This window comes from Pipistrellus kuhlii, unplaced genomic scaffold, assembly GCF_014108245.1.
Source record: "Pipistrellus kuhlii isolate mPipKuh1 unplaced genomic scaffold, mPipKuh1.p scaffold_m20_p_2, whole genome shotgun sequence".
In the NCBI taxonomy this organism is placed as follows: Eukaryota; Metazoa; Chordata; class Mammalia; order Chiroptera; family Vespertilionidae; genus Pipistrellus; species Pipistrellus kuhlii.
In genome coordinates this window covers 164,376,738-164,662,097 of record NW_023425515.1, presented here as the reverse complement: position 1 = coordinate 164,662,097, position 285,360 = coordinate 164,376,738, and the positions used below count along the sequence as shown (strand labels likewise).

At 47.5% G+C, this 285,360-nt stretch overlaps 7 protein-coding genes and 1 pseudogene across 28 annotated transcripts in view; 5 read left to right on the top strand and 3 right to left on the bottom strand.

Annotated features, from left to right (window-relative positions):
- LRP8 (LDL receptor related protein 8) overlaps positions 1-24,850 on the top strand; it is an 83,003-nt gene extending 58,153 nt beyond the window's left edge. For 9 of the 12 annotated variants that reach the window (XM_045584620.1, XM_045584621.1, XM_036445217.2 and 6 more), the window contains 11 exons: positions 1,855-2,029; positions 4,278-4,505; positions 5,331-5,449; positions 5,686-5,825; positions 7,444-7,585; positions 9,030-9,182; positions 10,369-10,593; positions 12,350-12,418; positions 16,247-16,419; positions 17,846-18,022; positions 20,256-24,850. In XM_045584620.1, coding sequence (XP_045440576.1) covers positions 1,855-2,029; positions 4,278-4,505; positions 5,331-5,449; positions 5,686-5,825; positions 7,444-7,585; positions 9,030-9,182; positions 10,369-10,593; positions 12,350-12,418; positions 16,247-16,419; positions 17,846-18,022; positions 20,256-20,294 — 1,640 coding nt within the window. In that variant the 3' untranslated portion in view covers positions 20,295-24,850. The remainder of the gene's footprint in view (positions 1-1,854; positions 2,030-4,277; positions 4,506-5,330; positions 5,450-5,685; positions 5,826-7,443; positions 7,586-9,029; positions 9,183-10,368; positions 10,594-12,349; positions 12,419-16,246; positions 16,420-17,845; positions 18,023-20,255) is intronic. The other 3 variants (XM_045584622.1, XM_036445225.2, XM_045584624.1) reach the window with 1 other exon arrangement.
- A 1,556-nt stretch (positions 24,851-26,406) lies between these two features.
- Positions 26,407-33,881, top strand: MAGOH (mago homolog, exon junction complex subunit). The gene is made up of 5 exons (XM_036446873.1): positions 26,407-26,582; positions 29,039-29,097; positions 30,748-30,858; positions 32,631-32,713; positions 33,630-33,881. The coding sequence occupies exons 1-5, from the start codon at positions 26,495-26,497 to the stop codon at positions 33,727-33,729; spliced, it is 441 nt and encodes a 146-aa protein (XP_036302766.1). The 5' UTR covers positions 26,407-26,494; the 3' UTR covers positions 33,730-33,881.
- A 2,331-nt stretch (positions 33,882-36,212) lies between these two features.
- CZIB (CXXC motif containing zinc binding protein) lies at positions 36,213-43,457 on the top strand. 3 transcript variants are annotated; one of them, XM_045584617.1, is made up of 8 exons: positions 36,213-36,441; positions 36,657-36,740; positions 37,687-37,743; positions 38,125-38,206; positions 38,399-38,430; positions 39,871-39,948; positions 40,898-41,057; positions 41,955-43,457. In XM_045584617.1, the coding sequence occupies exons 1-7, from the start codon at positions 36,436-36,438 to the stop codon at positions 41,042-41,044; spliced, it is 486 nt and encodes a 161-aa protein (XP_045440573.1). In that variant the 5' UTR covers positions 36,213-36,435; the 3' UTR covers positions 41,045-41,057; positions 41,955-43,457. The 3 variants fall into 3 exon arrangements, with proteins under 3 accessions (XP_045440573.1, XP_036300952.1, XP_045440574.1); XM_036445059.2 differs by having other exon boundaries at positions 36,308-36,441; positions 40,992-41,057; XM_045584618.1 differs by lacking the exons at positions 36,213-36,441; positions 36,657-36,740 and adding an exon at positions 36,776-37,547.
- On the bottom strand, positions 43,416-60,877 carry CPT2 (carnitine palmitoyltransferase 2). Of its 2 annotated transcripts, XM_036445057.2 has the most exons (6): positions 60,590-60,730; positions 52,540-52,620; positions 50,739-50,845; positions 48,549-48,585; positions 44,970-46,274; positions 43,416-44,049 (listed from the first exon to the last, which is right to left on the bottom strand). In XM_036445057.2, exons 2-6 carry the CDS (start codon positions 52,553-52,555, stop codon positions 43,718-43,720), a joined length of 1,797 nt encoding a protein of 598 aa, XP_036300950.1. In that variant the 5' UTR covers positions 52,556-52,620; positions 60,590-60,730; the 3' UTR covers positions 43,416-43,717. The 2 variants fall into 2 exon arrangements, with proteins under 2 accessions (XP_036300950.1, XP_036300949.1); XM_036445056.2 differs by lacking the exon at positions 48,549-48,585 and having other exon boundaries at positions 60,590-60,877.
- LOC118724976 lies at positions 49,018-49,120 on the top strand (annotated as a pseudogene).
- A 46,440-nt stretch (positions 60,878-107,317) lies between the features above and the next one.
- Positions 107,318-149,650, top strand: SLC1A7 (solute carrier family 1 member 7). Of its 2 annotated transcripts, XM_045584615.1 has the most exons (11): positions 107,318-107,703; positions 113,105-113,184; positions 129,132-129,347; positions 137,928-137,970; positions 138,792-139,014; positions 144,516-144,615; positions 145,328-145,561; positions 146,638-146,832; positions 147,740-147,874; positions 148,589-148,694; positions 149,299-149,650. In XM_045584615.1, the coding sequence occupies exons 1-11, from the start codon at positions 107,569-107,571 to the stop codon at positions 149,527-149,529; spliced, it is 1,698 nt and encodes a 565-aa protein (XP_045440571.1). In that variant the 5' UTR covers positions 107,318-107,568; the 3' UTR covers positions 149,530-149,650. The 2 variants fall into 2 exon arrangements, with proteins under 2 accessions (XP_045440571.1, XP_045440572.1); XM_045584616.1 differs by lacking the exon at positions 129,132-129,347.
- A 2,348-nt stretch (positions 149,651-151,998) lies between these two features.
- Positions 151,999-176,207, bottom strand: PODN (podocan). Of its 6 annotated transcripts, none has more exons than XM_045584614.1 (11): positions 176,184-176,207; positions 168,826-169,142; positions 166,002-166,095; positions 164,338-164,402; positions 162,821-162,930; positions 160,758-160,914; positions 160,408-160,523; positions 159,208-159,865; positions 156,225-156,373; positions 155,121-155,323; positions 151,999-152,807 (listed from the first exon to the last, which is right to left on the bottom strand). In XM_045584614.1, the coding sequence occupies exons 2-10, from the start codon at positions 169,135-169,137 to the stop codon at positions 155,128-155,130; spliced, it is 1,857 nt and encodes a 618-aa protein (XP_045440570.1). In that variant the 5' UTR covers positions 169,138-169,142; positions 176,184-176,207; the 3' UTR covers positions 151,999-152,807; positions 155,121-155,127. The 6 variants fall into 6 exon arrangements, with proteins under 6 accessions (XP_045440570.1, XP_036302416.2, XP_036302414.2 ...); XM_036446523.2 differs by lacking the exon at positions 176,184-176,207 and adding an exon at positions 175,546-175,680 and having other exon boundaries at positions 155,097-155,323; XM_036446521.2 differs by lacking the exon at positions 176,184-176,207 and adding an exon at positions 175,546-175,680 and having other exon boundaries at positions 155,101-155,323.
- A 9,418-nt stretch (positions 176,208-185,625) lies between these two features.
- SCP2 (sterol carrier protein 2) lies at positions 185,626-279,785 on the bottom strand. 2 transcript variants are annotated; one of them, XM_036447656.2, is made up of 16 exons: positions 279,601-279,776; positions 270,826-270,883; positions 265,630-265,701; positions 261,944-262,075; positions 260,442-260,506; positions 256,870-256,996; positions 251,649-251,712; positions 249,564-249,650; positions 247,007-247,157; positions 243,259-243,406; positions 238,816-238,923; positions 225,677-225,830; positions 206,741-206,834; positions 196,229-196,358; positions 189,930-190,009; positions 185,626-186,602 (listed from the first exon to the last, which is right to left on the bottom strand). In XM_036447656.2, the coding sequence occupies exons 1-16, from the start codon at positions 279,667-279,669 to the stop codon at positions 186,507-186,509; spliced, it is 1,635 nt and encodes a 544-aa protein (XP_036303549.1). In that variant the 5' UTR covers positions 279,670-279,776; the 3' UTR covers positions 185,626-186,506. The 2 variants fall into 2 exon arrangements, with proteins under 2 accessions (XP_036303549.1, XP_036303551.1); XM_036447658.2 differs by lacking the exon at positions 196,229-196,358 and having other exon boundaries at positions 279,601-279,785.
- Between the last annotated feature and the right edge of the window lie 5,575 nt (positions 279,786-285,360).

The window sequence follows — 285,360 nt, the reverse complement described above, 5'->3', positions numbered from 1 at the left end:
TTGGTGAGGAGGGGGTGTGCGCACTGTGAGTGTACACACTGTGAGTGTACACACACCGCACGCCGCTCTGCACACGCCCACACACCCAGACGCTGCATAAAGCCTCCCAGTACAGCCCACAGAAACAGCACAGGCAAGCTGGGCCATGCAGACCGCACACACAGCATCGGCAGCCCACACAAGGAGCATGGCACATGCAGACCTCACCGGTCAGTTCAGCCAACTGCATGCATTCATTCATTTTATTCAGTCCTTTGTACGGGACACCTAACGTGGTAGGCAGCAGGCTCAGCAGTAAGCAAAACAGACACACATCCTTGTCTGCCCTCCTGGGACTGACATCCTAGTGTAGGGGTGTCGAACTCAATCAGAGAAGGGACCAAAATCTAAAATCCAGCCTAAATCGCGGGCCGAATGGTTTACTGAACAGTCATAAACTGTCATTGTGATGGAAACGCAGCGGAGTGCAGTGATGACAGCGCGGTGCGGGCCACATTGCAAGGCCTGGCGGGACGGATTTGGCCCGCGGGCCTTGTGTTTGACACATGTGTCCTAGTGGGTGAGATCGACAAGAAGCCAGACAAATAAATACTATACAGTGCGCTGCCGAAAGCAATAAGCGTTAGGAGGACTCTTAACGCAGGGAAGGAGAAGGGGGGAGGCCCAGGAGGGGCAGTGGCTAGCCTTTTTGGTTAGAGTGGTCGGGGCCCTCCCCTTCCTGAGAAGGCGGCCTGTGCGGTGAAGGAGTGAGCCGCCGTGCACCTATCTGCAGGAACAGCCACCGGCGGAGGCACAGACGTGCTAAGGCCCTGAGGCAGGAGCATGCCTGGTTTCAAGGAACAGTGAGGAAGCCAGTGCAGCTGGAGAAGGAGAACAGGAGGAAGTCAGAGAGGCGACTGGGGCAGATCACACAGGTCTCCTCCTCCCAGCGAGGGGTGACCCTGGGTTCCCTTCGAAGTCAGGGGAACTTCCGAGGGTTTTGAGTAGATGCGGGACATGGTGTGCCCTCCTGAGGCAGTAGCCAGGAAAGTCTAGGTCACTGATGGCCTTCCTGAAATCTAATCTCCAGTCCGTAAATGGGTTTTGTGTATGCATATGCATCGTCTGTGTCATATATTGCACAATCCCAGCCCTGCTGTTGGCTCAGAATAAAGTGCAGATTCTTCGCCCAGCTGAGAGGACGCTTCATGGTCTGGCCCCTGCCAACCTCTGCAGCCTTCTCTCTATGTCCCTAAATACACGCCAATAAAGACTCACAATGGCCTCCCTGAATCTCCTCTCTCTAATCTCCTTCTCCTCCAGTCTCACCCCTGCTCCCGTGTCTGTCCTCCATACTGGGTCCTCAGTCGTCTTTGTAAAGCACTCAGTGCTCGTGTTGCCCCTCTTGAACTATCGCAGTGGGGCCCTGAACCAAGGAGGTGGTAGTCGCTGGGGAGAGGTGCGTTCTAGGCAGAGGGACAACGTAAGCAAAGGCCCCGAGGCAGCAAAGCTCCGAGGCGGCTGAGGAACGGCCGGCGGTCCGGAGGCTGGAATGGAGGCGTGCTGGAGAGGCGAGTGATGAGGCTGGACAGGGAGCGTGGGGTCACACAGCCTTCAGTGCCAGCCTGAGGAGGAAATGGGGGGGATTGTGGGAATTTGCATCTAATAAAAAGAGGGAAAATCCTTCTGTTATGTGTGGGACGTTTGCATCTTACGCTTTTGTAACAATAGCTTCATCTGCTCCTCGACCCTGTGAGGTAGGACTTGCCGCCTGCTCTGCGGGAAAAGGAGGCATCGCCCAGCAAACCAGCGAGGGGGCCTCGGCCTCCCCTCCTCACCTCTTGCCCTTTCCCTCTCCGCCTCTCTGCGCGGCAGCTGGCAGGAGCCCGTCCCTGATCTTCACCAACCGGCACGAGGTGCGGAGGATAGGCCTGGTGAAGCGGGACTACTCGCGCCTCATCCCGATGCTCAAGAACGTCGTGGCGCTCGACGTGGAAGTGGCCACCAATCGCATCTACTGGTGCGACCTCTCTTACCGCAAGATCTACAGGTGAGCAGCCAGGCCTGGCGGGGAGCTGCCGGAGCAGAGAGGAAGGAGGCCTCTGGGCCCTTTCTGCCCCTGGAATTCTCCAGGACGAGGTTAGGGCTTAGGAAGGGACACGGAATCACAGTGGCTATGGAACTGCAGGACCCCTTCCACACAGCCCTCCCCCACACACATACACCACCACCACCACCCTCCCCCGCCTCAACACACACACACCCTGGCCTGGCCTTAGGCTGTGCCTCCATTGGGAGAGCAGCTGTGAGCTCCAAACACCGGGGCTTTGGCTGCCCCCCAGTGGCCTAGTAGGGAATGTGCAGTCAGGGCAGAAAGGAAGGAATCCCTGCCTTTGGTGAGGACTTTCTTTTTTTAAATATATTTTTTTTTATTAATTTTGAGGAAGAGAGAGGGATAGAGAGTTAGAAACATCGATGAGAGAGAAACATCGATCAGCTGCCTCCTGCACACCCTCTATTGGGGATGTGCCCGCAACCAAGGTGCATTCCCTTGACCGGAATCGAACCTGGGACCTTTCGGTTCACAGGCCAAAGCTCTATCCACTGAGCCAAACCGGTTTCATCCTGGTGAGGATTTCAAAGCAGCTCACGGGTCTGTTGTTGGATCCTGAGGACTCAGAAATGACGCAGATGCCTGGAGAACCCACTCACAGTGCAGTGACATCCATTGTGCCGACCATGAGTCATGAGGGGAGTTACAGAGGAGGCCTCTGACCCAACCAGGGGGTCAGGGAAACCTTCCCGATGCAGCACCCCAGTCCGGCCCTTCCCTGTGTCTGTGACACCCCTCAGTGACCTTCCGCTCCCAGGAAAGCTCCTCCCACACTCGGTTCCCTCCTCCCGCTCTTTCTCAGATACCAGGAGCCGGCTGGCCCCGTCCCTTGGGGCGGTCTCAGCCTTGCTTTGTCTGAGATCCATCCACTCAGCAGACCTGCCAGGACCGGGCACTGGGGAGACTGTTGAAAGAATGAGGGGATGGATGGGTGGATGGACAGACGGGTGGAAAGGTCGAAACAAGAATACCAAATGTTACTCACTGATAACTCAATGACTACCGCCCGCCCCCACACACAGTCACACACACAGAAACAGCTCGCCTGTCCCAGCAGCTGTTCCTGAAAGAGGGGGGATTTGATGACAGGCGAAGTGGGGCTGAGGCGGAAGAGTCGGACGAGCTTCCAGGTTCATTTGGGGAGTTTTGGGTTCTGGCTCGGGAGGTTCTGAGGTGGGAGCTGTGGGGGAGACCGAGTGGGGTTTGGGGCAGCCCAGTTGGCTGAGGGGAGGGCAGTGGGGAGAAGGTTCTGGATGCATTGAGTTTAAGGTGTCTGGACATCCAAGGGCGGCCAGTTGGCTTTACCGTCTGGAGCTTCAGAGAGAGGCCGGGATGGGGGAGTCAGAGTGATGGACGGCAGCGGGCACTGTGGAACTAGCCTCCCAGAGAGAGGTTATGGGGAGAGAAAACCTTGGGAGAAACGGCATTTGGGAGACGGAAAGTCCTGTTAATGTTGCCTCCTGGGCGTCGACTGTGTTTTCAGCCCCTTCCCTGCATTCTCACTGGCACAACCTCCCTCTTGATCTCACACCTAGACCGTAAACAGCCCCCCTCCCCCGGTCTCCCTGCCTCCATTCTGCCCTTTCCAGTCCACCTCATAGTCCTCAGGTGCCACGGTGACCTCACATGCCCATCGGACCTAAAATCCAGCCCCTCAGCGTGGCATGCAGAGCCCACGGTGCGGGCCCTTCCCACACGACTTCGTCTTCTATCCCAGCTCCCCCTCCACTATGCGGCGCTCACTCAGCATTCCAGACACACACCCCTGGGCGTCTGCACGCGCTGTTCGCTGTGCTCCTAATGCGCGGGACTTCAGGGCTCACCTACGAAGCCTTCTGCGTGCCCCCAGGACGCCGCAGCCTCCCTTTCTCTGCTGCTACAGCCCCGAGTGGCTTATGCCATCACGTCGTGCTGCGATGATCTGGCTGTAGCTTTCTGTCCCCAACAAAATGGACTCCTCCAGGCGGGAGGCTGTGGCTGATTCGGGCCTATGTGCTTACCCTGGTGGCCCAGGGGATGCATTGAGTAGAAATTAGCTAAGCTCCTCTAAAACCCACTGCCCTCGCCCAGAGGGGGAAGAGGGGAGAAGAGAGAAGGGGGGGCGGGAGGAGGAAAGAGGGCTCACAGGCAGCCCCGGGGGACGCGTGGGTGGAGCACCCGCCCACGGCCACTCCGGTTCTCCCAGCGCGTACATGGACAAGGCCAGCGACCCTGCGGAGCAGGAGGTCCTCATCGACGCGCAGCTGCACTCCCCCGAGGGCCTGGCGGTGGACTGGGTGCACAAGCACATCTACTGGACCGACTCGGGCAACAAGTCCATCTCGGTGGCCACGGTCGACGGCAGCCGCCGACGCACTCTGTTCAGCCGCGACCTCAGCGAGCCCCGGGCCATCGCCCTGGACCCCCTGCGAGGGTGAGTGTCCTCGCCCGGAGCTTCCCGTCCTCCCACCACAGGCTCCCAGTCGCTCAGTCCCCGGGGGTCTGTCCTAAGAGGGCTTCGGAAGGCCTTAGGCGCAGCCCGTGGGAGGAGAGTCCCAGCAGGCCCCTCCGCCTCCCAGCAGGACTCTGCCGCCCATGCATCTGTCACAGAGTCAGGGACACGGGTCTCAGCACAGAGCGGCCCTGGAAATCACCTGTAAACGCTCCGGGGCGGAGATCCTGTCCTCGTGCTGCAGGGGGCCCTCTGGTGGCTGCTCACACACTTCCTGTCTCACCCGGGGACAGTTCTGCCCATTAGGAAGGATTTGCTTGTTTCGTTTTGTTTGTTTTCTCATATTCCCCAATCTGCCTCTCTTCGACTTCCTCCGTAGTCCCGAAGTAGGTACGTGAGGTGAAACCACGCAGCCTGGCACATAGTAAGTGCTCAATGCGTGTCCAGGAAAGAAAGAGGCGGGCCCTGGTCCGTCTAGCTGTGTGGCATCCACTCCCTCCTCCGCAGACCGGACAGTAGGAGAGGGTGGGCGAGGGCCCTCCCCACACGGGCAGCCAAAGGCTGTGGCTGGAGCTGCCGGGGGAGAGATGGCTTCCGGGCCACCCACAGCGGCCGGGGACACGGGGAGCACAGGCTCCCCAGCACTCGGATGAGGTGGAGGCTAAAGCACCTGCTAAGGCCAAGATCGGCTATTCCCGTGGATTTCAGGCCTTCCCAGCCCTACCACGTGTCATCGTCAGCATTCAGTGGGTCACTGGCCCCCCATGTCTCTGACAAGAAGCCCTGTTGGGTTTTTCTCTGTTTTAGGTTCATGTATTGGTCTGACTGGGGGTACCAGGCCAAGATCGAGAAGTCTGGGCTCAACGGTGCGGACCGGCGAACACTGGTGTCGGACGACATTGAGTGGCCCAACGGGATCACCCTGGGTGAGCCCTGCCCTCCGATGGGGGCTGTGCCAGCACCCGGCCCTGCCCAAGCCCCCGGGTCTTGTTCCTGCACCCCTCACGGTGCCAGGCCTGTGCGCCCTGGTGGTTGCCCCGGGACGGGCTCAGGTGGAGGCCTGGCCTGGAGATGTGGGCAGGAGGGGGCGCAGAAGAGCAGAGATCCAGGCTGTGGTCCCAGGCTGGTGACCCGGTCCCCTGTCCCCTCCTGCCTCCCCAAGACCTGCTGAGCCAGCGCTTGTACTGGGTAGACTCCAAGCTGCACCAGCTGTCCAGCATTGACTTCAGCGGAGGCAACAGGAAGATGCTGGTCTTCTCCCCCGACTTCCTGAGCCACCCCTTTGGGATCGCCGTGTTTGAGGTGAGCCCGTGCGGGAGGCCTGGCCCCTAGGAAGCCGGAGCCTAGAAAAGGCGCACTCAGGCGGGACGGCTGCCTGAGGCTGTCCGAACGGAGCAGCCGGCGTGTCTGTGCCTTTGTGCGCGGCCTCCGCGCAAAGCCTTTGTGGCCGTGTCCCCTGGCAGCGTCCCTGCACTCCCTTCCCAGAGCAAGACCCCAAGCTCAGAGGTAAGTTGCGAGACCACATGTTTTCTCTGGGAACTCGTAGCACCCAGCACTGGGCCCACATGTACACAAGGCACCCAGTTATGAGAGGGAGGGGCGAGGGAGGGATGGGTCTATATTTCCTTACAATCGTTTATTGTTGGAAATGGCCTGAAAGATACTGTTTTACTGACCCTTTCTGGACCTTGGGGTCATAGAAGTGAAGCAGACATCATCCCAGGCCACGAAGCTCCCAGGAGTGAGAGTTCAGACCCTCCTTTGTTCTGACCCTGTTAACCTTTCTCCCCGGGGAACAAAGAAGCAAGAACCAATCACGGTCTCACACTTCTGCTTCTGCCCCCAAACTAACTCTGCCACCAGGGGAGGGGAGCAGGGGGCAGTGGTCTGTGGTGGGCACTGGCAGTGTTTGCTTGGAGTGACATCACCCAGCTGTGCTCTGAATTTATGGGCAAGCCCAGCCCCTGCTTCAAAACAGGTGTGTTCGGACACATGTATGTGCTTGTGCGTATTTGTGACCCATACGTGTAAAATATGTGTGTGTGCATGTGTGTACATGAATACATTTAAAAGCATGTTTTCCTTGCCCGGGCCAGTGTGGCTCAGTTGGTTGGAGCACCGGACGATTGTGGATTGTGGATTGTGGGTTCAGTTCCCAGTCAGGGCACATACCTTGTTGTAGGTTCAGTCCCAGTAAGGAAGCAATCGATCGATCAATGTATCTCTCTCACATCCATGTTTTCTCTCCCTCTCTCTCTCTCTCTCTCTCTCTCTCTCTCTCTCTCTCTCTCACATCCCCCTCCTCATAATTTATCCCTCCCTCTCTCGCTAAAAAAGAAAAGAAAAGAAAGCATGTATTCCTTTATATGCTGGTGCTTATGTGCATAAATATGTATATCAATACTTACATAAGTGCTTATTTAGGTACAAGTGTGCCTTTGTGTGTGTGTCGAGCATGTGGGTATGTGTCCAGTCTGTGCATGAGGCTACATGTTTGTTCCTGTCAATGTGGACATCTCTACAGATGCACATCCAGGCTGTATGGATTAACCATGTGTGTTGTGCCCAGAGGCTGTAGACCGCCCCGCAGGGAATAGTCCTCAGTAGCTCGCACATCCTTTCCAATCATGGTCCTGGGCCCCAGTAATGGTAAAGCTCACAGAGACCCAGGCAGCAGGCCTAGCTGGGCGCTAACGAGCAGCCTCCCGGCCAAAGCACCAAATCACCAAAGGACACTCTGAGACGGGGGGAGCCAGAGCACATCCACAGGTCAGCGTCCACATCCCCTGTGCGCCTGTGGACAGGGGAGCTCAGGCAGACAGCAGGGCAGTTCTCATGTCCAGGCTTTGGGGCCGGACCCTCAGACTGGGGTCCTGGGTTTAGGCTCTGGGCCCCCCCAGCCTTTGCTCTGCACCCACAGGACAAGGTGTACTGGACAGACCTGGAGAACGAGGCCATTTTCAGTGCGAACCGGCTCAGCGGCCTGGAAATCTCCGTCCTGGCCGAGAACCTCAACAACCCGCACGACATCGTCATCTTCCATGAGCTGAAGCAGCCGAGAGGTGAGCCTTCCCAGTCCCGGTCCCCGCCACGGCCTCTCCCTCCACGAGGCGCAGGCACGAGTATCTCAGCACCCCAGGAGTAAGGCAGCACCTCCTCCGGGTGTGAGCTGTCACGTGTCTTATTTCATTTTGCCTCAAGCAAGCTCCTGGTGAAATAAGCCTGGGTATAAAGAAATCCTAGCTAATAAAGAGGTAATATACAAATTGATCATCACTCCAACACAAGATGGCCATCCCCACGTGGACGCAAGATGGCCACCACAAGATGGTGGGCAGGGGAGGGCAGTTGTGGGTGATCAGGCCAGCAGGGGAGGGCAGTTGGGAGGGACCAGATCTACAAGGCAGGGCAGTTGGGGATGACCAGGCTTGCAGTGGAGGGCAGTTAGGGGCAACCAGGCTGGTAAGGGAGGGCAGTTAGGGGTTATCGGGCCAGCAAGGGATGGTAGTTGGGGGTGACCAGGACTGCAGGGGAGGACAGTTAGGGGCGACCAGGCTGGCAGGGGAGGGCAATTAGGGGTGACCAGGCCAGCAGGGGAGGGCAGTTAGGGGCAATCAGGCCAGCAGGGGAGCAGTTAGTTGTCAATCAGGCTGGCAGGCAGAAGTGGTTAGGGGCAATCAGGCAGGCAGGCAGGCAAGCAGTTAGGAGCAGAAGTTTTGGGTTGTGAGAGGGATGTCCAACTGCCTGGTGGGATTGGGCCTAAATGGGCAGTCTGACATCCCTTGAGGGATCCCCGATTGGGGAGGGTGCAGGCTGGGCTGAGGGACATACCCCCACCATGCATGAATTTTGTGCACCAAGTCTCTAGTAAATATATAAGTGCCCTCTTTTTGCCAGTCCTATAAAGTGTGGGTATTACTGTTCTCATTTAACAATTGGGGAAGCGGTGGCCCAGAGAAGTAAAATATTGTTAGCTCAGATTCCAGAGCCCCTTCTGCCACAAGGAGCACATTGCTTCTCGTTTATTATGTGGACCCATTTGACAGTAGCATAAACTAGTGAATCCTGGGGCCGGATTATAATTCAGGTCGTTGGTTGGGAATAGAAGCCAGGAATCCTACCACCTGCTGTCGCCTCCTCTATCTCTAAGGTGTACTAAGTGTCACTGTAACTGAGGGGCTGGCTTTCAGGGTGCAGGTGAGAAGTCATAGGGGATAAGTCATAGGGGATAAGGTAGGTGCCTGATTCTAGATCTAGAAATTGAAAAAAGTAAGAGGAATGGCTGGGGACATAGGGAGAAAAACAGGCCTCAGTTTAAATCTGCCTCCCAAGTCCCTAGAGGTACAGCCTTGACAAATGTATTCCCCGTGTAAGCGTAACGGTCTTCTATCTGTCAACCTGGGCCTAAAGCCCGCCTCGGAGAGCTGTGGTCAGGATACGCGAGGCTGTGGGGTGAGCCCAGCTCCGGTGTGGAAGGGGCCCGCCTCTCTCCCTCCCCCCCACCAGCTGGAGACGCCTGCGAGCTGAGTGCCCAGCCGGACGGCGGCTGTGAGTACCTGTGCCTCCCTGCTCCTCAGCTCTCCAGCCACTCTCCCAAGTACACGTGCGCCTGTCCTGACGCCATGTGGCTGGGCCCCGACAGGAAGAGGTGTTACCGAGGTACGCGGGCTCCCCCCGGCTCCCGGGCACTGTGTGCTCCGGGCTTCCTCCGCCGCTCGCTGCGGGAGGCTTTCGCGGGCTCTGCTTCACCTTCCTTCAGTGCTGGTGCCCCCGGGTCCTTCCAAGGCTCTCCTCCTCCCACTCCCCCAAGACTTCCAGGATGCCCTTTCAGACTTTAAATTAAGAGCCCTTGATTGGCCATGGCTGGGTAGCTCAGTGGCTTAGAGCACATGTGTCAAACACAAGGCCCGCGGGCCAAATCCGTCCCGCCAGGCCTTGCAATGTGGCCCGCACCGCGCTGTCATCACTGCACTCCGCTGCGTTTCCATCACAATGACAGTTTATGACTGTTCAGTAAACCATTCGGCCCGCGATTTAGGCTGGATTTTAGATTTTGGCCCCTTCTCTGATTGAGTTCGACACCCCTAGCTTAGAGCATCATCCTTATATGCCAAGGTTGCGGGTTCCATCTCTGGGTTAGGGCATATTCAAGAAACAACTAATGAATGCATAAATATGTGGGACAACAACTCCATGTTTCTCTCTCAGGCTCTCTCCCTTCCTCTCTCTCTCTCAAGTCAATAAATTTAAAACAAAATAACTTTTATCCCCATGGCATTACCACTGTTTATATGCAGGTGACTATGAGCTTCCCTGTTTCCTGCCCAGAACGTAACACGTTACATAGAAGCCCTTTGTGACATGATCGAGGCTAATAGTTCATACTTCAGCCATTTAAATTTCTACTCATTCCCAGGTCTTAATGCAGGCACAAAGCCTTTTGTCTGAGCAAAAATCCACTGTATCATTTGTGATTTCCAGATGCAATTGTTTAAAGCGGAGTGAGAATTTAACCCTAATGGTGTGACAGGATGCGTGTAAAATCCTCCTAGACTGATAGGGTTTTCCCTCCTCCCAGACTTTCACGGCGGTCTTGCCCACGCCTAATTCTCAGCATTGTTTTACTGACTCATCTTCTCACATCAGCATGCAGTATGAACTCAGGCGTGGTGCCTGGGCTACGGCCAAAGAAAAGAGCACAGTCCCCTAGGAGGATTAGGGAAGGCTACCCAGAAACGGTGCTTGAACTGGATACGTTCATAAGTAGAGTCCACGAGTCAATAATGCAGGCACTAAATCAATAAAATTCTCTGTCCAAGTGACCTCCGTGGTATTCCCCCTCCAGCATCTCAATCTACCTCAACTACGCCGTTAGCCTCTCCCACAGCGAGGACGGAAGCGGACTCTGCAAGGGCTCCAGGCACCGCCACCCACAGCCCCACCCACCGGAACCACAGCACAGAGACACCACGCCCGGCGGCTGCAGTCCCAAGCTCAGTCAGCGTCCCCGGGGCGTCCAGCATCGGCCCGTCTATCCCAAGCCCTGCGACCAGCAACCACTCCCAGCACTGTAAGGAAATGAGTTCTGCCTCCTCTCATTCTGTGGGCACCCGCGGCAGGGCATATGTGGGAAGGGGAGGTTGTACCGGAGCTGAATAGTGGGTATCTCTGAGGTGGAGTGCTCACCTATGATGTAGGAGTCTTCGGTGCCCCTAACTTCAGAGGGTCTTAAAGGAAGCTACTTCCCGTCTCTGAGCCTCAGTCTCCCCACCTACAAAGCAGAATAATAACAACCCTTCTCCTACCTGCTTCACCAGATTGCCATGAGAGGCAAAGGAGATGGTGTCATCGAAGTGCTCACACACACAGCCTCTGCTGCAGTGGGGGTGGGGGATGGGGTTTCTGTGTCACGTGTACTGACATGTAGAGAAAGGAGTGCCCCTTAGATATGGAAACTTCAGAAGTTCTGGTCTCAGTTCTCGACACCCTCGGTCGGTCCCTCAGATAATAATATCCATAACTACTCTGCTTGTGCCTCTTCCCAAACCCCGGGCTGAAAGTCATTAGGTTCCCCCACTCATTAAATCATCGGGAGCAGTAATTATCACTGCCAGAAAAGTCCCGTCTCATTAACCAGCGAACCCTTTTTAATTGAGTTACCTGCCGAGGGGAGTAAATCAAGAGGAAATGCTTCCCCGTGCACGTGAGGCCCAGAAACCCGGCCGCTCGGCAGCACCTTGCTGGCTGGGTCTGTCCTCCCGGCAGAAGCTGGGGTTTCAGAGCGGAGCACCTACCTGCAGGTGTGGGAAGCGGTGGGACATGTGTGATTCCAGTTCCCCTCAGCCAGGGCGCCGCCGCTGGGATGTGTCACGCTCCAGGCTTACGATCGCTGCGCGGGGCTTGCTGGGCCGCAGGGAGAGGACAGCCACGTTGCCATGGTAGCTGTGTCGGCTTGGAGAAAAGACACACTGGGCCACTGTCAGGGGCAGTCACCTCTCTTGGAGCAAAAGCAGACGACAGCTCTTCCCGCCCAGACCCTCCCGCGGCAGGAGGTCCCGGGGAGGAGGGCCTTCCACACTACCAAGTGCCGTACACACGTGGCAATGAAGGGGGCTGTGAGAGTGGGAAGATGATGCAACATACTTTTTAAAAATGACAGTTCGCTTTCCAAGCACTTCTCGGTTTATTTATTTTTTATTTTTTATTTTTTTATATTTTATTGATTTTTTTTTTAACAGAGAGGAAGGGAGAGGGAGAGTTAGAAACGTCGATGAGAGAGAAACATCGACCAGCTGCCTCTTGCACACCCCCCACCGGGGATGTGCCCGCAGCCAATGTACATGCCCTTGACTGGAATCGAACCTGGGACCTTTCAGTCTGCAGACCGACGCTCTATCCATTGAGCCAGACCGGCTTCGGCAGCACTTCTCAGTTTAGAATGTGCTTCTCTACAGGGACCCCCTATCGTGTTTAGGCTTTACAACAACCCTACCCCACTGCCTGCCCTCTCTGAACGAGACAGGGCTGTGCCGGGCGCTCTGCTAAGCATTTTACAGGAATCACCTCATTTAGTCTGGACAGTATCCCTAGGAGGTAGGTTAACATTATCCCCACTTTAAAGACAAAGAAATATACTTATTATATCTAATAACTTGTCCTTGGTCACACAGACAGTGAGTAGCAGAGCTAGACTTGAACCCAAGAAGTTTGCTCCAGGGATACTGTGTTCCATTTCAATTATGTCTTAAAAACGAATGATAATGCAGATGGACGGGAGGACCCCTGGAATCGAGAGACATCATCCTATGGGTGTTTGTGTTTTGCAGACGGGAATGAAGGCGGCAAGCCGGGCTCCACGGTCACTGCTGCTGTCATTGGGATCATCGTGCCCGTGGGTGAGTGTGGCCCCAGGTCACTGGGAGGAGAGCGAGACCTTGCCCGGGGCCTGGGGGAAAGCCCTGGAAGGACGGGGCACTTGGCATGCTGACCTGCCCCGTTGACCTCTTTCTGCCCTGGCAGCCTTCCTGCCTGCCTCCCAGGCCTGACTTAACTTGGTTCCTTAGTTTGGCACAGCGAGGCGCTTTAGGAGCTGGCCCTGGGCAACCGCGCAGATGCATCCCCAGTGCCCTCTCCTTCCCACTCGGCATCCCCAGTGCCCTCTCCTTCCCACTCTGCATCCCCAGTGCCCTCTCCTTCCCACTCTGCATCCCCAGTGCCCTCTCCTTCCCACTCTGCATCCCCAGTGCCCTCTCCTTCCCACTCTGCATCCCCAGTGCCCTCTCCTTCCCACTCTGCATCCCCAGTGCCCTCTCCTTCCCACTCTGCATCCAGCCACGGGGGCTGCACGGTATGCTCCGTGGGACAGGGTGGCATCTCGCATGCCTGCCCCTCTCCCCGGCTCCCGGCAGTGTCTGGCACATGGTAGGAAGTAAAATATATATTGAATGAATGAGGAGAGCTAGCTGCTTGCCATTGCTTTGATCGTGCCACCTCGCTTTCTTTCTGTTTGGTTTTCAACAAACGTTTGGCAAGCAGCTACTATGTCCCAGGCTCTGGGACGAGGGGAGGGGAGGTGGTTAAACGTAGATGACACGTGGCTCCTGCCCTCGTTTATCCTCTTGTTGGAGAGACACACTTAGCACAGATGATTTGATGGTGACACGCTAAGTCCTATAATTAAGCCATATGTGCTTCAGGAGAAGTGCCAAGGAAGCATTTAATGCAGAACTGGGAGAGAAGGGAGCAGGCAGGGAAGGTTTCCGTGTGGAAATTGTATCTGAGCTGAGCCAGCCACGTGAAGAAGGAGCAAGAGCAACCCAAGCAGTGAAGACACCATGAGCTGAACCAGGAATGGGAAATGGCATGGCGTGTATGGGGGGGAGAGGAGTAGAGGGGGGGAGGTGTGGAGGGGTGAGATTTGAACTAGGAGTTCAGCATGGCCAGAATATATAACATTTTGTTAAATCTCACAAAGATTCCCAGGAGTTGACTCATTCCCTCCCACGCCGGTGATCACAGAGTATTCTGTACATCCTGTCTCTCATACCGGTGTCACCTCTTAGTGGGATCTTTGGATTGGGACTGTCAGTTCATAGGTTTATCTCTTACTTGCCCATGAGTAGTACCTCAACTTAACCTTAGGAACCCCCAATGTGGTGGTGAATTAGTGAGTGAATGCTTTAAAAAGTTCTTTACTGAGCAAGGGTCTGTGCCAAGTGCCAAGGATCCGAGGAAGAAAGGGACTTTAAGAGCTTTCATTCCTTAGTCAGATTTAGTCATAAAAGAGTGGCTACACTCGAGGTATTAGTACATGTTATGTGCTGTAACGGGCATGGTGCCCGTGGAGGAGCGTGGATGGCACTTCTGGAGAAGATGGCATTCGAATTGGCCTTGAACAGGTTCCGCAGTAAAGATGGTGGCGAGGCTGTTCCAGCCTTATGTTGTGTGGAGGGGATGGGAAATACTCTGAGCATCGTTTAGTGAACGAGAAACTCACCCCTTTCCTGTCTTCTCGACCATAACCCACTCTGATGTAATCAGTATTTTAAACTCCCACTGATGGGAGGGATGAAAGATGGATATTCTTTCCCTGATGTTTTTCCATCCCATGAGCCTATTGGCCGTTTACATTTCATCCTCCATGAATGGCCTATTCACAGTCTTCTTTTGTATTTTCCTGTTGGTTCTGTGTCTTCTTCTTATTTATAGAAGTGTCTTTACATGATGAATGTTAAACATGTTCCAAATATTTTCTCGCATAATGCCACTTGAAATTTGTTTATGGTGTCTTTTACCATACATAAATTTAAAAGTTTTTAAGTATCAGATGTTAATCTTTTGTGTATGGTTTCTGGGTCTTCCTTAGGGAGGTTTGCCTCACTCTAAATTATTAAAATAGCTCCCTGCATATTTTCCTGCTACTTTAAGCACAATTTAGTATTGACATATTAACACATTTGGAAGTTACTTTAGAGTCTGGTATGAGGTAAAGATCTAACTTTCCCCCTGCATGCCTGTCTAGTTTTCCCGTTACTGAGCAGTTGGTCTTTTCCTTCTGGCTTGAATTGTCACCTTTATTATGAACTATGTGCCCGTGTAGACTATGATCTGCTTGTAGGCTTCTCTCCCCCACCAGTGGCTTGTCTACTAGAAGCACAACCTTGTGCTCTGTCTCAATATCTAGCAGGGCACTGTTATTCTCGCCACATTTTCCTAGCCGGTTATTTATTTATTTATTTATTTATTTATTTAAATTTCTCTTGTTGAAAGTATCACATATGTTTCCTAGCTATTTTTATTTATTTATTTTAATATTTTTTTTATTAAATTATTATCTCTGTACATATTTTAACATTGCCCCCCCCCATACATACCCTCCCTCCCCAGAGTTTTGTGTCCATTGGTTGTACTTATATGCATGTATACAAGTCCTTCGGTTGATCTCTTTATCTCCCCCAGATCTCCCTACCCTCCCCGCTGTAATTTGACAGTCTGCTTGTTGCTTTACTGTCTTTATATCTGTCTTTTGGATCATAAGTTTATAATGTTCTTTAATATCCATAAATGAGTGAGGTCATGTGGTATTTCTCTTTCATTGACTGGCTTATTTCACTCAGCATGATGTTCTCTAATTCTATCCAGGTTGCTGCAAATGATGAGAATTTCTTCTTTTTTATGGCGGCATAATATTAATTGTGTAGATGTACCAACGTTTTTTGATCCAATCCTCTGCTGACGGGCACCTAGGCTGTTTCCAAATTCTAGCTGTTGTAGATTGTGCTGCTATGAACATAGGGGTGCATATATCCTTTCTGATTGGTGTTTCTAGTTTCTTGGGATATATTCCTAGGAGTGGGATTACTGGGTCAAATGGGAGTTCCATTTTCAGTTTTTTGAGGAAACTCCATACTGTCCTCCACAGTGGTTGCACCAGTCTGCATTCCCACCAGCAGTGCACGAGGGTTCCTTTTTCTCTGCAACCTCGCCAACACTTGTCGTTTGTTGATTTGTTGATGTTGGCTATTCTGACAGGTGTGAGATGGTACTGCATTGTTGTTTTGATTTGCATCTCCTATTTTTATTTAATTACTCTTCGCGATGAACTTTAGAATCATCTTGTTAATCTGTACAAGTTATGCTGGAACCCCGTTTGTGCCCAGGTCTGTTTGAGAACTTCCTCCTGTGTGCTTAGCACGCTGACTTATTCCAACTCGGAGCCTGGGTCTTCCCGCGCTGTCCCCTAGAGGTGCGCCTCTTCTTGCAGAGCCCCTCTCTTGTGGGAGGGAGAATGGTTTTCTTGGAGAAATCCAGGGAAGCCGCATGATTAGGGCAAAGGTGTGGTGAAGAAGTTCACTCATTCACGCAGCACACATCACAAGGCTCTGGCCATAGAGAGAGGAAAAGACACAGGCCCTGCCCGCAAAGAGCTCATTCTCGCTGGGGTACACACATGTAAAGCACGATACTGCGGTCCGGGAACACGTGGGAGGGAGCAACTGAGTCCACCTTGAGAAGCTGAGCAAATCTTCACACTGGAGCCGGATTTGAAGGATGAGTAGTTCATGAAAGAGGAGGTGGGAAAGGGCTTCCAAGCAGCAGGAAAGGAACACGGAGAGACAGCCTAAGGAACGAGGCAGTAAGGTCAGAGAGGGGGCAAGGGAAGCACTGGCGTCTGCGCAGCGGCTGGAGCCTGCTGGAGGTCAGTGCGCTGTCTCTTTCCTCAGCGGTGATAGCCCTCCTGTGCACGAGCGGCTACCTGATCTGGAGAAACTGGAAGCGGAAGAACACCAAAAGCATGAATTTTGACAACCCAGTGTACAGGAAGACAACAGAGGAGGAGGATGAAGATGAGCTCCACATCGGGAGGACTGCTCAGATTGGCCATGTCTATCCTGCAGTAAGTATTCCTTGCTGGAAGAAGTCCTTCCTTCCTCCCTCCCTCCCTCCCTCCCTCCCTCCCTTCCTTCCTTCCTCCCTTCCTTCCTTCCTCCCTTCCTTCTCTCCCTCCCTCCCCTCCTCCCTTTTTTTCCTCCTTCCTCCCTCCCTTCCTTCCTCCCTTCCTTCCTCCCTTCCTTCTCTCCCTCCCTCCCCTCCTCCCTTTTTTTCTCCTTCCTCCCTCCCTTCCTTCCTCCCTTCCTTCCTCCCTTCCCTCTCTCCCTCCCTTCCTTCCTCCCTTCCTTTCCTCCTTTCTCCCTCCCTTCCTTCCTCCCTTCCTTCCTCCCTTCCCTCTCTCCCTCCCTCCCTTCCTCCCTCCCTTCCTTTACTCCCTCTCTCCCTTCACTCCTTCCTTCTCTCCCTTCACTCCTTCCTTCTCTCTTTCCTTCCCTCCCTCCCTCCCTCCCTCCCTCCCTCCCTCCCTCCCTCCCTCCCTCTCTCCTTTCCCTCTTTTCCTTCAAACATTTATCAAGAACCTACATGTGCCAGGCACTGTTCTAGGCCCTGGGGACACAAATATCGGGGCAGGTAGCTGGGGCAGCAGGTAGTGGGCTTCTCCTGCAAGTAAAGACACCAACTGTCTGTCTTTCTGCTGAATGATAACGCACTTGCTCCCAAGGAGCTGGCGGAAGGTAGAGACCTCCCTTCCTGCCGTACAGCTGTGTGCCAAGTGCCATGGCAGACGCTCAGGAGTCCCCTCTTCTAGGAACTCTCCCTGGTTTTCTCTGTTCTCCCACAGCCTCTCCACCGTGGCATGTCACACTCTGGTCAACTTGTCTTTTTACTCTTTGGTCTTTCCCCTAGACCACATGTGTCAAACACAAGGCCCGCGGGCCAAATCCGTCCCACCAGGCCTTGCAATGTGGCCCGCACCACGCTGTCATCACTGCACTCTGCTGCGTTTCCATCACAATGACAGTTTATGACTGTTCAGTAAACCATTCGGCCCGCGATTTAGGCTGGATTTTAGATTTTGGCCCCTTCTCTGATTGAGTTCGACACCCCTACCCTAGACCGTGAGCTCCTTGAGGGTAGGCCGATCTGATTAACCCGTTTCCCCGATGCCCGTACAGCATAGGTGGCTCCCAGTGCACGTTTGTTGAACAAATCACCAAGGGAGCTGTTAATCTTGATTGGAGGTTTTGTCGGGAGCACCTCACAGAGGAGGTGGCAGATACACTGTGTCCTTGAAAGAGTAACCATTTTCCAGGTAGAGAAGGAGGAAAATGGCGCCTCAGAAAGAAGCACGTGCAAAAGCTGAGAGGCACACAGGGCATGGCCTGTTGGGGGAGCAAGGACTGCCAGGTGGCGCCGCAGGTGTCATGGATGTACAGCAGTGAGGGGGCTGAGTGCAAGCTCATAGGTCATCCAGTCCATCCCCCTGTCAGGCAATCAGCGGCTTTGATCGCCCACTGTGGGCAGAGCCCTGTCTTGGGGAGACCAGAGAACTGGAGGACCCAGCCCCTGCCCTCAAGGAGCTTTTTGTCTTGCCGGGAGAACCAAGGTCACAGCTGCACCAACTCCCGAAGAACCCTCTTTCCGAGCTGCCTGTCGTCAAGTGCAAGGTAGGGCAGTGCCATCCGAGGGGCTGGCGAGTGAGGGTGCGAGCCCAGGCAGGTACAGCCGAGCCTAGCAGGCGTTCTGGCCACGGAAGGCTGCGACCTGTGAGTGGGTATTGGCGCAAAGAGAAACGACGGGGTAGGTGCAGACTGAGGAGATGGCATGCGGAAGGAATGACAGGATGAGCGGGGCAGACAGGATTGCTGCTGAAGCAGATTGTTCGCGAAGGGGAGACATGGGGAATGAGGCTGAGCCAGTGAGGAGGGCTGGCAGGTGGCCCTGAGGAGCCTTAGCTGGGGCCAATCTGAGCAGAGAGTCGTTTAAGCAATGGTTAAAGGTCAGAGAGGGCTCAGTGGAAGAAAGGATGAGCTTGGAGCAAGGAGATGATTCCCAGTTTCACTATTCCACAACCCCGTGATCTGAGTCACGTCTCTGCTCACTTTTATTTATAAAATGGCACCAGTAATCCTCCTTCTACCTGCCTCCTAGGGTTATAAAGTTCAAGTGAGACAGCACATGCGCCAGTGCTTTGTGAGTTATTAAGCATTGTTTCCAGAGCAGAAATAACCGTTCAGGAGGATCTGTTCCTGAGGAATCTAGACCCGAGGAATGACCTCCTGCCAGTTTCAGAGAAATGGAGTAGGAGTGTGAGGAAATCAACATTTAGTGATAACCTACTATGTCTCAGGCACCACTCAGTGTTTTACATACATTTTCTTGTTTGGTCTTTATAGTAACCTTATAAGGTTAATATTATTATCCCCATTTTGCAGATGAGGAAACTGAGACTCAAAAAATAAATTACACCTAGGATCGCAACTAGGAAGTGGTAGGACCAGGATTTGAACTCCAGCCTGTACATACACAAACACCCATGCTCTTTCCCCTCTAACATGGGGTAAATAGCCTTGGTGTTCTGGAAGCCAGTATTCTCAACCACCTGTTCTCTCCCCTGTCCCTTTCTCAGGAGTTCCCTTAGCACTTCTTGGGGCCTGTCCCCAGCCTGGAGATCTGCCTGGAGAGAGTGGGAGGGTAACTGGCTTAGAAAAAGGTGCTCTCAAATATCGATGCTAGTGGAGCAAGGTCAAGGCATTCATGCAAAACTACAAACAACCAAAAGATGATTTGAAAGGCGGTAGAGTTAACCTTTTATTGCATGTAGAATGTCCAGAGATGGAACATGCTAGTCTGGTTGTGTCTCATGCTGGTTAGGTTGATCTGGAAGACTCTGGACCCTGTGTGTGTGTTAAGTAATATATTAAGCACTCTACATGCATTATCTCATTTGATTTCCCAACAGCCCTAGAAGGCAGGCCCTATTATTATTCCCATTTGACAGATGGTGAAACCAAGGCTCAGAGAGGTGAAGTGGTTAGCCCAAATTCACATAGCGCAGAGAAGACACTGAAACACGGGTGTATCCGAAGGAGGGTGTCCAGGACAAGGATGAGTGGGAAACAGGATTACACCAGGACCAGCGGGGGAAAGCTAGATGTGTGGCTGGAGAGGACAACATTCCAAAGGAAGGGAACTCCAACACTCAGCAGATTTCAAGTGTTGTCTCTGTAGAACTGTCTGCGTCTAGCAGAGAATCAGGGGACGTCAGAAGATAAACAGATTTCATGTCAGTATAGGAGAGCATTTAAGTCCACTGTCCACAATGGAACAGGCTGGCTCGGGGATGAGTAGGTTCACCATCCAGTGGTCAGGCGTTTGCCACAGACGGAAGTCTAGCAGCCAATGATTAGAAAGTAGGGGTGAAGGAAAGCGGTATTGAGTTTCATTGACCTGCATTGCCTTCCAATGCTGGGTAATCAGTTGTGAGGGGTGCAGCAGATTGCCTTCCTGACTGTGAGCCAAGCAGCTAACGACCTGAGGTCAAACATTCGCCAAAACAAACCCAAGACATATGCGAACCTAAAACCCTGTAAGAAAGGCTTGAGGAGGTTTAGACAAAGAGGCAGAACAGACTAATGGGGAAAGTTAACGCTCTGGATTCACACAGATTTGGGCTCAAATTTTAGTTCTCCCACTTGCTACGTGATCCAGGACAGATGTTTAAGCTCATTAAGTCTCAACTGTCTCATCTGTAAAATAAATGAGAAAGCTGTCTCCTAGGGTAGTTTGGAGGTTATCTGAGTTAATGCCTGAAAAGCACTAGAATGTCTGGTTCCTTAGGCATATATTCAATAAAAAAATCCCTGTGGTTCTAATGATGATTTCTTTGTGTCTCCCCAGCGAGTGGCATTAAGCCTTGAAGATGATGGACTGCCCTAAGGATGGGACCACTCCCTTCATGCCTCACGGAATTCAGTTCCATGCACTCCACTCTCTGGATGGTGTATGCCTGGATGGAAGGATTTCTGTATGGGTCTGTGTGAGCGTGTGCGTGTCTGTGTGTGCGTGTGTCATTTTAATTTATGTTGCAGAAAGGTAACCACAAAGTTATGATGAACTGCAAACATCCAAAGGATGTGAGAGTTTTTATATGTATAATGTTTTATACACTTTTTAACTGGTTGCACTACCCATGAGGAATTCATGGAATGGCTACTGCTGAGTGACTAACAAGATGTACATAACCAAACGGGGCCGATGGTACAGTAGCTTACTCATCATTTAAAAACTATATTTACAGAGAGAGTATTTGATTTTTGGGGGGGCTTTTTTAGGTTTTGGAGTTTTGGGGTTTTGTTTTTTTTTTTGTAAATAAAATGATTATGCTTTGTGGCTATCCATCAACATTAAACACCTCAACTCCCTCCCCAATTTAGATTATTTATTAACAAACTTCATAAATAAGATTAGTTAGTTCTATAAATAATTCAGAGACATGAGAGTATTTATTTTTGGTATGATTGGCCCACCACACAGACTCTGTGTGCATCTGTGTTTGCCTGCATGTGTGTGCGAGAGAAAACTAGAGAAGAGGCGCGCCTATGGCTGTTGTTCGAGTACATAAAGATAGATATATCTTAAGCCAGTCCACAAGAGCGTATCTGGAGTTTTCAGGAAATTAGCCTTTGGAAATCTGGCTCAGAAAACGGATGCCATGGTGTGTGCGAACATGTAGCAGCAGACGCAGACCCTCCCCACCTCTGGCTATTCCTGAGACCAGACTCAGGAAAAGCCCTTCAGCTCACTGCTGGGACTCCCACCTGGGCTTCCTCTGGCGTGGCTAAGGCCAGCACACAGACTGTACACAGTGCCAGAAGTCCTCGTGAGCTCAGGTGAGAGCACGTCTGAACCTTGGCTACTCCTTGTTTTCAAGTTCAGCATTTCAAGTAACTTCATTTTTCTTTAGGACACTTGGGTTGAATTCATTGAGGTTGAATACCTTACGTATAGAGAGCTAAGTGGAGATGTCTCCGGAACAGGCCAAGTTTACTCTAGGGCCTGGCTTAGTTAGGCACAGAACCCCTGGATAAAGATGGTGGAATAGGTTTTGTTACATCTCCATCTCTCCCTTCCTCTTACGCTCCCATTTCCTTCAGGTGGGGAAGAGTAATACGTAGGTTTGTTGCCATCACGTGTTTGCATCGATGAAACTAATTTGGGGCTTAAGGCGGTAAAAGTGGCCAAGCCTAAAGTCCTATTTGAGGGGGAAATGGCATACGCAATATTATAGTACACCGGATGTATGTTCACGCAGAAATTTGGTTTACTACTTTGTAAATAAAGGGAAAAACTCTAGGTATATCTACAGATTTTTTTCACCATGGACACTTTCTTTGCCTCTCCTGGGCCGTGGGGAGAAGGGGAGAAGTGTCTCTCTTTGTGGGTTCTCCCGCCGAAAACAATCCAACAGTCCCAGAAGGAATTCAGTCCCCGCTGGCTCTATCGTCCAAGGTCTTAACTCTGCTGTTCTACCACTGTATTCCCACCGGACAACCAGGGACCGGACAAACAGAGTGTATGGCTTCAGTAAGAGCAGAGGACAAGTTCCTAACCTCCACATACCTGGAACTTGACCCCTGTAAGCAAATTCCTCTCCCCTACTTCCCAGTTGCCCCCAACTCAGTGATGCGTGGTTGTCTCGCCCCTTGCTACCCTTTGAGTTTCCAGACAGACATTCTGGAGTTCTGTCAGCCTATTCCTAGGACCTTTCTTTCTATTTTTTAAATAGAAAACAACCATATTCTGGAGCTTGGGCACTATGCTTTGCATAAACAAGCAATTTCCTCATGATATGTATGTGCTGATAGTTCTGAAACATCCATTCAGAGGGAAAAATGCATTGACTTAGAATGACCATTACCAAATAGAATTTTAAAAACATCCGGCCAACTCCTATGGAGCTTAATCACTTATTACTATTCTTTCAAGAATAAAAAGTAAAATAGTTTTTGACCGAAGAAAAACTATGAAAATGAAAAATCATTGAAATTTACACAAAACAAATAACTTTTTCTGTAACCTGCCTCTGAAGATTTTTAATTATAATAGAGTCTAATGCATAATATCTAGACTTTCAGTCAGAATCTGGCCTTCACAGAAAAAAATAATGAATGGGATCAGGATGATTCAGCCTGATATCTCAAAATGATGATGAAACACAACTTTCTCAGAGACACCCATGTTTTCTGAATATGCTACAACTGCAGTTTGAAAGAGGCAGCTATGGGAGCAACGTACAAAAAACAAAACTGTGGAACACTCACGTGTTGGAATGGTAGTCAAGTAGATGAAATCCGAGGACTCAAATCCATCTTCTCGTCCTGAAGGCTTTAAGCCTCATTCTGAGGATGAGTTGCATTTCTGTTGCTTTTTGCCCCTATGCCATCATATATCAACAGTCAAGAACAGGTCAGAGGCATTGGACATAGAGCTGGAGGAAGCTTAGAAGCACCAGGAGGGCAGAACATGTATCAGTTTTTCTCTATTTAAAAGAAACTGGCCCAGGTCCTTTTCTTCCCTTTCTCCAGTTGACTACTTTGCACTGCCTGAACACTGCACCAAACCTGCTACCTATCGTCCCAATGGGACTATGAAGGCACTGGCAGAAATGGCCTTCCAGAAACAGGGAAAAGTAAATTTCATTTATTTACTTTTGACAGCATGATTATTTAAAAAATAGATTGAGTTAACGTGTAACCTCAGGATGAGATTGGATTTAAATTTATGGCAATAAGCACTATGGATCCCTCCAAGTCTCTCTTTGAGATTGCAATATGTGCATTCACTGAAACCATTTGTCAGGCACTGCAGAAGCACAGGTCAATCAAACATTTTCTCTCCTTACGGAGCTCACAGTAGTAGTAGAGGAAGACATGTGGAAACAAACAAACAAAAAAGAAAAGATTCTTTTCAGAACAATGTTATGACACAACGTGGTCACTTCTACCGAAGGAGATAAGGAATGGGGTCAAGAAAGCCACCACAGGAGAAGTGACCTGAAGCTAAGTCTTACAAACTAAGTAGGGATGTCAGGCTGCTTCAGGCAGAAGAAACACAGCTAAGACACCGAGGCATGAAACAGCATGGGGACTTCAATGAACTGCATGCAATTCATTATAACGAGCAAAAAGCTCAAGGGGGACGTAGCAAGAAACGAGCTGGATGGAAAGACAGGTTCAATATAAGCACTTTATAGAACACTTCTATTTAACTTCCGGTTCAGTGAAGCAAACATTCCTTGGTCACTTACTGTGTATGAGGCACCAAGTGCATGGGGAATTCAGCAGGATGCGTTGCCAGCACTTGCAGACATGGCGGTCTTGAGCCTCAGGCTTTCCGGTGGCCAAAGAGAAACAGTGACTGTTTTTCATATATTCGAGTTGAAGCTTTTTGATATGGTCTATGAAAACTAATACGAGGGCGGAGGGATTCTCACAGAAGCATTCCATGTTGTCAAGAGCCTCTGAGATTTCTTCAACAGAGAGAAAGAAAACTGGAAGTTTTGAAGACGTGGAGTCTGCAGGGGGAACCCCAAGCGCTGTCCAGTGTGGCGCAGGTGGGAATGGAGCCTCCCCACCTCACTCCCTAACGTCAGCCATACACTCATCATTTCACAGAATAGAAATGGGTAGCAGTCAAACGGTTCGGAGTATATAACCTCCTTTCCCATCAATGCATGAAGATAAAGTATTGGAGTCTTTTTACATGGTATTTTTTAGGGTATTGGGGATTTTCAGGAAATGGAGAACTTAGAGGTGGAGGAATTACAGCTTCAAATTTCACTTAATAAAAGAAATCAGGAATCCCTATTCATTCAGGCTATGCACCATGTGCATAGCCAGGAATCAGCAGAAACCCTCTGTATTTGCAAACACTTTGTGCTATAAAAAAATAATTTTAAAAGAGCCACCTGTATATGTATATATATTTAAAGACATGAAGGTTTTGATACTTTTTTTTACAAAAATTACAAGAAAAAAAATACCTGTACAAACCATGTGTTTTAAAATAGCATTTTGTTCTATACAAGCTGTTGTTAATTTGGGGGTGAAGTACTGGTTCGCAAACTCGACATTGTACCCAAATGAATTTTCCCTGTTTGTCTACACACACACACACACACACACACACACACACACACACCACACACACGTCCCCAAATTACCATATTTGATGTTTGATGTAACAGGCATGTTAGAATGTTGGATCACACTAACCATTCCTGCTCTTTTTGTCTTATCATTCCAAATGCCATTGTCTTCTGTACTCAGTCCCCTTTGCAGTCTGGCGTCTCTTCTAGAGGCAAAGGGTGGTGTGTTGCGTCTCACTAGCTGTACTGGCATCATCTTGGTGAACTAAAAAAACAAATGTGGGCATTTGTAAAATCAGTGCACTGTTTCTAGAGAAAGATAAAATTCCTTTTTTAAAATCTGAAAGTATTGTTTCATTGTGATGCTTTAATGAGGGGAGAGTGATGGTCATTAACTGAGTCCCTAACATGTACCAATATTCCACATAAATTACCTTAATCTTCGTCAACAGTCCTGAGATAAATACTGTCGATATTATAATCCCCATTTTATTGATGAGGAAACAGGTGAAGGAACTGCCCTGGTGCTCATGTACATGTGGCCTTCTCCCTAGATTTTCCTTCTCTGCTTCTATCTGGCAACTCATCTGTCCTTGAGTACTTCAGGAAGCATTCTCTATTCTCATACCCAGACCTAACTCATTACAGGTTTGGCCCACTTGTATCCCACTACTTCTGCCTTGCTCCTCACTCCGATGCCACTGAGGTTGCTTTTACCAAGGTCACCCAGGACCTCCCTGATTATATGTCTTTTTTAAAAATGTATTTTATTGACTTTTTACAGAGAGGAAGGGGAAGGGATAGAGAGCTAGAAACATCGATGAGAGAGAAACATCGACTAGCTGCCTCCTGCACAACCCCTACCGGGGATGTGCCCACAACCAATGTACATGCCCTTGACCGGAATCGAACCTGGGTCCTTCCAGTCCACAAACCGACGCTCTATCCACTGAGCCAAACTGGTTTTGGCTGATTATATAAATCTTGTAAATACTTTTAGTCCTATCTTCCTTGACCTTGGAAGGGATATTTAACATTGTTGGTACTCCTTTCTCGGGATACTCATATTTTGGTTTACATGGCACCATACACCTACTTCCCCTTTCCTCCCCCTCTGGCTACATCTTAATCTCCTTGTCCACCGTTTAAATTATGATATTCCATCTCAAACCCATCCACATAAAAAAAATTATTGATTTTTGAGAGAGAGGGAGAGGGAGAGATAGAAACACCAACAAGAGAGAATCCTTGATCAGTTACCTCCTGCATGCCCTACACTGGGGATGGAGCCCACAACCCGGGCATGTGCCCTGACGGAGAATTGAACCGTGATCTCCTGGTTCATAGGTTGATGCTTAACCACTGAGCCACACTGGCAGGGCTAATCTTTGCATTTTCCAATCCAATCCGCAACACTGCCACCAGAGTGATCTTTCAAAAATGCAATAGGTCATGTCATGTTTAACGCTCTTCATCTGCTTCCCTTGCATGAAAATCCAATTACCCTTAGGTTTGAGCCTGCGCTTCTTAATACGACTTGTGAAGAACCTGATGACGTAGCGTCTGTTCCTTACCCGACTTTGGTCACTACCTTCACAGCCTCGTTCTGTATTCTAACCACACAGTCCTGGGCCCTCTCTGGAACATTCCTTCAGAAGACTGGGGTAGAGCCACAGCACGTGCTCCCATAATTCCACGGTATTCTGCACTCCCCCAGCTTGTAACCTTGACCCCTACATGGTAATTGCTTCGGCTGAAGGGGCGTGGCCTCGGGCTCCCCTGACCCCGCCTCCCTGTGAAAGGGGCGTCGTTTCCACCGAGAGGGGCGGGCAGCCTTGTCCCCCCCCACCTCCCGGCGCAGGCGCGAGAGGAACTGAGTGCGACGGCGTCGCCTTACGTCACTTCCGCGCGCCGCTGAACGTCACTGCCGGGCGCGCACTGCGCTGCTGCTCGCCGTTAAAAGCCCGGTCTCGGTGGCGTTTCGCGAGCCATGGAGAGTGACTTTTACCTGCGTTACTACGTGGGTCACAAGGGCAAGTTCGGGCACGAGTTCCTGGAGTTTGAGTTCCGGCCGGACGGTGAGAGCAGAGCGGTCTCGGGCGCGGGGACTGGGCCTGGGGCGGCCGGGACCGTGCGGGGAACTGGAGGAAGGCACGGATCTGTAAGAAGCACGCCTGTGTCCGCCCCCCTGGTTCTCTTTGTCCAGGTGCAGGGTCTTCTGTGGTGACATTTTTTTTTTTTTACCAGAATGCTTCGGCAAGCATTGAGCGATCGCCCGCTTTGTACCAGGTTCTCTGTCACTTGCTACCTGGGATACAGACGTGGACGGTGGACGAGCTTCCTCTCTCGTGGAACTTTTATTCTAGGGCCGGGAGAGAAATCATCCAAGAGATTCCAGTTAGTGATGAGTGGCCAGGAAATAAAACAAAATGACGGGCTGGTTTTAAATAGGATGACCGTTGGAGAGCTCTCCGAAAAGGGGATATTTGAACTGAACCTTGATTGACAAGAAGGAGCCAGCCTTGTGACGCTCAGAGAGAGCATTCTAGGCAGAGGGGGTGACATGTGTCAGGTCAGAGGGCGGGGGTGAGCTAGGCATATTGCAGTGGCTAATGTGGCTGAAGAGGAATGAGCTCTGGGGAGGAGGGGAGGAGATAATTTGGGATAAGCAGGCTGTGGTCACAACACGTGGGTCTTTATAGGCCATGGTCAGGAGTTTGGATTTTATTCTGAGTACAACAGGAAGCAATGGAAAAGTTTTAAGCAGAGAGGAGGTGTGATCTGTTCTTGAAAAAAATATTCTAGTAATCGGGTACAGAATGAGCAAAAGTGGAAACAGGGCTACTTATTTGGAGACAGCCAACAATTGTCCAGGCAGAAGAAGGAATGTTGGTAGGGACTAGGGTGAAAGTAAAAGTGGAGAGAAGGATTTAGGATACTGTTAAAGGCAGAACCAATATCACTGTCAGTTATAGGATTTAGGGAAGGGGGCACAGTGGTGAAGGAAAAGGGATCGAAGATGACAGAAATCTCCTAAATGGGGGCACAGAGATGAATCTGACAAGCCACGTTTGTGAAGGAAGTAGGCTTGTAAACAGTGCCAAGACAGTGTGTTAGGTGCTGTGGACGAAAGAAACAGAAGGCACCTCATCTAGTCTGAGGGTTCAGAGGAGGCTTCCTGCAAAACATGAGGGAAGGGGGGGGGGTTTCAGTGACTGTAGGGGTTGCTTAGGCAGACAGGAGTTAAGAATACATTTTGGGCAGCATTAATGGCTGAAAACCACAAAGTGCATGGGATGTTTCAGACAGAAACCAAGTACAGACAGCCCTCCGGTTACATCAGACTCGACGTGGTTACGTCACCAGCTCCCATTTATTTATTAAAAAAAAAAAAGGTCCATCATTTTGACCTATGTACATATGTACTTTATGTTTTTTATTTATTCACAAGTAAAGGTCAGAAATTATCTTTCTTTTTTTTTTTTTTTTTTTTTACTGTTTCCCTTCATTACTGTGTGTATGTGCTCCATGTGAGTGACGTAGGTGCTCATGTGGGTGGGTTCTGACTTATGGTGAAAATCGAACGGATCTCAGACGTCACCCGAGGACTTGCTGTAGTCTGACGTGAGAGACAGCTGTTGCGGGAGTGAGCCTGGAAAGGCAGGCAGAGGCTCAGTTGAGCAGTATGCCATGTTGAATTTGGATTTTATCAAGAAGCTATGGCCCGTGCCAGAGTATTAGAGTAAACTGGTCAGATCTTTCTGTTATTCATCACTTTGTCCACTGTGTGGAGAATGAACTGAAAGGGAAGAGTACAGTGAGGCATCATTTAATTTGGCTCTTTTATCTTCTTCGTACCCAGAATAGGCTGATGAGTGCATAGATACACAAAGAGCCTCGTATACCAAATGTGTTAAATGATAAAACGACAACTTTTTTTTCAATCTTCACCCAAGGACATGTTCATTGATTTTAGAGAGAGAAACATTGATGTGAGAGAGAACACCTATTGGTTGCCTTGTACCCACCCCGTCTAGGGAATCAAACACGAAACCCTTTGATGCCCGGGATAGCATTCCAACTGAGCCACACCGGCCCGGACTAACACCACAGCTTTTCTGTCACAGGAATATGTCAGATTTTTACAGTCGCAGGATAATGTGTGTAAATTATATTTTTCAAAGGCTTACATAACTCATTTGAGCCTCAGCAGACCTTGTGTGCAGGTAAGTTACCAACTACTATCCCTGTTTTCAGCTTAGGACATTATCCTGCAGAAATATGAGTCTTCCTGTGTTCGTCTGTCATACCTGAGCCACCTTTTGCAAGATCTATAATTGAGCATCAGCTGTAGTTTTTTGGTTGTGCAACTATTTAATAGCCTACAGTGACGAACTGGAAAAAATGTATTGTTGAAACACTAAAAGTGTAAATATCTAAAAAGTAAGAATACGTTTTAAGCAACAACTGATAGTGTTAGTAGGCTAGTGATGATTTAGTCATGTGTTTTAATTATGTTTTTCCCCCCTCACAGGGAAATTGAGATATGCCAACAACAGCAATTACAAAAATGATGTCATGATCAGAAAAGAGGTAATGAGCCTTCTGAGAGACTCATCACTACAGTTGGGCCTTTCGTCTTTTTTTGTTCTTTCTGGGAGTAGTAATGAAAGATAAATAGGAAAGAATAAACATGTCTGTAGACAGCTTTTTATGTTTTTCTCAAGTCTTTTAGTTTATATTTTCTTTCACAACACTGAATCAGTTACTGGATATCACATCAAGTCTTGCAGATCTTTGCTTGAACCCTGAATCTGCTGCTTACTAACCATGTGGCCTTGGGCAAATTTCCTGGCTGACCTTGATAAGTTCACTTTCTTCATCTGCAGTAAAAACAAATAAGAGCTACTCCCCCCTCAAAGGGCTTGGTATATTCCCTGGTGCACAGCGCTCAGCGGACCTCTAATTCGCATTTGAATGGGAAGGAAGCGTGGAAAAACCGTTAACCTTATTGAATGCATGTTAGATGTCAAGCATGACAGTAGATGTTTTACATACATGATCTCATTTGATCCTGATTGTAAGCCCAGATGATGGATATTAGATACCCTTTACAGATAAGACTGTGAAAGCCCAGGTATGAATTATAGAACTTGTTCAAAGTCACCCCTGTCAGTAAGGGGTAGAACAGGAATTCAAACCTATTCCTGCCTCTGTCATGTGCTCCATTTTGGTGTGACTTCTACTACAACATTAAGTTTTCATCAAATCTACACTTACAGCTGAAACCTGTTTGGCTTGGTGGGTAGAGCGTCCACCTACGGACTGAAGGGTTCCGGTTTCGATTCCGGTCAAGGGCATGTACCTTGGTTGTGGGCACATCCCCAGTGGGGGGGGAGAAGGGGGTGTGCAGGAGGCAGCTGATGGATGTTTCTCTCACATCGATGTTTCTAACTCTATCTCTTTCCCTTCCTCTCTGCAAAAAATAAAAAAAATATATTAAAAAAAAAAACACAGCAAAGCTACGCTTACCTGTTAATCTCTTTGTTAACATTTGAAACTATGTTAACAATCAGTATATTTTCATACTACTATATTTAATTAGCAGTCAGTTTTATGCTTAACTACACATGTCAGCATCCTTTTTAAAAAAATTTTTTTTTATTGATTTCAGAGAGGAAGGGAGAAAGAGAGAGAGAAACATCAATGATGAGAGAGAATCATTGTTTGGCTGCCTCCTGCACGCCCCACACTGGGGACCAGGCCCGAAACCCAGGCATGTGCCCTTGACCAAGAATCGAACTGTGACCTCTTGGTTCATAGGACAATCACTGAGCTACGCTGGCTGGGCCTCTTTTTCTTCTTCTTTTTAATGTAAACTAATATAGAGAGTGTATTTAAAAGACATGTCTCTGCTTTTCAGAAGCATGTCATCTAAGAATAACCAGGTTACACACAGACTTTTGTTTTGGGTGTAGGTGTGAGTGAGATGTGTAGGTAAGGAGAGGTCCATGTGAATAGGATGTGCCAAGAAGCAGAAACAGGCATATGGGGACTGAGGTGGTCACTGGGCGCTTCTGACCCTGCCCTCTTCAGCATGCCGAGGCCAAGCCTCAGTGTCTTCCCATTTGCAGAGGTGCCAGAAGTGAGTTTTCAGGAGCAGTCTTTGTTATCTTCAATCGCTACCTGAGGAGAATGCTGCTTAGGAATACAACTTAAATCTGTTTTTTAACATGCTTTCAGGCTTATGTACATAAGAGCGTGATGGAGGAACTGAAGAGGATAATTGATGACAGTGAAATTACCAAAGAGGATGATGCTCTGTGGCCTCCCCCGGACAGAGTGGGCCGGCAGGTGAGTGTTTTAGCAGCTGTCTCCAGCGCAGAAATACTACAAGTAAGATGACTACTCTCCATGTGACATTGAATCCTCCACTGGTGTGTGTGCATGCGTGCATTATGGAGCCCTACGCGAGGCAGGGTACCAGCACCTGGATCTAAGGAAGCAGTGAACCCACAGGGAGGAACAGAGAGCAAGTGGTGCTGAACACCGAGAGCCCAGCCCTGAGTTTCTTCTTGTGACCTTCCCGCTCCCACTTAGGGCTTTGCTGCCCACCTCACTGAACAACTCCTATAGACAAAGCAGTGTGAAGATACAAAGATAAATAGAACATAGGTATTTCAGTAGCCAACAGTCTAATGGAAGGAAAATCATGCTACCAACTAACCTCATCTGCTGCTTTCCTAATCCAGACTTCTAATTGATTTATTTCTCCTCTTACCCTATGCAGCCCGTTTTCCATCCTGAAGCCAAAGTAATCTTGTAAAATGTAAATGTGTTTATATACAGCAGGTCCTCAAATAACATCGTTCTATGTAGATGAGATGCCATATGAATTTAACTATTATTTCTATCAATTAGACTAATAAAGTTGTTATACTCTGTCGCTTTGCTTCAAGTCACAGAACCAACTAACAATTTAAGTAAGAGCTTACTGTATGCCACTAATTTTACACTCTCTAGTACAAGTATGTCAAATTTGTGGTCCACAACGAATATTTTTATGGCCCAGCCAATATAATGGTATGTAAAAAACGTTTTAATAAAAATTTTATAACTTATTTTTACAATATCCCATTATACATAATTATTAGTAATGAAATATAATGTTCACTAATGACTGACTACTATCGTGTTACATTCATTTCCCTTATGCACCTTACTCGCAGGTGCACCAATTCTCTCCACTAATACTAGCAGCGAATATTCTAGCAGCCAATTGTCACATCATTAGTCTGTACTGACTTGTTTGGTGTACACAACAGGAAATACTTCGCTTTCAGAGAACAAGAAAAATAGGTTTATTTGATGTACCTTACCCAAGGTTTGCAAACCTGCCATTTTTACAAATCTTTGATCAATGTCTCTACTGAGCCTGACGCCACTTTTTGGCTTTCTTCTGAAAATTATTAAAGGACGGACTCCAAATCAATAAAGAAAACACCTCTCTCCATCATTAAAAAAAAAAAAAAGTTTGATCATCTTCATTGCATTTATCATTGTCCAGAATTTCCCCAGATTGCTCAGAAAAGTTAGATTCTTGGGATTTGTAAAACATATTTATATATGCTACTCCACACTTAACAAAAACACACATACAAAACAATTATGTGCCAAAACCGGTTTGGCTCAGTGGTAGAGCGTTGGTCTGCGAACTGAAAGGTCCCAGGTTCAATTCCGGTCAAGGGCATGTACATTGGTTGTGGGCACATCCCCGGTAGGGGGTGTGCAAGAGGCAGCTGGTCGATGTTTCTCTCTCGTCAACGTTTCTAGCTCTCTATCTCTCTCCCTTCCTCTCTGTAAAAAATATCAATAAAATAAAAAAAAATAAAAATAAAAACAATTATGTGATTTCTTCCAAATTACAGACACAACTTCCTCAAAGAATGAGCTATTCAAGGGAGTATTTATCTCTGTTTCTAGTACCTAGTGCAATTTAGTCCTCAGAGTGAATTGTCTTGTTTAGGTGTAGTAGATAGTGTTTGTGTGATTTGGCAGATGAACTTCCTATGTACTTAATGAAAATCCAATTTGGCTTGATTTTAAACATTTTTTAATGTTTCCAGGAGCTTGAAATCGTCATTGGAGATGAACACATTTCTTTCACAACATCAAAAATTGGTTCCCTCATTGATGTCAATCAATCCAAGTAAGTGTACATCATCTGTATATCCAGATGTGTCTGTTTTACAGCAGATTGATATGAAATCCTTAACCAAATTAGGACCATTATGGTAAGATCTGGTACAGATGGAGAGGCTCTAAATTATTTTCAAGGCTTGCTCCTATTGCTTTTGACCTTTTGTCCAGTTATCTATAACTAGAGGCCCAGTGCACAAATTCATGCGGCAGGGGGAGGAGGTCATGTCCCTCAGCCCAGCCTGCACCCTCTTGCAATCGGACCTCTGGCTTCTAACCACCCTGCCTGCCTGCCTGATCGCCCCTAACCTCTCTGCCTGCCTGATCGCCCCTATCTGCCTCTGTCTCACCCCTGCTGCAGTGGCTTAGTCCAGGTCATTTGGCTGGCAGGTCTAATTAGCATAAAAGCCTGTTATGCTAATTAGGCCAAAAGGCCAAACAAATGACCTTCTGGACTACTTTCAGGACAAAGCTGGGGCTGCGAGGGCTGAGCCCCTGACATAAATTTCATGCATCAGGCCTCTAGTTAATAGCTTCTTAGTGACACACAGAGTAATGTAATTGGAGCAGCCAACGTGGGTAGGAATCTGTCCAGAACAGAAAAATGAAATATGCCAATACAAGTGCTTAAGATAAGTCTAACTACCTTCCTCGGTGTTAGTCATTCAGACTAGCACATCTTAAAGTCTGACTTGGATGAAACTTGAAATTATTTGGAATATAAATTTTAAAATTTGTGTTGTCAGGACAAATTATAATGTATGTTTCAGAATTTGAAAACCTCTTTGGCTCCTGTGTTTTGGGCATAGTTTTAATTCTGTAAATACCTTATAAGTACAATGCCTTGGTACATAATTTGTGTTAAATGGTATTATCTTGCAAGTTGTCTCTGCTTTTTAAACATTTTTTTCCCTTTTGCATTTTAGGGACCCAGAAGGCTTACGAGTATTTTATTATCTTGTCCAGGACCTGAAGTGTTTGGTCTTCAGTCTTATTGGATTACACTTCAAGATTAAACCAATCTAAACTGAATATTGGTGTGGACACAAGGGGGTGGGAGTAGCTGGTTTTCATTACCATTATCAGGAAATTTTTGTGTATATCAGGCCAATATTTTTTTTATGAACTGTAAATGATTGTCTTTAATAAATACATAACAAAATGCAATTATTGTTTTATAGAGACTTCTAAACGTGTGTATAAATATATTATGGATTTCAGAGAGGTCACCCGAGGATCTGTTTTTACTGATTTTTAGAGAGAGACAGAAACATTGATGCAAGAGAAACATCAATCAGCCACCTCCTACACGTGTCCCAACTGGGGATCAAAACCACCACCTCGGAGTGTGCCCTGACCAGGAGAACCCGCAGCCTTCTGGTGTACAGGATGACGCTCCAAACTGGCGAAGCCACCAGCCAGGAACTACTTCCTTCTTAAAACACTAACATCCTGTGTAAAGTATTGCCCCAAAATCTAACTGAATTGACTCTGTAGACAAAACTGCCAATTCATAGGAAACAAGAAAATAAAGCCCTGGCTTTATAACTCAGTTAGTTAGAGTATTGTCCCAATATGCCAAGGTTGCAGGCTCAATCCCCACTCAGAGCATATGAGAATAAACCAATGAATGCATAACTAAATGGAACAACAAATCGATGTCTCCTCCTCAAATCGCTAAAAAATAAATGTGTTAAAAAATATAGTGGCAGTCCAATCAGCAATAATCAGAGAAAAGTCCAGGGCAAGGGATCTGGTTTCTTCAGTAAAACATAAACAATAAAACAAACTAGAGATGGAGCATGAAGCAATGTTTGGGTCCCATTTGGATCATGAATCAAAAAATTTTAAATTGACATTACAAAAACTTGAACGCTGGATATTTGATTTTAATGAAATGTCTTTTTTTTTTTTTTTAGGTGTAAAATTGTATTGTGGTTGGGTTTTTTAAAATCATCTTTTATAGATAGATACTATTTACAGTTATTTCATTATGGAAGAAACTAATATAAGGGATAAAATGCCTAGTCTCGGTAAAGTTTTCCAATACATTTAAAAATATTTTTTATTGACTTTAAAGAGAGGAAGAGGACCATCGATTGGTCTCCTCCCGTATGTATCACAACAGGATCAAACCTCCAACCTGGGTATATGCCCTGACCAGGAATCGAATCAGTGCACAGGACAACATTCAATCAAGCCAGGGCCCCAGTCCATTTTGAAATCAGACTACCAACAGCTAGTAAGAACTGAGATCTGACCTAGATGGTGGTGTCCGCCTGGGGACTGACAGGTTGTGGGAAGAGCGTACCTCCTACCCTGGTTGCAGGTTCCCCGGCCCTGGTAGGGGTGCATGTGGGAGGCAGTGAGTCCATGTGTCTCATGCCAGTGCTTCCCTCCCTCCCTCCCTTCCTCTAGAAATCAATGGGAAAAGATATCCTCATGAAGATTTTAAAACAAAGCCGACTATAATGGGTATAGGTAGTGTAGGAATTTAAGTGAATCTGTAGGAACTTGCTGGTTAAATAGGTTGTGGCACTGAAAGGAACTGGTCTTAATAAGTCACTTGAGCCGAAACCAGTTTGGCTCAGTGGATAGGCCTGCGGAATCAAGGGTCCCAGGTTCCAATCTGGTCAAGGACATGTACCTTGCTTGAGGGCACATCTCCAGTGGGGGGGGTGCAGTAGGGAGCTGATCAATGTTTCTCATCGATGTTTCTAGCTCTCTATCCCTCTCTCTTCCTCTCTATAAAAAAATCAATAAAGTATGTATTTTTTTAAAATAAGAAAATAAGTCACTTGACTGAGGGGAAGTGACTGGGCAGAGCTCCCATCCCTCAAGGCAAGCTAACTTAGGACGAGGTCCCAAATTGGACTAAGCCAGTGCTCCCACTACTCCCAGCATATGCACACCCTACTCTGCCTCCTTCAGAGGTAACGGGGCAGCGGGTGAGGTGCAGATCTGGGACCTGAGGTGTCAGGGTTCCTGACTCTATAGGAGGGTACCTGGGGCAATGAGACTACGTGGTGGTAAAGTAGATACCAAAATTGTCACTCCAAATTTTAAAGACATGACCGCGAGGAGCTCAGAAGGCTATGAGTTTCAAACGGGCTGTTCTTTGTAACGTTACAGCACCTGTACGGTCTCAGACATGCCTTGGACCAGAGGGCAGGTAAAACGAGGTTCAGTAAAGGTAGAAAGGATAGAGAGGGGAGCCCAGAGGAGAGCCAGTCTCAGGCCCACCATGAGGACGAATGCAATTGACAATCCGCTGAAAGCAGGTCTGGGTGAGGAAAGGAAGGGACCATTGGAGAATACAAAAAGGCCCCACATCTGCGCAGGCGGCCCAGAGCGGGGCGGGGGGTGTGTGTGTGGGGGGGGGCCACGCCACCTAAGGAGCCTCCGGGCAGCAGGCTGCCGGCGGGGAGGCGGAGCGGTGAGGAGCCCGAAAGCTGAGGGCAGGAGGAAGGTTGCTGCGGCATCCCTGACTACCCGCGTCCACTGAACACCGGAGTTCCCGAGCACTGGAGGCAGGCTAATGGCCAACTCCGGTGGCCTCCGTTTTCTTCGCCTAAAAGCAGCCAAAGCGCCACGTGCGCCGGAAGGAGCGGCGCCCCGAGACCCGCCCCCACGCCCAGCCGAGGCGAGCCCAGGCCCGCACCGTGACGCCCACCGTTTGCGACGGGCCGGAAAGCAGCGGCCGCCGCCAGAGCCGGGCACAGCCGGGCCGCTATGGGGGTGAGGCGGGAGCGAAACGCCGCCGGGCCAGGGACCGGCGGCGGCGTGGGTCTGGGATGCGGGGGCTCGCGCCGGCAGAGAATGGGGGGAGCGGGCCTGCGCTGTAAAGGAGCGGAGAGGCCGCGCTCGTGCCGCGGGGGGCGGGAGGGCAGGGGCGAGGCGTGGGGCTGCGCAGGCGCGAATAACGCAATCGCTTCGGCCCTCCCTTTCCTCAGAAAATCGCGCTGCAGCTCAAAGCCACGCTGGAGAACGTCACTAACCTCCGGCCCGTGGGGGAGGACTTCCGGTGGTACCTGAAGGTGCGGGGGCGGGGCCCCGCGGGGAGGGGGAGGAGCCCGAGAGGCTGTGGCGCTTCGAGGTTCCGGGAGGGGGCGCCAGAGGCCGGGCCCGGAAGAAGGTTCCCCTCCTGATCTGTGCTTAACCACTTAATGTTGTTTTTTCTGGATAGAATTTTATAATTTGCTTTTTAAAATTGATTGGCTAGTCTTTAGTTGACAGTGTTTGGGGATTCCTTTTGTAATTTTTTTCTTCGTTAAATATAATATTTTATGGTATGTAAACGCTAAACGAAAGGCTGCTTGAAGGGATATTGTGATTATTTAGTAAGAATAATTTCACCTGTTTTATTTGTTGATTGGGTTTATTTTGTGAGAGGACCCCTCTTACCCGAGTAGTGTAAGCCCTTTCCCTCTCCCGGATCCCAGAGCTTCTGCTACTTTCCTTGTAGTCTAAATCCCAGCATCCTTCAGTTTTTGGCAAAAGCTTCTTCTGTTTCAGGAAGCCTCTGACCATTTTTTAATCCCATATATTTTGAAGACGAAGTGCCAGGGCTTATTTGGGGAATTGATGTTCTTTGGTTTCAAAAAGCACAGAGACTAGGGAAGGAGACAGAAAAACAGTAACAACAGAGGATAAACACTTACCCCAGGGACCTGCAGGGCCCGTGGGAACTCAGGAAGCTCCTAACCTAGCAGCGTGGATGGGAGGGGGGCCTGCTGAGACCATTTCTGTACCACATGAGCCTTGAGTCCCCAGCTAACCTGGGCACTTAGAGGAGGGTGGGTCTGCCAGCATGAGAAGCACTTTGGCCTGCTCTTTGCCCAGAGGTAAGTCTGGTTGTGTCCTTGGTGGGGCTGGTTGTAAGGATGAGGTAAGATTGCTGGCTGGAAGGCAGGTTATGAGCCTGCCTTCTTACCCTTCCCTCAGCGACTGCCTAACTGAACTAATACTCTTTTCCCTCCCAAGATGAAATGTGGCAACTGTGGTGAGATTTCAGAGAAGTGGCAATACATTCGGCTGATGGTAACTGCTCCCCCCTACCACCACACACACACACACACACACACACACACACACACACAATCTCTAGGCAGGAATTTGGGGAATCTGTGATCCTAATCTCTTCCCATCTTTGAACCTTGCTTTTTGTGGTTTGGGAGGGCAGGCATTAGTGGGATTAACCGTGCAAATAAGAGCCGCCTTTGGGATGTGAGGCAGAGTTCAAAATCAAGGGGAAGCCCTTTCCTTGGTCTTAAGAAACCTCCCCAGGATTCTTGTCCTAGCAAGTTGCTCACCCTCTCTGAGTCTTGGTCTCTCCCGTTGGGTAATAAGTGGTGGGACTGGGTCTTCAGGACCTTCCGTCTGATTGCTATGTGACTAGAGGTTGTGTTCCCTCCTCGCTAGGACAGTGTGGCCCTGAAGGGAGGCCGGGGCAGCGCCTCCATGGTCCAGAAGTGCAAGCTGTGCGCGCGGGAGAACTCCATCGGTACGTCAGGCCCTGGGTACTGAGCTCTGCCCGGCCAGCCCCCGGCTTCCTGACACCAGACCCAAAGCAGGCTCATGTCACCTGAGGAGCCCGCGCCTCTGCAGCAGACCCTTTCCCAGAGCCACATCGGGGATCTGGGGTAGGGCCAACGTATGGACTCAAGTCAACTTTGTCTTCTGTTTTGTGTTTCAGAGATTTTGAGCAGCACCATCAGATCTTACAACGTAAGTTGCCTGCTGTGGTGGCAGGCATAGTGGGATTAGATCCAAGCTGGGAGGCCTGGGTTCTAGAATTATACTCGTCAGTGCCGAGCTGGGGGAGCTCAGGGGACCTGTGATCCAGCTGGCCATTCAGTCTCCATCATTGGGACATTGGCCTTATCTACATCTTTCAGGTCTAGTGAGCCCTCTCTGAAGCCATAGGGGAAGAGTGCTTTAATGGTACCATCCATCCTTGATACTGTCCGTATTCTTAGGTAGTTATTCATTACTGTATAACAAATTAGTTCAAAGGTGAGGGAGGGTGTGTGTGCTTTGGGTCTGTGTGTTTAAAAAAGGACATTTAACTTGTATTTATCAATTCCTTATTTGGTATTTTTGAAAAATGTCTGATTCATGCCATACTTCAGCTTTGTCCTGAAGTTAAAGAGAAATCAAATGAGGACTTTCCCTCAAGCAAACCATGATCTAGTGGAAGAGACAGATTAGCAAACAAAAGCAAACTAGGGCCAGCACACACGGTTGGTGTGTGCTGGCCCTAGTTTATTTGTTGTTGTTTTTTTAGATATATCTTTATTGATTTCAGAGAGGAAGGGAGAAGGAAAGAGAGATAGAAACATCAATGATGAGAAAGAATCATTGATTGGCTGCCTCCTGCACACCCCACTGGGGACCGAGCCTGCAACCTAGGCATGTGCCCTTGGCTGGAATCGAACCCAGGACCCTTCAGTCCACAGGCGATTCTCTATCTCACTGAGCCAAACTGGCTAGGGCCAGGCAGTGATTTTAGAGTGAGTGACAGGATGAGAACGAATGTGTAGGCATGGTTGGGGTCTCTGGGCCCATGGGTCGGTAGGCATGAATTTCCTGGCTACACCACCTTGCTCATAGGTGCCTCCTCTGTAAGTAAATTTCATTTCAAAGGCTTTAAGTCGGGTCCCTGCCTTCACAGCATGGCAGATGGTTAGCAAAAAGCCATAGTTAAGTGTGCTGGGGCCGTTTAGATGATCTGGAGACTTTGTAGCTTAACATTCTTATTCATATTTGTGATGCTGGTAATGTTATCTACTAGTTACTGAGCATAGTGTTGGATACTCTGCTGGGTACTTTACATATATTTCAAGTTCTCACAATAAATTTGTAGTGGTTCCTCACCTTTATTTGATAGTCTCAGGCCCAGAAGGGGGAAGTAAGACTAGAGTTCTGCCTCACATGTAGGCAAGCGGACCCCCGAGTCCACACTCTTTGTTCTGTAACATCCATGACCAGGGTCTTTTGGGGAGCAGGTGGCTAAGACAGGCTTCTACCAGAAGGGGGTAATTTGGTCCCAAGTCCTATTCTGGGCTCAGAGGGGCAGTAAGGACCTGCTTGACATGAAGGGTAGGGGCCTTGGGGCTATCCTGAGGGCCCATTTGGGCCTACCTCCTCAATATATTTCCTTTCTAGGTTGAAGACAATGAGAAGTTCAAGACGATAGTAGAGTTTGAGTGCCGGGGCCTTGAACCAGTTGACTTCCAGCCCCAGGTGTGTGTGTTTTCCTGGGAAACCTGTGTCTTTGGGGAGGGCACATAGGAAGCAATAGCAGAACTTTGCTTCCTACAGAGACCATGAACTAGGAATTCTCCTTTGTAAGAATAATAATTATTTATTAAGTGCTACTCTGTGTTGGGCACCCTGCTGGTCAGTTTTACATGTTTTATCTTATTTAACCCTCACAGTCACCCTGTGCAGTTACCTGTACTGTTTTTTGTTTTTGTTTTTGTTTTTTATTTAATATATTTTATTGATTTTTTTACAGAGAGGAAGGGAGAGAGATAGCTAGAAACGTCAATGAGAGAGAAACAAACATCGACCAGCTGCCTCTTGCACACCCCCTACCAGGGATGTGCCTGCAACCAACGTACATGCCCCTGACCGGATTCGAACCTGGGACCTTTTAGCCCGCAGACCGACGCTCTGAGCCAAACCGGTTTCAGGCCCGTACTGTTTTTTCAGACAAGGAAAGGATTTCAATGTTTTGCAACTTGCCCAGGGTGACAGAAAGCAAGGGAGCTGTAATTTGAATGCAGGCCTCTCTGACTCCAGAGTCAGTGCTCATCTCATTTTATTGGAGCGGCATTTTCACCTCACAAGTCTGTGAGATAGGCAGAAGAGATGATAAATAAGAAATGTCCCCATTTCATAAATAAGAAAACTAAGGCCCAGAGAGGAAAGCAGCATGCCCAGCTGGTGGATGGTTAGCAACAGGCTGCAGCTAAGTGTACTTGGGACCATTGGGGTGATCTGAGTCTTTACAGCTTCGATTGCCTTTCAGACAACCTGATAGTAAAAGAGTCTATCCTGCAGCTCCTGCCTTCTGATCTAGGGCTGTAATTGGAGGAACCACTCTAGTCCCAGGCAGCTGCCAGGCCCTGGAAGCTCAGTAGTTATTCCAGAACAGCTGCCAACACTGCCTCTCTGTGCCCCTTCCCAGATGTGCTGTGAGAAGAGCCAGTTCCCTGGTCAGGCTCACGTGCCAGCCCAGGGCCTCCTTCCCCTCGGACTCACTGCCTTCCTGTCCCTTGCAGGCTGGGTTTGCTGCGGAGGGTGTAGAATCGCGGACAGTCTTCAGCGACATTAATCTGCAGGAGAAGGTACGGGACATGGGGGCCTTGCAGGTGCGGTAGGGCACGTGGTGGAAATTGTCTCTTATGGTGAACAAGACTCATCAGTGGAAAGCTGACTGCACATCTCTGTGCATTTTGTTGTGATTTTGGTGTATAAGATGGCCTCAAGTGTAACGCTGAAGTTCCACCAAGTGTTCCACATGCATGAAGGCTGGAATGTGCTGCTAGAGGAAATAGAAGGCATGAGTTATGTTTTTGGCTGTGAGTTCAATTTTAGTGAATGAACAATATATTGAAAAGGTGTTTTTAAACAGAATCATACATGAAACAAGGTTATGTATTGGTTAAAAGCAGTGTGATCAGATGTAGACTCCCATGAGTTTAACCCTGTGTTTTTTCCTGGGAGCACTGGTTCATTATTCACTAAGTCAGCACTGTGGTGACTTTGTAGAATGTAACTACCACAGATAATGAGACTTGACTGTATCGGTGGAATGGTAATGCCTGGCCAATGAGGAAACCTTGTGTTCAGGCTCAAATGAAGGACAAAAACTTCATTCAACTTGCACAGCACATAGTAATAACAGTGACTAGAATTTATTGAGCTTTTATGTGTATCTGGCACTATACTAAGTACTTTTACATGTGTTACCTCATTTGATTCCTTCAACATTCAACATGAAGTCTATTGTCCCTTTTTTTAAATGGAGAATAGCTCTGAGGATCAGAGTGGTTAAGTGACTTGCCAGCATCACAAAGCTAGAAGAGCTGGAGTTCAGGCCTGAACAGTCTGGCTCTGTTCTGGGTCATACGTGTTCATGCATGGCTGGGTCAGAGCCTGAACTGGGCCTTTTAAGTCGTAGTGCTCCTCTCCACACTGTCCTAGGCTGCCTGCTGAGCTAACGCTGCCATCTCCCCCCATAGGACTGGACCGACTATGACGAAAAGGCGCAGGAGTCTGTGGGAATTTACGAGGTCACCCACCAGTTTGTCAAGTGCTGAGCCCTCTTCCTGCACACTTGCCTCTAAGAGCTGAGAAGGGACAACCAAGCAGCAGAGCCCCCTGAGGCTGGTCCCCTCCTCCCTTGTCTCCTGGCAGCTGTCCGAGCCCTCACAGGCTGCATGCCGGGCTGTCGGTTTCCCAAGCCCCACCAATAAAGCGTTTGTGCTGTACTCATGCACTGAGGCAGAGTCAGGTAGCAGCCACTCCCTCCACAAGTAAGAATCCTATTAGAGGTCCTTCACTGTTTCCCAATACCTTCCTACAATATAGAATCTTACACCAGACTACTTTGCAAACTGTGCGGCAGCACACAGCTTCTAAGGGCTCTTTAGCTCATGAGGAGTGGGCATTTTCAACCCAGAAAACCAACGGTGTCAAGGCCAAGGGTATGAAATGCAGCTGAGCCTATAGAATGATACCATGAGCCAAATAATCCTGAGCCAAAACACTGCATTGATTAGCGTGGCTTTTCAGTAAATGGAGGCATCTCTGTCAGCTGGTGTCACTTCATATTCTGGGGATAAAAGGGACTGTAGAGGTCAGCAATCCATCCTGCAAGATTCTGCTCTCAAATTCTAGCCAGGTGGCCATTAGGTCTTGGCTCACCTGCTGTGACGGGGCTATCTCCTCCCATCACGGAAGTCAGTATGAAAGTTCTTATATTGAGTCAGCATCTGTGCCCCGGTAGCTGCTGGTCCTGGTTTGTCCTCTCTGTGGTCACACTCCTGTGTGCTGCCCCCTAGGCAGCCTGTGGAGGTGCGAGAGCCCCTCCCCGGGGGACAGCTGTTTAATGAGTTAGGTCCCGAGGCATGCTCGTGCCTTCCCACCAGTGAGCCCATTTGGAAAATGTTACAAGTGACCTATTTATCCAGTGTTCTGCTGGAGCCAGGAATTCTTTGGAAGTAAAATTAATATCCTCATGTCTGCATGGCCCACTGGGAAGGGGTCTGCTCACTCCCAGGCTGCTTGTGGGCATCCTCCAATTTAAGGTGGCCGTGTCCAAGAGGTGACGAGTTGCCTACCTTGTCCCCTCTCTAGTCGGCAGCTACTTCTTTAGTCTAGGTCGAACATGCCTGGTTCCCTCTGGGCCTCTTCCTTGTTCCTGACAACAGCATTTCTCCAGCTCTCAGCCAGCAGGCCTTCCAGCCCCCATCCACTGGTCCAGTCCGCTGCCCAGCCTGAAAGCAAATAGGTGGAGGTAACAGGCTGGGTAAGCAGCCTTTCTAGTTTTCAGTGTCTATACCAGCCAGTGTGTTAAGCTCATAAAGACAAACACTAAAAGGATCAATAGTTTTTGTACTTTAAATTGCCTCTCATCTTTTAGGAGGTAAAAGAATTCAAAAAATCATTAATTAAAAGGGAAAATAAAGTAGATTATGTCAGTAGATGCAGCAATTAAATTTTATTTCTGCTTCAACAATAAATACACCTGAGTTATTTTTTCAGATCCTACCTTTCTGATCAAATGCCCTTAAAATAGAAATCTCACATCATCTTTCTGGTCTAATTCCACTTGGAAATTACACATTTAGTTTTAAAACCATAATTTTAAAGCTCAGGCTTCACATCATTGGCCGCTGAGGTGCCTCATTAGTTCCAATAGTCACAGAATAGCACCTATTGGCTACACAAGCCTCAGTTTTCATGTAGATGAAGTAATGGAGGCTTTTGACCTGCCCAGAAGCTAAGTTCTGACGGATTTGCCTTCCATGGCATCAAACATGTCTTCTAAGGCCTTCTGCACACATTGGAGAAACTCCCGGGCATTGCGGCTTGTGTAGGAGGAGACGTTGCAGCCTATCCAGTTGTCATGAACGGCATACCCAACGCCAAAGCCATCAGGGACCACGGGGGCAAAACCACCAATGTTCACTGCTGGGCTGGTCAGTGTGCTAGTGGACAGGATGTTGTGGTTTATCTGCCCGTATGCAGGGTCCAGATACAGCTCAGGCAGGGCAATCCCTTGGGCTGCTGCCAGGTACCGCAGAGCAAATAAGTGTCGGTCAAAGCCCTGGCCTGTCAGAGACAAAACAAAAAACCAGTCTCAAAATCGCAGAACTGAAAGAAGCCTTAGTAAACCTTCCCACCCCTGTAGGAACCCCCTTCAAAACATCCTTGAGAGTGAAGGAGAGTCTATCTACCTCTGCATGCACACCTCCAGCTCACTAGCCTCTGGAGCAGTTCATTCTAGAATATTAAGAAAAACTCAACAGCTGAGTCAAAAATGAGCCTAAAATAAAAATGATTTTACAAGGTCTGAAACTAAGTTATGATAATTTAGTCAAGAAAAGTACAGGAGAGCTCTGGACTCAAAAACTAAGATAAAAGGCAAAGTCTAAGTCAAGTGTCAAAGACACTGAGTCAGTAGAACAAAACGGAAAGAGTTCTCATCTCATCTTTACTGCTAATTTGCTATGTAACCTTGGTCCAGTGGCATCCACTGCCTACCTATAAGATGGGGAAGGATGAGACCAGAATGTCTTGGAGGTCCGTTAGTTCCAGGACTTGTTGCTGCTATGGGCTCCTCCAGGTCAAAGCAGACAGACACTTGGATTTGGGAAGAGCTTCCGAAGTGACCTATGTACAGGGAGCCGACGCACTACGTCTGAGGTGAAGTAAGAGGGTCTTGTGGGCTTAGAAATCCTAAATCGTCCAATGACTAATAAGTACTAGAAAGAATCATGTGTCACAGCTGAAAATGACCTTCATTGAGGATAACGTTAGATGTATTTCCCCATCCCTGCTTAGAACATTCTGATTTCTAGTGGCTGGCCTGGCTATTCAGACTATTAGGGTAGAAAAAAAATAATCATGTGGTAGCTAGCAGACGGATACAGTCTAGTGAAGAGGTAGAAATCAGATCTGGGGTAGAATACAGCTGAGGCCTACCCCAGTGCTGAGGGCAACAAGACCCGAGGGCACGCTCCCCGTCTCACCCATGGCCGCTTCTCTGGTCAGCTGGCCGTGGTACTTGGAGCACTCGGCCATCATCTGCTTCAGCTCTCCAGCACTGTGCTTGGAAGCTTCCCTGACAAAGGCCTCGGAGCACCTCTTTGTGAAGACGGAGGCGGGGCGGATGGTCTCGGTGCGGCCGTGCTTGAACGCTGCAGTGCTGCAGGACTCGTAAGTGGCCACCGTCTGCCCGTACTGCCGCAGAAAGGCCATCTGGAAGGCCAGCTGGGCCACCGAGTCAGGGCTCAGCTTCTGCTGCTTCAGGAATTCTTTGCCTCCTCTCTGGAACTGGATGCAGTCAACGGTGAGGGTCTTCATGGTGGCATCAAACTTTTCCTTAGCAGCAATGATGCCAGTCTTTACGGCATCGTTCAGCTTGAAGTTGAGCTTCTGCACGGCAGCAGAGGAGTCAGTGCTGGCCGGCTGGCTCTGTGGAGTGATGGCAGGGGCCTGAGTGCTGTCTTTAAACACTTCATTGAAAAACCTGAGCACTGCAACCCCATCGCCCCAAGCATGCTCAAAGTGGACGGCGGCAGTGCCGTCCTTGGCTATAATGAGGTTAAAGGATTTATCATACCAGCGGTTTGTGCCGTCACCGTGCAGCATGGTATGGGACAAGTGGACAAGGTCCTTAATGGGGAAGTCATCTAGGCAGAGACAGAACACAGCAGAGTCCACTTTCCTCAGGGTCTCCTCGTTGCCACCACTCTCCAGCTTCTGCCTGAGCTCTGCCCAGATGTCTCGGTTCTCACTGGGCAGATATGCCAGTGGAAACTCGGGGGCAGGGCTATTGTCTGAGAGAATGTACTTCAGATGAGCCTGGATTTCAGAGGCGCTCACAATGTTCCCATTTTGATCCAGGACATCAAAGACATAGAAATGTCCTTTTCTTAGGACCAGGAGGTGTCTGGCCTTGTTATCAGTGAAGAGTTCATCCCGACTGGGTCTGGGTAAACGAGTTGAATTGAAAAGTCGGAAATACTGGGACATATCCAGTGGATACGCATTGACCAAGTAGGCACCATACCAAGACAGAGAGGAAGGCACAAAGCGTATGAGTTTCTTAAAGGTGTCAGTGTCACTTTTAGCAGGGTTCAAGTGGAACACTTCTGGTTCCAAAAGGCCATCCCGGAGTGTCTTCAGAAACCGGATGGCAGAGACCGTCATGTTGGTCGCCCGGGTGAGCTGATCATTATACTCAGACTTTGGGTCAGGGTTGAATGCCATAAATGGATTAAAGTTCAGGACAATGGGGTCTCGAGCAGTTAAGTACATATCAAACCAGGGGCCTAAAACATAAAAATAAAAACATAAAAAGTTAATGCAGTCCCTAAAAATAAAACTTGAGAAAGAAAAAAATAAGTCAGACATATGCAGAAGAAATGACATCACCTCCAGAGGGAGGAATTTCCAGATTACTTTTTTGTTCTGCAATAATTCATGTTGTATAAACAGGATCATACACTATTTGGTCTTTTACATCTGGCTTCTATTACTTACAATGTTTTTGAGGTTCATCGACGTTGTAGCACGTAGCAGTTCATTTCTTTTTATTATAATACTGAATAGAGTCCCATTATATAGAGATAGCACATTTGTCATCAGCTGATGGACATTTGTGTTGTTTCCACTTTTTGGTTATTATGAATCTCTTGGGGATATAATTAGGGAGTAGAATTGCCAAGTGCCTGCACCATTACCACCAGCAGTGTATGAGGGTTCCAATTTCTCCACATCCTTGGCAACATTGTCTTTTTGATTGGAGCCAGTCTGGTGGGTAACCATTATTGTGGTTTTGATGTGCATTTCCCTAATGTTAATAATTGCCTTTCCCCCCCTCATTCTCTTTCCTTTCTTGACTCTTAAAGGAGTAAAATACAATAACACCTCACTTGAATTTATGCTGGGATAGAATAGTTGTTAATTCCCATACCACCTCCTTAGGTTTCCCTTCAGGGACAACATTCACACTTGACTATCTCCCTAATACGGGGGAAAGTCTTCACCATCATTCTGTGTACTGTGTACATTTATGCACTTCCTCTTTTAGGAAATGTTCAAAAGCAATTAGAAATAACTATGAGTATATGTGGACCGCTCAAACTAGCTCTCCACATTCCAATGGATGTTTTGCTTGTGAAAATTCCAAAAGCAGTATTTTATCAGGAAATGTGTCTTCACGGGAAGTCCTGCTAGTATTACCAAGCATGGGTAAACTCCACTAACAAGGACCATTTTCCATTGGAAGAAATAATTTCCACTTGTAAAGCACTGGGGAAAGGATTAATGAACACACATTTATCTCTTATTCATTTGTTGGTCCATTTATTCCATTTCATTCCTTGAGAATAAGTGTGGAGAATCAGACCCTGGTCCAGGGATATAGAGAAGAACAGAACATGGTCTTTGATTTGGAAGAACTATGGCGAAGGAGACAAACAGAATAAAAACATAATACAATGCACTAAAATGGTAAGAGAAAAGACATACTGGGGAGTGGGGATATATTTAATGGAAAAAGACATGAATGTATGCCTCTGGTCCCTTCTTAAAGGGATATAAACCAATAAGGCAAAGAAAATGAAAAAGAGCCGAAACCGGTTTGGCTCAGTGGATAGAGCGTTGGCTTGCGGACTGAGGGGGTCCCAGGTTCGATTCCGGTCAAGGGCATGTACATTGGTTGCAGGCACATCCCCAGTAGGGGGTATGCAGGAAGCAGCTGATCGATGTTTCTACCGTGTTTTCCCCAAAAATAAGACATCCTCCGAAAATAAGACCTAGTGCATGGAAAGATAAGACATCCCCTGAAAATAAGACCTAGTGTAACTTTGGGAGAAAAAATTAGTATAAGACACTGTCTTATTTTCGGGGAAACAGGGTAACTATCCCTCTCTCTTCCTCTCTGTAAAAAAATCAATAAAATATATTTAAAAGAAGAAAAAAAAAGAAAATGAAAAAGAACAAATATTACAAGTTGATGCCCTGGCCAGTTTGGTTCAGTGGATAAAGCGTCAGCCTGCAGACTGAAGGGTCCCAGGTTCGATTCTAGTCAAGAGCACAAGCCTAGTTTTCGGGCTTGATCCCCAGTGGGGGGCAGGGCGTGCAGGAGGCAGCCAATCAATGATTCTCTCTCATCATTGCTGTTTTTATCTCTCTCTCCTCCCTTCCTCTCTGAAATCATAAAAAAATATATTTTTTAAAGTTGAAAAGCATTTAGGTAACTGGTAATGACTAAAGCAGTCTTAAGAAAGCCAACACTAAGTTGAGAGCAGAGAAAGCCAAGAAATAATATTTACAAAACAGAACCCCGAGAGCAAGCATGTCAAACTCAAAGGCTAGCATGGGCCAAACAAACGGGACATGCAGCCCGAGGACTACGAGTTTCACATGCTTGCCCTAGAGGGCTCCGGACTGGCAGCCTAGACATATGCTATTTAATTAGATCCACACTCCTACACCCCAGATATTCTCTGGCAAAAGTAAAATTACGGGCTATAGATCTGTGGGGATCTCAAACATTTTCCTTTATCCCACCTCTACAACACTAGTGACCAGGAAAATACCTCTTGGCAGTTTTCTGGAAAAGCCTTCCCTGGGAGTCTAGAACACAAACACTGACGTTATGGACACTCAAGGAACTGATTTAGCCAGATCACATGCATGGAAGCAATGAAGCCATGACAAGCCCCACCCTCATCCACAGAGTTCCCAATAGCTTGTTAATATTTCATCCATATCCAAGACAACAGAGAAGGATAGAAAACACCTGAAAAAAAGAGGGCAAAACAAACAGGAGAAAAGCAACTTGGATACAGACTATGAAGAAAGATGAAAGCTTTAAAAAAAAAATTCCCAGATGAACTAGTAAGCACATGGAAAGCTAACCATAAGAAAGTATAAAATAATCATTAATTTCAGAGAAAATAAAAAGTTTATCCGGGAAAGAAAATAAACAACCCCAGTGTGCTACACAACTCATCTGACAATAGCAATTACATGATTGTAATAGTATAAATGTGAAATACTAAGCTAAGCTTTGTGCAGTGGCAGTATCATAGCCAATGAGGTTTACCTGAGGCACAATTTTTTTTTTGAGGCATAATTATTGCTAATTAAAAAATAAAATAAATACTACAGTAACTAAAATTACATATAACTATACTGTGAAAATGAGGGGAAAGGAAATGGGCATGTACACTCTCATATGTGGTGGGGATATAAGAGACTGATAAATTCTAATCTTCTATAGGGATATTTTAATAGATAATGCCTAAATCAAAAAGTTAAATTGCAGTAATATAAATATATTTTAGAGAATAAGGATACATATTTCAAAAGAATCAGAGCAGCTGAAAGTAAGAAGTGGGAAATTAGGGAAGGGTCGCTGTTTTTCCTCATAAGCCTGGGAGAACTATTTGATTTTTTAAATTATGTGCATATATATATCCTTATAAAAATATAAACTGAGTTAAAGTGCTATGAAACAGAGGTGGAAGCAACAAACTCTGAATGGGAAGGGAGAAGGACAGAAAGGTTTCATACCAAAAAATCACCCTACCTGGTTCTTTCTTTTCTTTTTTTCATTGAGCATATAATTGGCATAAAAAATTATACCAGTTTCAGGTGCGCAATATAATAATTCTATATTTGTATATATTGATATTGTGAAATGATCACATTAGTCTAGTTAACATCCATCACCATACAGTTATAATACCGTTTCCCCGAAAATAAGACATCCTCCGAAAATAAGAACTACTTACAGGTTTCCTTCTGAGTGAAATATAAGGCATCCCCCCCGAAAATAAGGCCCCCTAGGCTAAACATGAGAGATTTGGTCCACTGATTCTGAAAGAAATGGAGTCACAAGAAATTCACCAGGAAATTCAGGAATTGGATTGTTATGATGATGTTCCAGAAGATGATGACATGATTGTCATTGAATAAATGAGTAAATTCTTGATACTGTAGGATTCACAGTTTGTCTGGTTTGTGTTGACAACTACCGTACTACCGTACCGTATACAGGTAATAAATTTCCTTTATTTTCATTTAACAATAAGTGTGTACCGTATTCTTCATGGAAAAATAAGGCATCCCCTGAAAATAAGACCTAGCACATCTTTGGGAGCAAAAATTAATATAAGACACTGTCTTATTTTCGGGGAAACAGGGTATTTATTTTTCTTATGATGAGAATTTTTAAGGTCTACACTCTTAGCGACTTTATAATACTTTATTATTAATTATTGTCATCATGTTGTACCTTACATCACCATGACTTATTTATTTTACAATTGGAAGTTTGTACCTTTTGATCCCCTTCAGCCACTTCAACCAACCCCCACCTCTGACAATCATCGTACCTGAGTCTTTAAAGGAAGAAATTTCCAGGTAACAAATGGCAGTGTAAACAACATGGATAAAGACACAGAGAATGAAAGAATTAATGGGTTGAGGGATCTAGAACAATACACGTAGGGACTTATTCCTGCATGCATCCTTTTCAGACAGAACAATAATTAGGTTCTGTTGTGATTCCATCTATATAGGAAGCAAGCGGTTGCTCTTAAGCATGAATTCAGTCAACATCTTAGTGGAGGAGGAACTCACTCAGCCTAATGTTTACCTCAGGAGGAGAGGATGGCACATTGCTGTCCCACCAAGAATATTTTCAAGACCAAAACAGGAGAGAGCTGCCTTACTTTCAATTATGGAGGGCTCTGAGACAAATAAAAGCCCAACCTACCTACCTGAAATGTAGCTCGTATGTTTATTCTGCTTGTCCTGAGCAACCAGCTGATTGTGCAATTCTTGTCCAATCCCATTTTTAAAATTCTTGCAAAATTCTTCTGTTTTCCTGAAATGTTTGAGAAAAGATAGAATCAAATAATGGCAGAAAATATGTGATTTTTAGATTCATGACCCAAAACTCATACACGAGCTTTGAGTCCCCAATAGTATATCCCTAGGACCTAGGACTGAGATCAGAATAAGAATAAATCTAAAATGAGTAACTCTAGGATATGTTTTTCAAATAACTGGGAAGATCAATCAGCATCTCATAAAACTATCTGTAATCTGGGAGGCAGTTTGGCATGGAGAAAAAGACATAAGCTTTGGGGTAAAAAAGAGCCAAGTTTGAATTCTAGCTCTGTCACTTTCAAACAATGCGACCTTAAACAAGTTACTTGATTTGACTTTCAGTTTCTTCATGTGTAAAATAGACATATCACCTTATAAGATTAAAACATATTTATGAAGCTAAGGATTTAGGATAGTTTGAAATATAATATTTAGTAACTGGTAGCTATTAAATTATTACCATCTCAAGAGAAGCTTCAAGTGACTAAAAAGGACTACTTGAAAGTACAGGACTAGATTATGAACAGTTCATCTATGTTTTTCCATCACTGTCCAGTGAAGGATTTTGTGATTTTAATGACAATGCCCATTATCTGCATGAAAAATTCCCATCATGGATAGAGAGGACTACAGTAGGATGTAAGAGCTTAATGCAACTCACTTTTTGGCAACAGCCAGTATTATTTTTGGATTCCATGCTGTATTAGCTTTCCTAGGACTGCCATAACAAAGTAGCACAAACTGGATAGCTTAATACAATAGGAATTTATTCTCTCAGTTCTGGAGGCTAGAAGTACAAAAATCAAGGTATTAACAAGACTGTTTTCTCTCAGAAGACTCTAGGGGAGAATGTATGCCATGCCTTCCTCTTAGTTTCTGGTGTCACCAGCTATCTTCGGCATTCCTTGGTTTGTTGGCACGCTCCAACCTCTGCCTCCATCATCACATGGCTGTCTCTGTGCCTCCTCTTCTTATAAGAATATCAGTCTCCTTGGATTAAAGACCCATCCTACTACAGTATGACATCTTTTTGTTTTTAATCCTCACTCTAGGACAGCAGTCGCCACCCTTCAGACCTCATGGACCACTGGTTGGCGACCGTTGCTGTAGGATATGTTATTATTGATTTTAGAGAGGGAGGCAGAAAGAAGGAGAGAGATATCGATGTGAGAAACATTGATATGTTGCCTCCTATATCCGCCGAGACCGCGGATTGAACCCACAACCTGTGTATATGTGCCCTGGCTGGAAAATAAACCCACAACCTTTCCGTGCACAGGACAATGCTCCAACCCAGCCACACTGTAACATGCTTACTTCTAAATAAGGTCATATACTAAGGTTCCAAAGAGAGCATGTAATTTGGGGGCACACTATCCAATCCAGTACACGTCACCAAGGAAACTTCTGGTCTGCCATATGCTCTCCTCAGTGTTACTTCCCTACCAGGAGCACATGCCTTCTGCACCAGCTGGCCTCCCAGGTACTCCTACCAGGATACAGTACAAACTTCTCATTCTGGCTTATAAACCATTACCTGTTGAGTCTGGTTAGAGAGACTTGGTCAGCCCTTCATGAGGTTCCTGGAGACCCAATCTAATCACAGATACTTCCTGAAGCAGTCTACCATTATTTGTCAGCTTCTCTTGAACCACCCAGCCATGGTCATTCAGGGTTCTCAGCATTTACCTGAACTGCTCATCATCTAAGAGAGGCTTCTGTGCACTGAGGTATCTTCTAATGGTGTCTTCAAGTTTGGGAACAGGCAGCCTGAAGAAAAAGCAAGGTCGGTGTAGGTGACAATATGTGAAACAGGTTAATTAGCTTCACAACCCAAACCTCTATAATAAAGAGGTGATATGCAAACCAACCCTCACAAGATGGCAGCCTACAACCACGCCGGCAGGGGGGTTAGTGAGGCACAACCAAACAACTGAACAAGCAGGCTGTGCGGGGCGACCAGGCCAGTGAGGGAGGGACTGTGAGGAGCGACCAGGCTGGCTGGAGGGCAGTTGGGGGCAACCAGGCCAGCAAGGTGGGGGGGGCAGTTAGGGGCGACCAGGCTGACAGGGGGAGAGAGGGGCAGTTGGGGGTGACTAGGCCAGCAGGAGGAGCAGTAAGGGGTGACCAGGCCAGAAGGGGGTGGGAGATAGTTAGGAGCAACCAGGCTAGCAGAGAAGGGGAAGTTGGGGGCAACCTGGCCTACAGCAAGGGGAAGTTAGGAACAACCAAGCCGGTGGGGTGGGGGGCAGCCAAGCAGGCAAGCTAGGATCCAGCAATCCAAGATTGTGAGAGGGATGTCTGACTGCCAGTTTAGGCCCTAAACCGTCAGACATCCTCCAAGGGGTCCCAGATTGGAGAGGGTGCAGGCTGGGCTGAGGGTGACCCCACCCCCCATGCATGAATTTCGTGAACCAGGCCTCTAGCAAACTAATAACTGATAACTGCCTTCCAAAAAAACCAACAATGGGAAGCCACAGACAAATCAGAATTGATGGATTTACTAGTGTAAAAATCAATGATAACTATATTTGTAAGTAAAATAATTTTAATGTATTAATGATGGATTTCATAAGCTAAATTAGCAAATATACTAATAGATTCAAAATGGGGAAGCATAAGCTTCCCAAACCTTTCAGTTTCCTGGTTACAACTACAATACTTATACTATACCTGTATTGGAACTGATTTGAATTCTACCCTTAGTTTGAACTAAATTTTTCTCCCCCAAGATTAAAAAAAAAAAATTCTAGTTTTAAATGTGCTTGTGTATTATACAACAGAGATTCCTACAAAAGTGAAACACAGGCCTGTCCAAGGGCCAGCCAAATATGCGGTCAACAATCAAGCCATGCCCAGCCACCAGGAGTCCTGTGAGGAAGAGCTAGATCTTCCTATGTGCTCTTTATTCATCATTCTCTACCAGTGGATTTCCAGGGACAGCTATGGTGATGAAGTTACTGGTCCATATTGAAGTTAAAACACATGGACAGTATGGTGAGGTGTACTTTCTTTTTCACATCAATAGTTTTATTGAAAGATATATCCCCTGGCACCAAAACTTAATTTGTTAGGTTATCTCTGCCAATTCAAATTAACAAGGATATATTCAAATTATCTAAATATAGCAGCCATTTAGGAAAACTGGAAAGTTTATCCATAAAATGTAGCTTGAACCATTAGAAGTGAAATGATGGCCATCTAAAAAGCAGGAAGCAGGCCCTTACCAGATACTTAATCTGCCAGTACTTGGATCTGGGACTTCCTAACCTCCAAAACCTTTAGAAATAAATCTCTATTGTTTATGTCACCCAGTCTATAGCCACCCAAATGGACTATGAGAGACAGCCTTCAAAATGTCACTTCAGTCACAGTCTGACTGTTCTTATTGGGATAACTTACATTAGAAATACCCAGCTGAGATCTGTCAAACTCATGAATTATCTATCCTACCGTGTTTCCCCGAAAATAAGACATCCTCCGAAAATAAGACCTACTTACAGGTTTTCTTCTGAGTGAAATATAAGGCATCCCCCAAAAATAAGGCCCCCCTAGGCTAATCATGAGAAATTTGGTCCACTGATTCAAAAAGAAATGGAGTCACAAGAAATTCACCAGGAAATTCAGGAATTGGATTGTTATGATGATGTTCCAGAAGATGATGACATGATTGTCATTGAATAAATGAGTAAATTCTTGATACTGTAGGATTCACAGTTTGTCTGGTTTGTGTTGACAACTACCGTACTACTGTACCGTATACAGATAATAAATTTCCTTTATTTTCATTTAACAATAAGTGTGTACCGTATTCTTCTTCATGGAAAAATAAGACATCCCCTGAAAAATAAGACCTAGCGCATCTTTGGAAGCAAAAATTAATATAAGACACTGCCTTATTTTCGGGGAAACAGGGTATATAATAAAAGGCTAATATGCAAATTGACCTAATAGCGGAAAGACATGTTGCTATGATGCACACTGACCACCAGGGGGCAGATGCTTAACACAGTAGCTGCCCCCTGGTGGTCATTGTGCCAGAGCCGGGCTAACAGGGAGCAGGCCTAAGCTGTCAGTCAGATATTCCATGAATGCTCCCAGACTGCAAGAAGGCACAAGGCTGAGCTGAGTGCAGGAATGTCACACACTGGGCTACATATGTATATTAGAGAAATATGCAAATTAGATAAGGATACCATAACAATCACAACCAGCTCAGGAGGAGGGGCCGGGTGCAGCTCCCAGACTGAGAGAACAACACACAGGTGCAGCCCTGGAGCCTGAGAGAACACACAGGGGCACCTGCTCCGAGCCTCTGTGGCACAGCTGGGGGCAGGCCCACAACGGACACACACATACACACACACACACACACACACACAGCGCCTGCTCTGGGCCTCCACAGCACAGTCCGACATGCCCTCATCCTTCTCCCTATCTCATATCCTGGAATTACTGTTCCTTATTTTGACAGTCACTTGAGTGAACCAAGTAGCACCATCACATCCCAGTTAAAAGATCATCAATTACAGGGAAACTACACTTTTACTTCTTCTCAGCCACTATTTCCAAGGCTATACTCTGAGCCTTATCCCACCTGCAACTGCTAACATCAGAAATCATAGCATGGCCATGGCCAGCATGCTCAGTGGTTAGAGTGTCCACACTGCCCACTGAAGGATCTCAGGTTCAAGGGCACAAACCTGGGTTGCAGGTTCGATCCTCAGGCCTGATTAGGGCAGGTGCAGGAGACAATCAATTTATGTGTGTCTCTCACATCGATGTCTCTTTCTCTTTCTCTCTCTCTCTCGCTCTCAAAATCAATGGAAAAATATTCTCTAGGGAGGATTAACAAACAAACAAACAAAATAAATCATAGCATGTTGTCCCTGACATCCTATAATATGATTTTTTTTTCTGCCTTATCAATAATCTCCTCCTCCTCCTCTCCATTCATATTATTCTTTGCATAGGCTGGGCTGTGGTTTCACCTGCATCAGTGGAGAAATAGAGCCCCCACTGGGTATTTCAAACAGATAGAATTTAATATTGGGAATTGGTTACCAGAGGGTTGGAAAGGAAAGTTTAGAAGAGGGGGGGGGGGGGGGGGAAGTGAAGTTAAGAGATTAATAGCTACAGGAAGCCATTCTCAATCTCCTGGATGAAGGAGCCAGACCATGCCCTGCGGAGGCTGCTGAGAACTTGCTGCTGCCATTGGAATGGTGCTGCCAAGGAAGACAGCAGCCTGCAGACTGCACTGCCTCTGCCTCTGCCCCCACCCCTGCTGAGCCCAGTGAGGAGCAGTGAATGGAGCTTCTCCACTGCGCCAATGCTCCACAGTGAGAAGTTTGCTGCCAGGGCATCTAGGAAACGCAGTTTGCCCTGGACTGCAGGAAAGCACAGAAGGGCACAGATGGAGCTCTGAGCCAAGAGACAAAACCTACCCTTTGCCTATTCGGCATTTATTCTCACCCTTTACCCTATATTAAACTTCCAGAAACAATACGGTAGCACAGTCACACAAATACCCCTTAAATAATTGAAGATGCTGTCACAAGGCTTCATCAGTCATTATTTCCATCTCTAGGTGATCAGCTCCTATTTGAATTTTCTTAGAATAAAGGTAATTATCAGTAATATTTATCTATAACAATAAAAGCATAATATGCTAATTAGACTGGACAGCCGAATGATCTTCCAGACATCATTTCAGACGTCCTTCTGACGAAGCTGTGGCAGCAGGGGGCGAGGCAGTGGCAGTTAGGGGCAATCAGGCATAGACAGTAGGGGTGAAGCAGTTAGGGGCGATCAGGCAGGCAGACAGAATGGTTAGGGATGATCAGGCAGGCAGGTGAGTAATTAGGAGTAATCAGGCAAGCAGGCACTGTGGTTAGGGGTGATCAGGCAGGCAGGCGAGCAGTTAGGAGCCAGTGATCATGGATTGCTGAGGGACCGGCCCCTCCCTGGCACAAATTTCGTGCAGCGGGCCTCTAGTCTTACATAATAAAGTAATTTTTTTAGGTACAAAAAAAATGTAGCTTAAAATCTTACTATAAATAAGATATACTGTGGTTCTTCAGTTTATTTTCAATGCATACTCATAAAAAAAAAGGTGTAAAAAGTAAATCTGAATTATTTAAAGCCATTATGAACTTAGGTTGAACTGAATAACCATTCATGACACTTTAAAACTGTAGATCCCCTTACATTCATGGACTTATAAAGAAAATCCCAAAAACGAGCTCAACTACATCATAATTACAAAGTTACCCACTCACTTTTCTCAGGACTTCGTTTTGACACAGAAGGAACATTAATGAAAATTTACCTTCTTTTTAAACAAAATTCTAAATTACAGGCAATGGCAGTTTTGTAAAAACAAAAAACAAAAACAAACAGCGCTTATTAAAAATTCTAGAGTGTTAACTCAATCCTGAACTTACTTTTATGGGGAAGTTTTCAGAGTAATGATTTATACCTTAGTCTCCTCAGAACTTCGTTTATATTGTGAAATTAACTGTCCAGTATATATCAACACAGCCCTTTAAAAATAACATCTAACTGTTTATGCCTGGTTTTCTCTAGTTCTGAGATGACAGCCAAGCACCCCCTCTCTGAAGAGTGCAAGGTTGCTATTAATCACATGGCATCCTATGAACTGCACATCAGTGATCCTTGTTTATCTGTGTTATTACATTGAATGCTCAGAAGAACCTCGTTTTGTCACATTTTTTGAAAATCAAGGTGAGGGGAAGAGGGAACGTGAAAAGCAATTCCTAAGATACCTAACATACGAATGTGAGCAAAATCTGCCTTCGGGTGACTGAGGCCTGAGATAATAGCTGGGGAACGGGCATGCAGGCTCTAGAGTCTGCTCTGGACCTGGAGAACTAGTTAACCACGCTCCGTCTAGACGTGAAGGCCATAGCTTCTGCCAACAATGGCACTAATTCTTATGTTTCAGGGCAAAGTCCCTGGAGGAACAGAAGAATAACACAAGCTATCTGCTACGCCAGCTTGTATATCACAAGGAATTGGAAAATCAGGCCCAGGAGGAGGAAGACAAATAGAAAAAGCCTGCTGGAATTGTCAGGTGAATAAACCCAACATCTGGAGGCACCAAAGTGAGTCTTCCCATTGTCCTAGGCCCCAGAATCAGCTCTGTAAGAATCTTAGTCGTCTCCATTCGTCAGAAGACTGCTTTCCTTCACTGGTGTATGTACAAATAAATCTGTTTTTGCATTATAAAAAAATTAAAAATAAATAATAACTGAATTTGGACACCTAAAAATAATTAAAATGGTAACTTTTATATTACGTATATTCTACCACACTAAAAAAAGAGCAAAGAAAAAACAGTAACATCTGAAAAACAAGCAAATGCTAGTGCAAGGGTTCCTAGAAAAAAGAGAGTCCACGGCCACTTGGTCAATAGGCAGCAGTAATATCACAGTGAGAGGGAGGGAGGTCATGTTGGACTTCTTAATACAAAGGGACCACCCTTCAACTAGCTGGGACCATTCCCTATTTCAGGCATCTTATCTCACTGAGGCCCAATGACTGTGTGTCCCTTGCTACCTTACAGAGAAGAGCTGTGGCTCAAGGAAGTTAATGGAATTGCCTTAAGTTACAGAGTGTAAGATCCAAACTCTGGAACCAAGTTCTACCAGACTTCAGAGCCACGGCTTTTCACCAAGTGTGACAACAAAACGAGTGTCAAGCCCTGACTGGTTTGGCTCAGTGGACAGAGCGTTGGCCTGTGGACTGGCAGGTCCCGGGTTCGATTCCAGTCAAGGGCATGTACCGTGGTTGAGGGCACATCCCCACTGGGGGTGTGCAGGAGGCAGCTGATCGATGTTTCTCTCTCATCAATGTTTCTAACTCTCTACCCCTCTCGTTCCATCTGTAAAAAAAATCAATAAAATATATTTAAAAAACAAAAAACAGAAAATGAGTGTCAAAGATAACACATTTTACCAGTCTAGGACCTCAGAGATCAAAGGAATCTTACTATCTAAACTCCACTTTATAGCTGAGCTAAGGAAGGCCTGGGGGGAGCTCTTCCTTAAAGTTACACATAGCTGGGTGACGACACAGTGCAACTGTTTGTAGCTTTCAACTCCTACAGATTTTTGTACTGTGGGTTGGACAAAATGATCTTGAATATTCTCCCCAGCTTTCCAATTTTAAAACAGGACAATCCCTCTGATACAGGAAGTCGAGGATCCGTCTGCAGCTGGGCTTGGCACGCGCAGACAGGTTCTGTCATGCCTCACCTTTCCCCCACTTACAGGCACAGCCCACACACAGGCTGTCAGCGAGGGGGGGTGTCCCGGGCCTGTCCACGGGCACAGAGACCTTTCCTTCCTCTCCCGTGCCTCAGCTGAATTCAAAGGGAGGGACTGGGGCTAGATAATCCCGTTTTAATCTGTTTAGATGTCTGCACTCTGTAATTTCACAAGAATCACCTTGATGATTTTCCTGAGAGGGTGGGGGTGGGCAGTGTTGACAATGGACTCAGGGGTTCCCGGATGTGAAGAAAAACAGTAGTTGGGGTGATGTCTGCAGGCAATCTTTGTTCTATTCATGTGGCCGGTCCGGCCCCCAGCCCCTGGACTAGGAGAGTCCTGACGGCAGTTTGGAGAGAGAACAATCTTGGATACAAACTTGGAATGTGGCACCAGGAACTAACTGGTGAACAGAGAAGGTTAAATCTGGTTTTAAAGGGTGAGGGAATTGGGAGAAATTTCTCATATCGGAGAAGGAGATCTGGCAGCTCGGATGAAGGCTGGGAAGGTGGGAAAACTGGAAACTGAGTGGAAGAAAACACTGGGTGAGGGAAAGGGAAAGATGTATTGGACTGTTTTTTCTTTCTTCCTTTTTTGTCATTTATAAGAAAAAATTTATTAGAACGTTACAGAGGCAAAAGGGCCCTCCGGCTTTAGGAGAGAGAAGGGTAAAGGTGGGGAGTCTGGGGGGAGGGAGGAGGAGGAGGAGAAAGTGCACGGGCCGCCTTCCCAGGAGAGGAGGTTCCAGGTGGAAGGTCCGCGGTCGTCTATGGCGGGAGGAGTGGGGAGGGTTTAGACAGACTCTGGATCTAATCTGAGTACGGCTCCGGGGGCGTTGAGGGTGGTGCCCAGAATCCTGTGAGGGTGGGCTGCAGGTGCTTGGGGTGATGTGGGTTAGGAGGATATTTTAGGGGGAGTGTTGAGGAAGATTTGATCATGGTGAAAGGCTTTCGGGTGAAGACCGGGCCTAGAATGCTGAGGGCTTTGGGGAGAGTAAGGTGGACACTCAGTGGGCACGGCAGTGGGCTGAGGGTTTGAGTAACGTTGACGAAGAAGATGGGGTGCTGGGAGGAACTGAAGGAGGATAACTCTTACGTATCAGAAGTTGGCCTGTCCCTCTTCTGGGCAGGAATGTGGGGCGGTCATGAAAGCACTTGGGGGAACACCGTGGGCATTTTTCAGGCGGGGGGAATGTGAGGAACTCTCAGGGTTTCCGGCTGGAAGTTGAGTTGCCAGAGAGAGTTCGAGAAGGTTCAGGCCGGAGAGTCAGGGAGCCATGGGACGTTCTCAAATTTGCTTGTTGGGCGGTGCCGGTGCCAAGAGATCCGGAGTCACAGGGCTTCCGGGGGCGGGAGGGCGTCCCCGGGGGAGCGGGGCAGCGCGGTTCAGCGGGAGCCGTGAGTGCCGGGTTAGGCTGGGGCCGCCCCGGGGCGGGCGGAGGCCGGGCTCACCTGGGCAGGCTGTCCTGGTAGTGCATGGTGGGCACAATGCTGCGCTGCAGGTACTGGCCGGGCCCCGAGCCGGCGCTCAGGGGCCGCCGGGGGGCTCCCGGGCCGCCGGCAGCGACCCGGGGCCAAGCGCGCAGCAGCAGGCGGGCCACCATCGTCCCCGGAGGCTGCGGCCGCGGGACGCCGAGTGCGGGGACCTTCGTGGGGCAGGGAAAGGCCCTCCCACCTCAGCCCCGGGACGGACGCCGCGTCAGGCTGGGACTACGGCCCAGTTCGCGGCCGTCCGCAGGGCCACTTCCGGCCCCGCCCACAGCCGGGCCCGCCCACAGCCGGGCCCGCCCACAGCCGGGCCCGCCCACAGCCGGGCCCGCCCACAGCCGGGCCCGCCCACAGCCGGGCCCGCCCACAGCCGGGCCCGCCCACAGCCGGGCCCGCCCACAGCCGGGCCCGCCCACCGACTCCTGAGCTCAGCAGGTCTAGCCCACTGCCTGGTGGGCACGGAGCCTCCTCCCAGCTCTGCTGGTCCGAGTTCCCATCTCGAGGCGGCGGGAAACGGAGCTCTGAAACCGCTCTCCTCTCCTTGACGGGAGCATGACAGGAACTGGAGCTGAGTTAGATTATTGGAATCTAATAAACCTGAATGTGATCCAGACTCTGCCCCTGGGAGATTGTGGGCAACATGTTAAACCTGTTTCCTCCCCTGTGAACTAGAGATCACGATCGTTCAGGAAATGAGTTAACTGGGCACGGACAGCGCTGGCGCTCTAGGCAGTACACGGCGACGGTTGTTGTTAGCAACCTGCTAACGTTTGCCCAGCAGATGTCTGGCATGAGTCATGCCGCACAGCTGCCCGGCGAGCCCACCTGGGCGGGAATTGGAGAAAATGCGTGTGTGCCGAAGACAGAAACCATGGAGTCGCCCTTCCGTTGTCCATCCAGCCACCTCGAATGTGCAGAAAGATCCTCAGAGAGATTCCCTTCGGCCTGAACGCTTTTTCTCAGGTTGAACAATTCCAAAGACGGGAAGCTCGGCCTCTGGCTGCCGGGAGTCTTCCGTGATCCGTGGACTACGTGAAGCTGCCTGTCACCACCGCACATCACCTCCAAGTTTCCTTGCAAACTTTGACTTTAAGATTATACCACTTGGCCAAAGATCCATCATTTCTCAACCATCTCAAAAACAAACAACGCTGCCACGTGTTAATCCCTGCTGTCGGCTGCAGCATTAAATAAACTCTGCTCCCATTTTACAGACAAAAGGGAGATATCAAAATGTATTGTGTCACGCTGTCTGGCTTGAGGTACAGATTCCATTCTGGAAACAGCCCTCCCTTAGCTCCAGCTCTCTATCCTGGCCTTGTGGGTTTGAGGTACCAAATACGTCTGGTCTGGCTCATAACTGGCTAAGCAGAGCCAGGAGCCAGAGCACCCTGGAAAAAGCACTGGACTGGGAGTCAGGAGACCTGACTTCTTGTTGTTGTTTTTAATATATATATTATTGATTTTTTACAGAGAGAAGGAAGAAGGGTAGAGAGAAACATCGATGAAAGAGAAACATCGCTCAGTTGCCTCCTGCACGCCTCCTACGGAGGATGTGCCCACAACCAAGGTACATGCCCTTGACCGGAATCGAACCTGGGACCTTTCAGTCCTCAGGCTGACATTCTATCCACTGAGCCAAACCGGTTAGGGTGAGACCTGAGATTTTATCTCAGCTCTATCCTTGTCTCGTTAGGTAACTCCTGGTTCAACGGGAAGATCACTAGCCAGCTCTTTCATTCATTCCATGGTGACTATCAATACTTAAGACCTGAACAGGAAACTTAAAAACTGTCTGGATTTGGTGGAGTGATTTTTTTCCAAAGGATTTTTATATTCTTCCTCCTGCCCTATACACTGCAGGCAATTGGCATTGATGCTTTAGATTTGGGTCAGCTCTGTCTGTTTTCCTGTCAAGTGAAGATTATATATTCAGTATTTTTAAGGGCTTGAAACCTGAGGCAAACATCGGGAGCTATGGCGAACTAAGGGCACCTGAGGGCCTGGCAGAAAGTGGGCCCAGTAGAAGAGCAGTGGCTTGCTAAAGCCGGTTTGGCTCAGCGGTAGAGCGTCGGCCTGCGGACTGAAGGGTCCCAGGTTCGATTCCGGTCAAGGGCATGTACATTGGTTGCGAGCACATCCCCTGTGGGGGGTGTGCAGGAGGCAGCTGGTCGAGGTTTCTCTCTCATCGACGTTTCTCGCTCTCTCTCTCTCTCTCCCTTCCTCTCTGTGAAAATTCAATAAAATATTTTTTTAAAAAAGAAAGAAAGAAAGAAAGAAAAAAAAAAAGAAGAGCAGTGGCTCAATTCTAGAGACAAAGGGCCAAGAAATAGGTAGCATCCAGTAAGACAGCTAAAAGAGGGGCCCAAAAGCCTTCTGTGGGTGCATGGCTGACAGGAACAAATCTAACCCCGCAGGCCAGTGCCCAGGGCCTTCGAATTCCGACTCCCACCTGCTCCTCCACTTCCCATCACATCACCCTGAGTACCCTATGCCACAGTAACACTTGAACTACTCAGAATTCCCAGAAATTGTCCTTACTCCATACCACCTCCTTTTTTCAGCTGAGCCTCTGTCTGGGATGTTCTTTTCATGCATCTATGCCTAGTACTCTCCGACATCCTTCAAACCGCATTTTAAAATTTACAACCTCTCCAAAGTCTTCCTTAATCCTTATCCTTTCTCCTTCCCACAAAACAAATTCCTCCCTCCGTGACTCCACAGCACTTCTCATATCACTGTTACATATGTAAAACATAACTATGTTATGATTTTTTAATTATCAGTTCATCTCTCACAGTAAACTTTGAGGCTCTCCAAGGCAAGAATCTTGATTTCATTTATGTACCCAGCTGTCTGGCACAGGGGCTATCTCAGATTGGTGCTTTCCTTTTTCCGTGGGATGGCTCTGGTGCCTGTAGCACATGGAGAACTATAAGCTGGAAGACCAGTAATACCTCATTTCACTGTGGACGGGTCAAGAACGTCCCTCTAGCCGAAACCGGTTTGGCTCAGTGGTAGAGCATCGGTCTGTGGACTGAGGGGTCCTGGGTTTGATTCCGGTCAAGGGCATGTGCCTTGGCTGCAGGCGCATCCCCAGTGGGGGGTATGCGGGAGGCAGCTGGTCAGTGTTTCTCTCTCATCGACATTTCTGGCTCTCTATCTCTCTCCCTTCCTCTCTGTAAAAAATCAATGGAATATATTTAAAAAAAAAAAAAAAAAAAAAAAGAATGTCCCTCTACTTCGAGAAGAATTCTGAAGGATAAATTGTTTGTACTTAAGTAATCACAGAGTTCTCTGTTTCAAATTAACTCTGATAAAGCAGAGCATGGTGGCCAGGTTAAAGTAATATCTTTATTAAAAACCAAAGTTCTGGCCAAAACCGGTTTGGCTCAGTGGTTCGAGTGTCAGCCTGCGGACTGCAAAGGTACCAGGTTCGATTCTGGTCAAGGGCATGCACCTTGGTTGTAAGGCACATCCCCATTAGGGAGTGTGCAGGAGGCAGCTGATCGATGTTTCTAACTCTCTATCCCTCTCCCTTCCTCTCTGTAAAAAGTCAATAAAATATATTTTTTTAAAAACAAAAAACAAGAGTTCTTAAAGAAATAAACTTTAGCCAAAACCAGTTTGGCTCAGTGACAGAGCGTCGGTCTGCGGACTGAAAGGTCCCGGGTTCAATTCCGGTCAAGGGCATGTACCTTGGTTGTGGGCACATCCCCAGTAGTGGGTGTGCAAGAGGCAGCTGATCGATGACTCTCTCTCATTGATGTTTCTAACTCTCTATCCCTCTCTCTTCCTCTCTGTAAAAAATCAATAAAAAAATATATATTTTTTTAAAAAAGAAATAAACTTTAGTTAGCAGAAGAGTTCATATGTCAATTACAAAGAGACCCATTGATTAAGGATGCACAAAGACAACAAATGTGAACATCAAAATAATGAGAGAAATGACAGGAACTAGTACTGAGAGTTGGCCTGGAAGTTTCAACTTGTCTGGGTCTACCAAATCTTACCTGGACCAAGTATTGCTTGAACCAAGGAAACATGGGCCAGGCCTCAAAAAGTGCTGCCTGACTTAATGCAATTTGTCGCAATGAACTCCAAACTTTTAAAGAGAAACTGAGTATGTGAGAAAATATTTAAATACAAAACAGTGAAACCAACGTGTAAAAAATGCTCTCTCCCTTTGCCCCATTGTGATGGTTGATTTTGTGTCAACTTGACTGGGCCACGGGATGCTCAGTCAGCTGATAAAACATTTTTTGGATGTGTTGGGAGGGTGTTTCTGGGAGAGATCAGCATTTGAATTGGTAGACACTGAATAAAGATGGTTGCCCTCACTAGTGCATTGGGCACCTTCCAATCCATGAGGGCCCAAAAAGAACAAAAAGGAGGGGGAGGGCGAATTTGCTGGCTTGAGCTGGGACATGGGCACACCTGGCTCTTGGCTTCTGGGTTTGGATTGAAGCTTTCCTGAACCTCCGCTGTTCTTATCTAGTTGGGGCGCAGCTCTGACATTCATTTAGCGGTGACTGCAAATCCTTATGACCTGAACATGGAACTCAGGGCTTTCCTGGGCCTCCAGCCTGCACATGGACTTCTCAGCCTCTGTAATCTTGTGAGCCGGTTCCTCATAATAAATCTCCTATCAGTTCTATTTCTCTAGAGAGCCTTGTCTAATACATAAAAAAACCTTTATTTAAAATTCACTTGTAGATACATTAGATGTTTGATTAAATCCATCCATGAGGAATTCATTGGTATGTGAAAAAAATATCTATTCCTTTTATTTTTTATTTTATTTTTAAAAAATAAATTTGTGGTTGATTCTTTTTAAAAAAATATATTTTATTGATTTTTTTTTTTACAGAGAGGAAAGGAGAGGGATAGAAAGTTAGAAACATTGATGAGAGAGAATCATCAACCAGCTGTCTCCTGCACACCCCCTACTGGGAATGTGTCCACAACCAATGTACATGCCCTTGATCAGAATCGAACCCGGGACCTTTCAGTCCGCAAACCAATGCTCTAGCCAAACCGGTTTCGGCATATCTATTTCTTTTAACTTACAGCGAACCTGATTTCACTTTTTGAAGCATTACTTAGAACTGTTGGAGAAAAAGAACTGATGGCTAGAGCATAGCAAGCTTACTGCATGAAAGCTTGGCATCTAATTTGAGGGTGTGAAGAACCAAATCCATGCATCTCAGACATGGCTTCTGGTCATCTGCGGTGGTCTGGTCACCTGAGCTGGCAGGCTTCTGGATCCTGGTTGCAATGATGCAATGGAGAATGGGACTGTCAAGTGGGGTCGGGGGTACACAGATTTACCCACAGCTCAGAACACCTCCTGGGGGGAGCACCGGCCCCTCTCTGGACCCTGTGATAACAGATTCCTCACTTCTGCTGACTGTGTGTACTCAGCTCTTCTAAGTGATCAAAGTCAATCTCAACTCCAACATCCTCCAAAGATCACCATTTTCACTTGTAGACATCTTTGATGCGGGCAGGCCTCTCCACCTACACCCCAAGTCAGCACTGGGCAGGAAGAGGGAGGGCAACTCTCAAGCCACAAAAATAATGGCCTGGTCCAGTTTACAACATGTGATGGATTATTATAAAACACCATTTTCCAATGGGCACTTGTTTTCTCACTGGGTCTTCGGGCCCCAGTTCTCTTTGTGCCTCTTTACCAATTTCAGTGGACAAAGAACCTAAGTAGGAATGTGTGTGTGTGTGTGTGTGTGTGAGAGAGAGAGAGAGAGAGAGAGGGAGAATACATGCACTAGTACTCTCTGGGTTAGTTAGAAACTTCACAGAATTCAACAACACAGAAACTTCAGTTCAAGTTTTTAAAGATTGTACTATGAAAGAATAAAAATATCAAAAGGAACTGCATTTTTAAAGACCCCTACATGACTCATAGGTACATTAGCTTTTGGGAAACACTGGTCTCTTCTGTTGGACTAGGACCATCTACCTCATGCTAACAAGGAACATTTGTCAATGGCATTTGTACATTCGTCAGTTGTAATTGACAAAGCACATTTCAAATAATAAAAGGAAAAGCAATAAAAAGGTATTTAGTCCTCATGACAACCCTTTGAGATAGGCTTTGCATAATTAGCACTCTGACCAATCACATCTATCCACGATGGTTCTCCAATCAGGTACCTGTAAAGACGCCTATCCAGCAGGAGCGAGTTAGTGACCATGACTAAATTCACACGATTAACAAACACGTACCTCCCTGAAGGGCCACCACGTTGTCTTCCACATTCTTTTCAGCCCAGAGATTCCAAAGTTCTTTAGCTCAACTTCTGAGTGACTTAGACTCGATCTGTTACCGTATTGTTGAGGACTTGCCAGTAGAGGTTTCACCAAGACCCGCCTGTGATACACCTAATCTCAGGTTGTTAGAATTTCTATCTACCTCACGTGGCTTCTTTGATCAATTGAAAGTGGCTTTAGAGGTTCCATGATAATGTGAAATTGTATAATATGAGATAATAAATCCTGGCCTTATGTGTACAACTTTAAAATAATGCAATCCTCCCTTATTAAAAAAAAATTAATTAATCAGCCCAGCTGGCGTGGCTCAGTGGTTGAGCATCGATCTATGAACCAGGAGGTCAGGGTTTGATTCCTGGTCAGGGCACCTGCCTGGGTGACAGGCTCCATCCCCAGTTGGGGGCATGCAGGAGGCAGCCAATCAGTGATTCTCTCTCATCATTGATGTTTCTATCTCATTCTCTTTTTCCCTTTCTCTCTGAAATCAGTACAATTATATTTTTAAAAAATTAATCAGGACACAATTTCCCAGTAAATTACGAATGGTGATTATATTGTTGCCACACGGTGGCGCCACTTTAGCCGGGAAACAGAAATCCGTGCAGGGTTTTGGCAGTCTGGTCTGAACTAGGCTGTGGTTTACACACACCAGAATTTCTTTGAAAATTGCTGGCTTTTATTCCGTTTTTGTGTTTTAAAATATCTTTAAATATCTTATAATAATGTTACCCAGACATCCCATTAGCGGTGGGGCTACCAAGAGTGCTGAAAATCAATTACAACAGAAGGGAGACTAGATGTGATTAAAACCCCATGATAGGGTCTTTGTGTAACAGTGCAGAGCACGCCATAAAGTGTGAGATAATAATGAGGATATAGAAAGAAGAAGTATGCTAGAGGCTGTAGATTGATGTTTTCCTAGAATGCATTTCCCTAAGAAATATTCCTAAGGGAAAACGAGCCCTGATTGACGGGTGTTTGGATTGCCGTCCTGTGTGCAAAAACCTTTGTTTATCTTGCGTAATCAGCCACATGCTGGGAGATTCGGAAGGCTCCGAGGCTGTATCCTTTAGCAGTTAGGCCCCTGGGCTGTGGGTGGAGACGATCTGGATTCAAATCCCCCTGCTCCCACCACTTCCCAGCTGTGTGATCCTGGGTGAGTCATCCACGCTCTGGCCTTATTTCCTCATCTGTAACACAGCACTCAGCTCACTGGGTGGCTGTGTGGGAGCTAAATGGAGACAATCCAGGAGGGGGACCGAGTAAGTGCTCACTAAATGTCAGTCCTCCTCCTTCTCCTCCTCCTCCTCCTATTCCCCCTCCTCCTCCTATTCCTCCTCCTCCTTCCCCTCCTCCTCCTCCTATTCCTCCTCCTCCTATTCCTCCTCCCCCCCCTCCTCCTCCTCCCCCTCCTCCTCCTCCTCCTATTCCTCTTATTTCTCCTCCTCCTCCCCCTCCCCCCCCTCCTCCTCCTCCTCCTCCTCCTCCTATTCCTCCTCTTCCTCCCCCTCCTCCTCCTCCCCCTCCTCCTCCTCCTCCTTCCCCCTCCTCCTCCTATTCCTCCTCCTCCTCCTCCTATTCCTCCTATGCCTCCTCCTCCCCCTCCTCCTCCTCCTCCTATTCCTCCTATGCCTCCTCCTCCTCCTATTCCTCCTATGCCTCCTCCTCCTCCTATTCCTCCTCCTCCTCCTCCTATTCCTCCTATTTCTCCTCCTCCTCCTCCCCCTCCTCCTATTCCTCCTCCTCCTCCTCAGCATCGCCATTATCCCCGCTCAGGACTGTGCTGAACCCTCCGGAGATGAGTTCCCATCACGGGAAGAATTCTCCTCCCTTCACCTCTCTTCCGATCTGACCCCTGACTGACTGTGCTCATCCTGGAAAATCTGTCATTCAGTTCTTTGTCAATCTCCTTTTGAAATCCGTGGGAAAACGTTGGGTTTTCCTGAAGTCGTAGGAAAGGCTGTCATCGCCCTGTGGGTCAAGGCTGCCAAGATGTTGGCAGAGTCTTCCAGGACCCGTCCCTCCCTTTGCCATGTCCACCCACCTTCTCCGGACTTGTCTGACCACCTCCTCACACTGCTGCAGCCGGCACCAGGACGTGCTGCCCAAAACACAGCACCCTGTGAGCCAGGCCCGGAGTTCTCCCCCTCCCCTCCCTGTAATCTCAGAAAGGGGGCTCCCTTAGAGACTTCTTTACGCCTCTGGAGGGTCCCTTGCCATCTTGGGGGCACAGATATTTTAGGGCGGAGTAAAGGATAAGGGCTAGAAGAGGGTTATGGGGACACTTCTCTCAGTCCTTGGAGTGGGCTGAGCAAAGGGTGATATTTTAGGGCTGAAGAGGATGATAAGGGCGGTATGATGGGGGGGGGGAAACAGTGTTGAGGGCTGGGGGTGAGGTTGGTTCTGACTGGGAGACTCTGGGACCGCTGAAGCCGCCGGGCTAGCCCTGAAGAGGAAGAGCAGGAGGGCGACTCCTTAGCGCGTCACCTCGGCCGGGGTTCGGAACCTCTCACCTGCTCCTCATCAACCTCCTGTCCTGGAAAGTTTTAGCCACCAAACTGCTTTTTTAAAACAACCAATTAATTCACTTCTCCATTAAATACACACACAGGGCTGGGTGCATAAACAAAGGAGGGGCCTCGGGGAGGTCAGTTGGGGTAAAAGCCAGGAAATGAAGCCTCCGCTGGTCTAGGATACCGAGGCGCTGGCTTCAATAACGCCCTGGAAAGGGCCCGGGAGACCCCGTCACCGACTGGCTGTGTGACCTGGACAGTCACTTCGTTCAGCCTCCGTGTGCAGAGGGGGTCTGACAGCATGAATGCTGCGATCCCCGGCGAGGGTTCCCTCCTCCCGCTGGCATTACACCCCCTCTGCCGTGCTCAGTCCCTGAGACACCCAGCCTTGTCTCCTGTGTGACTCTGCACAGCGCCCAGCACAAAGCAGACTCCTGGTGTCGTCTGCGTTCAACGAGCAACCAACCGGAAGAGCTGCCGTGTCTGGAGCATCACCCGCGTGCCAAGGGCTGTGCCCAGGCCTTTGGGAACATTCTGTATAATTCCTACAACACCTTAAGGCAGGGATTGTTTTAAAACTCCGGGTGCCGCCGAAACCAGTTTGGCTCAGTAGTAGAGCGTCCGTCTGCAAACTGAACGGTCCCAGGTTTGATTCCGGTCAAGGGCATGTACCTTGGTTGCGGGCACATCCCCAGTAGGGTGTGTGCAAGAGGCAGCTGGTCGATGTTTCTCTCTCATCGACGTTTCTAGCTCTCTCTCTCTCTCTCCCTTCCTCTCTGTAAAAAAAAAAAAAATAATAATAATAATAATAATAATAAATAAAAAATATAAAACTCCGGGTGCAGGAAATGGAGTTGATCATACCTCTTGGTTAATAGCCCCTCATTGTCATTGGTCCACACAATACTTGTTTTCTGCCTTTATTTCCCCACTTGTCATAATCTCCACTCCTCTTCTCCTCCGGTAGGCATCCGTTCTAATGCATTTGATATAGGCCTGAAGCATGCATGTGTCCTTGTTGGATATGTTCTCGTGTTTTGTGTGTGCGTGTGCTTTCTATTTGTGTCCATGGTGTTGTGATACAAAAACGTCTTCGGTTTTTTCCTACTATTGCTTTGGAGAATCATGTGTGTTGCTACACAGTCATCTGGCCCATTGCCTCTGCCTGCCATCAGAATTCCATGTTCTATCCGCCACCATGGATTCCGCTGGTGGCAGAAGCCGTCAGCACCTCTGCAGTCTGCCACCACAGACACCACCACGGTGCACGGCCTCAGCATGCCCCTTGCACACCGGTAAGAGGACTTCTCTGGGATGTAACCCCAGAGCAGGGTTGTTGGGTCACAAGGCCCACGCAGAGCAGAGAGCAGAGTTCCACTTTTTAAAAAAAATATATTTTATTGATTTTTTACAGAGAGAAAGGGAAAGAGATAGAAACATCGATGAGAGAGAACCATCGATCAGCTGACTCTTGCACGCCCCCTACTGGGGATGTGCCCGCAACCAAGGTACATGCCCTTGACTTGAATCCAACCTGGGACCCTTCAGTCCGCATACAGATGCTCCATCCACTGAGCCAAAGCGGTTTGGGCTACAGTTCCACTTTTAGAGCTGAAAAATAATGCTTAGGTTATGCACATAGAAATGCTAAGGTCTAGAATTTATTTCCAGAATTTTTGCCTCCAGATCCTGGACTAGTTCCAAGGAGACTCTATAAATAACTCCATCTGGTCCAATCAGCTCAACACGTAGTTTTCTGTGATTCGATCTCAATAATGAACTCAGATAAACCGACTTGGGTTGTCTAGACATGTTGGCATGTGCTGTTTTAAGGGCGTACTGGCCCTACCGGGTACCTCACCCCGAGACTGTGGCTTGAGGAACTCTAGCTGCTTTGAATTACTGACAGCCTCTCCCCTGCTACAGCAAAAAGCACATCCCGCACGTATCGTCTTACCTCTCATAACAACCCTGCGAGGTGGGAACACTCACCATTTCCATTGCACAGCGGGGGAAGCTGGGGTCTAGCGTCATTTAGCCGGAAAGTGGCGGGGCCGAGACCCAAACGCAGCCTCTGAGCCCAGGACTGATGTCCTCTCCGCCACGCTGGCCTGGTAGCCGAGGAAAGCAAGCCTGGCCCCCACAGCGGGGCTCTTGGATGGGACCACAAAGGCTCAGAACTTCGAGGCAGTTGTTTGAAAATCCTGACTGCGGAAGTTTGCCATTTGGCTGGGCCAGCTGCAGCCAGGAGGGACCCACGCTGGCACAGAGAGGGGGCAGGCCCAAGGCACCAGGCAGGGCTTCCGCTGGGTGACTGCGGAGCTGCCGGGCTCCACCTTGAGGCGGCTGGTGGCGGCAAGGTGCTGCGGCCCACGCCAACGAGGGACCCCCTGGCTCCCCTCTCCCCCCAGACTGTGAGCAGCATCAGGGGTGGCCCAACGTACACCCTCTGCTTGTGCAGCCTTCCCTGACAAACACTTGTTTTATTTTATTCTGTTCCGTTTGCAAAGTCATGCACTTTGAAAAATGCACACAGACATTTACTCTCTTACTCTGGGCCAGGCAGGGCGTTTGGCACTGAGGTTGTAAGTGATTAGGTTCACGAGCCACGAGATGCTGGGCCCTCGGACCTGCGGCTCAGGGTGGCTGCAGGGCGCGCACGCGCCCAGCACAGTAAACACGCTGGCGGCGCCGTGTGGCGTGACAGCGGGAGCGTGGTGAGTGGGACGTGTTAGGGCCCTGCGGAGGGGGCAGGGAACGGCCTCTGGAGAGAACCGTGCAGGCTACAGCTGCAGGCTCCGCTGAACGGAGAGATGCTAACGAGCTGGGCTGAGATGATACTGAGCTGCGGCCGAGTTCAGTGGGGAAGAGGCACAAGGCAGCAGAGGGAAGAGCATTTATTTATTTATCTAGAATTTATTTCCAGAATTAAATCACGGGGTTCTGCCCTTTGTGAAGCACTTTTACAACCTGCTTCTCTCCCCCCAACCCTCCCACTCCGGGCTGTACAGGTTTCTCGGGCACAGCCAATCCGTGGGAGCCCTGATCTGCTGCCAGGCCTATCTTTCCCCCACACTCTGGGCTTCCGGGGCCTGGAGCTGAGTGATCAGCCCTTACTTGGCGCAGGAGGTACACAAGGTCAGTCCGCATTAGAGACTTGTTGGGTGAATGAAAAATACAGAGGCATAGAAAAGCAGGGACTCCATGAGTAGGGACAAAGACCTCTGCACAGGTTCCAAGTCTATAGACTTTGGAGACTTTAGTTTTTTATTTATTTACTTTTGTTGTTGTTGTTAATGCTCACTCGAGAATATTTTACCATTGAGTTTTAGAGAGTGGAAAGGAGGGGGAGAGACAAGAGAGAAACATCAATGTGAGAGAGACATCAATTGGTTGCCTCCTGCATGTGCCGGGATGGAGCCTGCAACCGAGGTATGTGCCTTGTCTAGAATAGAACCTAAGACCCTTCGGTCTGAGGGCCGACGCTCTATCCACTGAGCCAAACGGCTAGAGCAAGACTCTTGTGTTTTAGACCTCTCATTTGAAAACTTACCAGACAAGTCCTCTACTTTCTGGATAAACGTACTCACAGGAGAGAGAAGAAATAATTGAGGATACAAACCCCTACTTGAAAAGAAAGCAGACAGACAGAAAGAAGCTGTAAAACAAGTGTTTCACTTTAAAACGTATAATTGGGAAACACAATATTTTATTCTATGCATATAAACCAGTATGCATAGATTTGGTACATAATTTCTTAGTTTTTACTTTTTAAAAAAGTGAGGAAAAGGTCTATAAATCTCTCCATCCCTTGTATAAAAAGTTGCTACTGAAACTAGCAATCCCTTTCATGTAAAACCATCAACAAACTTTAATATAAATCATACCTAGGAATTGGAATTTACCTGCATGAGTTTGGGGTGATCTTTTAAAAGAATGCACAGTTATGTCATAGAACACCATGGCTCTAAATCTGAGACACTTTTGAATGGGCAAACCCTGCCTCCGTAAATATAGGGATGCAAGAATCCTCTTTCCATAGTCATCAAGGATAAAAATACTCCACAGTCCCATTTGCCTTTATCAAAGGTAAAAGGATGACTGCTACATTTCAAGGATTATTTTTATCCTTAGTAGCTCCTAAACATAAAATACATTTCAGATGAACTTCTATCATATGAACAAGAAAATACGACAAAATGTATTAAACTGGCAGAATGGGCTAAAGAAAAAGAAATTAAGTATAGAATGTTTACCAAATTCTTTCCAATTTTACAATAGCTTCAGATTTTGAATTCTAGTTAGTTTCCCATAACTCAGCGATTTAAAAAATAAACAAACAAACAAACTAGTTCTGAAATGTTTGCATCTGAGTTCTGAGGTTTGAATGTGGGCAACTTTCTTTAGAAAACTGAATGTATGACGTGCTGTGCAGATATCCGCTCCAGACTCTCCCAGGGCGCTCAGCACACCCTCCACGCCTCAGAGAAGCTCCATTGCACCTGCTGACGAGGCAGTGACTCGGCCCCATCTCACAGCCCACGACAGAACCACCCCAATAGTGTTTGGTTCACTAGATGGACTGAGTGGTGAGGGCGTTCCAGGTGGTGGAACAGCACGTGCAAAGGTGCAGGCAGAAAGGAGACACCTTGTACCCACATGCCACCTTCCTGAGTTTGCCATCATGCCCACCACTTTGTCTTTGAGCATCCTCGTTTTTAATGTCTGTTTCACAAAAGGATTAAAAAAAAAAAAGACAATGAATAGGAGTGTGTGTGGGACAATGAAGAGGAGTGTGGAGTGTGTGGGGGCGGAAAGCGCACCACTCCTTTAAGTCCACTGGAAGTCACCTCACCTGGAGGGTAGGGACTCGCCACAATGGGGTGAGGTGCCACATAGATTGTGCCCACCTCTTCGACCACACCTCTGTGGTCAGAAGGAGCAGTCAGTGGTTGGAGCAGATACTTGGAGGACTGGACCCTCTCTGCCCACTCTGGCTCCTGCAAGCTGTGTGCAAGCTGCTCCAGGAATGCTGCGCCACACACAGCTACCTGCCACGTGGCTGTGGATGGTGGATGGGCAGCTGCTACTGTGCTCAGAGCTGAAACGGACTAAAAATTACTGCAATTTGCCATCCAATCTTCCTCCCGGGGATTGCAAGCTTTGCACAGACTCCAGAGTTCCAAAATAAAGTTGACCCTTGACCAACACAGGGGTTAGGGGCACCAACCCCACCCACTGTGCAGTCAAGAGTTCACTACGACTTCTGACTCCCCCAGCCTTCACTATGGTCATCCTCCGTGTCTTCAGGGGCTCGGTTTCACGATGCCCCGCCCCTCCCAGGGACACCAAAGTCCCCAGATGCTCAGATCCTTTATGTGAAATGGCACCGACAATGCGTACAGTTGGCCCTCTGTATTTGCGGATTCCCAACTGCAGGTCAAAAATAGTGTTTGATCTGTGGTTGGTTGAATCCACAAATGCAAAACCTAGAGACACAGAGGGCTGACTGTATATTCACTGAAAAAAATCTGCACGTCAGTGGACCTCCACAGTTCCAGGGTCAGCTGTAGGCACTTTAGTTAGAGCAAGCATGTCAGACTCGCGGCCACATGCAGCCCACAACGAATATTTTTGTGGCCCAGCCAATATAATGGTATATAAGGAACATTTTTATAAAAATTTCGTAACTTAATTTTTTACAATATCCTGTTATACATGATTATTGATAAGGAACTACAATGTTCGCTCATGACTGATTACTATAATCGTGTTGCATTCACTTTCCTTACGTGCCTTGCACACAGGTGCACCATTTCTCTCCACTAACACCAGCAGTGAATCTTTTAGCAGCTGATTGCCACGTCATTAGTCTTGGACTGACTGGTTTGGTGTGCGCAACAGGAAATATTTCACTTTCAGAGATCAAGAGAAATAGGTTTATTTGCATTACGCTTATTAACTTGTGCAGTTATTCAGTGTCTGAAAAGTTAATGTTCAAGAAAAAATACTAATTTTTATTAAAATGTTCTATTTTATGTTAACGATTACGCATTTATTTCAGCCCTTTGTATTCAGCGTGTCTCTATGAAACTAAACCTATGTTTCTATGAAAATTGAAGCTTTTGTTTTTTTTTGCGGCCCACATAAACTTAAACCTTGTTTATTTGGCCTGTGTTAGCCGTTGAGTATGACATGCTTGAGCTAGATTCTGCAGTGTACTTGTCTAGGTGGGGAGACAGATCCTACTATACCATCTTCCCATTTGTATTTAGCCTTTAAAAAAAAAAGTTAAAATATTTTTTTATTGATTTCAGAGAGAAAAGGAGAGGGAGAGATAGAAACATCAATGAGAGGGAATCGTTGATCGGCTGCCTCCTGCACGCCCCCTACAGGGATCAATCCCACAAGCCGAGCATATGCCCTTGATTGAATCAAACCAGGGACCTTCTAGTCCACTGGCTGATGCTCCATCCACTGAGCCAAACTGGCTAGGGCTGTGTTCAGTCTTACAGGCTTGTTTGGTTCACTAGCTGGACCGAGTAGAGAGGGCCATTCCAGGTGGGAATATCACGTGCAAAGACGCAGACAAAAAGGGGGTGAGTGTGCTGGGGAAATGACAGTAACTGCCTGTGGATGGGCCAAGGGCAGGAGGAGGATGGGAGGGAACGTAAAGAGAGATGGAGACAAGGAGAACAGGCTTTAGCCTTTGTGGCGAATACTAAATTTTCACGTTGATGTGCAAATTTAAAATTCTATTCCAAACAGAATATGCAGTGATCAATCAAAGGCCCTACAAATGAAGTATTAAGTAAATTTTATTTGTACAGTTTGTCTAAACACAGCTATAAAAAGACCTAAACAGAGCTCGAAAAGGATGCTTTCAATTAATTTAAAAAACGGGGGGGGGGGGGGGGGGGGGGGCGGGAGGAGTGGCAGAGTCCAAAGAATGTTTCGTTGTTTTCAGGGAAATTGTCTTCTCCTGGCTCTGGGGATGGTGCCTGTCCCCTCGCACAGGTAACAGGTGGAGGGTCCTGTGGTCCCAGGACCTCCAGGACACAGCAGCCTCTGGGGAGCTCCCCCGAGCTCCTTCCTGCAGGCCCACAGTCCTCCTGTCTCTGCTGCCTGCACTCTCCTCCCAGGAAGCCCTCAGCAGCCACAGCCTGTTTACCCACAATCCAAACAACCACGGGGACAAGGAGCCCACGGAAGGGGCGGCATGGGAGCAGCTTGCGTTCAATTTTACGAGCCATAAGTCCCAGGAAAACAAACTCCTGCTGGGAATCTAGCTCAGCAATAGCCCCCAGGGCGAGTGTAGGCCCACTGCCAGCACCACCCGGCTTCCACCCATCCTGGGTGGCACTGGAGACTTTTCACAACGTTTGTAAAATTATACACACAATCTGCATCTTCAAAACACATTCACGTCACTCTGGCCAGTGTTCTCAATGGTTAGAGCCTCAGATGGCCGACCAAAGGGTCACAGGTTCTGCTCCTAGTCAAGCACACAACCCCCACGGGTTGCAGATTCAATGTCCATTCCCTTCGGGGCGCCTTTGGGAGACAACCAATCCGTTTGTCTCTTTCACCTCTCTCTCTCTCTCTCTCTCTCTCTCTCTCCTTTTCTCCCTCTCCTTCCTCCCCCCACCCCTTGCACTCCCTCCCACTCCCACCCCTATTCCCTCCCTCCCGTCCACTCTCTAAAAAAAAAAAATCAATGGGAAAAATACCCTTGGGGGAAGATTAAGAAACAAAAATTTTTTTAAATAAAATAAAAAGCATTAAGGTCTGCTCAGTGAGGGGCATATTGGAGGGGCTTGGTTAATTCAGAATAACCAAGCATTAGCCGCGGCGTTGGTGGTATAGTGGTGAGCATAGCTGCCTTCCAGAATAACCAAGCATTCGCTGGGATCTTCCTAAAAGCAAGTCTTTTGGACTAACTCCCCTGAACGGAATCTATGACCTTGGAGCTACAGCACACACTTCATCTCAGCCTAGAGGGCTATTCATTCGCTTGACAGTAATTTATTTACTATCTGCTGTGCGCCAGGCACTGCACTGGCTGTTGCGGTTCAGCGTCATAGGCAATGGTCATAACCAAGGCGTAGGAGCTAAGTGAATTCAACTGAGCAGAATGGAGAGACTGCATTGTGGGAATGAGCACAGACCCCCCAAATGAAAGCAGACGGGGCTACGGATTCAGAGCTTGCTGTAGCGAGGGAGTCAGCCATTACCACTTGCACTGGCAGAGGCTCAAAGGCAGACAGGGGAGCAGGAGAGGTTTTTGGTAAAAAAAGGAAAGGAGAGGTCAGAGGGCTCTGATTGGAGGTTGTTGGAAAGGGAAGCTGGAAACAGCTGAGTGGCAGAGGCCTCTTGATGGGATGGGTTTGGGGAGCACACTTGGCTTCCCCTGGGAAAGTCCCGAGTGGAAGTGTGAGCAAAGAATAGGAGAGCTGACCGTCACTGACCAAGTCCCCACCGCTCTGAGCTGGTTGCCGCCGAGACTGTGCGTCAAAATTCAATTGTTGTTTATAATCTGGCCATTGTCTACTAACATAAGCATCCTCTCAGCACACACACATCTCCCATTTTCATATTCATTTTCAGACTTTGGCTACTTTTACACAATAGGACACAAACTGGAGGCAAATGGCTTAAGAAGTGAAGAGATGAATTTAGCACAGCGATGGGGCAGACAGCGAGCATTGGGTAAGTCCATCCTGAGGCTGGGAGACAAGTCTAGGACTTTACACTTCTATCATATATAGCTCATCCTCAACTCCATCCATCCCATTCACACAACAAATATTTTCATTTGTTAATGTGTTAAAGTTGTCTTCTCTTTCCTCCGTTAGTGTCCCACCCCCATCCCCTGACCCCCATGACCGTCATCTGCTCTGGTGTTTCAGCTTGGTCTCCCTCCCTCCAGTTTCTGAATTCTCTTAAATGGCTTGGATGGTGCTCCTCTCCCCCTGAAAAAGCCATGTCAACATCTTAACTTCTGCAGCCTATGAATGTGACCTTATTCGGTCAAAGGGTCCTTGCAGATGTAATTAAGTTAAGGATCTTAAGATCAGGAAATCATTCTTGAGAATCCGGGTGGGCCCTAAATCCAATGACAAGTGCCTTTATAAGAGTGAGTCAGTGGGCAACCAGGAAAAAAAAAAAAAAAGAGAGAGAGAAAGCAACATGAAGATGGAGGCGGAGCCTGGAGCAAGCGATGTGGCCACAGACCCAGGAGCGCCACGGATCGCTGGAGTCTCTGGAAGCTGAGATTGAGGCAGGAAATGGATTTTCTCCCAGTGCCTCCGACAGGAGCCCGGCCCTGCGGACACCTTGATTTAGGACTTCTGGCCTCCAGGACTTTGAGAGAATACATTTCTGTGGCTTTAAGCCTCCCCGTTTGCGGTAATTTATTATGGCAGCCAAAGGAAAAATACAGTCCCCCACAGGAAGAAGTTGCTTTGGTTTAGGTAAAATAATTGATTCTGAATACTCTGTTTAGATAAACACTGTAAACATCACCTAATTTTTTTTACAAAAGGAAGAAACAAAAACCCAGATTCTCACTAGGAACATTGATAATTTTTTTTCCCTTCGTTCTCTTCCATTTATTACATTTGTGAGTACATGTTGTAAAACTAGCATTTGCAATGCTCCCTGGTCATTTAACTTTAGAATGGAGACATTGTCCCAGGTGGCTGCATTGTCTTCGCCAATGTATTCCTGATCACATTTCACAGAGGAGCCCTGCAAGCATTAACTACGGAATCATCCTCTATTGTCAGTTACCTAGACTATTTCCACACGAGTTGCTCCAGACAATGCGACAATGAAAAATGATAACAATAATAATGCCATTTGTGGTATGCCCATGAAGGCCATATCAGGCACTTCACTTTATATGGTTTTATTTAAGTCTCTCCATCAATAACTCCTCAAAGCAAAAAAGCGTTTGTGTGAGGGGGGGCATATGGGTTTTAGAGATAAAGAAAATGGGGCTCTGAGAGGCAAATCAACCTGTCCCCAAAACCCATACAGCTAGGAAGCAGGCGGGCCTGGACTGCAGTTTGATCCGTCCGACTCCAACACCCATGCTTTGTGGCTGAGCCATGCTGCCTCCCTGAATTCGGTCCAAATAAAACTTTAGTTTTCATCATATCTTGAAATGATGTCCCCAGGAGTGAGATGACAAAGTCAGGGGTTAAACGCCTATCATGTTCTAAAAACACGGCATCCTACCACCTGGGCCGGTCACTTCCCATTGTGCCATCCGACCACATCCACTCTCCACCCTCCACCTGCTCTGAGACCGGGAGGCCCACCCCCTGCACCCAGCTTCCAGGTGCCTTGGCCCCTGGCTTCGGGTTGGGCAGGAGGAGAGAGCAGCCGGTATTGCTTGCTCTGCTCAGCCTGTGGTTTGGACAGTGGCTGTGGCCTGCCCGCTCTGACCTGTGGGTGCTGGCTCCAGTCCCCTCTCATTCCAGTGATGGCTCCTTCCCACTCCTCCCCCTTCGGGCTGCGGACAGCTGGCCTGGCCCCTATTGCAGGACCCAAAGTGAGTCACCATCCCTGCGGACTCCCTTGACCCTGCCCACTCCTCCCTACACACCCTCGTCTCTCCCTTGAGTTCACCTTCTGAGGACACCATCCCCTCCCTGCCGGATGCATACACTATTCACAAGTTTTCGCAGAGGCGAGGGATTCCATCCGGGCCTGAGATCTGGGAGAGCGAGAGAGAGGTGCCAGGCAGGAGCGGGATCCCTTCGGATGTAGACCTGTCTGGAGCTTCCTGTGCAGTCCTCCAGCCACGACTTCTGTGTGAGGGCAGGCTGGGCTTCCATGGGGCCTTGCCCTCTCTCTCCGGATGGAGGCCTCATCTATCATAGATGATGAGGTCCCAATCCCAAATCCCTGTCCCCAGAATTTGGGATTGGGACCTAGAGACCACGACTCCTTGGGATGATGCGGTAGTGGAGAGGTCAGGCTGCACTGGGTCTGGAACCAGTGGCCCACTGTGGCATATATATATATTTTAAATATATATATTTTATTGATTTTTTACAGAGAGAAAATGAGAGAGAGATAGTTAGAAACATCGATGAGAGAGAATCATCAATCAGCTGCCTCTTGCACACCCCACACTGGGGATGTGCCAGCAACCAAGGTACATGCCCCCAACCGGAATCGAACCTGGGACCTTTCTTTCTTTTCTTTTCTTTTCTTTTTTAATATATTTTATTGATTTTTTTTTTGGCCTCCTGGGGAGACCCCCTCCCTCCCACACATCCCCACCCTCCCCAGAGTTTTGTGTCCATTGGTTGTACTTATATGCATGTATAAAAGTCCTTTGGTTAATCTATTATCTCCCCCAGATCTTCCTCCCCTCCCCGCTGTAATTTGACAGTCTACTTGTTGATATACTGTCTCTATATCTATCTTTTGGTTCATCAGTTTATAATGTTCTTTATCATCCACAAATGAGTGAGGTCATGTGGTGTTTCTCTTTCATTGATTGGCTTATTTCACTCAGCATGATGTTCTCCAATTCCATCCACGAACCTGGGACCTTTCTATCCACTGAGCCAAACCAGTTTCGGTGCACTGTGGGATATTGGGGGAAATAACCTGGTTTGTACAGAGAGAGAGAGAGAAAACTGAAGGAGACTCCGAGAAACAGGGATAAGAGAGGCGATAGCAGAGGATGGAGACTCCTCTCTGCAATTCTGGGTTCCAGAGTCTAGAAGTGGCCTTGTCCTCAGGATCTCTGATGGACCTCCATTTCCCGCTCATAATTTCCTTCCTTTTGTCTGATCTAGTGTAAGCATCTTCATGTTTAACCAAACTGTCTCTGGTGGAGACCCTTTTGGCACAGGGCAGAGAGGTTCAACTTGGCCTCCTGGGGAGACCCCCACCCACGGACCTCAGGACAGGCGAGCAGGTGTGAGGCCTGACCAGCTTCCATCGCAGGCGCCCTGCAGTGCTCACACCACGGAGGAGCAGGGGGACCTGGGCACCACAGTGCTCTCTGGTCTTAAGGGGTGGGTGCCTGTGCGGCAACCTGCTCAGGCTCAGGCCTACTTTTGGGCGGAGGGAGGGAGGAGGCTGGTGGTAACAAGGGCCCAGCAGCATGTACCAAAGGCCTAAACGCCATACACACACTTTTATCTAAAGGTCATAATCAGCCAGGTATTCGCAGATGTTATTCACAAGGTTATTCCTGATTCCTATATAATAAAAGCCTAGATGTCATCACAAGATGGCTGCTGCAAGATGGCTGCCACAAGATAGCCACCACACGATGGCCACTACAAGATGGCTATCGCAAGATGGCTGCCACAAGATGGTCACCACAAGATGGTCAACAGTGGAGGGCAGTTGAGTATGACCAGGCCTGCAGGGGAGGGCAGTTGGAGGCGATTGGGCTGGCAGGGGAGGACAGTTAGGCATCAATCAGGCTGGCAGGGGAGCAGTTAGGGGGTGATCAGGCTGGTAGGCTGGCAAGCGGTTAGGAGCCAGCAGTCCTGGAATGTGAGAAGGATGTCTGAAAGGGATCATCCCCCATGGGGTCCCAGATTGGAGAGGGTGCAGGGCGGGCTGAGGGACAATCCTCCCCACCCCACAAATTTTGTGCACCAGGCCTCTAGTTATATATAATAGCAAAAAAATAAATAAATAAATAAATAAAAAATAGAAGTAAGCCAACGAAGTTGGTGAAAATGTCACAAATGGACCATCAATCATTTCTTAGGAGAAAAGTAACTTTCTTGGCAAGGGACTTATGTCCATATATATCCTGTATTTGAATTTTATTTGTCAATGTTTCCCCCTGGACTTGAGCTACTCAAGAGCAGGGAACCATCATAAGCCCACATACTGGGTCCTTATCTTTATGCTGATTAATTAACCAATTACCTTATTTATAGACACTGGGGGTACAGCAGGTTGACAATAATGCCTTTATTTCTAAATTCTTTCAATATTTCTAATGCTTATGCTACATGTCAGGCATTGTGCTAGGTACTGGGGATACCTGCACCCCACCCCAAAACCCTACAAAACCTTCAGGAAGTTAGGGCCCATCGGTTTGCCTATTTTTTTAAAAAAATAAAGAAAGGGAGGCAGGAAGAAAAGACTGGGTTGCAGTGCCGTGAAATGAGTGCGGATTAGGGCTCAGGAGGCTCGGGTTTATTTTGAGCTTTCTAGCTGTGTGGCCTTGGGAAAAGCACTTGACCTTTCTCTGCCTCAATGTCCTCATCTGTAAAATAGGGATAATGAAAACGTCCAATAAAAGGAGTGAGGATTGAATTAACTTAGATGTACAATAAAATGTTTAGAATAATACCTGGCACATGCTGAAGGCCCAATAAATAAGCTATTTGTTGTTATTACTGACATTGACAACCTAAGTAGGTCATGTAACAGCTCAGCGTCAGTTTCTTCTGCCGTAAAAGAGGATAACAGTAACCTCTCCCCATGTTACTTCGTCTCCTTCAAGTGAGATGAAGTGAGAGCACTTTGTAAACTGGGGGGTCAGCGTGTGGCCAGCTGAGCAGGGAGCCCAGGGAGCTGCGGGCAATGAGCTGGAAGGCGGTGCAGTCATGGGGGCTGAGCAGAGCAAGAGGCCAACACTCAGCTCCAGCGACTGTGGCCACACAGATGTTCTCAATGAAGCCGCACATCCAGACCTTTATGTAAGCTCTCCAGTTTTCACATGTTGGCAATTGAGTCCGATTCTTGTAAAACACTTTGAAAGCCAATCAAAATAAGGGTTTGGGTCGCCAATCTGTGACTTGTTATAAACTTTTATAACTATTACTTAATAAACCAAGTGGGGGGGACGGACTATGAAAACAACTGATGCAATAACTACACTGAGAAGCCAAGAAGGAACGAACAGTAATGGGGTGCTCTGTGTGAGGCTCAGGATAGCATTTGATTCTCCCAGCAATCCCAGGAGACACGCATTCGCTACCCATTCTTTTTTTCTTTTCTTTTTTTAAATATATTTTTATTGGTTTTTTTACAGAGAAGAAGAGAGAGGGATAGAGAGTTAGAAACATCAATGAGAGAGAATCATCGATCAGCAGCCTCTTGCACACTCCTCACTGGGGATGTGCCCGCAACCAAGGTACATGCCCTTGACCGGAATCGAACCCGGGACCTTTCAGTCCCCAAGCCGACGCTCTATCCACTGAGCCAAACAGGTTTTGGCAGCATCCCCATTCTACAGATGAGGAAACTGAGGCCCAGAGATGCCTCAGGTCATATGGATGGATGCCATGTCTCTTCCTCTAAACCCCAACTCCTTTTCACTCTGATGATGTGGCAAGATTGCAGCATGGTTTCACCTGTGCCCACAGGCCCCCAAAATGCCAAGCAATGGGCAGAGGCAGTGGGCCCAGCATTCAGACTCATTGCCCTGTCCTCCTCCACATGTGGAAACCTAGGTGAAGGCCATCAGTGTGATTTGGTCTTTGCTTGCAAGAGCGTCTTAGGCATCAGGGTATCTTTTCAGCAAGGCTTCCAAATCTGGACTGGGCAGCCCAAAGAGAAAGGCGAGAGAGGACATCAGAGGCTCCAAATCAAAGAGTCTCAGGACCAGTTCAAAGCAGTGTACAAAAGATGCCGCGATGTCTCTGTGTTAATACGCTTTATGTTAATAAGCCAGACAATACGTCTACATCGCTGTGGGTGAGACCAGAGGCTCCCATCATCCTCAACCCACTCCCTCTGCCTCCAAACACCACATCAGCCGAGACCGGTTTGGCTCAATGGATAGAGCGTCGGCTTGGGGACTGAATGGTCCCGGGTTCGATTCCGGTCAGGGGCATGTACCTTGGTTAAGGGCATATCCCCAGTAGGGGGTGTGCAAGAGGCAGCTGATCGATGACTCTCTCTCATTGATGTTTCTAACCCTCTATCTCTCTCGCTTCCTCTCTGTACAAAATCAATAAAATAAAAATTTCATACAATAAAAAATATATATATTTCAAATATCACATCAAACCCTCCTGGCCCAGTAGGTCTCAAAATAGGATCCCCTCTCTGGGAACCTGGGAATTTGTTAGAAATGCAGAGTTCCAGGCTCTATCCCAGGCTTACTGATTCAGAAACTCTGTAGTGGGAGCCAGTAATTGTGTTTTAACTAGCCTTCCAGGTGATTCTGAACCATGCTGAAATGTGAGAACCACTGCTCTAGGCTAATAAACATTTCTCTTCATTTCTTAAGTATCGTTCCAGTGTCTCTCTGTAAATACCAATGACACCAATATTCATTCTTCTTTTCTCCCTTCTTACACAAACACTATTCTGCACCTCAGTTTTATTGCCTAGTAGATGCTGGAGACCTTTCCATGGAAGTATAATACAAAGTTCATTGTTTCCTGTACATTCCTATCACTTTATTGTGTGGATGGACAATAGGATATTTAACCAACTCCTGCCTAATGATTCAGGCTATGTCCATATTTTGCTATTTAAAAAAAAAATGTTTTATTGATTTCAGAGAGAAAGGGGAAGGGAAGGAGAATGAGAAACATCAATGATGAGAGAGAACCATTGATTCTCCTGCACACCTCCTACTAGGGATCAAACCCAAACCTGTAACTGGAATCGAACCTGGGACCCTTCAGTCCACAGGCCAATGCTCTATCCACTGAGCAAAACAGCTAGCTCTTTTGCTATTCTTATTTGTTACTACAGTTAATAACCCTGTGCATGTGTCATTTCACATTGATGCGAGTCAGAGGATAAATTCCTGCTAGTGGGATGTAGGAGCAAAGGGGAAATGAACTTGGAAATTTCAAAGACGATGTTTGCTACTCACAGAGCTTTTTGCTTTCTTGTCTGCAGCGAATGAGAACATTTTGTGTCACCACAAACTCACCAACAGAATGTATTAGATTTTTGCCAATCTGTTAGGTAAAAAATTACAGCCTAGCATAGTTTCAATCTATATTTCCCTTGTTTTGAATGAAGTTTACCATCTTTGCATATATTTAAGAGCCATCTGTATCTAACTGTGAACTATCCATTCTCATCTTTGCCCATCTTCCCTTCTCTATTTCTAGATAATCCTTTGTGACATGAGTAGTATAATTTTCCCCAGTTTGTTCTTTGCCTTTTGACTTTAGGGATTTGTTTGTTTGTTTGTTTGTTTGACTTTCATTTTAATTCTTAATATTGTTTTCTACCTAAAATTTAGTTCTTGAAAAATCTGACCTTAGGACCCTGTTTCCCTGAAAATAAGACAGTATCTTATATTAATTTTTGTTCCCAAAGATGTGCTAGATCTTATTTTCAGGGGATGTCTTATTTTTCCATGTGCTAGGTCTTATTTTCGGAGGATGTTTTATTTTCGAGGAAACACGGTAGCTCATCCAAAATTAATTACAGCCTGGCAGAAGCAAATGACTGAGTTCTGATGAAGGCAACTAAGACCCCAAAAAAGTTCGTATTTGTTTGCAATATTTGCACCCCAGCATTAATGTAGTATCTACTTTGTGTCAGGAACAAAGTGGTTTCTTTCTTTGTCTTTGAGCCTGTATATTTTTTCCTACAAATTGTTATTATGCATATATGTCACTATACATAATTATGCATTAAATGTTGTTCCATTGAGGCGGCAGGGATATAAAATACAATAGAGTATATAACCTTTATATGCCCCAAAGAACAAAATTATTTTGAGTGAGAACCAAGCATTGATTCACTAGTGGAATTCCAGGATGCAGCCCATTTGTAGGTTTAACAGTGGTTTGGTACAGTTTATGTCTGCAGCTCAATGCTTTGCTCTGGGGAGACAGACCAGGCCCTCCACTGTGCTCATTTAATACTTCTGAGGACTAATTAATGGATAAATCATGGAGGAGGTGGCCTAGCTGAGTGCTAGAAACCAAGATCAACAGTAATTAATATAAATGCGGAAAGTCCACCAGAAGGCTGAGTTTGGACTCCTTTGATAATCACAAGGTGAATTTGCATTTTATTACCTACTACTGCCTCAATGGCCTAAAGAAGTGGTCGGCAAACTGCGGCTCGAGAGCCACATGCGGCTCTTTGGCCCCTTGAGTGTGGCTCTTCCACAAAATACCACGGCTTGGGCAAGTCTAATCTGAAGAAGTGGCGTTAGAAGAAGTTTAAGTTTAAAAAATTTGGCTCTCCAAAGAAATTTCAATCGTTGTACTGTTGATATTTGGCTCTGTTGACTAAAGAGTTTGCCGACCACTGGTCTACAGCAAACTCCCCCAAACCTGATAATCTTACTGTTTACTCAACATTACCATTGATATGTCTGTTTGCATTCCTAAAAAGCAATTGTATATGCTAGTAAATAAAAACAGATGGAACAGAGACTCAGTGGAACTATTACAGTTAAGCTTTTCCCTGGCTTCCCCCCTTCATTTCAAAATTAATTTTTCTTGTCCTCTGTGTCCATTTGTGCGCCAGCTCTTGCTCCAAGCCTTGGAACCCAAGAGCCACGCTTGCCATGGCTTTTCACAGCGGTGTGTGTCCTGCCTGTAAGCGTCTGCATCTGCGCACATGTTGTTCCCTCAGTCTGGAGTCGCTCTGGTACCCATTTCCCAAAGCTGGGGCCTCAGCCAGCTCCTTGGGGCAGGGCCCCACGCTGGGGGCCTTGTTGCTTCTGGCTCACAGCCCCTCTGCGATGTCGGATGAAACGTAGACCATTGCCAGCGGCGGCCAGAGCCTGAAAACTGGCCTTGGTGTCCAGAGTTCATCGCAATCTGAGCCGCTCGACCCCTCTGTGTAGGAAGCCCCCTTTGACCACAAAAGCCCCTCTGAGCGCAAGACAGCCTTTCTCCCTGTGGAGGAGGCAGAGGAAGAAAACAGAAAACAAACCACACTTACTTTTACATATTCAAAGACCACCCCATTGAGGCGGGGGCTATCATGAACCCCCATTGCTCGCCTGAGGAAACCGAGGCCCGAAAAGGAAAGGCACTTGTTTCTGGTCACATAAGGAATGGGGAGCTGGTCTAGAAGAACAGCAATAGCAGTACCAGTTACTGAAAGTTCGCTACAGGCCAGACCTGTTGGCCGAAACTGTTTTTGGCTCAGTGGATAGAGCGACAGCCTGCGGACTGAAAGGTTTCGGGTTCAATTCCAGTCAAGGGCATGTCCCTTGGTTGTGGGCACATCCCCAGTAGGGGGTGTGCAGGAGGCAGCTAATCGATGTATCTCTCTCTTAGATGTTTCTAACTCTCTATCCCTCTCTCTTCCTCTCTGTAAAAAATTAATAAAATATATTAAAAAAACAAAAAAGTTGACATGTTGGATGTGGTATGGGTAAAGCCAGTGTGGCCAGGAGGAAACCAGAACAAGGCTCGTAAGGAAGGAAGTTACTATGTTCAGACCCCAGAGAGGAGGTCACCGCACAGGGCAGAGCCATGGGAAAGCGGGTGTGCAGGTCAGGAGACGAAGGAGTGAGGGGACAGTGTAGGCTGGAGTCTTCCCCAGGATTCCCGCAGGAAAGGCAGGGCTGGGCAAGGCCAGCAGTGAACAAGTCTGGCCGGCTTTGGGCGCTAGGGGTGGCCTCTGGTTGCCTGGCGCCTGACTCTGGGATGGTTAGGGCAAGGGAAAGACTGGCTTGGTGTGTGTGTGGGGGAGCTGGGTCGGAGGTGGTTAAGGGGTGCAGGCTCAAGATGGGCTGGTTTACGTATGAAAGGTGTACCCCTGGGCAGGTTGTCCCAGTCCTGGGAAGGGCAGTCTCTTGTGTCTGTAAAGCTGTTAATGCCAGAGCATCAAGAAAACAAGAGCCCTAACCGGTTTGGCTCAGTGGATAGAGCATCAGGCTGTGGACTGAAAGGTCCCAGGTTCGATTCCAGTCAAGGGCATGTACCTTGGTTGCGGGCACATCCCCAGTAGGGGGTGTGCTGGAGGCAGCTGATGGATGTTTCTCTCTCATCGAGGTTTCTCTCTATCCCTCTCCCTTCCTCTCTGTAAAAAATCAATAAAATATAAAAAAAGGAAAAAAAGAAAAGAAAGAACACAAGAAACACAGACTTCATTTAATTGGCCCTGTGATGAATGGATGCCAGATAGGGCAATCCTGAACCTAAGAAAACACAGGACATGTGTTTTTCATTCTTAGTGCTAGTCAATGCTCAGATTGTCCTCCGAACAAGGAACTGTTATTAGGCCCGCTAGTTACTGATGAGGAAGCTGGATTACTGAGCCGTTAAGTGACTTACCGACTGTCCCCCAGCTGGGAGGCAGGCAGAGCAGGATTCACACCTGGTTCCGGTCGCTTCTGCCTCGAAGCCCCACTGTCCTGCGTATCGGGCTCAGGGGGGGGGGGGGGGGGAAAAGTGACCACACCTCCCCCCATCCGCACCTGCTCTCCTGGCTGCTCCCTGTGGACGGAAAGCTTTCCCCCACAGAGGTCATGTTCTCTGGTTTCGCCTTCAAACAGGAAGTTAAGAAGTGCTGGGGTCCGAATCCTGGCTCTGCTCCTTCCTAGCTAAGTGGTCTTTGGAAAGTCCATTTATTTTGGCCTCCGTGTTCTCATTTGTGAAACAACGGTGACAATATCTCCCCCATGGGCTGCTGTGCAGATCGGATGAAATCACGCGTGTCAAGGACTCAGCACGGAATAGATGAAGAACAGGCTTGCTTTGGTGACTGGGTTGAAGCCAAATCCTTCCTTCATATTGGGGGGGGGGTGGTGGCTATTTCTCTCGGGGTGCAGACCTCTCTGCTCCCAGCCCAAAAACGATATTCGGCATCAACCAGGGTGGAGAGGCACCGTCTCCTTAGCTGTGGGGATGCTGTCTGGAGGGAGGAAGCCTGGTCCCCGCTCACTGGCTGGTCTGGCTGCCTCGGAGTCTGGTGGAACATGGCTGGCTATGCTTTTCCTCGAGTCCAGGTCTGACGGCAGGAAAGGCTGGTAACGGTGTCAGCTTCTGTGCTTCACATTCCACATACGTGCAGAGGAAAAGACTCTAGAGCCCGGGGGGTGGGGATCTAGAACCCCAATGTTTCACATTCCTCTTCTACATTCCTCAACCTTTCTAATGCCGAGACCCTTTAATGCAGCTCCTCATGTTGTGGTGACCCCCAACCATAAAATTACTTTCGTTGCTACTTCATAACTGTAATTTTGCTACTGCTAATGAATCGTAATGTAAATATCTGTGTTTTCCGATGGTCTTAGGGTCGCGGCATGAGAAAGGCTGAGAACCACGGCTCTAGTACATACACCTACTTCTATTTACAAACTGAAGTTTCCTCGGTCTGTCCGGCTTTGAAAGGCAGACTGTCTTTCTCTGTCACATTTTTTGCTTCTTTTTCTTTTTTAAAAATATATATATTTTATTGATTTTTTACAGAGAGGAAGAGAGAGGGATAGAGAGTTAGAAACATCGATGAGGGAGAATCATCGACCAGCTGTCTCTTGCACACCCCCTACTTGGGATGCCCCCGCAACCAAGGTACATGCCCTTGACTGGAATCGAACCTGGGACCCTTCAGTACGCAGGCTGATGCTCTGTCCACTGAGCCAAACCAGTTTCGGACCATTTTTTTGCTTCTTTATACAGAACAACAAGTGACTGGAATGACCTGTTAAAAACTTGTTAGTGTTCTCTGGCATCCCAAGGCCATGCTGCATACTACTCCGTGAAGATGTCCTTGGATTAATAAAAAGATGTGGGCCTGGCCTGGAGGAGGGATGGGGAGGAGGGTGCGGTGCAAACCTCCCAAGTATACAGTCCATGGACTTTCTCCCTGAAAGATATCAACATCAGACAAATGAGGGGGGTGGGAGGGGAATAGTGCTAGACGTAAAGAGGGTCACTACCTAATGATAAAAAAATCAAATCACCAAAAAACATATATGAAACTTAACAGCTCTAAAATACATAAATTACAAATGGAAAAATGACAAAGAAAAAGACAAATCCACTATCTTATCAGCAGGTGTTAACTTCAACCAGTCATGTATAGAAGACACAAACGTGGGAACAGATAAGGAAGATTGGAACTAATGCATTCTCAAGTTTGACTTAACAGATGTACACACAACACTGCATCCATCATCTGCAGAACACGCATCCGGACCATTTATGACTTCAAACGTTTACTGGGTCATAAAGCAAACCTCTGCAAACCCGAGAGGATTACTGTCATATGTCCCCTCTGTCCACAATAGGATTATTAGAAAGCAATATATTTTTCAACAAACAGTGGTAAATCATGCAAAAAAAGGTGAATTTAGACCTTCCCTTCACACCACACACACAAATTTATTCAAAATGGGCCCTAGATCAAAATTAAGAGCTAAAGCTATTAGAAGAAAACATAGGAGAAAAATCTTCTTAACCTTGGATTAGGCAAGGAGTTCTCAGATGTGACACTAAAATCAGGATCCAGCCCTAGCCAGTGTTGCTCAGTGGATTGAGCGTCAGCCTGTGGACTGAGGGGTCCCAGGTTCTATTCCAGTCAAGGGCACGTTCCAGAGTTGCGGGCTTGATCCCCAGTAGGGGGCGTGCAGGAAGCAGCCGATTAATGATTCTCATCATGGATGTTTCCATTTCTCACTCCCTCTCCCTTCCTCTCTGAAATCAATTTAAAAAATATGTATTTTTTAAAAAGCATGATCCACAAGGGAAAAATTGATAAACTGTACTTAATTTAAAAATGTGTACTTTAAAAGACACTATTAAGAAAATGAAAAAAATAACCCACAAACAGAAAATATTTAAAAACCACAATTTTTTTAAAAACATGTTATTGATTTTTTACAGAGAGGAAGGGAGAGGGATAGAGAGTTAGAAACATCGATCAGCTGCCTCCTGCACACCCCTTACTGGGGATGTGCCAGCAACCAAGGTACATGCCCTTGACTAAAACCTTTCAGTTCACAGGCCAATCCTCTACCCACTGAGCCAAACCAGTTAGGGCAGCAAACCACAGTTTTAATAAAAAATTTAATATATAGAAGCTTTACAACTCAAGAAGGAGACAACCCATTTTTTAAACAGGCAAAAGATTTGAAGAGACATTCCACCAAAAAAGATGCAGTAATCTCCCTTTCCGGTTTTACTTTCTGTGGTTTCAGTTATTTATGGTTAACCTAAGTTCAAAAATACTAAATGGAAAATTCCAGAAATAAACAATTCATAAATTTTAAATCGCATGCCATTCTGAGTAGCACAAGGAAACCTCTCGCTGTCCTGCTCTGTCCCGCCTGGGACGGGAGTCAGTTCTTTGAGTAGCGTATCCACGCTGCACACACTACCTGTCCTTGTGCCCATCGCTCAGTGGGTTATCAGATTGGCAGGCATGGTATCCAGTGCTTGTTTGTAAACAATCCTTCTTTTACCAAACAATGGCCCCGAAGCCAAGAGTAGTGATGCACAGTGCGGATATGCCAAAGAGCAGTTGTAAAGTGCTTCCTTTAAGTGAAAAGGTGAAAGTTATTGACTTAGTAAAGAAAGTAAGAAAGAAACTGTATGCTGAGCTTGCTAAGATCTATGGTAAGAACAAAACTTCTATCTATGCAATTGCCTAACTTATAAATTAAACTTTATCACAGATATGTATGTATAGGAAAACACATGGTATATGCAGTAATTATACAGGATTAGGTGCTATCTATGGTTTTAGGGATCTCCTGGGCATCTTGGATGGTATCCTCTGCAGATAAGGGGGGACTACTGTATCTGAATAGGAACATTCAAAAATGTTCAACAGCATTAGTCATCCGGGAAATGCAAATTAAAACCGCAAGGGGATGCCACTTCTTATCCACTAGGCTGGCTTTAGTAGAAAAGACAGTAACTATGAGAAGTAAAGTAATTGGAATCCTCATGCATCACTGTCAGGAACATAAAGTGATGTATCCACTTTGGAAAACAGCTTGGCAGTTCCTTAAAAAGTTCAACATAAATTTATGTTTAGCAATCTAGTCATTTGACTCATAGGATATCTACTCAGGATAAATGAAAACACGTGTCCACAAAAACACTCGTACATGGAAGTTCATAGGAATATTATTCATAAAAGTCAAAAAGTGGAAACAATGCAAATGTCTACTAACTGGGAATGGGGAAAACAAAATGTGGTATATCCATACATAAATGCTATTCACCAATAGGAGGAATGAACTGGCTATACATGCTACAAACATGTGTGAACTTCAAAGTATTATGCTAAGAGGAAGAAGTAAAAAAAAAAAAGTAAAAAGAAAGAAAGAAAGAAAAACACATATTGTAGAATTGCTTTTATCTAAAATGTCTAGGAAAGGAAAATCAGTGGAGATGGGACATAAAAATCAGTTTGCTTGGGAATGGGGATGGGAACAGAGATTGACTAAAAATTGGCATGCAAAGTCTTTTGGGAAAATGAAAATGTTTTAAAATTTAACTGTGGCAATGATTACAAAACTCAGTAAATACCATTGAATTGTATGCTTAAAATGGGTGTCTTATGGTATGTAAATTATCCTATATAATAAAAGCCTAATATAATAAGTGTCCAGTCATCCATTTAACCAATCAAAGAGTAATATGCTAATGATATGCTAAGGCTGCTCAACTGCTAGCTATGATGTGCACTGACCACCAGGGGGCAGACAATCAATTGGTCCATGAGTCACTCTGACATGCACTGACCACCAAGGGGAAGATGCTCCGACCTGTAGGTTAGCTTGCTGCTGGGATCTGGCCAATCAGGACTGAGTGAGACAGGCCAGGCACACCCTGGAGCCCTCCTGCAGTCCCTCCCCAGCTGGCCAACCTCCTGTGTCCTTCCCTGGCCCTGATCATGCACCCATGAGGTCCCTCGGCCTGGCCTGCGCCCTCTTGCAATCTGGGACCCCTCGGGGGATGTCACAGAGCTGGTTTCAGCCTGATCCCACAGGCCAGACTGAGGAACCCCACTGGTGCCTGAATTTGTGCACTAGGCCACTAGTAACTAAATAAAGCTTTTAAGAAAATATAACAACATACCGTATTTTTCGGACCATAAGACGCACTTTTTTCCCCCCAGAAGTGGGGGGGGGGAAAGTCCCTGCGTCTTATGGTCCAAATATAGCCTACACATATACTTTTAAAAAAAAGTTTTTTTACTTGCCCGGCTCTGTGTGGTCTCTGTGTGCTTGCCCGGCTCTAAAATGGTTCTAAATGCTGCTGTTTACTTTACAGGGTTGATTACATGTGTTTATGACTGTGATGTTGGGTTTTAATGCACATAAAATATTTTAGGACACTATTTGTTTCAGAATCTTTTTTTCTTCATTTCCCTTCTCTAAAAACTGGTGCGTCTTATGGTCCGGAGCGTCTTATGGTCCGAAAAATACGGTAAGTAGGAAAACCTTATGCTAGGGAGTTAGAAACACCACATTTAAAAAAGCAAAAACACTTAGCAAACTAAAAATAAAAAAGAATTTTTTAATTCCATAAAAAGTATATACAAAAAAATAAACACATAACAATAGCAACACTTGGTGGTAAAATGTTGTGAGTATTTCTCTTTGATATGAATGTCCCAAATAATTGATTTTACATTCAGCTTTGTACTGGAGGTTTTAACCACAGCAGTAAGGGGGGGGGGGGGGTTGAAATAGAAGAAGCAAAGCTACCAATATTTGCTAATGGTATATTTGTCTACATAGAACACCTCAAAGTATAAGGGAATTTACTAAGTTAGCAGAATACAAAATCCAGGAGCAAAACCAATTTTATTTCTACACACCAGAATCAAACAGAAAATATAATAAAACAGGATACTATTTATAATAGCATCAAAAGTATAATGTGTGTAAGAATAGATATAAAAAAGATATTCAACTCTTATGGAGAAAAATGATAAAACTATTGTAACAAGATCTAAAAAAATGGAAATATATATGTTTATGAATTGGAAGAATTCAATCTCATAAAAATGTCAAATCTATCAAAATTGATTAATAATTTCCATGCAATTACAATAAGAATCTCATTTTCTTCTGGAACTTGACAAGTATTTTATTGTTGTTGTTTGTTTGTTTGTTTGTTTATTGAAGACCTATACATTCCTGAAGAGGGGGAAATGGCTGACTTGGTTGGCAAAGTACCAAGAATTATTATAAACTTATAGTAATAAAGACAAAGTGGTATTGACAAAGATATTACAAACCCAAACATACACAGAAGTTGATTTTATTATAGAGAAGTAATTTTAGTTCCTGGTAAAAGAAGATATTTTTCAACACATGGTGCTGGGACAATTAGCTAACCTTAGAGAAAAAGTTAGATTCTTACTTCAATCTTTAACCAAGTTGGTTAGACATCTATGAGAAAAGTGAAAGTACACAACTCTTAACATTTTCATAGCAAAGTAATTTTTTTAAGGGTAGGCAATATTTTTAAAACAAGACACAGACAAATCATAAATATAAAGATTGATACATTCAGTTGTCCTTGAGTTCTGTGGAAGTGTCACCATCCAGTCTTTAGGACAAGACTGATTTCCTGGGCACCAGGAGAGACCCATGATTAACACCGTGCTTTCACCATCTCTAAATTCTTATTAATTTTATCTTTGAAATTGCGTTTTATAAGCAAAGTCTGACAGGACAATGGGGTATGGATGTGAGCAGACAGGACGCGTGCAATATGAATGTCCGTCACTATTCCTGGCCACTCGATTTGCATAGTGTAGGTGACACCCTGTGGACTCAGAATTCAGGCAAACTGGAGATGCCTGGCAGTTCAGCAAGACTCAAAGCCAGTACCAGGAAAGCATGTCATGTCTGCAACTGAGTAACCAGGAGTGCTGACGGCCAGGAGAAACCACGCTTTCCTCAAACCAGAACTTGCTTCAACACAGAAAAGAGACAATGGCATTCTAAGAAATACAAGGGACCAAGGAATTTATCCTATCCATTCTTACTTCCCTGTGTTACCCAACCTCGTACACTGAAATGATACAGAAGGAAAAGGAAACAGGGCTATCCGTAGTTCCTTTTCTCTTCAGTCCTTCCTCGCTCACTGGTAAGCCAATGGTAGAGAATGTACTGGTAGGAGGTACATGTATCAAGGAATGAAATAAGAACAGTTGAATTAATCTTGGACAGCATTCCCACTGTTCTGGTTAAGAACAAATACTGGAGGAGAGCAGGGGGAAAGTGTATCTAGTCACTGCTTTCAGAACCACCTCAGCCACCCTCGGCCTTTGAGACCAGCCAACACCGTTTTTTGTTATTTTTGTTTGCTTGTTTGTTTTACCTTACCTCCTATTTCTAAGCAACCACGAGCTCCCAAATGCGTCAGAACGATTCCATCGAAGTGGAGGCTGCAGTCAACTGCCTGGCCAACATGCATCTGCGGGCCTCCCACACCTCCTCTCCCTGAGCTTCTGTTTCAACTGCAATGACGCGGCCCTCCAGGGCGTGGGCCACTTCTGAGCTGGCGGAGAAGAATTGTAAGGGCACCGAGCTTCTCTTAAAGATGCAAAACCAGCCGAAACCGGTTTGGCTCAGTGGATAGAGCGTCGGTCTGCGGACTAAAAGGTCCCAGGTTCGATTCCGGACAAGGGCATGTACAATGGTTGCGGGCAGATCCCCGGTGGGGGGTGTGCAGGAGGCAGTTGGTTGATCTTTCTCTTTCATCGATGTTTCTGGCTCTCTATCTCTCTCCTTTCCTCTCTGTAAAAAATAAATAAAATATATATATTTTTAAAAATGCAAAACCATCGTGGTGATCGCATTGTCCTCCAGGATGTGCTGAAGCCTTCCCAAAGTGAGTGAGGTGAGACTCAGGACGCCAGGGAAGCCGCCCTGGCCTTGGAGGGGAACCCGAACCAGGCCCTTTGGAGCTGCAGGCCCTGGGTTCTACCCGCACAGACCCTCAGCTCTGTGGCTTCCTGGAGAACCACCTCCTGGATGAGCAGGTGAAACTCAAGAAGAAGATGGGCTACACCTGACTCACCTCCGCAGGCTGGCCGCCCCCCAGGCTGGGCTGGGCAAGTGTCTCTTCGAAAGGCTCACCCTCAAGCCCGACCAGGAGCCTGTGGAGCCCAGAGGCCTTTGAGGGGCCCCTCTGGTTCCCCTGGGGTCTGGCTTTTGCCTGAGCCTCTCCCCGGAACCACCAGCCATTCTTTTAACCATCCTGGAGCCCTCTCCCATGCTCTGGACTAAATGGAAACAGTAAAGCTCTGCAGAAAATACGAAAAATAAAAAGAATCCAAGCTTTTAGCCCTGGCCAGGTAGTTCAGTTGGTTAGAGCGTCGTCCTGATATGCCAACTTTGAGTGTTCAATCCCTGGTCAGGGCACATGCAAGAAACAACCAGGGAATGCATACTTACGTGGAACAACAAATCAATGTTTCTCTCTCTTTTTCTCCCTTCCTCTCTAAAACCAATCAATAAAAAGCCCTAGCTGGTTTGGTTCAGTGGATAGAGCATTGGCCTGTGGACTGAAGAGTTCCATTCTGGCCAAGGGCACATGCCTGAGCTGTGGGCTCCATCCCCAGTAGGGAACGTGCAGGAGGCAGCCGAGTGATGATTCTCATCATTGATGTTTCTATCTCTCCCTCTCCCTTCCTCTGTGAAATCAATAAAAATATTTAAAAATAAATAAAATCAATCAATAAAAGATAAAAAATAAAAGAAAAATTTATTTATTTTTTTATTTTTTTAAAGAAAATTTTAAAAAGAACAAAATACATATCATGTATGAGCTACTAAAAACAAATTGTGTCCTTTTCATGATTCTGCATACAAGTTAAATGCTTTTACATTTGCATTTAAAACTGGCATTAAAAATATAAAGACGAATGGAAAAATTCATACTATAGTAATTTAAATTTTTTATTTTTATTTACTTAAGAATGACATCAGGAAAGAGAAAACCAAGATGGCGGCATAGGGTAGACACCCGAATGCAGCCTACCACAACAAATTTGAATTTAGAACTGGAAAACAGGGGAGGCATTGCCCTGAAGCGCCAGACGGCTGGCTGAGAGGAGGCTCTGCCATCTGGGAAGGAGAGAGAAGGCACGCTGAACCTCAGGAACTGTGAAGGTACGGAGAACTGTGTGCGTGAAAAGGCGCTGGCTTAATCCCTGTGCGGAGAGGAAGGGCCGGACCGAGATTGCTGCTGGCTTACTCCCTGTACGCAGAGAGGGCGGGCCGGGCTGAGTTCGCTACTGGCTTACTCCTGGCGCGGAGAGGGCGAACAGCTAACGCGGCTGGCTTTCTTGTCCGAGAGGAAAACAGAATCACCCTATTGCTCTGATAAACGGCCCCAGACAGGGAGAGGCCAGACTGTCAGGCAGCGAGCAGAGATCTCTTGGAGGTGTGTGAAGCCAGAGGCCATTACTGCGGGACTTGGGGAGGAGCCAAAGGGAAAACAAAGTTTGTCTGCACCAACCTGAGACCTCGCCCTACCTGTGACTGAGCACAGAAGCTCTCCCAGAGGCTGGCTTTCTCTAAGGAGGGACTGGCCGGAATCCAAAGCTTGTCTGCACCTTTACCAAAGAGGTACATGCGCCTGCAACCAATCTTCCAAAACTCTCCACAAACAAGTTTTCTAAGGCGACACTGACAGGGAACCAAAGACTGTCTGCGCCACCCCGAGACCCCGCCCTATTCAAGCAGAGTACAGAAGCCCTCCTAGCTGAGACACTGCTGATCCTCACAGCCAATTGGCTTGGAGATCAGTGCTTCCCAGTGATACCAATAATAAGCAAGGCTTAACAACAAGACTGCACACACAGCCCACAAAGGGCTACACCAAGACTGCCCACCGCAGGTAACTGGGAAAGCTGTGCTACTGGGCTCTACCAGAATACCTAGCACACAAAGGTATTCCATCAAATCAGGGAAACAACTAAAATGCAGACAAGAGGAAGGACACAAAGGAAGGAGATGGAGGAAAAGAAAAGATTGGACATTGAGTTCAAAACTACAGTTATAAGGTTATTCAACAATATCCTAAAAAAGGCTGATAAAATAAATGAGACCTATGAGGATATGAAAAAGGAACAACTGGAAATAATAAGGGATCAACTAGAAATGAAGAAAACATTGTCTGAAATAAAAAATATTATACAAAGTCCTAAAAACAGACTGGAAGATCGCAAGAATCAAGACAAAGATTTAGAACACAAAGAGCCAGAGGACACTCCTCTGCAGAAGCAAGAAGATAAGAGAATCCAGAAAGTTGAAGATAGTGTAAGAAACCTCTGGGACAATTTCAAGTGAACCAACATCAGAATTATGGGGATTCCAGAAGAAGAGAGAGAGCAAGATACCGAAAGAAAACTGGAAGAAATATTATAGTTACAGAAAACTTCCCCCACCTGGGGAAAGAAATAGACTTACAAGTCCAGGAAGCCCGCAGAACCCCAAACAAAAGGAATCCAAAGAGGACCACACCAAGACAAATCATAATTAAAATTCCAAGAGCAAAAGACAAAGAGAGAATATTAAAAGCAGCAAGAGAAAAGCAGGTAGTTACCTATAAAGGAGCACCCATACGATTGTCACCTGATTTCTCAACAGAAACCATGCAGGCCAGACGGGAATGGCAAGAAATATTCAAGGTGATGAATAGCAAGAACCTACAGCCAAAAATACTCTACCCAGCAAAGCTATCACTCAGAATCAAAGGCCAGATAAAGAGCTTCATTAATAAAAAAAAGCTAAAGGAGTTCATCACCACCAAACCAGAATTATATGAATTGCTGAAGGGGGTTATTTAGGAAGAGGAAAAAGATAGATAAAAATTATGAACAACAAATACGTAACTATCAACAAGTGAATCTAAAAACCAAGGGAATTAAAAAATCTGATGAACAATATTAACTGGTGAATATAATAGAATCAGAGGTATGGAAGGGGAGTGGACTGACGATTCTCGAGGAATAGGGAGTGGGGGTGCAGGAAGAAACTGAACAAAAACTGTGCACCTATGGATGAGGACAATGGGGGATGGGGAAAGGACAGAGGGTGGGGTGGGAACCTGGTGGAGGGGAGCAATTGAGGGGGGGAAGAGGAACACATTTGTAATAATCTGAATAATAAAGATTTATTAAAAAAAAAAAGAATGACATCAAATAGCAAATTAAAAAACACCGTAATAAGTTGAGAAAAATACTGTGGAAGAAAGAAAAAACTTCACATTTTAGTACCTTTAATGCACTTTTTCCCTGCTTTTAAAAAATACTTATCAATTCTCTTCTTCTTCTTCTTCTTCTTCTTCTTCTTCTTCTTCTTCTTCTTCGTTTTTTGTTTTTTTTTTTTTAGAGGGAGAGGAAGAGGGGGAAAAAAAAAGAGAGGGAAATGAGAGAGATTTGTTGTTCTAATTATTTTTGCATTCACTGATTGCTTTTTGTATGTGCCTGGACTGGGATGCCAACCAACAGCCTTGGTGTGCTGGGACGACATTCTTACCCACTGAGGACCGGGCCTGGCTTCTCCTGTTTTTTGAACAAAAAAGCCACACATTCCTTTTGCTCTGGGCCCCACACATTCTATGTCAGCCTTGCCTGTAAATTCCCTATATACCTAATCCTGCTTGATTTAATTTCCTATTATTTGCTAACAGGAGTCCTTATTTGGAAAATGAAACTTGAATTTGCTGGGGGTTTTAACTTTCTACTTTGCTCCAACTCTTATATTTAAATGAGCGGACATGTGATTCAATGTAAAGAACTCGGGCTTTTATAGATGCGGAAGAGGGGCTCAGAGAAGGCCATTCAGTTGGACAAAGTCACGTACATTCCAAGGAAAGGCTCCTAGCTGTGACTCCAGCTCACTGTGACTCCAGGATGTTTGCGAGAACCTGCTGAATGTCCTGTGTCTGCACTGTTCAACACAGCAGCCACGAGCCACCTGTGGCTACTGAGTCCTTAAAATGTGGCAAGTGCAACAAAAGACCTGCATTTTAAAAATATATATATTTAAGCCAAAACCGGTTTGGCTCAGTGGATAGAGCGTCGGCCTGCGGACTGAAAGGTCCCAGGTTCGATTCCGGTCAAGGGCGTGTACCTTGGTTGCGGGCACATCCCCAGTAGGGGGTGTGCAAGAGGCAACTGATCCATGACTCTCATCGATGTTTCTAACTCTCTATCTCTCTCCCTTCCTCTCTGTAAAAAATCAATAAAATATATTAAAAACAAAACACAACTAAAATATATATATTTAATTGATTTTTTACAGAGAGGAAGGGAGAGGGATAGAGAGCTAGAAACATCCATCAGCTGCCTCTTGCACACTCCCTACTGGGGATGTGCCCTCAACCAAGGTACCTGCCCTTGACCAGAATCGAACCTGGGATCCTTCAGTCCGCAGGCCGATGCTTTATCTACTGAGCCAAACCGGTTTTGGCAAAAAAAAAAAAAAAAAAAAAAAAAAAAAAAGACCTTCATTTTAAACACCGTTTCGTCTTCATGCATTCTCATTGAACCAGGGTGGCTGGTGCTCGTGTGCTGGCCGGCACAGATGCGGGAGCTTGGCCCTGCCCTGCAGCTGGTGCGCGTGGCTGGTGCAGCGGGTGCCTGTGGAGGGGCCAAGCGGCTCGGCTCCCTGGCTCCTCAGCAGTCTGGCACATGGCAGGTGCTCAACACACAGCAGCTCGGTGGTTTCATGGGTGCTCCGGCCCAATTTCTATGGGAGAAATATCTAGACCGGAGGGGCTGGAAAAGGAGGCTGGAAGGTGACACCAGAGAGCCCACCGCACGAGAGTCACCTGCCCCACCCGCTGAGACAGACCCCGAGAGGCCCCTGGGTGACTAACACGCGCAGGAATCCACGCCCCGGGCCCCGTGTCCACAGAGAGCCTTCCGGGAAGGCCGGCCCCTCGTGAGCCCGGAGACACGTCCGGAGGATACGAAGGCGCCTCTGGTATGTCTCTGGCCAGCAGCCAGCGAGCCCAGAGCTGTCATCACCGCAAACCCAGCAGGGAGCGCAGACATCAACCTAAACTCCTTTGGAGACCGGGTGGAAGGGGTGAGGCCCAGGCCCGCCGCCGCCCCAGCCCACGGACCCACTGCGGGGCCCAGGCCAGCTCTGCCCTCCAGCCCGGGCCCCTTTGTCCGCCTCCCCTTGACCAGCACGCCCTGTGCTGGATGAGCTCCTGGCTTGGTCAGGGCTCTGACGAAATGACCCCTCCTCTGGGAAGCCTTCTCCCACTCACCTCCCGGGCTGAGCTGGCCCCTCGGCTGGCCCTAGAGAATCATTAATCATCAGCAAAGCCATGGAGCCTGCTCTCTCCCGCCTGCACAGCCTGCACAGAGCTGCCTGGGGAGAAACAGCCCTAGGCAAACGCACTTCTGCAGAGTGGGGCGGCTGTGCTTGTGAGCTGTGGTTCAGGGCCCGTTTTCTTCTCTCTGCCCATAGCATCTTATTCTGTGCAGCACAAGTCTCCCCAGGAACGTCTTCCGGGCGTCCTGCTACCTGCCCATCAGTTTCAGCTGCTCTGCAGGGCAACTCCTTGACTCTTGGGGTGCTCCCCTAACCCCCCACTGTACTTTCCAACTTTGAGGATGATCCATCAAGGTGTCATCAGATGACATGGGAACAGACAGAGACTTCAGTTTATTCACATAGATTTTTAAAAATATATTTTATTGAGTTTTTACAGAGAGGAAGAAAGAGGGATAGAGAGTTAGAAACATCGATGAGAGAGAAATATCGGTCAGCTGCCTCTTACACACTCTTTACTGGGGATGTGCCCACAACCAAGGTACATGCCCTTGGCCAGAATCGAACCTGGGACCTTTCAGTCCGCAGGTCGATGCTCTATCCACTGAGCCACACCGGTTTCAGCTCACATAGATTTTTTAAAAAATATTTTTTCCCCCATTGATTTCAGAGAGGAAGGGAGAGAGAGAGAGAGAGAGAGAGAGAGAGAGAGAGAGAGAGAAACATAGATGATGAGAGATAATCAGTGATCGGCTGCCTTCTTCATGCCCCTACAGGGGATTGAGCCCCCAACACAGGTATGTGCCCTTGACCGGAATCGAACCTGGGACCCTTCAGTTTGCAGGCCAACGCTCTATCCACTGAGCCAAACCAGCCAGGGCCATGCAGGTTTTTATTTCCGTATCAGAGTCAGTTACAAGGGAACAGGGTTTATCCTCAAGTGGCTGTGGTGAAAGTGCCGGGGTTAGTGGGAGCAGGAGAAGAGGGGGTGTTGTATCTGGGGTAGTCGGGGAAGGCTGCAGGGAAGATGGGGCATTTGACCTTGACTTTAGAGACAGAGGGAAGACCATTCCGGGTAGAGGGAATAGCATGGGTACAGGTGTGGAGGCCTAAGAGCGGGTGTAGGGCTCAAGCAACGAGAAGTCATTAGTTGTTGCAGAAGCTCGAGGTATGATGAGAGGGAGAGGGTGGCATGCTGGAGAGGTGAGCAAATGCGAGTCCCAGAGGACCTCAAATACTTCCCTGAGGAGCAGGGACTTCATCTTGGAGGCTGGAGTATTCCAAAGTGAGTTCTCCAGCCAAAACCGGTTTGGCTCAGTGGATAGAGTGTCGGTCTGCGGACTGAAAGGTCCCAGGTTCGATTCCGATCAAGGGCATGTACGTTGGTTGCGGGCACATCCCTGGTGTGAGGTGTGCAGGAGGCAGCTGGTCGATGTCTCTCTCTCATTGATGTTTCTAGCTCTCTATCTCTCTCCTCTCCCTCCCTCTCTGTAAAAAACCAATAAAATATATTTAAAAAAAAAACAAAGTGAGTTCTCCAAACACCTGACCCATGGGATTCTCTGCTCCATAGGAGGGCTGGGATTCTGTGTCCCTCACTTGGAGACTTCCTCTAAAATATGTTAGTACTAGAGGCCTGGTGCACGGAATTCATGCATGGGTGCAGTCCCTAGGTCTGGCTGGCGATAGAAGTGCGCGTGTCTGGCGTGGAAGGGCACGTCCCAGCTGACCTCTGGGCCCTGGGCAGTACCTGGGCCCCCAGCCCCCTGTGTGTCCCTCTCTACCTGGGTCATTGGGCCCCAGCCCGACTCCCTCAGGACCGGGGAGTTGGGCAGCGCTGCTGGTTTCCCTGCTCACGCCTGCCTTGGCCTGGCGCCACTGTTCACCTGCTCTACCATCCGGCTGGAGTCCCACTGTCATCATGGCCCATTGGGACCCAATGCCTCCATTGCCGCCGATGCCTGCCATGTTCCATGCCTCCCCTTGGTTGTCAGCACACATCATAGCGAGCGGTAGAACTTCCAGTTGAACTCCCAGTCAAGGGGACAATTTGCATATTAAGCTTTTATTATATAGGATTGTAAAGGCTCTGCTAAAACGAATAGTAACTACATGTGAATGTCTGCAAGGCACCAGGCAATGCTCTTAACACTTAACATGCTTCACCATATTTAACCCACATCACAACCCTACAAATGCAGTACTGTGGTATTACTCCTATTTCATTGAGAGGTTAGGAAATTTGCCCAAGGTCACACAGCCAGTAAGTGGTGAAGCTAAGATTTGAACTTGAGCAGTCTGACTTTGAGCTGTCCCGGAATAAAGAATCTGCTTAACTTTGTTTCAGCTCGCATTCCTCAACGTGCTTTTCGTATCTTGTAACATTATAAGGCAACTGGTTCTTCGGGAAATAAGGGTTCTTATCCTGGAGCCTTTCAATTTCATTTGCAAATATCCTTAGTGAGCTCATTATCAGTCACTTGCTCATTAGTGTGCATCAGTCCTTCCTTAGAATCTCTCCATTTTCGTCTAAGCTCCCTGAGGGCAAGGACCCTGTCGTTCGTTGCTGTGTCCAAGGCCCAGAGGAGTGATATGAGATGCTGCTATAAGAACAGTGTGTGAGTGAATAGTCATTTCCTCGGTTGAAGACAGTGGGGGGCAACAAAAAGAAAGGCCTGTATTCTGGGAAGCAGGTGGTGGCAGAGTCCACGTGGGAGGGATGAAGGCAGGAACAGTGGTGGGGTACCCTGGGAATTATCTTGGAGTTCAAGTGGAAAGCAAGACTTCATGGCAAGGCTAAAGGCCATTTGATCTTAAATACAAATTCAAATATCTACTCAGAATGTGTTCTCTTCTAGACAGTAACTAAGCCACCTGGTTATTTGAAAAACAAGGCATTTGTTGGAATTGAAGGTATATTAGAAAATTCTTGGTTTTAAGAGTTGGAGTTAGAGGGGAAAAATAAAACTCTCAGGTTTGTAGCTACTCCACCCTCACCCCCAAAGCTACTGGCAAGGAATGTTGTGGAGCGAACACGAGTGAACGACCACTGGAGCCCAGACCAAATTAAAATTTAGGGAGCCTTTATTAACCGGCCTGGCGACCGGGTGACTGCTCTGCCATTCTCCACGCAGGGAGTCTGGAGAGCAGCAGCGACCCTTTGTGTAGGACTGCTTTTAAGCACATTAACCACATCCTGTTTTTGCAGAACAAGTAACCCAAGACAAGACAGTTTTTCCCAAGCAACGTCAGAGTCATGCCATTGACGACCATGTTATTCACAGGGTCATCCTGTTCTTCGGAAAGCTGACAGTGATCTATGAAAGAAGGCCTACGTGCTGGGAAGGGGCCATGAGACCGTATATCAAGGCCTGGCCTGGTGTCAGCACTGACAGCTCTATCTGGGCCATAGTTCAGGGCCTCGGTAGTGCTCAAACATTCCCTCTCTCTAACAGGAATAAAGGCTTTGGAAGGTTGGCTTATTGAACTGAGGGATTCTTAGAAAGCACCGAGCCAATTTCTCCGATTCTAAGGATGGCAAGACGGAGGCCCAGAGAGGGCAATGTCACAGAGCTGGTTAAACTGGGCTAGAGCCCAAACCTGTTTGGCTCAGCGGTAGAGCGTCGGTCTGCGGACTGAAAGGTCCCAGGGTCGATACCGGTCAGGGGCATGCACCTTGGTTGCGGGCACATCCCCGGTAGGGGGTGTGCAAGAGGCAGCTGGTCGATGTTTCTCTCTCATCGATGTTTCTAGCTCTCTATCTCTCCCCCTTCCTCTCTGTAAAAAGTCAATAAAAAAATAAAAATAAAATAAAATAAATAAATAAACTGGGCTAGAATCCTAGGGCCCCCTCCCAGTCGGGAGCTCTGCCCAGGGCTTCAGGGCCTGCTCCCTCGTCCCCTCCACTTACACCCCCAGCAGCTCCTTGTGCCCCCACCCCACCCCGTCCTCTCCATCCATCACCCCTCCACCCCCTTTGTCCGGGGATGCAGGCCTTTTGCACACCACAGACTGCGCTCCCTGCTGTGTCTGACTGCCCCTAATGAGATTACGGATTCCCGGCAAAACAGACGAGAGTTAATCCCCTCTGGCTTTAAAGGGCAGGCCAGGCCACTAGAAAGAGCAAAAAGAAACCGTTTCTCTAAAATGCTAAACGCAGATGATAATCCCTGTTCAGCACGTAAGAGCTCACCACGGCTTTCATGAATGTTCTCTGGAGGGGATGTGGCACCAGCCCTAGTAAAGTAGATGCGGTATTACTATGCCTGTTTTATGGGTGGGGAAACTGAGGCATGTGAGCTTAAACGGCTTGCCCAGGGTTACACAGCCAGTGAGTGGCAGAGCTGTGACTTGGACGTAGGCCCCTCAGCTCTGCCATCTTTAAAAACAACAGGCCCTGCTGAAACCAGTTTGGCTCAATGGATAGAGCATCAGCCTGCGGATTGAAAGGTCCCGGGTTCGATTCCGGTCAAGGGCATGTACATTAGTTGCGGGCACATCCCCAGTAGCGGGTGTGCAAGAGGCAGCTGATCAATGACTCTCTCTCATCAATGTTTCTGACTCTCTATCTCTCTCTCTTCCTCTCTGTAAAAAATCAATAAAATATATATTAAAAAAACAACAACACAACAACCACAGGCCCCGAGAACACACAGAGGTCTTAGCTTGGGCTTCCCACAGCTCCCAGGAAGCGTCACAGCCAGCGGCAGAGCCGGCTGGAACTCAGGTGCACTGGACACAAAGCCCGCATCCCCCACACTTCAAAGGCTGAGCACCTTTGGACCCGTCCACCTGCGCATGTGGTGAGAACCACACCAACCTAGGCCTGAATCCGCTCTGCTACTTGCCAGACCTTGGCCCAGGGACTCTGGCTCCTGGGGTCTCCGTCTCCCTCCCAGTAAAATGAAGATCAGAATCCTAGGCTGCCGGGATGATTCTCCGGGACTCACACAGGTAAGGCAACCAGAGCAAGTCAGCACACAGCTGCCCTCCCCTGCCGGCCTGCTTGTCCCTTGCTGCCCTCCTCTGCACATGCTCATGACTCAACCTCTCTTTGCCTCAGTTTCTTCATCTGTAAAATGATACGTATTGCAGTATTGCACTTACTACTTGGGATTGGTGTTTATATTAAACCAGAGGCCCGATGCACAAAATTCATGCAAGTGGTGAGGGGTGGGGGGGTCACTCAGCCTGGCCTGCACTCTCTCCAATCTAGAACCCCTCAGGGGTTGTCTGATTGCTGGTTTAGACCTGTGGGATCACGCCTAAACTGGTAATCAGACATCCCTCTCCAATTTGCGACCACTGGCTCCTAACCGCTCACTTGCTTGCCTGCCTGCTCCCCCCTAACCACTCTGACTGCCTGCCTGCTCGCCCCTAGCTACCCTCCCCTGCCGGTCTGATGGCCCCTAACCACCTCTGCCTTGGCCCCCGCCACCGAAGGACATCCTGATGGATGTCTGATCTAATTAGCATATTACCCTTTTATTAGTATAGATGTGCTTGTATAAGTAATGTGCTTCTAGAATAACACCTGGTGCACAATAAATGCTTAATTAATGTTATCAGTTAATTGGCAATGAGCTAGCATCCTACTGCCTTACCTTCACTTCTTTCTGGAATGACGTGGGGGTCAAATCAAAACAGCCAAGCAAACGTTCTCTGGTTCCTCCCACCAGCCCCTGGTGCCCTCCCCTGTCTAAGAGGAGCACTTGGCTTTGAGGTCCGAGCCCCCAGACCACGTGGCCTGCTCTAATTTCCCAGGCCCTAATCTGCTCCCAGCTCCTAATGATGCAGCTGGTAATAGGATTGTGGCTTCCCTCTGGGGCAGCCACTCAGGCCATGGCCGAGTGGCTGGCAACTGGTGCTTAGCAACCCTGAGCACCTGCCTGCTGAGGAGCCAAAGCCCCCAGCCAGGACCCTGTGCCCCTGCTGGCCTCACATGCTTGGAATGGTGTTGTGCCCGGGGCCAGCAGGCTGGGCTCGCCATGGTGCCGGGTGCCATCCTGGCACGAGGGAGGGATGTTTGTAAGCGGAACGGACTGCTCATCCTGTCTGTGCTCTCTGTCACCGTAGGCTGCCTCCTCGGCTTCTTCCTGAGGACCCAGCGCCTCTCACCACAGGTCAGCCACCGGCATCACAGGGTCCTCCTTAGGAGGGGGTGTGGGCTTGAGGGTCTGAGGGTCACATCCCCCCTCCACGGCTCCCTGTAACAGCACCTTGGGTGAGTCACTTTGCCTCTCTGGGTCCCAGTTTTCTCATCGGTAACATGAGTGTGAAAAATACATTACAGGACTAGAGGGACAGCCAATAAAATGGCTGAGCAAGTGTTACAAACCGGCATCAGCAGATGAATGGAGGCAAGGATGCCTCATTAGCATAACTACGGGGCCAGGAGCTGTGGGGTCAATGATTCTCTCTCATCATTGATGCTTCTATCTCTCTCTCCTTCCTCTCTGAGTAAAAATATATTAAAAAAAAAAAAAAAAAAAAAAAAAGGAAAACATCCCTGCCTGGGAATTGGCACTGTTCCTGCAGTAACACCTTCAGTTATTTAGGAAGAAGTGTGGACGCTGGAGGCAGAGGAACCTGAACTTTGACCCTACTAAGAAGTAGCTGTGTGGCCCTAGGCAAAATCTTATCTCCTTTCGGCCCTCGGTTTCCTCATCTGTAAATGGAGTGGGGCACTACGTGTCTCTAGGATAGTTGAGGAGTAAACAAGGATCCATCAGGGCCTGGCACACAGTGGGTGCTTACTGAATGCTACCTCCCTCCCTCCTCCCTTGCCTACCTAAGTGCTACCTACATCAAGATCTTATACAACTTCTCCAGATCTGCCCATATCTGAAGTGCTAGTCTCCTCCCAGCCTCACCCCCGCTCGTCCCTCCGCTGTGGCCCTGCAGCCGGCTGTCTAGCCTCAGAGCCGCTTGTGTACGAGTCTGTTTCCCCAGCAGACTTCAACTGGCTGAGTATCACATGGGCTTTCTTGAATCAAAATGTGAACCTCGGTCAGTGCTTATCACAGAAAGAATGCTCAGCTATTAGCTGAATTAAACTGGCAATGGCACAAACCATCTGCTGTCTACTTTCTTTAATTTTCCTCAACAACAAAACTATATTTCCTGCAGGAAGATTATTTTGTGAAAACAAGTTGGAATGCTTATTATGAAAAGCCAAGCTCATCTGGGGCCTCCTTTGCCAGAGCTGCCTTCCCCATCTGTTTGGAAATGCAAATGTATTCCCATCGGAATCAACCTGCCAGATAAACCGAAGGAAGGATGTGGAGTCTTAGAACAATTATTTGGCAGAAATGGGCTTTCTCAAGCATCTTACTTTGAAATCCAGGATTTTGTTTGATCTCTGCCTGTGACTCAGAAACCAAGCCCTTCTTATTTTATAAGCTTGTGCAACAGGCACAAAATCATAAACAGTTTGCAAAATGATAGAAGGTCCTGTTTCTGAAAATAATTTACAAGATTTATAATTTGTAATATTGTTGAAGTAATTATCTCATTAAAAAATATAGGTCACTTTGAGAGTTCCAGTTGAATATGGTGAATTTACATCTGCACACATTTTCCTTTCCTTCTTGGATTCTACCAAAATTATAGTAATGGAATTTTTTTAATCCTCGCCTGAGGATATGTTTTTATTGACTTTTTAGAGGGGCGAGAGAGAAAGAGAGAGAGAGAGAAACATCGATATGAGAGAGAAACATTGATCAGGCCGGGACCGGTTTAGCTCAATGGATAGAGCGTCGGCTTGGGGACTGAGGGGACCCGGGTTCGATTCCCGTCAAGGGCATGTACCTTGGTTGCGGGCATATCCCCAGTAGGGGGTGTGCAAGAGGCAACTGATTGATGACTCTCTCTCATCGATGTTTCTAACTCTCTATCTCTCTCCCTTCCTCTCTGTACAAAATCAATAAAATATATTAAAAAAAAGAAAAAAAAGAAAGAAAAAGAAACATTGATCAGTTGCCTGTCTCCCACACACGCCATGACCAAGTATCCAACCTGCAGCCTAGGCATGGGCCCTGATTAGGAATAAAACCTGTGGCCTTTTGGTGTATGGGACGACAATGTTCAAACCAACTGAGACCCCCGCCCCCACCCCCACCCCAGCCAGGGCTAAATCTTTTCTTTGTTCTTTGAAGATATGAGAAAAGATATAGTGACATAAAATGGCACAATCCAAGAACAAGAAAGAGCTTTTGAAAAGTAAAAATAGATGAGCCAGGATTAAAAGATCAATAGCTGGGATAAAGTTGCAGAAATCTCCCAGAAAGTAAAACAAAAAGAGATGGAAACAGATGAAGAAAATTAGAATGCCCAATATCCAACTCTCTGAGAGTTTTAGAGAGCACTAAGAGGAAAAAGGGGAGACAAAATTCACGGAGAACACAAGAAAGTTTTTCAAAAATGAAAGGTAATATTTCACGAGAAGAAAGTGTACCTAAAATAAAAAGGTATTGTCAAGATTACAGAAACCTGTTGAAAAGAAAAAAGAAGAAAAAAATGATAGGTATGCACACACTATGAATTTTTTAAAAAGAAAGAAGAAAATCTCATACCATGGTTTATCACTTTAAAAATTAGAGAAAATTGGAGATAAACAGCTGATCCTTAAATGGTTCTGTGGGAATAAAATAAGTATCATGTAAAGAACAGGAAGAATAGCTGCAAACATCTTAAGCAACACTGGAATCTAAAGGCTAAAGGGAAATTCTTGTATTTATTTATTTTTAATGAATTTATTGGGGCGATACTAATTACAATCCCATAATACATCATCTGGATATCGTATTGTGTGTTCACCATCCCAAGTCAAGTCTCCTTGTGAGGAAAATTCTTTTAAACTAAGGGTCTTATATGTGGCCAAACTACTATCAGAGGTAAAGTAGAATAAAGGCATTTTTACTTAGAAGGACTCCCAAGTTTCCCTCCTATTCACTCTTACCGAGAAAGCTACCGAAGGAGATGCTCCCGAAAACCAAGGAAGTAAGACAAGATATCCAGGAAGGAGGGGAGAACATACAGGAGAAAGTCCCAGGATGACAGCAAATAAGAGGCCCTGGGACAGCCATGGGGCCTAGAGAGCAGTCCGTCCGAACCGGAGCAGGAAGATGGCGGGCTCTTGAAGGGCACAGATGTGCTTGAGTTCATAGAAAACACCCTTGTTGGGCCTTTTTATTTTTTATTGTTATTTTTTTTTTGTTTTTGTTGCTTGGACTTTTAAAAAAAAAATATTGAAGCATCTGGAAGAAATTAGTGAGTGGTTCACAGAAAACAAATGAAAAATCAGTCCATTATTAACTTGCAGGAAAGTTAAGTCATACAAGAAAGGTTGTACCAAAAAGGTTGTAGCATATTACTTGGCTCAATAGTGACTGTTAATTAATTTAACCAAAAACTGTGACATAATGGTGAAATGGTAGGAGGAAAAAGTGAAGAAGTCTTCATCTGTCGTGGCAGATGTCCAAAAGGGAAGTTAATAGATGTCAAAAAGATATACCTAGAAGTAGTATTATGACTGTATTATTTAGAAATAACAATACTAAGGAAAGCATCTAAAGGAGTTGAGGGTGGTTATTCCTGGGAAGTTGGGTTGGGATAGAGATGGGAGAGGAAGGGATGGCCTTTTATTATTATAGTGCTACTTAAATGAAAGACTATGCACACTGGTTAAAAATACATAGCCATTTTAATTTATTTTTTATTTTTTTAAAAATATATTTTATTGATTTTGTACAGAGAGGAAGGGAGAGAGATAGAGAGTTAGAAACATCGATGAGAGAGAGTCATCGATCAGCTGCCTCTTGCACACCCCCTACTGGGGATATGCCCACAACCAAGGTACATGCCCTTGACCGGAATCGAACCCGGGACCTTTCAGTCCCAAGCCGACGCTCTATCCACTGAGCCAAACTGGTTTCGGCTACATAGCCATTTTTTAAAACAGAACTTCTGTGCATCGGAAATGGTAGCAGAAGGGGCCTGGGAGGCCTGATTTCAGGTCCTCACTGATGCTAACTCACTCTGTGAAGCAAGTCACCTCCCTCTCCTGGCTCTGCTTCCTCAACTACAAAATGAGTCAGCTGGACTAAAAGAGCTTTCAAAAACCCTTCTCAGCACCAACATTCTATGATTTGGAGCTTTTCAAATCATCAGACCATTAACCAAGTGTGATGTTTGGCCTTTAAAAAAGTTTCAAGTACAACACTTCAATTTGGATGGTGTTTGACAGTCCTTGTACCAGCCTTTATCACACACAACCTCACCCTTGGATGAACGTGGCCTCACGCTAGGGTTGCCAGAAACAGCAAAACTGGACTAAATTAAATTTGAAAACAGCACACCCAGTTACATTTGAATTTCAGATAAACGATGTTTAGTATTAGCAAAAAACAAATATTAGGCTAAAACTGGTTTGGCTCAGTGGATAGAGCGTCAGCCTGCAGACTGAAAGGTCCCTGGTTTGATTCCGGTCAAGGGCATATGCCTTGGTTGTAGGCACATCCCCAGTAGGGGTGTGTGCAAGAGGCAGCTGATCAGATGATTCTCTCTCATCAATGTTTCTAACTCTCTGTCCCTCTTTGTAAAAAAATCAATAAAATATATTTAAAACAAACAAACAAATATTAGTTGTTTACCTGAAATTTACATTTTACTGGGCTTAGTAATCCCTTCCCATTCCACTGGCAGCGTCTGGTCACTGGATCTGGAGACCACTGACTGGGCAAGAATTTAGGACCCGAACGCCAGCCGCATAGATAGGCTGGACCCAGCAGCCCATGAGGAAGCCCAGCATAAGCACTCTATCCAGTAGGCGCTCTTCATACTGATGGTGTCTCACCCATCCAATCCAATTCCCCTTCAGCATTTTAGATGTGAGACGAGCTGTGAGAGGGGCTGTGTGGGGAGGCAGACAATGGACCCAACGCTGAATGAGAGACTGACTCAAGGAAACCATGGTGTGTTTGTGAGTCGGTCTCCTCATAAGCTAGACTGAGACCTGCAGGGCAAAGCGGCGCCTGTTTCATTTGTGTGCCCAGTGGGAGGCCTGGCACAGTAGGTGTCGAATGAACGTGTGAGCAGCAGGCAGCCCTGCCCTCACGCCTCCTAGCATCTCCTACACGGGACAGGTTTGTAGCACGACAGGCAGTGAGTGGGGCAGAGGCGGGGAGAGCGGTTATTACCGTGATTACTGAACACTGACTCCCCGTCAGGCACTCTGCCCAGGGCTTCCTGTGCAGCCTCTCACTGAAGCCTCCCAAGGACCCTTCCGGGTGGCTGTTACTCTTGTGTTACAGATGAGAAAACTCCAAGTAGCTTGCTGAAGGCCACACAGCCAGTCCTGAGGGGGCAGGGGTCAAGTCTGTTTGGCTCAAAAGCCCCAGACTTCCTCCACGGACTCTGCGGTGCCCGCTGTAGACAGGAAAGTGCGAGTGGAAGATGATAAAGAACTGAGCCACGGTGACGTCTGCAGCGCCTGCTATAACCTCACTCTTGATGTGTTTTCAGGAAATCAGTTACTTCCAGTTTCCTGGGGAGCTCCTGATGAGGATGCTGAAGATGCTGATCCTCCCGCTGGTGGTCTCCAGGTGAGGGGCCGGGCCTTTGGCCGGGGGGTCTGGGCGGGGAGGGGAGAGGAGTCTGTGCGCTTCTCTTGGTTCCCTGCTCCTGCTGTGAGCCACTGGACCGCCCCCGTGGGCCAGGGAGCCTTGATGGGCAGGAGACTGTGGCACAGGCTGCTGGAGCCTCAGGCGTCCAGTGGCAGGAGATAGTTCCGTCCCATCCAGAGGTTTGGAGTTACAGGATGAGACCTGACGCCAGGGTAGCTTGGGGGTTCAGGGATTGCTTCCCAGGGGAGGGGCTCTTTACAGTGAAAGTAGCCTCCTGCTCTTTCCAGCTCCATGGCTGCTGCCATTTCTGTTTGGATTTATGTATCTTCTATCATTGAAACTTTGTAGCATTGAATGGAGGCCTAAGCCGGCAAGGGCAGGCAGAAAGCTTGGCTTCCTCCAATGCTGGGGAAACCCAAGCCTCCCTCCTGCTCTTTGTGGCCATAGCCATCTTGGTTGGGTTTATTTGCATATTCATTCCTGATTGGCTGGTGGTCGTGGCTTGTGGGCATGGCTTGTGGGTGTAGCAGAGTGATGGTTAATTTGCATATTACTCTTTTATTAGGTAGGATAAAGCACAGGACTCTTGTTAGGCAGCTTAATCACTCTTCACCCTTGCTCATCCTTCCTGCCTCTTACTCTGTGTGGACCCTAGAGTCAGACAAAATTGGGTTCCCACCCTGGCCCTGCCATTTCTGAGCTGTGTGACCCGTCACTTAACTTAAAAGGGAATCCTGACGTCAGCGAGTCCGGGGTCTAGGTCCTAGAGCCGCTTGCACCACAAATCATCCTGTGACCTTGGCTGAGGCACTCCTCACTCTGCGCCAGAGTTTACCCGGCTTATCCAGTGACTAAGGGCCCACCCAGCTCTTTCCGCCAGACCAAGTGCTTTCTCGTGGGGGAAATGAAATGTGGCACTAACTTGAGAAAAGCCAGTGTGTGTTCATGCATTCCATTTGTTTATTATACAGTTTGGGCTGGTGCAGAGCAGCCGTGTCATTGAAAGAAAGCAGGGCTTTAACTTTTCCTCCCAAGGAAGCCTTCTTTGGGGGAAAATGACACATTTCTGAGCCTCCGTCGCCTGCGTCCCTGAACCCTGCTCCCTTTACCTTCCACTGGCCTATGATCCATCCATCCACCCAACCACCCATCACCCACAGTTCCCTCAGCTCCTGCTCCAGCCAGCCCAGGGCTGGGCATCATGGTCCTCATGGGGCACCCGGCCTGGTGCAGGGACTGTCACTCAGGGCTGAGCAAAAGATGCTTTGAAAATTCAAATGCCAGGCCTCATGCCAGGCTTACTGAGCCAGATTGCCAAGCGGCCCAAGCAGATGTTGATTTTAAAAGTTCCACAAGTGTTCAATGGTAAGAAAAAAGCAAAACCCTGATGTCTTGGGGTCAGGCCTTCGGGCTGAAGCCAAAGAGCTGGCGTGAGGCTGCTCTTCAGTCCCCGGGGCTCCCGGCTGGAACCCGGCAGGCCGGGCCGTCTGTGTGTGTTACGTGGAGAGGCAGGGGACCCGGTCCGGGCCCTGCAGAGGCTGCCACGGACACGGGTGGGCAGGACTCACGCAGGTTTGTGTCAGCGCTGAGGGCGCACCCACGTGTGCCTGAGTCAAGGTGGACTTTCCGGAGGGAGTGACGAGCTGTGGTGCGCAGTCAAAGCACCAAGAAGGAGGAGTCACCCACAGGGACTGTCTGCTGAGAGCAGAAGCAGAGGGAGGGGTTTCCTGAAACATCTCATCTGGGCCTTGGGGAGCCTGGGGAAGCTTTTTTTTTTTTTTTTTTTAATATATTTTATTGATTTTTTACAGAGAGGAAGGGAGAGGGTTAGAGAGCTAGAAACACTGATGAGAGAGGAACATCTACCAGCTGCCTCCTGCACATCCCCCACTGGGGATGTGCCCACAACCAATGTACATGCCCTTGACTGGGATCGAACCCAGGACCTTTCAGTCCGCAGGCCGGCGCTCTATCCACTGAGCCAAACAGGTTTCGGCGGGGAAGCTTTAATAGGGGTGTCGAACTCAATCAGAGAAGGGGCCAAAATCTAAAATCCAGCCTAAATCGCGGGCCGAATGGTTTACTGAACAGTCATAAACTGTCATTGTGATGGAAACGCAGCGGAGTGCAGTGATGACAGCTTGGTGCGGGCCACATTGCAAGGCCTGGCGGGACGGATTTGGCCCGCGGGCCTTGTGTTTGACACATGTGCTTAGAGAAACATTGGCCCCTGTGATGAACCAGGTGCCGCGCCGGGTGTTTTGAGAACATCTCCGATTTCATTCTCAGGAACACCCTGCGAGGAGCTCTTCCCACTGCACAGGGCAGATGTGACTCAGAGGCGAAGAGCCTTGGCTGGGGTCACCTTTCTGGCGAGAGACCCCAAAACCAAAGCGCCTGTTCTTGCCCCGGAGCCTCTTGCAGATCCGCAGCCACACCGCCGTGCTGTGTGCTCAGCGCCCGCCCTCGGGTGACTGAGCCTGACGGAGCCACAGCTGCTGGGCAGGCTGCCCTCGGCTGGCCTGTGCGTGCCTGTCTGAGGTGGGGCGAGGGCCAGGTGCCGGTTTGCAGCAGATTGTAGAGAGAAAAAGCCCAAGAGCCGGAATGTGCCAGACTGTGGGAAGAGTGACTGAACTGGACTCCAGCCGAGGTCAGCCGGCCCCTCCTCCCTCCCCCTGGGCCTCCCTTCTCTGGAACAAAGTGTCTCTGTGACTGTCCCCCCGCCAGATGGTGAGATCCTCCGAGGCAGGCATAGGATCTTCACATCCCTCGCTTCAGCCACCACCATCACTGCCCACACTTCCTGACATCTTTTCGTCTCTCTTTGCTTGTCTGTCAGACTTCTGTCTCCTGCAAACATCGTTACGCGGACCACCAGGTAGAGGTTAGCGTGAAGGGCACAGGGGAATACGAACCTGACCCGTAGTGTCTCGCATAAAAGCACAGTGATGTACATGGAGGGGAGGTGGCGACTGGCCCTACCCCTCTTTCAGCACCACGAGTGGCCAGTCCAGGTAGGAATACTGGCTTATCTCCATGTCATTACTGTACCAAAAACAGTGTCAGCACTCCATAAGGTGGTATGCCAGCTGTGACTGCAAATTCGGTTAACTAACAATACTGAGTACATCCAGGGATACATGCAGCATCAACAGTGGAGATAGGTCATCATTGATCATCTATTATCATAAAAGCATAATATGCTAATTAGATGGGACAGCCAAACAACCTTCCGGACGTCATTCTGGACGTCCTTCTTGGTTGTCCTTCCAGATGAAGCTGCAGAGGCGGGAGCTAAGGCAGAGGTGGTCAGGGTTGATCAGGCAGGCATGTGAGTGGTTAGGGGCAATGAGGCAGGCAGGCGAGTGTTTAGAGGTGATCAGGCAGGCAGGCAGAGTGGTTAAGAGTGATCAGGCAGACTGGTGAGCAGTTAGGGATAATGATCAGGCAGGTAGGCAAGTGGTTTGGGGTGGTCAGGGATGTAGATGAGTGGTTAGGGGTGATCAGGCAGGCAGGCAAGCAGCTAAAAGTGATCAGGCAGTCAGGTGAGTGATTAGGGCAATCAGCCAGGGGTCCTGGATTACAAGAGGGATGTCCAAGGGTCCCGGATTATGAGATGGTACAGGCTGGGGTGTGGCACCCTCTCCCTCCCCCTCCTGCACGAATTTCATGCACCAGGCCTCTAGTGTATCCATAAAGAAGAGCTGGGAGGATTTCACAGACAGAACCTTGAGCTAGGTCTTGAACGTAGAGTGGGTCTGACTAAGAGGAGAAGAGGGCCTTTGTGGAAGGAGGAACAGTATGGGCAGGAGTGTGGAGGAAGAAAAGTCTGTGGCATGGATGGGGACCAATGAGGTGCCAGCCTGCCTCCAGGGGCTGGGCAAAGGGAAGGGGTGGCAGGTCCTCCTGGAAGAGGGTAGAGCGTTTAGTGTCACACGTGTCAGGATTTGGGGCCCCAGCTTGCAGGTTATTGGAACTAGAAGGAAATTGTGTGTCCTCCCACTGCCCCCAAGCCATTACACTGCAGACCAGCCCGGCCACCTGGGTTCCAGCCCTCACGCCAGGCCCTGTCGCTCCTAACCACTCCTCATTGCCCCTAACCACTCACCTGCCTGCCTGATCAACCCTAACTCCCTCTGCCTTAGCTCAGAAGGCCGGAGCCCAGGACATCAGGCTTTTGCATTATTTTTTTCTAACCATTAGAACACTTGTAGTCCTGTTATTTCTTTATTATTTCTTTACTTTTTACATTCAATATTATTTTGTATTTATTAGTTTCAGGTGTACAGCATAATGATCAGACAATCATATACTTTACAAACCGCTCCTCCTGATATTTCTAGACCCACCTGGCCCCATACATATAATAGTTATCACCATTTTACTGACTATATTCCCTATGCTGGACTCCATGCCCCGTGACTATTGTGTAACTACCAAGCTATTCCTCTCTCTCTCTCTCTCTCTCTCAATAATTTGTTGTTGTTGAAAGTATTGCATATGTCCCCCATGTTCCCCCATTGACCCTCTCCAGCCCGCCCCCCCCCCTCCCCCAGGCTCTCATCCCCCCATTATCTGTGACCATGAGCCATGCATATAACTGGTCTGAATACAAGGTTCTTGGTTGATTACTTCCTACCCATCCACCCTCCCCTGCCTTCCCTCCGAGATTCCCCACTCTGTTCCAGGGTCCATGTCTCTGGATCCACTCCGTTCATCAGTTTATTTTGTTATTTGTGGAACTTTTAAAACCAACATCTGCATGGGCCCCTTGGCGGTCTGGCTCGGTACGCCTGGCATCTGAATTTCCCAAGCAGCTTTGGTGGTTTTGCTCAGCCCTGAGTGACGGTCCCGCACCAGGGCGGTTGCCCCATGAGGACCATGATGCCCAGCCCTGGGCTGGCTGGAGCAGGAGCTGAGGGAACTGTGGGTGATGGGTGATGGGTGGATCATAGACCAGCGGAAGGTAAAGGAAGCAGGGTTTGGGGACGCAGGGGACTGAGGCTCAGAAATGTCAGTTTTTCCCCCCACAAAGGTTTAACTCTCCTCAGGAGGAAATTTTTAAAGCACTGCCTTCTGCCCTCTACAAAGTAGTTCCCAATGTGGCTCTCTGCTTCACCGAGGCCAGGAGGACAATCCCTCACTCTCCAGTCCTCTAAGACAAAGTCTTATGTAATGTAGTCTCAGGAGTGACATCCGTCACCTTTACCATAGGCTCATGGTCAACAAACTTTAGCTCGAGAGCCACCTGCGGCTCTTTGGCCCCTTGAGTGTGGCTCTTCCACAAAATACCACGGCCTGGGCGAGTCTATTTTGAAGAAGTGGCTTTAGAAGAAGTTTAAGTTTTAAAAATTTGGCTCTCAAAAGAAATTTCAATCGTTGTACTGTTGATATTTGGCTCTGTTCACTAATGAGTTTGCCGACCACTGGGTTAGCTACGAGAAGCTCTCACACTCAGGGCGGGGAATTATATAGGGTGTGGATCACTGGGGGTCACCTTAGGGTTTGTCCACCTGCTCTCTGTCCCTGCACCTTCCTTCTCTCTCCCGCTATTCCGAGAAAATCCAGAAACCCTGCCCTCCTTGTCTTTCAAAAGTCACCTCTACTCGTGCCCAGTTCCTGGGAGTGGGGATTCTCAAGTCTCTCCAAATGGCTCATCAAGGAATTTCACCTTGTGAATGAGGATAAATCCCTTAACATGAAAAGAATTCTGGAGAATATCAAATTTTCTCTTTCACAGGGACATCACAGGGTCTGGCACATAGTAGGTGCCTAATAAATGCTTATTACCGGACTAAAGCACAGAGGAAGGGCAGTGGAAGTGGAATTCGGGGAAGTTTCATGACTAGCATTTGAACTGAGAATGTCAGGAGTTATCTTTTAAAGATATTTTTTACTTTAAAACATTAAGTAAGCAAATTACAAACATTTTGGCAAGCCTGGGGTGGGGAGGGGGGGAATCCTCCTGTTATCACACAGCCCTCATTCTGCCACTGTTATCTTTCCCCCTGTCTGTTTTTACCGTTCTTAGCAGTGACTGCGCCAGGCCCAGTGTGGGCCTCAGCTGACAGGTTCGGAAGCTCTACCTTGTCTGAGCCCCTGAGCTGGTCATGCCTGTCCCCTGATGCTGACAAGAGGCCCTATAAACCGAGTGCCCATTGATCACAGGGAAAAGGAAATGGCTAACAGCACAGGTGCGCACAGCCTCAGACCAGAGCATCCCTCCAGGGTCACGCTCCTGGGACCCCACGGGCTAACCCTGTTTGCTGGCTGGGGAACTCATCTAACTGTATACCCAACGTGGCTCCGGGTTTGCCATTTCCGGTGAATTTCTGGGGTCCCACCTGGTAGAGTCCCACCATACGTGCATTTAACCCAAGTGACTCAGTTACGAGGAATGCTGTGAAGAGAGAGAGAAATAATGTAAAGGTGGCAGGAGCTCATCCATTCAGAGCTATGCCCCCAATGAGTGTGCCATGGGAGGTGGGTCTGCTTGGCACCAGCCCAGCGCCAGTCCCCACCTGCCTCTCCGGGTGTGAGTGTTTCCCTGAGCCACTGTGATTCTCGGCTCTGAAACAGGGCTGCTCGAGTTTCATGCCATCATGGCCTCTGAGGGGGTGCTGACTGCTCTGGCTGGTCCCTAGTCCCCATCGAGCTACAGGGACGCCCTGCTCTGGCCCACGTCCCACCAGAGGGCTCCGTCATTGTTCTTCACAGCATCCTCAGTCATGCCCTGCGCTGAGCTCCTTGGGAGTGAGCCCTGGGCCCCTTTTTCCTCCTGACAGGCCAGCCCTGGGGACCTTTGGTGCCCAGACACCTTGGTGTACTTGGACCTGAACTTCAACTCGGAGGGGGCAAGGGTTGGGATCTCCGTCTCTTTCCCCTCAGAAGGCTCCTGAGCCTCTCTTGCAAATTGGTGCCCCTTCCCACAGCTCTGCAGGTCTGTGGGGCTCCAGGAGAGGCACTGGCATCAAAGCCCTCAAATCTCCCCCTTTCTCTGGACAATGAGTGCCTCTGAGCTTACAGCTGCCATTTGTAAAATTCTTCTAAAGACAAAAATCAGCTGCAAGGAGACTTGCTGTAAACACAGAAGCCTCAGACAGGATTTAGAAAATTCTGCCTCTCGTTACATTGGCACAGGACTGGGGTCCCTCGCCCACCGGTGGAGCCCGGATGGGCGCCGAGTGGTTTGCCACTCTCAGTTGTCTGCCGGCTGGCGCCGTGCTGACACACCTTCTTGCGTTGGAAAAGGCAAGCCTTTGTGGCCTGGGAGCCTTCCTTTCCCACTTCCTCCCAGGAATATCACCTGTCACTGCTCGGAGCCCTTTTCCTTTCCTTTTATTTTTATTTTTAAAAATAGATTTTTATTGATTTTATAGAGAGAAAAGGAGAGAGATAGAGAGCTTGAAACATCAATGAGAGAGAAACAATGACCAGCTGCCTTCCGCATACCTCCTGCTGGGCTTTACCTTGCGACCAAGGTACATGCTCTTTGACAGGAATTGAACCCTGGACTCTCCAGTCCATGGGTTGACACTCTATCCACTGAGCCAAACCGGTTAGGGTCCCTTTTCCTTTTAATTTATAGTTTAACCCAAAGAGTATTGTCAACTTTCTGTTCCTTTAAGCTTGGAGAATACTTATTGTTACTTTTGCAAAACTAAGGCTATCAGCTACTTTATTCTTTTTCATTTAAAATGATGTCGTAGGAATTGTCCTGCTGCACCCTCCTCTCCACGATCCTGTTTCACTCTTCCGCTCAGGGCTGGAGCGGAGTTTGCAAAGCCCCTTGGCCTTCACTAGATTTCCAGGATGCTGCCGGGTATGCTGTTAGGGCATCACCACGCCCCCCCCCCCCCCCCCGCCCCCAGCATTTTAGAATCACCTCGAGCTCCGTCATTTACCATAGCCTTAGCCTCAGCCACCAGAAGACACCATGCCATCTGCAAATTTACTAACAGGTGCTCGCGTTTGTGTGTGTGTGTGTGTGTGTGTGTGTGTGTGTGTGTGCGCGCGCGCACACGCGCATGACCCATTATAGCCCCACTGACGCTGGAGTTCACATCTAACCCTTGGAAGTCGACTGTTCTCACACATCCCCAGACCAGGGTGACACTGGGAACCAGGGGTGAGTCAAGTCAGCATCTGGATCCAGCCAGGGCCTCCAGTTCCCCACCTGCTTTTTGCCAAACCCTCCTCTCCCCTCGTGCTTCACTTTCTTAACCCGGGCAGCAGTCAAGGAAAACTGAATCCATGTGTTTGTGATTCACTGAGGCCGAACATGGCAGAATGTCTTGTAAGCTCTCTCTCTCTTAACAAAGAAGTCCGAGTGCGTGTGTGGGTTTCTGTGTGAAGGCATGGTGTGTCTTTACATGTGTGTATGGTGTGTGTGTCTATATGTATGCACGTGTGTTCCTGTGTATACATTCTTTCCCCTTTCTATTTCTTATAAGAGTGTTAAGCTGATTTTTCTTAGAATCGGGAAATCATATTTGGCCACAGAAACCCAACACTCCCTTCTCCCCCTTCCCGAGGAACTCCAGTTTGGCAGAAAACTCCCAAACACCCACGTCCGAACTTATTGGATGGTCCTGGGCCAAGCAGCCGTCAAAGTCTGGTTTGGGAGCCAGGGCTCAGGGGGCAGCTGCCCCAGGCTGCCTGGGACCAACCGTGAGTGGGAGAGAGGCAGGAGGCGGGCAGCCCGTGCTTCTGGACTCTGCCCCTCACGCCCTGGGCATCTGTTCTTAGCAGAACTCTGATGACCTCTCCGATGGGGCCCTGGGGTCTGTCTCTGGCCCTCTTGCCCAGTCAGCTGACTGCCTTACGCATCCAGAGGGGACACATGGCCAGCGGCGGGCTGCGAGGGGGGTCATGTGCCTGGTGACTCTGATAAAGTCCCAGGTTTTATCATCCCTCGCAGACTCCCATGCTCTTTCCCCCTTCCAGGGAGAGTTCCTGCTCATCCTTCAAGGACCCTTTATAAATTAGGCTTTATAGATAAATAAATGAATAAATGATAAAGTGAAACCAAAGAGGCGGGGTGTGTCTGGCTCCAGAGGGCAGGGCCAGCAGGCACCTCCTCTAAGAAGCCTACCCTGACTCCCAGCCTGGGCTCCCCTCTCTCCCTGGCCTCTCTCAGCCCCAGCCATGGCCCAGGGCTTTGTGTTGTCTCTTCGCCCACTAATGCAGAGCTCCCTGAGGACCACAGACTCGCCTCATTCGGTTCTGGAACCCCACAGCACCCTGAGCACAAGTTCAGCTTGGGGTGGGCTGCACACGTACCTCAGTCTGGGGAGGGGGAGGGGAGGTTTTGCAAAAGCTCCTGCTGTTCTCTGCGGAGAACTGGAGGGGCCTCCTCTGACCCAGGCCAGAGCCTGGGGGGTGGCACCAGGGGCCCAGCTGGTGGAGGAGGACCCGGGGGCCTGTGTTCTCACAGCCTCCGGGGGGCCTTTCCTGCCCGATGGGGCTGGGCTCCTCACCGAGCACGTTCACGCTCGTCCTAACCAGCCATGATGGGCGGCCCACGGAAGCTGCTCCTATTGGCAGGGGTGACAGTCGTAACTGTGGAGCTAAGTAACGGACACGCTGCTCCCTCACACCTGCATTCTTGGCCTGTGGAGGGATGAGAAGGGGGGAGAAAGGGGCAGGGGCTCAGCTCACGGGGAGCTGGGATCCTGACTTGGCCCTTATTTCCCAGAGGAAAGTGGCTGAGAGTGGTGGACGGTCAGGCCGCTCTGAGCTCCCTGAGGGCGGCAGTGGAGCTTCCTCCAGCTTTTGCTTTGGATCCAATTCAAGCTTGTTTGTAAGTCCCGGTCAGGCACTGTCCCCGTGCCCAGGGCCATGGAAGGAGGGAAGTTATTGTAGTTGGGGATGCCAGGGCGATGTCCCACCAGGCCCGTGTCTGTCTGTGCACGGCTCCTTCTCTGCTCTCCCGCCCCACCTCCCCCATGGAGTCTAACGTGAAGCCAGAGGTGGGCTGGAGGGGGCTGATGGGGGGGTATAAAGGGAGACATACGTAATACTTTCAACGATAAAAATGTATAAATAAATAAACGAATAAATAATACAGTGAAACCAAAGAGGCGGGGTGTGTCTGGCTCCAGAGGGCAGGGCTGGGCCCCGTGAGGGGGATTCTCCGGAGGCAGATTTCCTTCTGGCGCCAGGAAGGACATTCTAATAAGCATAACCATGGAGGTGGTGAGCTCGCCATCCGCCGAGGTGTGCAAACAGAGGCAGCGGAGGGATTTCTGCCCCTGGCGTGGGGGCTCTGGGACCAGATGACCCAGACTTGAGCCAAGTGGGGAGCCTGGGCATCTTGCCGCCAGTCTCAGAAGGCGCTGGCTCAGGGCTGGGAGTGTGGCAGGGCCATCTGGGACGCGTAATTCCGCACAACGTGGCACTTGCCGTCAGCTGCCGGCCTGTCATCTGCTCAGGGGGAAAGCAGGCCACGGCGCTTGGCAGCAGAGCGCAGGGGCCTCCACGGACCCCAGATGCCTCCTCGGCCGCCGGCCTGTCAGGTGGACTCCCTGCAGCTGCAGCCCGGAGGCCGGCCGGGGAGAGCTCCCCGGGGTCAGCCGAGGCCAGAGCCCAGGGACTTGGCCGCGGGGCTCCGAGCTCCTTCCTGCCTCTCCCATCCCCGGGCCAGCATGTGGTGATGGTGGACGCTGTCATGCTAGGAGACCACGTTCAAATCCACTTGCTCCCTGAGTGACGTGAGCAAGTTCGCTGCTTCTCAAGGTGGATCCTTGCAGGGCAGGGCAGGGCAGGGCAGCTCTGTTTGTTAGAAAGTCATCCCAGGTGCTGAGCCGAGATCTGCTTCCCTGTGGCTTTCCCCATCACCCAGCGCCCCCCAGGCCTGCTCTGCCCAGGCTGCTCAGCTCTGCCCCTCCAGGCCTGCCTCACGGTCACCTGCCACCTCCCCAGCTGCCCTCTGTGCCACACGCCCCTCCCTCCCTGGCGTCAGGGCAGGTCCATGTCCTCCTTGACGAGTTCCCCAGGCTCCTGGCCTCACAGGCTCAGCACCGACCGACCGACCGACCGACCGAAGGCCAGTTATTCTTCAGCTCCATTCCCCAGGAGACCCAACAAGTGGAAGCAAACAACCCTCACCCGACCCCCGGGCCCTTCCCACAGGCTGCCCCTGAGGCCCCGCCTCCCCCTCCCTCTTCCCCCCGAGTGAGTGCTCTCCAGCCTGGAAGCCAAGTACGGCCCAGCACGTGTCCATGCTCAGTTCCATCATGTCAGAATTGGCGCGCGGTCCCCGTCTGCTGGGGTCTGCTTCGTCCCAACTCCCTCATCCAAGACATTAGCTGTTCCTCCCAGCTTCCTGTCCTCTGTAAATCCGATCCACATGCTGACAGTGGCCTCGGCCAAGCCATTGATAAAAAAAAAACAACAACCAGCCGGGAAGGAGAGGGCCGAAAGCAGAGCCTGGAGCGCACCTCCAGAGACCTGTCGGGTTCGCACTGTCTGTTACAGTCATTCCCCAGAGTTCCCCTGTGTTCCCCAAAGTCTGCTGCCCGCTGCCTCAGTGTCACAGAGACGCACAGAGCAGGGGCATTCCCCTAACCCTGGCCAGGACACCAGAGCCGGCCCAGAGGGCCTGTTTGCAGGGAGCTCACAACAGGCGCTCAGGGCCATCCCAGCTCACACTTTGTCGTTCTAACAATGGAGTCCAGCCTTCCACCCCCGCTTAACACCACGCACATCAACACACCTGCACCCAGGCCAGGCCCGGCCCGCGGCTCTGCGGACCCAGAACTGAGCCAGATTCAGCCCTTCTCTGGAGGTGCCCCAGTCTGCAGGAGACCAGAGAACAGTGGATGTGAATAGATAGAATGTATTGAATACGTATTATTCTAAACCTAGATTAACCTTCACAAAAAAAAACCAAACAAAAAAACTTCATTGTCCCCATTCCATCCTCCAGTGGACACTGAGGCTCAGGAACTTGCCCAAGGCCTCCCAGTCAGTGGGGGGCGCAGGCAGGAGCACGCTGGAGCTGCCCAGGGTAGCCTGGAGGGCTCCTGAGGAAGGTGGTGCCTGAGTGGAGATGAGACATGAGTAGCAGCAGCAGAAGAGCAGAAAGGAGAGCAGGGAAGGCAGGGGACTGGGTTCCTTCCTGGCTTCACTGAGCACCATTCCCACCAGCCTGCGGTGCATCAGCGCTGGGGACTCAGGCAGAGCGCCCGCCCGTGACACCCTGGGAAGCACGGGGTGCCCTGGGGAGGAAGGAGAGAGGGCTGTCAGGGAAGGCCTCCTGGAGGACGTGCTGTCTGACTGATTTTGGAAAGGGTAAGTGGAAAGGACAGGAAGGTGGACGGGGAGACAGAGATTCCAGGCTGAAGGAGCAGCCAGGACAAGGTGGTGCAGGGAGAAGTGGGGAAACAGGTGCTGGAGCGGCCCGGTGAGAGGAGGGGGTGACCTGAGGCCATGACGGAGTCTGTGACCTGCTCCCGAGGGCTCCGCACGGGGAGGCAGCCCAGCCCCAGCAGCCGGAGTGAAGCGCGCAGGCAGCAGTGGGTCACAATGCCCACGTCAGGGTTGGTGTGAGAACCGGTGCGAGTCAGCAAGCGGCCTTTCTCCCCCCACGGGGAGCCTGGCAGTTGGTGCCTCCCTTCCCCCACCCGGGCATGCGGAGCAGTTACCAGATTGAAACAGATGCCTCCTCTCCTGGGACCCTGGAGCCCAGCTCACTCTCCAGCCACCCAGTCTCTCCCTGGGCTGGGCGGTACCAGGTGGCTCAGGAGGGAGCCCGGGCTCTGAGCTCCCGGGGCTCTTCCCCAGGGCCTCTGGGGAGCACTTCGCCATGCTGGGAGTGGGGACGCAAGGTGATCTCTCCTCTCCTCACCATAAATCACGGAGCCAGAAGGGACACCGAGGTCATCCTAATGGAAGCTCCCACTCAATCGGGAGGCCCTGATCTAGCATCCCAACAGGTGGCCACCTCCCAACGGGAGGGCTGGCCCCTGGGCCAGGTCACGAACTCTGACAGTTGAACTACAGAGGCGGTACCTGGTCTGAGCCACATTAAAATCCTGGTCAGCCCAAACCAGAAGACCTTTTTCTTGCACAGGAGTCCAACCAAGTCTGTCCCGCAGAGAGGCACTGAGGGAGACGGGGTAACGGACAGGGGCTCCGGAACCACAGCCTTGACAGCTTACCAGCTGGGAGGCAAGGCCAGTTACCTCCGCCAGCTGAGCTTTATTTTCCTCATCTGTGATAGATCCTCCCTTCCTCCAGTTGATGGACAGATGTAAACCCCACCTGCGGGTTCCTGAACTCTGAACCACCAATCAGCACCTGCCAAATACCCTAAGACCCCGATTCCTAAGTCGCTAGGTCCCTAATCACCAATCAGCGCTGCTGAGTGCCCTAAGCCCCGCCCCCTATCCTTAAAGGTGCTTGTACCCCGGCCCTCACTCTCTTCCGCCCTTCTCGCTGGAAGCAGCCAGCAGGGGTACTCTTCCCTCCAAGGAAGCCTGTGTGTGTCCTGCCATCCCGTCTCTGTCCCTTCTCTATTTTATCAATCTGTAACTCCCACGGCACAGCCCAATACGGCCGTGCGGGGTCATAGAGAATGACTTCTCCCTTGAAATGTGGCTAGTGCACCTGGAACTGAACTCCTTAAAAAATGAATAGAAATTAAAATGTAAAGGCCTGACGCAGTTTTATAAACATTTGAATAGACATTTTTATATTGACTTCACATTAACATGTTTTGAATATACTGGGTTAAAATAGTATGATTAATATCACCCAAAAGAAATTTCGCCGGTTTCTTTCGCTTTTTTGATTTGCCTACTAGAACATTTTAAACTACAAATGTGGTTCACATTATAATTGTGTAAGGCAGCACCGACTCAGAACATTAAGGACCAAATTAGGTGGCTGTTCAGGTGTTTGGGGACAGTTAAGCTCCAGAAAAATGACGGCTTCTGTGGCTGCTGGGTTCTCGGGGTGGGGGTGGAGGTGTTTTTCCGTCATACAAGCAAGACAAGCTCGTCCTAGAAATAACAGAGAATGTGGAAAACATGAAAAACAAAACAAAAATTACCCATAATTCCATCACCCCCAAACAGCTTCCTTTCTAGAGCTTTTTTTCTAGGCATGACCATGTGACCTAATACTCCCGCCAACTACCCTGCCCGGCTTTAGGGTCTCAGAAAGGCCACTTTAACAGTTTGGCCCAAAATTCTGAGACCTCCAGGGGCCCCCACCAGCTGCTGGCAGGCCTTTGACCCTCCTTTCGTACCCCTGAGCCCTGGTGTGTGACTGGGGCAGGTCCTCCTCTCAGAGCCCTGGCTTCCCCTTTGGACCTTGCTGGGGGGGATGCTGTGGGAGTCAGGGGACAGTGTGGCCCTGGGCTTATGTGCTGGCCCTGGTCTGGGGATAATCTCTCAATGGATAATGATTGTAGGGTGGCCCCCCAATTCCGCTGGCCATACAATCTCATTCTAAGCCCTTCAGGATCTGTGTCTGAGACCCACCCTAAGCCCACGGCAAACACTTCGTTCATTGACTCCTTCGTTCATTCATTCATTCACCCACTCCTTGATTCAGCAGACTGCTGGCAAGCTGTACTCTGGCGGGGTCCTGTGCCTGGACCCAGCATTGAATCAGATCTCAGCCCAGCTCTAGAGGCATTTCCAGGAAGTAGACAGCAACTTAGTAAGGTGGGCCTGGGACAGGGGCAGCATAGGGGCGGTGGGACCCCAGAGACGAGGGCTTCATCCTACCTGGTAGTCAGGGAAGACTTCCTGGAGGAGGAGACACTTAAGTGGTGTCTTCCCAGAAGAGCGAGCCTTTGCTGCAGCGAGCAGGGCAGAGCAGGATGCTCCCAGGCGGCAGTTACCGCCTGGGGTTGGGAGAGGCTAACTCTGCTAAACCTGATGCTGGCGGCTGCCTGCCCACAGCCTGAAGATAAGAGGGGCATGGCAGGGGAGGGATTATCTGTTCTTGTTTACATGATTAAAACCAGACAAATAGTTCCTGTATCCAAAAGAATGAAAGGGCTTTGGGGGGGAAATCCTTTTGGCAGCAAAACAAAGCACGAGCATTTCCTTAACTAACCTCTCCTTTCCCGCTCTCCCTCCCCTCCCACAGCCGGGAGAGGAGCAGCTCTAGGCTGACTTGCACTGGGGGGGTGGAGTCCGGGTCAGGTGGGCCCAAGAGGAGAGAGACCCCCCCTTCACACAGCCTCTCTCAGGGGAGTCTGGGTCTGAACACTCACCCCAGGTGGCCACAGGGGGCAACCTCTCAGGGAAATCTAACCATGGCCACTTATTATAGATTGAGATCCCGAGGCCCAAAGATGGGGGAGTGAGTGACTTGCTTGCCTGAGGTCTCATAGCCAATGGGCAGAGCGAGGACTTGGACCCAGGCCACCAACTCAGAGCGCTAACACATTCGTTCACTCCCTCATTCATTAGTTTACGCAGCAAGCCTGCCGTAACCACCTACTTGGCGGCAGTGCCAAGAGCCCCACGATGAGTCCGATCTGTCCCTCCTCTCACACGTCCTCGGTCTGAGGAGGGAGACGGACGAGAAACAGACCAATGGGCCCCTCCCTCTGGGGGAGAGGCGGGCAGTCCAAAAAAATTTGACCAAAGAGGTGACACTGCACCCAGTCTTACCCAGTAGGTAGGAGTTAAACAAGTGAAGGAGGCTGACCAGAGACATCCAGCAAAGGAAGCAGCACATAGAAAACAGAGGTGGGAGAGGGCTTGGCGGCTGACCCTGGACCTGGGGGAGAGAGCCGAGCAGGGGAGAGGCTGGAAGGAGCAGGAGAAAGGGATCGCTGGGGATGGAGGGGTCCCCATGCCTACATGCACCATGAGGGGGCTGGGCAGAGCCAGGAGGGTGGCAAGGGCGGGTACGCTCAGGGCCTGCCCCACCACAGACCCTGCCCCACATTGCCCTCCCAGCTTGATCTCCGGCCTCGCCTCTCTGGATGCCAAGACCTCCAGCCGCTTGGGCATCCTCACGGTGGCTTACTACCTGTGGACCACCTTCGTGGCAGTCATCGTGGGCATCGTCATGGTCTCCATCATCCACCCAGGCGGGGCGGCCCAGAAGGAAGAGGCGGAGCAGAGCGGGAAGCCCATCATGAGCTCAGCCGACGCCCTGCTGGACCTCATCCGGTAACCTGGCACCCACACCCTGCTTGGGGGCGCCGATGCCATGCAGGCCTGGGGGTGCTGGCTCCACAGGCCCCGCCCACATCTGCCAGAGGGCAGGGGAGGGGCTGCTCCTGATTCCTCCTGGTAGCCAGGGGGCAGCACCGAGGCCACCCTTTGCTCCTCCAGCCCCTCCCTGTGCTCCCTCAGGGCTCACAGGACACCGTCTGCCCCACCAGGCGAGAGCTCCTCCAGGGCGGGTGGGGCTGCTCCTCCGGGGGCCAGCCCCGGGCACAGGGGCACAGTCCTGTCAGGGAATGCCTGCAGACTGGCGGGCTCGCTTGTGCACACCTAGCTTCTCAGGTGAAAAGCCAGCAGTCATGGGCCCCTCCGCACCCCACCTGCTTTTGGTGTGTGTGTGTGTGTGTGTTTAATTTTATTGATTTTTTTACAGAGAGGAAGGGAGAGAGAGAGAGAGAGAGAGAGAGAGAGAGAGAGAGAGAGAGTTAGAAACATCGATGAGAGAGAATCATTGATCAGCTGCCTCCTGCACACCCCCTACTGGGGATGTGCCCACAACCAAGGTACATGCCCTTGACCGGAATCGAACCCGGGACCCTTGAGTCCGCAGGCCGACACTCTATCCACTGAGCCAAACGACTGGGGCTTTGGTCCCCTTTTTTACAGAAGGGAATGAGGCCGACAGAGGCGATGTGACCTTCCCAGGGTCATCCAGCAGGCAGTTGTGGAGCCAGACGTCAGCCAGGCCTGACTGACTCCACGGGCTGTGCCTTTTCCCTGCACTGCCCCCTCCCACCCCCCCACCCAGCTCTGCTCACCGTTTGTTTCGGGGCCCTGCCTTCTCCTCCCAGAAGAGAAGGCCCTGCAATATGCCCCCATCTGACTCCCCTTCCCCAGCTCCCGCAGGCCGCACCCTCTCCCCGGCTCCCTCACCCAGGCTGGCCCCGCGCCAGGGCACTCCGAGCCGGCCCAGCTCTGGAGGAGAGAAAAGCCACGGACAGACACAGACAGAGGGGTGGAGAGAGGGTCACAGACAGTGGGGTGGAGAGGGTCACAAACAGTGGGGTGGAGAGAGGGTCACAGACAGTGGGGTGGAGAGGGTCACAGACAGTGGGGTGGAGAGAGGGTCACAGACAGTGGGGTGGAGAGAGGGTCACAGACAGTGGGGTGGAGAGGGTCACAGACAGTGGGGTGGAGAGGGTCACAGGCAGTGGGGTGGAGAGAGAGACACAGACAGTGGGGTGGAGAGGGTCACAGACAGTGGGGTGGAGAGGGTCACAGACAGTGGGGTGGAGAGGGACACAGACAGTGGGGTGGAGAGGGTCACAGACAGTGGGGTGGAGAGGGACACAGACAGTGGGATGGAGAGGGTCACAGTGGGGTGGAGAGGGTCACAGTGGGGTGGAGAGGGTCACAGACAGTGGGGGGAAGAGAGAGACAGACAGTGGGGTGGAGAGGGTCACAGACAGTGGGGTGGAGAGGGTCACAGACAGTGGGGTGGAGAGGGACACAGACAGTGGGGTGGAGAGGGTCACAGACAGTGGGGTGGAGAGGGTCACAGTGGGGTGGAGAGGGTCACAGACAGTGGGGTGAAGAGAGAGACAGACAGTGGGGTGGAGAGGGTCACAGACAGTGGGGTGGAGAGAGGGTCAGAGGAGGCAGAGCTGCTGCTGTGAAGGACAGCAAGCCTGGGAGGGCAGGGGAGGCGGGGCAGGCTGTGCACAAGTCCTGAGCGGAGAGGGAATGTCCTTGGGAGAAGCCACAGCCCATTCAGGAGATGGGGGGGTTGGGGGGGCACAATCGCTGGAGGCGGCGGTGGGGCACGGTGAACCAGGCCAAACCGTGTTTTGTCCTAAAGTGGTTTTTAAACATAGGAGAGGCCTGATCCAGGTCAGAAGGCTCGCTGCCTGACTGAGGGTCGGGAGGAGGCACAGCAGGAGAGGAAGGCAGAGGCAGGGACTGGGCCAGGGTGGTGGCCATGGGCATGGGGGGGGGGGGCAGGAGGAGAGGGTGGACCAGCGGGCTGCTCCGAGGTAAGATCCCCAGGAGACAGGCAGACGAGGGGAAGGTGAAGGAGGCGCTGATGCTGATGGAGGTTCTGGTCTGAGCACCGAGTGGATGGCCGTGTGGTCGCCAAACCAGAGGACGGTGCCAGAGCAGGCCATCTGGGGGGTGCCAGCTAATGGCCGCCTAGTGCAGCCGCATCTCATGGGCGGAGGCGGGGAAACCAGCAGGTAGAAGTGTTAGGTGGACCCCGATGGCGGAGGGGCCGGCACCGTGCGGGTGAGGAGAGCAGGGCCGGGAACAGAGCCTGGGAAGTGTTTATTGGGCTCCACAGGATCCTCATCGAGCTTGCTCTGTGGACTCCTCGTCCCTCAGATATAAGAAACCCGGTCCCCTCGAATATTAAAACTCCTGCCGCATCCAATTTAAAATGGATCTTGTCTCGGCCTTTTGCCTCTGACTCAGACTTGGAAACCTGGCCTGGAAGATCGTGGGAGGCTCCCCTCTTTCTTGCTCCACCTCTCTCTCCTCCTGCTGCGAGCACTGGGGTTGGAGCAGTGGAGAGGGGCGAGAGGGGGCTAGAGGGTCCTCCTCCACTGGTGTGGAGTAAGCTGGGATAGGCACTTCCAAGTGGCATTTCTTCAGAGGTGCTTTTGTGGGTTCTTTGGAACAGCAGGCGGGTGGTATTGCAGAGCTGGGAGGGTGTCTCTCACGTTAGTCCTTGGGTGATCCCTGCTCCATCTGGCCACTTACAATGCCTTCTTCAGGCTTGACCTCTGACCCTCCTCGTCAGGGTGCCTTCCGAGGGTCCACACTGGGCCCACGGGAAGCATGCATATCTGTGCTGGGAGTGCAGAGCCTTCCCAGGGCCTCTGGGCATGAGTCAGGCACCAGCCCGACACTCCTCAGTCCTAAGGGACATTCCTCTCCTCCTCTATGGGGATTGATGCCCAGCACACAACTCTCTCTCCCTCTCTCTCTCTCTCTCTCTCTCTCTCTCTCTCTCTCTCTCTCTCTCTCTCTCTCTCCTCCCCCTCCTTCTACCTCCCTCCTTATCCTCTCTCTCAGTTATTAATTGCTGTGCAACAAACCAACCCAAGCCTGAGCGGCTTACAAAAACAACTCTAAACATCAGCTGGAAGGTTGTGTACTGCAGGCAGCTGGTCCCTCAACCGGGGCGCAGCTGATCTAGGCTGATCTTGGCGGAGATAACCTAACCACGCTCCTCCAGGAGGCCAGCCTGGATTTAAAACGCTCAGGAGGGGTAGGCCATTCAACAACCTGTTTCCTGCAGCGTCCGGGAGCCCAGAGCAGCAGCTGGCAGGGAGGAGGAGCCGAGTGTGTGCTGAATGCATATGGGGGTGTGGGGTCTTCCGTGGAACTGGGGAGCAGTGGCCGGGCACTGGGGTGGGGGGAATAGAGATGGGGGGGCAGAGACTGTGCTGAGCACAGGGCACCGAGGCCAGCCTGAGCCGTGGCCCTCCGCCCCACTGGAGGCTGGATTGCTGACGGCGGGAGCAAGCCCAGGGCCAAGAGGAGAACCAGGACAGCAGATGTCCTGGGAGCCAAGGGAAGAGGAATTTCGAGAAGTTTCATTTCTAAGATCCGTTATGTCTAAGATTTGGTGACTATGATTCATCTTTTCTTGGATCCTGTGATTCGAAACAGCCTTCCCTCACGAGGGAGAAGTTGTTGATGCTGGGGGGCCCCGCCCACCCACCGCTGCCTCCCTGCCCAGGGCCGGAGGCTCTGGATGGGCACGTGTCAGGGTCAAATGTTCCAGGAGCAGTTCCTGCTCTCGGCTCCTTGTCACGTGGTGAAAACCGATCCTCTGGTTTGAGGCTTTCCCCCCAGTGGCTCTCAACCCCCAGGCAAGTCTTTCTGCAAAGCTGGGAGGTTGTCACGTTCCTTAGTCAGAGAATGAGGCTGTCGGGGGGGAGAGAGGAGGGGGGTGACCTGTGTGCTTCCCGGGACCCGCAGCCGGAGCCTGGGAGGCGCTCTGCGAGTAAGTCCCTGCGTGGCTCTGGGCAGGCCGGTCCCACTCTCTGGGCCTCGGTTTCCCCGGTGGTTTTCCCTCCTAGTTGTGTGGTTCGGAAACACCAAGGCTTCCGGTCCCCTGAGGGGGCTGCAGAGCATGAGCGGAGGCCTCTGGAGGCCGGTCCTGGGGCCTGAGGTTAGCAGGACAGTGCAGCCCAACCTTGAAGACCTTGACCCCACGCTGAGGGGTTGGCTGTTGTGCTTTAGAAACAAGAAGCTGGAACGTTTGGGAAGACGGATTGGAGCAGGGTGGAGTGGACAGGACGTGGCTGGAGGCATGGGGGTGCCCCGGGAGGCGGTGCAGTCTATTCCGTTCCAGCCAGCCCGTCTGTATTAAGTGCCTGCTCTGGGGAAGACACCGTGCTGAGCGCTGGGGGTGGGGCGGGCAAGTATAAGTCCCTGCATCAGGCCATCACCATCTCAGGACAGACAGACAGGAAGAGCGCACTGGACAGCCACCCTCTCAGACCCTTTCTAGCGGGAGAGGCTGTGTGTGCAGTGAGGCTGTGTGTGCAGTGAGGATGCCAGCGAGGGGCGGGGGCGGTCACCAGGGCCCCCTCGCTCTCGCGCGCGCGGGCCCAGAGCAGACGCCCACCGTGAGTGGGAACCTGAACAAGAACTCGATGACCAGGGCAGGGGCCTGGGAACTGGGGGCAGGTGTGACCAATGAAAAGCCCGGAAGATGTGGGGGCAGGGCACACCTCAGGGGTGGGAAGGCATGTGTCTGTCTCTCAAAGACGATTCCAGAGAACACCACACGCCGTGTCCCTGGCTGAGTCACCGAGACGTGCATTCATCTCCCAGGGCTCCGGAGCCGGGCCTGCTCCCGGGCAGCCTCCCTGAGGGAGCCCAGCAGTACACTGACCACAGCATCTCCCCGCCCCCACCCCCGTCTTATTGAAACACCAGAGAGATGAAGTAATGATCTGGCTCTATTTGTGTCTCCCCGTTGCCCTCTCAGGGATTGGATGGAGCTCCCGGGAGCTGTGCTTGGAGAAGAACAATTCCCACCACTGGGGCTGGGCTGGGGACATGGGGTTAGGGTGAGCTTGAGACGGACCCAGTGGGAACGTCTGAGCAGCACGTGAGGAGAGAAGCCAAGAGATGTGCAATCAGGCCCACGGCAGGGTATGTGTGTGCTCGGTGGCCGCGGCCATGGACGCCGCCCGCCCCGTTACGTCTGCATTTATGGAACTGCCTCCTGGAGCACGCCTCCTGGGACAGACAGGAAGGCTCCCTCGGGTGTTCAAATGCAAAACAAAAGTCGTGCATTTTCCCGTTTAAAAGTAAATTATTTTTTTTAATATATATATATATTATTGATTTTTTACAGAGAGGAAGGGAGAGAGTTAGAAACATCGCTGAGAGAGAGACATCGACCAGCTGCCTCCTGCACACCCCCTACTGGGGATGTGCCCGCAACCAAGGCACATGCCCTTGACCGGAATCGAACCTGGGACCTTTCAGTCCACAGGCCGATGCTCTATCCACTGAGCCAAACCGGTTTCGGCAAAAGTAAATTCTTTATTAAAATCTGTAGGGTACGTTCATTGACCATCCGTATGGGCATAGGCATTCGTCAGGAACTGCTTTGGGCGGCTAGTTAAGAAAACCCGAAAGCAGCAGAGGCCTGAGTGAGGTAAAGGCTTGCACTTTCTCCCGAATAAGCAGTCCGGAGTGGGCAGCGCGCCCGCATGGGGTGTTCCCTCCGCGCTTAGCACTCGCCCTACATCCTCAGGGCGACTCATGGTCCCAGAAGGCTGCTGGCGCTCCGGCGGTTGTGTCCCTGTCCCAGGCAGAGAGAAGGAAGTTGGAGGAAGGAACCCAAAGGTCCTGGTGGAGGGGGCACCTTTTTAGGAATTTTCCAGAAAACACCTCCCTGGGACTCCCGCTTACCTCTCCTTGGCAAGAGAGGCTGGGAAGCAGGGCAGGATGGCAGGGCCCCGTTGGTCTCCACAACATCCCAGGGCTTCTGTTAATAAGAGATGGAGACTGGTTAGGCAACTAGCCATCCCTGCCACAGCCCACGTGCTATAAGGATTCTCGTTTTAGAGGAAGTTGTTCAGAAACGTAGGCGCTAGGTTTGTTTCATCAGGTTTCTTATGATCTTCCTGGTGCTCTTAGTTTCTACACAGGCTGAAGCAGCCTTCCTCTAAGCTACCCGAGGAAAGCGCCTCAGACGTCCCTGCAGCCTCCTGGAGCTGGGCCCGGGAGAGCCTCTCAGACTCCGAGCGGTCAGAACAGCGTGGGCATCCTCCACCTGGCAGCAAGCACCCAGGGCTGGGGGACCGCGGTGCCCAGGCAGGCTGTGTGCCAGCGTGTGCTCGGGTCTGCCTGCTGCCAAAGCCCTTGCAGGCAGCTACGGTTCTGGTGGCAGAAATCTGCTTATAACTCACTGGGGAAAAGCCTCCTTCGAGCTTCCGAGAGCTCAGTTCCTGACTCTGCCTCTTGTCTCCCTGGTGACGAAGCTGAAATCAGAGGGAAGAGCCACAACCATCATCCTCTCCCCGTTTTCTGCCTCGGTAGCTCACCCTAAGCCCTTTCCCTCTGGCCACGTGCTCACACTGACCCTGTGTTTCAGGAGCAACAAAAAATGGTAGCTTCTGCTTCCAGCAGTGGCTGCTGGGGTGTAACGTTAAGAAATAATCACACTCGCATTTACATCTATAACCCCACTTATGTGTGAGCTGAGCCTCGGAAGAGTGGAGATTTGCTGAGAAGGTGGAGTGGGGGTTGCAGGCTTGATCTTCAGCTGGGGGCAGGCAAGAGTCAGCCAATCCATGATTCTCGCTCATGGTTGATGTTTCTGTCTCTCTCTCCCTCTCCCTTCCTCTCTGGAATTGATAAAATATATATATTTTTTAACAAAGGAAAAGAAGATTGAGTGGGAAGGACGACCCAGGCGGTGGAGGCAGTGTGAGTGAGTGTGAGTGAGTGTGAGTGTGAGTGTGAGTGAGTGTGAGTGTGAGCACCGGCCTATTCCAGGAAGGGCAGGCACGTGAACAAGGCTCTCTGGGTTGGAACAGTCCCGGCAGCCGCGTAGAAAGGCGAGGAGGTCACGCTGTTAGGCCCCTGGGTACGGATGGCTAATGCTTCCCGGCAAGGTAGCTGCCAGACCCCGGGCGGCGCCCAGGGCCCCACACCTCTCAGCCTCGTCTATGGTCACTTCAAAACTCTTCACCAGCTTTCATTAGCTGACGAAGCGGAACATCGTTAAAGAGCTTTTGAAGCTGCTTGTGTTTCTCCTTTGGTGACGTGAACTGCCGACGGATGTGTCTGTGGCCCGTGTATTTATGCAGCAGCAAATACTTACTGGGCGCCAGTCACGCCGGGCAGAACCCCAGGATCTGGGGACACGAGGATGAACCGGACACTGGCCTCTGCCCTGCAGGGAGCCGGCGTTCGGGGAGAGGAGGCAGTGAGCGCAGAGCCCAGGACGGGAGGGACTTGTCACAAGTCTTCATGGACGTCGGATGGTCACACTCGGTCCCAGGGTTCCCCCCGTTTGTCGTTCGCTTCCTGTGCCCTTTACCCGGCTCCCCCTGACGTCAGCCACTCCCATCACCGGCGCAGTCCTCACAACGGGGATTAAATCAGTGCAGCGAGGAGCTGAATCACAGGCCTTATTGGGGCCTGACCCGGTCTTTTCACTGATGCCCTTTCCCTCTGTCCCAGGACGCCATTCGGGAATGCCGTAGTGTACTGACGACATTCTTAATTTTAATGCAGTGCCATCGGCTAACTTTTATGGCTCCCTGTGTTGCTATGGAGTCCTTCCCTATCCTGACATATGGTTGTTTGTTTGTTTTTTTTTTAAATGATCGATTTCTTTAAACCACCTGCAAAGTGTAGGTCGGAATCGGATTTTTATTTCTCTGAGTCGTTGGCTGTCGGGTCAGCTCTCTATAACGGATCCCTCTCTCCCCTGATTTGTGAAGCAAAAACTTTTGTCAACTAGGAAACGCCTGGATGGCCCAGGGCCTGCTTCCGGCTTCCGGCTACATCGGTTTTCTATGGACCGCTGTGTCCGTTTCCCAATATTTTGACAGTTATGTCTTTATAGTCTGTTATCCTATCTGGTAACCTCCTCTGGCTTTATGAAAATAATATTACTAAGAATGATGACCCCACTTAGGTGCCCGGTCCTGGGCTGGGCACCACAGAGAAGATATGAACGACCCAGGGCCACCTTCAGGGAAGCCAGTCTCGGGGCGGGAGGACGCGGGAGCCGGGGCCGCTGTGTGCCGGGGAGGGTGCCCAGGGAGGGCCGCAGAGCCCGCCCGGAGCGGTCGGAGCAGCAGGAGGGGCGTTTCAGGCGGAAGGCACAGTGTGACCAGAGGATGGAGCTGGAAGGCCGGGGCGTGTTTAGAGGACGCGGTTGTGTTGGAGCTGAGTCCCGGTGGCCGGCGGGGAGAAGGGGAGCCCGCGGGGGAGGTGGGCCCGGGTCACGGGGGCCGTGGCTACGAGGGAGGCGCTCCGGTGATCCCACAGGCCTCCCTGTCCCAGGCTCTGAAATTCCTCAACCCCTGACTCTCTTCCCAGGAACATGTTCCCGGCCAACCTGGTCGAAGCCGCATTCAAACAGGTGAGTGGGTCCCCAGGGGACGAAGGGGCGGGGGCAGGGCCAGGCTGGGCCCCGCTGGGAGGTGACAGGTCTACCAGCAGGTCTCCCGTCTCCTGGGGGCAGGATGCCAGAGGGGAGGTGGGCAGCCGGAACCTTGGAGCCTCCTGGAGCCGTGCCCCTGCTCTGGGCCCGGCTTTGCCCGAAGGAACCTGGAGGGTGGAGCCCGGGTACGGAGTGCTGCTCCGCTGGGTGTACAGGGGGCTTCCATGTCCTCACGGGGTCCCCCAAATAGCCTGCCCTCGGGGGGTTCACCCCTCTCTGGATGAGGAAGCCGAGGCTGCGAGGTTAAAGGGTTTGCCAGAGGTCACACCACCAGTGAAGGGTAGCCTAGTAGGTAAACCTAGGCCAGTTGGCTGCTAAGCCTGTTTCTCTTTCTTTTTAAAACAACCCCCCACCCCCACCCCACCCAATAAGAACGGAAGTAATGTTCCCTAATACTAAAAAAATATATAAAACAGCCCTAATACTAAGACTCTCTATCCACGCTCAGTGGATAGAGCGTCAGCCTGCCGACTGAAGGGTCCCAGGTTCGATTCCGGTCAAGGGCATGTACCTTGGTTGCGGGGGCTGTGCAGGAGGCAGCTGATTGATGATTCTCTCTCATCCATGTTTCTAACTCTCTATCCCTCTCCCTTCCTCTCTGTAAAAAAATCAATAAAATATAAAAAAAATAGTTCATGAGTGGATACAAATGGGCTTCCAGGATATTGTTGTTGTTGTTGTTGTTGATATTCATAACAACATTGGCCCTGACTCCCTCCTGGTTGGGTGTCGCCCACCAGTACCGCACCAAGACCACGCCCGTGGTCCAGGCCGCCAAGGTGGCCCCGGAGGCGGCCCCTTCCCCGCGGGCCCTCATCTATGAGGTCCAGGAAGAGAACGGCTCTCACGTGCAGCACTTCGCTCTGGACCTGACCCCGCCTCCCGAGGTCGTCTACAAGTCAGAGCCCGGCACCAGCGATGGCATGAACGTGCTGGGCATCGTCATGTTCTCTGCCACCATGGGTATGTGCTGCCCACCCACCCAGCAGGGCCAGGGAGCCGGGCCCTCCTCGCACCTCCCCCTGCCTGCCCCTCCCCAAGCCTGCACCTCCCCCTCCCTGCACCTCCCCCTGCCTGCACCTCCCCCTGCCTGCACCTCAACCTCCCTGCACCTCCCCCTGCCTGCCCCTCCCCCACCCTGCACCTCCCCCTGCCTGCACCTCAACCTCCCTGCCCCTCCCCCTACCTGTCCCTCTCCCACCCTGCACCTCCCCCTCCCTGCACCTCCCCCTGCCTGCCCCTCCCCCTGCCTGCCCCTCCTCCTCCTCGCACCTCCCCCTGCCTGCACCTCCCCCTGCCTGCCCCTCCCCCTGCCTGTCCCTCCCCCTCCCTGCACCTCCCCCTGCCTGCACCTCCCCCTCCCTGCATCTCCCCCGCCCTGCACCTCCCTCACTCTTCACTTCCCCCTCCCTGCACCTACCCCTCCCTGCTCCTCCCCCTGCCTGCACCTCCCCCTGCCTGCCCCTCCCCCTCCCTGCACCTCCCCACCCTGCCCCTCCCCCTGCCTGTCCCTCTCCCACCCTGCACCTCCCCCTCCCTGCACCTCCCCCTGCCTGCACCTCCTCCTCCCTGCACCTCCCCCTGCCTGCCCCTCCCCCTGCCTGCACCTCTCCCACCCTGCACCTCCCCCTCCCTGCCCCTCCCCCTGCCTGCCCCTCCCCCTCCCTGCACCTCCTCACCCTGCCCCTCCCCCTGCCTGTCCCTCTCCCACCCTGCACCTCCCCCTCCCTGCACCTCCCCCTGCCTGCACCTCCCCCACCCTGCACCTCCCCCTCCCTGCCCCTCCCCCAGCCTGCCCCTCCCCCCTCCCTGACCCTCCCCCTGCCTGCACCTCCCCCTCCCTGCACCTCCCCCTGCCTGCCCCTCCCCCTGCCTGCACCTCCCCCACCCTGCACCTCCCCCTCCCTGCCCCTCCCCCTGCCTGCACCTCCCCCTCCCTGCACCTCCCCCTGCCTGCACCTCCCCCTGCCTGCACCTCCCCCACCCTGCACCTCCCCCTCCCTGCACCTCCCCCTCCCTGCCCCTCCCCCTCCCTGCCCCTCCCCCTGCCTGCCCCTCCCCCTGCCTGCACCTCCCCCACCCTGCACCTCCCCCTCCCTGCACCTCCCCCTCCCTGCACCTCCCCCTGCCTGCACCTCCCCCTGCCTGCACCTCCCCCACCCTGCACCTCCCCCTCCCTGCCCCTCCCCCTGCCTGCCCCTCCCCCTCCCTGCACCTCCCCCTGCCTGCACCTCCCCCTCCCTGCACCTCCCCCTGCCTGCACCTCCCCCTCCCTGCACCTCCCCCTGCCTGCACCTACCCCACCCTGCATCCAGCACCCTGACTAACCTAGAACCTGCATCTTCCAGGCCCGTGGTCGGCAAACCTGCTCACGAGCCACATGCGGCTCTTTGGCCCCTTGAGTGTGGCTCTTTCACAGCCTGGGCGAGTCTATTTTGAAGAAGTGGCGTTAGAAGAAGTTTAAGTTTAAAACATTCGGCTCTCAAAAGAAATTTCAGTCGTTGTACTGTTGACATTTGGCTCTGCTGACTAATGAGCTTGCTGACCACTGTTCCAGGCGGTTCCTTCCTTTCCCATCCAGGGGCGCGGTTCCGGTCCTCCCCCCAGTCGGAGCCAGTGCTCCTCAGGAGGAATTCTCCATCCGGTACCTGTTTGCCTCCAGGGCTGTGGGCCCTCCCTCACAGAAGACCCTGCCTCTGGCCCCTCCTGTCCCTGAACTTTTTACTGAGGTCTGCGAACATGGGGAGGGTAGGAGGCAGTTACAGTAAAAAAAACAGGAAAAGTCTAAACACTCTCAGCCGTCACTGTGCATTCAGAGCCCTTATTCCTCCTCCCGTCCCCAACCTCGAGGCTTCTCACGGGCGGCCTCTCCCCCAGACATGTCTGTGCCTCTCTCGGGCCCACCGTCGGCCTCCCTGACCACACCCTCCCCTTTGCTCCTCTTCTCTGGGTCTCCAAGGACCCAACCACAGCCTACTTATCTTGAAACTGGCGAAGCTTAACTTGCACAGGCCCCTTCTGAGGCCTGTACCTTTAATATAGAATGTTCTTTTTCCTAAAGAGGGTCCCAAACTATAAGCTTCAGATCCCACAAACCCAGGGATGTGTCTGCCTGCAGTGACCCAATCCACCCTCCATCACACACACACACACACACACACACACACACACACACACCTTTTCCTTTGGGGCGACACCTCCTAACCCATCCGGAACAATCTAGCTTGTCCTTCCAGGCTATGCCAGGGGTCATTAAGAGTCTTATTCTAACATTGGCATGAGCCCTCCCATCACCCCAGCCGAGGGCCTGGGAATTCCTCTGCTGCTCCCCTGACTTCTCCACACGGCCTCCTTCCAGGTGAACAGCCTCCCATCCTTCTGGTTGCTCACAGCAAGAAATCCGGGGTCACTTTCTCCCTCAGCCCAACCCACAGCCCGCCAGGCGGCCTTTGAAATCTGCTCCAATCCCTCCTTTCCCTCTGCCCACCGCCATCGCCCTGGTCCAAGGCCCCCATCCTCCCTCACCTGGTTTCAGCAAAAGCTGCCTGTCCTGGTGTGCCCTCCCCACGGGGTCACTAAGCCCTGCTTAAGGCCTCCAGTGCTCTCCACTCCACCAGGAAAGGGGCCCCACACTGCGGCCTGGGAGCGCGAGCGACCTGGCCCCGCCTGCCTGCCTCGGGCTCCTCAGACTCCTCTGGGTCCCGCTCAGTCCCTGCTCCACGCTGCTGAGACCCCTCCCTGAGAGCCCCCCATTCCTCAGCCTGCCTGCTCCTGGCCCCTCCTCTCCCTGCACCTTTCTCATCCTTGGGGGTGGTAGTAAAGGGGGTGCGGGGGAGGTGTCTCTTTATAAGATTACATCCTCAGGAAAGTCTTCCCAACACCCCAGATGGTCATGTGCCCTGGGTGACTCCTTAAGCTTTTGACCTACTGCAGGTATGTAGCTGCTGGTGTAACTGTTTAATGTCTGTGCAGCAGCCGCTGTAAGCTCTTTGTGGGAGGAGACAGGCCTGGCTTGTCCTCCATCTATCCCCACAGCCCACCCACCACAGTGACCCGCAGGAGTCCGCTCAGCAAAACCTATTGGAGAGATGGGTGGGTGGGAGGGTGGATGGGAGGATGGCTGGGTGGGTGGATGATGGATGGGAGGATGATAGGTGGGTGGATGGATGGATGGGAGGATGATAGGTGGGTGGATGGATGGGTGGATGGGTTGATAGGTGGGTGGGTGGATGGATGGGAGGATGATAGGTGGGTGGATGGATGAATGGGAGGATGATAGGTGGGTGGATGGATGGGTGGATGGGAGGATGATAGGTGGGTGGATGGATGGGTGGATGGGTGGATGGGTGGATGGGTGGATGGGTGGATGGGTGGCTGGGTGGATGGATCAGAGGATGGATAGGTGGATGGATGGGTATTCATAAGTAATGGAACTCTTATCATCTTGGCCAAAATGCCAGGCATGCAGAGGGGCCAGGACCTTAGTAACCTACTAAGTGTGTGGCAAGATGGTGTTTGGAAGTGTGTTTAGAACATCTGACAATTAGTCCCCAATCCTGAACATTCTTCCTCCTCTCAGCACTGCCTCCCTCAGGGGTGAAAACACATCAAAAGGACATCTACTGGCAGAGCAAAAGAAACCCTGAGACCCTGTGACTCAATTCACAAAGTGTCTACTGACCATGTGTAACTGTCCATGGATAAGTGTCTATGTGTGTATGCGTTCCCAAGCCCAAGACTGTGTGCCCGCGCCCCTGTGTGCCCACACATGTAGTGCTCATGTCAATGAGTGCCCTCAGCTGCTCACACTCAGACGGCTGCTCCAAACAGGGCTTTCCTTGGTCCCCTCAACCCAGCCTCCGTCGCCAGCTTCTCCTAAGGCCTCACTGACCTTTACCGTTGGAGGAGGCCCAGGCCCACCCTGGGGCCCGTGCACACTAACACCCAGCCAGCCACAGCCCTTGGGGGGCCCCAGGGAAACCTGAGTGGAGGCTGATGAGGGGCGGGATACCGTGGGCAGGGACAGAGCCAGCAGGGGACCTGGGTCTGAGTTCACTTAGGCTTCCCCAGGCCGATGGGCAGGGCTAGGCCAGTGTCACCTCCAACTCGGGCCTCTCCCATGCCAGCAGAGCCCCACCTCACCCCAGTGGTAGCTGGTCGGAGGACGGGTGGGTTCAGGGCTTCCCGGGGTAGGGAAAGACCTCTCTCTGGAGCCCCACAGGCCAGGTTCACACTCCTGCCCTGCCCTGCCCTGCCCTCGCGGCTGAGTCCTCTCTGAGCACAGCGGCCTGAGGGCAGCACAGAGTGCGTTTTGCTCTTCATTTCTGTGTCGACGGAAGGGAGAGCGGTCACTCATCACCCCTGAGAGAGTGGCCTGACTGTGCTCACTTACATGAAGCCCCCCTGGGGGACTAGGACACATACGAACGCTTCCCAAGTAGAGGAGAGTCCAGAACCCCAGAGGGACTTTGGGAAAAGCCTTTCACTCATTCATTCATTCATTCATTCATTCAAAGGTTGTTGTTGAGCATCTGTCGTGTGCCAGCTGAGATACAGTTCTCGCCCTCGTGGAGCTAATCTTCTCTTGGAGGAAACGGAAAAGCCATGGACAACTGGAGAATAACAGTTATAAGTTGTGATAAATGATAGGGACCAAAAGAGAGGAGACAGATAAAAACAAATTGGCAGTTTTCGGAGCGGAGTGGGGATGGGCGTCCGAGGCAGGTGGAGAGCTGGGCAGCATGTTCCAGGCACCGGAACCGCATGCGAAGGCCCTGAGGCGGCGAACTCCGGGAATGGAAAGAAGGCCGGGGAGGCCAGAGCGGGGCGAGGAGGGCACGCGCAGGGCCAGGTGGAGGCGGGAGGTGTAGCTCTGGGTCAGACAGGGGTCAGGTCAGGTGCGGCCGGAGCATGGGGAGCTGGGTTATGGTCAAGGTTAGTGTTTCCCAAAGTGTGGTACGCGTACCCCCAGGGGCATGGGAAGAGTTTGGTGGGGGTACGCGTTGCACCGGGGTTTGGTGGGGATATGCACTGCGCCGTGCTTAGCTGCGCCTAATTCTGCGTTCTCATGAGTAGGAGGGGTACTCAGCGTTACGGAAGTTATAGAAGGGGGACACATCTGTCAAAAGTTTGGGAAACGCTGGTCTGGGTCATGAGGGAAGCAAGTGTTGGGCAGGGAGCGTTTTTATCTTGAGAAGATGACGCTGGTGCTGTGTAGAAAATGGTTAGAGAGAAGGAAGACATGAGAGCCCTGTTGCAAGGTTGCTGCCCTGGTCCAGGGGTGAAGGTCGAGGAGAAGGAGGGGAACACTGTGCATGGAGGCTGCTGGGAAGTCAGCCAAGGGCGAGAGCCGTGTGTGCATGGGGGTCTGTCCCTGCCTGCCCCCAGCCTGTCGGCACGGGTGGGCATCACCTTGGCCTTGGCCTGTGCCACCTGTGATCCGCTCGCGTGTCCCTGCCCCGCAGGCATCATGCTGGGCCGCATGGGTGAGAGCGGGGCGCCCCTGGTCAGCTTCTGCCAGTGCCTCAATGAGTGCGTCATGAAGATCGTGGCAGTGGCTGTGTGGTAAGCCTGGCTGGGGCGGGGGTGTCCTGTCCTACCTCACCCCCTCCACTCCAGTCCTGGGCAGACAGGGGACCCTGTGGTCCCACCCTTTGTTCTCCTAGGAGTGAGCTGCCCAGGAGGCTGAGCCCTGGCCCGGGGCCTGCAGAGTCACTCGCGCTCCCCTGCTCCCAGCCCCGGCCAGGCCTGGCTCCAGCCCCGGGCCCGCCACTCCTGGCCCGGTCAGGCCCGCTGCAGGAGAGCCCAGCGCCGAGCCTGGCCTGCTCTCCTGGCCCCGTTTCCCCATCACATGGAGCTCATCAGCTGAGCTTTTGGAGGAAGGGAACTCTGCAAGTGAGAACCAGCTGCCACCCCTTGGAACGGAGCTCAGACCTTAGACATGGTTTCCATGGGGCCGTGCGGAGGCCTGTCCCAGCTCCCGCACAGAGGCAGTGGCACTGCTGGGTTCAAGCATGGGCCTGCAGGGGGCAGACGCCCTCCTCAGAGGCCTGGGCAGGAAGGCAGGGGCGTGCGAGGTTGTGCAGGGCCGGGCTGGTTGAGGGTGGAGGTATCAATCATGCCATGTTCTGGGCACCGTGGCACCCAGTCTCATTCACCCTCAGAGGGCCCTGGCGGGCTCAGGGGGAACAGGCCAGGCAGCGATGCAGTGCCAGGGCTGCCTGGGACCCTCGCCCGCCCGCCCGGCACCGAGCTGGCTGCCCTGCCCCCCCCACAGGTACTTCCCCTTCGGCATCGTGTTCCTCATCGCCGGCAAGATCCTGGAGATGGACGACCCCACGGCCGTGGGGCAGAAGCTGGGCTTCTACGCCGTCACCGTGGTGTGCGGGCTGGTGGTCCACGGCCTGCTCATCCTGCCCCTGCTCTACTTCTCCATCACCAGGAAGAACCCCCTCGTCTTCATCCGGGGCGTCCTCCAGGCCCTGCTCATCGCCCTGGCCACCTCCTCCAGGTACCCCGGGCGGCAGGCGAGCGGGTGCCGCTCAACCCTGCCACCTGTTCAGCCATCATTTGTCCGTGGCCACAGGCTCAGAGAAGTGCCAGTCAGTCAGGCCTGCGCCCCACACTGGGTGGGGGGCGGGGGGGGGGCGGGGTAGCTATGGTAACAAGACCCATCTTTGAAATGTCATGCTTGAGGTCCCATCTGCCCAAATGGCAGAAAGCCTTGGTCACCTCCGGAGGCCTTCCCCTCCCCCACTCAGTCCACCCCGGGGGGCGGCGTCCAGGCACACAGCCGCCCTCGGCCACCTGCCCGGCAGGAACCACAACCTCGGGCCCAGCCAGAGGGAGCGGGGTCCCCCGGCAGGGGCCTGTGGGATGGGAAGGGCTCTGCAGCCACCAGCCCAGGTACCGGCCCCAGCGCTGCTGCCAGGAACTCCGGTAACAAAACCGCGACAGCACTAGCAGCTACCATTGCCGGAGTACTTAGTACCTAGTACTGTTCTGAGCGCTGGCTCGTTAAATCACCCTAATAGCCGAGTCCAGGTGTTCTCCCGCCCTGGGACGAGGAACGCAGGACACACACAGGATAAGGATCCCCCTACCACTGGCAAATGGGAGGCTGGAGCCTGACCCCAGCAGGTCCAGCCCAGAGCCCTGCTGTGAAGCACTTCGACGCCTGGCACAGCAGTGCGGCTTCGAGCCAGCCCCTCCCCCTCCCTCTGGGCCTCACTTTCTCCATCTGCAAAATGGACTCGAAACCCCTCCTTTGCTGAAGCCATGAGGATCCAAACAGAGTGTGTGTGAAGCCAGGTCCCGGGTGCAGAGTGGGATTCTGCTGGTGGAAGTCCCCTCCTGACCTGGTGGTGGGGGGGGGGGTGGTCTCTGAGGCCCAGGGCCTGGGTAGGCCTGGCTCGGGCGCCGTCCCACACGCCCACAGGGCCCGTTTCCAAGGCCCCTCCAGCCTGTTCTCCCCCTGACGGGCGCCGCCTGGGGCGGAGCGAGCTTCCGGCCGCCGGCAGGAGGCAGCTCGGAGCCCCCGGCCGTCCTGGAGGGGGTGGGGGGCAGACACGGGCCCTCTGCCCGCAGCTCGGCCACGCTGCCCATCACCTTCAAGTGCCTGCTGGAGAACAACCGCATCGACCGGCGCATCGCCCGCTTCGTGCTGCCCGTGGGCGCCACCATCAACATGGACGGCACCGCGCTGTACGAGGCGGTGGCTGCCATCTTCATCGCCCAGGTCAACAACTACGAGCTGGACTTCGGCCAGATCGTCACCATCAGGTGCCCCCCGCCCAGGGTGGAGGCTGGGGGTGGAAGGGTGACTCCTGGGAGGGCCTGGAGGATGCTAAGGCGTAAGGCGACTGGACGTCCTGCTTCTGGCGGGACAGTCCGGATTTTTAACAATTTGTCCCGCGTCCTGCATCATTTAAAAAAAAAAAAAAAAGGATCTTTCCAAAAATTGGGACTTTTTTAAAACGCCGCGGGCCGCGGGACAAATGGTTGGAAATCGGGACTGTCCTGCCAAAAGCTGGAAGTCTGGTCACCTTACCAAAGCTTCCAGATCTGATAGGGTCTCTGAGGCCCAGAGAAGGTGAGGGGCTCCTTTTAGGCCACACAGCACGTGGGCGCTGGGGTGGGGCCATGCCCTGACCTCTGGGACTGGTCGCTCAGCCTCCCTCCCCAGCGCCGCCCTGCAGGGCGGGAGGAGGAGGGCCTGCAGTCTGGGCACGCAGGGCAGAGGGGGGCAGAGGCCGTGGCAGGACACTGGAGGGGCTGCTGGTGCGGCGAGGGCAGGGTGCTGAGGTGAGGGACAGAGGCGGAGGGGCCTCACACGCCAGCCTGACCCTGGGGACCAGGCCCCCGAGGGAGGCTGGGCAGAGCTGCGCGGGCGGACACTCAGAATCTCTGGGCGGCTTCCTGGAAGCCTTCCTGGCCACGGCTCCAGGCACAGGGCTTCCCACAAATCCCTCAGGGGTCCTGCTGAGGCCAGGTGTGGGGCCCCTGGGGCTACAGGGCCTCAAGCAGGAGCATGTCCCCCCAAGAACTCTTTGATGTGGACTTCCTAACGACCCTGCCCCCTTGGGCCGGCCCCAGAGGCGCTGGCGTTCTGGCCTCCTCTTTGGAGCGAGGGTCCCAACGAGGCAGCCTGCCCTCCTGCTCCTCTCCTCCCGTCCCCTCCCCCCTGCAGCATCACGGCCACGGCCGCCAGCATCGGGGCCGCGGGCATCCCCCAGGCCGGGCTCGTCACCATGGTCATCGTGCTCACCTCCGTGGGCCTGCCCACCGACGACATCACCCTCATCATCGCCGTCGACTGGGCTCTGTGAGTGGGGTTCCCCCCTCCACGTCCCCCCCCCCAGGCAGCAGGCTTTGGGGATCGCAGGGAAAGTGCCCGACGTTGGCACAGCTTCCTGGAGACCTGCAGCGGCCACGGCTCTGGCCCAGCTGCCTAATCTGTAGAGCCCAGTTTTCAAAACCCCTCCTTCGCCAGAAACGAAAATGTGAGGTCGCTTGTGTACAAGTTAAAAGGGATTTCAAGAGGGTGAGAGCAAACCTGGGCCCTTCTTTTTTTTTTTTTTTTTTTTTTTTTAAATGAAGTTTATTGATTTTTTTTTACAGAGAGGAAAGGAGAGAGAGAGTTAGAAACATCGATGAGAGAGAATCATCGACCAGCTGCCTCTTGCACACCCCCTGCTAGGGATGTGCCCGCAACCAAGGTACATGCCCTTGAGCGGAATCGAACCTGGGACCTTTCAGTCTGCAAGCTGATGCTCTATCCACTGAGCCAAACGGGTTTCGGAAAGCCTGGGCCCTGCTTAGCACGGGCCCTGAGCGACTGTCCGGCCACACGCCCGTGGAGCCCGCCCTGCGTCAACCAACCTCCTCCACGCCCCTGAGGGAGCCGTGGGCCTGAGATGCTGGGGACAGCGCCTCTCTGTGGCTCTGCCCTGGCAGCGGGTGCCCACAGGGGCTGCTGGGCCGGGTGCTGCCCTCTCCCCGCTCCCCTGACCAGCGCCCACCGCTCGCCGCCCCCCAGGGACCGCTTCCGCACCATGATTAACGTGCTGGGCGACGCGCTGGCCGCGGGGATCATGGCCCACATCTGCCGCAAGGACTTCGCTCAGGACACGGACACGGAGGAGGTGAGAGCAGTGCCCCCCTCCCCCCGGCCTGGCCACCCAAAGGCCCTGGAGGGTGGAGCCCAGTGGGACGGGCACCAATCTTCCATCTGGGGAGCCATCAGCCAACCCCTGCAGCCTCCCTGCCTCAACTTCTCACCTGGTACCCGGTGACTAACTCCTCTCACCGCTATGGCTGAGCCCCCGCCACGGCTGGCCCTGCTACAGACACAGGAACGAAGGAAGCCGGAGCCCTGCCCTCGGGGAGCCGTGCCCAGGTGTGGGCGGTGCTGCCCACAGCAATGCCAATGTTTGCACATCTGCACGGCCTTCGTGGTCTTAGGGCTCCTCCAGTGACCAGAGCAGCAGGCGGCCCCCTCCACCAGGAGGACGCTGAGGCCCAGACAGCGGCCCGGTTCCCGCCCAGACCCTGTGGGTCAGGTCCCCTCCTCTCCCACAACAGCCACAGGCGGTGGCCGGGCGACCGGGAGGGGCCCTGGGGCCTGCCCAGGTCCACAGCACATCCGTAGGAAAACCGACCGTGTGGTTCCCAGCCCTCGCTCGGTCAGTCCTCCCCGGAGTCTGCCCTCGGCCCCTCCACCTGCCACCACCCTGCCTCCCTCCTCAGAAACTGCCGCCCTGCGAGACCACGCCGGTGAGCCTGCAGGAGATGATGGCCACCCAGAGGAACGGCTGTGTGAAGAGCGTGGCCGCGGCCTCCGAGCTGACCCTGGGCCCCGCCTGTCCCCACCACGTCCCCGTCCAGGTGGAGCAGGACGAGGAGCAGGACGAGGAGCCGGCTGCCGCCAGCCCGGACCACTGCACCATAGAGATCAGCGAGCTGGAGACCAACGTCTGAGCCTGCGGAGCCGCAGGGGCCGGATGGGGGGGGCCTCCAGGGGTGGAGCAAAGGGAAGGATTCCAGCTTCGGCTCTCGGGGGCAGACAGCGCCAGCCTCACACACGCTGCCCGCCCTGAGGGCTCGGAGTGAGCCCCACGCGACCGAACTGGAGTCTCAGAGGGGCACCAGCGGGGCGTGGTGGGCCGGCGCGGCCCAGCCCTGGCTGGGACTGGCCATCACGTGGCCCGTAAGGACAGCAGGCAGGCAGAGGTGATGGTCCCTCTTTTCTGGGCGGCTGGGTTAAGGCTGAGCACAGTTACCCCAGATCCCAGAGCCAGTCGGGGCTAGGACTCCAGCGAAAGCCTTCCAAGCCCTGGCCACGCCCTCCTGGGGGCAGGGGCTCCTGCAGGCCCAGATGCCAGGAGAAGCTCTAGGCCCTGCCCTGCCTCAGACCCCCGCAGCCACCACTGCTTTCCATTTATGAAGACACAACAACAGTGCCCTGGGTCTGCCCGGTGACCAGCCCAGGCCAGCCCTCCCCCGCCCCACAGCATGTGGCCTCACACAGCCCTCCCCAAAGGGGGCCCAGCCAGGAGCACGGCCTGCTGCCTTCCGTGTGCCACTGCCCGTCTCGTCTCGTCTCACATCCCACCAGGCTCTCTCGCAAAGCTCCTCTGAGGTGGAGATGGGGCCCTTGGGAACCTGGGGCCTGGGCCAACCTCCACGGACAGGGGCCAGCCGGGACCCGGAGCGGGCTCGCCTGGGATGCTCTGATCAAGCTGCCCAGTGGCTCTGGAGCCAGGACTCCCCAAAGCCTGTGGGATGAAGTGGAGTTAGGTTTTATACTCTTTTCTGTGTTTGCAAACTCAGAGATAACTCCATAAAGGTATTTTTGTTTTCCAAGTTCTGAGGGCTTAGCCACCAGACTCTGGCCAGCACTTCCTCACGGAGCTAACGCAGGCTGTCACCGTGCAGACCGGCCGGTCTGGGCAGCCGGAGCGTGGACAGGCCCGTCCAGGTGGCCAGACAATACACAGGCTTGTCCTTGTGGCTAGAATGCAGACGGCCTGTCTGGGCTGTCGGCGTGTGGACAGGCCTGTGGGGAGGCCAGGGCGCAGAGGAGCCGCCTGGCTGGCCCCGGCGAGGACAGGCCTGTCGGAGCTGTCACACGCAGGAGGCCAAGTGCAAACCGGCCTGCGGGCGGGGGCCGTCGTGACAGCCAGGGTGGACAGATCGCTCTGTCGCTGGCCTGGGCCTGGCTCTGCAGGAAGGGCCCTGCGACCAGTCCCCACAAAAGGAACAATTTCTTCAGCCAGCTGGGCTCCCTTCGGCAAGTGACAGGCCCAAGGACAGTTCCAGTCTGTGTCCTTGGTTCTCCTCGGCCCCAGGGGCCTCCAGGAGGCTCACGGGGGCAGAGATGAACTCTGGCCACACAGCCTGCTGTGGATGCACTCTGGGGAGAAGGTACAGCTCTGGGGGGTGGGGGTGGGACTGGGGGGCTTGCACATTGAAGCCAGGGGAGGAACAGGCCTCCAAAGGTCACTCAGAGAATCAAGAGGACACCTCCCTCCCAGTGCCCAGTTCCTGAACTACTTCCCACCCTCCTCCCAGGGCCTGACCCCAGGACCCCCTCCCACTATGGGAGCACCCTCCCTTCATAAGGAGAAGCAGCTAGGAGAGGTCGGATGTCAAGCTCTGGTCCCTCCCACCATCAGGTCTCAGGCCCTCTGAGCCGCGGAGTCTGCCCACCACGGGCGCCTGCTCTGACGGGGCTGGGCAGGATGTGCTTACACCCCTGGAGAGGGGCCGCTAATCCCCGGGCATCCATGCAGGGCAGCGCTGCCTGTCAGAGGCACTTCTCTGCTCTGAGCAGGTGCCGTCCCCACCACACCCCCTCCCAGCCCTGGCCCTGCTGGGGTGGCAGGCACCCTGGGCACGCCTGCACCTCCTCCCAAGGCTCTGCTCCGGCTCCCAGGCCTGTCTCCGGTCCCCCTCGTCCCCAGCTTTCCTCTAAGGGACAGACCCCATTGGGAATGCCTACTCCATGCACAGGCGACCCTCCAGGGGCCCTGAGCGGTCTGAAGCCAGGCTCGGATGCCTGGCCTCCGGGGTGCACAGTGAGCTCACAGACCCGTGTGGTGGTCCCGCCGGACCTGGTGACCCCCGCCCTGCTGATGGGCCCCACATGCCTCAGGCTGGATTACCTGCGACCACACCCTTGGTCCCCAGACCTCTGCCTAAGGGGCCACTTCGTTGGCCCCAAGAGCTGAACTTTGCTCTGACTCCCGCTGGTCTGGACAGGTGCTGGGATGCTTGCATCCTGCCCTCGCCCCCACCCCCCCCGGCCGGGTGCCAGCTCAGGGCCTGGCAGGAAGCACACACAGACACAGCCACGGGCTGCCAGACAGGGCTAATGCTTTTATATTAGTTTTTCTGTAGAAAAAAAAAAAATCAGCTTTGAGGTTTTCATCACTCTTTTCTTTTTACAAAAAAGGTGCCCAGCACTCCCTGCAAGCCCAAAGAATAAAAATGGTGTCTCCTGGGTGGGTGGGGCCGGGCCTTCCTCATTCAGCCCAGCGCCAGGACCTCCACCTCCCGCCCGCCCGCCCGTGGCCCCTGGCGGTCCCCGGAGAACTGTCCTCCGGCCTGGCCGGCGGGAGCGGCAGGGAGTGACTCCCCCAGCGGCTGGGAGCCGGGCGGGCGGGCGGGGCCGGGCCGGCAGTCCTGAAGGTTCCTGTCCCCGAAGGTAGGGAAGAGGAACAAAAGCCAGCTTTTGTGAGTTCCGGAGGGTAGCAGGCACCGGGCCGCAGGGAGCTCGGACGTAACTCTGTGTCTTCTCCAGAGGATGGACGGACGGACGGACAGGCGGACGACAGGATGTTCTGGCCCCTTCTGGCTGGGCAAGAGCTATTGGTGGCATAGGCCAAGGAGGGCCGTTTGCATGTGACTGTGTGTGTGTATGTATGTGTGTGCGTGTGCGTGTGCGCGTGTGTGTGGGGGGGGGGGGTAGGAAGTGTGAGCCTGTGTAAGCCAGGATCGGGTCAGGCCTTTCCCTGAATGTGTGTGGTTCAGAGGGAGTGATGGGGGGGATGGGGCGGGAGAGTGGACCCTTTGGAGGGCTGTGTGCAGGCGGGCCATGGTATCTGCGAGTGCCCGGCTGTGGCCCAGACCGCAGGAAGGCGTGGGGATGGGAGGCTGTGTGTTCGGCTGTGCGGGGTGTGGGGTGCAATGCTGGGGGTGTCGAGGGGGGCAGAGTGGCGGCTCACAGGCACAGGCACGTGCTGCAGAAAGGGGTCCTGCAGAACATGGGGGGAGTCAGGGAGGCCGGAGCAGACGCGCCAGCCACAGCCTGCCTGCGGGAGCCCCTGGGTCAGAGCTCAGGGAGGACCAGGGGGCTGCGGCAGGAGGGGAAGCTGCCCCTGGGAGCTCAGAGCCCGTGGGCGCCCCCGGAGGTGCTCGTGTTGCTGTGGCCGGGCCTGCTGCGGACAGAGGGCCTTTGGGTCCCACTGGACTCAGGGCCTCACCCAGGGCTCTGCTCCACCCACCTGACCACGGCCAAGAAGGGGCAGCTTCTCTCCCATCCCAGGACTCCCCAGGCCCCTCGTGAGGGCCACAGCATCAGTCACCCCTGCTGGGGACCCTCCCTCTGCCTGAGAGAAGGGCCTCCACCTTCCTAGCCCTGGACCCCGAGTAGAAAGATGGCTCCTGAGCACTGCCCCAGGCCTGCCCTCCGCGCTCACACCGCTGCCCCCAGCACCCTCTTCTCTCCCTCACCCCCCCCCATCATCCGCCCCAGGGTCCTCACACCCCTCGGTTCCTTTCTGCCTCAGGCCCTACTTCAATTCCACTTCCCAAATCATGGCCTCCCAGAACCACACCTGGCCCTCACCCCCAGCCTGGCTCACCCTGATATCGCTCTAACCAACCTCTCCGCTGGCTCCTCGCCACCCCCCTGCCCTCTCCGACACCCCCCTGCCAGCCCCGCCTGTCTGCACCTCCCCCCGCCAGCCCAGCCTCAGGATCCAGCACTGCACACAGTCCCTTGCCCATGCGCTCCATTTCCTGGTTCCGTGGCCTCCTGCCCCGCACACCTGGTCAAACCCAGCCATGGATGGGTTCCATTGTCCATCTTCACTCACACCCACCACCGTCTGCTGAGCACCTGCTGCCGCCGAGAACACACGAGGCTGCAGGCACCTGGCTGGCGTGACTTTATGTCCAGCCATCGAGCCGCTAGCCTGCGACGGCAGCTGCTCAGTCCCTGTCCATCCTCCACAGCAGGAGCGCTGACCTTCCACAAAGCCAGGCCTCCTGCTGTCCCCACAGGGATCACCGGACACCCTGCTCTCCTCTCTTAGGTCGTTAACGCCTCCCTCCTCAGCAGCCTTCCCCATCAGCTTCCAAACCAGCTCCATTCCTCAAAAAAGGCCCCACAGGCACTGAGCCTGCCTGGACTGCTCACTCCTCCCCACCCCCACGCCCTCTCATCTCTCCACAGCAGACTTCTTCACAGAGCTCTGCGCCCCTGGGTCCGCTCCTGTTCGCCAGGCTCTCCACCCCCGCCCCCAGGCTGCTCCCCACAGGGCCACGGACACACGCAGTGGGCCCTCGGCAGTGCTCAGCGCCAGCAGCCTCTCAGCAGCGCTGACACAGCTGATTCTCCCCACTGTGCACGTATGCGCAACATGCATGTATAGATAACATGCATGTATGTGTGCACATAAGGGAGGGCCCATGAGCATGGATGTGCATGTGTGCACATGTTCCACATCTGTAAATGTGTGTGCATATGTGCTTTGTGGGTGTGCAGGCGTGTTTATGCATGTATGCATGGGTATGTGTGTTGTGCACCGCATGTATGTGCGGGTGCTTGTTTACATGCCTGTGTAAATGCCCTCTCATCTGGGCTGTCCGTGGCTTTCCTACCTCCTTCCCCAGCTGCTCCATCTCAGCCCCCTCTGCAGGCTCCCCTCCCTCTGGCCACGCCTTCTCTCTCCCTCCCGGGCTCCCTGACCTCCTGCAGCCATGGTGGCTGTTCAGGCTGACGATGTCTGGTGCCACCTCCAGCCCAGACCTCACTTCTGAACCCCAGACCATATACCCAGCCCACCCCTGGGCACCTCTCCCAGCGACTTCCAGGCCCTCAGCTCAACATTCCCTCAAACAAACCTGTTCTTCTCACCCACCCTCAGGTCCCAGCTCCAACCTGGGCCTCGCCTCTCCCTCCGCCATGTGAGGTCTGCCTCCCCACTCCCCTCCAGGCCGTCTGCTGGTCTGCAGCCTCACTTCCTGCCCCTTATCTCTGGCTTAGAGGACAGCAGGGCCTCTGCCCGGGCCTCACACCACCCCCTGCTGCCACCACACCAGGGCTCTCCTCCCTGCAGGGAAGCCGGCACAGGCCAGCCTCCTGGGCTTGCCCTTCAGCCCGGCCTCCCACCCACGGCCTGGCGCACACCCAGTGCTCTCACAGGTTCACACACTGACCGGGGACCCGGCGACAAGGGTGGAAAGTGGACAGAAAGGCCCTCGGTGGGTCAGGGAGAAGACACTGGCAAGGAGAGGGGAGTGTGCCCCACACAGACCACCCACCTCTGTCAGACCCCATTCACCTGGTCACTATCGCCTCTCCTCTTCCTCCTCCTCCTCCTCGTCCTCCTCGTCGTCCTCCTCCTCTTCCTCCTCCTCTTTCAATCGATCCCGGTCCTTGGAAACGTCGCCAAACTCAAAGTTGCCTTCGATGTCCAAGACCTGCAGGTGCTTCAGCCTCCGGAAGGCGCTGTCCACCACGGAGCCCACGGCCAGCTTGTTAAACCTGCGGCCACGCGCGGGGTCAGAGCTGGGAGCCCGGCCCCCGAGCCCCCACACTTACCCACCCCTGAAGGGAAGGGGGGGGACACAGCTGACACAGAGGCAGGGGCTGGGAGGCACCGTGTCCAGGGTGGCTGTAGCTTGGGGGGGGACAGTGGCTGGCCCCGGGCCTCTCACCCACACGGTGAGGGAAGGCTTGCCACTGCGTAAGCTCTCGCTACAATGTAGGCACCTCCTCTCGCCTGTCCTCTGGCACTAACTCTGAGTCCTGAGCCTGCTGGGCCCGGGTCACCCCGGTGCCCGGTGTGAGGTGGCACTCAGGCAGGGCCAGGGGACGCCCAGGGGACACCCAGAGGTGGGAAGGCAGAGGCTGGGCTCTGACCCCAAGCCCCCTCAACTCTCTGTGCCCCTGTCCCCTGCAGGAGCCAAGCACAGGTCACAGCCACCACCCCCCCCCCCAATGTTGCCCAGCCGGGACCCTCTGGGCCACAAAGCCCCTGGGAGACCCCACCTGCCTTTCTCCAGTCTGTCTTCTCCTCTCTGAGGTAAGGGGGTGGGAGGTGGGGAGGTTGGCAAGAGCCGCCCTGGCTCTGCTGTACGGAAGCTCCCCATCTCCTTGGGGAGCTGGGCTCCCGAATTATCCTAAAGCCCCAGAGCCCCGGGGGGACCTGAGCGTCTGCTGCCCTGGCTCAGCCCAGCCGATGTGGACACAGCACATCGGTGCTCTCTGGGCCGCCGTGTCTCCAGCTGTAAACTGGGAAGATGCTCCCCGGGACCCCTTCTTGCCGCAGCCACACCAGTGCCGCCAGGTGCACGGCGTGGACTTGAACCCGGGCCTCTGCCTGCCGGCGGTTCCCACGTGCCCTGACTGCCCCGCTAGAGCCAGGGCGGCCGGGGGCGCCCACCTGAGGAAGATCCCCTTGAGGTTGGGCGTGGCGTCGAAGGCGTGGGCGGGCACCGTGCTGACCTTGTTGTTCTGCAGGTACAGGTACTCGAGGGATGGGGGGAGCCCCGCGGGGATCTCCGTGAGCTGGTTGCCTGCGATGTCCAGCAGCTGCAGGGGCGGCCAGGGAGGCGAACGCTTAACGACTTGCAAAGACCGCCACGAACTCTGCCCCCCAACACATCTAAATCTCACCGTGACCTTGGGAGGCGGGATCTCAAACTATCCCCATTTTCCAGGCGGGGAAAGAGAGGCTCAGAGGTTAGGTGATGTGTCCACGGCCACGCAGCCTATACAAGGCGAGAACCCGGCGCGCCTGACTCCAAACCCTTGTTCCCCGGCTCCTCTGCCGTCCCTCGTGGACCCACAGGCAGGATGTGCTTCCTCACTCACACACAGGCCACCCCCATCAGAGTGAAGAGCACGAGGGCCGGGGCCAGGGGTCCTACTGTCCAGAGGAGGTGGAGTTCAGGGCCATGGGGGTGGCCTGCTCATTTCTGGATCTCAGGGGCCAACAGGCAGGGGTCAGGCTCGGCGTCACCATGGGCCTGCGTTCCAGGAAGCAGGAAGCCAGGAAAATGGGGTGTTTTCCTGGAGAGCAGGAGACCCGGATGCGCACGGCCCCACTCACTGCCCCTTAGCTGTCAGCACACCTTCATCCAACACACACACACACACACACACACACACACGCGTGTGCAGCCCCGGGTGGGCTCCATCATCTCACGCTCCCTTCCCCAGCCCAGCAGGCAGGGGCTGAGGGTCAGGAGGCTGAAGGCCAAGAACCCAGATTCAACATGTAAGGGGAGCACGGGCTTCTCACACCACAGACAGCGCCGTCTCCTCCTCTGTGCACAGGCTCCCGGCTCCCCACCCTGTTCCCTTCGCACGGCTCCAGCACCTCCCCATTCACTCCCGCTCCTCTGTGCCCCTGGTGCTGGGGGCACGGAGCCCACTGAGACACTGCCTCCACCCTCGGGAAGCCAGGCGGCAGGGGCGATGGACACGGAACCTGACCAGGACAGCCGGTGGAATGGAGCCGAGACGGGGGGAGCCGGAGGAGGACCCGACTCAGCCCAGGAGCAGCTGCCGCTTGTAGAAAGATCCAGCCGTGAGAGGAAGCGTCGCCCCCACAGGCACCCCATCCCTGACTGAACTCCGGGCCGAGGGAGGTATCTAACCCTCCCGTCCCTGTTGGCTTCTGGAGGAGGTGACGCGGAGTCCCAAGGAGATCGGAGGCTCCAGGAGAGGGGTGCCCCTCCGCCTGCCTCACTCCCGGCTGGGGCCTCAGTTCTGGAGCTGCATCTGCTCGTGGTGCGGTCTCGGCACAGACTCACGGAAGGAGTGACTGGGTATCACCAGCGGGAGCGGTGCCTCCAGCAGAGGGGCCGGGACAGCAAAGCCCAGCACACCTGGGAGATAAACTCAGCTGGGGGCAGGCAGGGAGGCCTTGAAGGCCGGGGCGAGGACTCTGATCTGGGTTCTCAGGGCAGGAGCGTAAGCTGAGCATGTTTTTCAAGACACCCTCTGACTGCACATGGAATGCAGGGGCAGAGCGTTCCTGGGACGGTTGGGTCCAGGTGAGAAACGGAGGCGGGTTGGCTAGGAGTATGAGCCGCAGGGATGGAGTGAAGTGGACAGGGTGAGAGGTGATGGAAGAGCTGGCAGGGGTAGTAACCAGGGGCATTGTGGGGCAGATGGCGTGAAAAGGGGATGTCAAGGGCAGCTTCCAGGTGTCACGTGGGCACCAGGGGTGGTGTCACCCCTTTAGTGAGTTAGAAAATGCAGGAGGAGCCAGTGTGAGGGAGAGTACAGTGGGGTCTGGACCCCTTGGGAACAGGTTCTGGAGTATACCTACGAGGGGCTGATGGGCACACGGGGCTGACTCTCGTGTCTGGCACTCAGCAGGGCAGTCTGGGTGAGGAGAGACACACACACACACACACACACCCCTCCCCTGGCCCTCTGAGGCTGCTCCTGTAGGACCAGCTGCCCCCCTGACTCCCACCCTGCTCCATCCTCAGGCTCTGCCTCACCTCCCTGCCCCCCACTCAGACCTCCCTATCCTGGCAGCTGCCCCCACAAGCATGGACTGGGAGCCTAGCCGGTCCGGGCCTTGGGTCCAGCAGTGAGCACAAGAGACTAAAATGCCGGCCTTTATTCGAGAGAAGAGAACAGGCAACAAGAAAGCAAACAGATGACCTCATGCCTGGGAGGGATGCGGGTGATGAGGAAAAACAAAGCAGAGGAAGGAGGTAGGCGAGAAAGACCTCCCAAGGAGGTGACATTTGAGCATATCCCCAAGAGAGAAGGAGGAGCAAGCCCTGGGACACAGAGAACAGCAGGCAGGCCCAGAAGCCCCCTGGGGTCCTGGCAGCACCTTGGCCTGCCTCCCAGGTTTCTCTAGTGAGGCTCCTTCCCTTTGGGCCCTCATTAAGTCGGGGGGGGGGGGGGGGCGGGATTTCATTGTAAGAAGCTCGATTCTTAAGGCCAGCCATCCTGCCTGACTCCGACCTCGGCCACAACAGCCATACCCACGGCTCAGGACACCTCAAGCAGACTCCCCCAGACCTCGGAGACCACCTCACCGCCTTGTTGCCCTCCCCCAAGTCCCCCTTCTCCAGGCTCACATTCCTGTGCCTGTGGGTGGGTGAGGATGACTCTCCTGCCACCTGAACTGCCCGCCCCAGTCCTCCTGCCTCCTGAGCCAGGGGCCTCTGCCTGGAGCCATGACCTCCCCTCACTCCCTCAGCCCTCAGCCTGTACCGCCAGTTAGTGAGCTCTGCCTGGCCTCACCCGCCGTATTGGGCCCTTCACTCCTTACCGGGCATGGCTGCCATACTCTCTGCATGGCCCACCCCCTACCCTCCACCCCCATTCCTAAGCAGGTACCCCCTCCCCAGCAGGTGCCTCCCCCTAGCCCAGTGCCCCGCCCTCCCCTTTACCTGCAGATGGGCGAGGTCCGCCCAGGCACTGGGGCCCAAGGCCCGGCTGCGCAGCCGGTTGCCCGTGAGGTAGAGCTCACGCAGCTGGGCCATGCCGGCCAACGCCCCGCGCGCCAGGGCGGCCAGCTCGTTGCGCTTGACCTTCAGCACGTGCACGTTGCGGGGCAGCCCCGGCGGCAGCGTGTGCAGCCGGTTGCCGGACAGGTCCAGCGAGCGCAGCAGGCGCAGCTTGCGGAAGGCGTCGCGGTGCACCTGCGGGCTGGTGATGCGGTTGTAGCTGAGGTTCAGCTCCTCCAGGAAGTAGGTGGCGGCGAAGTCGTCGCGGCCGATGCCGGCGATCTGGTTGTGCAGGATCATGAGCGTGCGCACGCGGCGCGGCAGGCCGCCGGGCACGCGCTCCAGCGCGTTGTTGTACAGGTGCACCGTGTGCAGCCGCTTGAGGCCCTGGAAGGCGCGCGGGTGGATGCCGTGCGCGCGCAGCTGGTTGCTGTGCAGCAGCAGGTACTCCAGGCTGCGGATGGGGGTCAGCACGTCGGCGCCCACGCTGCGGATGGCGTTCTTCTCCAGGTGCAGCAGCACCAGGCTGCGCGGCAGCCCCGCGGGCACCCGCGACAGGTTGTTGCTGGACAGGTCCAGGTACTCCAGGCTGGAGAGCTTCCTGGGGGCGAGGGGACGGGGCGGCTGGCAGGAGCCCACCCAGCAGGAGGTCCACACACCATTTCCCCAGGGAAGGTGGCCGGGGAACTGCCTCTAAGTCACCCTGGTTCTCACTGGGGGACCCCAGCCCTCCAGGCCCGCTGGACTAGCCATGGCCTTGGTGTAGGAGGCTGGAGCATGGTTTCTGGTTTTTATTTGAAGACCAGTCGTTTAAGATCTTTTATTTTTTTTTGGGGGGGGGGGGGGTAAGAAGGGGCTACTTTGGACTCTAAGAAAAGAAAAGAAAATAAAGTAAGACATTTTTGCCTTCAACAAGAATGTCTGAGTTTCTATTTTGTACCAAGAAGCCGGCCGCTGCCAACGCTTCCCTGCCTCCCTGGAGTCTTGGCAGCCTCGCCCTTACACATCGCTTGCTCTAGGGGGCAGAGATGTCAGCGGAGGCACAAGCCTTCACGTTCCCTCTCCAGGGAGCCGGGCCAGGGCAGGGGGCGGGAGAGGCGTGGGACGGGGCCCGGCGGGGTGGGGGGCGCCGGGAGGGTTTACCAGAAGGTCTCGTTGTCCAGGCCCTCGTCTGTCAGGTAGTTGTTCTGCAGGTACAGCTCCCGCAGGTTGCTCAGCTCGCTGAAGGCGCCCGGCGGGATCTTCTCCAGCTTGTTGTTCTGGGGGAGGGGCGGGGAAGGGGGGATTAGACAGCGGGGCAGGGGGGGCAGGGCTCCGAGGGCTCTGAGGGAGCCGGGAGGAGCGGGCCGGCCCGGAGCACTGGGGGCCGGGTGCCCGGGCTTCTGCCTGCTTCTCCTTGGGGGATGCTGTGCCCTCGGGCATGTACTGGAGGCCCCAGGGCCCCGCGCGTGAGCTCCGCCCTCTGGGCCCCGCACCTGCCCTCCGCCTCCCACCTTGAGGTGCAGCTTGTAGAGCGCGGGCGGCAGGTGCTTGGGCACGTGGCGCAGGAAGTTGCTGGACAGGATGAGGATCTCCACGTTGCCGGAGCCGTTGAACATGTTGTCCGGCAGCCCGGCGTCGGCCAGCTTGTTGTTGTGCAAGTACACGGACCTGGGGGCGGGGCGCAGTCCTCACCCAGCAGGCCCCCGCTCCGCCCGGCCACGGCCCCGCTCCGCCCGGCCGCGTCCCCTCTCCGCCCCGGCCACCGCCCCGCTCCGCCCCGGCCACGGCCCCCCCCCCCCTCCGCCCCGGCCACGGCCCCGCTCCGCCACGGCCACGGCCCCCAACTCCGCCCCGGCCACCGCCCCGCTCCGCCCCGGCCACGGCCCCGCTCCGTCCCGGCCACCGCCCCGCTCCGCCCCGGCCACGGCCCCGCTCCGCCCCCGGCCACCGCCCTGCTCCGCCCCGGCCACGGCCCCCCCGCTCCGCCCCGGCCACGGCCCCGCTCCGCCCCGGCCACGGCCCCGCTCCGCCCGGCCACGGCCCGCTCCGCCCCCGGCCACCGCCCCGCTCGCCCCGGCCACGCCCCCCCCCTCCGCCCCGCCACGGCCCCGCTCCGCCCCGGCCACGGCCCCGCTCCGCCCCGGCCTCCGCCCCGCTCCGCCCCGGCCACCGCCCCGCTCCGCCCCGGCCACGGCCCCCAACTCCGCCCCGGCCACGGCCCCCAACTCCGCCCCGGCCACGGCCCCCAACTCCGCCCCGGCCACGGCCCCGCTCCGCCCCCGGCCACGGCCCCGCTCCGCCCCCGGCCACCGCCCCGCTCCGCCCCGGCCCCCGCCCGCCCCGCCCCCGCCCCCGCCCCGCCCCGCCCCGGCCACCGCCCCGCTCCGCCCCGGCCACGCCCCGCTCCGCCCCGGCCACCGCCCCGCTCCGCCCAGGCCACGGCCCCGCTCACCGGGGAGCCTCCAAGCCTGGCTCAGGGTGGGCCTGGGGCCCAGGGCACCTTCCTTCCATCTGAGGGACCTCAGACTCAACCTGATGTAGTCCCCACCCCACCCCGTACTGCTGAGGGACCAAGGACCACCAGCAGTTGTCCCACAAGTTAGTGGCAGAAATAGGATTTCCTGACCCCCAATCCATGCTTCTCCAAAGCCTTCAAGATTCTCAGTCAGCCGAAGCCGGTTTGGCTCAGTGGGTAGAGCGCCAGCCTGCAGACTGAAAGGTCCCAGGTTCGATTCCGGTCAAGGGCATGTATATTGGTTGTGGGCACATCCCCAGTAGGGGGTGTGCAGGAGACAGCTGATCAATGCTTCTCTCTCATCGATGTTTCTAGCTCTCTATCCCTCTCCCTTCCTCTCTGTAAAAAAATCAATAAAATATATATATTTTTTAAAAAGACTCTCAGTCATTCCCCGCCTGTCACACCCACACAGCTAGCTCTGAGTTCTGGGGAACCCCCTGAAGATGCGGTGTGACCCTCACACCTCTTGTCCCTGGTGCTCAGCACAGGGCGTGGCTCTGGGAGGTGAGTGTCCCCACATGCCAGGAATGTTCTAGACTCCGAAGGTCTAGCAGTAGACACCACCACCAAGATCCTGCCCTCACGGAGGTGACATATGCCAGAGGGAACACACAGGAGACACAGCTTGTTCTCGCTGTGTGCCTCTCTTGGGCCACACAGTGACCCTGGCTCCTCAGGGGAGTGGAGAGAGCCCAGTGAGGTGACAGATTCGGGTACAGAAGTGACACCAGGAGTGTCAGTCCCACCAGCCAGCCCCACCCTGCTCCGCTCACTCCTCCCCAGGCTCTGCTGGGGGCTGAGGAAGGAGGGAGTCTCCCTTCCCAGCTCCCACGGCTCCTCCACAGGCATCACCCTCCTCCTCTTGCCTCCTCACTCTCTAGGCCTCAGCCTTTGGAGCCCTGCCCCGCAGCCCCCGGCGCCTCTCAGCACAGCCCTGAGCGTGGGCCTTCATGCCCGCACTGCCAGCCTGGCCCTCCTCCCCGGCCCATCGGGGTCCTCTCTGCTCAGCTCCCCCCTGTCCCCAGCCTGAGCCCAGGGACCCCTCTGACCTCTGACCTCAAGTTTGGCTTCTGGCCAAAGGTGAGCCCATAGATCTTGGTGAGATAGTTGGCAGCGAAGTCCACGCTGATCAGGGTGTTTGGCAGGAATCGGGGTGCCAGGGTCAGCTGAAAAGGGAAGAGTTGGGGCAGAAAGAACGATGGAGGGGAGGCAGTCGGCTCTGGGTCCCACCGCCTGCTGCCCATTCAGGCCCCTTCCCTTGTCTCCTCCCAGCAGCCACAGCTCCCCTTCCTCTGATAAGACATAGGCCCTCTACGGCTGCCCTGGGCGAGGCATTCAAAGCTCGCCAGCCTGACCCCTGCCCTGCCCGTCCTCCTGTCCTCTCCCCTCACTGGCCCCGACACCGGCTGTCCAGCCACAGCGCGCACCCACGCTTTCCCAGACACAGCCCACGATGCCCACCCTTCATTCCTTCAACCCTGAGTCTACAACACTCCGGGCACGGCTCCCGGAGCCCGCGGGGCACATCCTGGCAACAAGACAGAGAAGCACCTCTGCTCCCCCCCCCCCCCAAGCTGACATCCTCATCCTCGTCCTCATGGAGAAGACGATACACAGGGGATAAAAGGATCTGATGCCGATCACTGTGACGCAGGGAATTCAAACAGGCTGCAGACAGTTTGGGTGCTCAGGGGACAGGGACAGGCACTCAGGCATGCCAAGGCAGCGGGAGCCACAGCAAACCCAGCGAGGAGGCTGGGGGCAGGCTTGGGGGCTGCAGAGGGGCGGAGGGCGTGAGCGGGGCTGTGTAAGGAGAGGCGGGGGGGGGGGGGTGGCCTGCATTCTGGGTGGAAGGAAGGCAGAGCCCCCGGAGGGTTTAGGCAGGGAGGGGCGATGGAGGGGAGTCGCAGGGCTCGGTTTTTAAAGGTCACTGGCCGCTCTGAGGAGGCAGGGCTGGCCAGCTGGGAGGTAGTGGTGGGGAGGGGTGTGTAGTTCTGCTTTACGCTGTGAGCCAAGCCCCTGGAGACGCCCCTCACGGAGATGGAGAGCCCGCAGGAGGGCTGTGGGCTGTGGGCTGTGGGCAGGAAGCAGTCCTACTCCCATCAGACCTCTGGGGAGACACCCAGGGGCAGAAGGAACTCTGAGGCTCAGATGGGAGGAGGGGGCAGGGCCGGGGAATGCCCCTGGGCCGGGCGGTGTGGAGAGAGGTCAGAGAGGAGGCCAGCACGGAGCTCTGGGTACTGGGCCCAGTGTACTGAGCCGGAGCGTCTCTGTGCCTTCTCTCCTGCCGTTCCTTCCACGTCAGGGCCGCTGCCTGAAATCCTTTGGCCCTTCACAGCCTTTACACGCTGCTATCTGCTCCACACGGCCCTGAGCTGTGCCAGCCTCGCTCTCACCCCACCGCGTGGCCTCTGTCTTCACTAACGGACTGCTCCGACGCCCCGGGCTGAGGCGTGGGGTGCAGGCCGTGTCTGAGCAGCAGCAGGACCTGAAGGAGTCCTGGCAAACGTTCCCTGAGCTCAGCCTCTGACCCGGGGTCGTGGGCAGCGCCCTCCTCCCTGCGCGGCCCTCACCTTGTTGTTGGCCAGGTACAGGTAATTGAGGCTGGTCAGGTGCTCAAACGCCTCCTCAGGGAGCCCTTCAAAGGACAGGCATCGGTCAGAGCCCTGGATGAAGGAGACGCTACAGGGGAGCACACCAGCGCCAGCCCCCAAGCCCACCCTGCGTGCCAGGCCTGGGAAGGGCGCTCCCGGAGGCTCGCCCCCGTCAGGACCAGCAGGCCTCCCCATTCCCCTGCCCACAGTGGCCCATGCTCAGAGGAGCAGGTGGGACAGTGTCCACTGAGGGGTGAGCCACCCGGGTGAGAATGGGTGCCCCCCGTAAGGTCAGGCCAGGGGATGGGGGACCCAGACTAACGTTTTCCGAGTCAGGAAGGCGTGCTCCCCTGGGGGCAGCCCCCCAGGACCAACAGCAGGGCAGGATTCTCTCCACCACCGGCCGCCCCTGCCCCAGGTAGTGAGGGTCAGGACTCGCTGTCACTGGGGTCCCAGCCAGGCGGCCCTTCTCCAGGCCCGAGGCTCCCAGACCCTCAGATGCTGGGACTCACCCCGTTATCTAACTACGTAAATGGTGCAGCATCCTCCATGGAATCGCTGCTGTGGAAAGATGGCTGAGGAGGGTTTTAGCAACAGGAGGAATGCTGCGAGCTAACTGCTGGTGAAACAAAGCATTCACAACAGCTGTGCCGCCTACACTGTGCATCCAGCGAGAAATGGGGAAATGCAGAGAAGAGAGACTCGCCTGGATTGTGATGACAGTTGTGCAACTGGATAAAGGACTGAGACTCACCAAATTGTACCTTTCCAGTGGGTAAATCTTACGGTATACAAATTACATCTCCATAAAGCAGCTTTTTAAAATTGGAAAGCAATATGCCAACATGTCAATAGTGATGAACTTCAAGTGGCAGCATTGACTGGGTTTTTTTTTTTCTTTTCTTTTTTCTTTTCTCTATTTCCAAACTTCCTATTATAATAAAAATTATTTTCAGCAGCAGCAAGAGAATCACTTTTTAAAACTTGAGGACTTGCCGAAACCGATTTGGCTCAGTGGATAGAGCGTAGGCCTTCGGACTGAAAGGTCCCAGGTTCAATTCTGGTCAAGGGCATGTACCTTGGTTGCGGGCGCATCCCCAGTAGGGGGTGTGCAAGAGGCAGCTGATCGATGTTTCTAGCTCTCTATCCCTCTCCCTTCCTCTCTGTGAAAAATCAATAAAATATATTTAATAGCAAAAACCGGTTTGGCTCAGTGGATAGAGCGTCGGCCTGTGGACTGAAAGGTCCCAGGTTCAATTCTGGTCAAGGCCATGTACCTTGGTTGCGGGCACATCCCCAGTGGGGGGCTTGCAGGAGGCAGCTGATCGATGTTCCTCTCTCATCGATGTTTCTAACTCTCTCTCTCCTTTCTCCCTCCCTCCCTCTCTGTAAAAAATCAATAAAGTGTATATATATTAAATAAATAAAAAAACACTTGAGGACTGTACAACTCTGATTATAAAGTCCTTCTGTGACCTGAGTCCACCACAGAGGTCTTTGAATCCTCTCCCGAGTCAGAGGCTCCCAGGGGTGGCTTTTAGGAGGCATCGGGACCCACTGCCGCCCAGACCCGCTCGTCCCACCCCCGGGGTGCGCAGGGTGGGCCTCCCTGCCTGGGGCCCCCGGCCCGGGCGACCCCTCACCTCGGGAAGTCAGGCGGTTGTTCTGAAGGTTCAGCGTCTCCAGGCGGTGCAGCCGGGAGAGCTCCTCGGGGAAGATCTTCTCCAGCTGGTTGTTCTGGAGGGCGGGGTGGGTGGTGAGGAGGCAGCACGGGGGAGGCCACCGTCCTCAGCCCAGTCCCCCCCTGGCAGGCAGGCTCTGGGAGCCAGGACCCGAGCATGGGGTCCCCCCTTCTAGGAGGCCACATCTGAGTGTCCACAGGAGTTCAAACTTGCCCCACAGGGTGGCAGCCGATTCGCCCACAGGCCCGCTTTTAGTTCCCTCTCCGGGCTGCCTTCCCCACCCCCCTGGCAGCACTTTAAAACCCCGGCATAGTGCCACCTCCTCCAGCGCCTTCCTGGGTTGCATTGGGAGTAGGAGCTGCTCCGGGCTCACTAGTCCTTCTACCTCCCTCTGTCATCCTCTCTACTTGTCCCGTTCACTGCCTCCCCCACCTGGGAGGGCCTAAGCAGGGTATGTCCGAGTCCTCTCCCTGTGCCCAGCACCCCCAAGGGACCAGAGGAGAGAGCAGGTTTCCAGGAGATGTTTTATGAATGGAGGAGTGAGTGAATGAGCCAAAAATAAGTGTTGTCATCAGCTTGTCCCTTTCCCTCAGAGGCTGCCCTGGCCGCAGGCTCCCACCTCCGCCAGCCCGGCCCACAGGCCTGTGTGCTGGTGAGCGGGTCCCTTTCCCTCAGAAGCTGCCCTGGCCCTGGGCTCCCACCTCCGCCAGCCCAGCCCACAGGCCTGTGTGCTGGTGAGCGGGTCCCTTTCCGTCACTGCTCCTCTGGAAATGGACGTACAGCCTTGTCCTCGCCCCAGGGGGACCGGGCAGCACTCCAGTCCCCATCGGAACTCCTGTCCCGCTTCCTCTGCCTCAGCTGGAGAGAGCACGCTGCCCTCTGAACCCCCAGAGCCCTCTTTTGGGGTCCGCTCTGCTCGTGCTCTCCTGCCTGTAGTGCTGTCTGGGGCCAGCTGCTGGGCAACTCTGTGTCCATGACAGACCAGGCCTGACTCTACGCACGGCCTCAGCCAAGACTCCTCCCAGGGGAACAGCAGGTTACAGCATGTGCTCAGTGACTTAGACAACGATCAGAGGGGGACACCTCCACGTGGAGCTAGATCCTCGTGTCTGACCTGCTCCAGCGCCCCACGTCTGGGGGTGAGGAGCCAGGAGCACTGGGGCTCTGGGCCGGGAGCCGTGAGTGGGGGTTCTGGGACGGGAATCGTGAGTGGGGGGTTCTGGGACGGGAGCGGTGAGTGGGGTTTTCTGGGACGAAAGCTGTGAGTGGGGGGTTCTGGGACGGGAGCAGGGAGTGGGGGGTTCTGGGACGGGAGCTGTGAGTGGGGGGTTCTGGGACAGGAGCAGGGAGTGGAGGGTTCTGGGATGGGAGCGGTGAGTGGGGGCTTCTGGGACGGAGCTGGGAGTGGGGGGTTCTGGGACGGGAGCGGTGAGTGGGGTTTTCTGGGACGAGAGCTGTGAGTGGGGGGTTCTGGGACGGGAGCCGTGAGTGGGGGTTCTGGGACGGGAGCCGGGAGTGGGGGGTTCTCGGCCGGAAGCCCTGAGTGGGGGGTTCTGGGACGGGAGCGGTGAGTGGGGGGTTCTGGGACGGGAGCCGTGAGTGGGGGTTCTGGGACGGGAGCCGGGAGTGGGGGGTCTGGGACGGGAACCGTGAGTGGGGGGTTCTGGGACGGGAGCCGTGAGTGGGGGGTTCTGGGACGGGAGCCGTGAGTGGGGGTTCTGGGACGGGAGCCGTGAGTGGGGGGTTCTGGGGCGGGAGCCGTGAGTGGGGGCTTTGGGACGGAGCTGGGAGTGGGGGGTTCTGGGATGGGAGCGGTGAGTGGGGTTTTCTGGGACGAGAGCTGTGAGTGGGGGGTTCTGGGACGGGAGCCGTGAGTGGGGGTTCTGGGACGGGAGCCGTGAGTGGGGGGTTCTGGGGCGGGAGCCGTGAGTGGGGGCTTTGGGACGGAGCTGGGAGTGGGGGGTTCTGGGATGGGAGCGGTGAGTGGGGTTTTCTGGGACGAGAGCGGGGAGTGGGGGGTTCTGGGACGGGAGCCATGAGTGGGGGTTCTGGGACGGGAGCCGGGAGTGGGGGGTTCTCGGCCGGAAGCCCTGAGTGGGGGGTTCTGGGACGGGAGCGGTGAGTGGGGGGTTCTGGGACGGGAGCCGTGAGTGGGGGTTCTGGGACGGGAGCCGGGAGTGGGGGTTCTGGGACGGGAACCGTGAGTGGGGGGTTCTGGGACGGGAGCCGTGAGTGGGGGGTTCTGGGACGGGAGCCGTGAGTGGGGGTTCTGGGACGGGAGCCGTGAGTGGGGGGTTCTGGGGCGGGAGCGGTGAGTGGGGGTTCTGGGACGGGGGCGGTGAGTGGGGGTTCTGGGACGGGGGCGGTGAGTGGGGGGTTCTGGGACGGGGGCGGTGAGTGGGGGGTTCTGAGACAGGAGTGGTGAGTGGGGGGTTCTGGGCCGGGAGCCGGGAGTGGGGGGTTCTGGGACGGGAGCCGGGAGTGGGGGGTTCTGGGACGGGAGCGGTGAGTGGGGGGGTCTGGGATGGGAGCGGTGAGTGGGGGGTTCTGGGCCGGGAGCTGTGAGTGGGGGTTCTGGGACGGGAGCCGGGAGCGGTGAGTGGGGGGTTCTGGGACGGGAGCTGGGTGTGGGGGGTTCTGGGACGGGAGCGGTGAGTGGGGGGTTCTGGGACGGGAGCGGTGAGTGGGGGTTCTGGGACGGAACCGTGAGTGGGGGGTTCTCGGCCGGAAGCCCTGAGTGGGGGGCTCTGGGCCGGAGCCCTAAGTGGGGTTGCTGTGCCCTCACCTGCAGGGACAGGTGGTTGGTGAGCTCGGGCAGGTCCCCCGGGAACTCGCGCAGGTCGATGCCGCCACAGTCCACGACGCCCTCCTGGGAGCAGGCGCAGTCCCGGGGGCAGTTGATGGTGGCGGGGCCGGGCCCCGGCTCCTCATGCCTCAGGACCAGCACGGGCTCCTCCTCCACAAATTCGTTCTCCTCGGGGCTCAGGCTGTGGGCGCCGTTCCGGCCAAACACAGGGGCCCTCACCGCCAGCACCAGTCCGAGCGGCAGCTGTGGAGGCAGCAGCAGCAGGAGCAGCAGCGCCCTGCTCCGGGCCATGGTGCCTGCGGGAGGGCTGAGTCAGACCGGCCTGGGAGCCGGGCTGGCTTCGCCTGCGGGCACAGCGGGGCAGGGCTGGGCCACAGACGTCCTCATGGGGCCCTTGGGGCACGAGGCAGAGCCCACGCTGGATCCTGTCCTCATCACACATCTGACCTGGGGACTGCTGTTCCCCCACCCTCATCCCCCCAGGCCCCCCATCAGGGCTGCCCCCAGGAGGGTTGGGGCGAAGGGAAGGTCTGCAAAACCTCCACAATCCTCCCCAGGCCGGGCCCACAGAATCTGCCTCCTTCGCGGAAGGCCCAGGCAGCACTGAGCTGTGCGGGGCTTGGCCTGGGCGTGGCCGGGCTTGGCAGAGCTCCCCCTCCGGCTGCCACAGGCCAGGGTCCCGGCCAGCAGCCAGCCACTCCAGGTCCTCAGATCACGGCCAGCCAGTCTTCCAGCTCTCGCACCCACCTGCCCCCTTAGACACGTCTCTTTGGTAGTTCCTCCCCCCAGGCCTGGTTCCTTTTCCTGGAATGCCCTCCCCTCTCTTGTGCAATCGGCAAGTTCTCCAAGAAATTCCAGCACTGCGTCCCCTGAGAAGACTCTGACGTGCCCCAGGGCTCTCCGTGACTGCGCCCCCTCCCGCCGGGCATGGATGGGGTGGGTTATGAATACATAATGTTGTGTCTTTCTCCCACCACAGCGTGAGTCTGGGTGGAAGCCCAGGCAGAGCCGGCGCAGAGTAGGCATCAGTGACTGGAGTTGCTGCCGCCTCCAGAAGCTCCCAAGTCCCGTTCCTGGTGCTGGACACTCAGCGGAACCTCACCAGGGCCCGCTGTGCTCACATGACCCCTTCCACCTGCAGGAGGCCACCCTGGCCTGGTCCCCTGGGGTGGGGGGGGGGCGGTGAGACACACACAGAGGATAGTTCCAGACCATTGAGGAAGATACTGGTTCCATTGTCCCAACAGCCCATGGGCGGGGCTGGTCCCAGGAGTTCTCTTCAGGGACGCACTCAGAAAACCTCTCTGGGGTAGGTGAAGTCCCCGTCCTCCACCTAACAGCTCTGACCTTGCTGAGCCTCAGCTTCCTCATCTCACAGTTCGTCCACGTGAGCTCGCAGCCTCCGTGAGGAGTCCCGAGTCACAGCCGCAAGCCCCTGCCCCCATCAGGTGCCGTGCTGCCATCAGTGCTGCAGCGGACACAGCGCAGGCCAGTGCCCGGGCCTGGGGCCCTGCTGCTCAGTCTGAGCCCATCAGAGCCTAGAAGAGTCTGAGGAGAGGGTGGGCTGGGAGGTACACGGGAAGCTTGATGGGGACACACGGATGTCTGGTTAAGAAGGTGGGCTCTGGCTGAAACTGGTTTGGCTCAGTGGATAGAGCGTCGGCCTTCGGACTGAAAGGTCCCGGGTTCGATTCCGATCAAGGGCATGTACCTTGGTTGTGGACACAACCCGAGTAGGGGGTGTGCAGGAAGCAGCTGATCGATGACTCTCTCTCATCGATGTTTCTAACTCTCTATCCCTCTCTCTTTCTCTCTGTAAAAAAATCAATAAAATATATTTAAAAAAAGAAAAAAAGAAAAGAAGGCGGGCTCTGGAGCTCAGCCCTGGCTCTTAGCAGCTGTGGGACTTGGGTAAGGTGACCAGACATCCCGCTTTTGGCAGGACTGTCCCTCCAAAAGCGGGACGTCTGGTCACCTTAGACTTGGGGTGAGTGTGGACATCCTCTGAGCTGGTAGCGGGGATGTCCTAATGAGAAGAGAGAGGTTCAGTGGGATGTGTGTGCTGCACTCAGTAAGTGCTCAGTAAATGTTAGCTCTTCCCACCGTTACTATCTCATCGGTGGGCCTTGTTCCCATTTTAGCCACAGCACTGCCCTTTCCAGAATCCCCTACTCCCTTCCCTTCCTGATTGTGCTCTGTGGTCCAGTCCCAGCCCACCTCCTCCCAGAAGATTTGAAAGGTGTGAGGACAGAGACGAGGGGTGGCCATCGGGCTTGCTTGACCCTTTAGGTCCCCAGACTTGGGCCCCAGCCCTGGCCTGGCAGAGAGCCAGGGAGCCCAGCACACAGAGCCCTGGGCTGCAGCCCTGCCCTATGCCCACCCTCCCACATACTTGCTGCCCCCGGCCCCTGACCAAATGGACGGTAAATCCTCAGCCAGGCTACAGACCCTCATTCCCGTGGCACAGTATAACCCCGGCCGGCTCCACAGCCTTCAGCCCCTGGGTCCCCCGGCATTGCTCTGTCTGCTCTGCTCAGAACAGGACTCTGGGAGGGGGAAAGGGGCACAGGCTCAGGCCCCACATTCAATCAGGGCCAAGGTAAGGTGACCAGACGTCCCGCTTTTGGCGGGACGGACAGTCCCGGTTTTTAACAATTTGTCCCGCGTCTCATCGGGACTTTTTAAGAATGCTGCGGGACGCAGGACAAATTGTTAAAAATTGGGACTGTCCCGCCAGAAGCGGGACGTCTGATCACTTTAGGCAAAGGGCCAGGGAAAAGGAGTCTCCCCGCACATCCTGTGCACTCCGGGACCAGCTGTTTTCCTCCTTTGGTTTGTGTCTGTGTAGGTCTGCAAGCTGTGTCTGTAGAAATATTTCATTTATATTAACACATGAGCCACATTGAAAATGTTATCATCACCACTTTATAGATGAACGAGCTGAGGCCCAGGGGGAGTGGCCAGTGTAACACAGCTGTTACACGGCAACGCTGAGCTCCCAGCCCAGGTTTTGACCACGATGCTGTGGTTTATGCAAAATACAGCTGGGCCCTGAGGACCAGGACAGACCACGCAGAGGTGGCTCTGCCCTGAAGCAGTCACCCCTGCACTCATCCGGTGTGGTTGCCACATGTGGCTACTGAGCACTTAAATGTGACCAGTCTACATTGAGAGGTGCTGTATGTGTAAAATGTAGTGTCCATGGGTTTCAAAGACTTAGCACAAAAGATGTAAAATATCGTATTAATATTAGTGATCATAAAATAGCTTATCTTTTTTCTTCCTTTTTTGTTTCCCCCCCCCCTCACTTGAGGATATTTTTTAATTGACTTTTAGAGAGAGAGGAGGGGGGAGAGGGAGAAGAAGAGGGAGAGGGAGAGGAAGAGAGAGAGAGAGAGAGAGAGAGAGAGAGAGAGAGAGAGAGACATTGCTCTGTTGCCTCCCATACGTGCCCTGATTGGGAATCAAATTCAAAACCTAGGTATGTTCCCTGATTGGGAATCAAACCTGTGACCTTTTGGTATACGGGATGATGCTCCAACCAACTCAGCCATCCGGCCAGGGCACTCGTTTATTTTTTTATTGATGACATGAGACTATTTTGGATCTATTGAGTTAAGTTATTAAAACTCATTTTACCTGTTTCATTTTACTGTTTTACTGTGGCTTCTAGAAAACTTTACATGTGTGGCAGACTTGCATTTGTGGCTCACACATGTTTCTTTTAGACACCGTGTGTAAACTGTGTGATGAAGGGAAGCCAGAGGAGGCCTGACCTGCCTGCGCCCAAGAAGTCTTCCCAGGAGAAGGGATGCCTCTCTAGACATGAGGGGTGAGAGTATCAGGTGAAAGGCAAAGGGTGACACAAGCGAGGGGTGCACAGGCCCAGGGACCAGAGAGCCCGTTATGGCCTCTGAAAAGCTCACGGTCTGGCAGAGGCTGGAGACTGGGAGTGATGCAAGTGGACAGCGGCCCCAGTCCAGGCGAAGAAGGTTCCGGAAAGCCAGGCCAGGGAGAGGGAGCCTTCTCTCCGGGGAGAGGAGGACTGTGGGAGAGTGTGGTGCGGGCCGGTGTGGAGCTTTCAGAGGCTGTGCAGTGTGCAGGCAGGGCTACCAAGCCTGTTCTGGACAGACAGGGAGGTGCTGGGTTGCGGGGACAGAGAGGGAGCTGGATTTGAGGGAAAAGAACAGACAGTGTTTGCCCTAACCTGTTGGCTCAGTGGAGAGAGCGTCAGCCTGTGGACTGAAGGGTCCCAGGTTCAATTCCAGTCAAGGGCATGTACCTTGGTTGCAGGCACATCCCCAGTAGGGAGTGTGCAGGAGGCAGCTGATCGATGTTTCTCTCTCATCGATGTTTCTCACTCTCTATTCCTCTCCCTTCCTCTCTGGAAAAAAAAAAAAAAATCAGTGAAAAATAAAATAAAATAAAAGACAGTGCTTGAAGAGTGGTGACCCAAGTGCCACTCCTCTTCCTCCAGCTTGACCTGTCACCCGTAGGACCTCGGAATCCTGAGCAGCTCCAGCTCCACTGTCTGCTTTGCTGTGTGGCCTCGGCTACATCTCAGACCCATCAAGGTCTCAATTTTTGGTGTTATTGTTGTTCTAAGACTGTTCGGCCCCGTCTATGTGCCCGCCATGTTGGCGCTGTGTGTGGAAGAAGAGAGAACTGACCCTCTGTGTCTGGAAGTCCCCAGAGTGAAGAGTCCCCCTGGCGAGGATCAGCTCGCACCTTTGGGAAAGCTCTGAGCTCTGTCTGGGCGATGGAGCTGGGGACTCCTCCTGAGGATGAAATGAAATGACGTGCCCCGCTGGTGCTGGCACTCAGCACCTGTGACATTCACACCCGGGGCTGTTGTTACTCTACCTGGGACCCCCTACCCCGCCACCCCAATTCTCAGTGCCCCCAAGGGCTAAGTGTGGGATTAAAGCAGGAAGAAGACGGAAGGGGAGGGTAGATCCCAAGTCAGCAGGCAGAGCCTCAACCCAGCACCACCTTCCTCCTCCACCCAAATTCAGTAAAGACTGGCTGATCAACTGCTCTGCGCTGGGCCCCCAACAGCTAGCTACATCGTACAGACCCAACAGAAATCCAAGCTGAGAAGCAGGTGAGGGGTGCCCCAGCAGGCTCCTACTCAAACGCCCCTGACCTGGGAGCTGCTCCTGCTGGCTGGGCTGGGTTCAGAGTTCCAGGGGCTCCCACAGCACCCTGGCCCACACAGAGGGGGCTCAGGAAATGTTTGCTGGATAAAGAAACCGGTTTGTGGAAGGCTGAGGTGGAAAAGATCTGCAACCTTGTCTGGTCTGAGCCCCTCCTTTTACCGGCAAGACCGGGACTAGAGTTCGTGTCTTCTGGCTCCTGCCAAGAGCCTTGAGCTGGTCTTGAAAGCTGAGTAGGGGTTCCCCAGGTTTAGGGGGGGGGGGGAACACCCTCCAGACAGGGCTGGGGGCCGAGAGGCTGCGCAAAGGCGCGGTGTAGGGATGGGGAGGAGGGAGTAAGGGATGTTAAGGAGGGTCACCAGGAAGAAGGTCCCAGGGCATCAGCCACTATCCTAAGGTGCTGGTGATAGAGCGCCATCAAGATGCCAGGCAGGTCCCCGGTCAGAGCTCCTGTGTATGACTCCACCGGGCCCAATGGTGTCCCCAGCAGCCACCCTTAACCCTAATCCAGGTAAGAGGACAAAGCGCGCTCCCACAGCTCTCCTGAAGTCGTGGGACCCTGACACGTCTTAGCTTGCGTTCTAGGCTGGAGGACACGGGCCCGGGCCTTCCGAGGGGACAAGCCGGCCCGGCCTCCTTTCCCGGGCGCCCAGGCCCAGGGCGGCGCTCGCTGCGGGGCCTGTGGCTGGAGACGCACCCGCAGCGCCGCGCGCGTCCCTCTGCGCCTCCCGGCCCGCAGCGTCCGACCGTCCGACCGTCCGACCGTCGGACCCTCAGCGCCGCACGCACCCCGTCCCGGCTCCCCTCCCGAAGTTCGGGGTGCAGCTGCCCCCGCCCGCAGCCCGGGGCCCCTCCTCCCCGCCGGACGCACCCGGGTCCCGGGACCCGCACCCGGGTTCTGCCGCACCGGAGAGGCGCCGCTCCCTCTGCCCGGTGTCCCCGCGTCCCGCCCCCGTCAGGCCGTCCCGGGCGGCGGCCGTGGACCCGCACAGACAGGGCCCGCGGCGGGGGCTCCGGGCAGCGCGCCCGGCGGGAGGGGACCGAGCCCCAGGCGGGTCCGGAGGTGGAGGCGCGGCGCCGCCTCACCTGCCCGCGGGAGCAGCCTCTGCCCCTCGCCAGGCCTCCCTTTCCGCGTCTGTGAGGAGGTCCAGGGGGGACTGGCTGGGGTGAGCGACGTGAAAGATCTCTGCGCCCGGCTTTGGGTCCGGGGTCCGCTCCCTCCCCTCCCGGTCCACCTGCCCTCGCAGTCCCGGTCCCGCCGCGTCCTCCCGCGCCCGCGCCCGCCGCCCTCAGATTCCTTCCAGATGCGCGCGGGGAGGGGCCGGGACCAGCCTCCGGCCGGAGCGGACGGGCCCGGCCGAGCCGAGCGAGCGGAGGGGGAGCCGCCCGCCGCCCGGCCCTCCGCGCAGCGCCCCGAGGGGCGAGAGGCGGCGGCCCGACCCCGCGGCCCGCGCCGGGCAGGAGGGCCGCGCCCGCTGCCGGGGCTCGGCCCCGACACCCCCACACGCGCCCCCACGCCGCCCCCCGCGCCCCCGGCCCCTACCTGCCGCGCACACTCCCCGCCGCGCTCCGCGGGCGCGGGCTCCTGCCATTCAAGTCCGGCCGTGCGCTCGGCGCCGCGAGTTTTGTTGTGGGTTCCCTCCTCCCCGCCTCTCCCCCGCCCGCCCCCCCGCCCCGCGAGCATCTGCCGGACGCCGGCTTCCCCCGGACCCGGGCGGGGGGTCCCCATGGGCGCGGAGGCGAGGCCGGCCCCTGCCCCACGTCGGACCTGATCGGGGCCCACTTCCCTGGGAGGCAGAGCCGCCGGGCCGACCCCTCTCCCCGTCCCGGCGCTGGCGGGACCGCCGACCACTCCCTCCACCCCGTCCCCCGCCCAGGAGCCTGGGAAGGCGGGGTGTGTGTGCAGCCCGCACCGCTTTCTCGTTCCCATCCATCCACAGCGGAGCGGGACCCCGTTTGGGCCCCAGCACCTGAGCGAGGGACGGGGAGCGGGCCCCTTGCACCGGGGGCGTCTGCGCTCGGCTCCTTCCTCAGGACGGGTTTTGCAGCCGCTCCGAGCGCGAGTACCTTTCCGTTCCCTCTCCCACCCCGGGGTCCTGCGCCGCGGCTAACGGGGCCGCCCGCCAAGACCCTATTGAGTCGCTTCCCGGAAAAGCTCCCGGCCCTCCCCACACTCCTTACCCCCTCCTTGGCCCCGGGCTCACAGCCTGGTCAGCCTTGAGGGGCGGTAAGTTGAGCAGGGAGTGGGGTGCATGCGGATCCCAGTCGCAATGGAGACAATGGGGGTGAGGATTGAGCCCTCGCCATGCTGCTCCCAGGAGCTGAAAACGTTTCCAAGTCAGGGAGCATTAACTGCTAGCAGCTGAAGCAACACTGTTTGGCGCCAGGGGCTTTGGCAGTTGAACGGGGCAGGGCTGGTTTTCGGTGGTACTTGGCACTTCCACTGCGTAACAGGCCCCCCCCCCCCCACCTGCTCTGGCCTTGTGGGCAGGACACCCACAACTACCTTCCCGAGCTGCCCTCCTACTGCAGAGGGAGAAGTAACTCAAACTTGGGGTCACTTGCTCAACCTAAATGGCCAAGGTCGAGAGAATGAATGAATGGCTCGTGTAAAAGCTCCAGGCCTTTCACTGGCTTCTGCTGCCACACCTGATTGTACCACATGCTTACTCTGTCCTTGTCACAACCCACAAGAGAATTGCCGTTACCCAGTTCGCTGATAAGGAGGCAGCCTTCGAAAGGATGTGGTGGAGTAACTGAGTAAAATGGCCAGTTTATCCTTCCCCAACAGCTCAAGTCCTTTCCAGGATGGAAACAGGTAGGTAGTTTAAGCAGGCAAGTGCAGAGGCTGGGTTTGAACCCAGGGCTGTTTGTTTCCATTATCTCAAAAACTCAAGAATTTAACAGGAATGGGAAGGGGAAATATTTTGCCTTCTTTGGTCTCCTAATGCTGAGCTCAAATTTATGAGCATTGGTATGATTCACAGATTGGACAGGGGCCAGCCAACACCGAGATGCATCTCGGGTCTTCTCAATGTTGAGCTTAGAGTCAAGTGGAGCTAGAACAAGGTGCTACTGGCTTGAATGCCCATGGATTAAGGAAAACCTTCCAGAAGAACGATGAGTTCCTACTACGTGCCAGGCAGAGTGTTAAGTCCTTAAACATCTTCATCATCTTAACACTGTGGGGAAGGTATTCCGTTGCCTGTAACTGCGGAAGCCAGCCAGAGGGCGCACCACACACCCGGCCCCTCGCCGGACCCCAAGAAACAGCCTCTTCTGTGGAACGCCAAGCTAGTGCATGCCCACACCTGCTCGGTGGCTGCCCAGTGCTGCAGACACGGGCTAAAGCCACCTGTCTGAAGTGTAGTGTGGAGGGATGGCTTTGCGTGTCTCTGGTGGGAAATGGGGGTGACCACGGCGCGCTCAGAGCAAGCCCTCTTCCTTGCAGAAGGGCTGGAAGGACAGGGCTCCTGAGCCTACGTGTGCTGCTTTGGCTCCTTTGTGCTGCCCCCCGTCTCAGCTCCCGTGGAAGCGCACAGTGGCAAGTGCCAGCTTCAGACTTAGACTTGTGTTCAAATCCCAGCAGGGTCCTAAGGAAGATAAAAGCAGTACCCATACCTCACCGAATGTCTAAGGTAATGAGAGCACGGAAGCAGAGGACTCTGCACAGCACCTGGCACACGGTAAGTGGCCAATGAAAGGTAGCTGCTGTTATTATAAACCATCACCAAGACGTGACTAAACATGCAGGAAACAGGTATTAAAACAGAAATGGCAGGTAATGAGGATTATACAGAAACCTCGGCATTGCCCAGGTTGGTGCCTTCTGATTCAAAACAACAAGAAACAAGAACACTCAAGAGGGAAGGAATAATGACATACATATGGCCAGACACCTAGGGGTAAAGGAAAAGATTATCCTGAGGATCTGATGAGGAAAAAGGGGTCATAAGAAATAAGATGAGGGAGGTAAGGTGTGGCTATACTTCATCATCAGAGGAAAAAATTCCTTTTACTCTGAGGACTCAAAACCTTTCCTTATTGAGTAGAGTAGCAGAGTCCCAAATACCGAGTATGGCAGCAGCTTGATTTTCTGGACATTTAGAAATCAAATCACATGGTGTTGTTTTGTGTATATGGATTCCCTCTGAAGGATCTTGATAAAAGGCATTACATAACAAGCAGGGTATGATGGGAAAACCACAGGCCAACTCAGGGACTGAAGTCTTCTGGGCTCCTGTAACATCCCATAGAAATACTGTTGGACTTTTCTGCCGTATATTGTTTTCATCTCTTTCCCCCACTGGATTGTAAACCCTCCAGGGCATGAACCTCATCTTACGTTCTGTATACCTAAGCTGGTATGTCTAAACCAGAATTTAAGTTTAAGATTCTTTTTGGCTTCTAAATCTTAGGTTCTGTAAGGTCCCTTTCTAGCCCCAAAACACCATCGTTGCCATAGGCAGAAGGAACCTCCAAAGATGTCCATATCCTAACCCAGTGGTCGGCAAACCACGGCTAGTGAGCCACATGCGGCTCTTTGGCCCTTTGAGTGTTCTAACGCCACTTCTTCAAAATAGACTTGCCCAGGCCAAAAACCGACTTCTGTGCATAGGCCACGGAGTTTCAGTCATACTACGTGCAAGCCCACACGTGGTATTTTGTGGAAGAGCCACTCTCAAGGGGCCAAAGAGCCGCGGTTTGCCGACCACGGCTCTAATCTGTAGAGCCTGTGACTATGTTACACTACCTGCCAAAGGAACTTCAAATGGGAGTTTACCCTAGATTGTCCAGGTGGGCCTAACCTAATCACACCAGCTCTTCAAAACAGAACTTCATCTGGCTGGAGGCAGGAGAGATGAGGCAGAAGGGGCATCAGAGAGATTTGAAATGTGAGGACTCAACTAGCTTTGAAAATGAAGGAAATACAGGCAGCCTCTAGGTATTGGCTGCCAGCCAGGAAGCAGGGACTTCAGTCCTGCAAGAGTGTGGAGCAGATTCTCTTCCAGGGCCTTCAAGTAAGAGTCCAGGGCAGCCAATACCTTGACTTTGGAGCTGAGAAACCAGCCAAACCTACCCAGACTTCAGAACTACATAAATTTGAGTTAAGCCACTAAGTCTGTGATAATTTGTTACAGCAGCAATAGAAAACTAATACAAACGTTATTAAAACTGCATTTTCCGCCGAAACCGGTTTGGCTCAATGGATAGAGGGTCGGTTTGGGGGCTGAAGGGTCTCGGGTTCGATTCCAGTCAAGACCATGTACGTACCTTGGTTGCGGGCACATCCCCAGTAGGGGGTGTGCAAGAGGCAGCTGATCGATGACTCTCCCATCGATGTTTCTAACTCTCTCTCTCCCTTCCTCTCTGTACAAAATCAATAAAATATATTTTTAATAAATAAATAAATAAATAAAACTGCATTTTCCCACACATCATTTCACTAAACCTTCACAATAAGCATGACAGTGTTATTCTCTCCTTATTTTAGGAAACTGATGCTCAGAGGAGGATAAGCAACTTGCTCAGGTGACCAGCTAACAAGTACTTGAGCCACAAATCAAACTTTGGTCTTCAGGTTCCAATTCCTGAGAGAGTTGGGTCCCACACTGCGCTACCATCTGTGGCCTTAAATCTACCTTAAGATAAATAAAAAATGGACTAAAAAATATAGGACAAAAATAAAAGAAAACCAGGCTGCTTTCAGACAGTGAAAATGTAAAAGCTTTTGAATTCTCCTTTCTGTTTCTTCCAAAGATTTCACGTCGGGGAACAAGTCAGAGCATAGACAAGTAGACATAAGGTTCATGTCTTCCTCCTGGCCCAGAGAAGGAAAAAAGACTTATAAATGGCAAAAGGAGAAATCCTCAAAAGAGTGGCTGTCGAGGAACTATCTCCTCCCATAGAGATGCTCTCTCAGCCATTGCTAAGGTATGTCTTCCATAGTGAAATGCAGCTGGGTTTTGGAATATCTCTGTGGTTGGAGAGTTCAGTCTACTTGTGACCAATTTTTATTGTCAAGGAGTTCGCCTGATTTTCAGCCTGAAATTTCCCTTTTTATATGTCTTCCCTTTACTCCTAATAACAAAGAATAAGAAATCCTTCCCCTCTTTGGTCTTCCCATTTTTTAAATATTTGTGAACTGTTATCAGACTCTGCTCTTGGGTATCATTTTGCCAAGCTGAAGTCTCCTAAATCAGACTTTCTCTTATACTGCTGTGTCGTCATGTCTGAACTTCTTTCCCATTTATTTGAGGACTAATGAGGCGTTTAATCTTGAACCAAGAATTCTGTACACTACCGAAGGGGCCATAGTCTAAAAGGTAAATTATACAATAACCAACTTGGTGGTTGGCTAGAACGAGAACACTTACCGCTTGCTTCTCTGCCTGCAATTTAAATAAATAGCAGACTACAGTGAATTTCCCCCAATTTTACATAAAAGTTTTTGGCCACAAATCCAGGCACTAAAAGGTCAAGTATTTACTACAAGCTGCTGAAAACAGCACTGTGAATATTTACAAAGTATTTAAATGACTATTAATAGAACAGACAGACTAAATAGACATGACTTTTTGCAATAAGTTTTGGATATGACACATTTAAAAAGTATATTTCTCCAAGAAGTCTGAATAAAACTCCACACCAAATTAAACTCCCTGCCAAATGGAATCAGACGCCACATTTGTTAAGGGCCAGAAACCTGGCCCAATAGCCTCTGCTCTTACCAAGAACTAAAGACCTGTTTGTTTGCCGCCGTCTCCAGATAGATATTAATACTGGGCCTTTCCAGTAGATTTTGTGACTCTCTATTGAGAAAAACTCTAAAATTTGGCCAGACATGGCTATGGTTCCTGATAGCACATAAATCTTCCAGGGCCCTCATTAGCTGGTTAGTACTATAACCCACGTTCCCAATTCATATCAGTGGGGTCTCTAAACAAACTCAATCCCACAGAGTAATTTACCCATTGGTACAATCTGACTGATTACCTCTTTTTTCCCTCCTTTATTTTTAGTCAGTAACATCAAGCAACTTCTTTGTGCTCAAAAAACAACCATACCATGGGCAGCTAGAACTGTGATTTTGGGCTGAAATGTAAAACTTCTGAACATCAGTCAACTCATCCTAAATTCATTCACTTAGTTACAGATACTATGCAATGTAAATGATTCTTGAGGAAAATATAAGAATGTAGACAGTCAATAAAAAAATGCAGCTTGTCTCTAATCCTGAAGCCAGCTGATTATCTGAACTCAAGGATTGCCACAAAACGTTCCAATAAATAAATTGCTTCAGGTCAAAAAAATTCTTTTTCTCAAATAACATTAGGCACCACCTGTCTATTGAGTGCCTACTATGTGTCTGACATTTCACAAGAATTGCTTATTGCCTTTTTACAGAGGGAGAAACAGGTTCAGAGTCATTACCTCCAAGTCCCAAAGCCCTGTGAGTGCCCAGGCTAGGACCCAAACCCTCATGGGGAGGGCTCGGAGTTCTCCCACGATACCAGAATGCTCTAAATGTATCAATATTATTTTCTGAAACTGCATAAGTTTCAAAAGATAAAGCCATTAATTATAGGATTTAGTGTCATATTTTTTTCTAAGGTAATCTATATGAGGAAAATAGAAGTTTATATTTATATATGATATCACCTCTGAAGGTATTTTACAATTTAAAAAGAACTTTAGAGATCACTGTCTAATACTTTCTTCAAGAAACTTTTATTCATGTGTATTCTGGCAGACATGGTATTAAGGCTGGAGACTCGAAGATAAATGACATAGCGTTTATTTCCTTAAGGTGTTCAGTCTAATGAGATTCTTAAAAAAATTTTGCATCCCCCTTGTGCAGAGGAAGAAACTGAAGGCTGGTGAGGGTTAAATGCTTGTCCTAACTTAGCTTCCAGGAAGCCAACTTGACCTGAGACCAGATTCTTCTGATCACGCCTCCCTCTGCACCCCCACCTCCATCCTCCGCTTCCTAATCATGCTCTCCGTTGTTTTCCTACATCTGCAACAAAGACTGTGGAAGCCTGAGAGCTGGAATTCTCTAGACAAGTACAGCAACAAGACCACTGACTCTAATGCACGCAGAGCCCTCTAGGCCACCTTGTAAAAAACACGCAATAAAAGTGGCTTCTCATGTTTATTGCTTTGGGCTGCTTCAATCGTCAGTTGAACTCTGTTCTGAGAAGCTGCAAATATTTTCAAAGAAAGAACAGGACGGGTCAGGCTAATGGAGAATTTGTAATATTCTCTTTCATCATCAGGGCGCCAGAGGGTCACTGTAATAGAGAATGCATTTCTGTGGCGAGGTTCCTAGCCTCAGAGATTGTTATTCAGCTTATCTTATTTACTCACTTAATGACAGTAAGCCAAGACTTTGTGCTGGGGGATCGAACAGATGAACACTCGAGATGCGCTTCTCCCTGCCCTTAGGACGCTCTCTGTTCAGTGGAGACAGAAACCAATTACAACAAAGCAATGGGGAGCTCTCTTTGTGATGAACTGGGACAGCTTCCTGACAGCTAAAGGCATGAAAAGGAATTTGCCAAATGGATAATGTGAGGGTCGGGGAGAGGGAGAAACTGGAGAGGGTGGGCATAGAGACCAGCATGTGCAAGATGGCCTAATTTAGAACTGAAAGTATTAACTGAAGTGCTTGCTCACTGCCAAATGGAACTCTCCTGTTCTTACTCATAGCTCTTTATGTCACCAGTTCCAATCTAGCTTTTATCCCTGCTACTCCACTGAAACAGATTTCGTAGTGATCACCAATGACTTTTATTTTGCCAAATTTAATCCAGTAGATGATTTTTAGACATCATCCTACTCATCTTCACAGTAGCACAGGACACAGTTGATCACTCCCACTTTTTGGTTACACTGTACTCTCTTCTCGGGAAATTTCCCCCCACCTCTCTAGGGCCTCTGCCTCGTCCCCACTGCCAGATTCTTCCTCCTCTACCCGATCTGTAACGCTCCTCAAGGCTTACTCCAACCCCTTAGGCTCCCTAGGTGGTATCAGTCATTCCTGTAGCTTTAAAGACCATCTGTATGCTCATGACTTCAGAATACATCTCTAGCCCAGCCAGCATGGCTCAGTGATTGAGTGCCGATCTTTGAACCAGGAGGTCACTGTTCGATTCCCGGTCAGGGCACATGCCCTGGTTGTGGACTCAGTCCCCAGGATGGGGCGTGCAGGAAGCAGCTGATCAATGATTCTCTCTCATCACTGATGTTTCTCTCTTTCTCTCTCCCTTCCTCCCTGAAATCAATAAAAATATATTTAAAAAAAAAATATATATATATATATATATACACACACACATATCTCCAAGTTGACCTTACCTCTGAGCTCATCTTGTAAATCCAATTGCCTCCTTGCTTCTCCACTGGAAAATCTCTCAGGCATCTCAAAGTTAAGTTCATAAGTGGAGCCTATTATTTCAACCACTCTCCCTAAAACCTGCTTATCCCCTCATCATTCCAGTCATGACCCTCTACATTCAGCCGGCCTGTCACTGGAAGTCATTCTTGCCCCTACATCCAGTCACCAAGTCTGTCAGCTCTACCTCCACTTACTTTTCCACTTCCATAATATTTCCACCACTGGCGCCCTAGTCCAGGACAACACCTTCTTGCACCTGGGCATCCGCTCCTGCCCCTTCCCTCAGTACACTCTCCACAGAGCAGCTACCGTGAGTTTAAATCACTTCATCCCCATGCTTACAGCCCTTCTGTGATGACATCAGTTCTTTCACAAATGTCCCAACTCCATTCTCTACTTCTGGTACATGGCGAGGGGGTGGGGGCATGTGACTTTCTTGGGACAATGAAGTGGGAACAAGAGTGATTTGGATCACTTCTGGGTGGAAACTTTAAGAGCCAATGTGTGCTTGACCTTTTTCTCTTCCCCTGACATGATGGTCACAACACAGCTACTCCATTAGCTGGATCCTTCACTTAGGATATGATGGCAAAGTGGATACGCAGCACGAGTGAGAAACACACATACATGAAGCTCCACCTTCAACAGCTCCCAACTGCACTAAGAATGACATACAAACTCCTGACCATATGAACAGATTCCAGTACAACCAGCCTATGTGCCTATCCAACCTCATCTTAGGCCTGTCCTTCCCATTCACGATATTCCACTCGCATGGGCCTCCTGGCAATTTTTGGAACATGCCAAATTTTGGAACAGTATATGTCCTGCCAATTTGACTTCTCTTTCTACCCTTGTGTGCAATGTTCTTTGTATGGTCCACTCCGCAACCTTTAGATCTCAGCTTAAATATTACCTCTTCAGAAATGTCTCCCTTACCACTTTATCAAAGGCAACACATCTCTGGAATTCTTCATCCCAGCAATTTCCTGCACGGCTCACCACAGTCTACTGTTGAGGGGAGGAACTCACCACTGTCTCCAGTACCTAGCACTGTACCCTCCACATAGCACCCTATATATAAGGTAAGCATTTGATAAATATTTGTCCAATAAGTGAACTAATAAAACAAAGACTCAAAAAGTGGGACGTTAGAAACCACTACAGATGTCATATCACATATCACAGAGGCAAGGGGTAGAGGTTGTGGAGGGGACAGGAAGGGAATTCACAATACAGTGAGGGAACTAAGAATGACTATGATGTGCCTAACACTAATTTAGGTACTTTACATATGTTATCTCTCTAGGTTCCCAATAATCCTGGGAAGTCGATATTAGTATCTTTATAAATCAGCCAACTGAGGCTCAACCTGCTCAAGTAGGAAAACCAATAACAGCAGCCATTTTAATTACTAAAAAATTCTCTAGAATACATATAAATCGCACTTTTATGTAATACATTTCTATACAAGAACCGGTTTTTGGTTTTGTGTTTTCAGGCTCATCCTAAAGCCTATTTCAGGTATCACTTGCTATCGGAGATAAGTGAAGGCAGAATAATGTAGTAAAATCCAAACTACAGCAAAATCAGACATTTTTGTGGACACTTTTTTCTTAGTCTTTCACCTCAGAGTCAGAAGCTACTATGATTAGGAAGTAGGTCTGTGTTCCGAATGCATTTTATGGCACTTGAGATAAGCTTATATTGGCTTAATTTGCCATCTTGCCCCATCACCCAATGCTCTTCTGCTGGATCACACAGAAGCTAAAAGTTCTAAGGGGATCTGATCCACAGTCCTGATCAGCACAGGCTCCAACAAGCATCTAAAACTTAAATTGGCTTTTTGCCTCTGACCATCTTCGGGCGAAGTCACGTGTTAACAACAGAAAGGTGGAGCCTGAGTAACTCCCCAACAGTGTTCTGGGCTCTGAATTAGACTCACAGGATGATCAGAGCATCAGAAACCTCACAGACCACCTACTTAAAACCCCTCTTTCACAGCTGAGCAAGCAGGCCATGCAGGCAGGTGTCTGAGAGAAGCAGGAGTCCTGGCTCCTGGTCCAGTGATTCGACAACCCAAGGCTCTCTAATGAAGAACGGCTGATGGTGTCTAACTGACCAGGAGGCAGCCCTGGTTGGAAATCCCTCAGTGTTTCTCTCTTCATCTCCTTCACTTAAACAACCCTGAACAAAAAGGACAAACACAATAAAAAACAATGATCAGGAAGAGCAATTTAATTTTCTATTAAACATTCTTCCATTATTTTCCTCCTATCTTACTAAGTTATAAGAAATAACATTAGCATTAGAAAAACTAGGAAGAAAACTAAATGTGGGTAATTATTCAATTAAACATATGAAAAGAAATATTATAATAGGACTGAACTTTATAAACTTAAAATTAGATAATTTTGAAACTGTGCATATCAAAGCAAATTTTATTAAAATAACTCAACACTGATTTTTCAAGAAGGAAACTAATTTAAAAATATTTTTATTTTAAAAATAGGCCTGTGTTCAGCTATAAAATTCCCCCCCACGCTCTGATATTTCTTTTGTTTAGATCTGGGAAGAAAATACCATCTGGTGGCACAAAATGCAAAAATTTTCATTGTTTTAATCCCAGCACAGAATTTTAAAAATTGTTAATGGAAAACAGATCAAGGTCATTAAGGGCACAACACTAATTTCTGGCCAGCTTCTGGTATTTTGTTTCTCCCCTAGTTCTCCCAAGGAAAACTTAAATTGAATCTTCAGCAGAATAATCCTCAAATATTCTTCATAAGCAAAATGAGAGCTTTTGTTTACATGGTTTTTGGATTTTGCTGTTCCTAATTTTACTCTGGAACTCAATTTTACCCAAAACCATAATTACCGTATTAACTTTGTAATGCACAGTTGTATGCAATTCAGCAAAGCAGTAGTATACCATCAGGCTCTATTCACCCAGAGCTTAGGAAAAACAGGATTGGTCACACCCACTTAAAAACAAATCTCATGCTATTGCCAATGCTTGATTCGGTCTAAGTTCTGACAGTGAAATACATGGATATATATCTGTGAGTCTCATCTTGATTTCCAAGGTAGGCACAGGAAGTTCTTCACAGCTTGGCTTTGCCCGGCTGGAGCTGAAGATTCTGTAACTTCATAGCCAGGCCCATGTTGCCAGCGATTTTCAATTTGCCTTGAAAGAAGGCCTGTGAGTAAGAAGAAAGAAAAGTTGTTACTTAGTGTTCTTTGCTTTGTGACTGCTGATATTTCTAGACTAGCCAGCCCTGAGATCACTTATTTATCAGGTCTCGTACTCTCTTCAAAACATGAAACTCAACTTCCTGGAATAGATTTAAAACCAGATTCTTCAACAGGAAGGAACTATAAAAGCCATGCTTTACTTAGCGCAGTCAAAAGGCACAACTTTCCCAAGTATCTTTAGAAACTGAGCCTGTTTTTACCTGCCTTTTTCAAATACCAGGCGAGGTGGGTTCACACTAGATTGGCTTTGTCTAGAGAATTACACGTGGAAAGGAATACGGCCTGAAAATTTCAGAAGTCTGCTGAGAGGAAAAGGCACGTGTTTAACACACTCAGAAACTCCTGGAATATGATACGGATGACATGTCACCAACCTTCCCCTCCTTTTCAGTCTTCATGATAAAGGCCTTATCCCTGCGGAGGGAGGCGGCAGCCCGCTGGGGCTGAGGAGCCTGTGTTCATCTTTGGCTCAATAAGAAGAACCAAACCAATCCGTAATGCAGAGCCACAGTTTGTTCCATTTAACAACTGCCTGGGATTAGATCACATGATGCTTGCTGAATTTATCATGTAACAAAATCCCGGGAAAACTTGGGACAAATTGCAAAACCTGGAACACAGCCGGATTTCCCTGCTATGATCTCAGCCTTTTCACTGGATTCTTAAAATAAGGGCTGGGTTAAAAAAGCTCCCGGTAGTCTTAGCTGTTTAACAAGTACAGGAAGAAGGTAGGAGCCCTTCTGCCTCACCCAGGGGAGTGCAGAGCCCTGCTTCTCCTACACCTTCTAGTAACGGTGAGTAATTCCTTCTCCCCCACTCCCCTCCTCTGTCTGGACAAACTAAATATTTCCTTCCTATATGGCACTCAGCTTTCCGTCTGATGACTTAAAGGTCAGGTGCCTCAGAACACAATATATTTAACATATGTCCTTTAAAAATACGAGCCAGTGGCACCTAGAAGAGAAACTCACCATCCTTCCCCTTTTGAAATGAAAAGAGAAAATGACTTCTTATTTGTTAACTATTATGGAGAACACATGACTCTTCGCCCTTCAGGGAATCCAAACTTAAGAATCATTTTAATCTGGCCCTAGGTGTTCTTCGTACGTGCTTGCCGCTGGCGAGCACATGCTCTGTCTCCACTGCAGCCAAACACTGAAACTGTAATTTCCACTGCAGCTAATGGTTTCCAGTCAAACCCTCCACGGAGCATCAGGGAAGGCCATTAGCACATTAATAGAAAGGCCTGTCGTTTTTTATCTTTAGTTCCTTTGGGTGCTAACAGGTGCTCAAGAAAGACAAGCTGACACTTCACTCCCCGAAATGGGTAGTAAACAGATAAACGGAGTGAGCCCAGCGTGGTTGGTGTGTGAAGTCTGACCACCCTGCTGAGGGAGTGCACGGAGTGAGTGCCCAGTGGAAGGAGGAGCAGTGGGTGGGCAGGAGGGTGACAGCCAGCTCCTATACTGGTGGCCTCTGTTCTGTCCAGATTTTTGGAGCAGGCTCAGTGGGTAGAAATGCCAGTGCCAATGGTGTCTATTCAGTTGAAACATCACAAATGTACGTCTCTCCTTTGTCAACACATTAACTGAAATATGCTTAGTTGCTTAGAAAAAAAAACATTTTAAAAAAGAATACAAGTGGGAGTCAGATTTAGTTGTCTTATCCAATTTTTATAATTACTAGGGGACCATAGGAAGAAGACCTAAAACAAATCAGGCTGAGACAACAACAAAAAAAAGTTACAATGGAAAGAAATACCTGAGTTTCCTTTTTATTATCTACTAGAGGCCCAGTGCATGAAATACGTGCACAGGGGTGGCGGTGGAAGGGTCCCCTCAGCCCAGCCTGCACCCTCTCCAATCCAGAAGATCCTTCTCATAATCCTGGACCACTGGCTCCTAACCGCTCACCTGCCTGCCTGATTGCCCCTAACTGCCCCTCTCCTGCCAGCCTGATCACCCCTAATAGCCTCTGCCTGTCCGCCTGATCGCCCCCAACTACCCCCCGCCCCCAACGACCTCCCTGACAGACTGGTCACCCCATGCAGTCGGGTTGCCCCATTCAGTTGTTTGGTTGCCCCTCACTACCCCCCCCCCCCCCCCCCCCCCCCCCCCCCCCCCCCCCCCCCCCCCCCCCCCCCCCGCTGGCCTAGTTGTCCCACACAGCCTGTCCAGTCATCTGTTCAGTTGCGATGGTCACTTAGGCTTTTATATAGATAGATAGCTAATGGGAAGCTCTGTGTTCAGTGCTCTACTAAAGAATACAAGATGACCCTGGACAATTCGGGGGCCAGGGAAATCTATACAACACATAAAAGGTCAGGCTAAATTCTGGAGACAAGAAGATAAGATGGGGTTTGTTCCTTTAAGATAAGCACAATCTAATGGGGAAGAGAGGCACATTGATTCATATAACCCTAGCTGGTTTGGCTCAGTGGATAGAGCGTCAACCTGCAGAATAAAGGGACGCAGGCTCATTTCCAGTCAAGGGCACATGCCCGGGTTGTGGGCTCGATCCCCAGTAGGGGGCAGGAAGGAGGCAGCCGATCAAAGATTCCCTTTCATCATTGATGTTTCTATCTCTCTCTCCCTCCCTCTTCCTCTCTGAAATCAATTAAAAAATATTTTTTTTAAAAACACCAAAAACCTCATATAATGTGGCAAGTGCTAAGCTAGCAGCCCAGGAAGAGGAACAGAAGAGGAACTGGCTACAGCTCCCAAGAACTTGGAAGGAGGTCTGTGGAGATAATGTCTGAGCTTAGTTTGAGAGACAAGGGAAGGATCGATTAGGCAAAGATACAAAACGTAAAGGTCCCTGCTTTGTTCAGTCTCCCTCCTTCCACCTGATTGCTCCTGTTCTCCATGTATGCACCGCTCACTGAACCCCGAGGACTCAGCTCACTTGTCACTTCCTGTGAGCCTTTCTCTGACAGACCAGGAAGTCAACCAAGGCTGCTCCTTCCCCCACCCTCCCTGACCACAGCCTGGCATGGCACCTCCGATATCTGGCTGCACTTACTCTTTTGCAGATCTGTCTTATACCAAACTGTGGACGCCCTGAGCATGGGTACTATTTCTTATTCGTCTGGGCATTTCCAGCACACAGGACAGTGTCTGGCGTGTAGTCTGTTCCACACGTTTGTCGTTTGTTAAGTGAGCACTGAGTTTTGTGAGTGTGACCACTTTGCACTTCATGATATTGAAATGAGATAAAGTGGAGTGGGCTAAAAGCCCCACCTCCTGGAAGGATACAAGTGCCATCAGACTTACCGACTGAGGATTCATTTTACCCGTCATTAAAGCCAGCAAGTCCGAGTCAGCCATTGTGATCGTGCAGTCAGCCTTCTTATCTAAAACGGATATTTAGGAGAAGGATAGAGAGAAAAAGAGGGTTCAGTTTTATGTACACATTTTAGTCAAAGGCCACTGACTGCAACAGAATCACATCCAGACCAGAGCAGGGTGGGGAAATGGGCACTTCGTGGCAGCCTGGTAAAATGTGGCATAAATCACAAGCAACCTCAACATTTAATAAGAGAGAATTGACCAAGTAAATGATGGTATAGTGTAAACAATCATTTGTTCAAGAGGTATTCTAAAAGCATCTAAATATGCTAAGTTTTTTGTGAGGTTTTTTTTTTTTTTGAGGATTTTTAATGGATAGTGTACTGACATTCTCAAGAATACTAAATGCAGAAAATGGCTTTCTGCTAATATATCGTTGATGGTTTCATCTCTTAGATTTTTTCTAGTTTTCTATAAACTAGTAAACATGTAAGAGTTTTTATTTGTAATAAATATTTTAAATGGAACCACACAATATTTACTCTTTTAGGTCTGGCTTCTTTTGCTCAGCATTGTAAAATTCATTAATATTGGGCCACAATTTGATAATATTTTGAATTCTAAATTATTTGTACATATAGCAATAGTTCATTTTTACTATGTGAATGCACCAGAATTTACCTATTCATTCCATGGTTGATGTATCTTGGCAATGCTTCCATTTTGGGGCCTTACAAATTTCCAAAATAAATGAAATCCATCTATAGTGAAAGAATTAGAGATAGTGGCTCCTTTTGGGAGTGGGTTTGAAGGAAGGAGCTATGAGGGAGGTTTCTGGATGCTGGTAACATTCTGCATCTTGATCTGGGACATACATTCATTTGTTAACATCTATCAAGTTGTTTACTTCAGGTTGGACTTGGCCCATGGGCCACAGCTTTTCAACTCCCAAAGTAGATGATGGAATTATAGGAGAGTACTTTTTTCATTTTCTCTATCTTTTCTGATTTTTTTTTTTACACTGAGTAAATATTACATACAAAGTTTTAAAAATATTAATTTTAATATCATCAAGGTTTCATGAAAAAAGGCTCTAATATATCTTTTGGTAAATCAGCCAGGTCTACCTTAGACAAATGAGAGGTTTCAAGTACAAAAGAAAATATTCCCCCCAAAATCAAACTTATCGGCAGTATTTTAGGCAATCAATATAACAACAGTACTCCTCCTCAAATTAAAGTTGGCCTCTCCTAGAAACCAAGTCACTTTCTGTCTCACAATTCTGTTTTATTTTTCCTCATTGCACTTATCTGACACTACCTTATGTATTGTTATATGTGTTTTCCGTCTATACTTGTCCACTAGAACAAAACTTCGTGGGGGCAGAGCCCTTGTCACTTTGTTCACTGCTACAATTCTAGGCCCTTGAAGAGTATTAATACATAAAAGGCAATCAATAAATTTCTTGTTGAATAAATAATTTAGAATTCAAATTAATCATACAATCCATGCCTTAGTAACAGAAATGGGGGTTGCTATGTTCTAAGTGTTTGTGCCCCCCAGCCCCCAAACTCATATGGCAGGAATTCTAATGCCGCTATTAGCAGGCAGGGACTTTGGGTTATGAAGGCGGAGCCCTAATTGATGGGATTAGTACCTTATAAAAGAGAGTTGAAAGAGACCCCAAACCCCTTTCACCATGTGAGCCCATAGCCAGAGGGCTCTGGCTGTAAACCAGGAAGAGGGCCCTCACCAAACATGACTAGGCACGTTGACCTTGTACTTCCAATCTCCAGGACTATGAGAAATAAGTTTCTGTTGTTTATAAGCCACCCAGTCTGTGGATACATTAGTTATAGCAGCCCAAACAGATGAAGACAGAGATAAACTGTTAAATTATAGCATGCCTGTATTATTAAATAACTAAAACAAGATTGAAAACAAAAAGTTTTTATTACATAGCTTACAACTCAGAGATACCCCCAAACAAGAATGAGATTCAATAGCCATTCCATCTCTGCCTCTACAAAATTTCCCCTTATTACTGGAAAAGTATGAAGCCTTGAAAATGAAAGAATTGACAATCTAGAAAATCCAATTTTCTTGTAGCTATATAACATCAGAGAGAAGGGTGGAGGGATCTAGCAAACTGAGATAGTTAGACTCGATCCTATGGTAATAGTCCAAGAAAGGACTCTCAGTCAGAGAGGTGGCTTTAGGAAGTGAAGTCTATGCTGCTGCTGCTATTGCTGCTGATGTAGTATCAGCATCTATTGAGCTCATGCTATGCCAAGCATTCTATGTACATAACTCAGTGGATCATTACAACTCTATGAGTGTCAGAGAGGCCACATGACTTGCTCAAGTTATACAGCTGGGCTAGATGTGAGAGCAGATCCCATCTCGTAGGCTTTATGGCTCCTCTTGTTATTAGAAGGCTGCAAATCCATCACCAGCTCAGATTTAATTGAGAACTTTATCAAATCATCAGCATCTGAGGGGTCCCTTGCATTCTCAGTTCTCCAGAGTCTTAGAGAAGTCTAATGAGTTCGATCAAAATTAATGTTTAATATCTGGGTTGGGAAGGAAGCAGTGATTTACTGAGCACTTACTGAGCTACCGTGCTTTATGTCCCTTATCTCATTTAATCCTCACAACAGTTCCATAAGTAGGAATTATTCTCACCGTTTTCTAGATGAGGCAATTGGACTCAGGGAAGATATACACCTAATAAATGACAGAGCCACGGTTTGGGTGTCTCCAGAGGCTATGCTCTTTCTACTGTAGCAGGGGGACAGGAGATGCCGAGGCTTTCTGTATCATGTTCCCCACAAGGGGAGAGCTGACAACTAAGTAAGTGCTGAGAGGGCAGACTGAAGGACAGAAGAATATTGTGTCGTGTCAGATCAATCAAAGTCGGTTTCCTAAAGATATGCTATGTGAGTTGCTTCAAAGGAGAAGAGGAGCAGAATTCACGGGCACATAAGCAGGAAAAAAAATTATGGAAAATGCATAAAGTCTAAAGTATAATCATTACCACTCTTAGAAAACAAGCAAATGAAATATATTTAAGTAATTCTTTGTTAACGGTAAGAAAATCCCTCAACACTATGTGCATGCCAAACGTACTAGCAATTCTCTAAGATGCCAGTTCAAACTAGGACAGGTTATTGATGCTTTACCATAGCTGATCTCTAACAAACGGGCACTTGTTGGCTGATGTAAAAGGAGCTGGCAATTTCCAGCGGTGGCTTTTACTGAGTAAGTCCATGTTTCAGCACCACCCTGGCTGCCAGCATTGTCAGTTTCAGCAGAAATTACCTCGCTCCAGGGTAAAATCCCTTCAGGTCTGGGAGGGGGCACCTAATGAAGGGAGAGCTCATTGCCAGAGTCCTTGTGCAGGGAACAAGGTTTTCCTGAAATTATGCAATAGCTTTCCATAAGCATATTATTTCTCGTGACAAACAAACACCAATAGCAAAACAGAAAAAAAATTAAATCACCTTAACATCTGCTTGGGGGTATCAGAATATAATCCTATAGTATCTATAACTCTTCAGTCATAAAAAAAATAAAAATAAAAAAAAAAAAAGGCACTATTTCCCAAAAGTTCTTTTTATTTCTAAAAGGTAGACTCTAGATGAAGCAGCTCACAGAAGTCAAACATATAGTCCTTTATTGGCCACTCATTTTGAGAAAAAAGATTACATATATAATTCAGGAACTTTTTACAACAATGCCGTCCTTTCCACACCAGATGGAAGGCTTTACTTCTGCTCCCCTTTCCCTTCAGTTAATCTTTAGTTGATTCCTTAATTAACAGCACATTTAGCATTGCTCGTAACATTTTCTCCTGTCTCCTAACCTTCCTTCTACCTGTGTTCCTGCTGTCAGCCTGTCCTCCAGGAGCACCCTCAAAACTGTATCAGTTATGAACCCTACCATCTTTGATAGACCTCCTCCTCCTACACAGCTTAGGGTCCCATCAACTTCACCCCAATATCCTTGGCAGTGGGCCTGTAACAGCATCCCTTTTTCTCACTGCCCACACTCAGGAGACCCTTTCCGCTCACAGTGGCAACATGCATCTTCCTAGCTGCTCTCTATCCTCTGACTTCTCCCTTCCCAGTTCATCCAGTCTATTGCACTAACTCGATCCTCTAAAACACAGATCCTCTGACTTCCACTTTTCTATTTTAAAAAAGTTTTTTCAGATTCCTAATTGCTTGATTATTCGTCAAATCACAAGCATGGTATTTTAAACTCTCCAAAAAGCTGGTTCTCATCCATCAGATTCCTTTTTTTTTTTTTTTCTTAAATATATTTTATTGATTTTTTTACAGAGAGGAGGAGAGAGGGATAGGGAGCTAGAAACGTCGATGAGAGAGAAACATCGACAAGCTGCCTCTTGCACACCCCCCACTGGGGATGTGCCCGCAACCAATGTACATGCCCTTGACTGGAATCGAACCTGGGACCTTTCAGTCTGCAGACCGACGCTCTATCACTGTGCCAAACCGGTTTCTGCTCATCCATCATATTTCTTATAATGGCTCTCTCCAACAAGAGAAACCTAACATACAATACAGCTACCACTTACTGAATGCTTACTAAGCATCATTCATTCATTCTGCTGTCCACTTTTAAATTATTTATTTTACTGAAGGTTTACCATGTGTCAGGTACTATTCTAGGCAATTCAAATGGGGGGAGGATGAGCAGAAAGCAAGTCAATAATAGTAAGTAAAACACTGTATGGTATATCAGATTGTGACAAGAACCATAAAGAAAAATAAAGAATGGTAATAGGGGTATGATTTTAAAAGTGTGGTTAGGGAAAGTGTTCCTGAGAAGGTGACATTTGGATAAAGATCCAAAGGAAATGAGGGAATATGCCATGAGGGCATCTGAGAGAAGACAATTCGAGGCAGAGGGGACAAAGCAGAAAGCTCCTGAGGTGATACCCCATGTTCAAGCAACAGCAAGGAGGCCAGTGTAACCGAAGCAAAGTGAAGGTGAGTGTAGTAAGACTCAGAAAGCTGGGCCAGGTCATGTGGTGCCTTGTATGATTCTGAGCATAGGAGGTCACAATTTGACTTAAGTTTTTAAGTGATCGTTGAAGCTTGTGTGCGGAGAAGAAATCTGCAGGGGAAAGGTTAGAAACAGGGAGACCAGGCAACAAAGTGATGGAAGCGTAGGCCCAGGTGGCAGAGGTAGAGGAGGACAGAACTTGCTGATGGAGTAGACTGCGGAGTCTGAGAAAAAGAGGAGCCAATGGTGACCTCAAGGTTTTTGGACTGAGGGACTGGTAAGACAGAGCAATAATTTACCGAGATGGGGAAGACAGTGAAGGAGTACATAATTAAAAGGGAGTGAGAGGAAGATCAGTTCATTTTTCTACATGTTGGTTTTGTGATATCCATTAAGTATCCAAAGTAAACTTGTCTATTAAGCAACTGGATACACACCTTGAAGTTCAGTGGCTGAGTCCATGATGATGGTATCTGGGAATCATCAGTGTAGAGATAGTTTTAAAAGACTGAGACTAAATGAGATCCCCAGTAGGTAGACCTGAGCTTTGCAGCACTCCAATGTTTAGAAATTTGGAGATGAGGGGAAAACAGGAAGAGAGGCCAAGAAGGAGTAGCTAGTAGGTAAGAGGAGCGCCTGGAAGACGAAGGGTATCATGAGGGCTGGGAATTTAGCAACATGGTGGTCACCAGTCACCTTGATAAGAACAGCTATTGCACAGTGATGAAGACAAAAGCTGACTAGAGTGGGTTCAAGAAAGAATGGGATGGAAGAAATGGAAAGCTATGGAATAAATGGTTGGCAGTACGTACATAAAAAAAGAAAGACTGGGATGAGAGGAAGTGGAGATAGTGAGTATAGACAGGTTTTTCAAGCCATGTAGCCATACACTGGACCATGTATTTTACAGATTACTTAAGAGATATTCTCTTAATCCTCCCACCAAACCTGTGAAATAGGTACCACAAGTACAGATCAGAAAACTGAGGCTCAAGGAAGTCAAATAATTTATTCAAAGTCAAAATCTGAGAGTGGCAAGGCTAGGACCCGAATCCAAGTTTGTCTAATTCCAAAGCCTAAGACTGGCGACTCTGTGATAGTTTCCCAATCTTCGTAAGGAGGCAGCTGTGATTCCCCAGGATTCACTAGTTTAGCGAGGTCCTGACGCCAGCCCATTTTGGGGACACCAAAGCAGACTTCCATTTTCCTTTGTGAACCTGATGTGTTCCTGTAAAGGCAGTCACTGCACTGACCTGAGTTAGGAAGCACACATCCTTTGCCATTCTTCACATCCACCACCCAGGTGGCTTCTTTACCCCCAGGGCCATCCTTCACCTTGAAGGCAAAAATACCACCGATTTTCTTCACAAACTGTTCCCCTTCCTGGAAAGAAGAATAACATTAGGAGTTGTTAAGCTCATTTCTCTGGCTGTTTCCCAGTCAAATTAAATGTTTAAATAGATACATGACGTAGCAGCTGAGCCAGCAGGGGCAGTCCCCAAGCTCCCTTAAGATATTTTACCCAGAAAAGTCTGAAAAGCAACCAGGCAACAAGTCTCTCATCTGCCAAGCCTTTCATTAAGAATGGCTTTCTGGATACAACTGGTGAAAGGAAAAGGATGGGGGAGGAAGGACAGCATTCTCCGCTGAAACAGTCTCAATAACTTCTGAAAGATTCACTCTGGCATCTCTATTAGTGTATGAATCCTCTCTCTCTGTGTCTATTTTGCGGTTAAATTCTTTTACATACATTTTTGTTTGTTTCCCACAATTAAAGATACATGGTTCTGAGATCAAAGTCTTTTTTTTTTTTGTCAACCCATTTTCTGAATTAGTATAAAGAATTATCAAATAATATACCATCTACAACTTACTTTGGGATCAGGAAGAACAAAGCTGAAAAAATAACCTCAGATACACATCTCTGTAGTTTGGTTCCAATCTCTCCCCTTCATTCCCACGCTATTTCGTCTTCCCATACTGCAATATTTACTGACTGAAACAATGATTGGCACCAGACATTATTCTGGGCACCAAGAATATAGAAGTAGGAGTTAGAGTGATAATACACTATGATGATTATGACAAGATATTGGGATAAAAGGAAACACAGGGGACTAGAGGGAAACACAGAGGACAGCTTAGCGAACTAGCAGGTGAAGGGATAACAACCTCACACACCTTAAAAATAAAATAATAAAATAATCATTTTAATATAATTATTTTTCTTCAGAGATAAAACACATTTTATTGTGGAAAATTAGAAAATATTAATAAGCAAAAAGAAAATATAAATAATTCATAATTTCATCACTCAGAGAAAATATTTTAGCATATGAAGTGTTTTACAATCCACTTTTCTATTTAATACCATTATCCTCATTACTATATCATTTAATATTCTTCTACATAACTTTAAACACCATATATAGTATTTAATTGTAGAAGTGTATTATACTTAACTGATACTCTATTGCTTGATATTTAGATTAGTTCTAACTTTTGGCTCTTATAACAATGCTGTGAGTAACATTTGTTTATCTAAATATTTTTACATAGCATAAGTTACAAGAATTAATCTTTGCTAATTAAGAACACTGCATCTGGAATCAGCATAGGTTTAAATTCCTGCTCTACCACATACTTACATTACCCTGCGCAAGTTACTAAACCTCTCTGAATTTCATTTTTAGATGTGAAATGAAGATAATTACACTAGTGTTATATAACTCAGTTGTATGAAATTTAAATTTTGTAAATACCCATAAAGCACAGAGTAGCTGCTCAATAAATGTTAGCATTTTTTTTTTTGTTTTGTTATTTTCCTCTATGATCTGTCTGCTATTTCTGTGCCACTATTATGGCTTTATAATATACTTTATTCTTTAGTATAGTAAATCCCCATCACAATTACTCTCTTCCAAATATTCTTGGCTATTCTTGCATTTGTTTTGAACTTTTTCCTCCTCTTAGATTTACATTTTAATCATTTAGTTAATTTTACCCTACCCTCAACTCCTGCCCTGAAAATTTTAGATGGGATTACATAAAATATACAAATCTGTTTAGGGGAGAAGTAGTATTTTTACAATAGTAAGTACTTCCATCCATGAATATGGTATATCTTCAAGTGTTCTTTGATGCCCCTTGGCAATATTATGCCTTTTTCTTCGTCACATTGGCTTTTGTACATTTCTTGCCAGGTAGATTCTTAAGTATTTCATATTGCTCTTATTAATAATACTAGAAACCCAGTGCCCAAAATTTGTGCGTGGGGGGAGGGGTCTCTCAGCCCAGCCTGCAATATCTTCATTCTGAGACCCCTCGGACCAGTATGACATCCCTCTCATAATCTGGGACCGCTGACTCCTAACTGCTCACCTAGCTGCCTGCCTGGTCGCCCCTAACTGCCCTCCCTGGCCAGCCTGGTCACCTCTAATTGCCTCTGCCTTGGTCCCCACCACCATGGCTTTTTCCGAAAGGATGTCCAGTCTAACTAGCACATTACCCTTTTATAAGTATAGATCTTTCCCATTATATTTTACTAGAGGCCCAGTACATGGATTCGTGCACCAGTGGGGTCCCTCAGCCTGGCCTCTGGGGATCTGGCCGAAACTGGTTCACCAAGATCCCCCGAGGAGTCCCGGATTGCAAGAGGGTGCAGGCCAGGCCATGGGACCCCACCAGTGTACAATCAGGGCTGAGGAAGGGACTACAGGAGGGCTCAAGGGCATGTCTAGCCTGACTCACCCAGTCCTGATCATCCAGACCCCAGTAGCAAGCTAACCTACCAGTTGGAGCATTTGCCCCCTGGTGGTCAGTGCGCATCATAGTGACTGGTCAAACAAGTCAGAGGGACAATTAGCATATTAGGCTTTTATATGTAGAGATGACTGGGTTACAACAAATGTATAGAAAATATATTAATCTTTATTTATTTTGGAACTGGCTACTTTTTTAGTTCTCTTATCATTTCTAATAGTTTTTATTTTCCACCTTCTTTATTTTATCCTTATATCCCTATAAAAATTTACTTCTAAGATTCTTCCTTTTGGTATCATTTCATTCTTTTAACAAAGATTTAAGTGTTTACTATGTTCAGACACTGGGATAAATGCCTGAAGTACTCAAATAATTATTATCCCTGAGGAATTTACATAAGCTAACATCAGATGCTGACCTCTATTTCTATGCATGCAAGACATCCTGATCTAAGTTATTCCTTCTTGTTGTGTTTGTTTGTTTTTATAACAGCTTTATCAAGATACCATCTACATACCATAAAATTTACCCTTTTAAAGTATAACTTAGTGGTATTTTAATATTCAAAGTTGTACAACCAACACCACTATCTAATTTTAGAATGTTTTCATCACCTCAAAAAGAAACCCATTCCCATGAGCATCACCCCTCCACACTGATTCTTCCCTTCTGCTGGTCCCTGGCAACCACCCATCTACTTCCGTCTCTGTGGATTTGCTTATTCAGGACATTCCACACAAATGGAATCATGCAGTACATGGTTGTTTGTGACTGGCTTCTTTCACTCAGCATGTTTCTAAGGTCCATCCAGGTTGAAACATGCAACAGCAATTCCTTCTTTCCTGTGGCAGAGTAATAAATATCCCATTGTATGGATGCAGCACATTTTGTTTAGTGGTTCATCAGCTGGTTGTTGTTTCTCCTGTGCAGCTATTACTATCAGCGATTCTAGCTAAAAAGGAGAAGTAGTGTAAAAGTTCTTGAATAGACATAGGCTCTAATTCCTCGTAGGTATATATGTATTTAGAAGTGAAACTCCTGGCGCATAAGAAGATGTCTAACTTCTTTAGAAGCGACCACACTGTTTTTCTAAAGTGGCTGCACCATGTTACAAGCCTACTGGCAAAGAATGAAGGTTTCAGTTCCTCCACATCATCAACATTTTAATCTTTTTTTATTTTAGCTATCCTCATGGCTGTGTCCATCTTTTTCTTCTACATAGATAACACACGTGAACCTATCTAGAATCAACCATAGTTCCTAGGACTCCAAAGACTCTATTCTAAAAATATTTAGTCTAGGCCTATTTATCTCAACAGTCATAGATGCATTTCTTACATGTGGTGTCCTGAAATCAACTATCAATACTTACCTTATATCAGGAAACCAAAATGACTGTCAGATGTTTTTTTTAAGTAAAAAAAGAAATTCTCTTATTTTGGCCTCTCTTAAAAGGTCTCACTCAAATTATTTTAAGTTAATTTGGGGGGAAAATATTAACAACAATAATAATCTTTGGAGGGCTATAAAGTTGTTGGTTTTTTAATATTTTTTATTGATTGTTTACAGAGAGGAAGGGAGAGAGATAGAGAGCTAGAAACATCCATGAGAGAGAAATATCCATCAGCTGCCTCCTGTACACCCCCCAATAGGGATGTGCCCGCAACCAAGGTACATGCCCTTGACCGGAATCGAACCTGGGACCTTTGAGTCCGCAGTCTGACACTCTATCCACTGAGCCAAACCGGTTTCGGCATGGAGGGCTATAAAGTTTTTTAATGCTATTATATACTTTTTTCTTTAATCTTCATAAAACTCTGTAAATAGCTGGACAAGTATTAGTATTAGCTCATTGAGCAGAAAAAAAGAATTGAGCCTCATGAAGATTAAAAATCCTTCAGACTATTCTCTATCCAGCCACCAAGTAATCCATCTAACAATCCATCTAATCCTTACGTAATCCACCTAACACTTTCAGGTTTGGGTTTCTAAAATGGCTCCCCACAGACTATGGGATGAAGTGTGTCTTTACATATCATTCAAGATTCTTCATGATCTGAAGGATATTCATCTGTTGTTTTCAGACACTTAATGATGTCCCTCGGGCTTCCTGTTCTAAGAATACTGACCATTTTAAATTCCAGGAACACAGGTCTCCCCATGCCCTTGCTCGTGCCCTTTCCCGGGTCACTCACCTCCTCCTGTTCTCCATTCCTACCCCAAGCTCACCAACTCAAGTCTCAGCTCACATGCTCACTGTTCTGGGAAGGCTTTCCTGTGTCTGCTGGACTTTGATAGCCCTTTGCGTATACATTAGGTCTCTTGCTAAAGCAGTTATTTTTTTCCATGTCTCTCTTCCCACTAAACTCTACGTTCCCTTGGGGTCAGGTTAGTAAGTAGAACCACCAGAACTAAATCCTAGGTTGTCTTAACACCAAATACAATGCTCTCTCCATTTGATTATAGCATACTGCAAAGTAGACTATATCAATACTTCCAAACTTTGGACTATGAAAGCAGTTTGTCACCAACTGCTTTCATAGTCTAAAGTTTTAGACTGAACTAAAAGAAAGTTCAAAGTCTTCCCACATTACTTGAAATACTTTATCCCTCAAGGTTCTGTGGAGACAATCTGGAAGAGTGGCTAATAATGCTGGTGTGTTGGGCCCTCCAAGAGTCAAGCTTTCTTTGGGGCCAGCATCTCCTAAATGGCTATTTCTAGGTGCAACCAAGCCATCTGCTTGCACAATGCCTCCAGACCAGAGAGCTATGACAGACACCAACAAGTTAGAGCAGGATACCATCAGCAAACATTCAGAAATTCTACCTATACACTTGGAGGAAAATTCCTCCCCCCTCCTTAAAACAGATGTAGATTAATTTTCAGAACCATCTGATCGTCTTACAACCTTTGGTCAATAAAACATTTCAACTGAAGAGGGAGGGAGAGAGTTAAAAGGGGAAAGCAAATACACATTTGTTGCAAAACCGGAGACCATTAATACTAACAAAGTTCTAAGTGCTTCCTTGTAAAGTACTTCTTTCTGAGTAGGTAAAGGGTCAAGGAGTAGATCCTGTCGTAAACATAATCAGAACAAAAAATTAACAGAATTCAGAGAAGGGCAACAGGGTATTGCTAACAAAGACAAAAGTGGAAATAAAATATCTTGCCGGGTTTCCTTTGCTAAGGCAGAAAATGCATGAATTGACAAAAGATTCCAAGACTTTCTTTCACTTTCTAGCCTTGCAAACATTTAGGAAACTGACAATCGTGGGAAGGAGAAGAGAAACAAGGGGACAAGGTCCATGCAAGTGAAGTTATGGAAGGAAAAGAATTAAAGTGGGAGCAAGAAGCATACATTTGCAAAGCTAAATGAGGACTGTGAAATAAAAACAGCCTGCTTTGTTAATTCCAATAATGAAGTATCCAATGGTTGACATCTAGCCATACTAGATACCGTATTTTTCGGACCATAAGACGCACTTTTTTCCCCCCAGAAGTGGGGGGAAAAAGTCCCTGCGTCTTATGGTCCAAATATAGCCTACACATATACTTTTAAAAAAGTTTTTTTACTTGCCCGGCTCTGTGTGGTCTCTGTGTGCTTGCCCAGCTCTAAAATGGTTCTAAATGCTGCTGTTTACTTTACAGGGTTGATTACATGTGTTTATGACTGTGATGTTGGGTTTTAATGCACATAAAATATTTTAGGACACTATTTGTTTCAGAATCTTTTTTTCTTCATTTCCCTTCTCTAAAAACTGGTGCGTCTTATGGTCCGGTGCGTCTTATGGTCCGAAAAATACGGTACTTTCTAAACTAATTATTTTTATTTGGTATTTTTAAACAGAATAAAGTAAAAAAAAAAAAAAAAAAAAAAGGACAGCTTGGCAGGAGCAACTATACTACGGGTTACTCTGTTGGTGGCATGAAAAAAAATGTTTTCAAGCTAAGCCCCTTAGAGCCCAATTTTATTTTAGTGGACATTTGAAAGAAATTTTCAAAAATAAGATTTTTCCCCCCACTAGATTAGCAAAGATTAAAACAAACAACAACAAAAACAAAAAACAAAAAAAAACAGCCAACTTAGTACGAGTGAAGATCCGAAGAAAAAGAAAGTCACTCTCATGTGTAATTTGGCAACGTGTCAACATGCAAAACACACATATCCAACTCCCTGCAATTTCCCCCTTTAATTATTTATGCTAAGGTAATCCTGGCATTAAGTACTTAAAGATGAGCTCAAAAGGAAATTTATTAAACCAATGTTTTACTTACAAAATTTAAATACAACCTGACATCCATCCTGGAGTCTGGTTAGATTATGGTACATACATTCAATCATGTACTATGTGGTCATTAAAACTGATGGTAAGTCAGAGACAGACAAGTACCATATGATTTCACTCATACGGTGAATTCAATGAGCAAACTGGACTAACAAACCAGAGAGAGACAGACTCCTAGACAGAGAGCAGGCAAGCAGCTCTGGTGGGAGGGTTTTTGCGGAGAGAGGATGGAGTGTTGAGCCTGGACATGAACTACAGTGTGGTGACTATTGGGGAGGAAGGAAGGAGCATAGTTGAATGTGGAAAAGGGGATAAATGGTGTTGGAAAAAGAAAATAAAAATAATTTAAAAACTGATGGTAATGATTTATATTTATGGCATCAAATATAGTGTCAAGAGGAAAAGGCAGGTGATAAAATAAAAGGTAGAGGCAGCGGGAGCCCAGGGGCGTGCCGAGCCGGCCATGGGCAATCTGCGTCCAAACAGCTTAGCCGCGGCCGGTGCGGGGAGAGCCTGGCCGGGGCGTCCTGCCACCAGCTAGGACAGGAGGTGGCGGACAGGCGGACAATGACATTAAGAACCACAACTTCCAGCGGCCTGGCTTCTCCTCTGGGACGGGGCACTCACGGCCACGGTATGGAAGAACACAAAGAAGATGGGAGTGGGAAAGGCATCTGCAAGTGATGGGTCCTCCTTCGTGGCGGCCAGATACGTCCCAGCAGGGAATGTCGACAACCAGGGCTTCTCTGAGGAAAACGTCCTGCCTCCAAAGAAGTAACTTGCCAAATGCAATGGGCAGGCGGCAGACTTAAGAGCATGGATATGAAGTGCCTAGGTCAGCAAAAGCTCAGCTGTGTGTCTGTCTGTGCGGGTGTACGTGCATGCATGTGTGATGCATGTGTGTGTCTCTTACACACACCCTGGGATAGACAGCTGTGCATGAACTAATTCCTATCAAAGGACTGAGCCAAGAAAGCCTTTACTCAGATGGTTAGACCACAATTATTTGGATTTTGGGGGGGAATCAAGTTTTAAACTTTTTGGGGTTATTTTTTTTTTAATGTATTTTATTGATTTTTTACAGAGAGGAAAGGAGAAGGATAGAGAGTTAGAAACATCGATGAGAGAGAGACATCGATCAGCTGCCTCCTGCACACCTCCCATTGGGGATGTGCCCGAAACCAAGGTACATGCCCCCGACAGGAATCAGTCCCGGGAACCTTCAGTCTGCAGGGCGACGCTCTATTCACTGAGCCAAACTGGTTTCGGCTGGGGTTATTTTTAAAGCAAACTTCTTTTGTACCTTCCTTAATTATAATATCCATCCCTGGACTTTTTGTACCCCAATCATTTGTGATGCTGAGAAGTGAAGTTCATTTCCTGTGATATTCATGCCTTAGAATCTACTGGTGGTAGATATTGAAGACAATTAAACCCTCATTTAAATGTGACATAAAACACAACTTTAAACACATAAGTAATAAAACAGCTTCCATCAGAAACATGGTGCAGGCAGGGGTTCCATTTCACAGAATTACTGAGAGTTCTTTGTTATAAGCAAGATGTGATCTGCATGGCCCCTGAAATTCTTGGGTGGGATTGCCAAAGAACAAAGGAGAAAAAGCTTTACTTCCTTGCATTTTTCTACCTTAATAAAACAAAGTTCTGCCAAAACCGGTTTGGCTCAGTGGATAGAGTGTCGGCCTGCGGACTAAAAGGTCCCGGGTTCGATTCCGGTCAAGAACATGTACCTTGGTTGCAGGCACCTCTCCAGTGGGAAGTGAGCAGGAGGCAGCTGATCGATGTCTCTCATCAATGTTTCTGACTCTCTCTCCCTTCCTCTCTGTAAAAAATTCAATAAAATATAGAAAAATAAAAAATAAAAAGATTGATTAAAAAAAAAAAAAGTAATCTCACACAGGTGTATTCCCTCAAAATGGTTGTGGGACAGGTGAACCATTGCCTGCCTGCCCAGAACTGTCAGCACTGGCCCTCTCATCCTCAGAAAGGTTACTGAGCATTATGGAATCCTAGAAATGCAGGGTGCTTTGTCAAGACACATCACATTAGCTGTTTCTCCCCCTCACACATACATACACAATGCAATCACCTTAGATGTTAAGAAGTCCTTTGTCCTATAATAAGAGAGTTATGAGATAAGGAAAATGTTTGTCATCCACACTGTGGCTTTAACACGAGTGAAATACATAGCTCAAATGTTTTGAATCATTTTCTTTATTTCAGCCCACTTTGATCAGCTTAGTAGAAATGCAATTGGAATTGTGTGACTCTAGCTGTAACTTTGTCTTTGCAAGTGACTGACCACACATCTGTCTGACCGTCCAACTGACTGGTACACATGACATACACTAGCAATTTAAAAATAAATGTTGACTCACACATGCACAATACATATAAAGCTCTCACTGGCACCAATCGCACATGTATGTTTCAATCTGTCATTGTCAATCGTGAACTTGATTGACACTTACTTCTATTATAGAGAAAGGGTGAATAGCAATCCTATATAATAAAAGCCTAATACGATAAGTGTCTGACCTTTTGACCAGTCACTATAATGTGCACTGACCACCAGGGGGCAAATGCTCTGACCGGTTAGCTTGCTGCTGGGGTCTGGCCAATCGGGACTGGGCAAGATGGGCCAGATAGAGCCTGGAGCCTTCCTCCAGTTACTCCCCTTCCCCGATTGTGCACTGGTGGGGTCCCTCAGCCTGGCCTGTGCCCTCTTGCAATCCGGGACCCCCTGGGGTTATTGGAGAGCCAATTTCAGCCCAATCACTACAGGTCATGCCAAGGGAGCCCATCGGTGACTGCACTGGGACTCTAGTATTAAAATATTTCTTCTAATTAATTTCCTTTCAATGTGCACAAATCTGCACCAGGCCACTAGTCAATAATAAAATCCCAAGTGCCTTTAGGTTTGAAACAATTAAGTAAATATTCTATTTCGTCTGAAGAAAGTAGCTCAGTTAGATTACCTTAGTATGATTATTATCTATCAAAAACTAATTATTCTACATAAAAATAAATCTGCATAGACAGTATAGTTTTAAAAACTCAACATGTATTGTATGATCCTAGTTATATAAAACTGTATGTTTATATATACAAAAAGATATCTGAAAGAATGCCAACTATTGTTAACATTTTAGTAAACTAAAATTTAGATTTTTATTTTGTTTTAAAAATTAGCATAATTTTTACAACAACAAAAAACAAATTTAAAACTACTTTGAAAAATTCAAACATGAAAGATTTCTTTTTGAGAGTTTTGATATTAGGTAGTTTTAAAGATTCACTGTAAATATTCTTTTGAATGGTTTTATGTAAAATATTTTTAACCCAAAATAAAATTAAACCAAAATAAATTATAATCCCTTTACATATAAACTCTTTCCATAATTATTATCCTCCTGACAGAGAGAGGATGGAGAAGAGTTACGACCTTAATAGCAATTTACTAGAGTTCTCTATGTATTAATAACTCAAATTGGGAGATTTATATTCTCTGAAATGCACTTTTATCAGAATTACAAGGAAACTGTAATAGATACTCAGATATCAAAAATACACTCAATACTTGACAATATGATATAAATTTTCAACTGTACCACTTCATGCAGCACCTGAAATCTATATGCACCTCCTCTAGCCTCTGGGTCCTCCTGGTGGTATTTTAGATAAATGTTACTCACCTCTTCAAGCTTCTTCTCAATCTCCTTAAAGACAAGATTTGCTTTAAACCCCTCAACTGCAGCGCTGGTTGGAGCAGCTTCAATCTGACGAGTTCTAAAGAATTGAGGAAAAGACTTCATTTCAGTCCATGAAGTCATATAGGTACTAGGTTTTCCAACATTTATACAGTTTAATTTTCCAAAACCCTAAAAACAGAGATGTTATGACTCTTACCCAAATAAAATTATTAAACCCATAAGATAAGTATTACTCCCCATTTTTCCCCCAACAAATATGAGTACTCACTGGATGCTAGGCACCATCCTTAAAAATATGGTAAACCAAAGAACCTACCCTCATGAAGCTTATATGCTAGTGGGGGAGAGAAGCAATGAACAAGCAAAAAAATAAAGAATATAGTTACCATGAAGAAAATAAGGCAGGTTAAGGGGATATAGAGAAAGTATATTTATTTGTATTGGGTTTTCTATTTTTTTAAAAATATTTTATTGATTTTTCACAGAGAGAGAGAAGAATAGAGAGAAACATCGATTAGCTCCCTTCCACACAACCCCCTACTGGGGATGTACCCACAACCAAGGCACATGCCCCTGACCAGAATCAAACCCGGGAACCTTCAGTCCACAGGCCCACGCTCTATCCACTGAGCCAAACCGGCCAGGGCTGGGTTTTCTATTTTATATAGTCTAGGCAGATAGGACTCTCTGAGGAGGTGACACTTAAATTATGTCAATGATTTAGGTGGGGAAGCCAGTTCTACAATAGCTTGGCAGTTAAAGGAACTATAAAACCAGCATGGCTGGAGCGGAGCAGAGTGGAAGGATCTAAGGAACAGAAACATGCAGGGCAAGATAAGATATTGAGGGGCTTTACAGGTCATGAGTAGGAGTCTGGGTTTTATTTCAACTATAATGAGAACTGTAGAGTATACACTGGAAAGTAACATGATCCAATTTACATGTTTTTTGTTTGTTTTTTTAAATAAATTTGGCTGCCAGTTAGAAAATGGACTGCAAGGGGCAAACGGGGAGGCAGGGAGACTGGTTCAGAGGCTACTGCAAAAGTCCAGGCAGGAGGTAATGGTGATGGAGCAGGTTTCATAAGGAAGTTTGGAATAAGCAGCGGATGGACTTGAGGTTCACTGTGTACATGTGATTCAATATATGATTCTGTGGATGAAAAACGGGGTTCTATGAAAAGTAACCTCACAGGGTGATCTGATCATAAATTCCTTCCTGGTAAGGTCATGGTGGGCATTCACGCCCCAGGCACATAACTTTTTAGTAAAAGATTTATCTTTGTTATAGCACTCCGTCCATTGTTTCTGTGCACCCAGGTTAATAATTGCCTTGCTTTCTCCTACTATCATGTAATCTTCCTTATATACCCTCCTTAATTTCAGTGCATAAAAGAAACTGTCATTCTCTGAAGCATATGAGATCTTGCTTCCAGGCATGTCACTAGTGTTGACTCAAATAAACTCATAAAAATTCTCTACAGGTTTGGACATTTCCTACATTGACAAATTTACAACCATCTGTCTGAGTATTGGTTGTTTGATTCTTAAGGAACCATAAATGGCCTCATGTGGCAGAAGAAAGTCTTTATTGCCACAAAGGCCTCAGTTGAAATGTTAAGGGCTTTCTCCACTCACTGGCTATATGATTAAGAGCCAGATACGTCCTCTCTGTGCTCCTCTGGTGAGGAGGTAGGAAGGAAGGTGGGAGTGCCAATGACTTGCAGAATTAAATGGAATCCAAAATATGAAAAATGATAGACTTGACAGTTATGGCTCCAGAGCCTCAAGTGTTAGATGGACAGAAACTTGAGGGGTCTGAGGAAGAAGAGGGCACCTGCGATGTCAGGTAATTCCTCTGCCACACTGCAAGCATGCTGTTGGTGGCTGGGGCCTCCACTGGCACAACATGGGAAGGATATACTAGGAAGAGTCAAGAGTGTAACAGCTGCTCCATGAGCATTTCTTTCTCTTTCCCTGCCTTTCCTCTCCTTCCTTTTCCTTTTTTCTCTTCCTACCCACCTGTTTCTTTTTTCCTTCTCCTTTCCTCCTTTCTATCATTTTATAAATATTTAATGAGTGCTTGCTACATGGTAGACATTGTTCCAGGTACTAGGAGTATAATAGCAGACAGACAGGCCCAGTCCCTCTCCTCACTAAGTTTATCATTCTTCAGTGGGGAAGAAAAGGAAGTAAACAGACAAAATAATTGCAAGTGCTAGGAAAGCAAACAAAAAGAGGAAGAACCTACTTTTAGGGCAATCAAGGAATGATATCTTTGAGCAGATGGATTTAAGCTAAGACCCAATTAAAGGAAGAAAAGGAGATAGCCATTTAAAGAAGAAACCGCCAAATCCCTGAGAAAATAGTCTCTGGCATGGTAAAAGAAAGTAAGACAGGGCCAGTGTCACTAGAGCACAGTAAGTGGGGGAGAGTGACGTGAAATTGGAGAAGTAGGCAGGGCCCAGATCGTGCACAACAAAGTAGGAAATCTGGGAAGCCACGGAAGTGATTAAACAGGGAAGTGAAATCATTTAATTTGTGATTATGCTTACAACAGTATGCAGAATGAACTGGGGCGAAGACTGTAAGAACAGAGGCGGGAGCTGGTTAGGAGGCTGCTAGAGTAGTCCAAGTGAGAAGTGATGGTCTCTGGACTACAGTGGGGGGCAGTTGGCCAGTGGAGATGGAGAGAAGAAAGTGGATTCCAAATAAATTTTGGAGATAGAATCCAGATGGAATGAGGGAACCCTAAGTGGTGGGGGAAAGGGCAAGGATGATTCAGAATAGCAATGTCAGCTATTGATGACAGGAAACAAGCAGTGGGAGCAGAGGGCACCGAGTTCCACTGTAGGCGCACTAAGTATGAGATGTTTCTGAGACAAGGCAGTGGACAGGAGAGTCTGGTGCTCAGAGGAGAGAGGTCCAGGCTGGAGATACAATGGAGATAATCATCAGCATAATGAACACATTGAAATCCATGGAAACTGCTAAGCTCGCCTAGAGAGAACAAGGGAGACAGAAGAGAGCCCAGGACAACACAGGAGAAGTCTGGGGGAGAAGGGAAGCAGAGCCAGTGATGCAAGAAGAAAACCGGTAGAGCACGGCGTCACACAAGCTGACGGGCAGGAAGAACCAGGAGGGAGGAGTGGACCATGTCCAGCACCTGAGGGTTTGGCACATGGAGAGTCCAGAGGACTTGGACGAAGGCAATTTTAAGTCAGTGGTGGGAGGTAGAAGTCAGATGAGAGTGAATTAAAGAGTGACAAGAAGAGGGAAAGAGGCAGTGTGGCTCTTTTGAGACATGGCTTTTAGGGGAACATGAAATGGAGTGGTCTTTGGAGAAGTGTAGTATCAAAAAAAAGTTTGCTTTTGTTTTAAGATTAACATGCTGAGCATGTTAGCCTGATGTTGGCAATGAACCAGGGGAAAGGAGCTACTAGGAGAGAAGTCTTGAGGTGACAGGGGAATGAGATACAGGAAAAGGAGGAGACTTAAGGGAAAGAGGACCAAGTGGGTGTGGTTCTCCATAGGGTTACTGATCTTGAGAAGAGAGATGAGGAAATATGGGTCTAATGGTTTAGGATTTCGCAACAAAGTAATCAGCTGAGAATGAGGATGAAAGAGTGGGAATGGGAAGTCTAAGAGTTGAAAGCCAGCCTACTAGAGGAATCTTATTCAAGTCATGAAGAGGCATGGAACCTGAGCTCCTGCCATGCTGAAACGTGGGCAGTTCTCAGAGCACGGAATGCTACTTCCGTGCCTTTGCTGCTCTATGTCTGGGATACTTCTGTCCTGGCAAACTCCTTTTCACCCTCCAAGGCCTAAGCTGAGAAACTACTTTGCTGTGAATCCCCACTAAATGTCAGCTTCTCGAGAGAAGATATCACATCTTTTTAAAAAACCTGTATATCACCTGTTCTTGGCACACAAAAGTATTCAGTGAATAGTGACTAAGTGAAACAAAAATTACACTAAATTCTCCTTTACCTAAATCCCAATTTTTTTCCTGTTCCGTTTGGAGCAGAATTGTCTATGGTCACCATCTTCTCTGTCAAAAGTCTACATGAGTGGCCTAAAATCAAATGACCATGACTAGTCTTCCACAGGCCAATTTCATTTCATTAATTCAACTCTTCAGCTTAAAAAAAAAAAAAAAAAAAAAAAAAAAATATATATATATATATATATATATATACACACACACACACACACACACACACACACACACACACGAAGCCTGATGCACAAAATTCATGCAAGAGTAGGCCTTCCTTCCCCCAGATGCCAGCACTGGCTTCCCTCTGGCACCCGGGACCTGGGCTTCCCTCACATCCCTAGCTTCATCCAGAAGGTCGTCTGGAAGAATGTCCAGTCTAATTAGCATATTAAGCATATTACGCTTTTATTATTATAGACTAGAGCAGCGGTCACCAATCTTTTGGACCTCACGGACCACCACTGGTCTGTGGACAACCACCGGACTAGAGGCCCGGTACATGAAAATTTGTGCACTCGGCAAGGGTCCCTCAGCCCAGCCTGTGCCTTCTCCCAGTCCAGGAGCCTTTGGGGGATGTCCACCTGCCAGCTTAGGCCCGCTCCCCAGGGGATTTTAATTATCATTGTACCTTCCTCTAGCTTGCCACTTCCTAATTGTACATGACAAAGTAATAACTGATATTAAATGCCTTTTCAGTGTAAAAAATATCTTCTTCTTCTTCTTCTTTTTTTTTTTAATAGACAATAAAAGGTTTTATTGCCTGGCCAGCATAGCTCAGTGGTTGAGCATTGACCTATGAACCAGGAGGTCATAGCTCGATTCCCAGTCAGGGCAATGCCAGCTTGCAGGCTCAATCCCCAGTGCAGGGCATGCAGGAGGCAGCTGATCAATGATTCTCTCTCATCTTTGATGTTTCTATCTCTCGCTTCTTCTCCCTTCCTCTCTGAAATCAATACAAATATGTATGTTAAAAAAGATTTTATTACTCAAAGATTAACTGGATAAGTTGATTTGTTTATATCCATTGTTGTGAAATAGTTTGTTTGTTTTTTTAATACAACCAACTTCTTTGCAAATAGCAGGCACATACCCCAACTATGATGACCTAGTTTTTGGTGGATAATGTAACATGATTAGGCAGAAATAGGTAAGCTCACATTTGTAGATTAACTATTAAATTTTCAGTCAAAACTCCCTTTGTGGCCCCTGCTTCTTGATTTCTATTCCCACTTCGTCTTCTACCACTTTGTTGACTTCCTGACTAACTCCCCTGTAGACTCTGTCTACCTGACCAACCTAACTGGCAGATGGACATCCCCCACTCCTCTGTCTAGAATTAAAAGATGTACTTCCATCATAATATTTTTCAATTTTGGATAACTTGGTGGGCACTGAGATTATCCAGTCTGAATCATGCCACTCTGCCTGTAACCTTTCTGACTCAGTTGTGGGAACCTCAAAGCAAACACCCATATTTCCTTTTAGAGGCTCCTTTTGGTAATTTGGGACAAAGCATTACTACTCAGCTTTTTGTTAAGTTCTTTCCAAGCACAGCTGACATCCTATATTTCTTCTGGGCTTTCCAGAGCCATGGTCACAAACCCCTTATCAGAGATAATCAAAGATCGTGGTTCAAAACTCAAGGCACTGGAGATATGGACGAATGCTGCAGCCAATGAATGCACAGCCCATTTCTCTTCTATCAGTCTCTGAGCTGACAGTCGGAAAAAGTCAATAACACCATAATAAATGGAAGCCAGAGACCTGATGGCATCCATGCTTTCAGATTTAACTAAATCCATTGTAGAAGGAACACCTACAAGTTTAAAAGTCATTCCTACTTTTTGTTCCACATATCTTAGTTGACCTCTTTCTCTTGGTTGATAAAAACATATGCAAATCCCTGTCTGGCCAGCTCTACCTGTGCGTCCAGAGCGATGAATATAGGACTCAACACCCTGTGGAGGAGAATTCTGAATCACCAAGTCAACCTCAGGAATGTCTAACTCATGGCAGCCACACTGGTTGCCACCAAAACTTTAAAACTACCTTCTCTGAAGCCTTTTCAGGTAATTTCTCTTTGTAACTGTGCTATGTCCCCAGGTAAACACTGGACATTCTCCTCTAGTTTATTATCACTTGACTTATGAGTAGACCTAAGGATGACACTCGCTCTGATTTTTTTTTCATATTCATCAATATCTCCATTTGACAGATCTTTTCTTCTTGACTTATGAGACTCAGAAAATCCATTTGAAAGTCTGTTATATCCTTCTTCAGAGGCTCCAGTTAGCTTCTCTTTCATTTTAGCCTTTTTTTGGACTTGGGAGCATCCAGGTCATCTGCAACACCATTTCCTCTTGTTTCTGATTTCTCATCGGAGTCACAATGCTGCCTTGACTTTCTTCTATCACTCACTAGCAGTATAAAGCTTTATCTAAAAATATCTTGATTCTTTGTGGGGCAGAGTCCAGACAACAAGTTCCGACAGGTCACAGTTATATCTTTATCTTGTTTTGAAAAGCACATCAAGCTAATGATTAACAATCTTTTCAACCAGATTAGAAAAAAAGTTATTATATAAAATGTTTTATCAGTATTTTTTGAAAATCCCTTATACCTTACATTTATTGATATGTGCCCTGAAATTGAATATAATAATTTAAGCAAACTCAGGAAAGAGATTACTCATATTACAGAAGGATGCTCGTCACGATTTCATTCTATACAAAGTTCTTTTAGCAGTAACTAAATTCCGGTTGTCTTTTAATTTGGTTTATACACAAGTTTCCTGAAATAAATACAGAATATAAAATATTGGAAGGGACTTTGAAGATTATTGGGTATATGAATTCCCTCTATGCTCCCTGAAAATGTTCAGCAGGGGTCTTCAAACTACGGCCCGCGGGCCACATGCGGCCTGCAGAGGAGTCTGATCCGGCCCGCCAGGTTTTTTGGGCAGTAAGCGCAGCCGAGGTGTTACAGTAGGAATTAGTAGTTCATATAGTCCGGCCCTCCAGCTCTCTGAGGGACCGTGATCTGGCCCCCACTTTAAAAAGTTTGAGGACCCCTGTATCTAAGGCCTAGAATACAGGCACTGTTTCAACAATGTCAAAGATCAAAAGCACAGAATAGCCAACAAAACAGGAACTTTAAACTCATATTAAAGGTTAGAATCTAGATTGCTACCACTCAAAACTCTCTTTAGATAAGTTGTTTTATGGACACCCCCCCACACACAAGTGCAACTCTGATCATGAATTTCCCCATCTGTAAATAAGATATAAACCTGCTGAAACCAGTTTGGCTCAGTGGACAGAGCGTCAGCCTGTGGACTGAAAAGACCCAGGTTCGATTCTGGTCAAGGGCATGTACCTTGGTTGCAGGCACATCCTCAGTAGGGGGTGTGCAGGAGGCATCTGATCAATGTTTCTAACTATCTCTCTCCCTTCCTCTCTGTAAAAAAATCAATAAAATATATATTTTTAAAAAAGATATAAACCTACCATTTGAAGCTTTTATGAGGATTAAACAAATAAGTGCATGTGAAGCACCTAACAAGGTCCTGGCACACAGCAGGCTCTCAAAAAGTTTAAAATATCTATTGCAACTGAGTAATAAAAAGACAATCCAATTTTAAAATGGCCAAGAGCCCTGGCCGGTGTTCTCAGTGGTTAGAGCATTGGCCCTCAGACCAAAGGGTCATGGGTTTAATTCCTGGTCAAGGGCATGTACCTGAGTTGCAGGTTCGATATCCAGCCCCCCGTCTGGGCATATGGGGGAGGCAGGGAACCAATCAATGTGAGATCTCTCACTGTGATGTTTCTCTCCCCCCACCTCCTCCACTTTCTCTAAAAATCAATGAAAAAAGTATTCTTAGGTGAAGAATAATAAAAAATAAAATGGCTGAGATCTGAATAGGTATTTCTCCAAAGATATACAAATAGCCAGTGAACACATAAAAAGATGTTCAATATCAGTAGCCACTAGGAGAATGCAAATCAAACCACAATGAAATGCCACTTTGCACCACTGAGAGCTAAAATAAAAAAGGTAGAGCAAGTCTACCTGCACCGTTTTCGCAACAGCATTTGTTCACTTTGTGTTTCTATATCACATTTTGGTAATTCTTAAAGTATTTCAAATGTATTATTATTGTTATTGTTATTATTACACTAGAGGCCCGGTGCACAAAATTCCTGCAGGGGTAGGGTCCCTAGGCCTGGCTGGCGACCAGAGCCTTCCAGCTGCAGTCGGGGCCTTCGTTCGTTCAGTGCCGCCCCTGGTGGTCAGCGCACATCATAGCAAGCGACCAAATTCCCAGTTCTCCTGGTTGAACTCCTGAGGAGTATATATAGAGAGGGGGGGGGGGGGGGGGGGGGAGATTGGTTTGTTATAGTGATTTGTTAGCAGTGATCTTTGAGGTTACTTTTGTACTTGTTTTGGGACACCATGGACTTCTACTGACCAACCAAACTCCCTCTTCCTCTCTTTGGACCTTCTTAGTCCTGGAGACACAACAAGATTGAAATTAGCCAATTAATAACCCTACAATGGCCTCTAAGTGTTCAAGTGAAAGGAAGAGTCACACGTCTCTCACTTTAAACCAAAAGCTAGAAATGATTGAGCTTAGTGAGGAAGGCATGCTGAAAGCCAAGGTAGGCCTCTTCAGCCATACAGCCAACCTGTGAATGCAAAGAAAAAGTTCATGAAGGAAATTAAAAGAGCTACTCCAGTGAACACACGAATTATAAGAAAGCAAACTAGCCTTATTGCTGATATGGAGAAAGTTTTAATGGTCTGGGTAGAAGATCAAACCAGCCACAGCATTCCCTTACGCCAAAGCCTGATCCAGATCCAGGCTCCAACTCTTCATCTCCATGAAGGCTGAGAGAAGTGAGGAAGCTGCAGAAGAAACTTGGCAATTAAAGGGAGGTTAGGAGGAGGTGTAAGGGGGTGTAAGGGGGCTAAATGGCGATGGACGGAGACTTGACTTAGAGTGGTGTGCACAATACAATATACAAATAATGTATCATCAAATTGTACACCTGAAACCTATATAATTGTATTAATCAATGTCACCCCCAATAAATTCAATTTAAAAAATTGAACAATTGGCTGAAACCGGTTTGGCTCAGCGGTAGAGTATCCGTCTGTGGACTGAAATCCCGGGTTCGATTCTGGTCAAGGGCATGTACATTGGTTGCGGGCACATCCCCGGTGGGGGGTGTGCAGGAGGCAGCTGGTCGACATTTCTAGCTTTCTATCCCTCTCTATTCCTCTCTGTAGAAAAATCAATTATATATATATATATATATATATATATATATATATATATATATATATATATATTTTTTTTTTTTTTTTTTTTAATTGAACAATTGAAGTTAGCAGGAGGTGGTTCATGAGGTTTAAGGAAGGAAGCTATCTCCAAAATATAAAAGTACAAGGTGAAGCAGCAAGTGCTGATGTAGAAGCTGTAGCAAGTAATCCAGAAGCTAAACTATCGAAGGTGGCTACTTACTAAACAACAAATTTAACGTAGACTAAACAGCCTTATATTGGAAAAAGATGCCTTCTAGGGCTTTCATTAAGAACAGAGAAGTCAATGCCTGGTTTCAAAGGATAGGCTCACTCTCTTGTTAGAAACGTAGCTGGATGACTCTGTTGAAGCCAATGCTCATTTGGCATTCTGAAAATCCTAGGGCCCTTAAAAATTATGCTATAGACATAGCCGGTTTGGCTCAGTGGACATAGCAACAGCCTGCGGACTGAAGGATCCTGGGTTCAATTCTGGTCAAGGGCACATGCCCAGGTTACAGGCTCAATCACCAGTGTGGGGTATGCAGGAGGCAGCTGATCGAAGTTTCTTTCTCATCAATGTTTCTAACTTTCTATAAAAATCAATACAATATATTTAAAAGAATTAAGCTACATCTACTCTGATTGTCCTCTACAAAGCCTGGATGACAGCACATCTTCATACAAGGTTTACTTAATATTTTAAGCCTATTATTGAGACATACTGCGCAGATAAAAATTCCTTTCAAAATATTACTGCTCATTAACAATACACCTGGTCTCCCAAGAGCTCTGATGGAAATGTACAGTAAAATTAATGTTTTCATGCCTTCTAGCACAACATCCATTCTGTAACCCTTGGATAAAGAGGCAATTTCAACTTTCAAGTCTTATTATTTAAGAAATACATTATGTAAGACTATATCTGCCATAGATAAGAGATTACTTTGATGGATCTGGGCAAAGGAAACAGAAAACCCTCTGGAAATAATTCACCATTCTAGATGCCATCAAGAACATTCGTGATTCATGGAAACAGGAGCTTGAAAGAAGCTGACTGGAACCTTTATAGATGACTTTGAAGGGTTCAAGACTTCAGTGGAAGAAGTAACAGCAGATGTGGTAGAAACAGCAAGAGACATAGAATTAGAAGTGGAGCCAAAGCTTGTGATGGAATTACTGCAATCTCATGATAAAACTATTGATAATTGATGAGGAGCTGTTTCTTATGAATGAGCAAAGAAAGTGGTTTCTTGCGATGGAATCTACTCCTGTTAAAAATTCTGTAAAGACTGTTGAAATGCAAGAAAGGATTTAGAATATTTCATAAACTTACTTTATAAAGCACTGGCAGGGTTTAGGAAAACTGACTTCAATTTTGAAAGTTCTACTGTGGGCAAAATGCTATCAAATAGCATCACATGCTACAGAGAAATACTTTGTAAGAAGAAAAGTCAATTTATGTGGCAAGCTTCATTTCTATCTTATCCTACATAATAAAAGGTCAATATGCAAACTGACAGTTGTTATGACGTGCACTGACCACCAGGGGGCAGATGCTCAATACAGAAGCTGCCCCTGGTGGTCAGTGCACTCAGCCAGAAACCAGGCTCACCACTGGCAAGCCCAGCAGTGGTGTCAGGAGCCTCTCCTGCCTCCATGGCAGCACTAAGGATGTTCGACTGATGGCTTAGGCATACTTCCTCCAGGGAGTATGCCTAAGCCATCAGTCAGACATCCCCCAAGGGCTCCCAGACTGTGAGAGGGTGCAGGCTGGGCTGAGGTATCTCTCCACCCCCTCCACCCCCTGCAAGTGCACATGAAGTCTAGAGGGTAAGGTTCATCTGCAATCAGCAACTCCCCTTGACCTTAGAGCAGGCTCGTGATCCTATCACAAACAGAAATCCAACCCAAAGAGCCAACTGTGGGTTTCAATGAGTTAGGTATGCACTGAGCCTCTAGCTTTAAGATAATCACTTCATTGTAGAGGTCTGGAACTGAACCTGCATAATATCTCCGAGGTATGCCTGAACTACATTTATTCCTATAACATGGATGGACCCCAAATACATTATGCTAAATGAAAGCAGCAGTCACAAAAGGTCACACGTTTTATTATTTCATTTATATGAAATGTCCAGAATAGCCAAATCCATAGAGACAGAAAGTAGATTAGTGGTTGCCAATGCCTGCAAGGACAGGGGCTGGGGAGTGACTGCTAATGGGTACATGTGTTCTTTCTGGGGTGATGAAAATGTTCTAAAATTGATTGTGGTGATGATTGCACAACTCTGATACACTAGAAACCACTGAATGTACACTTAAAATGGACAGATTGTGTGGCATATGAATTATGTCTCAATAAAGCTGTTATAAATTTTAAGCTGTTGCTATTTTTCTTAGTGTTTAGGAAGAATATAGAACCCTACACTTTGATCATAGCTCCATCTCTAAAGCTCACATTTTACCAGTAATCAGTTTGTTCTGATTACAGATGATTGGGCAATGCTCACGAGGTCTAGAGAGTAAGGTTCACCTGCAATCAGCAACTCCCCTTGACCTCAGAGCAGGCACGTGGTCCCATCACAAACAGAAATCCAATCCAAAGAGCCAACTGTGGGTTTCAGTGAGTTAGGTATGCCCATTCTGAACTAAAAATTAAAGTTCACTTTTTTTCAAACCCCTAGATAATATTTATAATTTAATAATACAACCATTTTCAACCTTTTGACCAGTGACAAAAACCAAATAGGAAAGAAGAAAGGAAAAATGCACAGGGAGATCAGAAATCAATAGTTAATTGAGCAACTGCAATGTGTATTTCTAAGTTTTCTAATCTCTGAATATTATCAATCCTTTCTAACCAAGGAAAGGTTAAGTTAGCATGCCCAAAGCAGGCAGTGTGAAAGAAAGGTTGACAGGGTGCTCTGTCCACTGATCAACACTGCCTTTCTGATCATTCCCATCAATAAAATTGTAAAAAGATATTATAAACAGATGACAATTAAGTAGTTTTTTATATAATTTCTCCATTCTAATTGCTAACTGGGGGAGGGGGGGAGAGAAAGGGATGGCTACATTACTATGAAGACAGATATAAATTTTTTTGCATGTAGTCCTTAAGTATCTCTTTTAAAATGAAACTAAAATTTGTGTGTGTGTGTCCACTGAGAAGGCCTAAAAAGAATTAATAAAAGCAAGCACTCAGCTAGCAGCTACACTGGGGTTGCGAAATTCCATTCTCCACTGAAAGAACCAGGATTCCTTGGAGAAATGGCTGGTTGTAGGGCTGGTGCATGGAAAGTACAGGATAAGCTTGGAATATCTTCTTGAGCTAGGAAGTAAGTACTATTGTAAAAGGAATCATGAGACAACATGAGTCAGCAAGGAGGAGCTATCACTGGTCAAAGCAGGACATTTCAAATAACAAAAGAAATGATAATAATGAATTATAACCCACTAAACGAAATAAGAATTCATGAGTTGCCAAAACCGGTTTGGCTCAGTGGATAGAGTGTCAGCCTGCGGACTCAAAGGTCCCAGGTTCGATTCCGGTCAAGGGCATGTACCTGGGTTGCAGGCACATCCCCAGTAGGGGGCGTGCAAGAGGCAGCTGATCGATGACTCTCATCGATGTTTCTAACTCTGTATCTCTCTCCATTCCTCTCTGTGAAAAATCAATAAAATATATATATTTTTTAAATTCATGAGTTCACATTGATATGTTTATCAACAGATAAACAGATAGAGATAGGAATAAATTTTTAAATGGGGAGAAGAGAAACTCTTCTTTACAGCAAAATGCCACTTAATAAAGGATGATGACATTAGAAAAAAAATCATCAAAGGATGCTATAATGAATGGGTAATAGGTAAAAGTTTGAGGAGGAATAGGATATTTATATAATCTCAAGCATCTCAACACAAATTACTTAAAAACTACAAAAGAAAAAGTCACTTTTCAGAGGAAAACATGGTAGATAGCACCTTAACCATGTGAACAAAGTTAAAAATCACTGACAGGACAACCAACATCATGTGCCTCCAGACATGATAGACTAAGAAGGACACAACCTCAGTGGTATTCCTGCAAAAAAACAAAAACAAACAAAAAAAAAAAACACACCTGAATCTAATTATGAAGAGATATCAGATAAATGCAAATTGAGGGACATTCTATTCTTTTAAAAAAATGTACTTATAGCCTGGCCAGCATGGCTCAGTGGTTGAGTGTCAACCTATGAACCAGGAGGTCATGGTTCAATTCCAGTCAAGGGCACATGCCCGGGTTGTGGGTTCAGTCCCCACCGATCTATGATTCCCTCTCATCACTGATGTTTCACTCTCTCTCCCTTACTCTCTGAAATCAATTTAAAAAATATTTTATAGTCTTCAAAAAAATCAAGGTTAATGTTATACTTTCAACAATAAAATTTTATTTTAAAAAAATCAAGGTCAAGAAATACAAAGAAAGAAAGGCTGAAAAATTAAAGGAAACTAGAGAGACATGACAGATAAATGCATTCAGGATCCTGGAATGGATTCTGGTCAAGGAGGATAAAGAGAAAGCTTATAGTATCTTTTATAAAGATACTATTAGCGCAGTTGTCAAACTGTGAATATGTTCTTTGGATTACGTATAAATGTTAAATTTCCTGGTTTTATTAACTATACTGTGGTTAAATCAGAGAATGTCCTTAACGGTTTTTAGAAATGCCCACTGAAATGTTTATAAAAGAGCATAATGTCTCCAACTTTCTTAAATATTTCAGAAAAATATGCCTATATCTATAACTATATGTAAGGATAAAATTATAAAGAAAATGGGGCAAAATATAAACAATTGGTGAATCTGAGTACAAGGTATATAGGAGTTCCCTGTGTCATTCTTGTCATCCTTCCTGTATGAAGGTATGTGAAAAACAAAACAAAACCGGTTCTAACTAAAATAGAAAGTTAGAAAATGAAAAAGCCAATCACCTATATTCACACAATTCCAACAAGTTTCCTATATTCATTTTTTTACATTGCTCTTCAAGTCCTTGTTTATGAGCACACACATACAGTTGTAATCAGTTTGTGGATATTTTTACTTCTAACTTTTTTTTTTAATATATATATATATTTTATTGATTTTGTACAGAGAGGAAGGGAGAGAGATAGTTAGAAACATCGATGAGAGAGAGTCATCGATCAGCTGCCTCTTGCACACCCCCTACGGGGGATGTGCCCGCAACCAAGGTACATGCCCGAGACCGAAATCGAACCCGGGACCCTTCAGTCCCCAAGCCAACGCTCTATCCATTGAGCCAAACCGGTCTTGGCAATTTTTACTTCTAACTTTTAATTTCTTATATCACTTAGGCTTTTTACCTGTTGAGTTAAACTTCCAAGCTAATTAGGTAATTTTCTACACAAAAACACACACATAACAATCCAAATATGCCCCAAGCCAGAAATGAACAAACGTGGTACATACATACAAATGGAATCCACTCAGCAATATTTACTGAATTATAAGAAACAATTTACTTATACACACAGGAACATGGCTGAATCTCAAGTGTAATATGTTAAGTGAAAGAAAGGCCTTTTGATCCTATTCCATGATATTCTGGAGAGAGAAAACTATTTGGGCAGAAACCAGATCAGTTGTTATCAGGGGCTGGAGTGTAGGGAGAAAGGTCAGCTATTAAGGTGAACAAGGAATTTTGGGGGGTGATGAAACTGTTCTATATCTTGATTATGATGGTAGTTACATGACTGTATATGTTGGTCAAAATGTGCAGAACTGTGTACTATTATAAAAAGGGTAACTTATACTGTATGTAAATTATACCTTAATTTAAAAATGGAAAAACAAAACAAAGCTGGATTTTTAAAGTAAGTTCCATTTAACAGATTATAGAATACAAGTCTATTCTCTGTATCATGAAAGCTCCCCATTTACATAAAACAAATAGAATATTATAATACAAAGTCGATGTGCATATTCAAAATTGGTCTAAATTAAGGAAAGAAAAGTTAATTGTAAGTTAAATGCAACTGTTCTTAAATATGACCTCTGCTCTTCATTTTCACAGACCCTGTTGCAGCACTAAACATTTTTTTTTCTTTTGTTAAACCTCACACAAAGCTATTTTTTCCATTGATTTTTAGAGAGACTGAAAATGGGGGTGAGGGGAGAGGGGAAAAAAACACCAAAAAAAAAAAACCCCACACACATTGATGTGAAAGAGACACAACGATTGGTTGCCTCCTGCACATGCCCAAACTGGGCTGGGAATCCAACCTGCAACCCAGGAATGTGCCCTTGACTGGGAATCGAGCCCTCAATCCCTTGGTGCATGGGCTAAACACTTAGACACACTGGCTAGAACAGCACTAAACATTTATTATCCATACTACTATCATTGCCTCCTAAGGATCCCTGGCTTTTGGTCTCTACCATTCAACTCAAAATAATGCCACTGATTTATCTAAAGCATAATATAATCACATAAACTTTTGCTAAAACTTATATTCTGTAGGATAAGTTCCAAACACCTGAGCATAGCATTTGAATAGTTTCAAAATCATGATCCAATCTACTGTTACCTATACACACTGATCTCTGCCTTCTACCCTAATACAAACAAAAGAATCTACTCTCCATCCACACAGCACAGCCACTCACTAAACCTCCTTGTATTTTCAAATCTCTGTACAGGCCTGGAATGCCCTTCCTCTTTCCTTTTTCTGGGCAATCCAATAATTCCAATTCAAATGTAGATTTTTAACACAATGCCCTGGCTGGTGTGGTTCAGTAGTTATAGAGTGTTGGCCAGAGCAATGACCCTGGGCCCTCACACTGAAGGGTCTTGAGATCAATTTCCAGTCAAGAGCATGTGCTTGGGTTGCAGGTTCAATCCCCAGCCAGGTTGAGCATATACAGGTGGTAGCTAATTGGTGTTTCTCTCTGGCTCTCTTCCACTCTCTCTTCCAGGGGGGAGAGAGGGGAAATCAATGGAAAAAATAGCCCAGGATGAGGAAAATTCAGGCAAGGATTAACAAAACAATAAAACAAAAAATTCCTTCTTCTGGGCTTCTACAACATTTTGAAACAAGTATGTCTGCTTTCTCTCCTCACCTCTCTGAGGAGCCTAAGCAATGTTAGCTAAATGAGAAACTAAGCAAATTAGATCATGTGTAATGGTATCTTAAAATGACCTTGTTTAAAACCAAACTACAACTCATTTTAAAACTATATTTGGCCCTTAGCTGGTACTGGCTCAGTGGATAGAGTGTCGGCCTGTGTACTGAAGGGTCCAGGGTTAAATTCCGGTCAAGGGCATATGCCTGGGTTTCAGGTTCCATCTACAGTAAGGGACATGCAAGAGGCAGCTGATCAATGATTCTCTCTCATCATTTATGTTTCTATCTCTCTCTCCCTCTTCCTTCCTCTCTGAAATCAATAAAAATATATTTAAAAAAACACTATATTTGCACCATCAGAATTAGAATTGTTTTTCCATCTTTGGCCTCTGGAGTTAGTTACGTTTTTATCACTAAAACTATCAATATATTTAAGTATTTCAAACCAAATTTTTGTCATTAATATATACTTTTCCTGCCGAGACCGGTTTGGCTTAATGGATACAGCGTCGGCTTGGGGACTGAAAGGTCCCGGGTTCGATTCTGGTCAAGGGCATGTACCTTGGTTGCGGGCATATCCCCAGTAGGGGGTGTGCAAGAGGCAGCTGGTCGATGACTCTCTCTCATTGATGTTTCTAGCTCTCTATCTCTCTCCCTTCCTCTCTGCACAAAATCAATAAAATATATTTAAAAAAAAAAATATATATATATATATATACACTTTTCCTTTTTTTCTTATCAATAATATATTATCTAGATTTGTTTTTTGTGCTTCTGCCTTCCCAGAAATATTAACCGTGGTTACTGTGAACAATTCTATATCTCAATATTTCGTCTCCTGAAAATAAAAAAAATGAAAATTCCATGTTTAAAATATAATTTATTGCTTCCAAGTCATAACCTTATATTTTGAGCAAATTCAATAGCTACATTAATATTCTGACTCTGGTAGTTCTTTATAGTTTGGCTTTCACAGAGGATTTTCAACTCCAAATCTGAACTACATGAATTCCCGAGGACAGTGCGGAGCCAATGAATCAGATTTGGGAGGAAACTTAAAATTCAACCTAACATCTTTTGATTTGATTTGATTCAATAAACATTTAACCACCATGAGAGAAATCCTTAGAGAAGGTGGGGAGAAGTCAGTCACAGTTAGGCCTCAAGGACTTCATATAATAAAGGGGATAAAAACAAACTAGACATATTGCAAGGAAACCAAAATTGGATAGGGGCCCAAGAGGTACAAAGTGCTGTAGATATTTAAAGGGAGATGGTACTCCTGAGATGGGCCTTTAAAAGAAAGAATTTTCACAACAGAAATGGTATTCCAGGCAGAGGAAGAAGAGAGAAAGGACAAAGAGGATATACGCAAGAGCTTGCAAAACATCAGGATGTAAGGAATTCTGTTCATGGTGTTACATACCTTGTAGAACCAAAGTGTGAATAAATAATTACCAAGAATTTCAGCAAGATAAAAAGGAGCCAATTGGTGTTGAAAGCTACAACAGGACGAACAAGAATAATATGAACACTAAAGGCAAGGACGTGTCACAATTTCATAATCAGATCACAGGTGGCCTTACCTGACCTCAGAGATAGGTCAGAAACTGGGCTGTAAGATACTAGTGTTTCAGCACGGAAAAACAAAGGTGGCTCAACATGAAAGGCTCATCGTGAAAAAGAATTAAGGGAAGGAGAAAAACAGACTGTTTGAAAATTCAGACCTGAACCTGATTAATCAAAGAGGGAAAGGAGTCGGTGGAAAGGCAAAGATGGAGGATTCAAAAGGGAGGGAGAGTGTGTGCTTAGTTTTTGCAACTAAGTTACAGAAAGTTGTTGGAAAGAGAAGCATGAAAGAGGAAAGCTGGGCCTTAGAACTGAAGAAGGACCTTTTTCCTCCCGGAAAGAGCACTCCTCAGAGACAAGAGCAAGTCAGTTGAGGGATCCTGAAAGGCTTGAGGGGGGAAGTGCTTAGAGACTTGAGGAGCACAGACATCTGACAAGGACAGGAAGAAAATCAGCAAAAGGTAAATAAGAAAGGATTCTAGCAGCAGTGAGGGCTTAGCTGGGTTAAGAAGTAAATTTGCGGAGGTCCACGCAGCATGTTTGGTGACTTTCTCCAAACAACCTAGAAGCCTGGGAAGCCGTGGGGAGAAAGCACACTGTGGGAAAGGAAACCAAAAAGCGCCTTGCCTGAATTAATGACTCCGGATGGCAGGGCTCAGCCAGCGCCGGCTTCTGGCTCAGCACCCTCGTCTGACTATGCTGCCTCCTTTTTGAACACAACTGTCCTAGGCTGGTTAAGTTTACAGCTCATGGCCAGTTTTAAAGTTTTAAAGCTGTGCTTTAAAGCAATGTGATGAGGTACTTATTCTTTGAGTACTTAAAACAATAAAATGAGGACTTTATACATGTGAGCCGAAATCAGCTGTGAAAGATCGGAAGGATTCATTGCCAGGCAAACCCCAGAATGACACTTACCTGGCAGCTTCGGGGAAACCCATCTTGTAGATCGTGACCACGGCAGCTCCTCCTAAGCCTAAATTGTGCTGCAGAGCAACCTTTGCACCAGGAACTTGTCTCTTCCCGGCTTCCCCGCGCAGCTGCCAGCAGAGCTCCGCGCACTGAGCCAGACCTAGCGAGTCGAACGCAGAGCAGTCAGATTCGATTGCTGCCCCAACAGCCAGTCTTCCGTAAGCCAGACAAGGGCTAACTAACGTTTAATTGTGACTTTTAGTTGAAGCATTTAATTAAGCAGAGGCAGCGTTTACTTCAATAACGTCTCTTAAAAGCACTAATGGTTTTTGCACCTATTTTTCTTTTCTTAAGTAATCTCTCTACTTGCACAATACGCAGGCTTAAGAAATTCTCTGCACTCTTTACATTTATCCAACTTGTTTTTCTGGCCAGGCTGAAGGAGAAAACAATCCATATAAAGTTCTCTGGCCCACGCAAAACGGCATAAAAGTAATTTTACTAATTTTTCCATTTTTATGTATCAGAAGAAAATAACCTAGGATCTGGGGGTTCATTTTCCTTAAAAAATTTAGCTAGTATGGAGAATTTTCCTATTATTTTCTCCAATTAGTTCACGACAAGAATGAATTGTCTTCCAAACTTATATATAAGTATTGCAAGAATAGCTCTGGATCCACAAAAATAGTTTTGTCCCCTGGATAATAAAGTCAAAGATTTTTAGAGCTGAAAAGAACTTAATTATGTAAACACTGAGAAAAGATACGATTAAGTAACTTGTGATGATCACAAGGCAGGCTTATTCCAGAGGTGAGATTCGAACCCAAGTCTCCTGATTTATTGTTTCTCTTTCTACCACACCAGCCATTAGAAGATCCTGAGTTAAGAATTTCCTATCAGGGTAGACTGGTTTTCTCCTCCTAGAGGCAGGGCTTCACAGGGCTACTTACAAATGTCAATTCTTCCACCCACACCCCCAGTCACAACTTCTGATTCCCGAGTCCCTGAGACAGTGTCCTTTATATATATAAATAATATATATATAAAAACCTCAACCTCCTCAAGAAATTTAAATGCCACTTCTCATTTCCAAGCAGTATCTGTATATTTACAGGACATGTATTTTAAATACTTTTAAAATAGGGAATGCCATACCCTGTAATACTTTTTCAATTGGGAACATTTTGAATATTAATCAGTAAAGTCAAATGAATGATTTTAGTAATATATGCAAACTTTGAGGCAATCAGTTTTACTAGAAATCTGCCATACAAAAAGCTTAAACAGTTAATAAATATGTAAAATGAAAAAACATTCAAATTGGTCTTATTATACAATACTGCCAGTTTTCTTCACAAAAGAATATACATAGTTCACAAGTATTTGAGAAAATATTCAATCCCATCTTGATCAAATCCAACAGAACGATATCATTTTAAACCAATCAAACTATTAAGGATGCTTAGAAATGAGACTAATCATTTTGGGGAGCTTGGGGGGAAAGTACTGATGAACACTCAAATCAGTACAGCCTTTTCGGAAAGTAATGTACAAAAGTAGTAAGATCCTTTAAAATGCCTTGAAAACCATTCTATGGATATAATCAAGTGCAGGGATTCAGAACAAGCCACCCAAAATGTAGCACGTAGGCATGTGAATTATATTGAGCTGAAGGCAATCAAAACCCTATAGGCTCATGAGAAACATTAATCGCTCCCTTACAGAATTTAAATTAGAGGCCTTCCCCATAATAAGAGTTACCATGAGAAACAACTTTTCTTTTTAAGAGTATGTTTTTACTGATTTGAAAAAGAGAGAGAAACCTATCGGCTGCCTTCTACACACCCCCTACTGCGGATAGAGCTAGCAACCAGGGCATGTGCCCTGTGACCTCTTGGTACATGGAAGGATGCTCAATCAACTGAGCCACACTAGCCAGGGCAGGAGAAGTAACTTTTTTGACCTTTCTACATGGCAGGGCTAACTACTAATTACCGAACATCTGTTCTTTCTATTGCCCTGCAATGACCTTCCCTCGGAAGCCCCAAGGCACCTTACCTCATTCTTTAGCTCATAATGTCATTTATACCTTATTTCCCCCTTTTTGTCTTTGAACTTTTCATATGTGTGGGTGTCTATGAGTCTCTTATGTATGTGGAGCTCCATGCATACGTAAGTAATTAAATGTGCTCATTTTCTCATGTTAATCTGTCTCATGTAGACTTATCTAGTAATTATTAGGCCAGCTAAAAGAACCTTGAGGGTAAAAGGAAGCTTTTCCTCACTCACATAAATATAGGCAAAGTTTAACAAAACTACCTGTTCATCACATTGTTATAAGAGTAAAAAACTAGATAATCTTGAAATGAAATAACTGGAAAATGGTTGTAAAAATTATGAGCTATATGACAAAGTACTATGTTTCTATTTAAAATGGTGTTTATAAAGTTTTTTTTAACAATTTGGGAAAATGTTTATGATGTCATCTTAGGAATGCAATGACCAATTAAATATTCACCTACCCATCCATCCAACAAATTTATTGAATGTCTATTTTTGTGCCAGACACTGCATAAGACTCAGAAGGTCCAGCAATAAGCAAGACTGGCACCGTCATCTCCCTCAGGAAGATGATAGTCTTGAGATGTAAAAATGCAGGCATTTGTAATACGGTCTGATAACGCTGTGAAAGGCACTAGCGCAGGTGCTACAAGCACACGGAGGGAGAATATCTCTCATAGCTTGGCAGGTCAGGGGATGAGGAACAGATGGGTGGCATCTAAACTGAGAACCTATGAATAAAGAAGAACTAGCTAGGCAAAAAGAAAGAATGCTTCATGAAGAGATTTGAACATATGTAAAGAAGGAACATGGCCTGCTCAAGGAATAGAAAGTGAAGTGAGACTAGAAGTGTTCAAGTCAGCCAATATTAGGTTGAGAGGTAGGAGACAGGGAGGGAGAGAGGGAGAATAATGGTGGAAAGAAGGGGCAGAGAAGGGAAGAAGAAGGGAAGGAAGGAAAAGGGGAAAGAATATGAATAATTATTAAAAGCATTTACAGATTTTGCAATAATTTCCATTGTACCATACAACCAATATTGTAGCTGTGATAAATCTCTACTCATGATTTGCCTAACTCAGTGGTTGGCAAAATTCCATTTACTCACATTTCATTTTCATTCAAATTCTTTTTTTTTTAACTATATATTTTATTGATATTTCACAGAGAGGAGGAAGGAAGAGAGATAGAGAGCTAGAAACGTGTCGATGAGAGAGAAGCATCGACCAGCTGCCTCCTGCACACCCCCCACCGGGGATGTGCCCGCAACCAATGTACATGCCCTTGACGGGAATGTTCGACCTAGGACCTTTCAGTCCGCAGACCAACGCTCTACCACTGAGCCAAACCGGCTTCGGCTTCATCCAAATTCTTAAACCTAAGTTAAGATCCTTAAGAGCATTAAAACATGCAAACCAAAATCACATGATAGAATAATATATATATACCATTAAAAGCTGTGAGAATTCAGGAGGAGAAATAATCACATCCCACTGAGGGATCAAAGCATCTTAGAATTAGAAAGGATCTAAGTGTTCTTCAAGTCTCAGGCGCTAACAGATGGGCAAATCCCCTTACAACGTTCCCATCAAGTTGGTACTTGTACTTCCCGTGCACAGCCTCGGTGCACAGCCTCGGTGAAAGACATGCTCTCAGGAAGCAACCTATTCCACTTTTGAGAAACCATGATAATTTTTTCCAGTATCTACCAAAAATATTCCTTCCCATGATTTCTTCCCAATGATTCTAATTCTTCCCACACTACACAAGTTTATTCCTTCTGCCCCATACAACCTTTCAGATGTTAAAGGATCATCAATTCATTCAACCATCCCCTTTACATCTGTAAAATCTTGTATTGGGCATTCATTGTTCAGGGTTCGGAGACAAATGAAATTCGGATCTGCCTTCACAGGCTCTTAGTCAAATAGGAGAGATTTTTTTAAGCCATATATAATATATGTACTAAAAACATAAATGTCAAAAGAGAAATAGAGAAAGTATAGCAATAGTTCAGAAAAGGGAAAGATTAATTCAATCTATGGAAGAGATCCAGAAGTCAGGAAAAGCTTCATAACTTATCTGACACCTGAGATGGATCTTGAAAATGGGCTTTTCCACTGAGGAAAGGGCATTGAAATAGAGTCCAGTTAAGTGTTTGGACTCTAGAAATACACTGCCCGATTTGAATCCTAGCTTTGCCACTCTAGTTTGGTGACTTTGTGCAAGTTACTCTGTGCCTCTATTTTCCTTTTTTATAAAATATAAAAATAGATATGAGATTTATACATGAAAAATACTGAGAACAGTATCCAGAACTTGGCATTTTATAAGTATTTGCTGTTGTTATTATTATTGAGAAAATAGCAAAGACAGAGTCTGTAAAGGTGAGAAGGCATTAACCTGTCTTGGTAAAAGCAAAAATCCAGTTCTTCTTTGTGCTTCTCCTGCCCCAAAACCCAAGTAGGTACAAATGTTAGCACTGAACTCGGCATGCGATGGGTACTTAATAAATCTTCAGCTGCCATTCCCTTTTCCCTTTTCCTTTCCTTCATAGTTCTGGTTTGTACTTTGCCTAAGGCAGTCATATTCTTTTTTTCTTTTTCTTTATTGATTAAGGTATCACATATTTGTCCTCAACCAAGGCAGTCATATTCTGCCTTGCATTATGATTATTGGTGTTATTACATTATCTGCCTCTTGTATGCTTCCTGAGTTTATCTTTCTCATTGCAAAATCTAAAAGGACTTCATATTTTCAAACTGACAGTGAAAAAAAGAATATTCCATTCAAATGCTTAAATCTATCTTCTATTATGGGTATTGCTATAGCAGCTAAGAAGCTTTTTTTTATGCAAATCTGAACAAGTTAAAATCAGAAACTAATATACTAGAGCTTTAATTTGATAGCTAATTTTTGAAAACTGAGTCCCCCCAAAGTAGCAATATATTAGTTACTAGTACACTGCTGTCATTTATAGAAGAGAACTTGACACTCTCACCATCCCATCTTAATTCATCATGTTTTGGAACACTCACTTGATTCTCTTAAAATCCTATTGCTGTTGGTTGTCCAAGTAACCAGGGGAAAATATTTAAACTACTCAGAGCTGTCATTCTGAAATATTTTTTTTCCAGGAGTCTGAATTCTTTCTTGGGCTATAGCTAATAACCATGTGTCAGATTCATTTAAAATACATCCAATACATCCAAGTCACAAAATGTAGCAAGTAAATATTTACTCTTCAATAATTGCTCATCCTTATTTAGACTATCAATCATGTCATAAAGATTTATAAGTTTTTCCTCTAAAATACTACCACTAAACACCATCCCTCAAAAATGGATAATAAGAGGAAAATTGACCAACAGTGCAAACTCAAGTAAATATTGGATAGTGTTTTCAAAAGATAACTGAAAAAGGTGTGAGTCTCAATTTAAGAAATGGGTAAATGTTATCTTCCTGGGGTGTTTTAAGTTATCTTGTTAGTATCCTGCAGGGGCAGAAACTGGATAACCTGCCAAGATTGGAAAATTATTTACATTTGATAAAAACAAAATCCAATGTTGACAAGATTATAGAAGAAGAAGCATTCTCATACTCTGTTGCTGGGAATATACACTAGCTTAATCTCTTTTGAAGAAAATTTTGCAATATCTACTTATTTTTTAAAATAGTTTTAAAAATAAAAAATTAAAAAAATATGCCCTAACTCGTTTGGCTCAGTGGATAGAGCATTGGCCTGTGGACTGAAGGGTCCCGGGTACAGTCTGGTGAAGGGCATGTACCTTGGTGGCGGGCACATCCCCAGTGGGGAGTGTGCAGCAGCTAGCTGATCGATGTTTCTCTCTCATTGATGTTTTTAAATCTCTATCCTTCTCCCTTCCTCTCTGTAAAAAATAAATAAAATATATATTTTAAAATAATAATTTAAAAAATCTTTGTTTATGTCAGAGAAGAAGGTAGAAAGAGAAAGATATAGAAATATCAGTGATGAAAGAGAATCACTAATTGGCTGCCTCCTGCATGCCACATTTTGGGAATCAAACCATGATCTCTGGGTCATAGGTTGACGCTCAACCACTGAGCCACGTGGTGGGGCTCCAACTATTTTTAATTACAAACTAACCTTTGACTATTTGGAATTTACCCTATAGGCAATACTTGCAAAAGTATGCAATAACACAAGGATGCTCACTGCAGCTTTCTTTGTAATGACAAATTTCACAGAATCTATATGTCTACGTATAAGTGAATAACTAGGTAAATTTCTTACAATGAGAATACTACACAGGCATTAAAGAGAATAAAGAATATTTATAAGCAATAATTAATAAGATTTTTGCCGAAACCGGTTTGGCTCAATGGATACAGCGTCGGCTTGGGGACTGAAGGGTCCCGGGTTCAATTCCGGTCAAGGGCATGTACCTTGGTTGCGGGCATATCCCCAGTAGGGGGTGTGCAAGAGGCAGCTGATCGATGACTCTCTCCCATCGATGTTTCTAACTCTCTATCTCTCTCCCTTCCTCTCTGTACAAAATCAATAAAAATATATTTTTTAAAAAAATTAATAAGATTTTAAGATGTAAGTAAAGAAAGTAACCTACAATGTGATAAATATACTCGTATACACACATAAATACAGAAAGACTGTATAAACACACATATACATATGTATTTGTAATAAGCATAACAATTTTGGAAAAATACAAAAGAAATATTAAAAGAGGTTGACTTTGAGGATTAGAACTAAGGGTAAGGAGGAAGAGAAAAACTTACTAAATGTTAAAATTTGTCATCGAGCAATAATATTAAAAAACATATGATATCACTTTGGAGAATGATTTGGCAGATCCTTATAAAGTTAAACATACATCTACCCTATGACCCAGCAAATCTACTGAGTGATTAACCCAAGAGAAATACAAAAGGTATGTCCACAAATAGACTTGTACAAAAGTGTTCACAGCAGCCTTATTATGATAGCCTCAAATAGGAGTGCCTGGATGGAGTAGCTCAGTGGTTGAACATCAACCTATGAACCTGGAGGTCACGTTTCGATTCTCATTTAGGGCACATGCCCAGGTTGTGGGCATGGGTAGTGGGCTTGATTCCCAGTACAGGGCAGCTGATCAATGATTCTCTCTCATCATTGATGTTTCTATCTCTCCCTTCCTCTCTGAAATCAATAAAAATATATATTTTTAAAGTTATTTTCTATTTGGTGAAACATTATTATACTTTCCTTTAGTTATTTATATATAGTTTCCTTTCGTTATTTGCACATAGTTAAATAACTAATTTAAAGTCTTTTTTTTAATTACTGAATTTATTAGGGTGACATTGTTTAATAAAATTATATAGGTTTCAGGTATACATCTTCTGTATTTAAAGTCTTTATCTGGTAAATCCAATGTTTGAGTTACTTCCGTTTCTATTGACTGCTTCCCCCCACCCCCCAACTCCCGTATGGGCTACACTTCCTTGTTTTGTGCATCACATCTTTTTTTGTTGGAAATTGTACAACTTAAATAATAGAATGTGGCAATTTTAGAAATCAGATTCTCCCGTTTCCAGAGTTTGTTGTTATTTTTTATCTAGTGACTTTTCCAAACTAATGAAATATGGTAGCAACCACATTTAGGTAAAAACTGCTGTTTGAATTTTAACCCTGCTATTCTGGCTTCTGTACCTGCTTAAACATAGGGTAGTTACCTCAGCTTCCAGGTGGAGACCTGGAGGCTAAGGCAATTTTCCTGTGCCAGGGACCAGAACCACAGGAGATTGATTCCTATTGACTCAGTAGCTTCAGGGGTAGAAACTGTAGATAACCTGCTTATGTATTACCGGCTATCTATCGCAAGATAGGGCCACATTCCAATGTCCAGCAGGATGTGGCTGGGACGAACCCTGTGGGCTGTTTCCAGCCTTTAGAATTTAGAATTTAGAACAAAGGAAAATTCTTGTGGTTTGGACCTTTAAAAGGACTGCCTGCACCTGGAACGGGGCGTAGGCCACCTGTGTGTGGTGCTCTTGCAGCCCTCCTGGCCAGTTCAATAAATCCTTGCCTGCTTTTTTTAATCAATCATCAGCCTCTGGTGGTCTTAATTTGAACCCAGGGTTCAACCCCACAACACTAATTCTATAAAGTCTGTATTCTTTGTCACAATCGGCCACTGGATTTTCTTCTTGGTTAGCTTAGTGGCCAGCTAATGGCTGGACAGAGACTTCCATGCATGCCTGGAACTAACAAGTATCCCAGTCTTTGCAGAGGTTCTGTGTATTGTGTCAAAGCACTCACCCAGGCAGTTTACAACTCCACTTGAGCATTTATTTTTTTATTTTTTTTAATAAGTTTTTATTGTTCATATTATTACAAATGTTCCTTCCCCCCCCCCCCCCACCATTGCTCTCCTCCACCAGGTTCCTACCCCACCCTCTGCCCTTTCCCCTCTCCCCATTGTCCTCATCCATAGGTGCACAGTTTATGTTCAGTCTCTTCCCACGCCCTCCTCTCCCCTTTTCCCCAAGAATCGTCAGTTCACTCCCCTTCCATACCTCTGATTCTATTATATTCAACAGTTAATATTGTTCATCAGATTTTTTTAATTTCCTTGGTTTTTAGTTTCACTTGTTGATAGTTACGTATTTGTTGTTCATAATTTTTATCTATGTTTACTTTCTCTTCTGAAAGAACCCCCTTCAGCAATTCATATAATTCTGGTTTGGTGGTGATGAACTCCTTTAACTTTTTTTTTATTAGTGAAGCTCTTTATCTGACCTTCGATTCTGAGTGATAGCTTTGCTGGATAGATTATCTTTGGCTGTAGGTTCTTACTATTCATCACCTTGAATATTTCTTGCCATTCCCTTCTGGCCTGCATGGTTTCTGTTGAGAAGTCAGCTGACAATCGTATAGGTGCTCCTTTATAGGTAACTACCTTCTTTGCTCTTGCTTCTTTTAATATTCTCTCTTTGTCTTTTGCTCTTGGAATTTTAATTATGATGTGTCTTGGTGTGGTCCTCTTCAGATTCCTTTTGTTTGGAGTTCTGTGTGCTTCCTGGACTTGTAAGTCTAATTCTTTGACCAGGTGGGAGAAGTTTTCTGTCACTATTTCTTTCAGTATGTTTTCGATATCTTGCTCTCTCTCATCTTCTGGGACCCCCATAATTCTGATGTTGGTTCGCTTGAAGTTGTCCCAGAGGTTTCTTACATTATCTTCAATTTTCTAGATTCTCTTGCCTTCTAGCTTCTGTAGAGGAGTGTCTTCTGGCTCTTTATGTTCCAATCTTTGACTTGATTCTTGCGATCTTCCCTTCTGTTTTTAGGACTCTGTAAAATATTTTTTATTTCACACAATGTATTCTTTATTTCTTGTTGATCCCTTATCATTTCTTGTTGACTCCTTATTAATTCTATCTCTTTTCATATTCCCCTAGGCCTTATCCATCTTTTCTAGGAAATTCTTGAAAACCCTTATAAGCGTAGATTTGAACTCTATATCCCGACTTTTTGTTCTCCATTTCTTTCGTTTGTGATCTATTTTGTTGTCGCATTTCGCAGTTACAGATGGGACGGGTTACAGGGTGGAGCCTGCAGCTTTGGCTTCCGTCAGCCCCGCCCTATGTGGGTCCTTCAGTGCTAGCTGCCGGCGCCTCTGAGAGAAAGGTGCCCTTGATTTTAGCCTGCTGCCAAACAGTCTATGCTCTCCCACAATGAGCCGGTATTGGGGTTCAATTCAGTTGGAAGTGGAGTTGGAGGTGGTGTTCACAGCAGTCTGGAGCCCCAGTCTCCTTCCCGTCAGGGCAATCCCACGGCAGTGTGCGCGCCTCCAGAACCTCCTTTCGCTGCTCCCCGGGGTTCCGCCTTACAGCCCAGCTCCCTATGGCTGAGCCTGAGTCCCCAGGGTCTGGCCTAGAACTGGAGTTCAGAGCAGTCGGGGGCCCAGCACAGTCAGAGTTTTATCTCCTTTCCGCTAGGGAACGCCAGCCAGGCACTCGGCCTCCCTCCTCTCCGGCTCCGTTCTCTCCGCGCGCTGCGTGTCTCCGTACATTGGGCTATTCCAGCTCCTCCGCGCCTCCTTCTGGTTTTCTCCTTGCTTGTCGCTGTAGAATTTCCAGTCAGTCAACCTTCCTGTAGTTCTGGGCAATGTCCATTTTATATTTTAGTTGTATTTTATTGAAATTGTTGTGTGTGGCTGCGGCTAGGTGTTCACCTGGGCGCAGCCATCTTGGATCTCCTCCACTTGAGCATTTACTTGCTGCTTATGCAGAGCCCCAAGTTTAGCCAGAGGTAAGCTCTTGGGACCTTCTATTGTCCTTCCAGAGCACACACAGAGGCTTGGGCATACATGTAGCCTTATATTATGTAGTTGGTGTCCTAGATCAGGGATTTTCAACTGTTTTCATCTCATGGCACACATAAACTGATTACTAAAATTTTGCAGCACACCAGAAAAAATAGGTATAATTTTGATTCATTCATACTGGGTTGTGTTGAGGTTGTCATTTTTTAATTTGACAATCTAAGGCAAACATGTCAAACTCACTGCCCACAGGCTGCATGCAACCCACAATAAATATTTTTGCCGCCAAGCCAATATAACGGTATGTAAGAAACATTTTAATAAAAATTTGGTAACTTAATTTTTATAATATCCTGTTATACATTATTATTAATAACTACAACATTCGCTAGTGACTGATTACTATAATCATGTTGCATTCAATTCCCTTACGCACCTTACACACAGGCTCACCAATTCTCTCCACTAATACTAGCAGCGAATATTTTAGCAGCCAATTGCCACATTATTAGTCTTGGACTGACTTATTTGGTGTGTGCAACAGGAAATATTTCACTTTCAGAGAACAAGAAAAATAGGTTTATTTGCATTATGCTTATTAATTTGTGCAGTTATCCAGTGTCTGGTAAGTTAATGTTCAAGAAAAAATATTAATTTTTATTTTAAAATATTCTATTATTTTATGTTAAAGATTATTCATTTATTTCTAGCCCTTTGTATTCAGCATGTCTCTATCGAAATAAACCTACTTTTCTATGAAAATAGAAGCTTTTGCTTTTTTTTGTGGCCCACGTACACTTAAACCTTGTTTATTTGGCCCATGTTAGCCTTTGAGTTTGACATGCTTGATCTAAGGGAAAAGAGGTCAGGTATTGCATGTTTTAAAAATTCTTGCAGCACACCAGTGTGCCTTGGCATACCGGTTGAAAACTGCTGTCCTAGAGTCCTAGGAATATGTCACACATTTCCAAAGCCTCCTTCAAACATCTCATAGCCCAGATTTTTCTTTTTATGTTTTTTTGTTGGTTTGCTTTTCCCCCCCAATTGTTATTGGCACCTTGTTGCTGATTGTTCTTAACAAGCCCTGGGAAAACACTGTTTGCACATGACAAGTTCTCAGTTAGGTTACATTAAAACAAGACTTTTGAGTAGGGTTTCCCAGGGAATGACAGGTCACATAGTGACAATTTTCTGAGGATGGGGTTCTGACTCCGCCAGTGCCAACTATTTATTTTCACTATGCCTGCAGGCTGTTGGTTTTCAAGGCTACCATGGAGCTGGGGACAGGAGGGTACAAGTCAAAATGCCACAAAGCTTGCTGTTTGTACAGAAATTAAATGATTTCTTTTGTTGTTGCTGTTGTTTTGATCTTTCTCTCCAGCTATTTGTTTTTAATAAATATTCTCCTACATTGTTGTAAGCCACTGGTTAATTTCCAACATTCTGAAAAAAGTTAATTTTGACAATTTTTGCCACTGTTCTTGGTACTTTATAAAGGACAGTATTTTCAAATGTTATTTTTCCACCCCCAAGGACACCACTCTCATTCTCACTTTTAGATTTCTCTGAAAGATATTAAACTACTTAAAGCAATAAAAATAATAATATGTTGTGGAGTTTATAACATATTTAGAAATACAATAATAGCACAAAGAATAAGATGGGAGTAATGTAAATATTCTGCTGTAAAAATCCCTTACATTTTATGTGAAGTATTATAATATTATTTGAAGATAGACTGTGATAAATTTAAAGATCATATTGTAAATTCTAGAGCAAACACTAAGGAATAAGAAAAAAGAAATAATCCAATAAAAGAGAGAAAATAAAATACTAAAAATTACCCAATTAATAAAAAGATAGCATGAAAAAGACAAAGGAACCAAAGAACAGACAAGACAGAAAACAAAAAGCAAGGTGGCACATTATACTGCAACTACCTGTGTGTAGATATTTTACTGTCTCTCCCTCTTACTCTCCATCTATCTACGTACATCTATTTCTCTACTAAATTATAAAGCTCACTAAATGTGAGTGATAAACAGCAATAAACCAAAATTAACTGCTGTAATGAATACTACTACACTATTAATCCTAACATATGTATTTTGGAATCTTGGAATTTATAAAATTTTGCTAAATTAACTAATTCAAATGTAAGATAATATGGAAAAATATAAAACTCACCTATCTATATAAAAATAAGTCCCGGAATTTGAATACTAAGTTATTTTAGAAATTTCTTTGTATAATTCCTTCATTTTATAATTAATGAAACTAGGAATTAAAGTGATTGAGTAACTGGTAATTAATCAAAAGAATCACACGACCAGTCAGTAGTACAGCCATAATAAAATTCACATTTCATAAGTTCTAGTTCAGTTCTCTCAAAAGAAAAAAATTTCCTTGCAACACCAACCACATATATAACTATATATAATTAAGGTGTTCATTTCAAATGATTCATATCTAGCAGGTCTATCCAGATCTCTATTTGGAAATATCTTGTTAATTAAGTTTTACACTTATTTGAAAATCCTCAAACTTTAAAAAATACAAATTGTTAAATTTCGAATATCAACTAATTCAAATTCTCATCAATTAATCAAGGTCACTGAAGTATCCTGTACTTAAAGAAAAATAAAATAATGCTTTGGCTAAACAATCATTTAAAGCACTCACTACCAAGTTTAGAGAATACAATTTTCAAATCAATGACTAATCATTCACACCTACACCAAATGATAACAAAAAGTATGTGAACTCTCTGAGCAGCATTACCTGTAGCTCCTAGTGGGTGTCCCTTTGAAATCAATCCACCACTAGGATTTATGACCCACTTTCCTCCATAAGTATTATCTCCTCTATCAACCAGTTTTCCACCTTGTCCTATAGAAGGGAAAATATATTCACAAATGTTAGAAATAACACTGAAACAAATTATTTGTTTTTTAAACTTCCATAGAGCCATGAATTTCTTACAGCAAACATTTCTTAACAGCTCAAGCAAACATCAAATTGATGTAAGCACATTTAAAATTTAGGTAATAAATATTGAGTAATAAAGGCATATATTTTCTGAACATTTCCTATATGAAAAAAGCATCTATTTTTTTCATTGATTATGTTAAAATATGTACACAGATAATAATTTAATTAAAAAATGTGAAAAAAAAGAAAATGCATGTAATAAAACTAATTCAGGCAGGATATTAATCTTGTGTAAAAAAAGATAAAAGTATGTTAAAGCCTGATTGTAAAATATTAATGTGATAAACCATCATAAAACTTCACATATGCCCTTAAAAAAAAAAAAAGCATCTATTAATTCCTAAGAGTTCTTGGCTTCCAAAATTGCTACAAGTATAATAGAAATTCAAAGAATCAAAAGAAATGTTTACAATACTATAACTAAATTATATCCGTTTTAAAAATTTATAACTTTGCCAAATTATATTCATTTCCCTACATTTTTAACTGTACTCTCCTATACTATACAAATATTCTTAATAAACAGGAAAGAGGGAGGGAGAGGGACAGAAAAAAGAGTACTTTATGAAATAAAAGGAAATGGCTGAAAATACTGTTGAGCCATAAATGTAAACTTAAAAAAAAATTACATTACATGCTTAGCAACTTCAACATGCCTATAAATTCCCATGACATCCTCTCAAATGGTAAAAAGGTAAATAAAAAGCATGCATTATATCAATTATTCCTCCAGATGATATTTCTGATAAAGTAATGAGAGGTGAAATCTTGAGGTAATGAGGATAATGGTGGTTGTCAGAGGCAGCTAATAGCTTTTAAGCACTCATTCTGTCAGGCCTTAATTCTAATTATTTCACATGTACTTGCATTATTTAATAATCAAATCTAATCAAGATATAATTAACATATACCATTATATTAATAGTTTCAAGTATACATCATAATGAGTCCACATTTGTCTATATTGTGAAATGACCACGATAAGTCTAGTTAACATCCATCCCCAAATGTAGTTACAAAACTTACTTTTCTTATGATGTTAATTTTGAAAATCTATATTCTTAGCAACTTTCAAATATACAATACAGTATTATTAACTAGTAGAGACCCAGTGCATGAAATTTGTGCACTCAGGGGGGGGTGTCCCTCGGCCTGGACTGCACCCTCTTGCAGTCCAGGAGCCCTCAGGGGATGTCCAGAGGCCGGCAGTCAATCATCTTAGCGCGGCCCTGGAGGTGGGGGAGGCTCCCGCCACTGCCGCTCCGTTTGCCAGCCGTCAGCCAGGCTCTGGCTGAGCGGCGCTCCCCTGTGGGAGCGCAGGGGGCAGCTCCTGCACTGAGCATCTGTCCCCTGGTGGTCAGTGTGCGTCATAGCGACCGCTCATTTCGTCTTTCATTCAATTTGCATATTAGCCTTTTATTATATAGGATAGTCACCATGTAATGTAGTAATACATTACATACCCCATGACTTATTTATTTTATAACTGGAAGTTTGTATATTTTTACTTACTTTCATTCATTTTGCCCAATTGCCCAATACCCCAACCCTCACCTCTGACAACCACCGATATGTTCAGTGTATATATGAGCTTGGTTTTTTGTTTTGTTTTCAAGTTCCATTAACTGAGATCTCATGTAAATGAGATCATTTGGTATTTGTCTTTCTCTGACTTATTTCACTTAGCATGATGCCCTCAAGGTCCATCCGGGTTAACGCAAATGGCAAGATTTTCATTCTTTTTTATAGTTAAATAATATTCCATTAGGAAATTTTCCAAATAAAGCTAAATAAATGGAAATGCATACCACCTAATGGACTGGAAGATTCAACATTGTTAAGCTGACAATTGGCTCTAAATGGATCTATAGATTCAAAGAAGTCTCAATGAAAATTCCAGCAAGTTTTTATAGAAATTGACAAACTAATTCTAACATGTGCTTAGAGATGCAAAGGACCTAAAATAACTAAAATTATTTTTGAAAAGAACAAAGTCGGCCCTGGCCAGTGTGGCTCAGTTGGTTGGAGCATCATCCCATACACCAGTGGTCGGCAAACCGCGGCTCATGAGCCACATGCTGCTCTTTGGCCCCTGGAGTGTGGCTCTTCCACAAAATGCCACAGCCTGGGGGAGTCTATTTTGAAGAAGTGGCATTAGAAGAAGTTTAAGTTTAAAAAATTTGGCTTATAAAAGAAATTTCATTCGTTGTACTGTTGATATTTGGCTCTGTTGACTAATGAGTTTGCCGACCACTGCCATACACCAAAAGGTGGCGGGTTCAATTTCCAGTCAGGGAACACTCAGGTTGCAGGTTTGATCCCTGGTTGGGGCACATGCGGAAGGCAACTAATCAGTGTTTCTCTCTCGCATCAATGTTTCTTTCTCTCCCTCTCCCTCTCCCTGTTCTCTCTCTCTCTCTCTCTCTCTCTCTCTCTGTGTGTGTGTGTGTGTGTGTGTGTGTGTGTCTATCTCTCTCTGTCTCTTTCTCTCTCTCTAAAATCAATAAAAAGCATATCTTCAGGTGAGGAAATAAATAAGTTTTTCAAAAAAGACTAAAGTTGAAGAACTTACCTTATTTGATTTCAAGACTTGCTATACACTACAGTACTATATAATTAATTACAGTAGTCAAAATAATTTGGTATTGGTAAAAAGATAAATATGTAGATCAGGCCGAAACCGGTTTGGCTCAGTGGATATAGCATTAGTCTGCGGACTGAAAGGTCCCGGGTTCGATTCCGGTCAAGGGCATGTACCTTGGTTGCAGGCACATCCCCAGGAGGCAGCTGATCGATGATTCTCATCGATGTTTCTAACTCTCTATCCCTCTCTCTTCCACTCTGTAAAAAAATCAATTAAAAAAAAAAAATATATATATATATATATATATATATATATATATATATATATTTTTTTTTTTTTTTTTTTTAATGTAGATAAGCCCAGGCCAGGGTGGGTGATTTAGTTGAGCATCGCCACCAGTTCAATCCCCAGTCGGGCACATGCCCAGGTTGCAGGTTCAGTCCCCAGTTGGGGTACATATGGGAGGCAACTGATTGATGTTTCTCTCTCACATCTCTCTGTCTCTCTCCCTTCCTCTCTCTCTAAAAAAATCAAAAATATATATATATTTTTAAAAAAGAATGAAGATCAATGGAACAGAAGAAAGGGTCCATCACATATAATAGGCAATTGACTTTGAACAAAGGTGCCAATGCAATTCAATGTGGAGAAAAAATCTTTTCAGCAAGTAGTGCTGGATATGTGTATAAAATAAAAAAGATTTATATTGACTTTTATAAATTTACTCAAAGTGGATTTTATGCTTAAATATAACATCTAAATCTATAAAATTAGAAATAAAAACAGAAGATAATCTTTATGACCTTGACATAGGCAGAAGTTTCTTAGAGTATAAAAAGACACAAACCATTAAAAATATTGATAATTTGCATTTCATCAAAATTTTAAAAAGCTGTTTTTCAAGCAACACTATTAATAAAACAAAAAGACAAGGCACAGCCTGGGAGAAAATGTTCACTGCATACACATATCAGACCAATGGCTTTATCCAGATTTTATATATACATTCTTACAACTCTTAAAGAAGGCAAACAACCCAATAATTAAAGGGCAAAAGTTCTGAACAGACACTTTACACAAAAAATACATGTATGACCACATAAAAAATGCCAACATCATTAGTCATCAGTGATATGAAAATAAGACATACTACATACTCTTTAAAATGGCTAAACTTTTAAAAACTGACCCCATCAAGAATTGATAAGAATGTAAAGCAACTAAAACTGTCATACATTGCTGGTAGTAATGGAAAATGGTACAACCACCTTAAACGTGAAAATAAAAAATCCTCCAGATCCCACAAACTAGTCTTTCCATTTTTCTTTCTTCAAACACAATTTGAAATATCAAAGTACAAGTGTAATTTTATATCCTTCTTTCCCCCCCCCCCCCCCCCCCACTTAACAGAACATTAAAAATATCCCTGACTTACATAATACAAATTATTTGTATACCCTGTTATTTCACTGTTGGTATTATGTAAAACTACAGGTTCTAAAAGTCCAATATCGAGGTAGCTTACATTCACTTTGCAGTGTGGCAAAGGCAACATGGAGGGGAAAGCAACTATGAATTCTTTTCTTTATCGTGAAAATGAAAATTTATCAGAGAAACTAAGTTAATATGCATCTCATGAAAGATAGTACCTTCTGGACAGAGTCCCAATGCTTCATAAGTAATGAGTTCGTTAGTAGAAAAGCAATCATGAAGTTCTATGACATCAATATCACTTGGTCTCAGGCCAGATTTCTCATAGCACTTTCTGGCAGCTTCTTTACTCATATCAAAGCCAACCTAAAACCAAAATCACATATAAATAAAGAAAATGCATCAAAACTGGAACTTTTATTTAAGGACTAAAGGCCTGGTGCACAGATTCATGCACCACTGGGGTCCTTGGGTTGGCCTGTGGGGATAGGGCTGAAACTAGATCTCTGACATCCCCTGAGGGATCCCGGATTGCAAGAGGGCGGTTCTTGTGTGAAGCACCCCAGAATCGGGATCCCTCTCTGGTTCCAGGTGCATCACCCAAGAACCACAGCTACCAAGTCACCACAGCTCAGCTGCTCCTGCATTGAGCATCTGCCCCCTGGTGGTCAATGCATATGATGGCTACCAGTTATATCAGCTGTTATGGAATGGTCAGCTGGTGAAACAGTCAACTGGTCGACCAGTCACTTAGTCTTTTATAAATATAGATTATATGAGATTAATAGGCATAAACTTAACAGCTGAAAATTGGCCACACATATTGAAATAACTATTGATTCTATTTTTTAAATATATTTTATTAATTTTTTACAGAGAACAAGGGAGGGAGATAAAGAGTTAGAAACATTGATGAGAAAGAAACACCAATCAGCTGCCTCCTGTACCTCCCCTACTGGGGTTGTGTCTGCAACCAAGGTACATACCCTTGACCAGAATCGAACCTGGGACCCTTCAGTCCGCAGGCCGACACTCTATCCACTGAGTCAGACCAGTTAGGGTTGATTCTATATTTTACAGAGAGTTCAAATAAAAGTATATTCAGGAGGGAAAATACACATATTAAGTCTGGTACTATAAAAGACGAAATTTAAAACCAAATAGATAAAATCAAATATGTAAAAGGACTTATAATTCTATAGGACATATGTTAAGTTATAAAACTCTATTCATTCACAATGTATAGTTGTGGTAAACAGGCTGAAGAGATTTATCAACAGATCAGTATGATTCAGATACACTTAAAAATAATGGGAGAATTTTTTATCTATATTATAAAAGGCCAGTGGCCATAACGCTGGAACAATCAAATGACAAGTCACCAGGAGGTGCATGGAGCACCTCTTGGTCCCTCCCCCATGGCCCACAGGCTTTGATCACAGTAAGGCGGGCTGCAGGCAGGCAGGGCAGAAAATGAGCAAATGTGGAGGGTGAGTGGGTGGGGCTATGAGCACAGCACAGCAAGTAGGCGGGACCACACGATTTCATAAGCTGGACCTCTAGTATGAAAATAAACAATCTTCACCAGCTGACATGTCTCTGTGGTTGAGTGTTGACCTATGAACCAGGAATTCACAGTTTGATTCTCAGTCAGGGCACATGCCCAGGTTGTGGACTCGATCCCCAGTGTGAGGCATGAGGAGGCAGCCAATTAATGATTCTCTCTAATCATTGATGTTTCTCTCTCTTTCTCTCTCTCTCTCTCTCTCCCATCCTCTCTGAGATCAATAAAAATATATACTTAAAAAAAAAGAAAGAAAATAAATAATATTTTTTTAGGGATTCAAAAACATTTTTTCAAAACCAATGCTCTTAACACCTCTTTGATCTCAGATAATAACATGCAAACTGAACTTTTCTCCATAGAATAAAACTATGGCATAGCCCTAGCCAGTATGGCTCAGTGGATAGAGCATCAGCCTGTAACTGAAAGGTCCCAGGTTCAATTCTGGTCAAGGGCACATGCCCGGGGTTGTTGGCTTGATCCCCAGTGAGGGACTTGCAGGAGGCAGCAGATCCATAATTCTCTTCATCGTGGATGTTTCTATCTCTCTCTCCCTCTTCCTTCCTCTCTGAAATCAATAAAAAAAATATTATTTTAAAAAACTATAGCATAGTGGCAAATGTACTATAATAAGAAAACCTAAATATAAGTTTCACCTCTACCACACCCTAGCACCTTAGCTTTGTGATCTTGGGCAAGTTATAGGGACATTTTCAAATTCTGAGCATCATTGTAAAAATTTGTAAACTGTAATTTAGCATTTATGATTGTTTATTGCTACTATGGTAGATTTTATAAATATATATATATATATTTATATATTATATATATATATATGTCTTATTATATCTATATATATAAAAGGCTAATATGCAAAGTGTCCCCTTAGGAGTTCGACCAGGAGACTGGGTGTTTGATCAGTTGCTATGATGTATGCTGACCACGGGCAGCACAGAATGAAGGCCCCAACTGGCAGCCAGAAGGCCCAAATTGTCCCTGAGCGTCGGCCTGGCCTAGGGACCCTACCTGTGTATGAATTTCATGCACCAGGCCTCTAGTATATTTATATAAAAGCCTAATATACAAAGTTCCCCCTTGGGAGTTCGACCGAGTGGGAATTCCATTTCTCGCTATGATGTGTGCTGACCACCAGGGGCAGCACAGAATGAAGGAAGGCCCGGGCTAGCAGGAGGAAGCTTATCAATAATTCTATCTCATCATTAATGTTTCTATCTCTCTCTCCCTCTCCCTTCCTCTCTAAAATCTATAAAAATATATTTTAAAATAATTTTTTTGAAGTGTCAATAAAGTTCCCTGAAAAAAATCTTTGTTTTCCCCTTCACTTTGTAAACTTGGAGTTCTAAGCATATTTAGCCAATTCAAAATAAAAATAAAAAGCACATCTAGTTAATTAAAAGTTATCATAACAAAACCGGTTTGGCTCAGTGGATAGAGCGTCGGTCTGCGGACTGAAAGGTCCCAGGTTCAATTCTGGTCAAGGACATGTACATTGGTTGTGGGCACATCCCCAGTAGGGGATGTGCAGGAGGCAGCTGATCGATGTCTCTCATCGATGTTTCTAGCTCTCTATTCCTCTCTGTAAAAAATCAATAAAATATATATTTAAAATAAATAAATAAATAAAGTTATTATATAATGTTATATGACTCTATTCCAGGAAGTACCGTATTTTTCAGACCATAAGACGCACTTTTTCCCCCCAGAAGTGGGGGGAAAAAGTCCCTGCATCTTATGGTCCAAATATAGCCTACACATATACTTTAAAAAAAAAAGCTTTTTTACTTGCCCGGCTCTGTGTGGTCTCTGTGTGCTTGCCCAGCTCTAAAATGGTTCTAAATGCTGCTGTTTACTTTACAGGGTTGATTACATGTGTTTATGACTGTGATGTTGGGTTTTAATGCACATAAAATATTTTAGGACACTATTTGTTTCAGAATCTTTTTTTCTTCTCTAAAAACTGGTGCGTCTTATGGTCCGGAGCGTCTTATGGTCCGAAAAATACGGTATATGTTCTCATCAGTTATTTCCCCCTAAAACAGTGGTCGACAAACTCATTAGTCAACAGAGCCAAATATCAACAGTATAACAACTGAAATTTCTTTTGAGAGCCAAATTTTTTAAACGTAAACTTCTTCTAACACAACTTCTTCAAAATAGACTTGCCCAGGCCGTGGTATTTTGTGGAAGAGCCACACTCAAGAGACGCATGTGGCTCGCAAGCCGCAGTTTGCCGACCACAGCCCTAACAGATTCTTAAGGATGGGTTATAATATTAGATTTCCTAAACTGTTTTTCAAGTAAATTAATCCAGAGCCTATAGCAACCTTGAAATCCTTAAACAAAAATCCTTGATTGTTAATAAAACAGAACTTTAGATGTACCATTTTAATAACGCTATTTTCTTCAAATGAGCTTGGCAAATCAGTCATCATCTCCTGTGCCAGAATCTCCACAGCTTTGGACTGAAGGCCATACTTCTGCACAAATTCTTCACTTGCCAAAATTGCTGCTGCAGCACCATCGGAAGTGGGACTAAGAGGAGATAAAAGTAAGTATTTACACCTGGTCCACCTCAACCCTAAGATCTCAGACTAGCAGTTCTTTCTGGGACAAGAGGTGGCTGAGTGTGCTTGATAGTCCCTGGATGGTCTTCTTTGTGATATCTACAGTTAAATCTTACATGTGCTTCCCTCCTGAGGGCTGAACCTCTATCAAGAACTTAAATGCTGTCAGTCACTGCTTAGCCTCTGCGAATCTCTCTTAAACAGTTCTTAGTGCAAAGAAGTCTGGACTTGCTCTTGTAGGTACATGTAGCATCTTCTGGTGACTTCTGAGACGTGTGGAAGGTCATTCCTATCCCACTACAGCACAGATTCTGCCGTGGGGCTAACTAGCTCCAACTCTGCTATCTCCCAAACCGCTCAGTCTTAGAATCCTTTCGAAAACTGGAAAAGGATGGAATAGGGGATACCAGAAAGTCCATGCTTTGGTTAAATCTCTTGAGATCTCCTTAAAATAGATCCTTCCTTTAGAGCACATGTGTCAAACACACGGCCCGCGGGCCAAATCCGTCCCGCCAGGCCTTGCAATGTGGCCCGCACCAAGCTGTCATCACTGCACTCCGCTGCGTTTCCATCACAATGACAGTTTATGACTGTTCAGTAAACCATTCGGCCCGCGATTTAGGCTGGATTTTAGATTTTGGCCCCTTCTCTGATTGAGTTCGACACCCCTACTTTAGAGTAAGCTGTGAAGGAAGGTGACAAATGACTGAGCCTTCTGCGAGTTCAGCCGGACTGCATACATGGGCAGACCCTCGTACTGCAAGAGACAAAAGCTGGCCCTACTTGTTCACTTGCATCCCAGCCGGTATCTCCAGGGTGCAACCAGGTGAAACCTTGGCACAGGCAGGGCCTATGCAGTGCTAACTCAGTATTCTAGGAAATAAATATTGTCAAGCAATTTTTAAGATATAACTGTTACTGCCAAAACCGGTTTGGCTCAGTGGATAGAGCGTAGGCCTGCAGACTAAAAGGGCCCAGGTTCGATTCCGGTCAAAGGCATATACTTTGGTTGTGGGTACATCCCCAGTAGGGGGTGTGCAGGAGGCAGCTGATCGATGACGCTCTCTCATCGATGTTTCTAACTCTCTATCCCTCTCCCTTTCTCTCTGTAAAAAAAACAATAAAATATATATTTTTTTAAAAAAGATATAACTGTTACCATTATTAGAGCTATGATTTTTTTTCTTGGTTTATGCTTACTCTTAGCTACTATGTCAGAATAAAATTTCCTACAGTCGAAGCATACAGCAGGGAAAACAAAGGGCAAAATCTTGGGACTTCAGTGGCCTCCTAAGTCATATTTAAATGAATAAATACACTTAAAATAAAGTAGTAGAAGTCATGAAAGAAGAAAGTAAAATATATAATTTTCCAAGAGAGGAGATAGTCTTCTCTAAGCAGGAGAAGGAAGGAAGGGTACTCACTCCAGAGTGAGGACTACATTTGTTACCCTTGTAATTAGCTGGTGATTGATAATAGAGAGGAGTGAAAAGAAGGCCAGACATTATAAGCATGTTCATCAGGGCTGCCTCACCAGGAAGCTGCAACTTCACATTCCCAGGGAACCACCAGTCCATTCCCTGTAGATCATTGGGGGAAGGGACTGGGCAAAGAGGGAATGCACACTCAAGTGGGGGTGGGTGACATAGGAGAAAGATTAACACAGCGGTGCTCAGGTAGTCTAAACAGCCATTTCAGAGGGTGTACTGCTTCTTGCATTGCCCTATAGTCCTGACAGTTAGGGAAGGTGCTTGCCGTCAATCTTGCCTGGAACAAAGAAAACGACTAGAGGGAATGGAGCCACTGCAAGTATGGGAAATCTAAGAAGGTTAAAATTTGCAGACAAAGGAATTCTATCTCTTGCTCCCCTTGCTTTGCTCCTGCTTCCTTGCACTTCTCCATGTTCCCTCCATCACCATGTGGCCCTAGAAGACACATGGCCCAGAGCCACGCGAACCCCACACTCAATGAACCGCAGCTGGGAACACAAGCTAAGCTGGCCTGATGCTAAAATGGTCTGTGCAAGTATAGAACAGAGGCTCCGGGCAGTGACTTTAATCCTAGCCCTGCTGAAGACACAGCTGGACGTTTTCCCTGGCGGGACGCAGGGAGATGGGACCTTGGAAATTCAGGGGCCTAATACCACGCAAATAAATATCCCTCATTCCGAAAATTCCTTTTCTTGTGACATTGCAAGAAGCCCACTTCCACCAACTGGTGGGGACACAGAGAACACCTCACTGACAAAGCATTAGTATTGTAGTTCTATAGAAAAAGATACAGAAAAGATATATCCAGATTCAGAGCCTAAGGTTTACCCAAGTGGCGAAGGGAGAAGCAATAACTTCAATAAGTATTAAAATGTTTTTCTTACCAACACTGTAAGACAGTCAGAAAATCAAAAACTTTTCGAGAAGTCATCACTTCATCTAAACTGTATTCCTTTTGGAACTGGGAATACCTAAATGCAAAACAAGTAGTTATAGAATGTTAGGGAGCAATTACAATTTTTTTTATTGAAGATGTTCTGGTCTAGAAATTAAAGAGAGAATAATATGTAAGTTTTCTTTTCACAACCAAAAGATGGGCTTTTATAAACAGTTGTTTACAATAAAGTTCACTTGAATAAACAAGTCGTTTGAGTTGAATTTTTAAAGAATCCTAACTTCAAAAAAAAATAAAATAAAAATAAAAATAAAATAAAAAAAATAAAGAATCCTAACTTCAAAATGCCATATGCTGTACAACAAAAATTTGACTAAATCCTGTCCTGGGTTACCCTCACGGAGCTTCTAAAACCTTTGGACCTTCCTGAGTGATAAAAGTGTCTTCATTATGCTATTAGGGTGATTCTTGTGGGCTTCTTGTTGGGGGGCATGGGGGCCCCCAGGAATCTGCTTACCGGAAAGAGAAAGACTAACCTTGTGAATACAGAGTTGGGGCTTTTCAGCGTTTGACCCAGGGAGAAGAGGGGGGCAGGAGTTTGAGTTCAACCATGTGGCCAATAATTCAATAGAGTATGCCTGTATTATGAAGCAAAACTCTGGGGGGTGAAGGCATGTATGGGAGTGGGGTGTGAGGCGGGGGCAATGGTAAGATATGTATACATGTAATACCTTAATAAAAAAAAAAAAATGAAGCCTAACTTTTCGAGATGCTCAGTGGATAGAGCATCGGCCTGCGGACTGAAGAGTCCCAGGTTCGATTCCGGTCAAGGGCATGTACCTTGTTGCAGGCACATAACCCAGTAGGGTGTGTGCAGGAGGCAGCTGATTGATGTTTCTCTCTCATCGATGTTTCTAACTCTCTATCCCTCTCCCTTCCTATCTGTAAAAGTCAATAAAAAATATTTTTTTAAATGAAGGGAAAAAAAAGAAAGTTACAGACACAGGTCTGAAGGCTCAAGTGGCATGGGTTATCTCTAATATTATACTACTTATTACATATTCTCTCTGCCTTTCATTATTCTTATAACTTGTGAGGAAGCCCTTGAGAACAGTTTCTTAGTTCAGCTTTCTTAGAAATATATAACAGGGTATCTCTAATGACTGGTCAGCAAACATAGAATTTTCTTTCTTCACTAGCCAAACAAAGCAAGAAGTTAGCACCTGAAATTTTTGAGCCAAACCTAGAAATTCTTGGCTGTTTCAAAGAGTTTTATATAGTAAGACTCTGATCCAGAAATAACATTTGCCTATTCAACAAAATTGAGAACTTATAAAATGTAATGGAAGATCCACACAAACAAGGTACAATACTTAGCAGTCTTATTCATTGCTACATCACTAGCCGATAAAGCAATGGCTTGCACATGGTAGGTACTGAATACATACTATCGAGTGAATAACATTCCCTTAGAACAGTGTTTCCCAAAGTGTGGTACGCGTACCCCCAGGGGTACGGGAAGAGTTTGGTGGGGGTACGCGTTGCATCGGAGTTTCGTGGGGATATGCACTGCACTGTGCTTAGCTGCACCTAATTCTACGTTCTCATGAGTACGAGGGGTACTCAGCATTATGAAAATCATAGAAGGGGTACACATATGTCAAAAGTTTGGGAAACACTGCCTTAGAAGAATGCTGTAATGAGTGGATAAATGAAAGCCTGCTTAGACACTGGGTTAAATGAGAGAAAGACTGGGAAGCTTTGATTCCCTGGGGAAATCAAGAGCTGCTCTTTGGAGCCTCAAAGCCAACAAACTACACTGCTGTGAATTCCTAGTATGTTGGTACAGTTCCTTACAAGTTTCAGGAAATGCAAAGGATTTTTAATGGTTCTCCAAGTAATACACATGATGTAATTTTACTTTAAATGATTTTTTAGGATATGAATAACCATATTATTTTGCCAGAGTAAGAGTTAATGACAGTAGCATAATTAAAATACATTATTAAAGTTGCATGTTATATAGCAAGATAACTCAGATTTTCACTATATTTCATATATCTGAAATACTTACGGGTTATTAACTGAGTGTTTATGATTTTTCCATCCAATTTTTGCAAAGTGTTCAACTTTAGTTCCTGTAGAGAAATATCTATTAGTGACTTAATGTTTTTCTACTATTTGTGAGTACATATTACAATGGATACTCAATGTCCTGCTACATATTTCTATATTTTCCTTTGCACAGATATCAGGATTGAAGATGTCAATGTATCTCCCTCAATAAGTATTCAATATTTCTTAATCATTAAACTTGGGTATATTTAATGAGTTGAATCAAATAATAGGCATGCAGGAGGGCAAAAATAGGGTATACAGTTGTCCTTATGGAAAATAATACAATAATTAATAAATAATAATACAAGAATAATCTGTTTCATGTACTCACAACTGCAAACCCATCCTGTATAATATGAAAATAATTCAAACTGGCCTATTCTATCTACTATAACTAGGGTGCAAGTTCAAAAACTAGAAAATATAGCCTGGGACCACATTGGTTTTAAGACACAAAAGCACTGCTAGCAATTTTTCAGGAAGTCTGCCAAAACATCCCAAAGCCCCCAGATGAAGTGACTTTTACAGCTTACACTATGCTCCAGGGCCTGCTCTTCTTCTTTCCTATGATAAGACAGAGGGTCTTTTGAGGAGTTACGTCCTAACAAGAAATGTGTATGTTTTTCAAATTCCTTAACAGAAAGTTTAAAGAACAGTGTCAAGAAAGCAAAAGCAGCCGAAGCCGGTTTGGCTCAGTGGTAGAGCATCAGTCTGCGGACTGAAAGGTCCCAGGTTTGATTCCCGTCAAGGGCATGTACATTGGTTGCGGGCACATCCCCGGAAGGGGGTGTGCAAGAGGCAGCTGATCAATGTTTCTCTCTCATTGGCGTTTCTAGCTCTCTATCTCGCTCCCTTCCTCTCTGTAAAAAATCAATAAAATATATTTAAAAAAAAAAAAAAAAAAAAGGAAGGAAGGAAGGAAGGAAGGAAGCAAAAGCAGCCGAAACCGGTTTGGCTCAAAGAAAGAAAGAAAGCAAAAGCAGCCGAAACCGGTTTGGCTCAATGGATAGAGCATCGGTCTACGGACTGAAAGGTCCCAGGTTTGATTCCGGTCAAGGGCATGTACCTTGGTTGTGGGCACATCCCCAGTAAGGAGTGTGCAAAAGGCAGCTGATGATTCTCTCTCATCTATGTTTCTCTCTATCCCTCTTTCTTCCTCTCTGTAAAAAATAAAACAATAATAAAATAAATATTTTATTTTTTTTTAAGAAAGAAAGCAAAAGCAGGCATATTAATGAGGTAAAATTTGTAAAATGAATTGAATTCTCCTCCGAAGCTAGAAAGACCACGGAAGAGAAGAAGTCGACTGACTAGAGCTAATAATGTCATGTTAAGTCGACTGACTGGAGCTAATAATGTTATGTTAAAAACATCACAGTGGCCAAGCCAGTATGACTCAGAATCTGGAAGTCATGGTTCGATTCCCAGGCAGGGCACCTGCCCCCCCAAGTTTTAGGTTCAATTCTGGTGGGGAAGAGGGGAGTGTAGGAGGCAGTCAATTGATGATTCTCTCTCATCATTGATGTTTCCATCTCTCTTTCCCTCTCCCTTTCTCTCCCTGAAATAAAACAAATAAATATATTTTTTTAAATGTCACAGTAATATGGAGAGTCCTCAATTCTGTTTTATCTCTATCTTCTCTGTCAAGGAGAATGATCTTCAGAGCAGAAATAACATAAATATAATTGAGCCAATCTTCTCTCAATTCTAATTTTAAAAAGGGAATAAGGTAGATTCCATTCCACACTGGTGACTTCATTCCAATAGAGTGATGATCAGGAGGCAGACACAAAGAACAAGGCATATTAATTTCTTTTTTATTGAGCTGATGAGAAGATAAAAGGAAACATGGTATCTGGATATCAGCAAGACAATTTTTAGGACCTCTTTTGGGATAAGATAAGGAAAGAGTGTAGTGTGGATTTGGTTTTTTCTTTTGTTTTTGAAGGGGCTTTCCTTTTAGGTGTTGCTAAAAATATAAGGTTTCTTCTGTCAAGTTTAGATAATACTGGCTTAAACAGAATTAAATGGATTTCTTTACAGCAAGATATTAGGAGCCTTTACTATTGCTCCAAATTATGTATTAAGACTGCTCAACAGGGGGTTAAAATTTGAAGCAGTTCCCTGACTCACATTATGGAGTATTTTTTTTTAAATATATTTTATTGATTTTTTTACAGAGAGGAAGAGAGAGGGATAGAGAGTTAGAAACATCGATGAGAGAGACTCATCGATCAGCTGCCTCTTGCACCCCCCCGCAACCAAGGTACATGCCCTTAACAGGAATTGAACCCGAGACCTCTCAGTCTGCAGGCCGAAGCTCTATCTACTGAGCCAAACTGGTTTCGGCCATTATGGAGTATTTTATGAGCTTAATATCCCATGGAACACACACTGGGAAATGAAAGACATGGATTAATTATTATAATCCTAGAGAAAAATATCTAGTGTTAACTAACCGCTAACCTGATGTGATGAGTGTATAAATGAGCACCTGGTGAGACACCAAGTTAAATAAGATAAAGACTTGGAAGCTTTGATTCTCACGAAAGCCAAGAGCTGCTCCAACTAATATTTCTACCAAAAACTGGATTAGAAAATTAAAAAGGCACTCTCACCAAACTTGAAGATGGAAGTGATCACTATTATGTTAGATCCAAAGAGTCTTCAACAAAGTTCATCAGTGGGATAAATCAGAATATAACTAAACAACTAACTCTATTCTTGATCCCCAAAACAGAGGCCATCACTGACTACCCTGTTTGTTCCCCTTACCCACAAGTATATTACCTTGTTTTATTTTCTTCACAGAACTAGTAATTATCTGAAACTATCTTAGTTTTGTTTTTGTTTTTTTTTAATGTATTATTGTCTCTCCCCTACTAGAAATTTAAGCAAAAACCTCAAATCTCATCTGTTTGTTTATTGCCTGAGGGTGAATGCATTAATGTACCTAATTCTTTTTTCTTCCTCAATGTCCATGGCGGTCTGATTTTTGCAGTTTCCTACCACAATAGAAACAGAGTATGTTTCCCTATCCCTTGATTGCAAGTTTGCCATGTAACTTGCTATAGTTAACAACTAAAGTTTCAGAAGGACTTGCATGTTGCAGATTACACTCTGGTGCTTCTGCTTCACCATGAAAAGAATATATCAGGCCTGGTCCTCTAGTCTCAGGTGGAGGAGGTAAGACATATGACCCAGTCAAATAAGACCAGAACAGAGCCTGTAACCAACCATCTCCAGTCATATGATTAACCCAGATAAGAAGAGCTGGCTCCCAGTTAATCTACATACTTGTAAACTATATAATAAATAATTGTTGTTTAAAATCACTGAGTTTTGGGGTGGTTTATTACACAGCAAAATTTGACTAACATACCGATATATTCTAGTGCCTAGAACAGTGCCTGAAATATGAGAGCTCAATAATGTTTTAAGTGAATTATTTAATTGAAAAAGAAATGGACAGGGAATAGCCAAAGAGGTAAGAAAAACCAGGAGAATGAGGTGTCACAGAAGCCAAGATAAAAGATTTTTTTTTAAGTGATCAAAGGGTTTAATGCTTCTGTTCAATCAGGTTTGAAAAGTATTTACTGGATGTGGTCAATGGTAGCCTGGAGAAAGGAGGGAAGCAAGATTGGAATCGGTTTTCTAAATGGTAAGAAATTGGCACAAAAAAGAAAATTTCTATAGCCAAAGACTAGCAGTGCTTCTTTATCCAATCCTACCATTCCTCCTTGAAGATTTTTTTGATTCCTTATTTTCGCTCTCAAACTTGGCATATTTTTCCTACAAAGAAGAGGAATACTGGTCTGGTTGGCATAGCTCAGTGGTTGAGCATCTACCTATGAACCAGGAGGTCATAGTCCAATTCCCACTCGGGACATATGCCTGGTTGCAGGCTCAATCCCCAGTGTGGGGCATGCAGGAGGCAGCTAATCAATGATTGTCTCTCATAATCAATCTCTCTCTCTCTCTCTCTCTCTCTCTCTCTCTCTCTCTCTCTCTCTCTCTCTCCCCTCTAAAATCAATTAAAAATAAAATTGAAAAAGAATAGGAGTGCTGGACTTTCAAGCATGAAAATTTTCCTTCTTATCTCACAATACACAACAAGGCACTGGTTCAGTCATACAGTGAAAAATAAAAATCCTATCTGTATTATTCCATGCTTTAACTGGCTAAGTCGGCCAATTATTCACCATCAGTCAAAAATTAATATGTTTACCTACAAAAGAAAAATCATCCCTAACTGGTTTGGCTCAGTGGATAGAGCCTCGGCCTGTGGACTGAAGGGTCCCAGGTTCGATTCCAGTCAAAGGGCATGTATCTTGGTTGCGGGAACATCCCCAGTAGGGGGCATGCAAGAGGCAGCTGATTGATGTTTCTCTCTCATTGATGTTTCTAACTCGCTGTCCCTCTCCCTTCCTCTCTGTAAAAAATCAATAAAACATATTAAAAAGAGAAAAAAAGAAAAATCTATTATGAAAGTTAAATCTCATAAAATACTATGGAATGACGGATGATAATGTACTAAGTATTAATTTGACAGCCCTGGCTGGTTTGGCTCAGTGGATAGAGTGTAGGCCTGTGGACTGAAGGGTCTCAGGTTCGATTTCAGTCAAGGGCATGTACCTTGGTTGCAGGCACATCCCCAGAGGGGGTGTGAAGGAGGCAGCTGATCATTGTTTCTCTCTCATCAATATTTCTAACTCTCTATCCCTCTCCCTTCCTCTTTGTAAAAAATCAATAAAATATATTTTTAGTAAATAAATAAAAATTGACAATAAAAACCTGTTACTACAAATAAAATTTGTACTAGAAACAAAATTTCACTATATAAACCTATTACCAAGAGCAAGCTTTGCGTCTCATTATTTTTAAACTAATTTACAGTCCACAATTAAAGCAGATAAGATTTACATTAGTTTTCCTATTTCAATTTCTAGGTACTTCCACTATGATGTCCTATATATAAATGTTCTCTACAACTAAGTTCTATACAGACTATTTTTTCAACTTAATGCAAAAACAATTTTATATGTTGTATATCCTGGCACATTCCACAGTTCCTTAGTAAACACCTGTTGTTTCTCATCACATCTATACAACATGTATACAACATGTAGTATACGCCATGTACTAACCAATAAGCCGTAAAGTTTTCTTTTACATACCATATTTTTCCATGTGCTCTTTTCCAGCACCCCCAAACATCTGAGGAGCAAATGGTGCAGCAGACAATTCATACTTATTTACCAGGACCTCCATATGTTTATCTATTGGATTAGTCCTGTTTAGAGACTAAGAGAGGAAAAATAAAATTTAATAAGCACTTGACATGATAATGTCTCTTACAGCTATTACAGTGTTTCTAAGACATTTGCTTATTCTAAGTGCAATGTAAACAAAAGATGGACAATGTGAATAATATCAGTCAGGAAATACTTTGAACAAAAACATGGCATGGAAAGTAATCAATGACCAAAGAGGTATGATTCTTTCAAGAAACATTTATAAAGAATCTCAGCTTAGTTGGTATGGCTCAGTGGTTGAGCGCTGACCAATGGAGGCCACGGGTTTGATTCCTGGTCATGGGAAAAAATCAATGGGTTGCGGCTCAATCTGCAGTATAGGATGTGCAGAAGGCAACCAATCAATTACTCTCTTTCATCACTGATGTTTCTCTCTCTCTCTCTCTCTCTCTCTCTCTCTCTCTCTCTCTCTCTCTTTCTCTCTGCCTCCCCCTTCCTCTCTAAAATCAATAAAAAAAATTTTAAAAAGAACCCCATATGAGCCACTAAAGGTGAAAAAAAAAGTCCCTGCTCATCTGGCATTTACATTTGAGAGGGAGAGGGGTTGAGAAAGGTGATGAGAACAAAAGTAAATAGTCCTATATAATAAAGATGTAATATGCAAATGGTTGTTACTCCATGAAGCCTAACAACCGACCACATAATGACCAGATCACAGATCAGCAGGAGGGTGGGGCAGGGAGCTATAAGCCAGCAGCAGCAAGCTACAGGAGGAGGCAGGGCAGCAAGCTATGAGGGAGACATGGAAGGGGGCAGAGGGAGCTACAGGAGGGTGGGACAGCAGGCAGACAACTACTGGAGGGCTGCAGCAAGCTACTGGTGAGCTACTGGCACACGGATTCATGCACAGGACTACTAGTCTATATATCTAATATATATATAAAACCCTAATGTGCAAATAGACCAAACGGCAGAACAACCGAACAACTGGTCACTATGACATGTGCTGACCAATAGGGGGCACGCACAGAACATGGCGGGTTTCAACAGCAGGCAGCAGAGTGTGGAACATGGTGGGCATTGGCTACAGTGGGGTTGTGGAGAAGGTGAGCGGGGCAGCCAGACACAGCCACGGCACCGGTCACTGTCACTGGGGCGAGCCTCTGTGGTTACTGAAAATTCTTTGCACCTGCATGCCGGGGTCCACCTGGCATCCACTGGCAGTGCCAGAGCCGCCTCTCACACTAGCTGCTAGCAGCCAGCCTCAATTGCCCCTCAGGGCTTCTCCACCTCCTCCTGCTCCTGGGGGGCAATCAAGGCTGACAGCTGCCTCTCGCACCCGCTGCCACTGACGGCCCTGCATGCACCCACTGCCGGTGCCAGCCCCCCTCACAACCGCAACTGTCAGCCTTGATTGCACTTGCTGCCAGCGCCCAGAGCCAATCCCAATCACTCCTGAGGGTTTCTGCATCTCTCCCTGCTCCTGCTGTTGGTGCTGGCCCCACTTGCACCTGATGCTGGCACCAACCCCAATTGCTCTGCACCATCAGCATGTAGCAGCAGTGGCAATGGAAGCAGGGCTGCCAGCAGACAGGGAATCGGGGACATGGAGGATGGGCTCAGACTCACCCTATGCCCACTGCAGCCTCGCGGCCAATAATTCTTTTTGTGCACTGAGCCCCTAGTAATGTAAATAATAATGCTATAAATAATAAATCTAAGACTCACTAAGACAGGTAAGGGCTCAAATAAAATAAAAACTGAAATTGAATTTACAACTAATACAACAGAAATACAAAAGATCATAAGAGACTATATGTCAAGCCAGCATGACTCAGTGGTTTGAGCATCACGGTTTGATTCCCACTCAGGGCACATGCCTGGGTTGTAGGATTGATCCCCAATGTGGGATGTGCAGGAGACAGCCAATCAATGATTCTCATCATTCATGTTTCTGACTTCCTCTCTCCCTCTCCCTTACTCTCTAAAATCAATAAAAATCTATTTTAAAAAATAATAAATTTTTTTAAAAAACATATCTTTTGAAATTTTAATTATTTCACTTTCCAATCAATTCTATTATTTTTCTTTTTAGGCCAGTAGTGTCTCTTTTTGAAATTTCCTATACCCTTAAGATATTTCCAAGGGGCTTGTCTTTTATTTTTTTAAGTATAGTAAGCATGCCTCAATCTGAGTCCAATAAATCCAGTTTATGAAGTCTTCAAACATCGTTGTTTATTGTGCCTCATTCTCCTGGTTCTCACTGTGCCTCATTCTCCTGGTTCTCAAGTATGGTGCCTTGTTTTTCTTTGACTTCATGTCCTTGAAAATTTACTTGAAGAGTTCTCTACACAGCAGCGGTTCTCAACCTGTGGGTCGCAACCGCTAGCAGCGTTGCCTAAGACCATCGGAAAACACAGATATTTACATTACAATTCATAACAGAAGCAAAATTACAGTTATGAAGTAGCAATAAAAATGTTATGGTCACCACAACATGAGGAACTGTATTAAAGGGTCGCGGCATTAAAATGGTTGAGAACCACTGCTTTAAAGCAAAAGCACCTTCAAATGCTAATCTTTATTTTCTGGCAATGACCTGCAGTTCCTCTCTATTGTTAGCTCTTTCATGCTGCAGAATATTTTTTTTATGTTTTATTCAAATATTGTAGTTTATATTTTATTCCAGTATTCAGTAGGATAATTGATTCAAATAACTTGGCTTACCAGAAACAGAGAAGTCCCACATATTATTATCTTCAATTAGTTGAATAAAATTAATTTTTGAGTGGATAAATAACTTTCAATTTAATTAGATAAGTCCATCTCAAATTCAATAATCTGACCTCTCTGAACATCAATTTCATCATTCACAAAATAAAGAGGTTGAACTAAATTATCTCGATCACACTTCACTGTTCTAAAATACCAGGATATATGTGTACATATACAATGCTACCTTTTAGCTTTTGGGTTATATCCACTCATTTAACAACTATGCCAAATTATGTTTTACTAGAGGCCCAGTGCACAAAACTCATGCACTCGGAGGGGGTGGTGAGTGGGCCCCCTCAGCCCAGATTGCCAGAGGGCGCAGGCCAGGCCGAGAGACCCCACCAGTACAGATTGTGGCTGGGGAGGGACGTGGGAGGTTGGCCAGCTAAGGAGGGACCATGGGCGGGCACCAGGGCATGTCTGACCCATCTCGCTCAGTCCTGATCTGCCAGATCCCAGCAGCAAGCTAACCTACCAGTTGGAGCGTGTGTCCCCTGGTGGTCAGTGCACATCATAGCAAGCGGCTGAGTAACCTTAGTATGTCATTAACATATTACACTTTGATTGGTTGAAGGGACAACCTTATGACTAGACACTTACCATATAGGCTTTTAATATAGGATGTTGCTTATTTACAGGAGCTATTTATGGCAGTATGATAAGCAAAGCTTTTCTTAGAGTGTCATAACAACTCCAAAATAATAGTAAATGAGACCTACCCCTCCTGAAAGAGACCCCTTCTCCATCTTCTCAAAGCCAAGAGCCAAGACACAATCTGCCACACCTGGAAAGAAAATTATTTTGAAATTTTTAATTTCTAGACATTCAACAAAATACATTAAATACTCCAATTTTTAAAAATATGTCAACTTCGATAAAATTTTAAAATATACTATAATCCTATAATTTTTTAATAAGTGAAAAATTAGGGGAAATTCTTAAATGCTACTAGGTAAGAGGGGAAAAAAATCAAGAAAGCGTTTCATTGTTTCTTTGATCTTCAATGTTAATAAGACTTGATTAATGTGAAATATGTTTCAGTGAACAATGAATATGAATAAGTAATTTTTAATGTTAAACCATTACATTAATACATTATTTTAAAAGGAATCCTGATCAAAATATTAACAGAATAATTTTTGGAGGGTAGGGCACTTAAAAAAAAATGATGTTAAAGTTCAACAGACCAGCAAAACAAGACAGAATTGACAAAAGTTGTCTTTAAAAAAGAAAGAAAAATAACAAGGCAGAGGGGACAGGGGATACTAGCATTGTCAAACAGTATGACATTGTAAAGCTCCAAAAACTAAAATACTGAGTATGGAGCAAAAGTCAACAATCAGTCAGAACAGAATAAAGGATCTAATAAAAGACCCTAAAATATATGGAAATATAAAATATGATATATACCCAAGAGAACTGAAAGTCACACAAAAAAAGTGTACACAAATGTTTATTGTAGCATTATTCATAATAGCCAAAAAGTGAAAACAGCTGATAAAATGGATAAACAAATTGTGGAACATCATACAATGGAATCTAACTTGGACAAAAAATGGAATGAAGTACAAGTAACATTCCAAAGCATGGATGAACTATGAAAACATAATGCTAAGTGAAAGCCACAAAGGCCATATATCGCTGAAACTGGTTTGGCTCAGTGGATAGAGCGTCGGCTTGGGGACTGAAGGGTCCCGGGTTCGATTCCAGTCAAGAGCATGTACCTTGGTTACGGGCATATCCCCAGTAGGGGGTGTACAAGAGGCAGCTGATCGATGACTCTCTCTCATCGATGTTTCTAGCTCTCTCTCTCCCTTCCTCTCTGTACAAAATCAATAAAATATATATATATTTTTTAAAGGCCATATATCATATGAATCCATTTATATAATGTTCAGACTAGGTAAATCCACAGAGACAGAAAGTAGATTAGTGGTAGGAAGGAGCTAGGGGGAGAGGGAACTGGGGAGTGACTGCTAATGGGTACAGGGTTTCTTTTTGGTGGGATAAAAATGTTCTAAAATTAGATAGTGGGAATAGTTGCATAAATCTGTGAATATATTCAAAAACACTGAATTGTATACTTTAACAGGGTGAAATCACATATCCCTTTATAATGTGTAATAAAGCCATCACTCAGGTGACCGAATGAAAACATGATGCAAGGGGATCAATAAGCCCAAATCTATTTCAGTGCACTAAACTAACCAGCACTACTCACCACCCTGAATCAGCTGCCGGGCCATAAACAAAGCAGTAGAGCCAGTAGAACAGTTATTGTTAACATTGATTATAGGAATTCCAGTCAGCCCCAAACTGTGATAGATAGCCCTCTGCCCAGAGGTAGAGTCGCCTGTATAGAAAAAGAAATTACAATTTTAATATATGCAGCATGGGAATTGTGGAGTTGTAATACAATATAATACCACATTATTATTTTTCCATATTATTTCTTTGCCTACTATATTACATGGACAGAACAATAAATACACTATTAACAGCTTACTCAGAAACAGTTTTAACATTAAGCGCCATCTACTCTGCAAATATAAACAATTATCAAAATATAGAATGTAGAAAAAAACACACAGAATGTATGTGCACTTCCTTTACACAATACAATGATTGGAAAGTAGAGAAATAAACAAGTAATAGCCAAGCAATTGCATGAGGGTTGCAATTTCCTGCTCTTATCTGTTATCTTATTCATAGTTTTGTATCCTTTTGTCTGTTTCACATAGATAACCTCTTTCAGTATTCCCTCAGCTTCTGTATGTCTGGAATAGTCTTTATTTCTCCTTCATATCCAAAGGATAACTCTGCTGATCATTTCTCTCTTCCAATAGTTTGAACATTTGGTTCCATCTCTTCTAGCTTATAGGATTTCTGCAGAAAAATCTGACGGTATTCTAATAAGATTTCTTTTCATGATTACTGTCTGCTTTTCCTTGGTAGCCTTGATAATTCTTTCTTTATCATTAAGTTTTGACAATCTATATATATAAAAAGCCAGTGACCGAAACACCGTAATGACCTGAATGACCAGTCGCTATGACACCCACTGCAGCCAATGAACTGGCTGATCAGGGGGTGGGGCCAGTTGGCCAACCTCCCTTGGCCCCTCCCCCCAGCCAGCCCTGCCCTTGATTTTACACACATACACACACACACACACTAATTGGGGCTGGGGCTGGCTGGCCAACCATCTACAACCCCTCCCCACAGCTCCCCCACCCAATTGGGGGTGGGACCCACCAGCCAACCACATGGGGCCCCCTAACCCCTAACCAGCCTGGCCCTGATTGGGTCCTGATGGAGGCAGGCCAGCCAGCCAACCTCCCACTGTCTCCTCCTTCCAACAGGCCTGGCCCTGATCCACCCTAATCAGGGCCGGGCTGGCCAGACCCCATCCATGCACAAATTCATGCACTGGGCCTCTAGTTTTAATATAATGTGCCTTGGATAAGGCCTTTTTTGGATTGAAATAATTAGGTGTTCTCTTTGGTTTTTGGATTTAAGGATCCAACTCTTCCATAAGTTTGAGAAATTCTCAACTATCTGAATAGACTCTGTTCCCTTTTTTTTTCTTTTCTTCTAGTATACAAGTTATTATTTTTTTAAATGTTTTTTATTGATATTTTGGAGAGAGAGAAAGGGAATAGGGAGAAAGAGAAACATTGATGAGAGAGAAATTTCCAATAGTTTCCCCTGCATGCCCCCTACTGGGGATCAAGAGGCAACCCAGCCATGTTCCTTAACTGGGAATCAAACCAGCAACCTGTGGATGCAAGGATCAATGTTTGACTGAAGAGCCACACCAACTGGGCTACACATTATTGCTCTTCTTGATGAAGTCAGATAGTCCTAGGAGAGTTCTTTCATTTATTTTTACTCGCAAGTTTCTATCTTCTTTGATCTGAATCATTTCTAGATTTCTATCTTCAATACCATTAATTTTTTCTTTCATCTGATCAACTCTCTTTCCTAAGCTCAGTAGTTCATTTTTCATATCTTTGGTTGAGTTCTTCAGCTCCAAAATTTTTATTTGGTTATTTTTAAAAGTTTTAAGCTCTTTGGTAAAGTACTCCATTTATTCATTGATTTTATTTCTGAGTTCATTAAACTGAGTTTTCCATGTCTTTAAGTTTATTTTCTGGAGATTTTTCATTTGCCTTCTGAGCTGCCTTGTTACCTTGGTTATCATTGGTATTTGATGGATTATGCCTCTGCCTAGGCATTTATGGTAATGAAATCTGCTTTTTTTAAAATAGTAACAATTTCTATCAGGCAGGCTAAGATGCCTTTCTTTTGTTTTCCAGTAGGTGGCGCTGGAGCACAGGTTTTTACTTTCTCTTGCACTGCTCTGGCTTCTCTGGCTTCTCAGATCTCTGTGGGCCTGGTGGAAAATGCCCTATATTCATTCCCTGGAGAGGTGGGCATCTTCTCCGTAACCAGGTTACCTCAGTCTCAGAACACCACCCCTGTGGGAAATTGTAATGTCTAATGGGGTTCCGAGTCCATGAAATCCCAGTACTCCCCCCAGAAACCAGATGCTGCCAGTACTGCCCAGCTCTCCCAGGTACCCTGGCTGAGCTCAACTGCAACAGGAACAAAGGGGTGGAGTGGCAAAGGCCAGCTTGTGCATCTGTGATTTTGTTCTCCCTGCCAGCAATAGCGACTGCCAGATCTCAGCTACCATAACTCTATCTCCATCACCACCATCCCCCCATCCCCTCACCCTCACCCCTCCACCACTGGAACCAGCTGCTCAGGGAGGAATGTGTCTGCCTCTCCAGTTCAACACCACTTCCACAGCTTCTTCTGTGGCCCACTGCTAGCTCTGGAGCGTAAGGGGAGGCAGCCAGGCTCAGTGGCTTTGTTTTCTGCCTGATAATGACATCTGCTAAACCACAGCTGCCACACCTCTGTGTCCTGTCCCTGCTCCAATCACGAGGTTCAACCACAGCACATGCTGACCACTCAGGCAGGAATGTTGGTTCTCCTCTCTGCTCTTCAGGGCTGCAGACTGTGCACATGCAACCTGATTCTTCTTTCCCGGACCCACAGTGAACTTCAGACTGTATCTCTGGCCCCAGCTCTGCTCTTCCCCCTTCTCTCCTTCCCTGCTCACTCTGAGTGGCCCACATTCTGCTGTCCCAGGCCCGGCTTTCTCAGATGTGCTTGTGTGCTGAGCTATAACTGTTCCAGGGAAGAGCCTATAGGGACCTTTCAGGCTGCCATGTTTCTGACCTCGTTTCAACAGTTGACTTTTTTTGTGTGCTTTTGTTTCACTTTTTTCCCCCCTCTACAATTAGTATATGTCATTTTTTATCTTTTTTAAATATATTTTTATTGATTTCAGAGAGAGGAAGGGAGTGGGAGAGAAAAATTGAAACATCAATAATGAGAGAGAATCACTGATCGGCTGCCTCCTGCACGCCCCCTACTAGGGATTGAACCTGCAACCCAGGCATATGCCCTTGACCGGAATCACACCTGGGACCCTTCAAATCTGCAGGGCAATGCTCTATCCACTGAGCCAAACCAGCTAGGGCAGTACATTTTTTAATCAGAAAAGATTTAATGAAATTTTTTTATCAAATAAAAAGACAATAAATGCAAATTTCAAGGCAATAAGGAACAAAAATTTATCTTCTGAACAATAATTTTCTTTATATGGTAGAACTATAGATAATTTTTCATTTTAAAAGATAAATTTCTTTTCATTTATCTATTTTGACAATATAATAAAGGCACAAAATATATGTTAAATTAAGCTGACACATAAGAGAAATCTAGGAATGATAGGTAAAACTCTGAATTCTGAGTTTTGAAAGTTAAAATTATTTGTGTGGTTGCTGCTAGATTCAGGTGAATAATTTTTATAATATGTAGTTTTCCACGTACCATAAACGTAGCCAATACATGCCTGTTCCACCGCTGAGTAAGGAATCTGTGCATCAGCTAAAGCCTTCTGACCTATAAAAACAGAAGGGTTTCATCAAACAGTGCTTTAAGTATTTGCTTTAGGTGAGTAAAAATTAAGCTTAGGTTTTTCTCAGAGTAATAAATTTATCTCCATATAGCCTGTTTTAAATTCAAATGACAAATCCTTCACCAAATCATTTCAGATCTCTTCTTTCAGAAGTAATCATTTCTTCCTCTAAGTTACTGCATCACGTTCTCTTTAAAAAATATTTTTCACACGTTCTCTTTAAAAAATATTTTTATTGATTTCAGAGAGGAAATAAGAGGGAGAGAGAGTCATTGAACAGCTGCCTTCTGCACAACCCCCACTAGACTAAACGGGAAATCAGACCGGGATTTGAACCGTGACTTTCTGGTTCATAAGTTGGCACTTAACCAGCAAGCCACATTGACTGGGCTCACATCTACTATTTGTTATTTAACATTTTCTGTCCTAACTATATACCTAACTATAAATATATTAAATCCCCTTAATGGCAAGCATATTAAGTTTCCTTAATGGCAAGGCACTTGTCTTATTCATATCTGTGGCTCCACTGTACATGTAGTGGGCAAAATTGGTTAGAATGTCAATATGGGGGATAAAGATGGGTGGAAACACTCAGGTGCTCATCTTACAATGTCAGGATCAAGAAATGGAGCATTAAGGATGTTATTTAAAGTTACAGAAATGATCAATGGAGGAACTGAAAAAATACATAAAAGTAAACTGGAGAGAGCGGGAAGGCTGGGGAGTGTTGGAGAGGGGGGAAAGAGAGCAACCGAAAGACTTGTATGGATGCATATAAGCACAACCAATGGACACAAGACACTGGGGGGGGGGGGGGAGATGAGGGCATGTGACAGGGGGTAAGGGAGGCTGGGGGAAGGTCAAAGGGGGGGCAGGGAGGAGATATATGTACTACTATTTGTAATATTTTAAACAATAAAAAAAAGTAAAACTGGGGAGGAGAGTGGAGGTTGAAGAGGTGTGAGTTAAATCCTCATCTATCACAGTGAGAAGCAAACATATTGATAAGCGAAAAACTGAACTAAGTGTGATAGAATAGACATTAGAGATATAGAGATAACCACCAGGTCAACTAAAGCCAAAACAGTTCAAAGAAATTGTCTCCTGAGGAGCAAGCCTGGGAATCATAAGCCATTGTGTGTGTGTGTGTGTGTGTGTGTGTGTGTGTGTGTGTGTGTGTATAACCACATGAATGTATTACTTTGTATTACTTTGAATTTTTCTAGACTAAGAAACACATATGAGGGCATGAGGGGATGGGGGAAGAGGGATAATGGGGTGGTAAGGACACATATGTAACACCATAATCAATAAAAATTTTAAAAAACAAAACTAAGAGACACATAATTGGTTATGGGATTGCCTTTGACCAGTTATATTTTTCTGCTTAACATATGAGCAAAAAAATTAATTTTTAGTTATAATACTGCTGGTGAGACTAATAATGTAAACAGTCTGAAAAATAATTTGGCAAGAGTCTTAAAATGTTCATAATCACTGTTCCAATTAGTCTACTTCCAAGCTCTGTCCTCAAAAGTACCTAGAGATTAGCCGAGACCGGTTTAGCTCAATGGATAGAGCGGCGGCTTGGGGACTGACGGGACCCGGGTTCGATTCCGGTATAGGTCAAGTACCTTGGTTGCGGGCATATCCCCAGTAGGGGGTGTGCAAGAGGCAACTGATCGATGACTCTCTCTCGTCGATGTTTCTAACTCTCTATCTCTCTCCCTTCCTCTCTGTACAAAATCAATAAAATATATTTAAAAGAAAAAGTACCTAGAGATTATACAAAAACTTTTTAAATAAATTTATTGATTTCAGAAAGACAGGGAGCAGGAGAGAGAGATAAAAACATCAATCATAAAGGAGAATTATTGATCAGCTGCCTCCCGCACACACCCCCTGGGGATGGAGTCCATAACCCACGCATGTGCCCTGACCAGTAATTGGAATCGAACCTTGACCTCCTGGTCAACGCTCAACCACTGAGCCAAAATGGCCAGGGAAGACCAAATATTTATTTAGCAAGATGTTCACTATAATTCTAAAATATCAAAAAGTTACAAACCTAAATGTCCAACAAAAATCATAGCATAAATATGTAATGATATATGAAAAAAAATTAATGTTTCAAACAATTTTAAGTAACAAGAGAAATGCTCATGATAAAATAAGTTTAAAGATTCAGAATATAAAACTATGTAGCATATGATCCCAGTAGGGAGCATGCAGGTCAGTGGTTCTCATCATTGATGTTTCTATCTCTCTCTTACTCTCCCTTTCTCTCTGAAATCAGTAAGAATATGTATTTTTTTAAAAGAATGTTATGGGTTTTTACTCCAAGGTAAACTAAATGTGATTGTTGTGGTCTGAAGATACATACATCTCACCTAAGACTATTTCAGAATTGTGAGTAGAGTCATATTTATACTTCTCATTTCCCTAGAAACTTAGAACCAATGGGTATTTACTTATTTACTTACTTATTTTTATTTATTTTTATTTTTTTATTTTTTTTAGAGTGGAAGGGAAGAGGAGAGACAGAGAGAAACATCAATGTGAGAGAAACATCAATTAGTTACCTTCCCCACATGCCCCAACTGGAGCTGGAGATCAAACCTGCAACCCAAGTACGTGCCCTTGACCAGAATCCACGTTCTATCCGCTGAGCCAAACTGGCTAGAGCTATGAACAAAGCTAGGTTTTAAAGTTTATTCTAGCCCTGGCAGGTGTGGGTCAGTTGGTTGAGTGTCATCCCATGCATGAAAAGGTCACTGGTTCAATTCCTGGTCAGGGCACATACCCAGGTTGTGGGTTTGATCCCCAGTCAGGGTGCACACAGTGTAAGAGGCAACCCAATGATGTTTCTCTCTCCTTTTCCTTCTCCATTCCTCGCTCTCTAAAATCAATAAAAACATATGTTTTTTTAAGTTTACTCTACATAAAAGTTCCTTTTCTTTTTCGTATTGATTTTAGAGAGGGAGGAAAAGAGAGAGAAAAAAAAATATTGAAGTGAGATAAATACATCGATGGGTTGCCTCCGGGGATCAAACCCTCAATCTAGCTATGTGCCCTGACCAGAAATCGAACTCACAACCTTAGAGTGCATGGGAAAATGCTCCAATGAACTGAGCCAAACTGGCCAGGGCAAAGTTCCTTTATAAAATGAAGTTTTCTTTTCCTGATTGTACTTACAAAAGAAGAAAATTTTAAGCACAGTCAGTTAATCCCTACAGTTAGTTTCAAACTCCATAACTTCACCTCAACATTACCATTTTATAATCAAAATGTTATATTCACATATTACTAAAATAACCACAAAATTTTTAACTAAGAAAAAGAAAATGGAACAAAATATATACAAAGAACTGTTTAAAGCATTTCCCACTTCAGAGAAAGACAGAAGCTATTTGGAGACATATGTTAAGAAAATAGCCATAGCTGGTATTGCTCAGTAGATAGAGCATTGGCTTGTGTACCAAAAGGTCATGGGTTTGATTCCCAGTCAAAGGTACGTTCTTGGGTTTCAGATTCAATCCCCAGCCCTGGTCAGGGACACATACAGAAGGCAACCAATTGACATCTCTCTCACATAGATATTTCTCTCTCCCCTTTGTTTCTCTCCCCCTCCCTCCTTTCCACTCTCTCTGAAAAACAATGGGAAAAATATCCTCAGGTGAGGATTAAAAAAAAAAGTGAGAAAAAGAGAATATTTAATAACATTACCCTGGCCAGTGCAGTTAGGTTGGTTGGAGCATCGTCTTGTACACCAAGAGGTGGTGGTTCAATACCTGGTCAGGGCACATACCCAGGTTGTGGGTTTCTCTCTCTCCCTTCCTCTCTCTAAAATCAATTTAAAAATTAAAACAAAATAAAGAGAATGTTTAGCAATATAAAAAATAAATATTAAATGAACAATGCCCACCCAGAGAATCAACATCAATTAATTAATCCTCATGAACCTTCCTTTTGGGGAGCAGAGATGCTCTGATTTCATATATAGTATAATAATATCTAAATACTGAGTTGAATGACAGAGCTGAAACAAAATCCCAATATATGGACTATAGACACTAGTGGAGTATCTAATTAATAACCGTAGTAATTCTTCTTTTTAATAATATATTTTATTGATTTTTTTACAGAGAGCAAGGGAGAGTTAGAAACATCGATCAGCTGCCTCTTGCACACCCCCTACTGGGGATGTGCTCACAACCAAGGTACATGCCCTTGACCAGAATTTAACCTGGGACCCTTCATTCCGCAGGCCGATGCTCTATCCACTGAGCCAAACCAGTTAGGGCCGCAGTCATTTTTGGGGGGTTGCATTGCAGCAAGCTAGCAGGATCGATAGTGCAGCTAGCAGCAGCCTAGCCCAAGCATGTGCCTCTGAAGACAGCTTAGAGCAGCGGTCACCAACCTTTCCGACCTCAGGGACCACCAGTGGGACCACTGGTTGGCAGCTGCTGCTCCAAAGGTTTCCTTAAACCAGCAGTTGCCAACCTCTCGGACCTCACGGACCACGGGTTGGCGACTGCTGGCTTAGAGAACACAGACCCACACACTGTGGACCCTTCTCTGAGTTCCAGCTCACTCACTAGGATGCATCCAAGTTCTTTGCTTAATACTCACCAGAATAAACAACAACAAATTGCATCACCTCATTTAGTCACACAATAGGCTAGTGATAGAAAAAGAATTCTCTACATTGGCTCAGTCTAGCAAAGAGAGGAAAGTCACCATACAGGTATTTAATAAGTTTTGAATGTGATTATCCCTTTTCTAGAAAAGGAAGATGCTAATTTTGTCATATCTCTTAGAATCAAGTTATCCCTTTTAATGACTCTACTTTTCTCTCTCACAGAGCCCTCCACTGTCCCAACCAACAGCTGGGTAGCACGGACATCACTGCCACTGTCTGCTCTGGCTACCAGCTAGGAATGCCGAGGTTCTTCCCCTCCTCCTCCTGAAAGCCACTAGGCAGCTGCTTGTATAGGCTTTTCTCCCCTGACCAGGCTTCCTTTTATGGCGGCAAGGCTCCTCCACAATCAAGGCAGATCACACAACAAGCTACAATGCTCAAAGGTCTAAATGTTCTGTATTACCTGCTTCTTTTGCCAAGTCAGGGTAGTCTCTTGAGTTCTCAAGTCCAGGCTTCATAAACTAGAAATACAGAAGGAGATAACAAACAGAAGCAAGTTTAGATTTCTTCACAACAGAACATCACAGAAATGCATTTATTCAAATAAAAACAGAATGAACACCTAGCATTTCCTTGATTCTGATAATAAATAATATACAGTCCTTACTCTCAAGGAGATTCCAGCCTAAGGAAAAAATAGGAAATTACACTTCAGTGTCATAAGTACAGAATGATTTGGGAGAGACAACTACCCAGAGTCAGAGAGAGGACTAGAAAGGCTTCCCAGAGGAACTGACATTTATATTATATGAAGTCTTTAAGGGTAACAGCCCCGTGAGAGAAAAGGAAATCCTAGAGCAAAGGCCTAGAAGTGACAGAATGTGGCTCAATCCAAGAACTGCAAAAAACTTTTATACTGCAGAGGTTGAAGCTCAAGATGGGCAGTGATAGGGATAGAAAAGTAACTTAGGACCAAATGATAACTATTAACATTTCCTGGGAACTTACTGTGTTACGAATTGTGCTAAGCACTTTATATCTACTCACTCACTTGGTCCTCACAATAACACTAAGAGGTAGATTGTAGAGAGCGCCTGGGAAGGCACTTAAGCATTTCTTTAATTTTCGTCAGCTGAATCCAGTGGCATTGGCAGAGCCATGTCCTGGAAACATGCTTTGCCAGAGGCAGGAGTGTGTCAGCTTGACCTTCAGCCCAGGTGCCAGGGGGTGGGTTTTGTTATTTAAAACCAGCCAAGCACCAGGAACTAAGACGACTCAGGCCCACCCAAGAATGCCCATAATCTCCCTGTCTTGACCTTCAGTAAAACTTCCTGGGTTTTGCTGCATAAAATAAACACGCTGTATTAGCTCTGGGTCCTTGTCTCTCCATCAGAGGACAGTGGTCCCACCCGGCCCCAGTTTTTTCTTTCCATCTCTGTGTCTGTCTCTTTCTTTCATTTTCTCAATCCCCAGCAGCCCCTGCTCTCGAGCCACGATGGATGCAGAAAAGAGAGAAATATTCACAGTAGATACTATTATTTATCATCACCATTTTACCACTAAAAACAAACAAACAAACAAAAAAAAACTAGAGGCAACACTTCAAAGAATTAATAAAATAAAGAGTATTACAAAGTTAAAAAGTATCCTGAACTCTATCTCCTTCAACAATTCAGAAAAATAATTTTCACATAAAAACGAGCATCAGAGAAATGTTAGAATAAAATTCCATATAAACTAATTACAGGAAAAATAAAAGAAAAAGGAATAAAATAAAATAAAAACTAGAGCACAAAGACATTAAGCAACATTAAGGACACTCAACTAGTATGCAGTGGAATTGAAACTTCAATAGTCTGGCTGTAGAGTCAACTCACAAGGGACCTTATAGGCACCTGGGAAGGCAAAGTTTTATCCTGAAGACAACAGGCTTTTTATTTTACTTTATTTTTAAATATATATATATTTTATTAATTTTTTACAGAGAGGAACAGAAAGGGATAGAGAGTTAGAAACATCAATGTACAATAAGATAAACATCTATCAGCTGCCTCTTGCACACCCCCTATTGGGGATGTGCCCGCAACCAAGGTACATGCCCTTGACCGGAATCAAACCTGGGACCTTTCAGTCCACAGGCTGACGCTCTATCCACTGAGCCAAAAACGGTTTCAGCTTATTTTACTTTTTTTAAAAAATATTTTTTTTAATTGATTTCAGAGAGCAAGAGAGAGGGAGAAATAAATAGAAATATCAATGATGACAGAGAATTATTGATTGGCTTCCACCTGCATGCCCAACCCTGGGGATGGAGCCTGCAACCCAGCATATGCCTTGACCAGGAACTGAACTGTGACCTCCTGGTATATTGGTCAACAAAACCTTTGAGCCATACCAGCCAGGCTATAGTAGATTTTTTTAAAAAGAGACTGGAATAAAATAATGAGATATTACTATACACCTATTACAATGGCCAAAATCCAAACAGTTACAACACAAAATGCTGACATGAATGTTGAGCAACAAGAACTCTTACTCATTACTGGAGGGAATGCAAAATGGCACAGCCACTTTGGAAAATATTTTGGCAATTTCTTACAAAAGTAAACATTCTCTTACTACGTAATCCAGGAACTGCACTCCTTGTTATTTACCCAAATGATTTGAAACCTTCTGTCCAATCAAAAACCTGCACATGGATGTTTATAATAACTTTATAACTGCCAAAACTTGGAAGCAAACAACTTAGTGGGTGAATGAATAAATAGACTGGCACCTTCAGGCAATGGCATATTATTCCATGCTAAAATGCTATGAGCTACCAATCCACAAAACTTGAACTTAAATGAATATTGCTAAGTAAAGAAGCTAATCTGAAAAGTCTACATACATACTGTGTAATTCCAACTATATAATATTCTGGAAAAGGCAAAACTATAGAGACAATAAAAAGATCAGTGGTTGTCAGGGGTAAAAGGTTGGGAGGGATCACCAGACAGAGCACAGAGGGTTTTTAGGGCAGTGAACCATTCTGTATGATACTATAATGGACATATATCATCATTCATTTGCCCACATTCATAGAATGTACAACACTAAGAGTGACCTGGATGTAAACTGAGAGACTCTGAGCGATAATGATGTGTCAACAGAGGTTTAGCAGTTGTGACAAAGGTACTGCTCTGGGGCAGATTACTGATAGTGGATTAAGCTGTGCACGTGTGGAGCAGAGAGTATATGGGAACTCTGGGTACTTTTGGCTCAATTTTGCTGTGAACCTAAAACTGCTTTGAAAAATAAAGCCCTATTTTTTCAAAAAGAAAGAGAGACTGAGATGAGAAGATGAATTTTAGATCACTCTACCTGCAATGTGGAAAATAATGAAGGGAGCAAAGCTGGAGGTAGTGAGAACAAATGGCATGATTCTGAAATAGACCAAGTGAGAGTTGACTAACATAGCAGCACAGAGGAGGAAAGAAGTGGATAGCCTTAAGAAACACAAAGAAAGTAAAACCTACCAAACTTGTGACTGATTAAGATAAAGTGAAGTGGTTTGTTAGTCATTGTGATAAAGATGACTTATTTTTTTAAATATATTTTTATTGATTTTTTTACAGAGAGGAAGAGAGAGGGATAGAGAGTTAGAAACATCAATGAGAGAGAAACATTGATCAGCTGCCTCCTGCACACCTCCTACTGGGAATGTGCCCGCAACCAAGGTACATGTCCTTGACTGGTATTGAACCTGGGACCCTTCAGTCTGCAGGCCGATGCTCTATCCACTGAGCCAAACCGGTTTTGGTAGAAAGATGACTTTTAAAACTTTCTGACTGAAAACCACAATAAAATACGTATTATAACACAATCCAGCATACACATACAGTCTGCCCTTGGTACCCAACAGAGATTGGTTCTGGAACATCACACACGCGCACACACACACACACAGATATCAAAATCCACAGATGCTCAAGTCACATACATTAAATAGTGTTGTATTTGCATATAACTTACACATATCCTCCTGTGTACTTTAAATCATTTCTAGATTATAATACCTAATCTATATATATAAAAGCCTAAGCAACCTAACGAACACCTTGTGGTCAGTGCACTCCCACAGCCAACGTCCCTCGGTCTCTCCCTGCAGCCGGCTAACTTCCCACAGTCCCTCAGCCCCTGGCCTGGCTGGCCCTAATTAGGACTGGGCAAGACAGCTGTGATTGGCCTGATCTCCAGCCAGGCTGAGGGACCCCACCTGTGCATGAATTCGTGCACAGGGCCTCTAGTACACTATAATGCTATCTAAATAGTTGTTTGTTGTATTCTTTAGGGGAAAATGGCAAGAAAAAAGTCTGTACATGCCCAGTACAGATACATCCTCTGCAACCATTATAGGCCTAAATACATAGTGCACATCAACTACAACAACATTTTTAGGAGAATATCTTTTATCTGTAAAACCAACATATATAGAGGACCAACTGTATATTTATATGTAATTAAAGCAAAACTTTTATGAAATACTTATCCTTGTGATATTAGTACAATATTTTCTATTTTTAATTTTTTAAATGCTAGAGGAAACTTTCTAAATTGATTTCATTACCGCCAATGAGTCAAAATCCAATGTGAAACACTGTACAGATATTTAACTTAAATGCCACACTTCATTGTGGTGCCAAAATGCAGCTGTCAAACTGCTCCAAACCAAAATATTTAACATTTATTTCTGTCTCTGACCCATCCCAATTCTTCATAATCCCTGAATTTGGGAATCCTTCATAATTCCCTAATTCAGCATGCAAAAATTATCCATTCTCCTTCTACTTAGTCTTCAGTTGACTAGTCACAATCAGAGCATTTACAGATAGCACGTATGTAAAGAGTACTATGCTAGGCTCTAACAAGTAATAGCCATTAAACACTAAATTGCCAGCCATGTAGTAAAATAACATCACATTTCCATTTCTTACTGAAATCAAGGAAATTTTTAAAAAATTAGTCTGGCCGAAATCGGTTTGGCTCAGTGGATAGAGCGACCGCCTGTGAACCAAAAGGGCCCGAGTTCGATTCTGGTCAAGGCATGTACCTTGGTTGCAGGCACATTCCCAGTGTGTGTGTGTGTGGGGGGGGTGTGTGTGCAGGAGGCAATTGATTGATGTTTCTAATTCTCTATCCCTCTCCCTTCCGCTCTATAAAAAATCAATAAAATATATCTTTAAAAAAATTACTCTGGCAAATAAACACATACAATATTACTGCTTCAAAATTTAAAGCATGTTTAGGTGGGAACTACCAAATGTCAATTAACAGTAGCTTGGATAAATTGTGATATGGTCACATTTTGGACATTACATCAATAAGAATAAACAATCTATAACTACGCATAAAATTATGGATGAACTCACAAACTAATGCTGAACAAAAAAGTCATAATTAATCTATGGCGAGCCTTTGGAGGAGAGGAGTCAGTGACTGGATGATGGCAGAGGGAGAATTTCTGAGACCTAAAGTAACCACAGCGGATGGTCTGAACATAAAAATTCCTAAACAAAAACGAGTCAATAGACAGGCTGGCTCAATTAAGGTAAAGACTGACTTTTGTCAAGGAAGATACAGGCCTTTTTCCACCCACTCCCCTGCCTACCATCAGTTTGTTTCCTGCATCTATGAGTCTCTGTTTTATTTTGTTTGTTTCTTTTTTTAGATTCCACATGTAAGTGAAATCATATGATACTGTCTTTCTGTCCAACCTATTTCACTTAGCACAATACCATCTAAACCCATCCATGTTATCACAAATGACAAGATTTTTTATAACCGAGTAATATTTCATTGTATGTGTTTACCACATCTTCTTTATCCACTCATCTATGGATGGACATCTAGCTTGCTATTTCTTGGCTATTGCAAACAATGCTGCAATGAACATAGGGGTGTATATATCTTTTTGAATTATTGTTTATAATTCAATATTTGGATAAATACCCAGAAGTGGAATATTTAATTTTCTGCTTCATTTTTAATTTTGGGGGAAGCCCCATGATGTTTTCCATAGTGGTGCACCAATTTACAATCCCACTAACAGTGCACAAGGGTTCCCTTTCTCCACATCCTTGCCAACAATTGCCATTTGTTGTCTTTTTTATAATAGCCAATCCGACAAGTGTGAGGTGATATTTCATTGTACTTTTGATTTGCATTTCCCAATGACTGGTGATGTCAAGCATCTTTTCATGAATGTGTTGGCCATCTGTATATCCTCTTTGAAGAAATGTCTATTCATGTTCTCTATTTTTTAATTGGGTTGTGGGTTTTTGGATGTTGAATTGTATAAGTTCATTAAATATAGGATGTGGCAAAAGTAGGTTTTCAGCCATGAGTATGTGAAATTATTTATTCTTGTATTATTATTTATTAATTACTAGAGGCCCAGTACACGAAATTCGTGCATGGAAGGGGGTCCCTTCAGCCCAGCCTGCACCCTCTCCAACCAGGGACCCCTTGGGAGATGTCCGACAGCCGGTTTATTGGGCCTAAACCGGACATCCCTTTCACAATACAGGGCTGCTGACTCCTAATTACTCACCTGCCTGCCTGCCTGGTTGCCCCTAACTGCCCCTCCCTACCAGCCTGATTGCCCCTCACTGCCTCTGCATGCTGGCCTGATCGCCCCTAACTGCCCCCTACTACCAGCCTGGTTGCCCCCAACTGCCCCCTCCTTGATGGCCTGGTCACTCCTAACTGCCCCCCCACCACCACCATCCTGGTCACCCCTTACTGGCCCCCCCTCCAGAGAGGAAGGGAGCAAGATAGAGAGCTAGAAAGATCAATGAGAGAGAAACATCGACCAGCTGCCTCTTGCACACCCCCCACAGGGGATGTGCCCACAACCAAAGTACAATAGATGCCCCTGACCGGAATCGAACCCAGGACCCTTCAGTCTGTAGGTTGACGCTCTACCACTGAACCAAACCGGTTTCGGCTTAATTAGGAATTTTTATGTACAAAGCACCACTCAAAATTTTGCAAACTTATTTCAGCTGTGATGTAAGATGTATCTCTATGGGTAGTAGATTATCACACATAAAAGCAGTATTAAAAAGAGTAAGTGGTGCCGGAACCGGTTTGGCTCACTGGATAGAGCGTCAACCTGCGGACTGAAAGGTCCCGGGTGCGATTCTCGTCAAGGGCATGTACCTTGGTTGCGGGCACATCCCCAGTAGGGAGTGTGCAGGAGGCAGCTGATTGATGATTCTCTCTCATCGATGTTTCTAACTCTCTATCCCTCTCTCTTCCTCTCTATAAAAAAATCAATAAAAAAGTATATTTAAAAAAAAATAGAGTAAGTGGTTAGTTATATAGTCCTAACTCCAAAGGCACCAAAATTTCTAAAATGGTTAACGCTTGAGGAATAGACACAAGGTTGGAAAAATCTTCACCAAGACACTGACCATCATTTTTTTCCTCCTCATCTGTACTTCAAAATGTCCCTGAGAACCCTAATACACTGCTGGTGGGAATGCAGAGTGGTGTAGCCATTATGGAAAACAGTAGGAAGTTTCCTCAAAAAATTAAGTGTGAATCTGCCATTTGACCCAGTCATTCCACTTCTAGGAGTAAATCCTAAGAAACATGAAATACCAATTAGAAAGAATGTGTGTTCATAGCAGCACGGTTTACAATAGCTAAGATCTGGAAACAGCCCGAGTGCCCATCAGCAGATGAGTGGATTAAGAAGTGGTACAACTGCCAGGACCGGTTTGGCTCAGTGGATGGAGCATCGGCCAGCCTGCAGACTGAAAGGTCCTGGGTTCGATTTGGGTCAAAGGCATGTACCTTGGTTGCGGGCACATCCCCAGTAGGGGGTGTGCAAGAGGCAGCTGGTCGATGTTTCTCTCTCATTGACGTTTCTGACTCTCTGTCCCTCTCAATTCCTCTCTGTGTAAAATCAATAAAATATATATTTTTTTAAAAAAGTGGTACATTTATACCAGGGAATACTAGGCAGCAGTACAAAAAGGAGGATCTCTTTCCCTATGACATACCATGGCAGGACGTGAAGAGTATTATGCTAAGCAAAATAAGCCAGTCAGAGAAAGTCGAATATCACATGATCTCCTTCATATGTGGAAGCTAAGGAACAAAGTAGATGCAGAAACAGAAGCATTGAACAGACTGTGGAATCTCAGAGGGAAGGCTGGGGAGGGTGGTGAGTGGGAAGTGATCAACCAAATTCCATGTATGGACTCAGACAATAGGGTGGTAAAGCCTAGGGTAGGGGGGTGGAGGGGTGGGGGGTGAGCTAGAAGGGGTCAGTGTGTGGGGGGGACATATTTAATACTTTCAACAATCAAGATTTAATTTTTTTTTAATGTCCCTGAGAAGGAATCCAACAGGGAGTACATCAGTCCCCTCTTATCCTTGGAGGATCTGCTCTGAGACCCTCTGTGGGTCTCTGAGACCACAAAGAGTGCCTAGCCCTAAACATACTGTTTACTTCCTATCTGTACATATGCACGATAAAGTTTAGTGTATAAATTAGGCACAATGGCTAAGAATAAAATAAAAAATATAACAATATACTGTAATAAAAGTTATGTAGATGTGTTCTCTCTCTCTCTCTCTCTCTCTCTCTCTCTCTCTCTCTCTCTCTCTCGCTCTTTCTCTCTCACTCTCTCTCTCTCTCACACACACACACACACACACACACACACAACCAAGATGGCTAAGTGCATGGCTGCTTAAGTGACTAGGTGAGTAGTGCAATTTAGAACTTAGGAATGTTTATTTGGGGGCTTTTCCGGTGGCTGGCGGCAGCTAACGGAAACCGTGGATACGGGGACCACTGTGTTCCCAGGAGTGCAGAGCAGGGGGCGTTCTCCACCGCTTCGCTGCGGGGAGTGGGGTGGACCTTGCCTCCTCGGAAGGTCCGCTCAGAGTCAAAGGAGACGCGGACTGGGGATCCTCTTGCTGTGTCCCTCACAAACTCCGCCGCGGGGACGAAACGGAAGGAGGGAGAGGAAATGGGCGCAGGAAGAACCGGGGGACACTGCAACCCCTCAGACCCTCTACATCACAACCCCCGCCAACTGCCGCTCCGATGCCCCGAGGGCCGATGTCCCAGGCGGCGGGGTGGGGGACGGCCCCGGGCCGGGGCTCCTGGGGCTCCCCTGCCCGCACCCGGACCGAGCGGAGCGGGGAGCCCGCCTCCCGGGCGGGGCGGCCCCGTTACCTTGGTCATCCCAACGCCCACCACGAACACCCGGCGCAGGGGCCGCGGCCTCAGGGAGGTGATCGTCATGGCTCCCACGGCGCGGTCCTGGCGGCGGACAGACGCGGGGCGGCGCAGCGGGGTGCTGTCAGACTGCAGCGGCCGGGGAAGCCCAGCGACCCCGGGTTTAAGGGGGCGGAAGCCTGAGGAGGGGCGGAGGGGGAGGGGTGACGGGGCGACTGCGCCTGCGCGGAGGCTCGGCTGCGCGCGCCGCTTTGGGGGCGGGAGTTACTAGCAAGCCCCGCCCCTTCTTTTCTTTTTCTTTTTTTTCAAATTTATTAAAGCTAGGCAGGGACAGTGAGCTGCGTGCATGAACCTGGAGAGTATTATGCTAAGCGAAATAAGTCACAATCAGGGAAAGACAAGTATCCCAGGATCTCACGCATATATGGAACCTAATGAACAAAATGAACTGATGAACGAAATAGATCTAGAGCAGAAACCGGTTTGGCTCAGTGAATAGAGAGAGCCTCGGCCTGCGGACTGAAGGGTTCTCGGTTCGATTCCTATCAAGGGCATGTACCTTGGTTGCGGGCACATCCCCAGTGGGGGGTGTGCAAGAGGCAACTGATAGATGACTCTCTCTCATCGATGTTTCTAATTCTCTATCCCTCTCTCTTCCTCTCTGTGAAAAATCAATAAAATATATTAAAAGAAAAAGAAAAGAAAACCAGCCCTGTTCTCCATCCAGAGAGGGCGGGTCCCTTAAAAAAAAAACAAATAGATCTAGAGACAGAGAAGCATAGAACAGACTGATGCATTTCAGAGGGAAGGTCCTCAGGTGAGGGGTCTGGGGTCTGGGGACGGGGGGAGATTAATCAAAGAGTTTATATGCATATATGCATAACCCATGGACACAGATGATAGTGTGGTGAAAGCCAGGTAAGGGAGGGGGGCGTCAATTGGGGGAAAAAGGGAGGCATCTGTAATAATTTCAAAAATAAAGATAAATTTTAAAAATAAAGGTAAGGACAATGAAACAAAAACCTCGGTGGGGCTGCTTTGGCTACTGGAGTCAGAGAAAAGGGGGCCTTGGAGACAGGTTCAGGGGTGAGCCCAGGTCCAGCTGCCTCTGGCAATTGTTCCCCTGATTGCAAGTCTCAGGGGAACCCTTAGAGTTTAGGTGAGATGCAGCCAGAGAGAGGAGGGAGAAAGGCTTGAGCATGCCTTGGGAGGGAGAGAGCTGCTATGTAGCTCTTTGTAGACAGATAAGCTCAATGTTATCTCATTTTTAAAATGGCATTTCATTTCCTCCCGGCATTGTCTACATACATGGACTTCACTGCCTCACCTCCCATATTGTACACAACTCATCTCAATTTTATGCCAGTAATTGTGTTGCAAAAATGTTTGTGTCCTGGCGGGGTAGATCAGTTGGTTAGAGCATCAGCCTGACATGCCAAGGTTGTAGGTTAGATTCCTGGTCAAGGCACATACAAGAAACAACGGATGCCGGGACCGGTTTGGCTCAATGGATAGAGCGTCGGCTTGGGGACTGAAGGGTCCCGGGTTCGATTCCGTCAAGGGCATGTACCTTGGTTGCGGGCATATCCCCAGTAGGGGGTGTGCAAGAGGCAGCTGATCAATGACTCTCTCTCATCGATGTTTCTAACTATCTCTCTCCCTTCCTCTCTGTATAAAAATCAATAAAATGTATTTTTTTTTAAAAGAAACAATGGATGAATGCATAAGTAAGTGGGACAACAGATTAATGTTTCTTGCTTGCTCCCTTCCTCTCTCTCTCTAAAGTTAATGTTAAAAATTAAAAATATATACCGTATATTTGTGAGTGTGAATCCCTAGTGTGGATGAAATCCCTAGTGGAGGCCACATACTAAAACTGACAAGCTTGCCGAAACCGGTTTGGCTCAGTGGATAGAGAGTCGGCCTGCGGACTGAAGGGTCCCAGGTTCAATTCTGGTCAAGGGCATGTACCTTTGGTTGAAGGCATATCTCCAATGGGGGATGTGCAGGAGGCAGCTGATGGATGTTTCTCTCTCATCGATGTTTCTAACTCTCTATCCCTCTCTCATCCTCTCTGTGAAAAATCAATAAAATATATTTAAAAAAAACAACAACAACAAAAAAGTAACAAGCTCAGGGGAGGCCTGCATGGTGGGCCTTACAAACTCAGGAGACCTAAAATAACCACATCGAATGGTCTGAACATAAAATTTCCTAACTAAAAGCGAGTCAATAGACTGACTGGCTCAATTAAGGTAAAGACTGACTTTTGTCAAGGAAGATACAGGCCTTTTTCCACCCAATCCCCTTCCTACCTTCCCTCTCATAGCCATCAGTTTGTTCTCTGCATCTATGAGTCTCTGTTTGATTTTGTTTGTTTGTTTCTTTTTTTTAGATTCTACATGTAAGTGAAATCATATGATACTGTCTTTCTGTCCAACCTATTTCACTTAGCACAATACCATCTAAACCCATCCACATTATCACAAATGGCAAGATTTTTTTATAGCTGAGTAATATTTAATTGTATGAATTTACCACATCTTTATCCACTCATCTATGGATGGACACCTAGCTTGCTATTTCTTGGCTATTGCAAACAATGCTACAATGAACATAGGTGTATACTATATATCTTTTTGAAATATATATATATATATATATATATATATATATATAATTGATTTTTTTTGCAGAGAGGAAGGGATAGGGATAGAGAGCTAGAAACATCGATGAGAAGAAAACATCGACCAACTGCCTCCTGCACACCCTCTACCAGGATGTGCCCACAACCAAGGTACATGCCCTTGACCAGAATCGAACCTGGGACCTTTCAGTCTGCAGGCAGACACACCATCCATTGAGTCAAACCAGTGGATAGATTTAGTTTAGGTTTGGCAGCTGCGTCATTTTTAATTTTGGGGGAAGCCCCATGATGTTTTCCATAGTGGTGCACCAATTTACAATCCCACTAACAGTGCACGAGGGTTCCCTTTCTCCACATCCTTGCCAACAATTGCCATTTGTTGTCTTTTTTATAATAGTCAATCTGACAAGTGTGAGGTGATATTTCATTGTACTTTTGATTTGCATTTCCCAATGATTGGTGATGTCAAGCATCTTTTCATGAGTGTGTTGGCCATCTGTATATCCTCTTTGAAGAAATGTCTATTCATGTCCTCTGTCTGTTTTTTAATTGGGTTGTGGGTTTTGGGATGTTGAATTGTATAAGTTCTTTAAATATAGGATGTGGCAAAAGTAGGTTTTCAGCTATGAGTATGTGAAATTATTTATTCTTGTATTATTATTTGTTAATTATTATATTACTTTCCATACAAACAACTATAAACCCCACCCTGTATTTTGGATATTAACCCAAAATTGTTGTTTGTGTGCATGTGTGCGTGTGTGTGTGTGTGTGTGTGTGTATAATTTGCAAATATCTTCTTTCATTTGAAGTATGATAGCAACTACACTTGGGTAAAAATTGTTGTTTAATATTTTAACCTTGCGCTGGGACCGGTTTGGCTCAGTGGATAGAGTGTCAGCCTGCGGACTGAAAGGTCCCGGGTTCGATTCCGGACAAGGGCATGTACCTTGGTTGCGGGCACATCCCCAGTGGGGGGTGTGCAAGAGGCAGCTGATCGATGATTCTCTCTCATCGATGTTTCTAACTCTCTATCCCTCTCTCTTCCTCTCTGTGAAAAATCAATAAAAAAATATAAAATTTAATATTTTAACCTTGCTATTTTGGGTTCTGTACTTATTTAACAGTTATTTTGATTTTCTGAACTTATGTTTGCTATCCCAATACTCCACTGATGATAGTTTGAATATCCCATTGATTGTGATCTCACTGGTTATCGAAGCACATTCCTGGGGCCAAAGACAGATCAATTATCCTAAATTGTCTCAGTAGCTAAGATAGTGCATTCCTGTGGACTCAGTGATCCCAGAATCTGGACAGCACAATTATTCTAAATTGTCCAGGTGGTCTCAGATTATGTGTTTCTGATGATTCAGTGATTCGTAGATACTTTAGATAACTAACTTGCTCAGATTCTGCTTCTGTGAAAATGCTTTTTTTTCGAGAAACAGGTTCCTCATTCCAGACTCAAAGATGTAATCCATACTTTGTGATTTTCTGCCAATAGAAGCCAGGCGTGGCAAGTTGTTTGGGGCTGTGAGATCTGGAGCACTTTTGCTCCCTCATATGTTGCGGGTTTTTAATAAATGACTCCATAATTCCACTTTTTGAGGTGTCCTTTGTAAGATGGGGGTTACACTACAACACATTCAGTTGCCCTTCCTTCTTGTTGATGGTTTAAAAATGTGAAACAATATTGTATACATATATAGTTGATTCATTAACATTGGACTCAAGGCCAATAGCACTGTAACTCATGTCTGAAATAAGTTTATCCAAGATTATTTTATTCATAAGGCACATCACACCCTCTTGCACTTATGTCTACCAGACAGCACTTCAGGCTTAGGGACCATTTTTAAACAGTGAAATCACCAACAAAAAGGACCAAAATGCAAAAACAAAACAAAACAAAAAAAAGTGACATAAAATAGATCATGATAGGGACACTTGTTCACAGCATGAAAGCTAAAACAAGTACTGTCTGGGCTTGTTCGACCTCAGCTGACGTGCTTTTAATTAGGAGTTTTTATGCACAAAGCACCACTCAAAATTTTTGCCACCTAAAGAACTCTTGGAGTATTGACTTTGGGGTTACAATTTTCATGAGTAGACAAATTTGCAATTCAGAATCTGCAAATAAAAAGGATAAAATAAATAAAATATATTTAAGGGCAAAAGCCTTTGTTTCTGTCACCTCCTGTAACCCTAACAAAACAACTCATGAGCCGAAACCGGTTTGGCTCGGTGGATAGAGCGTCGGTCTGCGGACTGAAAGGTCCTAGGTTCAATTCTGGTCAAGGGCATGTACATTGTTGCGGGTACATCCCCAGTGGGGGGTGTGCAGAAGGCAGCTGGTCGATGTTTCTCATTGACGTTTCTAACTCTCTATCCCTCTCTCTTCCTCTCTAAAAAATCAATAAAATATATTTTAAAAAACTACTTAAAACAAAACAAACAACTCATGTGAATGAGCTTCGGAGAGATTGAAAAGGTCACAAAGTTAGTCACTGAACTTTGTGAAATATGGTAGCAACCATACTTGGGTAAAAACTGCTGTTTGAATTTTAACCCTGCTATTCATTTGCTTACTTGCTTAAACAATAGGGTAGTTACCTCAGCTTCCAGGTGAAAACCTGGAGGCTAAGGCAATTTTCCTGTGCCTGGGACGAGAATTACAGTAGCTGCAGGGGTAGAAACTGAGATTAACCGCTGAGCTCTGCTTCTGTATTATTGGCTATTGCAAGATAGGGCCACATTCCAATGTTTCCAGCCTTTAGAATTTGGAACAAAGGAAAATTCCTGTGGTTTGGACCTTTAAAAAAACTGCCTACACCTGGAACACCTGGACTCCATCTGCCCATCTGCTTTTTAAAATCAATCATCAGCCTGTGGTGGTCTTATTTTGAACCCAGGGTTCGACCCCACAACACTTGAAATCCCCCCCCACCCCCACCCTCACCCATACCCTTTATTGGTGTCAGGTCCCATGAGTTGCAACACATGCTTGGACTCTTCAGGATGCAGTTAACAGGATGCAGAGCAGTTCCAACAATCCGAGCATTTGCCTCAGGCTTTTGTGCTCTCCAGTCTCAGATCCGGCTCAAGAC

Bases quoted from the DNA above. Each gene is read 5' to 3' on its own strand.
- SCP2 (XM_036447656.2), bottom strand. From the start codon at position 279,669: ATGACGATCACCTCCCTGAGGCCGCGGCCCCTGCGCCGGGTGTTCGTG. The intron at 265,702-270,825 runs GTAATACAGAAC...CTGTTTTTATAG, and splicing joins TGACTTGGCAAAAGAAGCAG to GTCAGAAGGCTTTAGCTGAT. The intron at 260,507-261,943 runs GTGAGTAGTGCT...TTTTCTTTCCAG, and splicing joins CCGGCAGCTGATTCAGGGTG to GTGTGGCAGATTGTGTCTTG.
- SLC1A7 (XM_045584615.1), top strand. From the start codon at position 107,569: ATGGTGCCGGGTGCCATCCTGGCACGAGGGAGGGATGTTTGTAAGCGG. The intron at 107,704-113,104 runs GTCAGCCACCGG...ATGTGTTTTCAG, and splicing joins CCCAGCGCCTCTCACCACAG to GAAATCAGTTACTTCCAGTT. The intron at 139,015-144,515 runs GTATGTGCTGCC...CCTGCCCCGCAG, and splicing joins CATGTTCTCTGCCACCATGG to GCATCATGCTGGGCCGCATG.
- CZIB (XM_045584617.1), top strand. The intron at 36,741-37,686 runs GTGCGGGGGCGG...TTCCCTCCCAAG, and splicing joins ACTTCCGGTGGTACCTGAAG to ATGAAATGTGGCAACTGTGG. The intron at 39,949-40,897 runs GTGTGTGTGTTT...GCCCCTTCCCAG, and splicing joins CAGTTGACTTCCAGCCCCAG to ATGTGCTGTGAGAAGAGCCA.
- PODN (XM_036446523.2), bottom strand. From the start codon at position 175,594: ATGGCAGGAGCCCGCGCCCGCGGAGCGCGGCGGGGAGTGTGCGCGGCA. The intron at 169,143-175,545 runs GTAGGGGCCGGG...GCCCTCCCGCAG, and splicing joins GCGGGGAGTGTGCGCGGCAG to GCACCATGGCCCGGAGCAGG. The intron at 162,931-164,337 runs GTGAGGGCCGCG...TTCCCTTTTCAG, and splicing joins TGTACCTGGCCAACAACAAG to CTGACCCTGGCACCCCGATT.
- MAGOH (XM_036446873.1), top strand. From the start codon at position 26,495: ATGGAGAGTGACTTTTACCTGCGTTACTACGTGGGTCACAAGGGCAAG. The intron at 29,098-30,747 runs GTAATGAGCCTT...ACATGCTTTCAG, and splicing joins ATGTCATGATCAGAAAAGAG to GCTTATGTACATAAGAGCGT. The intron at 32,714-33,629 runs GTAAGTGTACAT...TTTGCATTTTAG, and splicing joins ATTGATGTCAATCAATCCAA to GGACCCAGAAGGCTTACGAG.
- CPT2 (XM_036445056.2), bottom strand. From the start codon at position 60,741: ATGGTGGCCCGCCTGCTGCTGCGCGCTTGGCCCCGGGTCGCTGCCGGC. The intron at 52,621-60,589 runs GTGAGCCCGGCC...CTTTTTCTTCAG, and splicing joins TACCAGGACAGCCTGCCCAG to GCTGCCTGTTCCCAAACTTG. The intron at 50,846-52,539 runs GTAAATGCTGAG...CAAACATTTCAG, and splicing joins TTAGATGATGAGCAGTTCAG to GAAAACAGAAGAATTTTGCA.